The following is a 275,159-nucleotide window of genomic DNA, read 5'->3' on the forward strand; positions in this document are numbered from 1 at the left end:
CAGGGAGAGCTGTGCTCCCTGTTTCCTGCATGGAGAAGATGTGCCAGGTGAGGCCAGAGCTGGAGCAGGGCAGAGCTGGCCCAGGTACGGGCTGACTGGTGAAGAGAATCCTTCCTGTGGTTTTTTGGGGGGTCATTCCTGAGGTCAGGTCCTCATGAAGGTGGGAGAAATCCTCAGAAGCCATGTAGGATCTCATGTAAGACCTGGTAAAGTGAAATATTAGAGGATTATTTTACTTCAGTAATTGACACAATTTCTCTTTCAGAGGCTTTCAACCATAAGAAAGTGAATTCTTAAAGGTCTGTAAGTTAAGATGTATTTAGGAAAAAAGTGAGAGATAAGATGAAACTAAGAAAGTTGTGGTATTTTCTTGCATTGTGACCAAGCAGCTCCTCCTTTGTCAAGATTTTGAAAAGCTTTAATGAGTAACAATGAAAGGAAGCAAAAAGCTGGGAGAGAGGATGTGAGTTTAGGCATCTGATAGATGACAATCTCAGTGATGAGATAATAAAAGCAAGAGTTACATTATTTTATCCATTCTTTAATCTTTGGCGTTAGGGTGAGATTAATACTTCCAGGGGGAAAAAAAAATTAGTTTTTTTCCTAGGCTTCATTTGCATAATTACAATATAGAACGTGAAAGCAAGCACAAGAATTAGCTAGAATTTAATATGCAGTAAATTCCAGCTAGTTTCTAGTAGTATTTCTTCTAATTAAGATACTGTTTAGCCTTAGCATAAAATCAGTCAATGAGCAATACAAAGTAGTAAATATGTTTTGGTATGCAAAGCAAGAATTTATCAGCTGTTAAGTTGTTCTTTACAGCTTGCTCTATTACAGCATTGGGCATTTTATTTGGCAGTGCTATGGCCTGTGATAAATACGGATTTGAAACATTGAAAAGTTTTGCTTATTTCCTTGGAGGTCTTGTCCAACATCAGTGATCCTGTGATAACTGTGAAATACAAGGATTTTGCCTTATCAGAAGTGAGACAAAATACTGAGAGAAAAGATCTCAGACAATGTCACTGCCCCAGGGCACAAAAAGCAAGTCAAAATCCTGTTCCTCACTTCTGCTGAAGAGATGGTGAGAACTGGATACCCACCAAGAAGGAAAGGACTGTATTTCCAGAAATTAGGTATCTGCAGTCTCAGAGAACCAGCAATAAGATGCCAAGGCAGGTAAATCCCTGGAGAACAGCTAGTGGGAAGATGTGCACTTAAATGTATTTTAAGAAACTGCTAAAGAATGTACTGTCTTGAACTAGAGAAAGGAAAAAAAAAAGGTTAATAAATCTGACAAGCCACAAATTTCCCTACTGGTCTGAAATCATGAACAGGAATGGCACAGGAGGTGACAAATTGGTTGGATTACATAAAATAATGTATTTTCTAAAAAATAAAAATAAAAGAAAGCACAGCCAAGCAACAAAGTAACCAGAACATAGAACAGTCCAAAAACATTCTCTAATATTAGTGATTGGAAGACAGCAGAAAAAAAACCACCAAAATCTGTATCTTTGCTGGAAAGATTAGCAGAAATTACATAATAAACACAGTATCAGGGTAAGAACTCAGAGCAGACAGAGAAGAGGTTACAGAGGTTACAGAGGTTACAGGTTACTTAATTTAGATTTTTTAATGTCACCTGTAGGCCGGAGTAAACTGAGGTAGGCTGGTAGATATCCTGGAGAGCTCAGGAACAATGGACAAGATTGGAGAAGACAGAGGAAATACAAGAGGACAAGAACCTGGGAGCTATTTTCAATAAGCCTGACTTCAATACAAGAACAGTACTTAGCAGTCACACAGCAGTTAAAAAGGAAAAGAATAATAGATAGTGTGGAATTCCAAAGCCAAATTATGTCACATCAAATTTTCTCTTACAATAGAGTGAGAGGCATTGTTAAAAGCAGAGGAGTTGAAGATGGCACACAGTCGGTGCTCTAAAAGGTTTTTATCTCACGTGATTGTTCTCATGAATAAGCTGAGGCAAGAATACTACAAAATTAGTGCAGAACGTGACAGAAAATCACAATACTTATTTGCAATTCAGTGCTAACCTGGGAAATTATGTGTTACCCCAGATGAGAGGATTCAACAGATTCATTAAGGATCTGAATGCTGGGTGCAGGGAAGGCTCTTTAAAACCTTGACCTCAAGGGGCAAAGGCTGTAAGCAGTGCAGGGGACAGGGCTAGTTAGAACTCAGAATATTCCTGTTAAATTGAAACCCAAGGCTCCTACTTAAGCTAGTGAAAATGATGTCTTTCAAATTAAAAATACTTGGACGGACATCAAATATGGACTTACTTGTTTAATTTGAAATACAGTCTTGAAGGGATTTTATATAAATGAACATTCTTACTTTCCCAGACTCAAGAATTTAAAATGATAAAAAGCCATAGCAATGTTTGCTAACCCACTGATGTATTATGACAGGCTCTTTTATTACTTATACACTATTTTTGCATGAAGGGTCACTGCTTTCTTTAGTGAACTTGAGAGATGAGTGAAAAGACTCCTCAAAATATTTTTTGCAGCTCTGTTACCTGGTGGTCTTACAAGCTATTATGCTACACAGTTCAAGTTCTGCTAGGCCAGGAAAACCATTCATTACTTTATTCATTTTTCTAGGACACTCATCACTTCAATATCTATAGATCAGATTCATTTAGATACCATGAATATTAATCCTTTCACCAACTTCCAGTATGTTGAGGTTAGTTAATCTAGGCTTCCCTTTCTTCCCTTCCAGGGGAAGAACAGACCTTGCTAGAATGTGATTTATAAGGATGCTCCATAAAGGTCTACTCACAACCAACAGCACCTAATGCAATGAGCTCATTAACAGCTGTATCATGGACTATGAAGTCCAAGGAAAAGAATCCTGTTATTGCAAAACACTGGCTGTTACTGTGGATGGGATACCGTGATCCTTCAAAGCACGCAACTGCAGAATGGGAAATGCTCAACCAGTGAGCAGCACCTGAGACTGCCATAAAACCAAGTCACACCAGTGAATCACAGAATATCCCGAGCTGGGAGGGACCTGCAAGGATCATGGAGTCCAACTCTTCCCAAACCAAACTTAATCCTGACAAATATGGGAAAACACCCTGAAAAACAGAAGTTAAAATAATCAGTTTAGAGCAGCACCAAGGAGTGGCTACTACTGAAAGCAGATGGGATTTAAACCTGTGCCCTCAGCTGCAGGGTATCACTGTCACAGTGCTGCACTGCGTCCCTGGTTTGTGCATGAACAGAGAGAAGGTCTGCAAGGAGCAGCCATGATCCCACAGGGCAGAAAAGGGCTGGCACAGCCAAGGAGGGCTTCTGGAACTGGGAAATACGGAGTCTCTCCACAATCCTTTATTAACAAATACAATGAGCCATCAAGACACAGCTGGAAAGCCAGCACCAGCCCAGGGGTCTTGTTGAAATGTATTTCAGTACACCTTAGCGGTTTCTTACCTCTAAGAGTCCCCAGCATCTGTTAATTACCCAGACATTTAATATTCCCTAAACACATTTAAAGCATCTCTCCTATGAGAAACCACTGAGAGAATTGGGATTGTTCAGCCCGGAGGAGAGAAGCTTCAGGGTGACCTCATTGTGGCCTTCAGTACCTGAAGGGAGCCCACAGGAAAAATGGGAGAGAGACTCTTGACAAGGGCCTGGAGTGACAGGACAAGGGGCAATGGCTTCACACTGACAGAGAGCAGGGTTAGATTGGATATTAGGAAGAAATTGCTCCCTGTGAGGGTGGGGAGGCCCTGGCACAGGTTGCCCAGAGAAGCTGTGGCTGCCCAATCTGTAAAAGTTCAGGGCCAGGCTGGATGGGGCTCTGAGCAACCTGGTCTGGTGGAAGGTGTCCCTGTTCATGGCAGGGGGATTGGAATGATGTATCTTTAAGGTCCCTTCCAACTCAAGCCATTCTCTAATTCTCTGATGATGTTCAGCCTCTTGGGTTAGCACTGCACCATCCCCCAGCACAGAAGAGAAAAGGTTTATGCTCCTCTTTGGGGTGGCTAGATCAGTCAGGATTTTCTGTAGCCCACAGCATTTCCAGCAATAGCCCCTGATTTATTACATCCCTTTCCAGGTCTGGGCAATGATCCTCTGTTATAGGGATCCAGCACCAGGAAAGGTTGTGTCAGCACTAGTTTAGTAGATCACTGCAGTAGCTCCTCTCCACTCACAGAATTCAGAGTTTGCATAATGTCTTCTCCAAGTTTATTTTGCAGAGGTTCCCAAGATACTTTGATAATGGATATACCATAGCTATCAGGTGAGGAGTTCCCATTCTGTTTCACACTCACAAAACCAGTCAGGTGGGAAAGGACCCCAGGAGGTTTCTGGTTCAAGCTCCTACTCAAGGCAGGGTCAATATGGAATTCAAACAAGGTTGTGCAGAGCTTTATCAAGCGACATCTTAAAAACTTCAAAGGATGGAGATTTCATTACCTCTCTGGGCATCGCACTCCTGTGCTTTTTTATCACACTGGGGAGATATTATTTTCATGGCATATGGTAGGAATGTCCCCTGTATTGACTGATGATCACTGTCCCTTGCTTCATCTTCTCAATGCACTGTCCGTAGCATAAGGCTGTGATTAGGGCTCTTCTATGCCTTCCTTAAAGGTATCCCTTCCCCCAGTTCAACAATTTCAGGTCTTACCACCTCTCAAGGAAACCTCCCTTTTACTCCAAATAGTAGTATTAATATACTTGTACTGGGGGCACAGAATCCCAGGATGGGTCAGGCTAAAGGGACCACAGTGGCTCATCTGCTCCTGCAGGCCCATCCCAGATCACAAGGCACAGGATTGTATCCAGAGGGGTCAGGAATATCTCCAGTGAGGGAGACTCCACACCCTCTCTGGTCTCTGTTCAGTGCTCGGTCACTGTCCAGGGAAGAAGTTCTGCCTCATGTCCAGGGGAAACTTCCTGGGCATCAGTTCCTGCCCATTCCCTGGTGCCATTGCTGGGCCCCATGGAGCAGAGCCTGGGCCCTCCATAGCTCCAGACTGTCCTGGTCAGATGGGTTGTGGTGACTGTGGTGCCAGTGCCACACCACAGGGGGAAGGGAACGGGAGACTGGAACTGGTCCTGGCAGCTTCCCTGGGGGCTTATCAGGAAGGGCGGTGTATAGAGGAGAAACCGGAGCATAAATCTGTGGATTTCTACCCAACTACGATTTTATTACTGTCATTGTAGTAGTTGGCTCAGCTCCACAGTACAAGAGGGATGAGGAGCTCGTGGAGCAGTTCTAGCAGAGACCAGTCAAGGGTCTGGAGCATCCCTGACAGGGAAAGGCTGAGGGAGCTGGGGCTGTCCAGCCTGGAGAGGAGCCCCAGCTGAGAGGGGCCCTCAGCCCTGGGTGTCCCTGTGTGCAGGGAGGGCTCCGAGCAGGGCCCAGGCTCTGCTCCGTGGGGCCCAGCCATGGCACCAGAGGAACGGGCAGGGACTGATGCCCAGGAAATTCCACCTGGACAGGAGGCAGAACTTCTTCCCATGGCAATCAGGGGAACAGATTGTCCAGAGAGGATGTGGAGTCCCCCTCACTGGAACTATTCCGGAACCATTCGGACTCAGTCCTGTGCCGTGTGCTCTGGGATGGCGCTGCTTGAGCACGGCGGGTAGGACGATGACCCATTCCGTGACTCACCAGGCCGAGCTGCACCCCGTGCCAGCTCAGCCCTGTCCGTGCCCAGCGGGGACACGGAGCCACGCGGACGCTCCGTGCGGGGGAATCCAGCGAGCGAGCGTGGTCGGAGGACGGGGATAGTACAGCGCGGGGCAGCGAAGGAAGAGCTCCCGCCGGATTTCCAGGGGGTGTCGACGCCGAAAGGCGAACCCGAGGAGCGCCCGGTTCTCCCGCCGCCCACGGGCTGAGGGGAGCGGCACTGAACCCCCTCCCCCACCCGGGCGGGTCTTGGCCCCCGGGCAGGAGCGCTGGGCTGTGCCGGGCAGGAGCGCTGGGCTGTGCCGGGAAGAGCCGGCGGCGCTGGGGAGCAGCAGGCCCGGGGCGAAGCCAAGGCCCGGCAGAGCAGGCACGTGAGCGAGGCCCGGAGCCCGCCCGGGGCTCGGAGAGGGCGGAGCGGCCCCGCGGGAGGGCACAGCGCCCGCGGGCCGGCATTAAAGCGTGCCAGAAAGCAGGAGGGAGGTGTTGAGGGTGAGAGGGGAGTGGGGCCCGCTGCCCGAGGGCCGGTCGGTGCTTCCCAGGGAGACTGAGCTTAGGAAAAGGCGCTTCTTATCACGCGGGGCTCTGGATGAAGCTCACGAGTCACCCAACTTCAGGTCTTTGTGGAGGGCTGTCCTTTCTGTCCCGGGCTTGCCCCTCTTAGGCCAGGCACAGCCAAAGTGTGCTGTACCAGCGTCTGTTCCTCCCCTTCTGCTCCCGTCTGCTGGAAAAGGCTTCACGCTCCGTGTCCTCTCCTCTTCTAGGTGGAGCCAGCAATGGAGTCCATATTTTCCATTTTCCAGAGCCCCGGGAGGAGTGATCCTGCAGGATATCCAGGTGAGATGTAAACTCTTGGTAGTTCAATCCCGCGGGGAAGCGTGGTGCCGGCATTCCATCCCCGGGATGCCAGGATGGGGCCGGATGCCATGCCAGGCCGAGGCAAGGTTGCGGTGGTGTTCTGGGTTTCTTTCTGCTGCGGTTTTCCACCTCCTCTTCTAAAATCAGCCAGTCCAGTTCATTGGGAGCGACGGGCAGCCAGCACACTTCCAGGATTTCTGACAGGTGAGGAGGGTCTGAGGGAGTTGCTGAGCTGCATCCAGAGTGTGTGAGTGCCCGGCTCTGGCTGTGGGTGGGAGTGGAGGGTTCCGCATGTCCCTGTCAGAGACCTGCAAGGCTCTCGGGGAACAATCAGCCTCGTGGCTGTAGCGTGAGGAGTGAGTGCTCCTGCCACAGAGAGCCTTCCTCGTCCCTCTGGGAGAAAGCTCCCTCTTGGGTTTAATTCCTTGATGTAAGAGAGAGGATGCCCTCTCTCAGCAACTTTGCTTATTTTATTGCTGCTAGTTAGGTGTTGGTTGCCACATCCATGTAAACAGAGAGCGTTTTGCATTTTGCCTCTTCAAGGACATGTTACTCAAGAATTTTATTCCTTGGTATCATAGAGGTAGGACTGAAATTGCCCTGCAGAGTTTCATCTTGAATGTAGAAAGCCTGGTTTGGTTTGGTTTTGTTAGTGGATTAAACAAACTTTTTTTGTTAAATGTGTGAGTACTATTTTAGTTCTAGATCAGAGATGCTAATTGCTAAATCTTCTGCTTGAATTAATAGTAAACATCTGAAGTTGCTTGCAAAAATCAGCCTTGTCTAAGTGTTCATTAGGTGATCCTCATGATTCTTTTAATGCTGAACTGCTGTAAATATAAGATCTAGCCATCAGAATAACATACCTAGAGCTTACTGTGGGGTGTGTGATGGTGCATATTCACTTGTGAAATAAACAGGTTGCATTCTTTAGGAAAGACAGGGATATGTTTGAATGTTTCTGGTGAGTTTCTTCAGAATGCAATTTATTTAGCTTGTCGTTGCAAGGAAAGTAAGTGTTGTGTTAGGTCTAGCTATGAAAAGAGATTCTAATAGTTAATTGGGAATTAGTTAATTTTTTTAATCAATACAGAGCCTTTTTACTTCTGATGCACAAATATACAGTGTCCTTATAGTACTTATATTTGTTGTTGTGATAGAGAAAAAAAGCCTGGTGTGCCAACCTGCAAAAGACATAATTTAACTTTTTTTCGGTTAATACAAACTAGCGCAAGTGAGAAACAACCTAAATCTCCCTGCTGGTTTTGTCTAAGGAAGGGTAAGTGGGCTCTTCTTCTGTGCTGAAAGATCCCCACCCAAATGCCCAGCTTTGAAACAGCGTGTTAATGCTAATTTACAGTCTGGAAAGCTTTTGAAATAAGTCTGCGGGAACAAATAGCTAAAAGTAGGTATTTGGGATGGGTGAGATGCTTCAGCATGTTCCTTTCCTTCCTTCATCTTGACAGTCTTCGTTTTGCCATTCTCTGAAGGGAAGAAATACAAGGAAATGGGGAGAGGAAGGAAGAGAAGAGGAACATTTTTTACCTGTCTCTTCTCTTTGCACTTTTCTCCCCCTTCTTGTCTCAATTTTCAGAATTTCCCTTCCTCTTTGGGAAAGGGGAATCTGGTTTAAGCTGAAGGTAGGCCTAAGAAATTGAGTTATTTTACAAGGAGCAGCTTATCTGCCTCAGGGAAAAGAGGAGTGTTAAGATGAGTCTCTTACTCCATCAGGGGACTGCGTTTTGGGGGACAATGAGGACGAGAAAGGCTTCCCTGAAGACCTTAAGCAAGAGGAACTGCCTCAGGTACGTGAAGCCCAGAGCCCAGAGAGGGGGGCAGCCTGTGATGATTCCCCTCACAAAAAAAGAGACTCCAGGAAACACATCCTCAGCACTGATGGCGAGAAACTGCGCTGGGAAGAGAAACCCTTCAAGTGTCCAGAATGCGGGAAGGCCTTCAAGGGCCACTGCAGGCTCCTGACCCACCTGCAAATCCATTCAAGAGAAAAGGTGTTTGTGTGTGCAGAATGTGGGAAGAGCTTCAGCAGGAAGGCCAACCTGGTGGTCCACCAGAGAGTCCATACAGGGGAGACGCCCTACAAGTGCAAGGAATGTGAGAAAACCTTCAGCCGTGCCTCGACCCTCCTTGCTCACCACAAAACCCATCTGAAAAAGAAAACCTTCTCCTGCACCACGTGCAGAAAGAGCTTCAGTAGGAACACAGCTCTGCTGCAGCATCAGAGAGTCCACGCAGATGAGAAACCCCATAGGCGTTCAGAGCATGGAAATAGCTTCAGTGTGAGCTCAAACACCATCAAACACCAACAGCTGAGAGACAGGCCCAGTGAACACACAGCAGGTAACTGATTTGTGTTTATTTCAAGTTATGCAGAATCTTGGGGGATATATGAAATATTCCTAAACACTTCTTCCTCCTTACTCTGGATATGAGTGTTGGGGGTTGGTTGGTTGGTTTGGTTTTGTTACTTTTTTTTCCCCCGTCTCTGATATAATAAATTTATCTCTGCCATTTGAGGAAGTTACTTGAAAAAACTGAAGTTGATATGTAGGTGTTACCATGGAGGTTGCTTGGCACCTTACACTCCTCAAAGCTCTCAGATCCCACTGATTCCTCACTAATAATAAAGATCTTACTAATTCCTGCTTCGTAGTGTTGCCTGATGTCTAGCCTTAGATCTTCAGAAGTGCTCAGCTATCAAAATGATAAGCTTAGGAAGATGCAAGGAATTTTGACTGTAAACACTGCCTTGGTAATCTCTAGCAGCTAATTTTTGTTATATGTGGATATTGAATCTTAGCTTGTTGTCTGCAGTGGGAAGTCTCTGGAATAGTCTTAGCACAGAACAGTCTGTCAGACGAAGGGATTGTTTCAAGTAGGCAGTTTTCTGGATTTTGCAATATTTCATGTTCTAGTAGTGACCAGAAACTCAGGGATAAAAACTGGCATTGTGGGGTTTTTTCCCTGTTTTTGTACCTTTACATGGACAGTCCCTTTATCCTTGGTCAAAAATGTTTTAAGTTTTCATCTTGAATCTTGCCTAGACACCCACAGAATTGTTCTGGGTGTTGGCATGAGAAGCAGGTGTTTTGTGTGTGAGGTTTTTCTTTGGTTTTTGTGGTTTGTTTGTTTGTAGTTGTTTTACTTTGTTTGTTTCTTCTGGGGAAAAAAAAAGAAGAGCCTTTCACCTTAACAGTGGGAATAATGATGCAGTTATTATCAAGTTGGTAATGGAATGGCAAAACTGAGTTCTTAATGTAGGGTTTGAGGCCTCTCAGTCCACAGATACAGAGAGGTGGCCTAGGAACTCTGCCAGTGAGCCCTAAGCATGGAACCTTACACTCCTAAACCTTGTTTTGTTCTTCATGGCTTTTGCAGGATACAAGAGTTTATAATTCCTGAAGAAAAGTCTCATTTTTTGCTCTGTTGGACACTTAAGTAGTATCAGATTAGTCTAACACTATATCTGCTTATAAAGAAAGTGTGCAAATACAAACCCATTTTTACTTAATCTCAACTGCCCTTTTCCTCAACAGATCCCTTGCCCCAGCTTTGCTTTCTCATTTTGCCCCCTCAAAAAAACCCCAAAACCCCTGTATCAGCCTAATCTTTGGTTTTGGTTTAGTTTGGACCACTGTGTGACTTGAACGAAGTTTGAATTTTAAGGCGTGGGTGAGAGGAAGGAAGGGTTGTTGCTGAGCTGCCATGTTTGGAATGCAGACCTTGCAACTCTTGACTTGCATTGTCTTCCTTTTAGATGCAAACCAACCTGAATTTACATCTCTTCGGCAGAAGGAAGAGCAAAGGTGTGGTGCAGAGGAAAGCCAGATGGATCACTGGAATCTTGTTTCTGAAGAGTGTAAGTATAAAAAGGCTTCTAAACTGCCTTGTGATTTTACATAGCAGGCATTAACATTCCCTTCTCTTTGTACAGTGAAGAAAATGAGGGCAAATATGGATATGCTTCTCCTGAATCAGCAAAGTCAACTGCAGGTGCTTCAGGAAATTCAGAAGCAATTAAATACACTGCTCCCAGGCAATGCTCTCCTGAATTCCAACGTTTATAGCTTAGGACTCCTGCTAGGACAGCAGATGGCTGCTGCAGCATCTATTTCTTGCCCCCTTCTTAATCCCAGCTGTCTCCTCTCCTATGAAGGTGCCAGTGCCTTATCCCTTTCATCTGCCTCTGGAGCTCTGCCTGCACCTCAGCTCCCAATCTCTCAAGATTCTGTGACTGCTGCAGCCTGCTCAGCCTTGTGCTGTAAACGCGTGTGACTGTTCTGGACCATTCTGCCACTCAGGGCAGGTGACCCCTGGGCTGTGGTGTTGCAGTTGTTGTAGCTGTGGAGGTGCTGACTGTACACTCAGATGCATCAGCAAGCAGCAGCTGATCAAATCGCTGCCCTGTAGCCTGCAGGGATTTTTGCCAGGAATGACCTTTGTCGAGGCAGCTCAAGAGATCATTATTGCTGGGGTGCAGTGACTTGAAACATTCATTCACAAGATAATGCATCAAACTTGAGTGTATTTTTTACCTGATACATCTTTCAGCATGGATTTGGGCAATTGTACCTCTCCTAACGACCTGAATCCAATGATAAAGTCCTCAGGGACGTTTCACACATCTCCTGTTAAGTCTGATTTATATAGAGGGAAGCAAGATGCTTATGTAAAGATGTTCGGTTTACAGCACCCCTATTCCCAGCATCCATTTCAAAAGCTTCTTTCCTTTAGGAAGTCTTTGAATCAGGTGTCCTTGACTTAGCTGATTCTTAGGCCAGCAGCACTGCTCAAACTAGAAAAAAATACTTTCTGCTTTTTGTTTAAAACAAACATACTCCCCCTCTTCCCCCAAAAAACCCAACTGAAAATACAAACCAAAAAACCCTCAACAAAATACCACCTTTCAATTCTACCTTGCTTACCAAGAGTTCATGAGGAAAAGCCAAACTGGTTTATAGGGCAGTTGTTCTTTTGCTCAAAGATGAGCTCAGCTGAGCCTGGGTTTAGATACTCTGTCATATCCTATTTGGATTATTACATGGTTTTGGCTGTTAGGTATTAATTAGGGGTAGGAGTGGGGTAAATAATTACTGCTTGAGGAGGAACACTGAGAGGCTCAGGTGCATCTTCTTGTGAAAACAGCAGAGGAAACAATTTTTTTTTCTTTTCTTTTTTTTTTTCTCAGTAGGACTCTGACATTGGGCCTGTCAGGGTTGGAGAGTGCAGAGTTTTAAGACACATTGGTCTGATCTACCTCATTGTTTCCATCAGTGTCAGGCTTGGGGCAGCATCAGAGCCTTTAAGCTTCAAAAGTGCAAAAAAGCTCATTTACCTTTCAACTGGGATAAAGAAACTTTGGGGCTTGTGCCAAAAAGTTTTTCTCTTGAACTGATGCTGTGTTTGTGCATGGTTGGTTTTTTGGTTTGTAGTTGTGATTTTAATGTTACCTTGTTAAAAGGATGCACTCTCAGTAATGAATAAAATAAAGTCTAGATTTTAAGAATGGGAAACACTGTTTCTCTTAACAAGCCTTCTTCTTGTTGACAGACTGTCACATTCTGTCCCAAAGCTAAAACTGTGGAACCAAGTGTGACGCATCTGCTGTGTGACTACAGACTGTGAAAATGAGACACTCGTTCCTACTGTGTGGGATTTTTGGATTAGTCTTAACTTGTTGGGATATTATTTAAGCCAAATTGAGAAGTCTTAAAGGATATCCCTTCAATGTGATCTTGTACTGGTATCTTTGAGGTGTAATTTCCATCAGTTGAGCATTTCAGAGTCCTTTGTCTCCAGGCTTCAGAGCTCCAGTAAGAGTTGCTACTATTCCGTGGAAACTCAGGGGTACTGTTCATAACTTTTTTTTTTGATGTTTGATGTCATTCTTCTTAAAGCAGAATCTCCTAATGAAATCAGTGGTTAAAGTTTGTATTTCAGTTGCTTTTATGATGTTCCTTATTAAAACGTTCCTTTTCTGTTAGAAATGAATCTTTGGGGAGCTTTTGTCCTTTGTAAAAGGGTTACATAGAGGTGGCCCTGGGAGCCAAGGCCACCCAGAGCTGTCGGTCCTGGCAGCTTTTGTCTGGGTTTTCCCTTTCTCTGCTGATCAGAAATCTGGAGGTCTCCTGGCTAGAAGGAGGATGGGCTGATCCACTTTCACTGCCCACAGCACACGAGGTGCTCTCTGCAGAAACCCACAGCCTGCGTGTGCTGTGGATGTTTGGGGAGATCTCACTGACTTTGGACCTGCTCATGCATAAATAGGCCAGGGGACTTGGCCATTAACTTTTCTTTTTATCCCTCAGCCAGCTCCATTTTCTTTTCTCTGTATAATAATAATAATAACAGCAGAATGGTACAAGTGTAAGAAATAATGATCTGAAAATGCAGGAAATTGAGGGCAATTTTTTGAGAAGCAGCTGGAATTGCAGATCTGTAAAATTGGCACTAATTTTCCCAATTTTGCTTTTAACCTGTCAGTCTTCAGAAGCATTTTATTTTCTTCAGAGGAAAATAAAATAACTCAGGAAGTTGTTACTAAGCTGACACCAGGAGAGAACTTGGAAAAAGTTTGCTGATTAAAGTGCATCTGAAGAAATTATGCATTCAGGCAGGTAATTGAGGTGTTTCTGTTGTGAATGGAAGTCGACAACTAGAATAATAAAAAAAGAACTAACAGATAGCCCCATATCACACCTTAATCACACAATTTATTATGGCAAGTTAACTCTGCAAAAAGAGAGACAGCCAATGTAGAATATTAATCCTGGGGACCTGGACGACATCTAGGAGGTCTTAATGTGGATCCATGAATTTAAAGATTGATGTGGATGTTGGCCCAGCAGTCTTTGAAGGTATTTAGCCTTATTAATCTGGATTGGATCCTGATTTCTTAATCATGTGAAGCAAGGATAATCATTTCAGCTAAGTTACATCGTGGGTTTTGTAATGCGGTTGCATAGAAGACATTATTCCTTCATTATATTCTAAAAGTTACAAAGGTCTTGGAAGCCTTGCCCAAGATTTTTCAGGGCTGAAAATGATCATTCATTAGTGGGGATGGGGAAGACACCTCCACTCTGCATCAGTTAACTTTTGAGGTTTTTTGGTACTCTGCAGAAAAAAAAAGGGCAAGTTTTGCCTCGATCCACAGCTGTGGAAAGGAATTAGGTTTTCAACACTCCCAAAAGTGAGATGAAAACACAAATGAGGTTAAATGTTGGGATCCAAAGTGATCATTCAACTTAATGTTTCAGAGAGCTTAACAAGAGAAGGGGATGATGAATTAGGACCAAGGCTACCTAAAGAAACAACAACATATCCACTCTCTGAATTAGAATCCCTGTGTAACCAGCTGGATAAAGTGCCAGTTCCACAACAACCTGTTGTTAAAACTGAATAGGGGAGTGAGAGTTTGGAAGATGAGACAACCTCAAATTGCCATAAAAATATCCAATACACAGCTACTGAATTGGCTAAACTGGAAAGGGAATCTAGCTGGGAATATGCTGAATTTATCTGGAACTGAGTGTTGCCTTACCATCCATAGTGCCTCATCCTCCACTGAGGAGGCACAAGCTAAGACGAAAGAAATAAATGATCAAGCTAGAGAATTATTTCAGTCTATGCAACCATGAGCCTGGTTTGATGGATTAGAACCTGGGTCATGGGTTACTACCCTCCTAAAGCCTTTAGGGCTTACAGGATGGAGGAAATGGTTAGCACAAGTTGGAATTGCAGTTGTCACTGGATTTGTATTTTTAATGGTTGACATTAGCCTTGTTAGGTGCCTGATAACATGCTTATTTATCCTTGGCATTTTCTACTTTTCTTTTTTCGCTCTTTATTTTCTCCTTCATGCAGAAAAATAGAGCCAAATCATAAAACTTGAAACAGCAGCAAGGGCGAGGCCTGTGCATTTGCCCTTCACTTACACAGAGCTTAGATAGAGAACAGAGACAAGGCTGTGTTGCAACTCATTATCTTCCCTGATGAAGGATTCCTACCTATGGCAGGATCCAGATGATATTTGAGGTCCCTTCCAACCCAGGCCAAACTGGTTGCTTTTCCATCTCAGCAGAGCTATTTGGAATATGCAGGTGCCCAAGAGCTCAGTGGCATGGTCACCAGAGGATAACAAATTTATCAGCTTGGGTATTATATGCAGTTCTTTTTTTCCTTAACAAGCAGGAATTATGGCCAAAATCAATTTTTCCTCTCAAAATCAGGGGTTGTCTAATTTTGGCAGCAATATATGAAAAACCCAGCAGATGGGGATCTACAACTGTGTTTTATTTTTGCAACAGTAGCTTCTTTCAACCTTGAACTGGGCAGAGACACAACTGTACTTGATATTGTACAAATACAAAATGAAATGGTGTTTCCTGCCACAAACTACTTTCAGTCTAGAGCAGCATTAATGCAATTCCCTCAAATGGGAAGCACTTTCATAGAGAATAAACTCCAGTGTGATTTATTGCATGGTTTTGCCTTTTTGTAATTGAATACGGCCCAAATTTCAGCTTTCCAAAATCTCCAGGACAAAAAAAGAGCCCACCACATTCCCAAGGAAACAAAGGAATTGCACAAAGCATAGCTACACACAGTATGGCTGTTGGAATGAATGCTTCCTGGAAACACTTGAAAAATTGTGATGAACAAACAATTGGAAAAGCATCAAAGGGGTCTAAAACTAGGATTAAAGCTTGATTTACCACGTTTATTTTTACTCCATGCATTTTGGTTTGAGTAGTATATTGTAGACGCATTCTGCACTTTGGCAGGCTCCCTGGTTTTGAGGATTTTCTTGTTTTTCAAGGAAGAATAATGAAGTGAATTTTTCAAAGGCAGAGGATTTAATTTTCTGTGATGGTAGACCACGCTTGCAGGAATGGACAATCTATCATGGGAAGCACAGACTTGGGAAAAGGCTTTAAAAGCCATAGTGAATATTAGCACAACATAAGCTCCAGTGGTGATGCTGGGATGCCCACAGGCGCAAAAACCAGGGAACACTGCACAAACCCAAAGAGACTCAAAATATTCACCCTGTATTTGTCATTCAGGAAAATTTGTATAGCAGTCACAGATTAGCTGGTGGGTTTGAAGAAAGAACTAAAACCATGAAGTTCCTTGGCATGTATGAAAACAAGAAACCAAACTACCACAGGCATCCTCTGTGCCCACCCTCCCTCTGGCACCCCCTTAAAGTCTATGGAAATATTAATAAATACTGTGGGGTTTTTGCATGGTAGAGCAGGCACAGGAATTAAACCCACACACAGATGCTTTAAATCAATAGCACTTAATTAGTTTAAATAAGCAGACAAAATCGTAAATAGCCTTTCCCCAACAAGTCTAGTCAATAAAGTTTGATTTAACAGAAATTGAATAAGAACAGCAGATAGCAGATAACTGGAGTTTAGGGACTAATTATACTTGAAAGCAGAGATTTTCCATTTTTAATGGAAGCCATTTAAATGGCTTCAGAGGTATGAAAAAGTAACAATTTCGTCTTTAACCCATGTAGGAACAGTTCAGTTCCATTGCAAAACAGATTGAAAGGACTGATTTAATATACTCTAAATCTGCCACCACTTAGGTACTCAAATGCAGGCAGACATTCCTCACAGTCTTGCTAGGACTGGCTGGCAGAATAAAACACACTGAAGCCATGGGATAAGTCCAAAATGTCCCACCTGAAAAGACAGAGGGTTCTTAAAACATTGGCAAATTCTGAAAAGCAGGTAAGATTTACCCTGTGCTGTACCTGAAGGGAGCCTACAAGAAAGATGGAGAGGAAACTATATTGAAAGACCACAATAAGGTCTCCCCAGAGCCTTCTCTTTTTTTCTGGAGGTGGAATGAAGAAATATGAGGGAGGAATCAGAGACAATTGTGATACAAAGAGATGGTGGGGAGTGTCAGGTGAAGAGAACAACAGAAAAATGTGGCAATGCAAGCTAGGGAATTTGTGAAGGCTGCAGGACAGCCCTGTTCTTGGCACTGGTGAGGCCAGACCTCAAATCCTGTGTCCGGTTCTGGGCCTGTCACTGCAAGATAGACATTGAGCATGTCCAGCAAAGGGAACAGAGCTGGGGAAGGGGCTGGAGCAGCAGGAGGGGCTGAGGGAGCTGGGAAAGGGGCTCAGCCTGGAGCAAAGGAGGCTCAGGGGGGACCTTCTGGCTCTGCACAACTCCCTGACAGGAGGGGGCAGCCAGGGGGAGGTGAGGCTCTGCTCCCAGGGAACAAGGGACAGGACAGGAGGAAACAGCCTCAAGCTGCACCAGGGGAAGTCCAAGCTGGACATCAGGAGGAATTTCTTCACAGAAGGAGTGATTAGACACTGGAACGGGCTGCCCAGGGAGGAGGGGGAGTCCCTGTCCCTGGAGGTGTTTAAGGAAAGCCTGGTCTCCAGTGGGATGGGCCGGGGGCAGCAGAGCTCTACAGGGACTTTCTCATGAGGGCAGCTTCTCCAAACTGTGACAGGGACATGTCCCTTCTCCCAGAGACCCGGTCCCAGAAGGCTTTGGAGGAGCAGGGATGCTGCTGTGCAGCAGCGAGCCTTTGTGGGGGAGCAGCCCTACGGCTGCATCGAGTGCGGGCAGAGCTGCAGCCACAGCTCCGACCTGATCGGCCACCAGCGCACCCACAGCCGTGCCCAGGGTGGGACCAGCTTCAGTGACAGCTCTGCCCTCACCCACTCAGGGGAGAAACCTTTCAAGTGCTGCCACTGTGGGCAGAGCTTCAGTCACAACTGCTCCTTATGTCACACCAGTGGGGCACTGGTGGTAGGCAGCGTCCCTCAATGTGGTCTGGGCATGATCCAAGGTGCAGCTCCTGGTCCAGGCCTGAGGTACAAGGAGGTGGACAAGGGTGTGACTACACCAGGTCCCCTGGATTACAGACAGCTGGATGTAGTGATGCCTTTGGCCCACATTGCCCTTTCCAGTCATCTCTTCCCAACACACACCAAGCGTGGATTGGAATTGTGCAGAGGACTCCAGTGGGTAGTTCTGCATCCCAAAGCCCCGTTATCCTCTTTCCCTGGTACTACAATCAGATGCCATTTGCCACATGGCCACGGTGCACGTGTTTTCTCACCCTTCCTCATGAGAGGTGTCTGCCCCTTCACAGCAACCCTCAGGGCAATCGTTTTCCTTTCCCCGTGCTTTGTGAAGTGCTGTGTATATTTAGAAATGCTCTATAAATGATAAAGGATTGACATGGATTTATTTCTTAGGTCTTTATTAATTTATTTTAAACTATGCCAAGTCGAAGTGGCCTTAGGGTTCCCAGCTGTTCCCTAGCAGCTAGGATGGGATTGCTCACCAGTGTAAGCACATAACTGAAGTTCCTTTCCACAGCCACTGTTTGTTTTGCCTGCTCAGTGTCACTTCCCCTGGCCTTTTTGCCCTTTGCTTTTTGTAGTCATGTAGCTGGAGAGGAGAATCTGGATACCAACCCTTCCTTTGCAGAAGTTGCAGGGTATGGTCCTCTTCTTCCAGGGATTTAACTACTTTGTGGGCAGCATGAACTCACAAGTCAAATTCAGATGGCATGGGGGATGTGCAAAAACAAAAGAACCAGGAGGTTCACTTTGACAGCAGCCTCCTCACTGCCTTCTCTACCAGCCAGCTCCTCCCTCAGGGTCATAGTGGGAGGCTACTGGAAAAAGCAAATTAGTTACTCTAATTCCAGCAGAGCATCCCTAGCACGCTCCATCCCAGACCTGTGGTCACCAGCTGGTGCCCAAATGCTCCTGCCAGCTGTGGGATGTAGAATACTGTAAATTTCTGTTGTGCTAACAGTGCTCAGATCCTGCAGCACTGCGGCACTTCAGAAATAGCTAAGAGAGACAAATGGATGAATGACATCTCTGAAATAAAATCTATCACCCTGGTGTTGTTATCCCGACTCGCTCCCTCTCTCTCTCCCTTCTCTTCTTTTTCTCTTTCCCTTCCCTCCCTTCCCTTTCTTTCTTCCTCCCCAGAGTGAGTTTCCCATCAGTTTCTCGGCCCAAGAATCTGGAGTTGAGGGAAATTATTAAAATTGGTCTTAATTTTCTCACATTTCTGCAAGAATCTGAAAAGCCAGAGGAGGGCACTTGGTGCTCACCATTCCTTTATAAGATAAAATGGTTTGTCTTTTTGACTCTGCAGTGACACACCATCCTACTGGTTCTGAGGAGATTGTTTTCCCAGTGCCACCTGGGTTATATTGGATCCAGTTTTCCATACTCCTGCTGGGAAAAAAATATATGTAATAGTGATGACTGAAATAGAGCTTTCTACACTCTTTGATTCATTGTGACTGGAAAAACAAATCTCTTTTGATCTTGTCCAAGAAGTGTGCTTAATAATTTTTTTAAGTATTTTGTGTGTAATCTCTAAAACATTTTTTGAGATGTATCAAGCAAACAAAAGTGTCCCTGCATGCACAGGAGACTTCTCTTTCAGGCTCTGTTTCTTCTTTACCTCAATAACACTGGTCTGAATAGCCAGAGACACAACAGCAGGAGCCTCCATCTCTGAAAATGAAAGGAAATAGAGGAAATTTCAGGAAATTGAGCAAAGGGAGGCCAGAAGAGGCAACAGAGCCAAAGTGAAGGTGTCTCACAGCATTTTGCCATTGCCGAGGTGAATGGCTGAACCAGGCCACCACATGAGGGGAAGGGAGAGTGGAACGGATTGGGATGGGATGAACAGCTAGGAAGGAAGACTCGGGGGGAAGGGGGGGTGGACGTTGGACTTCGTGAAGCTGCTGGGAAGGTGTGATTTGGGGGTGATAACAGCTGCATGGGAGAAGGGTCACCACTCTCCAGACCCCCCAAGTAACTGATCCCTCATACCCAGACTTGCTTTTTTTTTTTCTTTCCGGAGCTCTTGCAGTTGCCCTGATGCTCATGTGTTGCCTTGGGCCATTTTCTGCTGTCTCTTCCTCCAGCTGACCTTCCCCACAACCCTGCTGAACTCTGCCTGACTGTGGCTGAGGTGTTTGTGCTTTCCCATCTCCAAGCATGGAACCACAGAGGAGACTCCTCTGTGTCAGGCCCTGTTCTGTCAGCGTTTCCCCTCACAAAAGGGAAGCCTCGCCTTGCTTACCCCAGAGCATCTCCAAGCACACAGAATGTGCCCCTGCCTTTACAAATGGCAGAGCTTTTGACAGGCCCGTGTGTGTCCTTCCATTTCCCTTTTTCCAGCCTTAGCAGATCTTTTCAAGTACAGGGACTGGGAAGTTTCTTCCCACAGCTCTGCACGTGGCTGTTGTGCGTAAGGTGCCTCTTTGCTGGTCAATTGCTTTCTTTTCTTGCCTGATTTCTTTAACAGATGACCTTTGGATTTCTCCTGATGCCTTCAGGCAGAAATACCAAGCAAAACAGGAAAAACAGAGTTTACATATAGTATGCATTAGAGGGATTTCAGGCATCTTCCCCATTCTTTGGACCTATGATCAAGCCTTTACGTGAACGTACAGTGAAACAGGAACCACAAGATGCTTTATTGAAAAAAAAAAGAATTTTAACAATTATTGGGAGAAGGGAAGCAGCAATGGGAATGCAGGGATGTCGCGGGTTCGGTTTGTAACCGGGCGGAAACACCAATTTAGTGTAGTGGTTTGGTCCAAAATACTCATTACTGTTTATCTGCTGTGAGATAAGAATTAGGAGAAATGCAAAACAGGCACCAAACTTGAAAGAATATAAAGAAGTTTATTAACAGACCTAAAAGAAGAAAAAAAAAAATACCACCTTCAGAACTCTCCTCCTCCCCCCACCTTCCTCCCTTCTCCCACTGACGATGTGAAAAGACAACCCTTAAGATGTTCAGTCTGTTTACCACTTCCATAATAACCTTGTTCAGTCCATTTAGAAAGAAGTCTCTTCTTGCTCATGCTATGAAAACATTATCACAACGAGACAGCCGCCCACTTCCAAATATCGTTCAGTCCATTTAGGAAGAGGAGTCTCTCTGCCTGCGTGTGAGTCCTTTCCCCCGACTTGCAGCTTTTCCCGCAACTGCTTTCGAGGGTCCACTCTTGAAGTTTTTTGGGGTACAATTTTAAGGTTGAGCCGTTCAGAAACAAAAACAGAGGCCCTTCTCCTTCCCTGGGAGCAAAGGGTCTTCATCATCTTCATCTTTAGGACTATCTCTGGGAGCATCTCTACGGACTGAGGTTTTCTCCTTTCCCGTTCGGAGCAAAAGTCCTCATCTGGTTCATCTCTCCCTGTCCAAACTTCTCATGAAATTACAGCTGCGTCAGCATCTGCCTATCTCAGCGCAGGTGCTTTTGCTCACGAATTGAACACTCCACCCCCCATATCTTCATGAAATTACGACAGGATACTCTGATATATCATAGCTTCACAACAGAATTTCAGCTTTAAGCATCTCCTCTCTCTCTTCCCTCAGGTTTTCAGCTCTTCACAGCAATAAAAGGGTTAATCTCACCTCGGCCTTGCAGCTTTGCAGCTGGAATGTTGAATTTTTCTTATCGCAGTGGAGAGGGGGGAGAGCCGAGCCGCTCCGGCTGCCCACGGCAAGGCAGTGGGGGGGGTTCCATGGCTGGAACAGGTCCATGGCTTCAGGATGGCCGTGGCCCGGCCCGGCCTGGCCCAGGCAGGGCCTGGCCGGGCCCGCTGGCCCCCACACGGGGCCCGCAGCCACCTGTGCCAGCGCCGGAAACGAGAGAGAGCTTGGAGGGGGAGTTTGCCTATTCTTAAATGTGGATCACAGAGGTGATCACAACTTTAAGTGGCTTAGAGAATTGTCCATATTCAAACTGGCCAGCTGATAGGTTCTGTCAGTTCCCAGAGGAAACTGTAAGCACCCCTTAGCAAGGACGTCCCTTCCGGGACTATGCTTGCTAACCTATGACATGGGAGCAAGGGGATGAAAGAGAACATTTTTCCTGTGTCGAGAGAAGGAAGAATTAAGATCAACGAACACAACTCCTCATATTCTTAGAGAGGTGAAAGAAGATGACAAAACATGATGGTATTTGGTCTGGACCCTTGAATCCGTGTTCCATGGCACAGTCAGCACTCATGTTACTTGTCAGGGCTGTCCTGAGGACAGGGGTTGGTGTGAAAGCACTCAGGGTTTACCTCAGGGCAGCCACATCCTGCCCTAAGCTTCAGGCACTTAGACCTTTGGTTAATTTGGTATGTAGCTGCCAATGTTTTTACCTGCATCTTCTACCTCGCTGTGACCAGAGCCACTAATGCATGTGGCGAGAAAGTAAATTCCTTTCTCTAGAAATGTAACCTGAGAAGATCCTGAAACTCCTCAGGCTCTGAGTCTCTGGATTCACCACCTTTGCCATCAGTGCTCAAGTCAGTCACCTCCCAGCAGCAGCATCCCTGGGGAGAGAAGCAGTGAAGTGCCAAGTCAGAAGCAGGAGGGAGAAAAAAAGGAAATGACTGGTACTTAAAAATACTCAGCCCAGGAGGGATGAACCATGAACTGAAGAGAGATGCCAGAAGAAAACCAGACAGGGCTTGGAATACAAGAGAGGATGACTAATTACAGATGCTTCCTCCAAGGTGAAAGTGATGTCACTGCTGCTGTGATCATGTAGGTTAGTGCTGGTGCATCACAGTGGCATTGTCTCTCTAGAGCAAAGAAGAGGAATACATCCTCTTCTGGAATGCATCCACAAATTATTACTTCACTCTGTACCATGAAGCTATGTCTGTCAAGAAGGCTCTTTTATTCCCTTTCTTGGTGATGGCACAGCCCCATATCTGCAGTACCCTTCCAGCCTTTAAAAATCCTGGTAGCTTTCTCCCTAATCCACAGAATAAAGAACATCCATCAGTGGAACAGCACACACTGCCACTAACCTTTGTTCCAAAAGCATCATGTGAAGGACTGGTAAAGCAAAGCCTGTGTGAAGGTGTTTTGTGCTGCCACCTGAGCACAGTGAGGTTTGCTCTCACGTCCCTTATGAACATAGGCAAAGGATTCCTGCCTCCTCATTCCCAAGGCTCCTTCACTGGCTGAAAGGTTCATATTCCTTGTATTAAATAGGTATCTCCGAGGCTGGGCTTTCGTGACATCCTGCAATGGCAAACAGCTCTCGCCGATTTGTGACTGCAGCATATCCTGGATTGCTAAAGCTCTTGCCACCCCCCAGCCACCCCGCTGGGTTATTTTTAATTTGGATTGCTTCCCTGATCCAGTGCTCCACACAGCTCCACAAACAGCAGGCCTGGCACAAGTCAGGGAAAATTGCAGTCTGGGGCAAGTGGTAACAAACATCCTTAGAGCTCCACGGTTCCTTAAGTTGGTATTGCCACCATGCCATCCATGCCATCAAACAGGAACCTGGGGGGAGCAGCAGGGAGTTAAGAGAAAGCAGAACAAAGGCATTAAGCAGAAATGTGCCCCTTTTTTGCACACGAGGAATATCTGCAGAGGAGGTTCAGTTTGGGAATCTTTTCCAAGGGGACGTCACACAGCTGGAATCAGTGCTCATCTCTTGCTAAGTACCTCTGAGGAGTGGAGCTTCCAGGTTTGTACTACTCTGCTCATCCCATTGGAGCTCTGCTTCCACCTCCTTTTCTTCCAAAAGCCTCATCTCCTCTTCTGTGTGTCCTTGTGGTCACTTCTTCCTGAGCTCTGCTTGTGGTGCCAGTGCAGCTCTGTGTGCAGCTGCAGCATGATGCAGATTGAAATTTCAGTGGCTGAAAAGTAAGAGTTTCCCACTCTACCCTTGGTTATTTTTAGCTGGATCAGTTCCTGATCCAATCCACTGTACAGACATACAAACAGCTGTGTCAGTGTGACAGGAGGAAAATGTTTGAGGGAAGCAAAGGAGAGGCTTAGCTAAGTTTAATCATCACTGGTACCAAATGGGAAACCACAGTCATGAATGATTGCTCTAAATGCCTGGCAGCAGTTATTTAAACTTCTCCACAGCTCCCTGTCTTACTTCTTACGTAAGAAACAGAGCCTAGGGAACTTCCCAAGTCTGTGCCACAGAAAGGAACTGGCACTGTGTCTGGTTTAGCTGCATCTTTCTGCATGAATCAAGGCAAGCTGAATGCAGGGAGCCTGAACCAGTCTGCTGGCAGGGAAAGAAGCCAGGATTCCTCACAGCTTCCTGACCTGTTGTAGTTTGGCCAGCCTGTACATTTAAAGGTCAAGTCATGCAGAGACCAAAATTTGCCAGGACACCAGCCATGAGCAGCTACCCAGAAGTGTGCAAAAAGTGTTTATGGTGGTCAAAAACCATTCCTGAGACACATGCTAAATACTGGCCACTACCAAAAGACAGTGATTCTGACACGTAATTTAAAGATGGAAAGTATAATTAAAAATGTAGACATTTATTCAGAAGCAAAAAAAAATCTATTTAGTCAATTGAAATAACTTACTGAGGCATATGACATGCTCCTTCTCTGGGGTGCCTGACCAACTGCCACTGTGGGCAGGGAATAGTGGGGATATTTTCCATGAAAACTTTGCTCCATCCAAAGGCAGAAGTACAGAAGGGATTTATAGATTTATAGAATCATAGAATGGTTTGGGTTGGAAGGAACCTTTAATGGTCATCTGCTTCCAAGCTCCCTACTGTAGACAGGAACACCTTCCACTCGACCACGTTGTCCAGAGCCCCATCCAGCCTGGCCTGGAACACTTCCAGGGATGGGGCAGCCACAGCTGCTCTGGGCAACCTGTGCCAGGGCCTCAGCACCCTCACAGGGGAGAATTTGTTCCTAGTATCCCATCTAAACCTCCTCTCTGTCAGAGTGAAGCCACTGCCCCTTGTTCTGTCACTCCAGGCCCTTGTCAAGAGTCTCTCCATCTTTCCTGTGGGCTCCCTTCAGGGACTGGAAGGCTAGAATGAGGTCAAATAAAACTACTCAGAATCTTTTAGGTTGGAAAGGACCTTTAAGGTCATCAAGTCCAACCACAAACCATCTTACTTTGCATGGTTCATTTGTGTGTTTTCCTTTCTTTATGATAATTGTGACTGCAGCAGCACTCTGAAAACATGGACAAAGACACGGCTTATTTTGGGGTTGTCCCAGGAAATTACAAAGCTGTGCAAATACTGGCTTTTTTTTTTTTAATCGCAGAATTGTATCTAGGGATGACAAGCAGCAGTTTCATTTAAGAAATTTTTAAAAGCCTATCAATCTTTCAGGTTATTACACCTACAGGTTTTCTACATGAGCAAGAAGAAACACAAGGAAAGGGGTAAGCCCAAGGACATGTTTTCCCAGGATGACACACATCATCATGGCAACCTCCCTCCTGCACAGTCACTTGAAGTTTCACAGCTCTGGTTCAGATTAAATACCAATGACCTGATTCATTCTTCCACTGAATTTCACCTTAAATAATTGTAAAAAGCACATTTAGTGCCATGACTCAGTAGGCAAAGTATCTTCTGCTCCTCCTGGCTGAAGTTTGCTGTGCCCCACACCCAACTCCAGGAAAGGCTGTCCATAAATGGCCCCATGGCTCCATAACCAGGCTCCTGACACTCACTTTTCACAATGATTAATGTCTGAGCTTCCAGGGGAATTTGTCATCAGTACCTGCAACAAAGAAAGCCCCCACAATTATGTTAGGCTTTAAAATAGCATCCCATACCTCCCAAAACTGAAGTCAGCACAGACACAATGCAAATTCCCAATTTACAAGCCGCTGACTTTTTTGGGGAGGGCATTAAGACAAGTACTGAGTGATCTGTGAGAGGTCACAAAGGAAAGCAAAGGTTTATTAGTAGGCCTGCATGTACAGCAGTTGACTGGAAGTGTTCAGGGGGTCTGGAACTGAAAAAAAACCTCCTCACATTAAAGCCACTTTTGTAGCTCTGAGATCAAAATCACAGAAAATAAAACGAGAGACCACGTTGTTATCAAATCTTTAATTCCTGGGAGTCCCAAGTGGTCAGCATTACATAAAACTTCTATGAAAAATGAATGCCATTCCATGAATAACCTGCATGTATTATGTAAAATATTTATTGAAGACAAATGCCATTCCATGAATAGCTTGGATGCTGCTTACTTGCATAACAGCGTGTTCATCTACTGTAAATGAAGTTCTGTCTTCTGCCCAACTAAATTACTTTAATACCTCAGTCTATCACCTTTTTCATAAGTAAAGTTTATGAACACGTTTCTACTTTTAAATACAGCTTTCATAAGAGCCTACCCGTGGAAAAGGACACTGAATGCAGATCATTAGTTGCTCTCGACAAAGGCTCAGTGGGACGGAAAAGCAAACACAACTGAGAGAATAAAATGTGTGTGATGAAGAACTTCTAAACCTGGCCTAGGCGTGGGAGACAACCACAGGACCACGACTTAAAGCTCAGGTCTATGTCCCACTAAGTTAATCTGTACATTAGGGGAATTAGGGGACCACCCCTAACTGTTTCTTAGCTATACAAAGGGTTAGAGATGCAACTTTAAAAAGCTGGATCGCTGGACATAAGAAAAAATTATTTATTCCACCACTTTCCTACACATGCTCTTTTCTGTCAAGCTGCTCTGCACATAAATTTGGAGTCCACCACAGTACACACACACACATATAAAATCTATAACAGTATATCCTGGCATTATATAATAGCTAATATAATGATATTGGATAGTGTGTGCAATAAATTAATCTGCCTTTTTTATATACAGTTAGTAAAACTACAGCTATGCATACACAAATACTCTTTCCCTCTAACTGAGCAAACAAGCTTTTTAGAGAAACCACATCATCTGTGTTTCCTGTGTTGTTTCAGATTCTGACTTGCTCACCTTTTTCCCCTCTGGGCTTCTGTCTTCTTTGGTCTTACTACTTCACTGTTTCTATTCCACACATCCCTTCCAGAAGACAAACTGCAAAATCACAGGAGTGAAACTGCTGATTTTTTGAAACCACAGTTCTCAGAGATGTATTATCAGCCCATCCTCGTCCTGAGCAAAGATTAACTCTGTATTAAAATTTAAAATAATTTTAAAGCATTGTAAATAATAACAGACTGAGAACAGGTCATGAAACAAACTAAGAAAAGCCCCTTTTTCAAATATTGAAGCAGCATTTCTAGGGCATGATTCACCTATTCCTAAGGTAGACACCTAAAACTGGTCAGATGAATCACCACCTAACAGTGTCCATTTCTCCCCAGAAGTTTCAAAATCAAAGACAGTTCAGAAGCTCTCTTTGATTTTATTAATACATATTTTCAGATTTGGAGATTATTTTCATGGTGTACTTTTGATAGGCTTAGGGAGGTTTTTTCTTCTATTTTCTGAAGGAAATACAGCTTTTTTATCCCACTGTCAGCCCCCATTAGGAACCAACTGTCTCACTTCAATCAAATACAAGCATGTAGAGGAATCAGATGAGCAGGTTCCTATATCCAGGGATCAATGCTCCTACAGCCAGGGATCAGTGGCCACGTGCAGCAGAGAGCTCTTACTGGCATCCCCATGGCAGGATCAGCAGGGAGACTGCCTTGTCCATGCTCTTAGGCATTTTATGCAGTATCTTGTCCAGACAGTAGGATAAAAGACTTGGTTTGGGGTCACTGAGTCTGTTGGAAACATGGGAATGATATAAGGATTATTTGGGGGGGAGGGGTATTGGGAAGAAAGTGAAATAAATGGCAGCAGAATGTGCCAATTTTATAATAAAGTATTCATCAGAATATTGGGAATAATGAACTCTCTAGATAACTGTTTGGGCTCTTTAGACTGGAAGGATTTGGTTTGTAACACTGCACATGCCCATGATTTTCACTGAAGTAGCTGATACAAGGTTACATGACTCCAACTGATCCTGGAAGCTGGTGCTCCTAAAATGAAGGAGAGGACTTACACCTGTTCTTTGGCAGCCCTTCCTCCTTAGGAGTTCCTGAACTGCTCACACTCCTTAGAAGATGGGAACCTCTTCCCCCTAAGACAATCCCCAAAGCAGATTACCAGAAATCAATCAGAAATTAATTAACTTCTCCTATGAGGACAGGCCTAGAGAGTTGGGGTTGTTCAGCCTGCTCCGGGGAGACCTTATGTGGCCTTTCAAAATGCAGAGGGTCTTACAAGAAATATGGAAACAATTTACAAGGGCCTGGAGGGCCAGGATGAGGGGGAGTGGCTTCAAACTGTCAGAGGGTAGATTTAGATTAGGTATCAGGAAGAAATTCTTTATTGTGAGGGTGGTGAGGCCCTGGCACAGAAACTGTGGCTCCCCCATCCCTGGAAGTGTCCAAGGCCAGGTTGGATGGGGCTCTGAGCAACCTGGTCTGGTGGAAGGTGTCCCTGCCCAGGGCAGGGGGTAAGAATGAGATGAGCTTTAAGGTCCCTTCCAACCCAAACCATTCTTTGATTCTGTGATCTGGGAGCCCCCCGAGGAGAGAGCTGGTGAGTTTCCTGAACCTGGGAATTGAGGACAAAGCCCTGGAGTCCCACGGGGACTCTGGTTTCCTGGCAGGGCTGGGATGCAGGAGGAGTGAGCTGCACATGCCGGTTCCTGCGCTTGGCAGGGCCTGGGGGCCTGGCACCTGCTCCCAGCACCTGGCCCGGCAGGGCCCCCCACGCCCACGCAGGAATCCCGGCCAACCCCACCGCGGGAAGCCACCGGGAACAGGGAAGGGGGTGTAGCAGCACATGGCCGGGGAGAAGCAAGAAACCATCACTGGCACGGGACAGGGAACAGCAAACAGCCAGGCTGGTCCAGGCTGGGTGTGGGAGCACATCTGCAGCGATAAGAGGTTTGCAAAATAACCTCTGGGAAGAAACCAGGGAACTGGGTTTATTGAGTCTAGAGGAGAAGGCTGGAAATAGGGCAGGACACGATAGTGCAGTTGCAGTACATGAGAGGTTGCTATTAAGAGCGGCAGCGATTACACTGCTGGATAAGAGATAAGATCTAACCAACTTAATATCCAGGAAAGAAAAGAAGACAGGGGAAAAGAAAAAGACTAGATGTTGCAAAAACTTTCTCTGCGTAAGCCAGAGCTGGAGAAGATTATCTGGGAGGTTGTGAAACCCCCTGCACCAGAAGTTAACCAGACATCACTGTGCTCTCAGTAGAGGATGGACTGCCAAGCTATCCCTCAGCCTTTGGAAAGCAAAAATCCATCTACTCTTCTCAAATATAAACTAAAAACCATCCATGTATGTCACATGGATCATTAAACATATGGGTGATGAATAAAAAGTTTCACATTTGGATAACAAAGCTACTATAGATTTACAAAACCTGATTTCAATGCAGGCATTTAAATTCAAAATTTTATTTGGATAGAAAACTTTGATCCTTCATTTCAAAGAAACTGCCTTGCAGTTGTTGAGCAGGTAAATGCTGGCAAGGCCTTTAGTGCTATTTCTGTCACATGGCACCTCCTTCCTGCAACCAACCTTTCTCCTCCGTTATCTCCTGCTCCCATGTAGAGAAGCAGCTGCCACTTTATATTCTTTGGGGCACTTTTATTCCAGTTGAAATGCTTGTGGGCTGGGCCAGTCTCATAGCAAGATTGTAGAGTCATCTCTCCACCATCTGATGATAAGATACCTCAGGCACTGGAAAAAACCCCCGGGCCGTATGGTTCTTTTTGGATCCACTGCAGAGAATGCTCCCAAGACAGAGAAGCATTCCGACCTTTCCAGTCCACCAGGAGTAATTAAAGCCACCAGGACATCTTATTGTAATGGAGTACCTAAAGGACATAGAGTTAGGGGTTTTTTGAGTTGTTGAATGGGTATCTAAGCTGAAACAATCTAGGCATATTCCCATAGGGCATATATGTGGAAAGGGTTTTGGTGGGAGTTCTGACTAGACTCAGGATCAGCTGGTTGACACCAAAGAAAAGCCTGATCTGTTTGGTCCTTGTGAGAAGAGCTGGAGCCAGGATTCACCCCTTCCTTACTCAGTATCAGTGAAAGCACCTCAGCAGGAGATCAGCTCCTGAATGGAATGTGCTCACTGTGAGTCCTGCCAGGAAGGCATTCCAGCACCAGAGGTGGGATACAGGCAAAGATGTCCAAGCCACTGCTGGGAGTCCTGCAGGGAATATGAGGCACAACCCCCAAAATTACAGAGAACAATCTGACAATGCTCCAGGGCACAGGGGTAGCAGGGGGTTGGATGTGAGTACCCTGCTAAGGTGATGGGCCTTGGGAAGCCATGTGGGTTTTCTGAGAATCACTAACAAGGGAGGGGGAGGTCCCAGGAATGGAACATCAAACATCTACTTACAGTTCTGACACGGCAACTCCTAAACAGCCTTCTGGTCTTTGTTTCTTTATTCTCTGATTCCTTGGGGACTGCAACTCATGTGTCTCAGGAGGTGTAAAAATGTCAGAAGAGAGAGAAGAATCTGTGACTAATTCATGTTGACCACAGGACAAGGATGTGGCCCCTACCACAGCCACTTTACACCCTGAGCCTCTACAGTAATGCAGCAAGGTTTTTTCTGAGGCAGAAACCCCACTCTTTTTATAGGGTCATTCTGCTTTTATGTTTTATTTCCAGGATTATTTTTGTGCCGTTCTTAACTAAATGCAAAGAAAACTAAAAATATCACACATTGTGAATCACAAAAAGGCCCTTTTTGTGTGTTAAGGACAAAAGCTCAATTCATGAAAAATGTGCCTTTGCTCATAGGAAACAATCATGCTTCAGTCTGCCCTTCCAGCAACAGCATCAGAGTTCCAAAAAAACAATACTTCCCCACCCTGGGTGCATGACTGTATTTCTCTGCAAGCTCACATCCATCTTTACAGTCCATCCTATGGGAAAGGTTGCTTTTTCCAGAACTGAGGGGAGTGAGGGGCGCAGGGAATCCTCTCTCAGTATACAACAGGCCAATATTATGGAGGTGATTCAGGAATATGTGCTCATTTTTCTATTATGAGATTGGTTATCTATTACAGGACTCATGTCCTGTAAACAACGTAAGTTTAGGGCTTCCAGGAAAGCCACCATGGGTGGCTAAAATCACAGAGATTTTATTTTTTAAAAAGCTGAAACTACAATAAAATGGAGGATGTTTCTTGAACACTTACAGAAAGCCTGAACAGTAATCCAGTGCTAACGAAAACTACCTGAGGGAGGAAAAGGGAAGTTGCTCTTTCAACCTGCCGGTGTGACAACAACCAACACAGAGGAGCAGGTACAGCAAACAGAATGGTGTTTGGGCTCATGTTCTCTCACCTGGATGCAGCCAGGAATCAGAGTCAGGAACAGCTTCCCATGAGGGGGCACTACACTATCAGATATCCAGGCTTGTAGATCTCCACCTTCAGGACTCGTGCAAAGACACTGAACAGAGAGGGCAGCACATTTCAGCTGTTTATCCTCCTCTGCAAAAACTAAGATGATGAAAAATTAATGTGTTTATCTGGTTAAAAGCTACACTACTACGTGTAATTCCATCCACCAAGAGGACCAAAACAAAATCCCAAACACTGTATCTGGAATGCAGGGAGAATTTGTGACTTCTGAACTTTTAAGTGCTTGATTTCACAGCTATTCAAGAGGACCTAAATACAAACTAAGGACTTCTGTGTGCAATTTTTTAACGAACAGGGGATCCTCTTTATTGGTGAATGGGACAGATTAATTTGTGGGCTGGATTTTGTGTCTAGCCAGCAAGAGGAAGGAAAGTGAAGGGCTGGTCTGAGTCAGTACTACTGACCTACACCACAAGCAACAACACTTATATGGACATTATCATATGAGGATCTCAGCTAGGAAGAAGCAACTTCCTGGCACAGTGGTTTCCGAGTGTGGAGGGATGGGCAGGATGGGGTTGGGGCAGAGGCAGCTGTTCTGAGCATGGGGAAAAGCTGCTGAGTGTCATCCTCCCACCTGGCTGCACACACTCAGGTGCTGCAGCTACCTGCATGAGGAAAAACCTGCACACGTGCAGCTCTTGAACAGCCACATCCTCCCTTTCAGCTGGAACCAGAGGAATATTTGGTAAGCCCCTTGAAGGCAGCATGCTGCTTTCATTTCTGCTCTCCATGCTCAGTTTTGTAGCGGTCCCAACTATTTCTAGCTCTGAACTAGAATAAGAGTACCTGCAGTGGTGTGACTTTGTCCATATTCCACCTTTCCCTTACAGTAATTTATTTCTAGAGCTCACAGCTGGAGCAGAAAGCCTGAAGAAATGACCACAGGTTAAGTGGCCTACCTGAATCTGAAGGAAACAGGCAGAATGAAATGTTCTAGATGTTCTGGTAGTGAACTGATTGGTTTGTTCAGAATCATTTCTACAGAAGCCTTTAGTGTCACCCCCCCACCCCAACGTAAGGTATTGCCACCAACACCCATATATATGAGGAAAGTACAGAGGAAGACTCTGATGAAGCTCTTGCTTTAGTATTTCCAAATGGAGTGGAAGTATTTTAAGAGTCCCAGTAACTTTCTCCTGGACTTCTCAAAGGGGAAAAGGAGAAAATGCTCATTATCCTGGATCCTCTCCCTTTAGGCTTTTTCTCACACCTAAGGAAGGAGGGGAAACATCAGTGTGTGAGGTGCAGGTAAAGGGCAAGGCTGAGACTCCAATCCAGCAATTACCTGCACATGGATGTGAAAGGTGGCGTGGGCTGGGAAACAATTTCCTGCAGCATGAGGGCTCTGCTTCAGATTTGCAAAAGGATTTAGCTGCAAGAGAAGGATCACAGAAGGATTTGGGGAAAAATCCAGCTTTTTGCAGAGCTCAGAATTACACAACTCGGAAATGGAAAACGCCACAGGAAACCAAGAGCTGCCTCCCAGCTGCAACTGGGGATTTCAGTCTGGGAGAGGCACCTGCCAGGAACAAACAACTTGGGGTATCTTTTGCATGGAGCATCTCAGAATGGAAAAAGGATAAGCCCAAAGACTTCCTTAAAATTGTACCTGAGCTTGGAATTGCCTATATGAACTGCTGTAAAAGAACAGCTGTTTGGAAACGTTTGCATAACCAGTTCTCATTAATATTTTCCAAAATTTGTGTGTGGTATTTTTGGATATATCAATGTTGTGATCCTGGATTACCAAAAATTAAAATTTTGGATGATGGAGAAGAGGCAAAACCCACTAAAAACTTTCCTATCTTCCTCTTTTATCTGACTACTCATTCCCCCAGTAGACATTTTTCTCTCCATAATTTCTTTCTGTCCTTTTGGAGGCATCTTAATAGTATGAAACACTGAGGGTTTTCAACCTGCTTTTATTTCTGGATCCTTGTTCACAGATATTGCCTTGTATTTCCTGGGTATCTCTTGTGGATCTTCCTCAGGTAGCCCATGGACCTCCTGACGTGTGTGGACTCCAGGCCAGAAATTACTGCAATAATTTTATTCAGTAAAAGACACTGCTGACATTCAGTGTAAAGTACCAAAAAATACCCTCCTTAATGTTCTTGGTCATAAACCATCCATTTCCTGCACTATATATTTTGGAAAAAAACCCCTTTTAATTCAAGCTCGTGTTTTTTACCTGCATGGACACTTCCACATAAATCTCTATATATTAATCAGGTGGGAATAGGGCTTAAAAAAACATGTATTCAACAGGAAGAATGTGATGTTATACTGCATTAGGTATATCAAATGTAATTTTTGCAAGTCTGGCTGAGGGAAATCCTCCTAAAAATGTAAGAGCTTACTACTATTCCACTGAAAATTCCATCACTGAGTTGCCAAATGCTACTGGTGAGCAGGAAACAGGTTGCTTTAACCACAGTATGTATCCTTAAAGGTTAGTTAACTGCTTCAGAGAATATAACCCCTTTAGTATAGCTCCTTTTTTCCCCAATATTTATTCAAAGGAGCTTCTTGCTTATGCAAGAAATCTGTATTTTATTAATCCCAAATAGAAGGATTTTAATGGAATTGAACTAACTTTTAAGCTATTTCCTTCTGTCTTTTGAAAAACAGTATATAAGCAAATAGATGTGAAGCTTTGAGTCATGTTTTGCTGCAGATATTCATGTGAAATCTTGAGCAGGAGATACATTGTTGAGATTTTTTTCTTCTTCATTCTTTGGTTTGTAGCTAATGTCATGAACAGTAGTTTGTCTTGCCTTTTGCTCAGCTGACATTTTTTACACCCTCAGTGAAACTAAAGTAACATCCGAGGCAGTCTTGCCTGCTTTTGCTGTTTGAGACTGGCCATTCCTACCCTCAAATTCCATCAAAATCAGGGAAGGTCAAGGAAACCACCACTGACATGTGTGAAGCCCACACCTTTCTGAAGCTGTGGCATGAGCAGTCATTTTCCTTGACACCAGTCTGGATTGCAGCTGTAAACTGAGCTGGGAAAGCCCACCAGCTTCCCCCAGGCCCACATCCAAAAGTTCAGAACCACCTCATCCCTAGAACAGGCAGGAGCTTATAATCAAGTGAACTGTTAGGCAATGTCAGGCTACAGGATGTGGGTAAATAAAAATATTATTTTACCACCTTTCATGGCTGACAGGCAGGGACTCTCCAGACCTTCCCTTACCCTCGTGCCTCTAACAGCAGTCTTTGTCTCAAGACAGTCTGTAGCCTTGTCCATTTGTTTGAATTTTCCTGGCAGACCCTGTAAAAAAGGGGGAATTTAGCTGTGTAGGACAATGGCCTGACTTGCACATCAGGCCAGGCACTGCAGTTACTTTGGAAAAAATCTGTACAACACACTAAATGGGCAATTCACACTTAATCCATCCAATGTAGACCTTCACTGGAACTGGTACATAATTCATCATGACAAAAAACTATCCCTCCATGGCTCATATGCAGGTATCCATTTGTACAAAGAGTTCTTACTGCTTTTTTTATGAAAAAAAAAAAAGTGGATGAGGTTGAATAAGGATTATAAAGATACATCATTTAACTGGATTATTTTGCTCCTGGTTTTACTCCTTAAGAGCAAACACAGCATTGTGTCTAGGTCACTTGCTGGCTGCATGTTATTTGGGATTCTCAGGAGAAAGCACTTGAGAAGGAAATGGGGGAAGCCTGTTTTGGTCTGTGCTTCTCTTGCGATGTTCATGCTCTTTGACAATATGAGTTTTGTCCCAGAGCTACTGTTATTAACCCAGGTTATGTCAGCAGTGTGGATTTATAATGCAGAAAAGCATTTCTAGCCATACCACTTGAAGGAATTTTTCAGTTCTGTATTTTCCTAAACTTTCCTGCCACAGCCACCTGGACATCTCCTTGAAGAAATTTCAGGAAAGATCCCAGAAATCAGTATTTGTCTGTGTGAAGCCCATAGTTTCTTGAACACCTGGGATAAATGATGGCTCTGCCATACAACAGCAGCAGTTCACCCTTATAACTGCATCCACAACTGGCACTGAAGCACATTCTCAGACTAAGACAGACCCAAGCTCGCTTCCACAAACGAAGAACTTCCTGTAAACAAACGAAGAAACAAAAGCTAAAAATACTCCTCCTCCCTAGCTGCTGTCATGTGGGGAAATCAGAGCATGAGATGCACCTTAATCTGAAGCAGGGAAGCTCCAAGCCCTATCTCCGAGGGATGATTTGCACACTTAAAACAACGTAATATCCCACTGCATCCCTTCTGCCCTACTGGACCGAATCCAAAGGCGTGGCTGTAGGGGTATAGAACCTCTGTCAATCATACAGCTGCATTCAAGATTTTTAAAAAAATTTTTTTAAAAAAATATTGTGCAACTGTGACACTTTTTCCTCTCTTACCTCAGCACCTGCTGTATCTCAAGGTGCTGGCACCCACAAAAGCAACAAGAGCACTGCGGTACCAAAGGTGAACTGAGGCCAGGGGAGGGTCTGCACTTCTCTCAGCCTGCTGCAGTGAAAATGCAGTGCTGGAGGCTGGGACACTGCTCCCTGCTGAGGAAAAGCTGTAAACAAGGGGCAGGAAAGGAGACGAGTGGATTTCAGAAGGGCTGTTACCACTGGATGTTCACAGCGAGCCTTGGAGGAAATGAAGGAAACGGCCAGGACTGACTCACCGGGGATGGGTGTTTTACTTGCTGCTTGTGTAAACTTACTGTGCTGCAGCTTCCAAGCTCTCTCCTCTGCTCCCTTCCATTATTACCAAGGTTTTTCATGCCATATACACAGGTTTGCATCTGCTTGGATTAAGGTTCAGCTGCTGAACATGCCTAGGGAAGCAAACTGGCTTTCCAAGGAGAGTTCAAGCAGATGATTTTAATTTTAAGAAGATCCTTAAACAACTCTCCTCCTCTGCAGGATTTGTGATAAGTCAGCAGCTGAACCAAGTTACTGCCAGGTTCTGTCCTGCTGCCTGCCTGGATTTTGGCATGCCCAGCTGTGTGCTCTGCATATAGAACTAAACCCAGAATAGTGTCTGCTGCAGAGCAAGAGGATGTGACAGCACAGGACTTGAGCGGGACGGGATGTTTATGAGGAGGATGTCGGAGTGGGAGGAGTGGGAGGTTAATGTCCCAGCTGCCCCTCAGCATGACGATAGCACAAGGCACTGCAGGAAGCAGGAGCACTTCAGGGTACAGGGCCCTGCTCTTGGTACTGCTGGGCCTCTTTGCAGGGAGGGGACATAAATCCAGGGATATATATATATATCTACACCCCAAGGAGGTATGTCCTTGAAGGGAAAGGGGCATACCAGGCATTCAGCTGCTGCAGGCCAGACTTTGGTGGGCTAAGAGACAGTGCAGTCCAACCCACCTGGGATACTCACAGCATGGGACAGGACCTCTCCTGCTCCCCCTGTGCAGGGTTCCAGATGTGTTTAGGCACTCAAACTCTCTGTGCAGCGGGCAGAGAACGCAAGGTATCTCAAGACATGATTCAAAAAACCAGACAGAAAACTGCCTCTGCAGCTGCTGGTGGTGCCAGGGACAGGGGGAGAGGTTAATCCCACCTCAGACAATGAGTTGCCCTTTTCTGGATAGAAGAGCAGCAGTTTTCCAGTCAGGATGACCAACTCCAGCTTGCTGCCAGCTGCTAGGAACTTAGAAAATGCAGTGGGAAGAAGCATTGGCTATTTATGTCATGTCCCAGAGGTCTGACACCAACCTAAGAGAGACATGATCCAGAGTCCGCTTCCGGGAATTTGAGGCATCCCTTTCCTCGCTGCTGACTGTAAATGCAGTGATGTGGAATGGGAATCTCAGCTGCAGGAGCTGATCCACTCTGCTGAAAAAAGGCACCCACACAAACAAATTAAAGGAGTAACTGAATCAGAAGGCAGCAGCAGCAAGCATGAGGATGATTCTGTGGCTGGCTGGGGAGAGCTCTCCGTGTGCCACATCCGAGGGGAGTTTTCCTCCCCGGGGTCTCGCAGGGAAGGGAGGGTTCCGGATTGCCTGGGTGTGGGCTGCAGGGTTTCTCTGGTGGTTGAGCCAAGCTCCCTCTTTCTTATTTGCTGAAATCTTCAGAGCACATCCTGGAGGATACACACCTGCAAGCCTCAGGAAATGATTCGGGGAAAAAAAAAAAAAGACTTAGCAAAGAAACAACTCTGGATATCAATTTGAGGAGACAGAATATATAAAATAGGTAATGCCTTCCTTAGCCACCTGCCTAAAATAATTCTTTGCACACTTCGCAATTTTAGTGAGCAAAGATCTATATATACACCATGGCAAAGTGCACCCTCACACAAATCCTGGATTCCCTTTAAGCACCTGTGTACCTACGAGAGACGGAATGCCCAGGAACTGTAGCTGTGGAGTCAGCTTTTTAATGCAGCCCCCAGAGTTTTTCTACCCATGTCCTGATCAATTTCTTATGCATTCAGGTGTTTCATTGATTTACATTTAATTGATGATCTTGAATGTAATCTTGCCTGTAATCCTGTAAAGCCTGGGACAACCCAATACTTTTCCTTAAACCCCTGGCTGCCTGTTGGGAGGAAACACAGAGGTCAAGTTAAGGAGTGGGAAAACAAGAGACTAGGGTAATGAAGGAAGCTTAAAGAATAAAAAGCACCTCTGAGTCTTAAACTGGTTCAGACACCTGGGCTGGTGGGTCAGGTGCACTCCAGAAGCAAAGCAAACAAGTGCTATGTCCAAACCTGAGAGGAACACAGTTATTACAAAATCACTGGTGAAAGGGACCCACAAGGATCATCCAGTCCTGGCCCTTGCACAGCACACCGCAACAATCCCACCCTGTGCCCGAGAGCGGTGTCCAAACACTCCTGGAGCTCTGGCAGCCTTGGGGCTGTGACCACTGCCCAGGGGAGCCTGTTCAGTGCCCGACCACCCTTTGGGAGAAGAAAATTTCCTAAAATCCGACCTAACCCTCCCCTGACACAGCTCCAGCCGTTCCCTCGGGTCCTGTCCCTGGTCACACAGAGCAGAGAGCAGTGCCTGCCCCTCCTCCTTCCCTCCTAAGGAAGCTGCAGAACTGCTGTGAGCTCTGACCTCAGATTTCTCCAGGCTGAACAAACCCAGCGACTTCAGCCGCTCCTCTAGGACCTTCACCCGTATTCTTACTGTTGAATTAAAAAAAAAAAAAAAAAAAATTGAGGAAAATACCTTCCGCTCGGACGTGTCGGGGGGTTGTGGCCGGCCGGAGCCAGGAGCGAGGCCAGAGCCGCCGTGTCCGCCGCGGCCCCTCAGCCGCCCTGCCCTGCCCTGCCCCGCCGCGGTGCCGTCGGAGCGCGGCCGCCGGCCCCGCACGCCAATCAGGGCGGCCCGCCTGCCTTCCTGTAGGTGTGCCCGGCTCACCTGGAGCCGCGCTCGGCACTCATGACATACCTGCGGCCCCGCGCAGGGCGGCGGCGAGGCGGCGGCCGAGGGGCGCCGGGAGGGGCTGCGCTGGCCCCGGCCCCACGATGTGAGCCCGGCGCAGGTAAGGGCGGCCGCCGGGGGCGGCGTTGCCGTATTCCCGGGAGAGGCGTTGCTGTATTCCCGGGATCGCCGTTGCCGTATTCCCGGGAGAGGCGCGGGCCTGGCGCCGGATCCCCGCGGAGCCCGGGCCGGGACGGACGGAGGGGCGGCTGCCCCGCGGGGCCGGGGCGGGGGCGACGGGCGGGCTCCGGGAGCGCGGGGCGGGAGGGTGGGGGGGGGGGGACGGGACGGGGGGGAGAAGGAAGGGAGGGAGGGCGGCCGACCCACCATTTTAGGACCCGAGGGGGACGGGAGGAGGGATCTCCGGGGAACGAGAGCTCGCTCCTCCCGCGGCGGGCCCGGTGCGGGTGCGCGGTGCGGGCGCCATCGGGGCGCGGAGCCTCCCGGGGTCGCGGCCGCCGCGGGGGCGCTGCGGGAGTCCCGGTGTCCTCTGAGGGGGCGGCGGAGGGGGCTCCGGTCCGCCCGGCCCGGGGCAGCCCCTGGGGGCCGCATCCTTGGCGGGGGCTCCGCGCCCCGACGGCAGCGCCCGTCCCGCCCGCCGGCCCCCGCTCCCCTGCCCGCTGCCGTCAGCAGGGAGGGCCCGGAGCGCAGGCCCGGTCCCAGGCTTGGCTGCCAAGCGGCAGCAGGAGCCTCTTCCCGCAGAAATGGTGCCTCCCACGCAGGAGCGAGATCCCACGGTGTTCGCCGGGTTTTCAGCTCCCGCCGGGAGCTGCGGCCCGGGAGTCGCGGGGGTGCTGTGCTTGAACTCTGGACACCTCCTTGTTTTCTTCCTTGCCTCGTGACTTTTATGGCCTGTCACGGAGGGAAGGCAGAGGAACGAAAGGCGAGATCCCTGCCTGCTGCTCGCTTCCTGCCTCCTTCCTGCAGCCCCGGCCACCGCAGCAGCTCTGATGGCAACCCCAGCGCCACAACCAGCCTGCCAGGGGGGGAATCCGAGCTCCCACGGCTCTCACCTGACCCATCGTCCTCCCAGCACCCATGTTTGTCCTTGCTTGATGCTTCGTTTATTCCCAGATACTGGCTAAGACTGCATCAAACCTGGTAGGAATTATGGGGTCAGAGATCTGAGCTCAGCTCATCAGTGTTGACTTGTTGCAGATTTTACCAGGGTGCTGCTGGATGTGAATGCCAATGCTGGCTTCTGGAGCTGGGTGCCTGTTCCTCCTGGACCAAGCCACATGTGTAATGTGTTGTTGGAAGTTTTGTGACCTGATTCCTTGGTGTTTTGGAGTTTCTCATAACCTAAACGACTTGGAGATGGCTTGGATAAGGGCAGAGTCCTTTTAAAGGGTTGCACCTGAGGGAGGTGGCTTGGTTTGGAGGAATAATGTATGGGTGACCCAGATTTCAGAATTGCACCTGAATTGGACGAGGAGGAGGGATCCGTAAATCAGGCTTGAAGTTGTAACAAATCTGAGCTCTTCTTCGTTTTTGTTAATGTTAGGAGCAGCTCAGCTGGCTTCTGTGTAGAACCTCGTTTTGCCAGCTGGTGATTTGAGGGTGGCATTTGTCCCATCCTGCCTGTATAGCAGCCTCATGGTCTGGCTAAATCTCAGTGGGGTTGTACGGTCCAGTCACTCGTGACAGCAGGCGACTGGGCTTGAGATTGGTGCTCCTGTTCTCTGAAATAGTGGGACACAAATACTTCCTCTGGGAACCTCTTGTGCATCCTGATAGATTTTGATGGTAAGAGTCTGTTCCATGGGCCTTTTTTTTTTTTTTCCATTTCATCCTGCTAACTTTAGATGGATGTTATTGTGTTTGTTCTGTTGAGTCTTATCCTTTCTTATGGTTCACTTATTTCATGTGCTTTATAGCAGGAAAGAGCCAAATTATGCTGTAGTTTTTGATGGTTTTTTCCTTCTTTTTTTCTCTTTAATGTATTCTACTTTGGAGTCTTGTTTAAAGTGGGCTGTTTTATTTAATTAGTTTGTATTCATATAACATTTCACTCTCCATAGTCATTCCAGGCAAAATTTAAGAAACAGCCCGCAAGGGATTTCAAATTCTTAATTGGAATCACATTTTTTTCCAAGGATGTTTGATTCTAAAAGTTTACTGTGCTTTCCGTCATCTGGTATCTTTCCAGTTGATGTTGTTTGCTTAGTTACTGTTTGGCTAAATTATCCACAGCTAGTTTATTTCAGTAGTCATGCCTGGGAAGTTTTGCAATTCCTTTCCGCTTTGCAGCTCCTCACTGAACTCCCGTTGAATCTTTTAATGAAGTACTCAGAAGTGGCTTCAGTGCAAATGCAGTTGTGCTGTATTATTTTGGCACTTGGGCTCTACAGAGAGGTTATTTCCCTCTTTCCTGAGGTAATCACATAGTTGATGCTCAGAGTATCAGCCAATTGGAGACAGATACCTTCACCTGACCCCTGGCAGGTATTTACATTCCCAGCTGGTTATCACTGCATCAAATCCCAAATTCTACTAGAAAAGTACCCAGTCTTGATTTCAAGATATCAAGTGATAGGCTGCACTGGTTCCCCAGGTAAATTATTCCAATGGCTGATTACCCTCGCTAATTTCTTATCTCCATCTGTTCGGCCTGGCTCCTAACCATGAAGTCTTGATGCAAGTTTTCCTGCCAGATGACGGAGCCTGTTGCTGCCAGAATGACACGTTCCAGCTAAAAGATGGCCTGCTGTACTGCAAGTCCATGGCTGTTAGCTGTGCTGACCTCTTCCTTCTGGGAAGAGGCAGCTGTGGAGCTGGAGTCTACGTGATCAGTGTGGTTTAGAGCAGCGGTGGAGGGTGCTTGGCCTGATGTTTGTGGCCAGGCAGGGCTCCCCAGGAATTGTGATTGAATAACTTGTGTTGCTTGGAGTTGGGCTTCACTTGATGAGCAGCCCAGCAGAACAACAGGCTGTTGCTGAAGGAACGATCCAGTTCTCATCCAGTCGTGACTGCAAGCTCCTGCTGCTTCCCTAGGGTCGGCTCTAGTGACCCAGTGGCCTCAAATCAGTCCAGTCACTGCTCCAACTGAATATTAACCCCCTTCCCTAAACAAAAAAATATGGAAGTTGGATCAGCCAGAGAGATTGCTGAAGAAGTGTAGCATGACACTGGGCATGAGAAACATGGTGAGGGACCACTTCTTCCAACAGCAGGATTAGGTGCCAGAGGGAATCACACATTTAGTTCCTACATTTCTGGGCTTGGATAAACAGGCTGTGGTTGCACAAATCCTCTCAGCTGGCACTGCTGTTGAAAGAAGCCGTCGTGCCTGCCTGTTGTCATCCCTGCTGGTTCCCTGTTGCGGTTTGTTGTGAGACCACACATAAACCTATGCCACCAGAAGAGAAAGAGCAGAGGATGGAACTCCTTTTGGCAAGCTGAAGAGTTGGTGAAACTAAGAGTTGTCACAAGCACACCTTACCTTAAATCTTCATGGAAGGTGATGTATCTTTTCGCCTTCCCTCTGCAGCATATGTGTGAGAGCAGCTGCCCTGATTTACTCAGTAGTGCAGGTTAACTCTGTTGCATGGCTTGGGAGAACTGGGTTTAACCAGGACTGGGTTTAGATCAGCGGCTTTTATGTCTTTGGTCAAGAAATGTGTGTTGAAATTTGTTGTGTGGGAAAGCGCATTTAACGTAAGAAAAGGAGGTCTAAGCCTTGGCTGTGACACGCTGCCACCTATGAAAGGTTCAGTGGTGCAGAAAAGTTCCAAGTTAATGCATTCATGCATTCTACATGTGAGTTCTCAGTGGTGCTCAGTGCTGAGCAAGGTGGGGTGCCCTTTTGGGAAAGCTTCATTAATCTTGTCTCTTCCATTAACAAGGGACTCCAGCTTCCTTGCTCTTTCGGTAGAATTGATTTGCTGAGACAAAACCCATTCCCCATTTATTATTTGAAACACCATTCCTTCAAGTCCCATGCAGAACACTGAAGGATGAGGAACAGAGCCTGTGGTGGGGACTTGTTTTGACCTCATGTTAGGGGGGTTGGATTAAAAGTGAGATGAAGTCAAAGAAGAAATTCCCATGACTTTAGTGCAAGTTCAGTGCAAGGTCAGGGGGAGGGCTATTGGTTTTGATAGTGGAAAAAATTTAGAAGAGGGAAAGTTATTATCATGACGTATACAAATTTATGTAGATAAACAGACACATATGTAAATGTGTACAAAATAGAGGATGTTCTGATGCTGGGGGAGGTTGAGGAGGAGTGGCTGAAGAAACTGTAATTGGATAGCACACAAGGAAGGAACTGAGGTGGGAGGAAGCACAGGACCCTGCTGCCGGGAGAATACTGCATTAAAGCAGAGCTGGCCATAAATTCCCTTCCTGAAAACATATCCTATTTTCAGTGTCACGGAGAAGTGTGTGACATTTGGACACCAAGCCACCTTTTTGTGATCTCAAATTGAACACCCAGGTGCAGGCAGGGGCTCAGTGTGTGAGGTTCACTGCCCATGGCCTCGCTGGTGCTCAGAGTCATTAAGCACTGGGGTTCCTGGTGCTGATCATACACAGAAAGTCGCAAATCTTTACCTGGGCCAGGCTGGGGTGGTGCCCAGTGGGACCCACGAGCTGGGTGATCCCCTCCATGGGCAGAGCGGAGGTGTGCACTGGTAGCAGACCCAGCCTTGCACAGGGTGTGACTGGAGGAGGAGAGGGGAGGGACAGCTCCTGCTTCGTCAACAAATCCAGCAGTAGAGCTTATGAATCTGTTCAGGTTGTGGAAGCCCAGGGATAATCAGGGGGCACAAGTGTGAGTTACAAGCAGACCTGTAACTAGTTGGACATGGTCCCTGTTCCCATCTGCCACAAAGTGGCTGCCATGGCTACACTTGCATATTCACTTGGTAATAGAAATTGATGCACAAAGCAGCATTAAGCTAACACAAAGGCCACTAGTGGGATGAGTAGAAGAAGAAGATGCTTTGCCCATGACCTTGCTGGGCAGCTGCAAAAAATCAAGATGTGTAAGCTATGTGGTATGTGTGTTTACACTCACATTTACAGGTGTAATGATCAAAAATGCCTACACAAATTGTTTGAATACCTTAACTCTTACCTGGGCCCTTAAACCTTCACTACAGATTGCTGTCCTGTGATGAGAGGCTCGTGGAAACTTGGAAAGAGTACATGGGAAGAGTATAGCTTTCACAGCAAAAGAAAAGATGCCATACCAGTGCCTAGCAAAGCTCTGCTGCTGTAGCAGCAGATATCTTTAGTGGGTCTGGGCTCCAGACAAAATCCTTGTATTAAGCCTGAGTTTAGATGCAGAAGTTTTGCTGTAGGTATTCCATAGTGCAGGTGACCAAGGGTAACTCTAGACCTGTGAAATGTAATCCAGCTGCAACATTTGAGTCACTTTCCTTTCTGAGGTACTCCGAGATCGCTGTCTGGTTTTACAGGTGAGGGCTGCCAGGCTGCTTGTGAAGTTGAGAAGGTGCAGTGTGTATCTGTTTCTGTTCTGTTGGTGGATTTAGGGGAGCAGGGATGTTCTGAGTATGCTGCCAGCTCTGCAGGACAGGAACAGTGTCTCAGTGCACAGTATTTAGAACAGTGAGGATTCAGTCCTGATGGTTGGTATGGCTCAAGTAACCCTTCTCATTGTTAGTTCTCTTCTGTGACTTGCTTTGCACATGAAGATGTTTCAGGCTTGAGTCCAGATACAACAGAGCTGATAGAGTGCTTTGAGAATGATGCACTTTTCTCTCCTTTCTCCACCCCTGCCCACAAGACTGTAGAATATCCTGAGTTGGAAGGCACCCACAAGGATCAATGAAGTCCAACTCCTAGGCAAGGTGTTTTCTCCTGGAAAGGCATGTCCCAGGTATAGGCAAGCAGAATCCCAGGATGGGCAGTGGGAATAGCACTGGCAAGGCTGCAATACAACACACAACCCTGTCATGGCTCTATGTTGTGACAAGCCCTGGGGCAGAGAGAGAATGCTGTGGGGAGACAGGCAAAAGGAAGTGGGACTATCCCACTATTTTTACAGCAAATTATGGGTTGTGGCATGTTTTCTTAAGTGTGCAAGTGATTGAGGGAGATGGGTTTGCCCCTCAAGTCACCCAGTAATTTCTTAATAACTACTGGTGCTGTGTATGGGAAATACATGACTGCACTGTCACTCTCTTCTCATCCCTGGGCACAGCTGGGAAGAGGGAATGTTCTGTCAGGGCATCGTGGGGAAAGCTGAAAGGGAAGCTGTAAGGTGTTGCTGTAGGCACGGGGTGAACACTGCTTGTTTTGGTGCCATCTGGGAAGGCAGTTGTCCTCTGACACCACTCCTACAGTTCACCTTGTCTTCCTGCCCCTGCACAATGAGTAAACTGAGCTGTTTCATTTCGGAGAGGGGAGAGAGAGGAAGGTGAGCAATTTGGAGGTATGCTGGAGCAATGAAATGTGCCTTATCCTGGAAGAGCAAGGCCAGGCATGCAAATTATGTCATTGTAGTGTGTGCTCTGTCACAAGGGAGGGCCAGGGCCATGAAAAGCAGCTAAAAATTGTGTCTGTGTCTATAGAAGAATCACGACAGCTGAGTTGCCCAGTGTCTGAGTTGTACCAGACACACCACAGACATTTTTCCTTCATTCCATACCAGTGTCATTTTTACCTATCCAGCTGCTGAGGGTGTGATAGCGTTGATATCAGACATGAAAATACACATCCAAGTGTAAAAGGGAAAAGATGGATTGATTCTGGCTCTGGTAGTTCTAGCAAAATGGCTTTAGAAGAGACCAGAACAAGAAAAGGCGAGATGCATTGCCTTGCGTGTGCAGTGAAAACTGGCATGGTCAGAAATCTCATGTTCAGTGAGGCAGTATGGAAGCAAATCTACCCTGAAATGTATTATAATTGTGTTTTACTAGGATTTTGCCTTTGAAAGCTTAATTTAAAAGGTGGCATTGTAAAGGTTTTGTTGTGACTGCTAAAAGAGTGAAGAAAGTGCACTGAAAGGGGAAAAAAGGTATTAACTGATGTGGGAGACAAATACGGAAGTGTCAAGAAAAGCATGTACAAGAACACCAGCTTGGTTTTAAACTATGTTTTGGTAGAGAAATACAGTTTTGTGTTTAGTGGGAGCAAGAAATACCTGATGCTATATGTCCCAAGTTCATAAAATTGATAGAATTGGAGAAAGGGTCTACCCTGAATGTTGGCACAGTGAGAAATAGACAACTGTGAATATCTGACATGTGTGAGGTTATGGGAATGGGGCTTTCACTGACTGGGCAGTGAGATCCCTCCAGTACAAGTGTGATACCAGAATGAGCCAAAACAACTACATTGTGTGAAAGATCTCTATTACTTGTAGTAAACAACTTTACAGCACAAAAGGAAAACATCTTAGTAGTGTGTTTTGTTATCTGGAAGAACTTGGAGGCAAAAAGACACGGAAGGAAAGAACAGAGTGAGCAGTTGATATATTTTTGTTGGGGAAGGGATTGCTTAAATAAGACTTTGCTTATGGTTGCAATCAGATACGGGGTTTATAACAGGGCTTTGCATATTCAGTACACTGAGCAGCCACTCCCTGCCTAATCCTCAGAGTATGGCTGTGAGGTAGGAGGTACTATTACCCCAGCTGCACCGATGACCCTCAGACAGGCAGAAACTGCTGCAAACAGCTAGAATTAGGAACTGGAAATTCTGCTGGATGAGGGCACCATTCTTGGTTGCCTTAAAAATGCCCAAAAACTAGTTACAATCTAAGTCTTCTGTAGAGATTCCTTTTAATGAATGGCTGCAGCAGGGCACTGAAGGAAGGAGAGCTCCCAGTATCCTAATGTGTGTTCTTCCAGCCTGGATTATGTTACTGGTGATAACAGCTATCCTTTGTGGGCCCCGCTGGCTTGAAATTTCTGCACCTGTGTTTAACTGCTCATAGGCCATAGCTGTGAGGAGAGGCAAGACTTAAAACAGCAGGGTGCATCTTTGTCACCTTCTGTTAGGGCAAGTGCAGGAATAGGCAAAATGGGGTGTTGCCCATGTTTGCATCAAAAGCAGCCATGCTGTGTGTCCTTCTGTGGGTATAGCTGTAATTGCTGTACCTCCTAATTCACTGGCACACATGGAAAAGGTGAGGTGCTGGCTTCAGTAACAGGCAGCAAACATCTGTGCTGAAAGCTGTGTTCCTCAGGTGCATCAATCTGGCAGAGGTAAGACCAAATTTTCCGTACAGGAAGGTGTTTGGGAAGAGGACTCCAAGGAGGAGAGCTCTGGCTCTTCCCTCCTTTTTGGGCATGGTCCACTGGCAATCCCAACCCTTCCCCTTGAGGCGCTCTGTTGCTCTTAGCTTTCCCAAACTACAGTGGTCACACCACATTGTACTCTTTGCTGTTATGTCGTGATTTTTAAGCACAGCAAAGCATTTTGCCCCGTGCCAAGTCCAACGAACTCGTTTAGGTGAGGTTGGGCAGTGTCAGAAGGTACAGCTGAGAGCTGCCTGTGAGGCTGCACTGGCAGAACTCTGCTACATCTCACTGACCTTGGCAGAGATGGGACATTTTCGTGTTTATTTATGCCCCGCTGATCAAAGCGCGTTGCAGGTAATGGGAAGGCAAAGGAGCCAAGTCTCTGATTTCATTTGCCTGGTGCCTATGGCTTCCCATGGGAAGTCTCTCATGGATGGGAAAGTATGCACCAGTCCAATTATAATATACCATGCACGCCTGCGTAGGCCAGGGGACGCGAGGACTTTGCATTCCTCAGCCAGAGCTGTCGTTTTGTGACCGTGTCATAAAAGAGGTGAAGGAAATTGTATCAGCTCGATTTTCCAGTGTTACTCATGGCCACTGTTAAGTTGCCTCATCCTCTAATTTCTCACCAGCACACTGAAGTCAGGAGCTTGGGGTGAATTTGAGGCACACAGACCTTATTTTACGCCTCGTCATCGCCATCTGATAAGGTGGGACCTGGGAGGGGAAAGAGAGATGTGGTTTTACATGCCACAGGGCTGAGGAAAAGGAAGCCGTAGGCCAGTCGAGAAGAGTCAGAGTTGATGTCTTCAAAGACTACCAAAGGGCAATCTTAGGATCCTGATTGCTCAGCTAATATCTGAAGAGCCATGCAGCCATCAAGGACTGCTATTTTAGGAAATCTAGAAGGGTGGTGGTGGGAAGCAGACTCTGCCCCCTCATTCGTATACAGAAAAATTAAAATGGAGGAGGGAAGGATTAAAATATCTCTAATAGTTCCTTATGCATTGAAACTTGTTTAATTATTAAAGTGGGAAAAATATTTTAATTAATGCATCATAGAAATGCTTGTGATATTTCTGAGCTGGTATAAAGTTAATGCTTTAAAGTAATCTACACTTGGAGGTGTACTGCACATGAAAGTACGTGGACATAATTTTTGCCCATTGACAAAGAAGGGGAAATAATACTGAAATAGGGAATATCAGTATTGTTCATCTGTGTGTGCTGTTTCTTAATTTTTTTTTAAGATTCTACCTGCAGGGCTCTACTTTTTCTTTTTAAATTTTTATCATATGCTGTGTTAATGACAGTATTAGGAACTAATGCTAAATCTTAACTAAACATCTATGTAACTACTGTAATTACTACTATAAACTTTGAAATAAGGTTGTAGTAATTGGTAAAGCTGGTTATAAAAAGCATTTTCTGAGATTGATGTATATCAGTTACAGCATTTAAACCGCTGATTTATACAACTTTTCATAGCTTGAGCTGAAAGACAAGGTCACAAGAATGTCTTCCCTTCCCCTTCCCTTTGGAGTGTTTCCATGCTAGACTTTGCAGGTTTGAGGAGGTTTCCAGGGCTTTTCCTAGGATCTCCTTCATGTTACTTGTTTTCAGAGTTGCTCACAGGGGCTGTCTCCTAATTAATCTCAATTTCATGCAATATCCCCTCAGAGCCAGCCTTTTCCTACGGGGAGAAGGCTGGCTGTGGGTTCACCAGAACGGCAGTCAGCAGCAATAATGAGACAAGGAAACATTAAACCATAAAAACAATGGCTCATTTGGAAATGGTTGTAAATCCAATTAGAATATCCTGGTTCCCTGGTGCCCACTTCTCACCTGGGAGGGCAGCAGGCGTGTTCCTAGCAGAGGGCCAGGACTGAGGGTGTAAAACCCCCCTGCTCTGCTGCTGTTGGTGTGTGTGGGCTGCCGAGGGAGCACCTGGCTCTGTGTGTGGAGTGCTTGGCAGTCACACATGGAGAGACACCTACGCTGGAGCGTCAGGGACTGGCCTGTGGATCCTGGGTGTGGTTTCACCAGAACACAGGGCTAAGTCCAGGTTTCTGCTTTCCTGCTCCTGCTTTGCTGCCCAGCCCAGTGTTCTTGTCCTCTCATGCAGCTTGTACAGCTGCTCTGAGGTCCCAGCACAGGGAGGACATGGACCTGCTGGAGCCAGTCCAGAGGAGGTCACCAGGATGGTCTGAGGGGGGAAGCAGCTCTGCTGTGAGGAAAGGCTGAGGGAACTAGGATTGTTCAGCCTGGAGAAGAGAAGGATTTGGGGTGACCTCACTGTGGCCTTGCAGTGCCTGAAGGGAGCCCACAGGAAAGATGGAGAGAGACTCTTGACAAGGGCCTGGAGTGACAGGACAAGGGGGAATGGCTTCACACTGACAGAGAGGTTTACATTGGGAAGAAATTGTTCCCTGTGAGGGTGCTGAGGCCCTGGCACAGGTTGCCCAGAGAAGCTGTGGCTGCCCCATCCCTGGCAGTGTTCAAGGCCAGGCTGGATGTGGCTCTGAGCAACCTGGGATAGCGGAAGGTGTCCCTTCCTGTGGCAAGGGATTGGAATGAGATGGTCTTTAAAGATCCTTCCAACCCGAACCATTCTGTGATTCCATATACAACTGCTGCAGGGAGCTGTCAGGTTTATCTTTACTTACTTACCTTTTCTCCTGTGTCACACCTTTATGGCTGCTCACATCACTCTGCTCCTGGGTTGTTTTTTTTTGGCTTGACAACTCCCTGGGATGGCTCATACATGGTCATGTGTGCACTGGCACGAGAGAGATGTTGGCAGCAACCTGGATGCATAGTAAATTGGTCTGTTCTGGATTTTCAGGGTTCCACATCAAGTCTTAGTTGAAATTTATTAAGAACTGATTCCAGGTGGTGCGGGATAGTTTGTACAGTCAGCAGCAGAAGGCATTTTTCTTTTAAGGAATGGAATATAAATAAATGAACTTTGCAGAATATCTGCAAATATCTACATTGGGCCTGACAAATTTGATCATTCATCTTTGTTAACCCAATTGTATCACAGTGTATTTCACTGCCCTTTTTTTAGTTTCTGGTAGCTCATGTAGCTCACTGTATCAGACCTAAATATTCTGCACTGTCATCAGTCCCAACCTTTGAAAAAACAGGGATCAGGCAGAGAGGGGAGGGGGAGTTGCCCTTCCTTTCCTTAGTCACAAATTAAGGTTTAGGAGTAAGAAATTAAGATAAACCCAGACAGCGAGATCTAATTTTTGAGTCATACTTAGTTTTTCAGGCCTTTTCCACGCCCATTAAAGGCCATACATCCATTTTTTCTTAATTGTAAGCCAAAAGTCTCACATAACCACATGATTCTAGGAAGTGGGACTGTATGAGAAACAGAAAATGTTGTGATGTGCACAATAAACCTGTGCCGGTTGGCCACACAAGCCTTAGACCGTGAGTAACAACAAGTTTTCCGTGTGTTTGCATTAGTACCTTCCTATTCAGCACCCACACAATTCCTGTGGCTTTGGGTGTGTGAAGCTATTTTTCCACAAGGGAGAGGGAAGGGGTCCCCGCTGGTGTTTTCCCACATTTACATTTCTTATAACATTTTATTTATATCTGATACTTTTTGCTTCCAATAGCAAACTTGTCTCATTGTAGCTTCTTCGATCTAAGGATACCAGTTAAATTTCCAAGAAAAAAATGGTTTGTTCCCTGAGAAGCTGGGTTAGGGGAGGGTTGTACCAAAACCTGTTTTTCCCACACACATCCCTACATCCCTTTTGGATGGATTTTCTTTTTTCTTTCTTTAGATGCAGTTTTCAATACAAAGTTCCATCACTGTTACAGTATTGCCAAGTATTTTTCATTATGATACAAATCTCATCACTTTTTCAAACAAATCTCAGTGCTGGAGTCATAAGGTAATTAAAACTGGTATGGGGAGCTAAGGCTGAAAGCATGCATTCTGAGGGCACAACACAAGGATAAATGTGTGATTTTGTTGTTGTGGTTGCTATCTCATGGGATTCTGAATCCAACAATTTTTTATTGTTCTCTCAATTGGCGGTGCAATATTGAAGGCAGAGCATGACACAGTTTTCTGCTGTTGTTAAGGCTGATGACATTGTGCTGTCACTACCATGGAATGATATACAACTGCAAGTTTATGGGTATTTTAGCATTTCTTTTTAGTTGCATAGGATGTACTTTATCTATTGTACAAAAGCAGGATTTTGCCAGTATATTTCTGGCTGGGTATATATCGGTGTTTAGCTTGTCAATTATCCCACAGTGCTAAAATGCTCCAGCTTTATCTTCTGTGGGGCTCTGACATCTACCAGAAATCTGACAATTTTCAAGGTGGAACTTGATCTGGCTGTGAAAGAGGTTATATTACGTGTTTGCCTCAGACAGGATAACTTTGGAGGCCCTCTCTGCAGGGCAGGACAGTTTGTCGCAGTTCAGTTTGCTGAATATTGTTCATCCTTATCTGCTGTAGCTTAACTGTGCTCGGGATGGGTACAGGTAACGTGACAACAGCTGTGCTCACAAATGGTTCCACTGTGCAGGCTGGGCAAGGCCAAGCTTTCAAGTGTGTTTCCAGGTCCTTTGATGTTTCAAGGGCATTTGCATCTGTCAGAATGGTTTGGTGCAAACATGAGTGTTCTTTAATCTGAGACTCAGAAACAGCAGCGTGGGATTCTTGCTCATGCGTCTGTAGCGTAGTAGGAGACTCCGAGATTTCTGCTGCTAACTGGAGAATCTCTCCCATGAAGGTCCTGGATCATCCTGCTCAAAGAGCAACTGGGAACTCCTTGAGTTTGTGGCAAATATGCCATCTAGGAATGTGTACAGCAAGCTGCTAGCAGACACTTCTGCATAAAATGTCGTAGGGGAAGTAATTGGGGAAGTTCTTGCCGCCTTTTGTGCTCCAGATGTTTCTGTCAGTTGTGTCTCCATCCCCAGAGTTTGTAGAGAGACCGGCACAGAGCAACTTGCAGTGACTCAATACATTACTTTCACTGTGGGAGTTCTGCTGCTCTCCAAGTAGTGCCAATAATCTTTCTACTGAGCTCCAGCAGTGAGAATCATACACTATTTTTGTTTATTCTCATATTAGAAGACTGCTTATATATCAAGGCTTACCCATTACTTTTATGAATATAAACTTAACCTCTGCTTAGAGTGAACTGAGTTTTTTGCTGTACAGGTGACCCCATTTTATCTTAAGAGTGAATCACTTTTATTGCATCTCTGGGAGGTGCAATGTACAATCCAAGCTGTGTTCTTCACTTGCTGTTTGCCAAATGTTCAGTAGCAATTTCCAAGATGAAATTTTGTTCAACCCAAAATCATATTTCTCTGACACTTTTTTTGTTAGCATTAAGTATTATAATCTAGTTCAGTAGAAACCAATGTAAGAAAAGTATGGAAAAGTATCCTTTTATTTTTTTCCCCCTCAGGTGGTGAGTCATTAGATAATTAATAGGCTCAGTGTATCTTGAGTGTGCCTACCATGAGTGAAAGCTGGTGAGATGCGACTGGGTGTGTTAAAACTTGGGCAAACTCTCTGCACTGGTATGACTGGGAGGTCTCACTCGTGTTTCTCAAGCTTCAGTAGCAGCTCAGATGCATTTTCCAGGAGGTCGGGTACTATTGGCAGCTCCTGATTCCCAGAACATTACCAGCACTGCGTAGCACCGCAGTAGACTCTACATTATTTTGCTTTTTTAGACCACCTTTCTTACTAAGTCCTTTCCTTCAGCAAAGCTCCTTCTGCTCTCCATGCCCTCAAAGCTGACTCCACGAAACATTGTTTCCCTCCTTCCTTCTTATCTCTAGCACCCTGTGTTATCTCTTCCTGAGCTCAAGAGTTTTGACCCCCCTCCTTCACCTCCCTTGATGGGTTGTACAGCGATAGAGCAGCCTGGGATGGTGTGTGAAGATTGGTGACTGTTTCTTTGCGGGGGAATATGTACAGTGGGAATCTCTCACGTAGAGGGACACGCAGCTGAGGAAGCCAGCCTAAGCATGGCAGGACTAGCTGAGGAAATACAAAAATTGAGGTTTGTGGCAGGGCAGGCTTTGTGTTCAGTTTCGTGGGTGTCTCATCAAACTGAAATCCAGTGTGTGGCTTCCTGGGAGAGATGGTGCTGTCCTGCACACTGAGCTCTGGATTTTGTAGGGAGGAAGGCTGGCTCTGAGCTGATTCAAATCATAGAATGTTAAGGAATTGGAAGCGACCTTAAAGATCATCTAGTCCCAAACCCATCTGCTGTGGGCAGGGACACCTTCCACTTGACCAGGTTGCTCAGAATCCCATCCAACCTGGCCTTGAACCCCGCCAGGGATGGGGCAGCCACAGCTTCTCTGGGCAACCTGTGCCAGGGCCTCAGCACCCTCACAGGAAAGAATTCTTTCCTAATATCTAACCTAAATTTCCGCTCTTTCAGCTCCGTGTAAAGTGTACCTGAACTGTGTGACCAAGATGATTAAACCAAGCTGAGGTAGCAGGAAAAGGCTCAGGGCAGCCTTGTTGTTTTTTGGCTGGGTGTTAGAGCCAAACATGGAGCTCTCTCCTGCTTGAGCTACAGCCCTTAAAGCCATCTTTAGCATTTTTACGCCAGGTTGTGGCTGCACCAGCAGGAATAAGCCCAAACTAGGGACTACTTGGGAAAGCCTTTGTTTCAATAAGAAAATGGGTGTCCTTGCCCACGCCTCTCAGATGTTGTCGTGAACAGGTTTCTCCCCTTGCTGCCAGAAGCTCACGGCTGCAACTGGGCCGGAGCAGCTCCATGCCCGCATGGCAGGGCAGGACTTTCTCTGCTGGGAGCGTGTTTGCAGCAGCCTGGGCGTGTGGGCTGTCCCATGGCCCGCGGCAGGGGAGCAGGATGGGGAGCAGGGCTGAGGGCGGCCGGGCGGCAGCCGGCACCTCACAGGGAGGGCCAAGGTGGCAGGCGGAAAGCTCTGTCTCTTCCTACTTTTGGGGGAGGAGGATCTCAGGGCTCCACTTGTGTGTAGCCTTGCTTCCTGGCTAGCTGAAGGGCTTGTCTGTGCTTGACAGCACTTGTTATTGCTCCTTTCTTGTTTGTTGGAGGAAGGGGGGAGGGAAGCTGAGGTACTTTCTATTTAAAACCAGAAGTGTTTGTCATCTCCGTCCAGGTGAATTAACCCACAGTGGAAGGAAGTACGACATTGATGTTGCCTTTCGTAATCTGGGAAAGCTGTGGATGGATTGTGCCCTCATGCTTTCACTGCTGTCCTGTTCTGCTCACCAGGCCACCTTCTGCACCCTTCCCCTCTCAGATTTTGTGACTGCAGCAGGACCAAGCATCACCCCTCTGTTTTCATGCTAGCATGTGGCCAGCTGCTCCCTCTCACTGTTCCAGCTTGGAGGGGTTCTGTGCACTTGCAAGCACCTACAAGGTGGGTGCATGGTAGCTGAAGTCCTGGTTTTCCAGGCCCTCTTGGGAGAAAAGCATGACTGGCTTTATCTCAACAGGGAACATCAGTTTACCTTGTTTCATAGACAGAGCATATGAGGGAGTGATGGCCAGCCCAACATCTGATCCAGTGAGAGATGTGAAAGATCAGTAAGTCCCAAAAAGGGAAACCTTTGAGAGTTTGCATATCCTGCCTAGTGGCAGATGCTAGATAGGTCCTGTGTGCTGCTCTGTCATGTTATTGGCCCTGCTGAAAATGATAATTGAAAGTTTGCTTTGGGTAGCTGAGCTCCTGGGGGTCTCATGGGCCCTCTGCTGATGGAGCAGACCTGCATTGGGAGTTTAACATGGCAGTGCTCCACAGGCACTCTCTTCTGGTAATTACTGGGCTCTTGTAAGTAGCTGCTCTGCATGTAAAGGCTACAGGTGCTGTCAGTCTTGTTTCATTATTTCCTCTTCCATCTCCATGAAATCCTTATTGCAGACACCTGTCTTCTACTATGGTGCACCCAGCCTTTGACCGGGAGCTTAACAGTTTCTCTGGTGAGATGCATAAGCCCTCCCCTCCTGTCTCTGCAGAAAGTTTGCCTGCTCCTTCTCCTGCCTCACTTCCCAAAGCTCCTCTCTTGCTCTCCCTGAGGTGTGCAAAACACCTGGCAGTAATATGATGAGACAAATCTCACTTGGCAGCTTCCAGTGTTGATGTGCTGTGCACCTCCCTCTACCCTGCCTCCCAGTATCATCATGGAACTGCTCCAAATGCAGCTTTAAACTCGTCCTTTCACCTGTCCAAATCCTTGCAACAGAGCCATGGAAATGGAAACTGGGGTTTTGAGCTTAATAAGAGGAAATTCAGTGCTGTGTACGTCTGTGAAACAGCACAGTGAGCAAGAGTTCTTCCCCTGACAAAATGTGGGCTTGAGTTTGAGGACCTTACTATTCAGACCCTTATGAGCCATCCTATCTTTAGTAATAGTAAACCTTCCTTAGGCAGCAGCTTGTGTCTCCCTGAACAGTCTCTCTGCTCCTGGGGGGCCTGTTTTTGAAAACTGTCTGTATTAGGTATGAGAAGTAGTACTTTTCTAGGCCTCGAGCTGAGGAGATTCAGGTGGGGTAGCTAGGAAAGCCAACAGCAGTGTAACACAAGAGTGATGTGATGTGGAACCTTTGAAAAGACAGTTTAGCAGCATCCAGGTGGTTTAGTAGCAGCTGACAGCAGCAAGACCTGGTGAAAACGCCATGGGAACTCCATGAATGGACACACCTCTTTGAAACATACAGTTTGTTGAAATTGTAACTATTACAACTGCTCACTGCTTGGGAGGGAAAATCCAAATTGCTGAAAATCCCTGGTTTTGGCCTGGTTTTGTAAGAAAACTGTCTTTTCACTATAAACAAAAACTAAAAATTACATGAGAAAAAATACACAGGAAGAAGTTAACTGATAAGTTAACTCAATTGGCTAACTCAGTTATTTTCCTCATATTTTTTTAGAATTGAGGTTGTTCAGCCTGGAGAAGGGAAGGCTCCAGCGAGAGCTCATTTCAGCCTTCCAGTACTTAAAAGGGGCATATAGAAATAGGGAGAGCTACTTTTTACATGGGCAGGTAGTCATGGGACAAGGGGGATCTGTTTTAAACCACAAAAGGAGAGTTTTAGATTTGACATTCAAAAGAAGTTCTTTAATATGAGGGTGGCAAGGCACTAGCCCAGGTTGCCCAGAGCAGCTGTGGCTACCCCATCACTGGAAGTATTCTAGGCCAGGTTTTGCTCAGGGGCTCTGAGGAACCTGGGATAGTGGAAGGTGTCCCTTCCCATGGCAGGGGGTTGGAACTGGATGATCTTTAATTCCTCTTCCAACTCAAACCATTCTATGATTCTGTGATGACAATACCCATGATGAAGGTGTATAAAGTGCTTCAGTTCTAACCCCAGAGCATGCGCTCCTTGCCTTCAGAGCAGGTGTTTTGTTTCACTTGACGCAAGGGAAAATAGAAGCTAAACCAGCTTTCAGGCCAGGTGTGCCCTGGCCGTGGAGCTAACTAGGACAATTAGTTCAGATGTTAATTATGCCCTTACTTCTTTTACTTTGTGTGGGATCAGAAGTTGGTACTTGTGACTACAGAGCCACTCTAGCACAAGGAAATCACCACAGAAGAAAAGGGAGGGAGCCACAGTGGTTTGTCTCTTTCTCAGGTTTTTTCCAGGTAGAGATTGTGGGTCACAGTAGGAGCCAGAAAGATAAAAGTGGTGAATCAGATTCTTCCGTCCTTTCACAGACATATCCCAAATGTGCATTCCCTAGTGCTTTGTCATGTCTGAACTTCAAATGCAATAGTGGATGGGAAATTCCACTATATCCTTTGGGAAACTGTCCAACAATCCTGAGATGGCTTTTTTTGGTTTTTTTCTTTCCCCCTCCCTAAAAGAGGGATGACGTAGTTTCTCTTTATAGTCTGTAGACTAGTCCACACACACCAGAGCTACTCCTCTCAACCCATGTGGTTTACAGCCTTCAAATATCTTGTGTCATGTGTCACGTCCTCATTACCTGTTAATCAAATTCTTACGTTCCTGTGTCTTGTTAATTAATTTCTGTGATCATTTGCAATGAGGTCCAGACCTACACAGAGATCTGTAAAGAGAGCCATCAGCTCCAAAGAACAAGCAAAAAATCAGAGAGAACTTGAAGACTCAGCTAGAAGAGGCCAGGAGTATTTGTCCATCATGCCCCAGGAAAATTAATGGAGATTTTTGATAGTTTTCTTGTTCTCTGGATGCCTTCTGGTACCCCCTTTTGGGTCTGAGGTAACCAGCCATGGCCACCACTTTTCATAAGCTGCCCTGCAGCTATTGCAGAAAGCTCAGCACCTCTGCTCTTCGGCCAAAGTCACTTTGCATGTGAAACTAAAAAGACACCAGTGGGTTTGTTTTGGTGTTACTCTCATACTGCAAGCTTACATCTGGTGTTTGCCTATTCTTAGTCTTTGTGTTTGTTTCCCAGCTCTTATCACCTACTAGGTATATGGTGTTGGTTTTGGTTTTGGTTTTTACCAGCTGCAGTAGAAGCAGTGAATTAGATCCATTGTATCATTGTGAAGTAGTAACAGAAAAATGCATTTTTCTTCAGCAGGATGTGTCACTGATGGAGTCTGAAGAAACCAGTGAGGGAGGTACCACTCCCCCACGAGCCAGCAGTACCACTGGGGAAGCCTGGGATTCTTCAGCCGTGGAAGGAGAGCATCATGCCACTCACACAGCAGCCGAAATGAGCACCTGTCCATGTAACTCTGCAAAGGGAGCAGAGCTCAGCACGCCCAAGGACTGCCTTGCTGCTCCAGGGAAAGCAGCAGAGATGCTGGGCAGACCCTCTAACTCTATGCAAAAAGTGCCAGCAGGACTGGAACAAGGCCAAGGGGATACAGAGCCTCAAAAGGGACTCTCAGAATTGGAAGGAGAAATGCTTTTAGAGGAGGGTGGACTGGATTATTCTCTGAAACTTAGGCAATTGGAACTGGTTGACCTGGAAAGCAACCAGGACCCTTCCTCCCACAGCAGAGTCCAGGACAAGCCAGTCCCTGGCAGCCCCATCCTGCAGGCTATGAACCTCAACACTGTGTTTCCTCAGTGCCAGGCAGAACTGGCTTTTCATGGCTCAGACCCTCAGGCCCAGCAAACAAAATCCCCTTTGGCTGATGCCATTTCCTCTCAGAGAGAGACACCCAAGTGCTTTTTGGTCTGTAAAACTGTTTCAGAAGGGCATTATAAGGCTGAACCCTTTCTGGATAACATCTCTAAGGATTCTTTGCAGAAGGTTGATGCTGGTGCAGAGAAGGAGCAAAGCACCCAAAAGGTGGCACCAGCACCTGATGAGCAGCCTACCTCAGAGGGGGCTGTAGAAGACACAGCTAAACCTTACACTTCTGAAGATGTTCAGGAAAGCTTAAGAGCACCTCAGGGTTTGGAAGAGAATACAGACTCTTCCCATCAGTTGCCTTCCACCTTAAGACGTGACAGCCAAATGAGTTCACTACAAGCAGAAGGAAACACCCCAGCTGGTGAAACAGGGAATACCAGCACGGTCAAAGACCAGGGAATGGTTCCTAAAGAGAACTCATCTGCTTCCAAATGCCTTCCTCTAGAAGATGATCACAGAAAAACTGAGGGCAGACCTGCCCCTTCAGCAGAGAGTGCTTTCCAAGGAAAGAGTACTGATAAAAGGACGGAGGAAGTGAATGCTTCACAGCATAAGGAGCCAGCTCAGGAGGAGGCAGTGTCTGAACTTCAGCAGGAAGAGGAGGAGGAAGAGTGCAAAGAGCAGAATCTGCCAGAAGGCGGCAAACCTTTGGAGCTTAAAGGTCAGAAAAACAAGGAACAAAAGGAGCAGGAGCAACTGCAGAGGGAAGAGCTCAGACTGGAGGAAGAGCTCAAACTAGAGGCTCTATCATCAGCTTTTGGGCCAGAGATACCTTCTGTTCCCAGGCATACTGTGGATGTGTGTGGTTTGGAGTATGCTTCATTGTCTGAGCAAACAGGATCAGCATTTCCTCCTGGGGAACCTGTCTCTGTGGATCAGCATCCTGGTGAGGACGTGCTGCTGAAAGCCAGTGTCACAGAAGCAGGTTCTGGATGTCAGCCACCTGCTGTCGGCCCTCTGTCCTCAAATCACCTGAAGCCAGGGGGGGAAACTCCACACATGTGCCATGTCTCTGACCAGGCAGAAGACCTGGAGGACTCTGGCCGCTTTTCCATCGGTGGTCAGGATATTGGAGAAGCTCATTGGGATGATAAGACACGACTGGGCAGGGAGAATGAGCACAGTGATGGTCATGGAAAAGCTGTCCAGAGGTTTGATAAAAGAGAGGCACCACTCTGTGGAAGGGTGACAGCACCTTTCAGCTCAGAGAACCCAGAGGTTCCTCTTCCAGCACACCCTTCCTCTGGTACCAGTAACTTGGAGCCACCTGATCCCATAGATCTTCATCCCATTACAGGAAAAGCTGAGCTTTGGAACTTCATTCCAGCTTCCCCCTCAGAGCTCACCTCAGCAGCGTCAGCATCTGTCTCAGAGCAGGAGGGTGCCAGAACAGCCTCTGTGACCCCCGAGCACTGTCCTGGCACCCTCCTGAACGAGCTGCCAGACTCTGCAGGAAAGCCACCCAACCAAGCTGCTCCTGCACAAGGGTGGGACCCAACACCAGCAGAAACTGCTGTTGTAAGGGCAGATGGAGGGGAGGCCAAGACTTCCCATGAGCTCCTTACTTCTGAGGAAGGCTTTCATGAGGACCTTAGTGGCCCAGATTCTTTCTCTGTGATGTACACGAGCTCCCTTCCTCTACAAGGGAGCCTTCCTGGGGATAGGCGGTCTGTGGCTAGTATTGCAGGGCCTCTGGAACCATCCCAAACACCAGGAAGGACTTCCACTCCCCTGAGCCACCCAGAGACAATTCAGCAAAACTCCCCCGAAAAAAGTGCCATTATCCAAGGAAAAGAAACGGGAGCAAATGTGGATCATAAAGCACAACAAGTGTCTTTATTTGCTGAGCCTGACTGCAGTTTCTTCCAAAAAGAGCCTGGATCCAGAATTTCCAGTGTCCTGAGCACCCTAACTTGGCCCTCTGAAGACAATACGGTCCTTGCTGAGAACCAGCAAGGACAACCTCTGTCCCCTGTGTCCCACTCAAGCCTACCTCTGGTGTCTGAGCCTGATGCCAAACAGCTTCGTCATCCTCCTTCCCATGTCCAAAGGCCCAGTCAACCTCAGGCCCCTGCACTCCATGCAAATCACCTTGTTCCACCTCCAGCCCTCGAAGGTTACCAGCCACTGGCCCCTAGACTACACTCCAGGCCCCCCCTCAGCTCTGGAATGGATGATGATAAGCTGGGAGCCATTCACCCTGCTCTAAGCCATCCTCTCCGGACTGCCACCTCTGCATCCGATTCCAACTCTGTGGCCTCTGCTTCTGATGGAGAAAGTCTAGCAGAGAGAGATGACCTTGTTCCAGTAAGTGGAGAGTGGGATCTCAGTGACTCAGGTCCCCATGATACAGAGACTTCTGATGACTCAGGGGTCAGTTTGCTGACCAAAAGTTTTTCGGCTCTTGGAAGCGAAATGTTGGTTGGCTGCTCTGACACCAACCCTGAAACAGCGGATCACCACATGGATATAGAGAGTGGAAAATCCTCACCTGACCACCCTTCTTGGCCCTCATTGGAAGGCTTGATAACATCCCCAGACTCCAAGAGCAGAGACTCTGCACAGCTCCTTCCAATGCTTGCATTCACCAATCCAATCCATTTCTTCCAGCTCAGCCCTCCATCGCCGCCAACCACCAGAACAACCTGCCAGGACGAGGAGCTGCGATGGGAGCAGCCTGCAGGCAGCTTTGGTGCGGACAGAAAGAACATCCAGGCTCCACTGGCAGTCACAGAGAAAACAGAAGGTGAGAGGAGGGTCAGACAAAGGCTGGAAGGAGAACACCAGCCAAAGGAAGAAATGGCCAAACATGCACCCTTGGGAAAATCATCAAGTTGGCCAGACAAAAAAAATATTGGGGTAGCTGTGCAGGAGCCAGCAGCCAATCAAGAAAACCCAATTAAAAGCCGAGTAAAAACCAAGGACTGGCACCGTCAGGGCCTGAAGAGGATGTCAGTACCACCGGACATCTTGCAGCGTGAGTCCTCTCTTCCATTTCCCTTCTTCCTTCCCCCCTCCAATTTGGTGCAGTTATCAAAAAGTAGGATTAAATTAAATAGACAATGTGATGGAGAGGCATGAGAGCTGAGAGCTTAGCACGGCTCTTGTGCCTTTCTGGTGATATTACTTGCTCCAGCCCTCTTCTATCCTGCCCTAAGCTTCCCTTTCCAGCTGTCCCCTCCCTCCTCTCTGCTGCCCTGTGCATCCTTGAGTAGGGATGCATGCTGGGGCTCAGTCCCCCCCATTCCACATTAATACCTGCAACAATAAACTTATTTCATGGATCCCTGAGGCAGTAAGGAAGAACCATGCACACATGCTCAGTAGCCCATATCTCTTATCACTTGTTTATTTGCTGCCTCCCCTTATTTTGCAACTGGCACTTTTAGGTTCCCACTTGACCTTCTAAAAAAGATGATTTTCCTGTGAGCACAGGATTTGAGAGTACAGATAAGAATGCAAATTTGTCAAACCCAAGGTCCCAGCTTGCACAGAAGTCAAATCACTGATGTCACAAGTTGAAAACATGCATCTTCTGTAACACAGCTCATTCAGCAGTACTTGCTGTCAGGATGTATGTCTGTTCTTTACTATATCTTACATGTACTTTAAATAATTGCTTCTTTTCAGCTCTTACTTTACTTTGAAGCTCTGCAACGTGCTGGATTTTTGGCACAGAGGAAAAGGAGGGGTTGTGGAGGGGTGTAAAAGGTTTAGCAGAACTTGAATCAAGATTTGTTCATATATTTGACCTGTAAATTCTTGGTTCCAAATTTTAAAACATTAAAGGCAACAGAACTGTCTTTCCCCTTACCCATAACTGCAGCTCAGTCTTTGGGCTTTCGTCCTTTTTCTGCTTCCAGTTATTTCAGATTTAGAATTTCATCACACCTTATTTGATTAAATCCCTCACAAACCAAAAGGCAAAACTATGCTTTCTCAATTTTTACACTTTTGCTCCCCTGATCTCCTGATGCCTGGCCCAAGTAGCTGAAAGTGTAAGGACTGCACCAAAAAGGGCACATAGGCAGTACACACTGGAGAGGGAAGCTCTTAGAGTTACTGTCGTTCCCTAAAATGTCAGCCTTTTTCTTTGTGTGAAAAGTAAATGTGGCTAACAGATGTAAATTGTAAGTAATGTCAAGGATTATTAAAACTAGAATGTTTCTGACCCAGAAATAAATGTCATGAGGGCACCTGTACTCCAACTCAAGACTGCCCCTTAGGTGGCGTATAGGTAAGTGGTATCTGTGTATCATTTGGATTGTAGCTTGACTCTAAAAATGGACTGATGTGTTTACTTTCCAATTGTCTTCTATGCAGAGGTTTCTTCTGTTCCTTCAGAGGAAGAAGCTCCCAAGGCACACAGGGAACCACCAGTCAGTTCAGAAACAGTTATAATGCGGTGAGTCTTTCAAAGACCCTGAGAATTTGCCCTGACCTCTGTGCAGCATAGACACCTCCATTGTTTCTGAGTTACCAAAGATGATGATAAGGAGTGGCAAATTATAATTAAATGCCCTAGGCCTGTGTTTCAGTCTCTGCTCTCTTGAAGAGGACCCTACTGCAACAGAGGTATTTCTGTGCCTTCAGGACAGCCTCTCCATTAAGCCAAACTTTGCCCTTTGTCAAGTAAAGCTTGTGGAGCTTGAGCTTGTTGAAAAAGGAGAGGTCCCTGGTGTGACAGAGCAGTTCCTAAGGTTTCGATGAACCATTTCTGGTGCTGTGCACTTCGTTCACTCTGTGTTTTGAAATCCTTATTCCCTGGCAGAGAGAAGAAACCTGCAGACACAACGGAGAACTTCAAGCGCCGGCACTCCAAACTGATCAACTCCTGTAAGTGCCTCCTGCCTGGGGTATGTGGCAGCCCCCTCTCCCCGCTCCTCTCTGACCCTTGCAGTGAGCACAAAGGAGAGGGACTCCTGTCACATGGTGGTAGTGAGGATGGAGTGTTAGAGAGCAGGGAAAGCAGCTGGAGCCCTGCAGTACACTTGGGCAGCTGAGGAGCTTTGCCTGAATTTGGCAGTTCCAATCCGGGGCAGAGTTTTCTCCAGGTTGAAGCAGAGGGTGAGTTGCTACTACAGAAAAGATAAATGTATGTGTCTTTCTTCACAGCAAGACTGCTGTATCAGGAGTACAGTGATGTGGTTCTGAACAAGGCCATCCAAAGCCAGAAGAGAGTGGATTATCCAGAGGATATAGAGTCAAGTTTCCCAAGTTCCCCGAGGCTACGGAGGAAAGTGCTGTCTCCCCAGGACTCATATTTGCAACGTCTGTCAGTCTCATCTAATGCATCCCTCTGGCAGGACATCCCCATGATACGGGGCAGCAGAATGCTGCTCAACATGTCCCGTGAGGAGCAGAGGCTGCAAGAGGTAAGGGACAGATGTGACATAGTAAATGGGTGGTCTGTGGTCAAGAAAGTGTGTCTGGAAGTGGGGTTAAAGCAGAGAGCAAGAACTGATGTGGGAATGCAGGTGGTTGAAGCAGAGGTCACCTCTACCCCTGAAAGCAGCATGGGGTATGAAGTAGAGCAGTGCTGAAGCGCTGAATTTTAGAGAAAAGCAGCACTGAAGGACAGACTCTGCACCGTATCAGTAACTCCATGAAAACAGGCATAGGGAAAAGGAGGAACAAGATAAAGAGTTATGAGTATGCTCAATGAAAAAGGGAGTATAAAAGTAGAAGACTTGCAGCATTCTCCCACACATAAGCTTGTGAGAGATGCTAATAAAACCACAGTAAATTGTATTTTCTGTGGTAGAATGTGCTAAACTCATACAGATTGACCTGTGTGAGTTTAGCAAATTGACCTGTGTGAGCTGCAGGGCTGAGAGGAGACAGGGAGATGTATGGATTCAGCACAATGGCACAGAGAAACTGGGTAAGGAAAATGAGAGGATCTGAGAAGTGGACAGGAGGACCCAGAGAAAGGTGAAAACAGCAGCATGGGAAACATGATGAAGGAGAAAAAGGTGCATGGTGCAGATGCTGGACTTTATGGGAGCTTGTAAAATGGGGAGCCTTGTGAAAGGTGTTGAGAGGAAATAAAAAGTAAAATGAGAGCAAGTAGCTGTTTTTAAGTCATACCACAAGTCCGTTTTCTAAAGAAAGTCTGTAATAGCATGCTTGCCCTTCATTTCTAAACCTTCTCTTCTGTAATTACACCCTACTTGCATCATGTGCTGGGAGGTTTTCCTGCTTTGCCCTGTCTCCTCTCCGTAAGATTTCTCACAGACTCGTGCAGTGTGGTGATGCTGTGCTGCCTTGTTTTCTCTCTCAAGGCCAAGTTTGAGTTGATAATATCTGAGGCGTCCTACCTGCGCAGTTTGAACGTGGCAGTGGATCACTTCCAGCGCTCGGCAGAGCTCCAGGCGATGCTCACCAACCAGGAGCGCCAGTGGCTCTTCTCCCGCCTCTCCGATGTGCGCGATGTCAGTGCCAGGTGAGATGCGGCCCTTTGCTTCCAGGACTGACAGGCACGTGGTGCTTCCATCAGGAGCATTTCTCACTACTCTTCTGCGTGCTCACTGTTCAAGGCAGATGCAGCACTTAGTGATGGCACACCAACACTGCCTGGAAAGGAATATTTGCCTTTTTAGGTGACAGGGCAATGTAAATTTTGGTGTTAAATCCCAGATATTATGGCTCAGTTGTACACAGAGCTCATTGCAGGGGATCAAAATGTTCCAAATGGTAATGTAGCCTTGTGCCGCTGCTTTCAACTACAATTAAACTTGACTAACTGGATGCCAACCCAAACCAGCTCCTGCCAAATACAAGACAAAAGGGGCAACTGCATGAGCCCTGACAAAAAGGGGCGGGGGGGGGGGGGGGGAGCGAAAAAAAGTAAGTTACAACCATCACTTGACAGAAACCAATGTGAATCGTTAGAGCATAAGTCATGAAACGTGGACATGACCCCACATGCAAGGAATCCTATATGTGTTGTAGGATTCTGTTCTGCTTTTCCTCCTGCAAGGCTTGGCTACATAAATCACTAAGCTGGTAGGGTTTGCTGCTACCTTTTCCATTTATACCAGCGGGATTGTTCTGGTGAGGTCTTAGTTCCCAGCTGTTTCCTGACCATGCCTGTAGAAGCGTGACCTCTCAAGAATAGAGGTCTTTTGCCTCTGCTTTTTCCTTGCTGACACCAAGCCCTAAATTGTTATTGTCCAGACATTACACTCTCTCTAGAAATAAAGATCTGTCTTGTGCTTATCTGTGGGCTGTCACAGTTTTAGAAGACTAAATGACACTGATATTTCCCTCTTCTTTTATGGCACCACATCCATGTGCTGCAGTTTCCTCTTTGACTTGGAGGAGAAATTTGAAGAGGACATGTTCAACTTCCATGTGTGTGACGTGGCTCTGAAACACGCCCCTGATTTCCGCCGGGTGTATCTGCCATATGTGACAAACCAGACATACCAGGAGCAAACCTTCCAGAGGTTACTGTAAGTTTTTCTCATTTGTTACACCCTTTTCCCTCATACTTCCTTGAATATTGACCCTTTCAAACAATGGGGAATGCTGCAGGAATTGGCTGTTAAACAGTGCTCTCGCTACGCTGCCAGAATAACCTTCCTCAGTTCAGTGGCATTTGGGACATTGGGACAGAGTTCCTTCAGGCTTCTCTCCCTTAGTGTTGGAGAGGAAAAGAACACTTAATATCTGATCTTGTTGCAGACTGTTCTCTGTCTGCCCTCTACTGAAGAGAGCAAAAATGACTGTGCTGGAAGATGTTTTTTCAGGCCAGCAAGAACCAGAGTCCAAACCACCACAAAACCACCACCATGTCCCCATGAGAGGAGCATTACTGACAGAGGGGGTTGAAATGTAGATGTTACTTCTGGCTTTTACTCCAGAGGGCTGTGGAAAGAGGAGAGAGATCATAACAGCTGTACTGCCAGCCTGTAGCTGTTAGAAACCCATATTTGCTCTTCAGCAGCAGAGTGGTGCAGTTTCTTGACACCTCTTGCCCCAGGGACAAAACCTGACTGTTGGGAGTACTCCAACATTCCCTGAAATCTGATACTAGGAAGGTTATTTATTTACTCTGATGCCTGGATGTCTTTTTTTTTCCTTTGCCACTCCCACAGAAATGGAAATGCAGGGTTCCAGCAAGTCCTGGAGAAACTGGAAAGTGATCCACTATGCCAGCGCCTCTCACTTAAATCCTTCCTCATCCTCCCCTTCCAGCGCATCACTCGACTCAAGCTCCTCCTACAGGTAACTGTGGTGATTCTCTGCTTTCCCTCAAGTTTCCCTCAAGCTGTGTCTAGGAGCAGCTGAGGGAGCTGGGGGGGCTCAGCCTGGAGCAAAGGAGGCTCAGGGGGAACCTTCGTGCTCTGCACAACTCCCTGATAGGAGGGGGCAGGTGGGGGGGGTGTTGGGCTCTGCTCCCAGGGAACAAGGGACAGGACAGGAGGAAATGGCCTCAAGTTGTGCCAGGGGAGGTTCTGGTTGGACATCATGAAGAATTTCTTCCCACAAGGGGTTGGCAGGCATTGGAATGGGCTGCCCAGGGACATGATGGAGTACCCATCCCTGGAGGTGTGCAGGAAATGATGGATGTGGCACTGCGTGAGGCAATGCTGTTTGTGAATCATTTAGGGCTTTGTTGTGACACTACTTTAATTCTACTCCAATAAAGAACTTATGGAGTCTTCTCAGAGCATGCTGATTTACATTTTATTGAACTTTTTGACTTCCTGCTAGGAGAAGAAAGCAAGGATTCCTTGGCTGCCCTCTGTAAGGCAGCCTGTATCTACTCTATGCCTGCAATGTTGACTAATAAGAAACCTTCCAGACAGGGAACCAGCCAGTCCTTAATGAATTAATTTTGAGCTCTTTCTATGAAATTCTTCTTTTTGATTATTTGAGCCTCTTTTTAATAGGAGAAAAGGACAATTCTATTCTGTTCATAAACCCATTTATGTTTTAGCTAGTGGTTGCTTCCTATGCCATGTAACTTCTATGTGATAATTAATACAATTTTGATTTTCAAGAATGTCCTAATCAGTGTAACTTATCAGTGACGTTCTGCATCTCAAATTTTTGGCCTTGTTGTCTCCACATGTCATCATCTACTTCTGTTTTATTATTTCTCCTACTCTTCAGTGGTGGTGGTGTCCAGCTTTCCCTGTTTGCATCATGAAAATCATCTTTTCTCATGCAGAATATCCTGAAAAGAACTGGGCCTGGGTCTGAGGAGGAAGTGCAAGCAACGCAGGCCTATGATGCACTTGAAAAGGTAAAGCTGCCAATCCTTTCTGCAGTCTCACCTTTGTCTCTAATTAATCATCAATTCCCACCCTTGCCCCTGCAAGAAAATCTTGCTTTAAAAAACCCCACAGCATTACTCTATTGCTTCCCTTCCTCTTATCCTGTTTATTATAGAGGCAAGGTTTGAAGTTTTCTGGGACAAATTGCTACCTAAAATTTGTACAGCCTCATAAGGTGGATTGTTCTGTCTAGTGATGATTGGACCTTCCAAAGGAGGGCCACCAGGATGGTGAAGGGCCTGGAGGTGAAGACACAAAAGGAGTGGCTGATGTCACTTGGTCTGTTCAGATGGAGGAGACTGAGGCCCGAGCTCACAGCAGTTCTGCAGCTTCCTCACAAGGAGGGGCAGGCTCTGAGCTCTGCTCTCTGGGACCAGGGACAGGACCCAGGGAACGGCTGGAGCTGTGTCAGGGAGGGTTAGGTTGGGTATCAGGAAAAGGTTCTTCCCCCAGAGGGTGCTGGGGCACTGAACAGGCTCCCCAGGGAATGGGCACGGCCCCAAGGCTGCCAGAGCTCCAGGAGTGTTTGGACACCGCTCTCAGGGATGCACAGGGTGAGATTGCTGCGGTGTCTGCACAGGGCCAGGAGCTGGACTCAATGATCCTTTTGGGTCCCTTCCAACTCAGAATATTCTCTGATTGTAATACATACTTTTTTTGCAGGAGAATGCCTAAGGAATTGTAACTTATGCTGACTCCTGAGGGGCTCCTAGGAGTACTACTGATCCCACCAGGCAGTTCTGCTCCCACCTCACTGATCATCTGTTTTCCTCTGCAGCTCATCAAGGACTGCAATGAGAATGTCCAGCGCATGAAGAGCACTGAAGAGCTGATCTACCTCAGCCAGAAGATTGAATTTGAGTGTAAGGTGAGCTCATCCATTCCCTCTAGCCTAATGTATTTTCTGTCTTTCCCCACAAAGCCACTTTTTGTTCTCTCCAATATACACAGAGCTGCTGAATCGGAACATCATCCACAGGCCAGCTCTTCGTCAGTGCTTCCCTTGCCCAATCATTCATGCCACCCTTCACATGAAGGTGCCTACCATAGCTTACACCTCTCCAGCTGGAGAACTGAAAGCACAGATCCTCTAGAGAAAGGCAAAAATGCAAATCCCAAACTCAGAGGGACTCATTTTCTTGTGCATAAATACTTACTTTTGTCTTGCAGATATTCCCACTCATCTCACAGTCAAGGCGACTTGTGAAGTGTGGCGAGTTGACAGCACTGGACTTCAACAACCTGAGTCCAAAATGGAAAGTCACCACCCGGCCCATCTACCTGCACCTTTTCAATGACTGTCTGCTCCTGTCTCGGCCCAAGGAGTGAGTGCTTCAACTCAATTATTGCTGCCCCTTCTAAAATACCTGTCTCTTTCGGGGTCTGTGCTTTGGTGACAGAGTCCTTTCCCTCTGCCTGCCAGCAAGTGGCAGCCTTTGTCAAGTCACTCTTCTGTCCTGACCTGAAGTGAGTATCATGCAAGTATGTGGAAATTGATAGTCCAAACTCTTCATTACGTATCATAATATAGAAAGATATCTTGTGGTCCCTAGTACAACACTTCTATTCTGCCTTTGCATCTCTACAATGTGAAACATTGAACAATAACCATTTATTCTACTTTTACTTGGTAAATAATTTCTTCCTAAAGCACACTATGAGGACTAGTGAATGTGCAAATCACTGGTTTGTCAAGAAAGTTGTTGGTTGGTTTGTGTTGGGGTTTTAGGAGTGGTGGGTTTGTTTTTAAGATGTAAGCTACCAAATAAAATTCTGACAGGACAGAGATTAGTATTTCTAGCCTTTTCATTAAATCCCTTCTCTCTCTTCTCTGGCCTTCTGAGACTTCTAACAAGAGCACTGCTTAGGATGTCTGAAGCAGATGAAGTCTCATCAAGAGCTTTTTGCTTTCCTGACATCAGCAGACAACATGGACTCACTTTGTAACCATCATCACCTTAAAACTCACACCTTGTTTTGTTCCTCCTCTTCACCTGCAGGGGTGGACGTTTTGTTGTGTTCGACCACGCTGCTTTTTCGGATGTGCGTGGGGAGAAGTGCGAGATGAAACTCCATGGGGCAAACAAAAACCTCTTCCGTCTCTTCCTGCTTCAGAATTACCAGGGAAAGAGAGTGGAGTTCTTGTTTCGGACAGAGACACAGTAAGAGCTCAAGTTTACCCTTGGTATATCCTGTTACCACAACCAGACACCTCCTAGGAACCTGATGGTCGTCCCTCAGCTACTCAAATGCTGAAATGCCAAATGCAGCTGCTGAGCAGAAGTCTTGAAAAACATCCTCTTGCTGTAACTATTTCCTTGTGAACCACCTTCCTCCTCTCTCATCATAGCTGCTCATACAATACTACCACATTATGTCATACCATCAGCCTCCAAAAATGGGAATTTTTGCCTTTTCTCACCTCCTTTCTCTGCTTCCCTTTGTGTGAGCAAACACCCCCACACCCCATTCCACCTCATTTCAGTCACCAGACTGCTGTCCCTCGCACTGAATGCTGACACCTATCCTGTGCTGTTTTCCAGCAGTGAGAAGCTGAGGTGGATCTCTGCTTTGGCTCCTCCACGGGGAGAGCTGGATCTCCTGGAATGCCCTGGTGAGACTGCTCTGCTGCTGCAGCAGTGGGGGTGGGCTGGCTCACAGGAGTCACAGGCACTGTGAGCTGGGACACCCCAGAATGATTCCAAGGCAGAATACTCTGGGTTTTGTAGATAAAGAAGATACTCGTGGGCTTTCCCTCAGTGCCAGGTTCTGCCAGTTATTTTACCTATTTTAACTCCTCGTTTAGATGAAGACCTGTAGTGTCTCTTCCAGTTCTCTGCTTTTTATTTGGGCAGCTCCTTAGTCTCCAGCTCCTCTGCAGCTGATGCCCACAGGTTTACTGTTGCTTTCCAGTATATCAGTGTGATCTTTCCTCCCCTTCAGATGCACCACAGGTTCAGTGCATAAAGACTTACAAGGCTCGGGAAAACGATGAGCTGGCTTTGGAGAAGGCAGATATCATCATGGTTATGCAGTACAGCAATGATGGTGAGTAGAATGAACAATGCCTGTCTTAAACTGTTGGATTGAGAGGACAAAGGGATTCTTCATCTTCTTTAGGACACTTTATTTGGAAGCTGATAGGGGATCTTTTCCTTTGCTCTTAGGGTCTTTTTGGAGGGGGCTTTTTTTTGGGAAACAATGGAAAAACCACATGACTTTTGCTTCATCTTGTGCTTTTCCCCACACCACAGGGTGGATGGAAGGAGTAAGACTCTCAGACCGGGAGAGAGGCTGGTTCCCCTCAGAACATGTGGAAAACATCTCCAGCAAACATGTGCGGCAGAAGAACCTGAAGGAGGAGCAACGGGTGAAGAATGCCAAGCAGCAGGTCTTCTGCAGGAAATAAGATTCTGTTTGGACCTGTACAGTCTCCCTACCATGGGGAAACCACGGCTTTTCTATCGTGCCTCAGAAGAAATGCCTCTGCGAAGAGCATAATACACAGCACTTTGACAGGACCGGGTGCTTTTTGCCAAAGAAAGCGGGAATTCAATCAGGAAAACCTTCCTCTGTGTCAGCAGGACTACGGCAGCAAGAGGAGGAATAAAGGTTGCATGTATTGCTTGCTTTGTGGTAGTAGGGAGGGACTTAAATCAGACAGAGGTCTGGGGTCTGGACTTCTGCAAACATATTCCTGGTTTTGCCACTGACAAGTTGCGGGACCTTATGCAAGTCACTTCAGAGTTCTGCCTCAGTTTTGCCATCTGCAAAATGGGGGTAAACTTACCTACCTCACCGCATGTTGTGAGGCTAAATTCACTAGTATTAGCAGACTGAGAGCTTCGAGTTCCTGAGAAGGAAGGTGCTAAGTGCAAAGCACAACAGAGCTGAGGAGAATGTTCTGTTTGAATATCCTCTGGATACCTTCATGGCATTGATCTCCATAGTGTAATTTCCATTTAGAGCAATTTACATATTAGATCATGCAAGTCTACTGGGGTCTAAATAGGCAAATATTCCATTGTACCCAAAATCCACGGAATTATCCATTGTACAAAATCCACCGGAATTAAGGAAAGTTTTCAGAGGCCACTGTGATGATTTCCCCCACATAAGAGGTATCATGCTGAGGAATCTGCTTCACAAAGGTCACCTCTCTTCTGAACAAGCATCCTATTAAGCCATCTGAACTGATCCTTTTCTGCCTCCCCCTGGAAGTAGATCAGTGACTTTTGACAAAGATTTGTATTTTGTGTTGGTACATGCCCCGTACAAAATAACCAGGACTAGGCAAATGCAATGAAGTGGCACTTTCCTGATGCTCTTACTCTGATTGCTGATGTGGTATTGCATGCACCATTTTGCACACTTACGGAGAACACTGAGATATTTAGCCACTGTAGATAAAGTCAAAATATGCACCAGGGTCTTTGTTCTTTTTTAGAACTCTCTGGTTTTTAAGTTCAGTTTACATGCATTTGTGCAGAACCTGTCTTTTTGAGGATTGCCTTCAACTGTAAAATACTGTTTCTGTGTTAAAGTGTTCAGCTCAGTCAATGCAAGATCAAGTTTAAGAATCAATTACACCAAAGAAAGCCACGTGTAGCCTTCTTGCATTTAATATATTTGAAGAATTAGTTACTTTCGTATCTCCAGCTTTCTGGCTCTGTAACATTCTGCCTTTAAATCCCATTTACATTGTATCTAGATTAGCTTATTGCAGCCTATTTATATCAATAATTTTAGCTGGATTAAAAGAAAAAAAGAGTTGCTTTTAGTCCTAATAAACTCATGCACTTCTCCAGTTAAAATAAAAAACTCTGCTTTCCTTGTTACTTAGGTTTTCCTCTCAAATGTAAGTAATTTAATTTACTGAATATACATGCAGTATTTTTTTTTGCTTTCCTTTAACTTTCCTTTTTAACTTTCCTTTCTGAGTGACTGGTAAGTACAATGAGCTCCTTAGGGAGAGGCAGTGAGGAAAGTTTGGTTTATCTTCATACCTTAAGGTTCTTCAGTGTTATCCCCAGCCCTGGAGAGCTGATGCTGCAGGTTCCACAGTGGTGTTAGTCATCCATAACTCAAGGTAAACTGAAGGGATGAACTACAGAAAATGGGAGTGCAGCCCACTAGAGCAGAAAGACAGGACCCAGTTATTCAACTTTTAATCTATGGTCAGACTAGATCTGCTAACACCCTTTTTCCCCTGGAAGAACTGAAGCTGGTCCTGAGCTAAGAGCCACAGCAAAGCCCTACCTCAGACTCACACAAGAAGGGTTATAATCCTCCACAAGACCCAGAATGTTCAGATATCCCAAGTGCCTGCTTGTCCCAGGCTGTCATGAATTTATGCAGTTCCCAAGTCCCCAGGATTCTCAGTGTCTCAGCTGGGACACAGAATACTGCCATGGGATCAATTTAGCATGTCTGTGTAAGGTCATCTCACACAGGCAGTCGAGGCATCCCACATCCACTTCAGCTTCATCCAGGAGGAGCCAGCCATACATATTCCCATTCTAAGTCAGAAGTCATCTGAACATCATTCAACACCTGAAGTCAAGAGTTCTTTACTCTTTCAACTTCTGCTCTCAAAAGCAAGCAGGCAGATTGTTCATTAGAGCCTCCCAAGGTGGTTTCTGTGTTACATTCCGTATGTTGTTAAAATTCCAGTTGACATAGGAAACTTCAAGGGTACTGTTGTCATGATTGACAGCACTTCTATGCTCTTTAACTAGGTGGACCAAAGGTTAACTTGTCCCTGTCACAGGTACAGCCTGTATTTCCTGATGTCAGGCCTTTGTATGTTGAGGAGCATTTAAAGGTCAGCTTATGCCTCTAAGAACAAGTGCTTATACACCGAGTTACTTTGATTTCTTACACTTCAGATAGACCTCAACTTCTGACTATTTAGTTAAACTTTTAGCCCCAGCACCATCCTGCCACCAAAATCCATAAACAAATCTGCACTGAAGTGCTTTTTGACACCTCTTTGATTTGTACAAGCTTATTCAAACTAGTACAATATCCCTGAAAACTGCACATTCACAATGCAGGAATCAAGTTAATGGAGTGCTTCCTGTGTGTCCTGTGATAGTCTTAATTATAAATCAGGATTTCTCCCTACATTATCTAATGTAGATAAGCTGATTTCCCAGAAAATCAGTATTAAACAGAAGCACAGGGTTTGTCCTGCAAATCCCAACACTTACACTTTTCTACTATTCCCAAAGACTCTGTGAGAGATGCCACTGTATCTTCCCCACGAACCTGTGGAGACTGATACAAAGTGTATCTGGACAAAAGAAATTCAGGATTTCTACACTGAAAAAAGAAATCATGAACGACAACCCTCATAGGGCAGTTACACTGATTTCTTTTTGTGACAAGGACAGCAATGAAGTACAAGTATGAGCTGCATTTAAAAAGTTTTGTGGAGAAGCTGAGAAAGTAATGGTGTATGTCTGAAAATCAATTTTTACGATTGCTGTCATTTTTCATATTTTTCATATAAAGTAGTTTAATATACATAAGTATATATGTAAGTGTATATAGTGTATATACATGTGTGTGTATATATATATATATATATATATATGACTCTAAAGAACCCAAAAACTCCCAGTGCTGGAGACCTGTGTTGGTCCCTCCTCAAGGAAAAGACATGAAAGCATTCTCCAGACTTCTTATTACTTTCACAAAAAAGGGTGACATTAGGACCAGAGTTCAGTAAATATACACAACCTTGCTCAGAAACAACTTTTAAAGCAGATAGGGATTTTTATATTGGCACTTTTTCTAATATTGAACAGGTCCCATCCCCTCCAAGATCGCTGTGTTTTGTCAGCTGACTGCTGTTAACAAATGCCATTTTAGCCCCAACTTCTTGCAGCTGATAGCTGAACCAGGTGCACTGTTAGACCAATTCTACTGCTCTAAAATGTTGGCACAGATGTTTCAGCTTACACTCGTTTAACCTGATGAAACAACTCTCAGGTGAAAGCATGTGTTGAAACAAGGCCTTAGAAGCTAAAAGTGAACCTTGAAATAAAGACAGGAGGTATGAGGAAACCCTCAGGAGAACAGTGCTGTGCCAGCAACAAGATGGTGAGCCAATAAAGAGGAGCAGGATGAAGGATGTTCTATTTTGGTGCATGAGAACACAATTAAGTGAGTCTTATTCTTCATGCAAGCATTACCTGCTCTGTTAAGAGCCTTCTTTTTACTAAGAATTGTTAAGCATCGAAAGGACACAAATTACAGCACCCAAAAGTCAAGAAGTGCCATTTATTCCTTGCAACCCCCAGTTATTGGAGAACCAGAAGCTGCTGAACACGTGGCACATGTTAAAAAACAAACGTCTTCCTGCGAGGCCATAGGAAGATCACAGAATTACAGAATCCTTAGGGTTGGGCAGCACCTCTAGAAATGCTCTAGTCAGGGTCACCCAGAGCAGGTGACACAGGAACGTGTCCAGGTGGGTTTGGAATGTCCCCAGAGAGGGAGACTCCATTCCCTCCCTGGGCAGCTGTTCCAGGGCTCTGCCACCCTCTATGGAAAGAAATTCTTCCTCGTGTGGAGATTAAACTTCTTGTGTTTTAGTTTACGGCCATTGCTTCTTGCCCTATCGCTGGCCACCACAAAAAGAGTCTGGCACCATCCTCTTGACATCATCTCCTCTTTAAAGATATTTATATGGATTGGGAGATTTCCTCTCAGTCTTCCACAACGAAAACAGGCCCAGCCCGTGCACTCTCTCCTTGTAACATTCCAGACCCCTCATCATCTTGGTTTCCCTCTGCTGGGCCCTCTCCAGTAGCTCCTTGTCCTTCTCGTACTGAGAAGTCCAGAACTGGATATAGCACTCCAGACAACGAGGTTCCCCTCATCCACGGGTGACGAGTTTTGTGCCAACCACGATTCACACGGCGATATTTCAGACAGCTCCTCATAGGGAGCATTCTTCCCGATATCCCCACCGAGCCTGGAACACTCCCGTTCCCTCCGTGCGGGGAACAGGGGCGAGCGAGGCTCCCGGGGCCGTGGGCGGGGGTCGGGGCCTCCCCCGCTGTGCCCAGGTGCCCCTGATGAGGCGGCCGGGGCCGGGCCGGCCGGGCCGCTGGGCGGGGCATTAACCGGGCCGGGCCGGGCCGGAGCGGGCCCGCCACGGAGTCGGCATGGACGGGGCAGGCGAGGAGCAGCCGGAGGAGCGGGCGGCCGGAGAGCTGGGCACAGGCTGTGGTAAAGGTATGGATGAGGGCAAGGGGATGAGTGATGCCGGCTCGCTTTAATAACCGGGGGGAGGCACCCGGCAATGAGCCTAATGAGCAGCCCCGGGGGAGGATAATCGCTCCTCAGCGATGTTATCTGGGCGCTCATTAGCCTCCCTCAGCCCCGCCGTGTCCTGGCCTCGCGGCTGGGGTTGATGGATTCCCCGGGCCTCGAGTCCCCTGCTTGTAAAAGCACCCGGCCGAGGGCAGGGGGCAGGTGGGCTTTGTGTCACACCGAGCGGCTCCCGCTGCCTCTGGGCTTCTCGGCTGCGCCTTCCCCCGCTGTCCGGTTTTTCTCTTCCTTGCGTAGAGGGACCTCTGAAGCTGTTTCTTTCCCCCCCCTGCCGTGTGTGTGTGTGTGTGTGTGTGTGTGTGTTCAGGTGGCTTTGTACCAAATGCCCCAAAACGCCTTAGAAAACCTTGCAGTGCAAGTGGTTGTCTTGTTCCTAGGAATGTCTAAGGAGGTGGTTGTGAGATGGAAAAGGGGACTTGGTTTCCTGCTCGTGCACCAGATGTTCTGGGCTACCCATGCCTGATGTTCCCACTCGGTTAAAAATCCCTTCACTTAAGGTTCTGTTTGTCTAAAGGTGAGACAAAGTGACGTTCAGTCTGGTCTCTGAATGATGGGAGAAAGGAGTGGTTTTATAACTCCCTCTTTTTTACCATGAAGGCCCATCTTTCCCTCCAAACCTGGTTTTCATTTCAGCTCTTTTCCTTGACAGTCCCAAATTGTTGTGAGGCTTTTGGTATCTGTTCTAGAAATAAAACACAGCAGTTTACTTTCACACAGAGGAATATTTTTGTAGAGGATATAAAACTCCCAGGTGTCCATTTCGGCTACGTGTACAAGGTACCCACATAAGACTTGGACGCTTATTTTGTGATGGAAGCACATACTGGTGTTTGCATAGAAACAAGTAAAACCCCTGCTCAAATAATGGGAAAATACTTTTTTTTTTTTTTTTCTTCACATAATGAGTGAGGCAAGCTCAGATGCAACCAGGAGGATGGTGGGAAAGGAATTCTATAGACCAGAGCCAGCTTCTGCCTTGTTCAGTTCTTGACCCTCCCTATCAGGATATTTCATCTCATTTAACAGCAGTGGAAACTTATTGCTGCTTAACAAGATCAAATTATTATAGCTGCATAGTTTCCTGCTTCTGTTTCTTTCCCCCACAACTAATTTGGTTCTCTTAATCCTGTAAAAAGCAAATTAGATGCTCTTGGAGCAGCCTGCCATCCCCTTATACTTCTGTGAAGATTCTCCCATCTGCTTGGAGTTGTGGGGCTCCTCTTTGATTAACAGTTGTTTTAGAAAACGACACTGAGGCAGAAGCAAATCCTTTATTTTGGCATTGCACTAATATACATCTAAAGCAGAGCACAGTGAAATGAAATTATTTTATCTTTTTCCCCAAAAAATTAAACTATCAAGTTTCTCTGTTGTCACATACTATTGAAATGCTTCCAACAGTCTGCTCAAACTTTCTTCTCTCCAGACAGAGGCAAATACATGGGTTTGGGTTTATTATTTTACCTCCTATTTTTAAGAAATAATCACTTAAAAATTTTTTTAAGTAGCAGAAATCATACAGACTCATACATTCTGAGCCAGTTGGGAGGTTTTTGGAACTTTTTATTTGGAAATGTAAATGCCAGCTGGGGAAGTATAGGGCTTCTGTATTGTTCTGTTGCCTATTTTAATTATTTCTCTTGCTGTGTTCTTTCTGACCTGTCTTCTACTGTTCAGTCTCTCTTATTGTAACACAGTTTGTGCTTTTGTTAATCTTAGTCAGACTTCTGTACCTAATTTTGTCCTTATCCCCTATTCACTCCCTATCTTGCAAGTCTGTTACTCAGAGGTGTGGCTGAAGCTGCAGAGAAATAATTTAAGGCAGTTATTAGAAGTCTGACAATTAATTTTTTTTTCTTGGCCAGCTTGGGTATGATAGAACTCTATAAAAGTAAAAAGTGATGACATTTGTCAGGTAATCCCTGCTCACACAGCAGACCAGAATTTTGCTCCTTTCTTTTGCTCATCGTAATAAGGTGACAGGATCTTGCCAAGTCATTGATTTTTGTTCTGTTGCTTATTCCAGAGACCTTTGTTATCCCTGGGGCCATTTTCCCACTGCTGAATTTGTACTATACAAGTGTCCCTTTATTCTCTGTGTCTGGAATTACCTCCTATAGTTTACAGTTTGCTTTTAAAATGAGGCTTTTCTCATCACAGATGTTTGAATATCTCCATATTGACCATATCAGGTTCTTTGCTGCTGCTTTCCTGGCAGCACCTGTCTTTATTTTGAACTCTCTGGTTCTTGTCACTGTTGGGTTTCATTGTGTGGGCTTTTCCTTCCCCTGTAACTGAAACTCCCGATCCAAGCACATCCAGCTTAGGCAATGTGCATGTGGGGTGGGGTTTGGGTTTTTTTTTCCCATTTTTGCCTTGTAGAGTGCCAGGATGAGAAGGAGAACATGCTGCTGAATACAGAGCACTTTGTGGTGGATGCTGATGCTGTTGGTGACCACGGTACAGGGAGCAGTGTGCTACCTGCATTCCCAGGCACAGCCACACAAGAAAAAGTTGAGGATAATTTGGGAATAGAAGATAGGAACAGCTCTGTAAAGAAGGTGGAAGATGGGGCATACAGCACCCTGCAGGCAGCTGGGTCGTCTTCCCAAGGCTCGGTGGTCCTTGATGGCCAGCATGACTTTGCCTTGGTGTGTGGGCAACCATCGGATTTCTGTGGTGACAAGAAGGTTGGATTAGCACAGGAGCCCACGGGTCAGTCAGGGTCACAAGAGCACTCTGAGAGTTACTGCCCTGCTGGGACTGAAAAGGATGCAAAGAAGAGGAGAAGTACCAACAGCAGTGGAATGTGTGCTGAGAAAGCATCCAGTGGAGTGGCTGGAGCTCCCTGCAGGCAGGAGGAGATTGGCCTGGCCCCTCCGCAATCCAAAGGTGCTCCAGCCAGTGCTGCAGTTCAGAATTCCTACAAGGGGTCTTCAGTCCTGGAGTCCAGAGGCAGCTATGATGTGGCCAAGGGAAAAAAATCCTTACCTGTCAAGAAGAAGCCCCGCACCTTCTACAGTGCAGGTAGATCCCGGGGCACACACTGGCACACAGTGGTGCTGGCAGTGCCAGTGGCACTTGGTGTTTCCTTCCCTGTGCTGATCTGCTCTAACTGGTATTGCACTGCACTCCACACCATTAGATGTGTGAAGACTTCCACAAATAAAGGTTGCTGAGTGTCTTTCATTTGAAGCATCACTAGCAATGCTCTTTGCTTTTGAAACAGCAAATGAAGATTTTTGTTTGTTTTTGTGGTTTATTTTTAAAAAAAACTTTTGTTACTCATGTATTTCTAAGTATAGTAAAAATGCTCTTTTTTTTTTCTGTTTCCCTCTCTTGTTAATTTTTTTTCTTGTTTTCTTGTCGCATACTTCCCATCTCTCTCTCTTTGGGCATTGTATTATTTCTAGAGCAGCTAGAAGAGCTGGAGAAGATGTTCCAGGAAGACCACTATCCTGACAATGAGAAGAGGAGGGAGATTGCAGCTGTGGTTGGTGTGACACCACAGCGTATCCTGGTAACGCCTGCTGGGGGAAAGTGCTGCCTTTGGGTTCTGTGCAGAAAAGGGGACAGGGACTGGGACATTGCCAGGGTCCCCATGTGTAGATGGTTTCTTCCCTGAATGCATTCCTTTCTTTCTGTTTTTCAGGTCTGGTTTCAGAATCGCAGGGCAAAGTGGCGGAAATTGGAGAAGTTGAGTATGAAAGGCAACAGAAAATACCCAACATCATCAGCTCTGTCAGTCCCCTTTGGATCAGAGGATTATGGGTGAGGAACTTACTCTGTTTTCTTATTTCTCCACAACCGGTAACTAACAAATTAAATATTTTCTTTTGCCATTTCGCCTTTACCTTTAAACAGTGAACAACTGAGCACTGATTTGGACCTAGGTAGCGTGTCAGATTTCTGGGTAAATTGTGGTGGACCCTCTTAAAAGTCCTTTTGATTAACCTGTTGCACACATTAATCAAATTAATTTTGAAACGAAACTACTGAAATTGCTCTGGCTGAAGTCATGTAGAGAGCAAGGGATGAGATGGAAACGTTTATGGAATCATCTCTTCATTTTTAGTTTCTGTGAATGCATCGCCCAGGTGCTTCGGGTGAGTTTGGGGATTCTTTTAACCCAGTTCTCCCACCACTGCTTTCCATTTCCATGGATTTTCACTTGGTGATGGAACTGCTGCTTGCTTAGATCAGTCTTAGAAAGCCATGGACTTTGAAGAAATACAAGGTAGTACCTTTCATATGTGAGCAGAGGACATTAATGGGGGGGGGAAGGGACTGTTTGAGACGAGAGATGGTCTTTCAAGGGATGGTGAATGTGTGAGAGAAGAAATCAATCTCCATAGGGATGTATTTATGGCAATCTGGAGTGAGTGTCTTCTTAGGAAGAAAACTGAATGAAAAGAGGAAAAATTAAGTGGAAGAGGAGAAATGAAAGATTGGAGAGCACCTGACTTACTTCATTGCACTGTCCCTGCTGCCTGTCCTATACAAGTGACCTGGGGCTGCCTCCCCAAAGACTTGGTACAAGACTTGATTCCTTGCACTTGTAGTCAGCCAGTGCTTTCCCTTTCCACCTGCTTGTGATGTAGGATCTGCCCCTTGTCAGATAGAAGAGTGCATGATGGTCATAATGCCTTGTCTTGTCCTCTGTGTCTGCCTGCAGGGCACCTCCTCTGCCTGTGCCTCCATTGCCTGATGCTGCTGGAGACCAGCCTGCCGTGCTGGGAGGAGACCCTGGAGCTGGGAACTCCTCCAGCCTGCTCAGCACACACCCTGCATCCCTCACTTCTGCCTCAGGTGAGACCCTGACCAGCACGAGTGTTTTGCACAGCTACAGCATTAGCTGGTGGAGCTGGAAGATTCCCAAATGCTTTAGGAAAGGCCATGTCAGAGCCTTATGCCATCAATGCAAAAAGTGACACCAGCTCACTCTACAGGCTGAGAAAGTTGGGGCTGTTCTGCCTGGAGGAGAAAAGGTTTTGTGGAGACATTGTAGGACTCTTCCAGTATTAGAAGGGGCCTACAAGGAAGCTGCAGAGGAACTTTTCATCAGGAACTGTAGTGGTGCGACAAGAGGGAATGGCTTCAAACTGAAAGAAGGGAAATACAGGTTAGATATTAGGAAGAAATTCTTTCCTGTGAGGGTGGTGAGGCACTGGCACAGAGAAGCTGTGGCTGCCACATCCCTGGAAGTGTCCAAGGCCAGGTTGGATGGGGCTCCTGAGCAAGTTGGTCTAGTGGAAGGTGTCCCTGCCCATGGCAGGGGGTTGGAATGAGATGGTGTTTAAGGTCTCTTCAATGATTCTGTGATTGTAGATATAGCAGCTCACTGCTGATTGAGTCTCTACCAGTTATGTACCAGCACTGTGGTGCCTCTGTGACTATTCTGGAGATAAATTTGCAGTCCTTGTTCCTATCCTAGCACAAGCCAACAAGGAATTCTGAACAGGGCTTCATAAGGATAAGTGAGCAGGGCATTCTTCCATAGCAGCTGTTTGACACTGGCCCCGCGGCTGTAAATGAAGAGGGAAGTGTTGTTCTGGTTCTGATGTTCTCCATGGCAGATACACACTCCCCATATTCTGGTTTTGATGGAAACATTCTGGCTACAGCCTGAGCCAAGTGAGCTGTGTGAGGAAGGTGCACTCTGTGAACTGCTGGGTGTTGTAGAGGCTCCCTCAGGTACTCCATACCTTTACACATCCAACGGGGCTTCCTTGGCTTCTCCAGGCAGGGCAAGTTTCTGTTTCATGCAAGACCTTGAGGGAGTGCAAATAGCTGAGTTCTAAAGCTGAGGGCTGAATTTAATCCATGTTGCAGTGGAGTTTTAAGTCAGTGGGGTGTGCTGTTCAACCAGTTTTCTACCTGAGCTGAGTTAAAAGATTGATGGCAATGAAAGAGAGAGGATTTGTTTAATTGTTTATTGATGTATGCAATCCAAGAGCATTCCCTAGAGTCAGGGATGCTCCCTAAAGCATTTCCTAGATATGTTTGTGTTTCCAAGTTGGCACAATATTGAAAGATTTCCAAAGTGATGAGGACTCCACCACTTCCTTAGGGACGGATATCCCAATCAGTAGATGTGCTGACATGTGGTACTGCTGCGTGTGTTCTCCTGCTTCCCAGTGTAATTAGTTATTTGGAATTTATTGTCATCATGTCTGTCCCCTCGTTGTCTTCTAAATATATCAGTGTTTAGTTATCAGTGTTAAGGCCGTTTCCTGCAACTCATTTTCTAAGAATGACTCAAATTTTTTAACAGTGCTTTTACCTTAAAGGTATTTTGGTACTGTGGAAAGCAGCTGTAAGATTGCATCAACAAGCTTAGAATGCTAGAAGTATGTAATTGAAATATTTTCTTGATAATCTAATTTAGTACTTCTGTCATTTAAGTTTGCCTGTCATCCTCTCAAGGCAAGGGCTCCTTTAGTCAATCCAATGACCTTTTTAACCAATAGGACAGTAATTCAGTTAGTTCCAGTTTTTCCACTTCTTGCAACAGAGTAAATATGGTCAAAGTGTTTGAGTAATTCACTGCTTTCAGAGTGATGAAGTGGTGTAATCTGTTGAGCCCTGTATTGAATTGGATAGAAACCAAGGTTTTGCGAAACAGTTTGTTTAAAGGAAACAACCCAAATATCCTCTGATTTCTATGCTTTAGGAACCTCTCCTGGTTCCTAAAGTACCTCTGCAGACACTATTTAGTCAAGAGAGAATATCAGGGAATCACAGAATGGTTTGGGTTGGAAGGGACCTTAAAAATCATCTCATTCCAACACCCCTGCCAGGGGCAGGGACACCTTCCACTATCCCAGGTTGCTCCGAGCCCCATCCAACCTAGCTTTGGGCACTTCCAGGGATGGTGCAGGCACAGCTTCTCTGGGCAACCTGTGCCAGGGCCTCACAGAGAAGGACTTCCTTCTAATACCCAGACTAAACCTACTCTCTGTCAGTGTGAAGCCATTTGCTCCGTTAGATAGTATCTGTCAGAGAAATGAAAGGGCAAGTGTCCTCTCTGAGGGAAAAGACTGATACTACATGTAGAGAGTCCTTGCAGAAGAGAGATCTGCATGGCACAATCACCTGGAAAACTCCAGTTGCAGTTTTGCCTTCCTAGATGCAGGATAACACAGCTATGGGAAATGAAACTTGCTTTTTTTGTTGTTGTTTACCATTGCACAGGCAGACTTTTTCTCTTTAAGAATGAAAGCAAAAAAACAGGAAGAAAATGAAAGCCAATGTGACCTGAATCCATTCAGCATCCTTGTTCAGAAAAAAAAGCTTGCCTAGAAATAGGGCCATCTAGGGACCAACTGTTTTCTTTATTAGGATATCTCAGAAAATGAAGGAAACAAAACTTGGATAGGATAAAATCCAAATTAACAGGAGCAAAATAAAAGCAGGAACAGATGAATAACAAAGGTTATCAATTTACAACGCAAAACCAATTGATTAGTAGTGTTCCTTGTGGAAACAGGTCATGGGTGGTTTCAGCAAAACACTTTGTGCATCATGGTGCAGTGGGGCCCACAGAGTGTGACCTGCTGGAGTGGCTGTTAGGTGCTTTCCTTTTTAACCACTTTCAGCAGGACAAGAAAATTATTTAAGAGCATGAGAATAGTGTGGTGTGTTACCCACGACCTTTGGAGAGTGTTCAGTGCTGCAATTCCCATTGTTTTACCTTGCTCTACCCAGTGCTTCTGACTGTCTGTTGGTTTGTGGGTTTGGTTTGGGTTTTTTTTTTATGTCCCACCGTTTTTACCAGTTCTCCAAACAAGCTGATTAAAGATATCAGTGAGTTGTATTTGAGATGTGTGTTACCTTCCTGGCAGTTACGGCTTCTGATTTGGATAGTAGCCACACTACTTGCCATAAGAGCCTTTTGTGCCTCAAAACTTCAATTTTGAGCTTGCTTTGATCTTAGAATTGGTTTTTCTTCACTTTTGCTAGACAGCATGATTGAAATTAATGGCTTTTTTTGACACTGACAGTTATTTGAAGTTTTTCTTTGTTTTCTGAGATTCCTTACTGATACATATGTATCTGTGATTCACTGGCTTACGTTTTCTTTAGGAAGAAAAGTTCCTTTCTGTGCCTCTGCCCCACTGGTGCTTTTGCAGGAAATCCTTTGTTTCATGTGTCTGCCTTGCTGAGGACACCTGTCAGGTACCCAGCCTGTGCAGGTAACTCTTAAGCAAAAAGCAAGGTGATTGAATTCACTGGCAGAGATGGGATTGGAATGGAAATCTTGGGAGCAATTGGATGAAGTTGGATATGGTCTGTCAAAGAACAGTAAATAAATGACAAGCTCCAAGTAAGCTTCACTTACCGGATTCTGGCTTTCGAACAAATTTTGAACAAATGTGTTTTCTCATAATTTCAAGATGAGGACAAATCTATGAAAAGCTTTGTGGTGGCCCTTGATGTTCCAGTAAAGGCTGGAAACAGAATAACCATTCTGGAGTTAAGTGTAAGCCAGGACTGGTTCAGAGATCTGAAGCTGTAAATTATTAAATTGCTCTCCAAAAATTCCCAAGGTTGTCTCATGGACTGAGAACCCAGAAGTAATGGAAGCAAGAAATAAAAATCCTACTGTTACATTCCCATGTTCACTGGGAAGCCTTCTGAGGTTTTCTTTCTCTCTACATCAGTGTCAGGAAGAGCAACAGAATTGTACAATGTGAGTATTATGTCAAGCCAGGGGTCAGAATTCTGCATGGAACAACTCTGGAATCTTCTGTAGATACGTTAGATTTAGCAGATATTACTTCTCTGGGAATTGTTTGTTCTTACTGCATTTGTGACTATTTAGAAGACACAATTTCAGTGTCTCTTTGAAAGGACAGAGAAGCAGAGGTGACTTTACAAAAGGCTGAACCAGCTCTGGAGATTGAGGCTGCTGTCTCACAGTCTCATTTCCTGGGGATCCTATTGCCATGATCCACAAATATTATCTGCACTAAGTGTTGCAAATACTATTTAAAAAAAAAAATCTAATTCTTAGTAGGTATGAAAGTGAGTTTAGAAGTGATTCTTGGGCTGCTTGTGTTCATCCTGAGGAAGAGCAGGGCCATCTGCACAACAGCTCATCCTGCTGTCATTATTGAACTGAAGCTTTTCCTGGATATAGACTGGTTTTCAGGTAAGTTGTGTCCCCCATGGCTGCAGTTCCATAACATGTGTGTGAACATTCTGGGGCACAATGGTCAGGAGAACCAGTGCAAAAGAAGGGTTTTAAAAAAATCAGAAGAGATCTTCAGTTTCATTGCTGGCTAAGCCAAAACCCAGGAATGTGACAGGTGCATCAGAGATGCTGCCTGGCATGGATAAATAGTGTGTTCAAACAGAAAAAATAAACCACTGAGAACTGCTTGGGCATGTGAATGCTTTAGAGATGCCATCCTAGATCTTGCTTCAGTTTTCTGACTGAGCCCAGAATGAGGGCTATTGAAAACTTGAAAAGTTTTCATTGAAACATCGTGATTCCTTCTCTCTATGGCTGCAGAGAGCTGGAAAAAAACAGAATGTGGCAAGATGCAATAAGAGATACAGAACTGCCCAGCACACTGGGGAATCTGAGAAGCAGTGCTGCAAGATGTTGAAGTGAAAACTCCTCGTTGGCTCTCTGGACGTGCGTTCCAAAATTCTCTAAAGGCTACTAATGCTTGTTGTGGCATCTGTAGGTTTAGGTTTGTGTTTAAGGCCTTTGATTCACACCTGTTGGAGTGCATTTGATGTTACCTCTCTATGCCTGCAAGGGTGAAGTGCAGCTGCAGACTTTCCCTGAAAGCTTTGCCATGTGTGGGAGTGCTTCACCTGAGCAGCTGGTGATAATTCTCTTCTCTTCCTCATCCTTGTGCTAGACTGGAGAAACTCCTAGCTAGATTGGAGAAATCATTTCAGCTTCTTGCACACTTGATGGCTACACTTGTGAAAAGAGAAACCATTTGTTAATTGCCATAATAAGAGAGAAACTCATTTTCCTTCACCATGCCCAAGCTTTTTGAGCTTATGTATGGTTATTACTCTGGATCATCAGCATACCTGATTCTGATCTTTCATTTTCTCTATTCCACAGAGGCTGTTCTGTAGGAAACTGTTCCTCTCTCCTTTTCCAGAAGTGAGTGAGGAGACAGGTCACCAAACAAGATCCTAGCCAACCAAAAGGTGCTGGTTTCCTTTTCCATCTCCCAGCTTCTTTTTCCCAAGGACCTTCAGCTGCCATCTCTACTTTTTAAATTTTTGTTTTTGGCATGACTCATCAGAGGCCAAACCAGGAAAGAAAGTGGGTTTCAAAGTGGCCTAGACATGGATTCGTAAAGTCACAGCTTTGTTTCTTTCAAACCACAGTTCATTTTTTCAAAAGGGTGATCTGTGCAGCACACTATTCCCAGAGGACAGTAGAAATGGAAGATGACTGGGGGATTGTTCCTGGCTTTTTTCCAGGAAGTACTTTGCTTCATTTGGCTGCCTTCTTGAGAGCTGGATAAAGATAGTATGCAGAGACTGAAATCACAAAGGTAATTTTATTTAACCAATAAGCATCATCCTGTGTTCCAGAGAGCTTGCTGCTACTCCCTGTTGCTTCTCAACAGTGCTGGTACTCATTTACTTTAATTCCCATCAATTAATGTCCACTCTTTCACTGGCATCTTGCTTTTCTGTCCTGCTCCTCTTGTCATTCCCTCTGCTTGCTCCTGCTGATTCCCAGTGTGACAGCACAGTGACAGTCTCTCTGTTTTATCCACAGCCTCCTCGGTGGCAGGAATGGTGGCACCGTGTGAAGCACAAGCTCAGACCAAGGCGCTGCCGCAGCTGCCCTTCAATTCCAGCGGCGTGGAGTGCTTCCCTAGTCTTCCCAGCCCTCCTCCCATCCGCAGGGCCAGCCTGCCGCTCAGCCTGGCCTTTAACCCCCACAGCCACATTGTTCCCCTGATGCTGGACACGCCCAGCAGTGAATGCAGCTTGGCCAGTCAGGAAAACGGCTCCAGGGAAGCCTTTGCTTACTGCGTCCAGAATCAAGGGTAGGAACAGATGAAGTGTCTTTGAGGGAGATCAAAAAAGTGGCTCCTGGGAGAGAAGCCTTGGGAGGGTGAAGGTGGAACAGGGGACAAGGAATTAGCTGAGAGCAGAAATGAAAATTGAGATGCAGATGTGACAATATCCTTTAAATGGAGAATGAAAATGTGCATAATAGGACAGGGTGCCTGCTATGAGACAGGTGCTGCCTGTACTTAGAGTGCTCTCAGAATTGCATGCCTGTCAAGTTAAAGTGAGGGTGTTCCAAGCTTTGGGGTGTGCTTTGGAGAGTGGGAAGATAATCCCCACTAATACCCATTGTTCAAGAATCCTGCTGTGAAAGCACTTGGCTCAAGTGGCTTCTGTTGCCCTTGTCCTGTGCCTGGCATTTGGGAGGAAGGGTAGGCAATAAAACAGTTTTTAATTGTACAGGTTGCTGTAGCTGTTGACTCTCCCTTAATCTCTGGGTTGCCTCTCTCCTTGCCCCCTGCAGCTTCAGTTCGACGGTTTCCTGCCCTTACCTCGAGCAGCTGGAGCCTGGAGACGACCTGGAGGCCACCTACTGTCAGTACAGCAGCGGGGGGGACATCTACCAGCTCTCCCAGCTCTCCCAGTTCTGCCACCCAGGTCACCTGGCCAGCAGTGTGTTCTCCAGTGACCATCTCCCTCCTCCAACACCCCTGGAGTCCCATGCAGCTTTCCCTGCCTTATCTGCCAACAGTGGAGCCATAACCTATGGAGCCACAGAAGGCTATGTACAAAACCACACAGGGGGACCACTCATGCCACAGCAGCCAAGTGGAAATTCAGGTAAATATCTGAAATATTTTGGCATCCTGCTCCTCTGGCATAACTAAACAATACCCCGAAACATTCATTATGATCAGTGAGTTTACTGATGAATGTGACAGAAAGAAGGAATGTCCACATGCCTGCTGAAATCTACAGATGTGCCCATCTTTTTTCCACTTAATTTCCTTGTATGCTTGGTTTTTTTAAAGTGCTGAATGACCCGTTCATTTGAATCAAAAGTTACTACCCAGGGTGCACACGTCAGGAAGAGCATTAACCCTGAACGTGTCAGGTAGTGCAGAGGTTCTGTCTGTACTGGAGAAGTAACTTTTCTTTTCCAGGAGTGTCCTGTTGTGTAAATGAACATCCCTTTGTTGTGTGTGGTGGGAGTCAAGGGGGCAGAGAAAAAGGAAAAGGTGCCACAGCAAATGGGATAGTTGGAGACAGTGAGGAAAACCAGGCTTCTCACTGTTTGGCTTCTGCAGAAACCAGTCTGAAATCATGTTATAGATCTTAGGGTAGTGCAAAAGAAGAGAGAGACAGGAGCCAACAGAGTATGGGCAAAGATTCTTCCTCTGACTTAAATTTGCAACAGCACTAAGATGAAGGCATTCTAGCATAATTTTCTGAAAAAAACCTGGGTAAAAGTGGCATTGTTGATCTCCTTGTTTTGTGTCTGGGGTTAGTATTTTGACGTTATTCAAGCCCAAGTATAATCAAATGACAAACTGTTGTAGTTAATTCCTTTGGACTGACAGGTTTGTTAAATTAGGCTCACGCTCCAAAAGCTCCATCCCTTGTCTTACGACATGAGAGAACAAAGAGTTTTAGACCACAGATGCTGGTTTTGTACCATTTCTGTGGACCTTGGGGGAAGTCTGACTCAGAGTCTGACTCACATCAGGCTGCAAGCTGGCTCCTGTCCCCACTCTTCACAGCTGACATTGTCCAGGACAGGTTGGCAGCACCCATGCTATCTAATACACTTGGCCCTGCTCCCTGCTCTAGTGCCAAGGCGTAATTATTATTTTCTGTGGTTTTTCAGTCCAAAGTGACAGAAATAATGAGAGGGCTGTGGCCCAGACTGCATCAAATTAAATGTTTTTATGGCTTGATGCCCAAATGTGTGTTGCATTCCTTGGGGCATGTTGTGTGAGCATAAAGGGGTGTGTAAAGGTGCAAGCTGGTGAAGTTGGAAGGTTGTTGAAGGAACAGAGTTGATATTCTCTTATTCCATACTTCTGTCCAGAGCCCAGTCAGCAGTGAAAGGCTTTTCTGTTATGCCATGGGGATGACCAAGTTCACAGAATCCTGGAATAGTTTGGTTTGGAAGGGACTTTAAAGCTCATCCAGTCCCACCCCCTGCCATGGGCAGGGACACCTTCCACTATCCCAGGTTTCTCAGAGCCCCATTCAACCTGGCCTTGAACACTTCCAGGGATGGGGCAGCGACAACTCCTCTTAAGTTTCAGTGCCTCTCAACTTCCTAACAATGTTCCAGCATTCCCAAAGTGCAGGGCTGGAATCCAGTCTATCAGTGCACTCACACCTGTGAGTCTTACATTAGCACGTAAGCAAGTGAGCAGCGTAGTTGAATTATAGATATTAATTAACAAAACATTCCTGCTTCCTGGTTTACAGCTCTTATAAATGAAAGTGAAGATTAAGCATCCAGCTTATGCTTGGCAGAGCTAACCTGGAAAATGGGACTAGAAAAAAAAATTGAAGTGGTGTCTCTACTATCATTACATACACTCAGGATCAGTGCTGAGTGGCATCATGGGGTTTTTTTCTGATTATAAAAATGCTGTGAACTTCTTAAGCTTTTTCCCCTAAGAACCATGTTTTGGATAAATACACTGCAGTGTAAACAGCAAAGTGATCCTTGATGTGTGTGTGGTGTCTGCTGCACTGCAATCCTGTGTTTGCACTGAGCTAAGCACAACACACACATCTTGTATACAGACATGCTTCCATTCTTTTCATTATTCTGTCTTTTCTTGGTGGCTTTTCCCTCAGCAGACATCCCTGCCTATCCAGCTGTGCCCTGGAGTGATTTCTACATGCAGGGAGCTCCTTTCTCCAATCAGTTGCATTCCCAAATGCCTTTTTCAAGCATGGCAGGAGGACAGTACTTCACAGAGCCATATCTTCTTCAAGTGCCCAATGGAACAGCACTGGAATCCATGCCACAGACTGGAACACAGCAGGGAGTGACACCACCAGACCAGAGTTCCTACCAGAGCCACCAAACAGAGCCAGAGTTGGCAGCTCTCGCTGAAAAAGAGGACGTAAAGAGCAGCAGCAAGAAAGGAGAGAATATTGTTGGTAACCAACTGATTGTTTTCTTGGAGAAGGAAGGGGGGGAAAGGAAAGAGTTCCAAGATAGCAGTAGCTCCCCCGAATGCAGGATGAAAACTGTGGCATGATTTTTTATGTGAGCTACTGCCTGAGACAGCTCCCATGATCCTGTACCTATCCTATACTTAGTTCATAGATCCGTCTGTTTTTAGAAACGGGGACAGAAAAGTCAGTAAAATAGATTGCAAAGTTTTGTGTTTCCTCAGACATCATCTGTTGTGAGCTGCATGGCTACACAGAACTGATTATTTCTAAGATTTCCAGAGGCATAAACATGTCTCTTCAAGGCAGAACTTCAGCAAGAAGGGAGAAGGGGAAGGGAGAGCTTCCTGTTTGGATTCTCGGGCTTTTATCTTGGAAACAGAATTACGTTGCTCTAGAATTGTTGAAAGGTGTCATATGCAATATTCTTTGGAAGGGTGTCTGTGTGGGGGGGTATGTGTTTAATTTTGAGATATAAAAAATTTGAAAAGTCCAAGGTATTTTGTGTCATGTGAGATCACATGTTCTTATGAATCTGGGTTTCTTTGCAGAAACTAAAGGAGAAACTAATGACTGATGCTGCACTCTGAGAAAAAAAGCAAAGGAAGAGGAAAAATTGCTATTTTAAACTCTGCAAAATAAGAGTCAAAAAGAGAGACAAGAATAATGGTTGCAACAGATGCACTTTTTTATTACTTTTTTTGGTTGTATTTTTTTTTCTTGTTGCCATGATTATTTTCTTGCTGAAGAAAGAAACAGGGATGTTTCACTCAATAAAAGTTCCTGCTGTCTTTCTTTTTTTTTTTTTTTTTTGCAAATCTCCTGGCTTTATCCTTCTTAACGAATTCTAATCTTGACCAGCCTTCAAGACAGGAAAGAGCTGATACAGGAACCAGAGTCCCATGGGTGAAAATTCCAGATCATGCAAGAGTCAGAAGGTCTGGCTGCTATCCTGGAATACACAGGAAGAGAAACCAGGAGGAGTAAGATATATGCAAAATAGGAGGAAGAACTCCAGCAACTACACCTGATTTTAGTGACTCCAGACAGCAAAAGAAGTGTCATTGGAAGTCCACCAGTGATTTGGTGTTTGCTAGCCTTGAATTACTTCTAAAAAAATTACTTTCATTGTAAAACTTGAACAATAAACAGCAGCAAGACTGTAACTATAAATGCTGGCAGTGTAAGCAGATCCCTTTCTATTATTAATTGGTTTAGCATCCTATCTGAATTGATCTCTTTGATCTTGGCTTGATCGTCTTGGCTCCTGCTTTGCCTGGGAAACAGATCAAATGTGTCTTTGAAATCGGTGGTCAGCAGCAGGAGCAGAGGACTCCAGTGAAGAGCTCGTTCACTCTGAGAGCTACAGTCTCCAGGAATTGTGCTTCCCAGAGGAGCTGTAACCACCTGGATGTGTAGGATGTATAATACAAGTGGCTTAAATGGATGTCAGGTGCTGGGCCTGTCCTTGTGAGGAAAGACCATCATGTTGTAGGAAGAGGGACATGCATTTCCTTTGTTACTTCCTGTGTTTAACCCTGAGTCTTCCCACTGGTTTAGGACACAGACAATGCCCAAATCATTTTTATATTTCCTGTGATGTGGGTGCCCCTCTGTACCTTTTGAAATTAGGCATTACCAGGTCTTTTGTTTCTGTTCCTCTGCAGTCTGTCCATGGAGTGTCTGGCAGGAACTGGATGCTGCAGCTCCTCTCCTTTTTCTTCCTCCTGTAAAACACTGGTTTATGTCTGGCAGTGGCTGAACACTGCTGGAAGACTAAGAAGTATAGACAGGGACAGATTTTGAGTCTACAGCTTTGTGTGGCTATTCTGGAATTTCCATTTCCTACAGCAAAAGCTAATTCTTGCCTGTAATAAGCTGAGAATGGTTGGGCATGTGCATTAGTTCACACTTGTTTCACTCATCCTCAGCTGAACAGCCTAAACCAGTATTTCCAAGAGGTGTGAATAGGAGTTTTCATTGCAATTACAAGTCACTCTGAAAACTGTTCATGGTGATGATGGCAAAATTCATCATAGCGAGGGCTGGCTGGGAATCTTGCCTGGATCCAAAACCAGCCCTTCCAGGTTTGGAAGAGGATAAAACCAACAGAATGCCAACTTGCTCAGCCCTACCTGCCCCTTCTCATAGAATGAAGAAGTAAATAATTTAGTATGCTTTTTGAGAAATGCACATTTTCAGAAACAGGCCTTTGGGATGTGGTCTGGTGGCAGAGTCACCACCCCAGCTTGTATCATCTGCCTACAGCATTCCAAATCCAAATGTGACACTGAGCACTGAATTTTATGTGCTGCAATCTCAAAAGGTTTGAGGATTGAATGAGCACAGTGATGTTTTTGAAATGGCCAATCCTTTGTGTTTAAGCTTTTGGGTAAAACATAAACTTTTCTGGGAAGGGTCTGATTCATTTCCATGCTTGTACTTTAAACTTGCCAGGTTCAATTGGGCTTGGAATTTTGAACTGAGATTTCTTTCCTATCAGAAAGAGGAGGAAAGAGTGGGTAGCTGAGTGTGCAGGGATAGCCAGATTCATCCCCTTTGTGCTCCTGCTGACTTTGGAGCCAAACCACGGTTAACCACAGGCATGATTTTTTTCCCAGCGCTGCCTCTGGCAGAAGCAGTGACAGCCCTTGACCATGTGGCAGGTGTCCCACAAGGTGAAGAGCCTTCCATCCTCCTGTGACCTTCCCTCTTGTACCTGCAATCCATGCTGCACTGGTATCTTGGAATCGCAGCATTCCAGGCTCCTTGTTATGTTCTCCCTGCTGCTCCCTACTTGTAGTGGAATTAGGTATGTGGTGGACAAGACACCATGAGTGCTTTCATTAGCTTTTCATTCCCTTTTCATGTTGTCTTGGTTTGAAAAACAGGTGTTTGCCAAGGAAGGCAGGAGTCTCCCTTGAAATGAAAAAAAAAATGCAACCCCCTTCCCTCTGAGTTATTATAATTTTGAAATCAAGGGGCTTTTAGGCAAAGATGTGGGAAATAGGAATAACAGTTCTTTGCTATTATATATCTCTATGTGTACAACAAGTCAAACAAGCAGCAATAACTCTGGCAGTAACAGCGAACAATCACAAACCCAGTCCATCCCTTCTCGGCTGTCAGGCCCTTTCCCCTCGGGTGCAGTTCCGCTCGCAGCCGGCAGGGGCGCTGGCGGCTCCCGGTGAGCAGGGCAGGTGCGATGGTTCCCCCGCGGCTGCAGGGGGCGCTCCGGAGCGAGCTCGGGGAGCACGCGGCACCGGTGCCCTGGGATGCCGGGAAGGGATGGGACAAAGGAGCTTCACAAACCCCTGGGCAGCTGGCCCCGGTGTCCGGCCGGACCCTCGGGAACAGCAGGCTGGAACGGCAGGGATGAGCACAAATCCCGGGTGGCAGATGCGATGTATTCAAACAGGGAACCCCCCGGAGGTCTGGGCAGGCAGGGCGAGCACGGCTACAGCGCAGCGAAGGCTCGAAGCAACGGAGAGGCAGGACAGCCACAGCCCGGCTCCCAGCGGGGCAGGGAAGGTGGGCCGGGGGTCCCAGGCTCTCTCTGATAGAAGGAAGGCAGCTGAAGAAGCAGAAGTCTCCAGTGCTGACGAATTCCTTCCGTCCTCTCTCTCCATCCAAACACCGGGAACTAACAGCCCACAAGCCCAGGTGAAAGAGAGTAGCCAGATGGACCCCCTCCCCCTGCGGCCAGGTCTTTTGTTTTTCTTAAGCACCCAGTAATTTGTCCCCCTGGCAACATGTATGGGGAAAATTCTTTAAGAGAAAAAGAAAACAGAAGGGGAACTCCTAAAACCCCAGCACATATTAAGTCTTAAGAAGGCTCATTTCGTTAGGGTGGGCAGGATCAAAATTCCAAATTCCTTGGCTGCCTGACTGTGGCACCTCCTTTGAAGTGTGAATTGTTTTGCCTTTGTATTGTCATTTGAACTGGAAATGCCAGGCCAGTCAGGATTTTGAAGTGAGTCAGACTTGGTGCAAATAGAGAAAGCTGTGTGTGTTATCAAGTGTTGCTGGGGTTTTCTTGTTTTTTGAGGTATAAAGGCAGATTGTGGATGTATTTCTATTGGACTTGTGCAGTACTGTGGCTGTAAGACTGGAAATGGGAGTGAGGATATTGTCACAAATTTATATCCACTGTGAGGTTTTGTCCAGTTCCCCAAAGCGTGGCTGTTCAGCTGGCAGTGCACATATGTGCATGTCTATCCCCTATTTGCATATTTCAGCATAATTAATTTTTAAACTTCTGCTCTTTCTAAATGGCTGATGTGTAACCAGGTAAATTTGGTATATTAACCTTTTCCTGTGTGCCTTGGCTAGCAAAAAGACACTTTCCCACAAGCAAGTCCTGTTTTATGTGATGACAGTACATGGACTCTCATGAACTAACTCTTCAATTTCAGTATACAAGAGAAACCTTTTCTAACAGGCCTCTTAGTTTCTGTAAGGTGCGATACATTAATGCTAATTATTAGCATTAATTCAGTTCAACAGCAGGAAGTATTTTTTTGCATTTATTATAAAGGTTGCTACAAATCACATGAGACAATCATCCATTGCTGGGTGGCAAATGTTGATTTCCCTTCCTGCAGCTGTGCTAAGCAGAACACACTAAAAACCCCACAAAACAAAACAAACCCAAATCAAACACCTGCCGGTGCCCTCCATCTTCATAGATAAGTGCTGATGAGCAGGGAAACACCTGCAAGACCTCATTTAGCTTAATGATAATCACACCTTCAGCACTGATAATGCGTCTGCCAGGTGAGCCTGCTCGGCTCAGTCATCAAACCAACTTCAGGGACACATTCCTTGATCTTCTTGTGCGTCCCACATCCCGCCGCATCCGCCTGATCCGTCAGAAAAAGGGGTTGGTAAATTCTGAACATTAAGGCAACAGCTTTCACAGAGCCCAGGGCTGTGACAGCAGTCTCCCAAGGGCTGTTGCTGGAGAAAAGAACCGCTGAAAAGTGTTTGATATCACAGCAAAGCAGCTGTAAATAGCCAGGAGTTTAAAAGTTCCATTTATATAGGGGATAGAAGCCATCATCCTCTTGGGGTGCTTCCTGTACCCTCTGTGCTCATTGTAGATTTTTACAGCACTTTGAACAAGGTGGAGAAGTTCTTCCCTTGATTGTTTTCAGGAATTTGGAGCCAAGTGCCTCTTGGGTCCACCTCACCTTCTGGCGCTGGGGCAGAGAGGGAACCCAGCTCCTCCAGCCCTCCCTGCTGAGACAGATAAAAGCCTCTCAATAGTTTTTGGGGAGGAGAACGAGTCTCTCTTTCCTCCGGGCGAAGATGATTTTATCCTTGCCTTTCTCACTTTTAGAAGGGAAGTCACGTGGCCACTTCTTCTCAACCCAGCTGCTTTGGGAAGCTGGGTGTTGATTTTTTTTTTTTCTTTTCTTTTTTTGGGAGTAGGGGGAGGCAGCCCTGCGTGTTCCCCTGTCAATCCCACCTGCCTGCCTGGGGGCTTGGGCACAGCCTCTTCCTTGCAGCACACAAGGCTCCAGAAGGTGCCCCAAACCTTCCTGGTGCCTTGGGAGCCTTAGAATCACAGAAACATGGAAGAGTTTGGGTCAGAAGGGACCTTCAAGATCATCCAGTTCCACCTCCTGCCATGGGCAGGGGCACCTTCCACTAACCCAGGTTGCTCAGAGCCCCATCCAACCTGGCCTGGAACACTGCCAGGGATGGGGCAGCCACAGCTTCTCTGGGCAACCTGTGCCAGGGCCTCAGCACCCTCACAGGGAAGAATTTCTTCCTCATATCCCATCTAAACCTGCTCTGTGTCAGTGTGAAGCCATTACCCATTGTCCTGTCACTACACTTCCTAATGAAAAGTCCCTCTCCAGTTTCCCACTAGCCCCTTCAGCTACTGGAAGGTTCCATGAGGTGTCCACACATCAACCTTTCCTTTTCCAGGCTGAGCAGCCCGAACTTTACCGGCCTGTCTCCATAGGGAAGGTGCTGCAATGACTTCTGGACAGCTGCTTCATTCAGCCTCTGTTGGGAATGAAGGAACTGGAACTGAGGTTATTTGGAGACCCTCATGGAGGGATCCCCACCCTGAGTCTGGGCACTGTGCTCTGGTGTGGGGATGCTCGGCTGGTTGGAGCAGAGCCCCGGGGAGCACGGGGGTTTGTCCTCACCACAGCACAGGCACTGGGAACACTGGGAATGCTGTGGCAGCCTTGGAGCTGCAGGGCTGCGAGCCATCCCACACCCGTGTCAGCCTGCTGTGCCAGCTGGGCTGTTTACACTGGCTCTCTTTGCAACGACAAAGGCTGAAAATATTGCCCATAATTTGTGTTTGCTGTTCTCCGCAGAAGAGTCATGATTTATTTTTACAGTAACCTCACATTTTAAAAAGGCACCTTCCTGTTTGTGTCCTGTTTGTCCCTGCAGCAGCAGAGGGATACGTGCCCTCCGAGCCTGAGAGGAGGTGGGACTCAGGAGAAACACTCCGCTGGAAATCTCTGCTGATTCATTTAGCTAATGGCTCAGGAAGAAAAGCCCTTTGTGTACTGATGGCTGAATAGCAGCCAACAGATCATAAAGCAAAAGTCATTGCCTTTTTTTTTTTTTTTCAAATTAGGCTCCCCACCCTGCCAGAGCTGCTTTCCTGAGTCATTCCACTGATTATAAACACTATTTTAAACTCTGCACAAAGGGAGGAAATGGAAAGGGAATCCCCAATCTCCCTGCCTCCCTATAGGTGAGACTTGCCCTGCAGTGCTGGGCTGCTCCCACGGGAGAGCTTCTGCATGGGGAAAGAGTGAGTAATTGGAGGAATATGTGTCTGTCTCTCTACAATGGCTAAGAAGCAACTGGGTAAAGGTGGCAAAGTGAGGGTGAAGTGGGCAGCGCGTGGCTGCCCATAGAGGGTACAAATCAGGAGTGCAGGAATGGGTTTAGTTCCTCTCTGACAATTCCTTGTGCAATGAAATAGCTTTTGCCCCAAGGCTGAGCTACACTGAGCCTCCCTGGGTGGGTGGACAGGACATGCAGCCCGGGCTGCATTGGGAAGAGCAGGGCAGGGAGTGATCCTGCCCCTCTGCCCAGCCCTGGTGAGGCCTCACCTGCAGTGCTGTGTCCAGTCCTGGGCTCCTCAGGACAGGAGGGGCAGGGAGCTCCTGGAGCGGGGCCAGCAGAGGCTGAGGAGATGATTTAGGGCCTGGAGCATCCCTGACAGGGAAAGGCTGAGGGAGCTGGGGCTGTCCAGCCTGGAGAGGAGCCCCAGCTGAGAGGGGCCCTCAGCCCTGGGTGTCCCTGTGTGCAGGGAGGGCTCCGAGCAGGGCCCAGGCTCTGCTCCGGGGGGCCCAGCCATGGCACCAGAGGAACGGGCAGGGACTGATCCCAGGAAGTTCCACCTGGACAGGAGGCAGAACTTCTTCCCTGGGCAGTGACTTCCCTGAACAGAGACCAGAGAGGGTGTGGAGTCTCCTCACTGGGGATATTCCAGACCCCTCTGGACACAATCCTGTGCTGTGTGCTCTGGGATGGGCCTGCTGGAGCAGGGAGGTGGGACCAGATGAGCCACTGTGGTCCCTTCCAGCCTGACCCATCCTGGGATTCTGTGGAGGTATGGGTGCAGGGTCCAGGGCAAACACAGTGACATCGTTCCTCTGCTTGGCTGCTGTGAGCCAGAGGGTCTCCAGCAGCACCTCTGGCATGTGCAGAAGAAGGTGATTGCACGTGGGAAAACACAGAGCACAGAGCTGCTGCCCTCTGGGCTGGAGGAAGGTCGCCAAGTCCTACAGGGGTTTAAAAAAGCCTTTTGCTGTTTTTGGCAATGGCATTTTCAGCAGGCTTGGCTTTAGTGAAAGTTGTTTTTAGGAGTGTTTGCTCTGGCGCCTGAGCAGGTTCCAGGTTGGTGGCAGGACTCCTCCTGTGGGCAAAACCCTTGGTCAATAAAGTGCTGAGCAGAGCCCAGACCAACACCCTCCCTCTATCCTGCCCTGGTTCAGGGACTGTAAGCACCGAAAAAAAAATTAGAAGGATGAGGAAGAGGAAGAAAAGAGGGAATTCCCTGTTCTGCTCTGAAAAGTGACTGCATGAATGTGATGCTGCTGAATAAAATACTAAAATAAGAATTATTTGTTTAACTTCTTGGATCTGCAAAACCCAACCTAGCCAGGGGAAAATGAGTGAGGAGCTCTTGAGCCCATGCAGCATTGACTAAATTAAGCTCCTGGTTCAGGAGCACCTTTTAGCCTCAAAGGTATTTGCACAAAATTAGCTACAACATAGTTGCACGAACATAAAAAGGAGCTGTTATCTGGAGAGGTGCAGAGGCACGCATGGAATTCTCTGGGACTTTTTTACTGGCAGTTGTGTCCAAAATGGAAAATATCCTGCTTGGAACAGAGCTGGCAGGCAGCAAACAAATCCCAAGTTAGAGACTTTCCATGGGGCATAGCAAGCAGTGCAGGCAGTGACAGGAAGCAGTAACAGTCACTTTTTAGAGGGTAGAATAGCACTTTAAAAAGTGTAAGTGTTTCACTCCAATAAAATGCAGACAATTAGTCAATAATTCAAAAATTAGGAAAGGCTGCTATGAAGGTTATAAAGGTACAACTTTTTTTTTTCAGCCTCTTTTAGGCCTGTGCATATTTGATCTGCTAAGTCAAGATTATTTTTAGCTCAAGTACCTCTGACTTACATCAATTTGGGCCTGAAGCAGGACAATATCCATGTACCTTCATCACAAGACTGCTCTGTCTCTTCCTTGAATTCCTAAATATGTTCCTTAGAGCCTCCAAGATCCTGCCAGAGGGGAAGCACAGATCTTGCAGATCTTTATTGCAGTGCACGTGCTTGTTACTCTTCATGCCAGCATCACCTGAGACTGCAGTCTTAATTTCACTATTTTGCTTGTGCTCTGCATCAGGCTTGTTTGTTTTGTTTTTTTTTTTAATTTGTTGTTGTTATTGTTTTTTGGTTTTTTTTTTTGTTTGGTTTTTTTTGGGTTTTTTTTGTGGTTTTGTTTGGGTTTTGATTTTGGTTTTGTTTGGTTTTCTATTTTTTAATAACGGAAAAAGCTACAATACAGGATGTGGGGTTGTGCTGCCACATTTTGACCACCAGAAGGTTGGAGTCTTTGATTTCATCATCAAAACTAAAGAACCACTTGCTAGACCCTGTTGTGGTGCCAGCATTTCAAGCTGGGAGAGCCCTTTGTATATTTTACACTTTGTCTGACCTCCTGCATGCCCAGGCCATTACATTTTCTCCCAAATATTACCTGTTCCTGTCATTCCTCACAACTTGCTGTTTTCTCTCACCTTTATCCTCATATCTATGCTCTGCATTTGCCTTCCTTGCTCTGTTTCTAGCACTGACCCTTTCCCTATTTTCTCCCTTCTGTTACTTTCCAAGTCCTTGTCTTCAGCTTCTTTCCCCCGATCTAAATCCCACCTTGCTCCCAGCACACCTGAGGGAAGCTTTCCATGCTGCTCCTAGCAAACACAGGGAATGATGTACTGCTTTGTTTTAAAATGTTGCCAGAAAGAGGAGTGAGAGTGGAAGGAGAATGTGGTGCCCTCAGCCCCTACTCATCCTCTTTGGGCTACAGTGGCAGAGGCTCTCTCCCAGGATTTTTGGGATGGCTCTGTCACTGCCTGGTAGCTCTAGGGACTGGCACAAAGACAGAGGTCACTGGTTACTGTGGGATTTTGCATTTTTCTGTTGAAAAACAAGAGTTTTACCCCTCTGGGAAGCTGCCATGCAGTGTTTGGTGTCAAGCTGAGAGAACTGATACAAGCCAGTTAACCAGGAGGGCTGACTAGAGAGAAAACTTCCAGGCTGCCTTACCAGGGCACCCGAAACCAGATCAGTAAGTTTGGCACAGCAGATCCACCTCCTGAGATGGAGATCTGAGCACTTGCGATACCAAGAAGGATCCCAAAAACCTATATTCCTTGATGGCCTTAGCTCCAAAAGGCCCCAGAATGAGGCACCTGGGGCTGGGGCAATGCCTGGGCACCAGGTGACTCCCAGCCAGGAGAGGTAAAGGCAGGTTAGTGACTGACCAGGACTGTCTTTTATGTTTTCTTCCCTTGCAACCTCACATTGTCACACTCCCCTTAAGGACAAATCCCTGCTTTAAATCTTGCTGCATCCATTCTGTTAGTGTTTCACAAGCCTGGGGGTGGCAAAGGAAAAAATGGGTGAATCCAAATGAAACCAGCAAATCCACAGGGTGTTGTCCTGGGGCAGAGGGCTATTTCCAGGTGTGCCTGAGAGACTGGCAGCTCAGGATATGTGCCAGTAGCCTGGCTGCTTGTTGGGCTGTGCCAGGTCTGGTACTTTCAAGTTGTAGCTCATCACTTTGTCCCTCCAGAAGAGTTTGTGTTCCCCCACATGATGCTGATGGCAGAGGTGTGCAGGGCACCTGGGTGAACCAGAGCCTTGTGAAAAAGGAAAAAAAGTCTGTCTCCTCCACTGATTGCACATGGAGAAGGAATTTGGGTGCTCATCTAAAGAGATGGATGAGGGGGATGCATTCCCTGGGCAGCCAAGGGGCTCCTGGGGGAATCTGCTCTATAAAATGCTCTTCCTCCTGCCATGTCCTTGAGAAAATTTGCCTCTGGAACACCTACGCCACATCCCATCCTCCAGGCGCATCCTTAGATGTCCTTAAGCATCTAGGAAGTACCTTCCCACACAGGGAGATGTCCCAGGGAGGCAGGTGAGGTCACCTCCTCCTGGGGGCAAGCCTGAGGTAGGAGCCACCCGACTCAGCTCCCGTTCCCAGGCAAAGCCTGATGACTATCTGCACATTTCAGGGGCCTGAGGGCTGAGTGTAGGCGAAGCTCTTGAGCTTTGCCTTGTTAGTTCCAAGGACAAGCTTAGAAGCCCAGGTATTTTAGTGACTTCCCCTCCTGGTCTGTCAGGACTGAATGGATGAAGGTGTCTCCCAGAAGTTCACAATTCCATGACTTTTCCTTTCTAAAAAGCCACAGGCACCTCTCTAGCAAAAGGCAGAAACCATCCACAACTCTCAGGCACTGCTTCCAAAACAGAGGCTGAGCTTCAAGGTAAATGACTGATGCTTTTTTTTTTTTTTTTAAGCACAGGCAAAACAACACTTTTCTGCTAAGGTCATTTTTGGCAGTAACCAAAGATACTTCAGTACATACAAAAAAAATCCTCCACTCACCTCGAGGAAGGCAGCACAGAAGGTCTTAGCCCAGACAGCTGAACTCTGGAAATGACGAGGTGCTGATAACAGAGTCCAATCACAAAAAGCATGGAGGAGCTGCTAGGACCAGCTGCAGAGCTAATTTTACACATAAATGTGACTTACCTTGTAAAACAAGCCACTTATAGAAGGAAAACCTACATTGTTTAATAGAAATCTTCCCCAGGAGTGAGACGGGAGCTTTGCCAGCAGGCTTGAGGGAGGAGATGCCGTCAGCAGTGAGCAAGGGGCTCGCTGTTCTGGGAAGGGATGTGGTCACTGGTGTCCACAGGGCTGGAAAAACAGAGGTGGCAGCTCACGAGATGCACTGCCAGGCTCAGGAAGGGGAACTGCTGGCAGCAAAAATCAGCTTTTCCTAATTGCAGTGCCAAGCCAAGGGTGGAGCAAGGTCGGCCCTCACAAGGAGGAGCAGCTCACTCTGTGTAGGGGACCTTGGCAGTGGGATTAGCAGTCCTTGATGGTAACGACCTGCCAAGTGGTGTTTGCTGGTTGCTCAGCTTTCCTGCCCCACTTTTACCTCCAGTTTTTTTCTTTTTCCACAATAAAGTCCTGGAAGAGGACACATTATCCTTCACCAAGCCATAAAACACCAAAGGAACTGTGCATTGTTTTCCACTGATAAAGTTCTTCTGACCTTGGCTTCTAATGGGCCACCAGGCAGTGATGACAGCCTGGGCTGCCTTAACATGATCAGGCTGCAGGGCTTGTCCAGCCTGGAAAAGAGGGGGTTTGGTTGGGAGGGGGCTCATGGCAGCTGTGAGGAGATGACCAAAAAGAGCCAGGCTGCTCACCATGGTGAGACAACAGGCATAGGTTGAAACCAGAGAAGTTCAAATTGATAAGGAGAAGCTTTCTCATCAGGACACCAGCCCAGCAAGAGACCAGGAGATTGTGGAGTTTCCATCCTTGGAGGTTTTCAGTATTGGGTTAAGTGAAGCCCTGAGTAACCTGCTCTGACCTCATGGCTGACCCTACTATGAACAGGAGGTTGGACCTCCTGAGGTCCTTTCCAAACTGAGCTGTTCTGTGATCCTATCATCTTTAAACTCCACTGTCCACAGACCCTGGAGATTTTTACAGCCTCTGTTGTTAAAAATGCATGCAGTGTGATTCTTTTTGCCTCTCCAGGGAAAGGCCTCACTCATTCATCTCACACACTTGCCATTAAAACATGATTTGCACCATCAGGAGGGGGTGGACTTGACTTAGTCTTCCCTCTTCCATCTATTTACACCATATTTGCCACCCTGGTTTCTTTTCCAGAGCATTTTGATGTGCACACCACGCACAAACTTTCAGCTTGGTGCTGAGGACAAAGGCTGCAGCCACAGACTGTGCACGAAGGGAAAAAGTCCCTTTCTGTGCCTCACCTAATGGGTGAATGTTTATAGGTCTTCCAGAAGAATTTTAAAAAGAAGGAAAATAGGAGTAAAACCACAATGAAAATAATTTTCTTTACTTGGTGGTCCGGTGATGTTAATGATTGAGGGTGTACAAATCAGAACGGCCCCATGCTACAAAGCAGCCACCCTGTAAAGGCAAAATCCCCTTGTATTAAAAATCAGGATAAGCAGCTGCCCCTCGAACTCACACTGCAAATAAAGCCATTCCCCACCTGTGGAGCAGCCACCCCACCCCATGGCACAGCATAGCTGTGTGGCTTCTACCTGAAAACAGCCACAGACACCACTGGCACCTCTGATTTTTCTGTCTCCACCCCCATGCAGAATAAAGTCACAGAGAGCTGCAAAGGAGTGGCTAATCCCACAAAAGAAGAGGAACTGTTTTGAACGCCCACTGCAACCTTGCCCATCTGTTTGCACTCACACTTGTGCAAGTAGCCCAAGCCATGATTCATAACTTGCTGAACGCTGGCCCCACCTCTCCTCTGCCGTGCTGCTGATGGTGGGACATCACCTGAGCTACGGCGATGCCCAAGTCCCTGCTGAGAACTCGCTCTGCCCTGCATCTCCACTGCCAGGATATTTAAAGCTGCTCCTTTTAATTACAGACCGGCAGCTGAGGTGAGCCTGTGGGTCTGGAAAGGGCTGGTGAGGACTCCCCCAGCTCTCCACAAGCAGAGGCAATGCTGGCGTAAGCTGGAGGCACAGCCAGCCCGAAGCTGGAAAATCTGTCCTGTGATGCAGCTTCCCCAGCTCTCCCCCACCCTGCTCTTTCCTCACACACAGCCACGGAGCAGCAGCTGGAGATGCCAGTCCCTTTCTCCCAGCAGGACCTGCCCTGTTGGTGTTGGAAAGGGAGCAGTGGTCCTGGTGGGGCAGAGCAGAAGCGCAGCCGCCCAGTGCAGGGCAAGGCGAGGACTAAAGGCCAGCGTTAGAACAAGGCATAAAAGGTCAGTTCTCAGCCCCAGCCTGAATTTCTATTGATCCTGAAATCGGCAGCGAGAGAAGAGAAGCATTCAGCATGCCATGAATGGCTGCCTTGTGGATTCATTTCGTGGGAGCCACGCATGTGGAAGCCTGTGTCCAGCAGTGGAAAAATCTCACTAAACTATTTTTGTCACTGCCAGCAGAGTCTGACAAATATCTAGATGTTCTAGGTTCAGTTAAAAGTGACTTTCAGTAGGGTTCAAGGTCCTCACTGCTGGCAGTTCAAATTAGGTCGTTTCCTGAGAGCTGCCAAGAGGCAGAAACTGAAGAGGTGGCTATTTTATAATCATAATTATACAGTGGCCATAGGCATAAACCACCCCCTAAACATAGAAACCCAACAAAACCCAGCTTGGGCTGTGCTTGTGCTCCACAGCTGGAACAGCATCTCTCACTCAGGGACAGCAGGCACTGGGCCCCCTGGGGTATCCCTCATGGGGCTCTCAGGCTCTTCCAGGTCCTTCTCAGGGAGTTCAGGATGAAAAAGATGCTGGAGCAGTCAGAGGGAGCCTTGGCAGTGCATTTATCACTGGCTGGGCAGCTCCCTGCAGAGGCTTGCAAGTGCCTGCAAGGGAACAGGGCAGGGCTCAGCTTGAACTTCATGGCACATCCCCATGTGAAATGGAAACAGCATCTGACTCACATTTAGCACTGGGATTTTAGGTCCCACTGCTTCCCCTCACCCCAGGACAATTGCTCTGAGCCCAGTTTCTGCAAGGCTTGCTTGGGCTTGGAGATTCATCTGAAGAAAAATAGTGGAGAGGTACAGGCAGTTCCTAAAAACTGTCTGCAAGCACTTGCTATTCTTTTCTCTTGGTGGGTGGAGAGGGAGGAGTATAGTCCTGACTTAGAGGACCTGTCAAAAGAAATCCAGGCTTTTGTGTCCACTGGAGCAGCTCCTCTAGGAGTTCTTGTGGAAGTCACCCTGCAGGTAATGACATCCTCCCCTTCTGCAAACCCTCTATGAGTAAGACTATTAATTGCTGAAACATAGGGATTTAAGTTTTTGAAGTGTATGACAGGATAGGATTTATTCCAACCCTCCCAATGTGTCAGGCTCACCCCCCTCTCTCCACTGTAGCCAGCTGCTTCCCACACCCTTTCCCCACTTCATGGGCCCACTGTCATTTTTTCCCTGTACTCAATTATGGTGCTCATGTGCCAGGGCTGCTGTAAAATGACAACGTGCTGTACCACAGATGTCTTTCCCAGCTCCACTGCAAAGGAGGAAGACATTTCCCAGCAATAAACCCTGTCAGTCCCCTTGGAAAACCAGGCTCTCCCTGCCTTGGTACACCTTCCCACAGAGCAGACCATGCAGCTAGCTTGAGAGTCCCTCCATTCCTGAGGCAGGCTAGCTCCAGTTTTCCAAAGTAAGTCTACAAATCTTTCTTCTGGCAAAATTACCTGTAGATAACCAGATACAGCTTTCCTCAGGACTTCACTGCTAGGTCCTTCCCCTTAGTCAAACACTTACTCTCTTAGGCTTGTAAGAGGCTGCTTCCTGGTGCAAATTCTCATATTCTGCATGTGGTCTGTTACAGCACATAAAATAGCCACATCTTTTAGTGATTTGGCTTTATCTGCCCTTATTTTCCTCACAGCAGCCAAGAGGCACAGCTGAGAGCAGCCTAGGAGCAATTCCCATGCTTGGAAGTGTTCAAGGCCAGGTTGGATTGGGCTCTGAGCAACCTGGGATAGTGGAAGGTGTCCCTGCCCATGGCAGGGGGGTTGGAAGGAGATAATGTTTAAGGTCCCTTCCACTCCAAACCATTCTGTGATTTAACAGTTTTACAGGCAGTGCTTTATGTTAGTGCTTAACAGGACTTATGTTACCAGTTACCATCTCCTCTACCATCCAAATCCAAGAAAATACCTAGATAGACCAGGATTGCTCAGATGTCACAGCTCTTTGCTACCCATAAGCAACTCCCATAAAGAATAGAATATATAGTGTCACATCTGGCTATAAACCACAGCTATTTTAAGTGAATTTACAACAAAGAATTGGCAGCACCTGTGTGTGAAGAAGAAATCTGCTTATGTTTGGAAACAAAGCTGCTTAAGCCCTTTTCCTTTCTGGAGTGGTTTCTCACATTCCGGGCAGGCTTTAAGGTCTTAACATAGCTGCACCTTTGTTTACTGATGAGGAAGGCTGTCTTTTCTATGCCAAAGTGTTTTACTTTTGTATGTTTTCATTCATCCTATCTTCTCCTCCCAATAGACATCCCACTTCTAGGATAATTTTTCCCCAACATCAGTACTTGCTTCTCTGCTGACCCTGCGAATTTGAGCAGACTATTCTTCAGAGGGATCCTTCTGTCCCTCCCACAAGTATTTCACCAGTGTCAGTCATTCCTGCCACAGCTCTTGACATTGTCCTAAGCACTGTTTCCCCTCCAGTATTGTAATCCCCCATTCCTGTTTTCCAGAATGATCTATTTGTTATCCCTTTTGCCTCTCTGTATTACCTTTCAAGTCACATTCAATTCCTGACCTAACTCAAAGACAGGAACTTACTCCCTTGCTTGAAGTCAGTGCCACACACTCAAGATTTTTAGGGCTGCCATTCTTTAGAAGCCAGTTCTTCACAAAATTTAATTGCAACTGCTACCAGTAAAGTGGAAGTTAACATGTAATCATCAATATTCATTACTGAAGTAGTATTCATTCCAGACTAGCTGGTCTGAGGCTGAGTGCAACCAGATTTTACATCTGTAGTCCAAGTTCTCACTAAAAGGAAATTAATACTTGAGTAATAAAGATCAGCTCTTCCCTCTCTGGTGAAGTAAGACTTACCCATCTGTTGATTCCTCAGAAAACACCAACCCACATGCAGAGGATGTTCAAAAGAAGGGTAAAGATTGGGCTATAGGGCTTAAGAAAACCACATGTGGATGAGGGCAGGCATCAAAGAGGCAGAGTGTAGCATAAACACTGTGGGTAAGGCTGCAGCACTGCAAGCTAAAGAACTCCCAGGAAACTCGTCTCCAGCTTCTGTGGAACACAGGAACAGGGGCAGGTATTCATTTCTGGATCTTCAGCTGACCTGGATGCCAGGTCAAGAGCTGCCTCCGCAGCCACTGCCCAAACCTCACGATCTGAGGTGCTGAGACTACAGCAGCGTTCTCCTCCCCCCAGTTACAACCTGCTGGGTTTTCCTGGACTCTGCCAAAAGGTGCTGGAATACAGCCACAGCAGAGGCTGGCAACCTGAACACATGCACCAGCATCAAAGTGTGGCCAGCAGCACCAGGGCAGTGACTGTCCCTCTGTACTTGGCACCTCAATGCCCATGTCCAATTTGCCTCAGTTCAATAAAGATATTGGGGTGCTGGAACATGTCCTGGGAAGAGCAAGAGTTGGGGAAGGGTCTGGAGCACAAGTCTGATGAAGGGCAGCAGAGGGAGCTGGGGGGGCTCAGCCTGGAGCAAAGGAGGCTCAGGGAGGACCTTCTGGTTTTCCACAACTCCCTGACAGGAGGGGGGCAGCCAGGGGGGGTCAGGCTCTGCTCCCAGGGAACAGGAAGAGAGGAAATGGCCTCAAGCTGCACTAGGGGAGGTGCAGGTTGGACATCAGGAAGAATTTCTTCACTGAAAGGGTGATTAGTCAGTGGAAGGGGCTGTCCAGGGAGGAGGTGGTATTCCCATCCCTGAAGGTATCCAAGGAAAAACTGGATGTGGCACTCAGTGCTCTGGTGTGGTTGGCAAGGGGGTGATTGGTCAAAGGTTGGTCTCTATGATCTTGGAGGTCTTTTCCAGCCTAAATGATTCTGTGAACAAGCAGAAGAAGGTCAGCAGTGAACTTCCCTGATGGTTGTGACAGCTATTCACCCCAGCTCTTCCAGGTGCCAGGCTCATTCTCATGCCCAGAATTACACAGCTGACAAAAATGCTACTTCTCAGTTCTGCAAGAGCTCAGTGGGGACATGGGTGCCCTCAAACTCCCATGAGACTCCCATTTTTCCTGCCAGGCTGTCACATATAGCCACAGAAGAAAATTAGATCAACTAATTTCTGGAATCATTTCAGTCTCTGCAAGACACACAAAAGCATGATTACCATTTGACTTTTTTTAAATAATTTTTTTTTAAGAAAGCCCATGAACACAGAACAGTGCAACGCGTTACAGAGGAGAGCTGCATGGTTCCCTTAGATGAGTGACAGTGGGTAACACAAAGGTGACAATACATTCATGCATCAGCCAGAGCCCAACACCCACCAGTTCTGGTATTTCTCATAGTAAATACCAACCTCCCTGCAGGAGAAAAAGGGGAACAAGCAAGGACTACCCAGAGACATCTGTACTACCCAGAGGACAAAGACCAGAAGCTTCTGAGAACACAGATGAGATTGCACAGTAAGGGAGCACCAGGTACAGGAACAGCACATCAACTTGTTGGCAAGTCCATAGGCAGCCCCCACCAGAAAGTATTTTAGAGACAAAAAAACCACTTAAAAGCCATTTTGAGTAGAAATACAGAGCAACTTGGTAATTCTTTAGGCTAAGGGTTCCACACTGGTGTCTCTGCTCTCTCCCGTACCCAAATTTAAACTGAAACAGGACAGCCTCAACTCTGCAATTGCAGAGCTGTACACTTAACTACTCATGCAACTCATGTTTATTCCACTTGGAAACCTGAGATTTGGCACACATGTTGTAAGCCCTTGAGACTGCACCTCGCTGGCTTTGGAGAAACAAAGCCCCAAACCAGCCAGTGAAAAAATCCTGAGCATACACTAAGGAATGGGCCTTGCCAAGGGCCCAAGGCCATGCCAGGTGCCAGGGGACAGTTGTGGCAGCAGACAGGCTGTCAGAAAGCCGAGCTGGCCCCAGGACAGAGCCCAGCCTGGCTGCACTGAGCTATCACTGCCTGCACATCACCTGTGTGACAGCCAGCCTTTGCCACCCTCCAGGGAGGTGACAGTAAATGTGTTACAGCAGTGACATTTTAGGAATGTACTTAAGACTTGCTTTTGTTCACACACACCAAGGAAAGAGGAATGACCACACCTTCCCTGACATGCTCTGACAGCATCTCCTATTCCCTTCAAACATGGGGCATTGGCATAGGATTTATTTCCTGCTTTATCCCAAAAACACTTAAACATGTTATGCAACTTCAACTCCTTGCTATGCATCAAACAGTAGGATTAATCAACATAGCAACATCTCCTCTCTCCCACAAACAATACATCTTACTCTTTATTAAGTATCAAATTGTGTCCAACATAAATTACATCCAGATTATGTAAGTTTCAAGAAAGTCAGATATTTTATGTACAATGTTTGTCTTGAGTCAGATAAACCTTTATCATTTTAACCTGTAACATAAAAAGCAAACCTACATCAGTACCAAATAAAGCATTAAAAAGGTAACAAATATATAACATTTTAGAAATGCTCTCAGAACACTAAAGTTAATGATGGGGATTTTTATAGTGCAGGAATCTTGGGTTTGCAGCTCTTAGACCATCTCTCTTTCCCTGCGGATGGCACAGCACAGAATCATACTGAATATCATGCCAACAATCTGGAAAGGAAGCAGACAGGTTAGAGATCAGGAAAGTAAAGCACATGCTTTTATCAGCACGAGGACAAGCACCAAAGGCCACATTTATTCTGTTTTTACACTTTACTCTGGGATCCCTGCCCCACCATCCCCAAAGTTCAGTTCATTCCCATCAATCCCATTCACCTCAATACTTGAGTATGTCAAGTTGGAAGGGACCCACAAGGATCTTCAATCCAACTCCTGGCCCTGCACAGCATCATCAGCTATAAACCACTGCCAGATCTCCTAAGAAACCTTTGATCATCCCAGCATGTGCTTTTCTCCAGAGAAGTCAAACACAAAGTGTCAGCAGCCCTGTTATTTCAGCCCTCTAGCAGAGCCTGTAATTGTTATAAAGAAAAGAATCCCCAAGAGATCTTAGGATTAAGATGTGGGCCAGCAACAGCACCAATACATCTTCACGCCATATATACACACACCACTGATAAGATTTCACCACTGCTGAAAGTGCAAGGAGGCAGATCCTAATCCAAAGCAGAAGCAGGGAGGCCTGAGACATCCCAGCCTCTGCACTACCTCAGGGCCCTGCAGCACACACCCTCAACCTGCTGGGACTTGTCCTCCATGGAATGGCCGTGTGGGCTGCTGGGCCAGGCACTGTTCTACAAGACTTCTGCTCTGAGTATCCTCTGGGCACCCAGATACCCTCTGAATAATCTGGAAACTCACCATCATTACAGCAATGCCAAGGCCAACTGCTCCAATCACGTTGAATTTGGATTTGAAGACTTCATCAATGGCAGCAGGGCAGGACTGAAATGGGACAGACTGTTCATTAGTGTTTTACACACAAGGCTCATTAGAACTCATCTTTTGAAAGCTGCTTTGATCTGGCCTTTACTGCCACATCCTTAAAGAGAGCCAGGGATGGTTCACACAAGGGTTGGTGGAGAAGTTTAAACTCTTCAAGTATCTCAAACCTGTTAACAGCACCTTGACTACAGCAGGCTTCCCCTCTCAATCTGAACACTCAGTTTATCAGGCTTGGCCTGTTACTAATGGCTGTCAGCACTTCAGATGATGCATTGCTCATCCCTTATCAAAAGGGATTTAAAGCCACTCAATATTGACAATTGCTACTGTAATTTTGCAGACACCTCATGAGCCAACAGTGCATGGGAATGGCAGGATGTGCTGGACTAGGATCCATGCTAGGGGCAAATTCACAGAGGAGTCAGTTTAATGTTCCCAGGACAATGAATTACCCTTGCAACTAAAAAAAAAAAAAAAAAAAAAAAAAAAAAATATATATATATGTATGTATGTATAGTCCTTTCCCCAGAACAGACACATGGTGGCCAAACAAGGCACTTTTACAGAGGTATAAATCTTTTAAGAGCCTGGTAGCTGGTCAAAGTCTCATCCCAGCTTCTGTCCTGCTTGTTCAGCAGCAAACATCAGTGAGCTGCTGAAAGCTACCTTTCTCTGTTGTTGTTCCTTATCCATTCCAGAAAGGAAGACTGAATCTGGGATTAAAGGGATATACTGGCAAGAATGAGTCAGTTCAATCAGAATACCAACACAGCACTGCTTCTTAGAGGCACACTCCATTACATCCCTTTGATCTTGCAGTCTATCCACTGTTTTTTTACAACTGGGAATAGGCATCACAAGACAAAGTCAACAGATGAAGCTAAAACACACAGCAGAATAAAAGCAAACAATAAAACCTGCATGCAGTCTCAGCTACTCCCACACACTCCAACTCAGACTGCACAGACAGGACTAAAGATACAGACTGAAGGGTCTCATGTGGGCAGATACTTGAAGTTGTCAATTAAAGTGAAAAAACCCCAAGTCATTAATTTAAATCCTGCATGGTAAGAACCATAGGAGGACTCACACAAACTGTCCTGGAGCATAAAGCAAGAGCACCAGATGGTTGTAAGGAAAAGAGGAAGAGGGGTGGTTAAAATCTACACAAGCTGTTTTCTCCTGTTATTTGTGGCATACAAGCACCTCTGCAGCAATATTCCACGAGGGAAACTGAGTCAGAGAATTGCCTTCACAATCACAAACTCACCTGAACAGGCTACCAGTGCCTTGCCCTGCTCTCCCTGTCCTTGCTGAAGCTTCAGACTTGCTCCCACCCCAAGCTCTACTTCTCCCTAGCCAGGAGGGAGGTGACAGCAGTGAGGAGAACAGAGCTCTCAAGCACTGTGAGAGGGTGGCTTTTTTTAGGCAAAGTTTTGATCTTCCACTGCCCACCCCACCAGGGAGTCTGTGATACACAGACTGCACATTTCCTGAGCAAGGTCAGATTTCCTGCTTATTCTTTCCACGGTAACAGTGGGTTTGTTTTCCACAACCAGCCTGACTACAGACACAGACTGCCACACCAGTGTGACATGGGGATTTCCCATGGACTGGGAGGGTTTCCTAAACTGTGTTTCTCATTCTACCCACTGGGCAGAGCTGATGGTGAATTAAGCCAAGCTGTACCTTGACAGAGAACGACTCGGACAGCGTCTTTGCTGGACAGGTGTCCATGAACTGCTGCTCCAAAGCTCCAGTAGTGCCACAGCAGTTTAGCTTCAAGAGAAAACACAAAAAGAGACCCAGGTTAAATAATCCTTATTTTTGCTCAGTAATCTGGTTAAAAAAAAAAAAAAAAAGAAAAAGAAAATTTACATTAGTTTTTTTTACAGACCAAGTCCTGTCAACATGACTGCTATACACCTAATTTTAACAAGCCTTCATTAAATTAAAGGACAAGGTTCTGAAAGGAAGAGCTAGATCTCATTAAGTACACACAAAATCATTTTGGTGACAGCTTGTGCTCCTTACAGACACAAAGCTGAACCCCTCACAGACATGCAGGTGTGCATACCAGGGTGCCACTAGCTCAGTAGCAAAGATCCAGGGTTTCCCAACCTGCTGCTGAGCTTTAGAAAAACAAGAACTAGTTCTAGGCACTTCAGAAGGACAATAAAGGCATCCTGAATTCACTAATACTACACAAAAACATCTCTGAAATCTTTGGTTTTTTCTAACTAATAAGAGACTAGACTTGGACAGGGGACTGGGTGGCATGGAGAACAGTGTAAGGAGCAGCTGTGTTACTCTCCAGGTTAAGCAGAACCATATACTTACAGCAAACTGAAATGCCTTCAGGGTGTCTCTGGCACTTGATTGAGTTCTCTTTCTATAGGTGTCCATGTAGAACTCCTTTAACTCATCAATAATCTAAGGAAAAGCAAAGAGTTGTCTATTAGTATCATACCTTATATTAATTATGAAAAACTTGCTTTCAGCAAGTCAGTCATCAAAAATCCACCCATTCTTCTGCCATGTACAAATAGAAGGTGGACAGAAGGCTCACCTGTTTCAGACAAGAAGTAACTGTACACTCGCTTTAACAGCCACACCTAAACAAGTAAGACTGTTTCCCCTTCCAAATCTGAGCTTCTAAGAAGAGTGAGAGAACCAAATCTCTGCCCACTGGCTGCCCAAAAATATTCCCTACTCTACTGTACCCCAGAAGTTTCTGTACTTCCCCACTGTATAATACAACGTGAGCAGAAAAGCAACTCTGGTCACCAAGCATCTGATTTTAAAGGAAGACAGAATCTTGACTGCTTGGGTGGGACAGGCCATATCAGTCATGCTTCAGGTACAGAAACACCCAGCCCTCAACTGACCCAGCTCCTCTCTGGAAGTGGTAAAGCTTCCCAGCCAGCCTGCTTCACCTCACAGCTCAGCCAGGTACTGTCTGGAGGCCACCTCTAGCACACAACAGCTTCTTGGATTCTGGCTTCCCTGCTAGAGTCTAATTTTTAAATATTAGAGTTAGATTTCTTGTGTTGATTTGCTTGCATCAGCCTTCTTCCTCTCCCCCAAATTTCCAGGGTAATATGGATTTGACTGGCACCAGTAGAGATGACAGCAGACTGCTGACTGTGGGCACATTCATAGAATGTTTGGGGTCAGAAAGGCACTTTCAAGATCACCTAAGTCCCGCCCCCTGCCATGGGCAAGGACACCTTCCACTATCCCAGATTGCTCAGAGCCCCATCCAACCTGGCCTGCAACACTTCCAGGGATGGGGCAGCCACAGCTTCTCTGGGAAACCTGTGCCAGCATCCCACCACTCCCAACTTTTAAGAGCAACCTACCTTTTCTTTATTTGAAAATCCCCAGATCCCAGCAGCAATTTCAAGGGCAAAAATCACAAAAAGGAAGAAGAAGAACTAGAAAAGAAAGACCACGTTATTCATGAAGGCCACAGCACCACAAAGCAGCATCACACACATACACTGCAAGTTTGTCCAGTCTTGTGGGAGCTGTCACTCAACCAGGTTGCAGTTAGAGGCCTGAGACATTGGTAACACCAGGAAAAAGGACACTGGGTCAGCACTTCTTCCCGGGAGCGTCGGTAAGTCTGGCAATGCTCTCCAAGCAACAGTTCTGCTTTTTGATCAGTGTTAATTAAAGTCAATCATCTGTTAACTCCAACTTTGAAGTTGTCCAAGTCATTCAGACACATCAAAACAGCTGACACCAATTCTTCACTCTGGTTTGTCACTCCTGTTGCTTTAGGGGTCATTACTTAATTCCTAGCTTGCCACCAGCTCCCAGAGAGTTAATGGTCACTTTGTTGTGTGTCCCATAATACACAAATAAAAGTGTTCTGTCTCTCACTGACTACCTGATCCAGAACACCACTATCATTTAGAAGCACTTTAAAGAGATACTCAGAATTACAAAGGGCTTAGAGGCATCATTTTGCAAGTAATACTTGAATTTAGGTCCTTCTGTGACACAGAAGGGGAATTGTTCTTTCAGTGGCCATAGTAGTTGTTTTTTATTAACTAAGTCTTCTGGTTATTTGGATGAGTAGTTCTGCAAGTGTACAGATGTGCACGAACCCAGTAAGCTCTACTGGCCCCTCCAGTCTGAAAACAATGAGGTTGCTCTCCAGTAACTGGCTTGCAGAGCAGTTGTCAACTAGAAGAGCTCATCCTGTGATTATGAACAGTAGAGCCTTGTTTCAAGCATCAAATACCACAGTTCTGGTCTCAGAGATTAAAGACTGCACAACCTTCAGAGTTCAGGATAAACTGTCTAGCAATGATAGCATTGCTCTTATCAATATTTTAATTCTGTGTTCACAATACTCCCAGTCTTGACATTTCAGGGTATGTCAGACATACCCAGCCTCTTGATATCATCCTGTGTTCAAATACAGCATGAACATTTGGATTTCAAGCCAGAAATGAAATCTATATTTAACATTTTAGCATTATGTAGGTGACCATGAGTTTCAACACTGTGATTGTTCTGGGTCCACAATCTGTTGCCCTTGAATTACACAGTAGTATTTTCCTTCCTTTCTCATCATGCTGCTCAAACTTTAAGCATTAACCCTGAGCACTTACCAGGCCAAGCATACACTGAGATTCCTGTGATGCACCACAACATCCCAAGAAACCAACCAGCATCATAAGTGCACCAGCTCCAATAAGGATGTAAACACCTAGGGAAGAAGAAAACAAATGTGTGCAGGTCACTGAGACCTCAGCAGCAAAGTATGAAATTAATTGCTCCACAAATAGCACTTGTAGCTTTTGCCAAGGTTTCTTTACCGAGATGTTTCACGTAAAAAAAAAAAAAAAAAGGGGGGGGGGGGGGGCAAGTGTGTGTCATTTTCAAAGCAAGCACATCTGAAAAATTGATAAATAAAACCTTCAACTTGTCACAATTAATGTGTATCCCTAGTGCAGTTTCACAAGTTTTAGAAAATGGGCAAGATAAAGCCATCTAAGATAAGCTGGAAGACACTTTTTAAAACTGGCTCAGAGGCAGAGTTATCCACTTCTCCTCAGGTGAAGATAGAGACAACTGGATTTAGAGACAGCTGAACAGTGGTTTATCAACAACTGAGAAGTCTTGAAGCAGATTCTTCTTCAAACTATAAAAAGTGTCAGAGCTTGTAAACTATTCTGCCCAGAATTGAGGTAGTAAAAATATATTGAAACAGAAAGAGCAAACATTTCTGGGCTAAAAGGCTCCATTCATGCCCAATCCTCTGGCTCCTAGACTTGGGAATAACCAGCCTAAGCATCATAGCTGTGAGCTGGAAAAAGCAAGAGAAGTCCCAAAGGATGACAAGGAAGTATTACAGGGGTGGTGAAATATCAAAGAATCAGCACAAAGATCAATGGGGACAAAAATACAGTTCAGAGACCCAATCAATACTAATTAAAGGAAGCCAGATGTAAGCATTTGCAAATGATATATTCTAGATGCAAACCAATAAGATTAGCTGCCAAAATAAGCATCTACTTGATGAAGCATTTGTAAGGATTAAGCCTGACATTCCTTATCAGGAGGAAATTCCAACATGGACTTTTTAACCTCATCTTAAACTTTTTTCCATTTTGAAAAATTAGAATAAAAACAGTCCATCAGTACCTCTTATTCCAGTTTATTTTGAGCTGTACAGAAAGCCTTTGAGGTAACTTGCTTTGTAACTTACTGCAGTCAGTAACTACTCCCAGAAAATTATGTTAAATTCCTATTAAGCTTCCTTTTAAAACTCAGTTTAACCTACAGAGATTTCAATCAGGTTTCACTGGCTGCATCCAGCCAGTAGCTTAAGCATCACACCATAAAAATTTTATGTTTTAGGAGGTGAAAGGGTTGTTTTAGACTACCTAAAATAAGACTTGCTAAATATTCACCTCAATGGCCAAGTTTAGGTTTCTGTTCCTTTTCTGAGGTCCACTTATAAGCATCTGGGAATCTTCCTGGCAGCTCCATGAACTACACAGTTTGCTAGGATGCCATCATATCAAGGGCAAAATACAAATTTTCTCACAGATAAGATGTTTGCATGCCTGCAGCTTCTTCATGAAGCCCCATGAGCATCTCAATATTCCCAACTGTGGTCTCTACACCATTCCTAACAGTATTCCCTGTAGGCACAGGCTACCAGATACCATGAGGCTGCAACACAGGTTGCACCTCCTTGCAAGTGACCCTTCAGACCCCAGTCTGGGAGTTGTCACAGGTTGAGCAGCCCACAACAGGAGCCAGTTTTTGGCAAGAGAAAGATGAAGCTATCCTTTAATGATCACCTAATTCCAATCCCCTGCCATGAACAGGGACACCTTCCACTATCCCAGCTTGCTCAGAGCCCCATCCAACCTGGCCTAGGACACTTCCAGGGATGGGACAGCCACTGGCTGCTCTGGGCAGCCTGTGCCAGGGCCTCAGCACCCTCACAGGAAACAATTTTTTTGTAATATCCCATCTAAACCCGCTCTGTGTCAGTGTGAAGCCATTGCCCATTGCCCTGTCACTCCAGGCCCTTGTCAAGAGTCTCTCTCCATCTTTCCTGTGGGCTCCCTTCAGGCACTGCAAGGCCACACTGAGGTCACCCCAAAGCCTTCTCTTTTCCAGGATGAACAATCCCAGTTCCCTCAGCCTTTCCTCACAGCAGAGCTGCTCCAAGGGTTTGAGCACCTACAGGTGACAACCACCAAATTATGTGTGTTGCCCTGCCCAAGCCTAGAAGCAACTGTAGAGATCAAAATCAAAGTTAAGATAAAATCCCGTTCACTCAGGAATTCCTATGACATTAACAAACTGAAAACATGTATGTCCCCTAATTAATCTTCTTACAAACACCTTCCACATGGTCGAGCTAAAGCTACGTTGATCCACGTGGGCTGGAGAAATTCTCATATGGACCAAGATATTTGTGCATTCTTCCCATTCAGTTCAGTATGAATTAGGAGATGTGGGGCTTTTAAGAGTTAGCCAACAGTGCACATGCTCCTTCTGAGAGAAGAGGCAACAGAGTTGTGTTTTGGGTCGTTTAGGTTGGTCACTCTGGAGAAAAAATATTAATTACTCATTTAGTTTAGCGTGAAACTTTGCTGACGCATATTGTGATGAGCATCAGAAGAAACATCCTCTGAGTCTACCAGGAGCCCTTGGGATTACAAAATGTTTACTGACAGTAACAAAGAGGAACTGCTGTGGGAAAAAGGATGAAGAGCCAAGAAACCACTCACACAACAGCACTGCACAGGGGAAGCTGCTCTCAGGCTGTTTAGGGCTGCTTTGCCTTTCTACCCTTTAAGGAAAGCCAAGGTTTCTCAGCAGCCTGGAAACCAGGGTGCAAAAGTGTGACATATTCCCTGAGTGATCCTTCAGCTCACCTGTGTAAAACTTTGTGTCAGATTCCAGTTCAAAGACGCTTTTGGTCTGTGAATCAAAGTGAAGCCATAGTCCAATTGCAAGAACTGCTGTCCCTGCAAGCTGTAAGAACAAGGAAGGCTTGTTAAATGATACCAATTACTCCACCCACCCTAGCATTAGTAACAAAATCAGAAGCAACACAGAATACAGCTCTTATTTAAAGAGGTGGTGACAAAGGACCAGCATAAAAGGATGGGGATACCAACACACAAACAAAGTTCCACACATGAGGCACCTTGTTCACAGAGGCATTTACATAATATAAACTCCATGCCACAGGAGAACAATGCCATTCTTGTTCCTTCCTGAAAATATCCAAGGTTTTGCCAAGTGTCAGTATTTCTACTAATCCTTCCACACATTGTTTTATTCTGGGTGGCTGCAGTGACATTGCATGGCTGAGTGACCTTAAAGCTTCACACTGAAGAGCAAGTGTAATACAAGGAAAAGTGCCTTGTGAGGCCAGCTGAAAGTTTTAGTGTATTAAACAGACTCCTGAGAGTTCAGTGTACCATAGAAGGGAGTTCAGGAAGAGTGCTCTTCTTGCAAAACAAGATAAAACCAACCCATTACGTGACCACACTGACAGGAAGAAGAAAATACAAGCTGCAGAAGTAACAACATTGCTGATCTGGACCAGTACAATCGAATTTTAGGTCGTATTTAATTTTATTTCATTATCATCTCTGCCTGTGTGCCTCCAAGTTCCTCTTAACATTACTGCCTGTGTTTGCAGCAAGTCACTTTGTGTATAAATTAGCCCCTGGATGAAACATAAGGCAAAAGGCATAGGAAGTCTTGCAAGAAAGAGGGAATTGCACTCTGGTAAGGCAAATAGCAACAGTTTGCTTTCAACAGACTGAATCCTCCCTTAAAAAGAAAAAAAATGGGGTTTTCTTGCATGTGGAAAAAAAAAAGAAGAAACCAGGACAAAGTAGAAAGCTGGAGTGTGCTTCTCAGTTTTCCCTTTAAAGATCATTTACTATTAAAAAAAGCTCTGCAAAAGTGAGATGAGAACAGAAATCCCAAATGTTGCAGCAGACATTAAAAATTTAAACTTAAGAGTGAGCAATAAGTTTATAAAGTCTGGTGCTTGGGTCAGGAAAAGTATGCAAGCAAGCAAAAATAAAAGCCCAGTAAAGCTTGATCTCTGATAAGGTCCTTCTAGAAGGAAACAACATTCCTGATACGCCTCTAAGCAAACGGGAAGTGTTTAATAATGGCAACTTTCAGTGGGAATATGGATGGCCTTCCCTTGGCAAGCACCCAAGGATACACCCCTTCCACACCAAGCCCAGCTGAGAAACGGGAGCCTGAGAGCCCCTTCTCCCTGCTGTGGAAGAGTTCCTGCTCACAGGCAGCCCTAGCTTTCCTAAACCAGCTTTTCTTGTAGGGCAGGAACCCGAGTGCCAGGCCTGCCTCCAAGAGGAGCTGCAGGGCTGTAGCTGGGAAAACAGATCAAGTGACACACAACCCACAAGGCTAAACTCACCTGGAGGTTTCCAGACCTAAGCAAAAGGCCTTTGTTGGTTGTTCCTGGTGCTTACTCCCAAGCACACCTGCCCACACCTCCTGCTTGCCTTGCTAGGGCTACCCTGACAAGATGATTAAGTTATGCTGGAGCACCTTGGTACGACACAGAATGTCACAAGAGTGTCATTATTTCAATTTCTTGTGCCACAGCTGCACCCCAAGGGGAGGGAGAGGTGCAAAAGTGGACTGGCAGAGAGAAGGGATGCTGCTCTACCTGCTCTCCTAGCTGCAGCATCACTTCAAAAAGCCTTTGCCACCTCATCTCACCCCAGTGCCTCAGTTCAAACATCAGAAGGGCTTAGTGATGGAAAAAACTCTGCTTCTAGACTGCTGTTCAGCCATCCAGTATTTAATAACACTCTGCTTGAGATTCCCTTTCCTGGGTCATCCAACAGTCTTCAGCTTTTATTGGGATTCAGATCACCATCATTACAAAAAACCTGCAGCCTCTGCTGGTTTTGCCAGGAACTCACAAACTGCAAAGCCACAAGCCTGAGCACCCACATCTTCTTGCCCACCAAACGTATTTGCAGCTTGTCAAGCTCCAGTGTTTGAGTAGAGAGCTCTGCAAATGGAGCAGGGCACAGAAAAGACCTGCAAAACTAAAGAAACTCTTAAGCCATACTGTAACCATGCAGATAATCTTAAATTTCCAAGCAAAGGAGAAGGCTCAGTTAATGACCTCTAGAAACAACCTGGTCTGTTTACATTGGGCAGAGATGATGTACCTAATATAGCACCTTTCAATACACAAATTTAACCCTTCCCCCACCACCACCCAGAGGTACATGGCATGTTTTCTCCTTGGAAAAGCACTCACTCTGTGGGAAAGGTTAAGAAGATGCCAGCAAGACAAGAGACTTACAGGACCACAGAACAGTGATAACACTTCATGCCAGCAGACTGCTGCACAGCACTAAAAAAAGTGGCAGAATTTAACAGAGTGATAATTCTCTCCATGGTGGACTAGAAATAAAATGCAGCTCCTTCATGCAAGAATAAGAGACTTTTTGTCTCAGTTTCTTAAGGAAAGCAGACTTATGTTCTCAGTTTGTGCTCTTCCTACCCACAGTGACCACTGAACTAAAAAAAGGCAGTTTTAAAGCAGAAGGCAAGAAACTTGAAGCTTCAAGTTTCCATCAAAACAAGGGAGAAACGAGGACACAGCAACACCAGCCTCTGAGGAAGAGAAAAGCACAGCCCCATGGGCACTTGGCAGCACCTCTGGCCAGTGTGGCACACCTGGGGCTGAGGCACCGTCACCTCCCTGCTCACCCACGCTGTGCCAGCAGGATGGGCAGCCGTGCTGGGATGGTTTGGGAGCTGTGTTTTTCCTTGCTGGGAAAGGGATGCAAGGCCCCCCCACCTCGGCTGTGTGGAAGCAGATCCCCAGATAACCTAATTGTCGGGTTTTTGTTTGGAAATCCAAGGGGACTGCCCATCTAACAGACTTGTTTTGTCACAGGAATTGAGCAATACTGAGTGTTTCTAAGTAGCTCTATCGTGCGATGAAAGAGAAATTTAACAGAAAAAGAACGACACTGTATTTCTGAAAGTAATCCATTTTGTCTGGCTTCACACACACAAAGAAAAGAGTGGGTTTGTGTGCTTAACAGACAGGTAAGTAGTATGTTTCTATAGTGACAAGTACAGCAAAAAGAGCTCAGAATACAGGATTGGATTTTTTTTTCCAATCTGACCAAAACGTGAAGTTAAAGGGGTACTGCTCACTCACTGTTTTGGAAAAGTTTGCGGCAGTGATTTTCCAGTAACAGCATGTCCTGGCACAATCATGCTACTGACTTCCCTGCTCCAGCTAACCAGGCTTCCTTGTTTCCCCTAACCTCCACTCCCAGCTCATTCCTGCTCTACTTGGCTGTTCTATGGCTGCAACAGGATAAAGCTACCTGGTCACTCCTTTCCCAGCCCTGTGGAGGCTTCTCGGGTAGTTTTTTTTTTTTTTGCACCACGTCCAAACACACCCCCTTTGCCCCGAAAGCTCACTCCTGCATGCAGCTTTCTGCCTGTTGCAACAGCAAAACCAGCTTTTTCGGTCTATTTTCCTTTCTCACACAGCCCTGCACCTTCCCTAGCGAGCCTCCTGCGCAGGACTTTCCTCCTCTCATCCACCCCACCCCTTCTCCAAAGTCACCCCTTCCCACTGCTCTGGTGTGCCCCCCTCTCTTTGCCTCCGGGTACATCTAAGGGTGTGTCCCAGCCTTCCATGTGAGAAGAGGTAGCTAAGAAAGGACCTGAACCGGTCAAGGATACACCTGAGATGAGAAAAACTGTGTTATCCTGGAGGCAGGAGCCACACAGAACACTCTGCCTCCCTCCCCTCACCATCCCTGGCTAACTTGAGCCTGAGCTCGGGGTGTGCCTCAGCACTGAACGCTATCAAGCAATTCCCACCGCATTTCTGCCCCCCTCTGACACCTGAGGTTTCACCGATATAGTCTCCCAGCAGAAGGCTTGCACAGGAAACCGCTGGATTTAACAACAATGCCATAAACACGTGTTAAAATCTTGAGTTTTAAACAAAAAATATCCCAAATTTTGTTAAAACATCCCATAGCAGCACAATGCATTACACTATTTTGGAAAGCTGGAAAGTTTATTTTGGATTTAACCACTATTTTGCAAGGACCATTTTGTTCAGTCCCTTCTGACCTTGTCACCTTGACAGGAACAATCCCCAGACAAGCACCCTACTTGCCTCAGACACCTTAGAGCATCTTATCTTTCCACAGGCAGAATCACCTCTCAAGGTCCAAGCACTAATCAAGTCCTTAGGACAGTCCTTTGTCTATCCTGGCAGAGAAAGCTTTGGGAAGGGGACACCCTCCCCCAGCACCCACCAGCCCTTCCTCCACTTCCACAGGGTGGAGGCAGGGATAGGGAAGAAATCAGACACTTCAAAAACACCCGATAAGTGGCTCAAAGCCTGTAAAAAAAAGCTTTTACACAAGAAAACTGTGGGTTCTGTCATTTTGACATGTTCAAGCCAAGCTTACATACAACTTCTCTACCAAGCTCATGGCATTACTTCCAGCAGAAGGTAAGTCACTATGTCCAAATACAGAAGTCAGTCAAAAATAAATACTACTTTCAGTGTTGTCAGCTAAGCACTGCATCTAACAGAACACTTACTCATTTTTTTCTTGAAGTGAGAAGGTATGTCAGGCCCTACCCTACTGTTCTATACATAGGTTTACCCCTGGACGTGACAAGAAGACATAAAAAAAGCCATCTTCACTTCCTAAACACTTGAACTTCTAGCTAAAAATCTGACTGCATAAGACAATTTACTTCTCACTGTGTTAGACTGAACTAACAAAGCCAGGACCAGATCTATAACGTTGCAACGCATGTGCAAAGAAACTGAGAACATTATGAGTAGTAATGAACTACTAGTTTCTGTCCTGTTATTTGCTGGTATTCCATAAATAAAACCCCATAAACAGTAAGTACAGGTAAGGCTCAACTTCACTCTAAATCCTCAATTACAGAATTAGTGTTATCCACAACAGCACGGGTTTTCAGAGCTTTGAAAAAGCTCCCCTAACACTTGTGCTATGTAGGCTTGCAGTTATATGAGAAACCGCAGCTATTTTCAAACTCCTTTGGAAAAAAGTGGATTGGAAAGGAAGTATTTTCTTTCTGCTTAGCTAATTTCAAGAATGTTGCAGCCTATGTTAATGTTACAGCACTTTTTGCAATAAAATGGTGCTCCAGTACAGTAGGAACAGCATTACAAAATTCCTGAACCACTGCCAAGACTAGTGCCCATTTCATACAAGTTCCTATTCAGAAGCCAGTCTACTATATTTGCAATTAGAATTGCAAATAGGAGCTAGGACTGCTAGAACTCTAAGTAGCTTCACATGAGGCTTCTCAAGGCAACATATTCCATACTCCACTCCTGACTTCACAGCACTTACTGGAGTCAAAATACACTGAACTGAGCCCAAGCAGCATTAGAGTCACACACTGTAGCCAGCAAGTGCATCAGTTCATTACAGAAAGCAAAAGCCACTCGTTTCTGGATTTTTCATATGTGCCTGCATATATTCATACAAACAGACACGTGCATATTTCCCTGCCCATCCTGCAAGTCCTCCACTCCACTGGAGGAGGAAAGACCCTCTGAATTGCTGTTCTTGGTGCACAAAAGCAGCTGAGATTATGGCTCAGAACAAAGTCCTGGGTATCCTCAAGTTACAGAAGGAAAAGAGCTCTCCAGGCCTAATTCTGCTCATCTTACTTTAGCAGGCACTACCACAGACAAATGCATTTACTCATAAAACACACAGCGCTCTGGAGAGCGGCAAGTCAGGACAAGAGAGCTGCCCAATAGTGCAAAGGAGCAAGAAAATGAATGCCCAAAACTTCAACCTGAACTCTGCCTCTGCGCTACAGCACTTGTTTGCCTAAAACACATTAAACTATAAATAGCAGCAGCAGAAGTCTTTATATCCCACAAAATTCACAAGGGGAAAACCCAGCATTGAAGTCTACTGATGCAAGGCCTTGTTTTTGTTCAGCAGCGGGAAGCCAGTGGGAGAACACGCAGGCACTTGCCTGGCATGATCCAGGCTGCTCAGAAGCCCACAGTTTCCCTAGGAAAAGACCTTCATCACCAGGACCAACAAGCCTGAGCAAACCCAGGGAGTTAAGGGAGCACAGCTAAAGGCAGTCACTCATTACACAAGTCAGGGCAATCCAGCATTGTTCACACTAAGGCTGGTCCAAGCCAACTTTGCTAAGACCACTTCACTGTTCAGGTTTAAGGCACAAAATGAGTTGTTTCCATCAACTTCTTGGCAAGCTCAAGCCAGCCTGCTGGGGAAAAAAAAAAAAAAAAACAAAAAAACAAACTTTATTTCTGTATCAGGCTCGACACCTCCCTCCCACACCCCAAATCAACCCCCAAACTTCTGTTATTAGAGACCAGACTATCAGAGATGCCAGGGCCAGGACTGGCCATGCCAAGACAGCAGAGCCGTTTGCAAACCCAGGTGGGAGAACACCAGCCCCAGCAAGGGCAGTACAACAGCAGCAAGGAGCCTGGTGCCTGCTGCAACCCTCCATCCAAAGAGAAAATACAGCCATCCCTAATTCCTACACCTCAGACATGGTATTGAACCCCACAACTTACTGATTCATGCTTAACCTGACTTGTAGCAAACATCCAAAGATGTCCCCTTCCTTCCATTTAGGCCACAAGTACATTTTAAGCCAAGCTCTGAAGTCCCAAAAGTTTCAGAGAACACCACATATGTGCCCAGCCTTCCCAACTGGAGAGGGGCCATGAGATCAATCAAGCACAAGATCCTCAGGAAGGGTTAGGATAACAGGGCAGACAGTAGCATTTCCCAGGACCAACCTCCCGGTCTACATGTTGAGCACTTAAAGATTGTGCAAAGACACAGACAACACCTTGGGAGAAGAAAAACTAACAAAAGGCTGCTGAACTCCATGTTAGCCAGGTACCCCTTGACCAACCTATTCCTCAACACCTGCTAAGGGAGAAAGCACGACCACTGTCCCCACAGTCACACTTTTCTTCTGAAAATGTCCTCTTTCCTGGCCTAATACTCCACAGCTCTTGCTCACTGCCTCTTTCAATATAGTCAGGCCCTACCTACTGCCTGGACAATCACGATCCTGAAGATCTCTAGCACATTTCCATGCTGAAGAATCCCAACTTAAGAGTTACTGATGGCAGAAACCCTCCTCTTCCTTTCCCAAACATTATCAAGCCCCACTATGATCCTCTCAAGGCAGGCAGATGACCAGAGCAGCCTGCAACACTGCAGGACACCAGCATGCCATGGATTTAGGGAGCCATCTTCTCTCAGTCCTTCATTTCTGAAGCTGTTTTTGCTCTGTTGATGCTGAGCACCCAGCTGGTGCTTTTGTGAAGCCATCATAGAGCCTTTTCTCCCAAGGCTTCACTGCTCCATGGCAGCAGCTGTCCCTGAACCTTTAGTTCTTAACTCCAGGCGGCCTCCTGCTGGTGCCTCCCATAGGAATTACTTGAAGCCTGCCTTTGGCAAGAGTCTCACCCTGCCGTGTCACACACCCTGCTGTGTCAGCATGCAGGCATCACCTCCATCACTCTGGATACTGGGTGCCAGCCAGCACCCCAGCAGTACCTCCCGTGCTTCTCCAGATGAGGTGAGACTGTACTGATCACAAGTGTGCCAGCACCACTGCTTCTCTCCACAAGGGGAGAGCTGCACCTCACCACAGTCCTGCCTCCACTCCAACAGCCAGCTCATTCTCTCCAGATCTTATTCCAGGACAGGCTGGTTTTAACAAGAGGCCTGAGATTTCCAGAAGACATTGAACAAGTGAACCAACACCAACCAGCCCTTGCTCTCTCCAACATTAAGGCTTTTTAAAGGCTCCAAGGCAGCAGCTTCATGGACTCTGACTTCCCCTTGCAGTAGCCAGTGTCCTATCTCCACATGTACACCTGCTTTTAAAGACTCTTCTCCTCCACTTTTTCCAGATGCTCTGTATGTGCCACTCTCCCTGTATCCCAGACTACCATAAAGCGAAAACCCAGCCTCCAATTCGCTGCATTCCAGCGCTCCAGCACCCAGATGGATGGTGAGCAGGGGGAGTTACCTAATCGAAACTCACTTGGAGTTCTGAAGTGTTGTGTGACCTTGGAGAACTGTTATTCAAACATTTGCTGCTGTTTCACCTCCTCTGCATCAAGAGGTCAGTTCAAGCCTGTGCAGGATTCAAAGACAGGTTATAGCACAGAACTTTGCTAAAATCTGCCCCAATAAAATAAAGTCCTGACAAACATCGTTCCCGAAACTTTCATACCTGGAGCTATTACTGCCTGGAAGGATTCCCTGAGAAACTCCCTTTTCCTCATGTGTCTGAAGAGGGGTATGTTGGATTTGCTTTTGCAGATTACTCCTAAAGCTTTCCTTTGGCTAACCTTATTGGATATTTTATTTAGCTCACCAGAATTTACGAACCTTTATCGCCTTCCTTTGGATATAGCTTAAACTTTGGGAGTTCCCCTTTTAACTTCAATAACTTCTTTTACCAACTTATTTGAGCCTTTCTGCTTCCTTTCACCCTTGTTCAAGCCTCTGATGGAAGCAAATACATTCCACCTAACATGGCACCCACAGCCACCTGCAGGTTTGCTGCAGACCACTTAAATTCCTCACCTATCCTTTTGAGGCAACTTATTTCAAAAAAAAAAAAGGAGACGCAGAATTGCACTCAGGCACAACAGTTTCTGTCAGCTTAATTCCATTACTTCACAGACATTTCACATCTGCAAAGCCATAAGAAACATTAAACCCTTTTTTCTTATTAGGGTGATTCTTGCCTTCTAATGCTGCCAGCCCCAGGACACCATTCATTTTACACTGTTCAGTGCAGAATAACCCAACATACGGCTACTTTATTTCTCCACACAGGACACAAGGTTCACTAAAACCATACCCTCTAAACTCCCCTTCACCAGTTTTCAGGAGGCCACAATGACATGTAACGATCCCCAAGAGCCAAGGACCACTCCAGCTGGTCAAACCCACACTTATCTGTAGCTGACCCAAGCTGCTTGGATTTTACTGCCTCTTGGGGCCTCCAGACACTGGGATCTTCAAGATCCATTAATCTCCCTTTAATTTTTTTTTCTTTCTCTTCTCTTTCCCACATCCTAGCTGGATACTGCCAGCCGCAAAAAGGCCACCTGAAAAGCTGTCATCTCTCAGCTCCTCTGGGCAGCAGCACCAACTCTTCTTCCCTCCATGCTGTCACCAGTACAATTCTGTATCCACAAGCACTCAAAGGTACAAGTAAAGTCTCAGAGCTTTATTACCATGACACTCCCATGCAACAGGTACATCCCGAGCTAAACAAAACCCTGCTCCCTATCCTCAGCCCTGGGCCCCAGACAACAAGGTGGTGATGCTCAGGTTAAAAGCTTCTTTGAGGCAATGCCTTTGCCACAACAAGAAATTTCGTCCTATAAAACACTTCGCAGAAAGTCTGCAGCTTTGAAACAAGCAAACAAAACAAAACAAAGCAAACCACGAATACTTCAGTCTTTTTCAACAAGAGGTTTAGAAACTCAGTGACCAGAAGTTTCAGGCAGTGCTTTGTTAGGCTTTTCCTTCTGATGAGCTGTAACCCTCCAAATATGACAGCCCTGCTCACTGTCCTGGCAAGTCCTGGGTGGCAGCATATGCTTTCCTGGGTCAAATTCTGCACAACTTCCCTCAACTGCAGCCCAGCTGTTTCCTCAACTCTGCTGTAAGCCATTTTGACATCGAGACATCCCGAGCATTTTATCCTTTAACACTGCAACTTCCACTCATCCCACGGGCAGTGCTTCAACTGACTCCAGACACGGCTTCTTTCTGCAGTTCCAACTTCATTCCTCCACATCAGAGCCACACACGCACTTGTCCACCGTGGCCAACAGCCCAGAAAAACCCAACTTTCTGAACCACACACTTCGCACCTATCCATCAGGCACACAAGCAGCTGTGCTGCGCTCCTGTGGTACTTTTCCATGCAGGAGCCAGCGCTAAATCCAGGTACCCATGCCCCAAGTGCTTGAGAACAGCCACAGCCTCTCAGCACAGCCATGCTTTCTCACACTGCCTGGCCAACAAGGCATAGTGGGGCCAGGAACCACGCCGGAGACGCGATTTCAACTGGTGCTGCTCTGCTCCGAGAGATTAAACTCGAAGCGAAGCCACAGTTCCTATCAACACGAGAAGTTTACATATACGACAACCACAGGCTACAACTTGCGAGGAACTAGCTCAGCCCGGACACAGCCTCGGCACGGGGGAAGCCCCCGGGGAGCCCGACTTGCACACAGAGTTTTAGGGCGAGGATCGTATGTAGTGCGAGGGGACGGGGGGGCTACCCGCAAACCCAGCATCCCCTCCCCGCCCGGCAGCACACTCAGCCCGCCTTACGATAAAACCCGAAAGACGTGAAAAATAAAGCGGTGAGCACCCGGGCACCCGCCCCTCTCCTCCCGGGCGGCAGCAAGTGGGGAAAACGGCAGAAACCACGCACCAGAAAAGCGAATAAAACGCGGCTCCCGGCGCTTCCCCTCCCCTCCATCCCCGTCCCGCGGGCTCCCTCCCGGGCAGCGCGGGGGGGCACAGCCCGGGGCGCCTCACCCAGAAGATGAAGTTGAAGCCGAAGAGCAGGTACTTGATGCACTTGGTGCCTCCTTTGACGGGCATGGTGGCGGCTGCAGGCGCGGTGACGAGGCTCCCGCGCTCCGACGCCGCTCCTTAAATGCGGCCCTGCCCGGGCGTCTCGGGGACTCCCCCGCCCGCCCCCGGGGCCGCCCCCGGCCGCGCCCCGCACCTGGGGCCGCCCCGCTCCGCCACAAGGCCGGGCGGGCTCCCAGCGCTCCGGCGGCGTCACACGGGGCCGTGCCCGGCTGTCCTGGGGGTTCGGAGTGCCCGGGCACGGAGGGGAGGCACGGGGCGCGTCGGAGTCCCGCTCCCGGCCCTGCACGGCGCAGCCCCAGCAATCCCAACTATATCTGGAGCGTTGTCCAAACGCTCCTGGAGCTCTGGCAGCGTTGGAGTTGTGACCACTTCCCTGGGGAGCCTGTTCAGTACCCGACCACCCTCTGGGTGAAAAACTTTGTTCTAATACCTAACCAGCCCCACGAACCCAAGCCGACATGCTCTTGCATAGATGATGGAATCCTTAGGATTGGAAGAGACCTCTGGAGATCATCCATTCCAGCCCTCCTGCCCAGGCAGGGTCACCAAGAGCAGGTGACACAGGAATGTGTCCAGATGGTTTTGGAATGTTTCCAGAGAGGGAGAATCCATACACCCTCCCTGGGCAGCTGTTCAGTGCTCTGCCACCCTCAGCATAAAGAAATTCTGCCTCGTGTTGAGGCAAAACTTCTTGTTTTAGTTTATGACCATTACTCCTCATCCTGTCGCTGGGCACCACCTGAAGAGAGTCTGGCACCATCCTCTTGAAACCTGCTTTGAGATATTTATATGCATTAGTGAGATCCCCTTTCTGACTTCTCTAACTAAATCAGGCCCAGCTCCCATAGAGATGCTCCAGACCCCTCATCACCTTTGTGGCCTTTGCTGGACATTTGGTTCAACATAAATGCATCAGTCTAGCTTAAGTGGGTGTTTTCCCCTACAAGATCAACTTAACAGCATAGTTTAACTCCTTTAATCTTTCAAATAAGTCTGTATGAAGTTAAAAACATCCACTTTAGGAAAATAAGGCGGGATAAGTTTCAGCCCGCCAGCTGATCCATGGAAACTGGTTGCGCACGTGCCCTTAGGTCACCCCAGTTGTGAGAAAAAACATGTTAAATTTCAACTAAGAATTTCCCTTTCATTTTAGCAGGGAGGTCAGCACTCAGCTTCTGAGCCTGTTCGCTCAGGGATGAAAACTGAGTGCTTGTAATTTAATTTCATACCGTCGGATTAGAAATTCCTCAGGTACCAAGAGTCAAAAAAACCGCAAGCAGAACAGTAAAAACAGAAAAGCTATACTGAAATGCAAATAAAAACGTGTTGGATTTATTGTTGCCAAAATAAATGATAAGATACAGCACATTCCAGAGGCAATATAGAGGGGGAGATGCTGGCTTGGGCAGCTGCTTCCCAGAGCAGGTTACAAAACAGGAATCCATTTCCTATAAAATAAAGGGAAGCAGAGGGATGGAGGCTGGCCACAACAACATAGATCCAGCAAGCCTGAAATTAATAAATGCATGTGACTAAACTCTCATGGTAACTGGAAACTGAGCAAGGGGAGGTCCTCTGTCTCATCTTGAGCTCAGGCTGGTTTTCTGTGTGGCTTTTGGCTTGGTTTTCTTTTGTCACTTTGCTATTAAGAATTTATGCTGTTAGTTAGCATCAGTAATATGGCTTCCCTTAAATTTCTAAAATTAAGGACCAGAGAAGAACTTTGGATAACTCTCCTCCTACCTTGGCATTATTAAGCTTTTCATGCTTACGCTGTGTTAAAGCAACTCTCATTAAAATTCATGGCAGTAACCTGTTGATCAGAAGCAAAAAATGGACCTGTTGGATAAAAACCTCCTGTGAGTCTGTAAAAAATTAAACTCTCCCCATTCACCTGGCAAATTAATTTACGAGGAAGTGAAATGTGTTTGTGCATCTTTAGTATTCTCAAGAACATGGAATGAAAATAGTGATGTGGCTTTTTGTTTTCATTCCATATGAAGGATCTGGAGAGAACATTACACTCTTCCAGGGTGTGATGATCTGGTAAATGCAACTCTCTGACCACACCTGAACTTCTCTGACTACTGGAATGAGACTGTAATCAACTGAATTTCTGCATAACAGAAATCACTAATGGAAATTCATGACCCTTGTAAGAAGTACTTCAAACTGATTTATTATTTTGAAACTTTGTATTTGCATGGGATAATAGGCATTTTGCATGAAATATTTATTATCTGCACTTAAAATTGATCTGGGTGGTTAAAGTGTTATTTTGTCCTACTAGAACAGAGAAAAACAAATTCAGGATATTGCTGATAAGAAGAAATCAGAGTTTACCAGAAGCCTTTTAAAATTACCCTTCTAATAATCCAGACACAACACTAACTATCTATAGAGCTTTCCTCTAGAGATAGGCTGAAATTTTTTTATCCTGTTAAAATGTGAAATTGAATGTCTTGTTTGGGCCAATAGTGAAGAGAAGAATCATTTGCTTCTCACCAGGAAAGATTTTCTCCTCAGACTGCATGATCCAAAGGACCCTGATCCTCTAATTAATATAAGAAGGCAAAGGAGAGTAGGGGTTTCTCTCCTGACTGTATTAAAGGATGGTGGGATTCTCTGGTAAGTACTGCAGAGTTCCTTGCCTCCTTGACCTGTTTTCCCCATATCTCTACCTTAAAAATATGTGGAAGGACTGGTGTCAGCTAGCTTGAGGCCTTTAGCCTTCTTTACATAAGCAATTCCAGGTCTTTTAAAACGTTTCAGCTCCATTAAAAAGCCAGGCATAAATGGTTGGAACTGCAGAGAGATAAAGTACAAAGCTTTCCTCACCAAAGGACAGGGATTAACAGATTTCTTGAGTGTGGGTTAAAGGAGAAAAATAATAACAACATTTTGTTCTTTTTAGAGAAATAACATCTTTGACTGTACAAGCCAGGCACAAAAGAAAAATCCCTGAATGTTGTTTTGCTTGCTTTTTAGCTTCAGTGATTGTCTTTTGCAGTGACTGTGATGCTGGGCTGGATCTGTCCATCTGGTGAGGGATGGGGCTGTACAAACACATCACTTCTCTGCTGTCAGGGAGCTGGGGATGGATTTTGAAAGAGGAAATAGGAAGCCACAGACCCTACGCTGATGTCATCTGGGTCATCCTAAATTCTCGAGTTCGTCCATGAAATGTAACATGAAGTGCCTTACTTCTGGTCTCACCTTTCCAAACAAATTTTAAGGTACTTTGGTTTATTTCAATGCACCAGTAATTTGGAATGGTGGTGGGTGAGTGGTTCCTTCCACATCTGGGGCTGCGAGGGAGAGGCTGATCTTAGAGCTGGAGAGTCAAGACTGGCATTCCATGGCAAAATGGACTGAGTCATGCAAAAATGATTCACAGGGTTAGCCATGCTGATAACACTACGTCAAAGGCACTGGCCTTTGTTCCAGTGCTGGTAGAAAAGTGTTTGGTGTTTGGTATCCATAGCAGATAAATTCTGGAAGAACTCATGCTGGGAGTAAATCTGTGCATCCTGGAAGTGTGTCTGCTTTCTGCCACATGAGAAAGGCTTTGAAGAAACCACACAGCCCTGTGGGATTTCACTAGAAATTAGGCCTTCCGCTATAACTGGAGGTGTAGTTGGAAGTGAAAACCCAAAGTCAGACTCCTTAATTTTCTATGTTTTTAAAACACTTTCTTGTTTTTAACTGAGATTTGAAGAAGCTTAGAAAAGATTTGGGCACATCCTTGCAAATATTTGGCGTAAGACATGTGTATGATGCATGACTAGAGATAATGTCAGGAGAGCAACTGGAAAACCTCAATATGAACTTGGGAACCCTTAAAAATTGTTTCATAATCAGTTATCATTTTACTGGAAGATCTCAACATTAACTTAGAAACCCTCATGAAATTGCTTCATAATCAGTTAACATTTTCAAATTTTGAGATAAAGTGCATGGGATAAAAAGCAAAAATTCCAAAAAGCATCCATGCCAAATAATTCAGACTTCTTTACTATTACCAATGATGAAGGTAGACTCCTTCACAAAGGAAGGGTGATAAGAGGATGGAGCCTTCCTCTGCTCGGTGGTGCCGGCAATAGGACAAGAGGGAATGGGCAGGAACTGATGCCCAGGAAGTTCCACCTGGACAGGAGGCAGAACTTCTTCCCTGGGCAGTGACTGAGCCCTGAACAGAGACCAGAGAGGGTGTGGAGTCTCCTCACTGGAGATATTCCAGACCGCTCTGGACACAATCCTGTGCTGTGTGCTCTGGGATGGCCCTGCTGGAGCAGGGAGGTGGCACCAGCTACTCCACTGTGGTCCCTTCAGCCTGACCAACTCTGCAATTCTGTGATGTGGAAAATGTCATAATTTTACTTAGGGAGAAGAAAACACACTTGCTTTTTTAATTGTTGTGAAATACAAAAAATAGTCTGGATGCCCCTTAATTTTTCACAATGGCAGTTTGACATCACTGGAAGTGTAGCCCATGGCTTAACTCCTTTTCAAGTTAAACTACCATTTAAGCCCCTCATGCTGCAGATAGCAGTGCTTGTACCTGGTTTCAGTGTGAGAGCAGGCTTGTGACTGGAGGACAGGAGACCAAAGCTTTAACAAACAAATGCAGCAACTCTGAAAGATTGCAAAATACTTATTTGGAAATCATGGCTGTAACGTGTGCGCAGCTCCAAGGGCGATTCATCTAACTGCTATGTTGATGTCTGCATGTGTCAGACCTCTCGGTGTGGGTGAGGTTATTTTAGGAGCAGGGGACAGGAGTAGGGACACAGACTGTGGCTGCTGTCGAGGTGCAGGCAGGTTAGGCAGGTTCTTGAGCACAGGGCCCCATGCTGTGACACATCTCCCTTGTTACAATACAGCACTGTGGTGTGTGTGGGGACTTAGGGCAAACCTTTCTAGGTGTCAGATTAAAAATCAGGCAGCTGAGGCTCGGCTATGACTGTTGTGGAAAAATAATCCTGGTTTTTCTAGCGCACCTGAGAGAGAAATGCAGGCACCATCAGAAAAGAGTGGGATGGCTTCAGGTCTGATAGCCAAAAAAGCCACAGCTAGCACTTGTGTGTTTAACAGTCTTTCTAGATGCTTTTATTTCCTCCTTCAAAGGAATAGAATAGAATAGAATAGAATAGAATATTTCAGTTGAAAGGCACCTACAACAACCATCTGGTCTGAGCACTTCAAGGCTAACCAAAAATTGAAGCATGGTATTAAGGGCGCTGTCCAAATGCCTCTTAAACATGATCAGTAACAATGGTCCCAAATCTGAAAATATTTCTGATTTTTGTTCTGTTCCAGCCAGAGGTGGATTTCCAGGTGTTTTCCTCAAATTCCCCTGGCAAGTCCCAGTGTCATGGATCCACAGAGCACAGGTTAGGGAGGTTCTCAGGCTGTTCTCAGTGCTGTCAGGTGGATGACTAGGAAATGGTCAAGATATTATTTTTAATCAGATTCATGGCTCCATTAGGAATTTTACAATTTAAATTTCTGGTTCAAAGTAATCTGAACACTCTGGCAGAATCTCAATTAACTGTATTTATAAACACTTTTGTATGTATAAGTATAAATATTTTTCATACCTAGCTAGAAACATTAGTTATGGAACTGAACTTTGAAATGCTGAGGGGTTATCTTTCAGTCAATTTAAGAAAGCAGGAAAAGTAATGTTCAGCAATGGAGAAAGGGGGAATATTTTCCCCCAAATTTTCAGTTATGCAGAAGTGGTTCAGGACATTCTTCCCCCTCTCCTCTCAGAAAGAAAATAAGCTTTCTTTATGCAAATGCCAAGAACTAAAAAAATTATCCAAAACCCCGAAAAGTCATACATGAAAATTAAAAACAAACAAACCAAACCAAACAGTAGATGCTTTTCTTTTTTAGCAGTAGTGGTTTAATATTGGGATCTGTTTTGGTACACAAAAAGGCTCCCTAAGATCTGTCCTCACTGAAAATTAGCAGGACTTAATTATTTAGTGGCTATTTTAGATAAGCTGTTGCAGAGTGACCTCCTCCCTCAGCACCCTGCAAGGGAGAGGGTTTCATTTCTGGGTAACCACATAGCACTGGCAGGTGAAGTTAAGTAAGTTTTAATTCCGAACTAGCACTCATCTGAGGGAGCTGATCTAAACAGATATTCCAACACAGGTTTAATTAATGCTGGACTAGATAAGGCTCATTTTGTTTTCTGGATTTGTTTTCAACTTCATTTTCCAAACATGGATTTGGTTTTTTGCATTTCACTCTTTGGTAATTAAAGCAGCTATGCATAGCCTAAAGTGTGTGGATTAAAAAATAGCTGTTTGTAGGATTGAGCTTTGTGTTTTATTCTATTGATTTCTCTTTCTTATTCCATACCCTCCCCACTCCAGTTCTTAAATTCTTCTCATATTTTCTTGGTGGTTTTCCTTTCCTCCCTTCAGTTTCTTCTAACTATCTTGAGAACTGAGGAGGAAATATTGCTGAATAGAAGTTGCAGTATTGAATATTGCTCCTTTGAAGCTGTTAGCTCTTAAGATGTCATGTGAGGTCTCTGAGAAAAAAAGTGTTATGGAACTGTATTTCAAAAAGAACTGTCTATTTTTGCCATTCTAGTGAGGTCATTGACTTTAATAGCTTCTGTGAGATGGTCAAATGAGCAAGAATAGGGTTTCCAAATATTTCTGGTTACAGACTCTTTATGTCCTCGTGAGGTCTCTGGTCATTTCCTACTGATCACGTCACAGATTGCTCCATAGCTGGGGAAGCCTGTGAAAAATCACTTCCCCTTTCCACCAGCATCTCTTTTTTAACTTCACAAAATCTTTCCTGCAGACCTGGAACAATGTTCAGGGCTTGCAGGTGGGAACTGCTGCTTTAGACCACAGTGTATGCGTCATCCCAGCTGGTGTCACAGGAGGCCTGTTGTTATCCATAGGAAAACTCTTGACAGGGCTTTAATTGCCAGTGGTCTTGGCCTGCAGCTTATCTGTTAATGCAGGGAAGGCTTCTAACATCTCACCTGTTTTACATGCTGAAAATCAGCTGACAAAATGTGCTTTTTGTGGACCCATCTTTTAAAGAGCATTTGTCTCTAAAATTACCAGGAGGTACTTGAGGATCTTCTCAAAGCTTTGGTACATAATGCCAATGTCATGCAGTGTTGCCATTTTTACTTTTGTCTGTTTTTAATGCTGTCAGTGGAGGGCAAAGTGGAGTGGGCAGGCCTCCAGTGAGTATGTGCAACATGTTATGTAATTTATTTAGCCACGGCTGCTATGAAAAGCATGATAGGATGGATACCTTCGCTTCCCTCAGCACTTCAGAGCCTTTGAGCAATCACAGTTGCCATTGTCAAATGTAAATCAGCTGGGAAGCTCTTGCAGGAGACTTTGTAGAGGTGATGGATGTGTTCTTGGGAGCTGAAATCCATCTGCTTCGATTTTTGTGCTGCCTGTGCTTACTTGGACATTTATTTTTTAATTTCAGTGATGGAAACAGAGAAGCATAGATCATCAAGACCTGCTTGAGGCAAACCAATCTGTGTCTTCCAGAGCAGGAGTGAGAAATAAGGCTGCTACAATCAATCTGGGAGTTTCAAGCATTGTAAAATGGAAATAACTCCCGTCTTTCCTGGAAAAGGTCTTAAGAGTTCAGCAAATAGCATGGAAAAGGAATACATCCTGTACTGGGGCTGCTCTTTAGAATAGGTAAAAGGTGTAGAAGCCAGGATGGGGAAACTCTGGATGTTGTGATTCAGTTTAGACAAGGGAAGTCACACCAAGTTTGAGCTGATTGCGTCACCATTCTATCAGTGAGTGTATTTTCATTAAATCCAGCAGCAAAGCAAGATATTCAAGAAGGAACAGGTTGCTGAACATGCTTTCCCTTTTCCATATGATACCATCAGGGCCAAGGTAACATCCTCTCCTCAAAGACAAGATGGGGTGGGTAAAGTAAAGTAAATACATTTATAGTAAAGTAAACGTGTTTATAATAAAGTAAATATAAACATATTTACTATACTATGGCTTACAATTAGTCTCATGTGTTTCTTGTTATGAATCACACTGCCTTGAAATGATGGACACACTTCTCCAAGTGCTCTAAATTACCATTAATTAAATGATGATTAATTAAAGCCTCGTGAAGAGAGCTGGGCCAGCACATACTCTGCGGTATCCCCCAGGAAGGATTGTTTCCATGGGAAGGCTTTCAGGGAATAAGGGATGTTTTTAAAGCCTTGTGTTTCTTTCTCTGTCAACTTCAGCTTGTGTTGTGTTAAACTGAAAATCTTCCTTTAAAGGCTGAGCTATTACTCTACTTATGTCCTATATTGACATAACCTGTGAAACTTTCTTTCTGTGGAGCAAAACTATGGGACTTTTGATTGTTTGGTGAGCCCATAGGTGGATTTAAATTTGGCACTAACAACTGCAGTGCCACAACCTCCTTTGATTAAAGCTCTGAGGAAACTGGTGCATAAAAACAAGCATCAAGATAAGGCATAATTGAAGACCATCTCTTTCATACCTATCAAATGGAGTAAGGACAGAAAGCCTCCTTACAAATGGTTCTTGGTTATGTGCATTTTTGGATTTTTTTCACTTTTGCAAGGAGGCAGACTTAGCTTCTCTACATCTTAAGTTTTATTTTCTTATCTCAAGTCTTGTAATATTTTCTGAAATAAATCTCCAGCTGAGAAGTTAAAGAGATAGTAAATAAGCATTATTATATTATTTTGGTTCTTCTTGTATTGACATAATTAAAATCCTTTGGTTTTGATTTGAGATGTTATCTTGTTCAGCTCACTACTAAATTTGAAATTATGTTTATACTCTGCATAACCATAATACTGAGGGGGAAAGATGTTAATAATTAGTATAATTGAAGTAGGGGGGAATTATTTCCTCTTCAGAAATCTTTTGAGATAGCTGAAGGTGTGCTTTCTCAGAGATAGACTAGATATTCTTATTTTCTAAAGATATTTTAGCTGCTTTTATAAAGCCTGTGAAAACTCCTTCTGGAGGAAGGAGGGATAGTCTCTTCAGATCACAGGGAGGATACAGGTTTGAAATAAAATAGACCCAAACCCAGATAATCCAGACCTAGGGAAAAAAAATATAGGAGCAGTAGACCTTTTAGAGAGCCTTGGGAAAAGGAAGAGTAGAATTTTTAATTCTAACAACCAAGTCTTCAAATGCCAGTAGTCAGAGGCAGACTGTGAGGTGTGTCTTAAAACTGGCATGTGGTTCTAGTCTATTAATGGCTCCAAAACTTCAAGAAAAGCCAAGTAATAAATCACCTTTCTAATAGAATACTGCGATCCTGTTTGTCTGGGGGCTTTGTGTGGTTCCTTTGAGTACATTGATATTAGAGTTTGATTTATAGCAAGTCAACTTGTTCCTGAAAATGGAAAATAACCTATTGTATATCTGAACCTGGACACACCTGTACACAAAATGAACCTCAGTTCTGCCTGTCTAGGTATGGTCTCTAATATGGTATAAAACCTGACATGTCTAGTTAATATTAAGTGTGGGTACAGGTCTTGCATAAACACTGTGGATTTGTGATTTTTTTTTTTTTTTTTTAAAGTGATTTCATTTTTACCTTCCATTACTTGCATACAAACTTGTTGTCATGAAGGTAACCAGTGTCTGGTGTGACTCATCATGGAAACTTGAGGGAATGTTTGGCTGGAATTTCTAACCCGTCAGCTCTATATAAAGCAAGAAAGGGTTTATTTTGTTCAGTCTCAGTGTTTGGTAGTGACTTTAAGCTGTAGTGTTCAGATGCCCTCACATCACAGGGCTTTGTTCTCATGAAAAATAAGGGTCTCTTAACAATGCTCAGCGATGAATCAGCTGTGTGGATATCTAAATTTAAGTTTCTATACTTGGAATTAAGGGCTTAACAGAAATGGCTAAGCTTGAAGGTTCTGCCGAGTATCTTTATTCAGAAGCAAGTCACAGAAAATAATCTGAAAAGGGTGTTTGATTTTCTTTAAGATTACCTTTGTGACTTTAGCAATCATAAAAGATGCTGGAGAGACAGGAATGGAAATAGATCAGAAACCGATCGAGTGTGGCATGAGCTGTAACAACGGATTTACTCTGGCCCCACCTTGAAATGAAGGGACCAGCAGGATTTTCCCTGCAGAATGGCACCTTTTTACCTGGCATGGATATCCTGATGCCTGTCTCATGTCAGGAGTAGGTGTATTCCCTGTGCATATGGCTTGAGGTTGCAGTTTAGGGCATAGCAAGTGTCACTCCACCTGACAGTGTCATTTCCTGAGCATTTTACTCTCAATTCTTTATATGGAAAGGATGAGAGAGGCATAGCTTTTTTCTTTATGTATCCTCAGCACCCTTCCTGCTCTAATTTCTCATCAGGGCTGCTGGTTTATCGCTTTTTTCTCTATAAAATTCTGTTCTCCTTGCTTTGCACTCCTCTTAGCTAAAGCCCAAACTTTGTATTTCCACAGTGGGGCTTGAATTGCTTCTTTAACTTTCTGGGTGGAGGAGGGAAGCCTTCTGAAAAGAACACGGGAACACTTTGTGCAAAGGGCTGGGTTAATAATTCAGCATTATCCTGGAGCACACTAGGATAGTCAGCAAGTATGTGATATTGAAGATTTGCCAGATACCAGAGCTCTGGATGACTGGAATATATTCTTCAGAAGGCTGTGAGATCTGAGTACACAGCTAATCTTTTCTATCCACAGAACTAACAAGTGTGTCAAAGCTGGGTTTTCCACTGCTCAGCTGCCACTTGGAAGCAAAACTTTTAGGAAAGTCTCACATCCTATTTGAGTACCTGGATTAGAAATGCATATTTCAAAAAGCCTCCACATGTAATTCAAAGTCATTAATTTTGGCATCTAAATATGTGGTGTTCAAGTGCTTGATCCTACCAGACTCAAGGCTGGGATTAGATGATCTAAAAACAAAGCTAAAAACCCCACAGCAGTGGTGTGATATTTGTGATGGATATTATCACTAGTTTTTTTGCCATTTAATGTGTTCTGGTCCTTTTAAAGTAAGGGCCATGCACCTTCTTGGGGGCAGCTGTTTGCCTTGCCTTGGCTGCTGTGAACTGGGTCAGGAATTGGTGGGGAATGGAGAGGGGGAACTGTGCTTTCTGAGGAGCTTCAAGCCCAGGATGGGAGACTTTCTTTGGTGTCCAGTTTGAGGTCACTAGGAAAGGAAATTGAGAACATTTCAATCCTCAGATGTTTTATGTATATAGTTTCACAAAATACCTTCTATGTGGAACACCCCCCACGCCAGTTTCTCCAAGGAATCTACAGAAAATTTACAGCTGAACTGAGGTTTCTGGTTTTCTAGGTAATTGTCTCATGTGTTTAATAGATATAATAGGTATGTATGGTCTCCAAAGAATATACAGCTGTTCTGTTTGTTGTGTTTTGGGTTTTTCTTTTCTTTCTTTTCTCTTTCCTTTTATTCATGTCAGTAGACTTGATATCGGGTTTGGGATGAAGAGGAAGAAAGGAATGTCATTCTCTCTGCAGATGATTTATTTTCTATGTCTGGGACTAAAGCAAATATTTCTTTTCTCCTATTATATTTCATTCCTAGGGTTGAATCCAGAAGTGACAGCCTTCCCATTAGTATGATTTGTGGTTGGTTTGTTTTCATTTCAAGGGCTCCTCAGCACAGCTAGCAGCAGCCCAGTAGGTACTTTTCCACTGGATGCAAATCCAGGTGTGTTCTTGTCATTTTAAAACTTCACAGTTAAAAATGCAGAGGAAATTTCCCCCAAACCAGTTAGAACTGTATTTGCACAGTTAGAATAATGCAACTTGCCTTCTCTTATCACACTGATCCTAGTATTGGTGTTGAATCAGTACCAAAGAGAAATCCAGGGAAATACATTTAAAAGTTCAAAGACATTTTTATCTTAATACACCAGCATGTGATCTGGGATTATAGCAAATGTAGTCGTGCTTCAGAGCAACCTCACTCTGACACATCCTGGCCTGGCAAAGTTAGTACTGTCTAGTGAGCAAAGCCTCTGCTCAAAATCAGTGTTAATAAACCTCAGATTTAATCTGGCCCTTGCTGGACTTGGTCTCATGATGCTGCAGGGGCTCGTGCCTGCCGGAAAGGGTGTTTTCCTTGTATCTGAAGATGTGCCAAAATAGTTCCCACAGCAAGACTGGTTCTGTGGCAGCAGGAGTTGCAGAAGGGTAACAACACACGTGCTGAAGAGTAGGAAAGTGAGGAGCCAGAGAGAAAAGTCCTGGCACCTGACAGGGGAAAGCCCTCAGAACTTGTCCCTCTTCCCTCTGCCAGTGAACACAGCTGGGCTGGAAAGCTTAGGGTGCTTGGGGCTGGGCTCCTCCTGCTCTGTCTTCTGCTCTTACTCTGGCAGAAATGGTTTATTAAGACCAGAAATGACTACTGGGCAGCCTCTATTATAACAGCAGCAAGAGAAATTTAGATTTATTCCTCTTTCCCATCAAGCAGGATAGATTTAAAGTATCTATCTCCCCAAGAGGCAATCTTTACCTACACATTTCTTGCTTCTCAGCAGTTGGCATTTATAGCACCTTGTTAGTCCCTGGGTTTGGAGATCTCTTTAACACTGGGAGCAAGTTATTGCTGCACATCCTTACCTTTCAGTGAACAAGGATTTTTGAAAATTGCTGTTTTGTACACATGTCTGGGTTTTTGGAAGGGATTTTTTCAGGATGCTCCTTTAACCCTGGCTGACTATTTTGGAGTCTCTGGCTTCCTGGCAGGGACTATGTGGGACACACAGTGCTTTGGCTGTGTGCTCGTTTTTTTCCTGTTTCTTGATCTGCTACACTCCCTCTTCTGGCTTAGTGCAACACAGTTTCTGCTATTTCCCACACGGGGCATCCCAGGATGCGTTAATTGGTTGAAATGGTCAGAGAGAGCAAGAATCAAGGGCACTGGCTGTGGTGATGAGTCTGTAAAGGACTGCTAGAAAATAGGGTTGAGGACCATCATTTTTTCACTGCAATAGCTAACAAATGCAGTGTCCCAAAATGCTGGGACACAACTATGTGAAATGACCTTTGCTAATAACTGAGATGGCCTTGGTAGATCCCTATCTGAGGGGCTCTTGGTGTGTTGACAAGGAGGGGGGAAGCCAGCATGAACCTCTGGTGCTTAAAATCTTCTCTGAAATAGTCCCAACGTTTGTTATAGAAGTGTGTGAAGCTGTATACCATGCCATGGCACTGTATTTTTACCCCTTTCAGTGTACAAAGCTTTGTCTAGACTAGGATTTATGTCACTTGTGTGATTAGCTCCTTGGTGGCTGTAAACTCTAGCCTAGGTATGTCTGTGTCTTTCATCACTTGCAAAGGCTTTACCTTCCCTCTATTCCATGGGATTAAATTTGACAGGTTCAGTGCGTGTGGCAGAGCTCAGTTTTGACTTTTGTTTTGTTTTAGGGTTTTTTTTATTCCCCATATGGTATGGTGCTGATGCTATTTGTAAGGCAGAGCTGTGGACCCAGTCCCCACTTTAACCACTGCACAAACTGAAAACAGCATGAAGGTACCAACTCCAAATCATTTGCAGTGTATGTAAAACATGAAACAAAAATTCCTTGTAGACAGGAGGAGCACAGAAATTAGTGAACCAATACTGGCCACGTCCTTGGCAGTCCCTGCAGTCAAGCCACCATCCAGGTCCTGTTTTGCCCTTTTGCCCTGACAAGGTGGTGGTCTGAGCAGATCATCCTGCCATCACACATTTTAATCTTTGTCAGGATAAATGTTGTGAGTAGTATTTGCATTTTTTTGATGCCACTGGACTGCTCAGCTCCGGTACAGTTCAGCAGTGGCCAGATAAAACCAGACTGAGAACAGCTGTAAGCATTATTCTGTCCAGAACATCCATATCAGATTTATCTTCCTGCATGGTTGAGTAGCATTTCTGGGGAAGTTCACAAACCTCCCTTTGTCCCCACCACACATCCTTCAAACAGCCTCCTTGTTCTCCTGGTGCCTTACTTGTTAAGCAAATTAATTGATGAGAAGGGATGCTGTGGTTCCTGAGTTGCTCAGAGGCTTTCTAGCATTATCACTGGAAAATTCTAGATCTTCAGGAGATACAATGTGCCTGTGGCACCTTTGGTTCAGGTATCCATCTGTCTCCTTGCCCAGTTCCCTTATTTTTCAGCACACTGCTTGATTAGACTCTTAGGGATCTAAGGAGTTTTCATCCCAAACTGGGATGAAAACTTTCTGGAAATGCAACGTTTTCTAATTTTTTTTTTCCCCTCACTTAGCTCACTTATCACCAGATTGTGGAGTTTTACAGGTCTAATGGGAATTTCCAGACTTTGAGCTTCTGTGCTTCTTCCTCTTTGATCAGGAGGCAGGACAGGAACTTCGCAAATCCTATATCAGATTTACCAGATGGAGCATTAAAAAAATATGTCTGTTCATATATAAATAATTTTGGGACCAGTACCAGAGTTAAATATCCCTCCTTTCTTTACAAACTACAGTCAGGGGAAAAATCCCCATGGACTGGTTTGTAGTGAGGCAGTACTGGTAACTGCTGAGTGGGTGCTTCAGCTTTTCCTTTTCTGGGAAGATTCCCTCTTCCCCCAAGGTTGCTGAGAGAGCACATAAAATCCCATGATTTGGTCAAAAGTGGCTGAAGAATTAAATATATGTTAAAATATGTATATAAATAAAGTTTAAACCAGGCTGAAAAACAGGCTTTCAGTACATATCTTTAGGAAATTTTGAATTTTATTTTCCAGTGCTGTTAATTCCCAGCTGTCAGCCAGGAGCCAAGAGATTGGAAAGAGCCTGGTCCCACAGGGAGGAGCTCAGCATGAATTTGAGTTCAGTGCCCCAAAAGCACCTTCAAGGCAGAGGCTTTCCATACTTTAGTGGAACACAGAGCTTTGGACATAATAAAATGTCGTATGAGATGTTTTCTGATGCTTAACAAATATGGCAGCTGGATGTTTTTAAGTCTCTGGAGGGATTAAATCTGTGGTTTAGCCCATGTTTGTAATTTTGTAGTTCCCAATGCTAGTCTGATTCTTGCTGGTTCTAGTTACTGGAAATTCAGGCTCCAGTGCTTTCCAGCTTTTCCTTGAGGAATGCTTTCTTTGCTTTTCCTTCTCTGAACAACCCTTTCTGCTTTAACTCAAGTTACAAGGTTTTGACTGCGAAGCTACAAATAGCTGGAAGTAGTGTTAAAATATTTAAAGCTTAATTTACTCGTAAAACCAGTAGATTCCCAAGCCCTGCTGAGGTCTACTCAATGATCTGTGTAATTTTTTTAGCATAACTTCCTCTCTCAAGCCTTCCTTCTGTGGTCTTCCTACTGATGCTTTGGTTTGGACAGTTTTTTGTCCTGTGTTTGTGCAGCACTTAACATAGTGGGATGCTGGGCTGTGAGTCTTGTAGGTGCTCCTAGGGATCTAAAATGGAGGTATTTTTCTTTCCTCTTTGTAAATAGAACTCTTTAATAAAATAATAAATAAAACTCATTTTTTCCCTCTTTATAAATAAAATGTAGTGTGGAAGGTGTTTTCAGTTTGAGATTTATGCAATCAGCTCCATGCTTTTGAGTCTGGAGGAACATCAGTGTGTGTTTATGAGAACTAAGTTCCATGTTGTCTTTTAATAAACAAGATGTGACTGTGGTCCTGATTTAGAGAATTAAAAGGTATTGGTCTTTCTTTTTCTTTCTGTTTTCCCAAAGAAATGCCTATACTATAATGTTTTATAATGGATACAAAGTATTTTCAATGTTTTTTGTCTACAGAGAAGTTGTTCTACTTTTGCCACCATCCACGTATAGAGTAATTGATGGCTCTACATGTTAAAGAAATAGTTTATTCAGAGAATCACAGGATAGTTAGGGCTGGAAGGGACCTCTGGAGACCACCCAGTCCAACCCCCCTGGCAAGGCGGGGTCACCGGGTGACACAGGAATGCATCCAGGCGGGTTTGGAATGTTTCCAGAGAGTGAGGCTCCACACCCTCCATGGGCAGCTGAATTCTCCCTCATGTTGAGGTGAAACTTGTTTTTTATGGCTTACACTTGTAATTAAACTAGTGGACGCTCACCACTTGTAGTGAGCTGCTCCCTGGAAGCAGTTTTGGCCCTTCTGCCATCACTGTAGTGGCTATAAAATTGTCTTTATGCAGTGAGTGTGGCACCTGCTCTAGCAGTACCTACCATGCATCTCTGCCTCCTGTCACCTGAGTGTGATGACATCACCTGGGATGTGATCCCTAAATCAGGGGAGCAAGGAGAGGAAACAATGAGAGTAATACATGGAATGATGAATGCATGTATGTCACAGCATGTTAATTGAACAGCCTGTATTAAAGCAAAATGGCTGAAGGTGACTTAACTTTTGGAAAACTTTGGCATTCATTTTCTGAAGGAAGTTTGAGGGAAGATGATTTTCCTGCCCAGAGTGGGAAGGTGGAATGGGAAAGAGCAGGAAAGGCACTGCACCCACCATGGTAATCCACCAGAACACCAAGTCCCAAGGGTGGGTGCACTCTCCTCTCATCTCACCAGCTTCAAATTAAACCTGACTTTGGCCATTCTGTGTACTCTGTAAAATCTGCCTTAACCTTCCTGAGATCTCTCTATATCCATGTGTGAATCTGTCCTTCGACAAAGCCTGGCAGACTGCTGGGATCAATAGCTCAGGTGTGTAGATGCCTTGGGGCCTGAGGACTCCCAGAACTGTTTGGGTTTGAAACAGAAGGGTGTGAACAGAAGTAAAAAGCCACTAAAATATACAGATATATCCATGCTTGCAGATATCCTCAGGCACTGTTCCTTCTGAATACCGTGCATTTTTCTGCTAAGCAAGAGAAGGAAAAAGGAATATGGTCTGATTACTTTTGTTTCACAAAGAAAAGAAGCTTAATTTTTAACTGTTTTGTGTTTTCTGAACAATTTGTTGCCACGATTTTGTTAATCAAACACACAAACAAGATCCTGTCTTTTTATGGTGCTTCTAAAGGTAAAACCTTTGGCAATGGGCTTATAAAATAGTGAGCCCAAGGTATCTCTCAGCTTTGATGTGTTCAAAAATGAAATTTTTATTAGGATGCAGTTTTGTACAGTTCTTGTCCCATGTCAAATGGAAAAAGATTGGCCTATTTGGTGCATTTTTTTTTCTTTTTTTTTTTTTTGGACCAAGTAAAACTTAGAGGGTACTTTTAATGCAATTTCTATAAAGTTCCATAGTTTAGGACAGTCCAGTGAGAGAAACACACACACTCCATTACCTCCAGTCTGTCATGGGTGAGCACCTGGCTCATGGGTTGGGCACAAAGGGTTATAGGAATGAGGTGTCATCAGGCTGACTCCATGATCCTTGGTCTCTTCCAACTCAGGATATTCTGTGATTCCAATCCCTGTACATCTGCACTGGCAACTTGCTTGGTGATATTTCGGAATTGTAGAGTATTTGGGGAGTTTTATTCGGATGCTAAATGTGGGGATTGGGAGTTCTTGTGAATGTCTCAGCTTTGTTTTTCATTTTGAAGTCTCTACCCTTCATGTTTCTGGAGAAAATCTTATAAATGCAAATCTTTGGTGGTAGAAAAAATCAGAAGTCATATGAGAGAGCCAATTAATATTCTAGAATTTCAGAGTCCTTGTATTGTGGTTGATGTATTGTGATTTTAGGATATGTACTGTATCCCAATATGTGAGGAAGATTTCATCATCTGAGCTGTTGTTTTTTTTTTTTTTCCCCTCCACTCCTTGTGCTTATATTGGATCACTGCAGGAAAAAAAGGGTGGTGGTGGGGAATGTGCATAAAACACAGATTTGTTGATCACATAATGGTGCCAATTGTTCCCATCGGAGCAGTGAATGTTTCTGGGACTTAATTGTCCTCCACAATGAGTAACATGCTCTGTCTTGTACTGGGGTAAATCAGCCTTTCAGAGGGAAAACCACGTGATTTTCGTCTTAACGATCTGCTTTTTGTTGGAGTTGGTTCTTCCTTGGCATTATAAAAACGAGTGAAATAGCTTTGTATGGATGCAACTTCTTTCCTTTTCACAAGCGATTAAGATAATGTTATAAACATTTAAGGTAATGCAAGGAACTTCCCTAGGCCGAATTTCAATCTTAAGGGACCAAGATCAACCTTGAAGATGAAGACTTTCAGAAACACCCTATTATTCCATGGGAACTGACATCTCTCTCTAGTTCAGTGGAGTTCATAGCACTATTCCCAAGTTTTTTTTCAACTGTTCTGTTTGTTTGATAGATTGGTATTTACATTATGCTGCTGGAGGGTTTTTTTATGAATTTTGGTGGATTTATGAAAAACACACAGTGTATAACAAACCTTACAAATCTTTAGTGAGATCACAACTTTGGAAAATTGTATTAATGGAATGTGTCTAGGCACCTTTAAGATTTGCCATGACATCATTTAGGTGAGTAGAAAACTCACCAACAACTGAATGCTCATCACATTGATTATATGTTGCCAAATGATAATTTGCCCTTCTAAGGTGTTTTGTTTCTGATTATTGATAGGATCTATCTCTGCCTTACACTATTTAGACTGCTGAAGTGGTAGGAGATGCTGGTGAAGGGAGGGAGGGGTATGGATGGTGCTGCATTCTAGGAATAGCAGCAGTGTTAAATATTTAAACCTGGCCCTAGCTCTGGTATCTGGAGTTAGAGATGACCTGTGAAAACCATAACAAATGGGGAGAAATGCACTTTAGAGAGGCAACCTGGAGCTCAGTTCATTGAACTTAAAAAGGGGATGGTGGAGAATTGTCTTGAACTCATTGTCCAGGAAGGGATGTGGAGAAAACATTTCTTAAATTTCTATTAATGTGCTGTCTGAAGCTTGGACTAGCAGAAACTCGAGTTACAGCGAGTGTTTTTAACATGGTGTGGTTTTAATTGTCAGAACAGCTTGCTAACAGTTGTGTTGAAATGTTAAATGAACCCCTGGCGCTGTTCTTGTTCGAAAAATAATTAATTTGGGACAAACCTACAGGGGTCAGCCTTGAACACAGAAGTTCCAGCTGGCTCCTGAGTTGGGCACTTTAACAGTAGCGACCCTGGAAGGAAACCTGTGCTTTTTCAGGAGCATCTCAGGAAGTTTGTCATTAGTAAACTTCTTAATTAGTAAATCTCCCAGGGCCCTAGAGCAGCCCTGTGCGTGGAGCAGAGGATGTTAATTAATTTATCCTTGCTTACATGCTTGTGATGCAAATACACATAGTACTGTTGCTGTCTTACTGCACACGGAGGGGAGAGGGGTGAAATTGCTTCTCAAAGCAGCAGCACTGAGTCTGTGTTTGCTCCCTTCTGTAATGGCAAGGCCTCACTCTGCAAAAACAACCACTTAGGCTTTTTAATTCTCATCTGGGAAACTGTGGCTCTTGTTTCAGTGGCCATAACTGCTGAAATTCCCGTGTTTATATGGATGATCAGTTGTGATTTAGGACTAGAATCACAGATACTTATGAGCTAGGTGATTCAAAATCAGGACTTTTTCTTTTTTGTAAGAACACACACAGAAGAGAAAGAAGGCTTCCCTCCTGTTTTTATTTTCATCTGTCTCCCCACACTAAGAGGATACTTCCCATCTTTTGGCTGTTCATGTTCATTTTTCCTCCTTTCTCAGTATATTAGTATTTTCCTGTCAGGACCAATTTAATTAGTGGATATATGCAAGTGGGTGCATATATTGGTGTATATCTGCACATGCACGCATTCATTATGCTTGATTAAAACCCAGATTAAAAGTTAAAAGACTGACTGAGGACATTTTTCATATCTGAGATTGCTGCATATCTGAGGGTGATTCGCAAATTTAGTAATTAATTATTGCACTGTATCTACACAGTCACAAGGTGAATTGTTACTGCCACTGTTTTAAAGACCTGCAGCCCAGAAGTGTTGGTTACTCATTATTTACATGGTTTCAGCTAAAGACATTTCAGCAGCCATGCATCTGGACAAATTTAATCCCAGAGGGAAGGATGGACTGCTTTTAAAGCACAGAGTTGGAAAATTGACAGGATGTCATGCTGCATAATTCAGGCCGTCATTTTCTCTAATTGTATTAATGGAAAAAACTCCTTTGCATTTTATGTTTTGGTTTTTTTTTTTTTTTTCTTCAGCAGCCTGGTGGTGATTTTGTGGTGGTGCAGTGGCTGGTGTCTGATGTCAGTGCTGATGTTAAGTTATGACAAGGGCACTGAAATGTTTTGCTCTCTCCAGAACAAGGCTCCACGAATGGCAAACCTCCCACAGGGTAATTGTGAATAACGTGCATGTATTGGGTACCCTGCTTACAAAATCTTATGCCTATAATACACCGTGTAAACCAGTAAGACTATAGAGTTTTGACTAACTGGGAGGGGGGAAATAGGAAAAACACAATTCCGGGGGTGGGGGAGGAAATAGTTGAACTGGCCTTGGCTGGCTCTCTCTATGCAGGGAATTTCAACCCGGGGTGGAGATACAAGACATTAACAAGCAAAAGAGAGAGAGCAGGGAGCGCGGCCTCCCAAGTCTTCCAGGAGGAGGCTGGAAGTGGGCGATGCTCTCCCGGGCTGTGCTGTTCTGCCGCAGGAGCACACACCCTTCCCGGGAATGCTGAGTGGTTGGCGTGTAAAGTCGGGCGTGTCTCCGCGGGGTGATACCTTTCTTACATAAGGCTTAAACTGTCCGCAGACTAGGCGAAAAATCACCCCCCCTGCTCTTCTGTTTAATTTCTGGTGGCTCTTTGTAATGTAATGCAAATTTGTGAGGCTTTTGGCTCTTCAGCCAGCACCGAGTAGCGTAGTGCCACTGACTTCAGCAGAGCAGTAGTAGTTGGCACCAGCTGAAAATTATGTTGTGCAGCTCTAATACCCTTATTCCCTGGATATGGAGGAGGGATATTTTGCTTTGGTGCCGTGCTGCAGATCGTGGGGCTTGCAGGATGCACTTTGGCGCATCAGCTCCAGGTCAGGATGCTACCTGGCAGGTTTGGAGCCTGAAGAGTAGCACCCAAGAGCCTCGCTTCACCCGCTGCAGCCTGAGGTCCTTTTGTCTTGGATGACTCCAGTTACAACCCTTGGAAGGGCTGTGAAATTTGAAATCCCGTGAGCTTGCCACCAGGGAAGGAGTTAAATTCGTAGTAAAAAGGATTATCTTGGATAATGCCCTTCCCTGGTGGGCTGCCCAGTCAGGAGGGAAAGTGTTCAAGTGTTTGCTTTGCCTTGTGAACTTCCCAGCCTGTGGAAGGATGTCCGGAGGCTGAGGGCTTTCAAATGCAAAATGAGAGTCGTTGGTGCCTGCCATCCTCTCTGAGGGGTGTCTTTCTTTAAACCATGGATCGTTAACTGTGCCAGGAAAAGGAGCTGAGCACTGTTGACCCCAAAAGTGCACTAAAGCCCCTGCAATTCCTAGGGGACTAGAGCTTTTGCCCCTTTCCTGGTCTTTTTTGCCCCTTTCCTGGTCCTTTTTGCTTTGTTTCACTGTTGGATCAGTAATGGGAAAGTTAATTTGAATCTCAGTTGTGGAAAAACACTGAAACATACCTTATTGCAGACTGGGATAGGATAAAGAAAGCTCTCTATTTTAATTTATTTTATTTTATTTGGGTGTTTTTGTGGGTGTGTTTGGTTTTGTTTTGTTTTTTTTTTTTCTGATCAGAAAGTGGGATTCTGGTGGCTAGCAGCAGTTGCTTAGGAAAAGAGAAGTAAGAAATAAAGTGCAACATTAAAGGATGGGATTTCTGTTTCTAATACTTGGCGGGGTAGACTTTCTAAGCCAAAAGCTGTCTCTGATTCATCACTTGATCCCTGAGATTTGATCCCTGTGATGCAGGGACCCTTCATTAATTCGTCTGACTCCTTTTTGACACAGTGACCTGTGCTGAGACCTTCCAGTTGTGAGCTTTAAAGGCAACCCCCTGAGGATTTCATTGATTGCTCCCACCCTTTACCCTGGGAGAAGAGAGGAGCACTGATTTCTGACCTTCTCTGTACTGTTTGTGATAGGACCCACAAGGAGCTTCTATCATTTCTCTGATTTTCCAAGATTGGAAATTTCCTCCACTCGCAGAGAAGTTGCTTCCTGCCTCTGATCATAATTTGATCTTTTCCCTTTCTATCCTTTCCTACATTTCTGAGTGCACCCTCCTTCATTTGACTTTTCTGTGTGGCATCTGAGGATGTGGTGTTTGGGGTTTCTGTTTACTCAAGATGCCAGGAACACTTCCTTAGATGCCATAAAATCAATCAGTGCTGTTGCCTGCAGAAATTAAGTGATCCTCATGCAAACAAATTTTGTCTAGGATAGAGTACTTCAATTCAACTTGTACTTGTAGCAGGGCCAGGACTTGTTGCATGCAACCTCGTATTTGAACAAAGCAATGAAAAGCAGTATTATGGATAATTTTTCTCAGAAGTCCTTCCTGTGCTGTTTCCAAGAATGAACTATCCATGGTTTTTTGGCAACACTTCGTAGTTGTTTACGTATATTCTCCTGTGTCTCAGGTGTACTGTTTGGAAAATTACATGTCAGAAATGCCCAAACATCACGAAGCTTTGTGTTGGAACAATGTACAATATCAGTCAATAAATGCAGTCTTTAATTACCATTTCCTTAATTTTTTGGGGAGAAAAAAGACCCAGGATGAAAAAAGGAAGTTTGTTCTTTGTGTGTCTATCCCAATTAATTTTGTTTGTTATGTTCCCCAAGGTTGCTAACACACTTAAGTAGTGTCACAATGTCTGGCTTATCTGAACCAGCACTGTTTTTATTCTTAAGGAATTTTTCCAGGTATTCTCACTCTACATTCTGTATGTGCCAAACAAAAAAAGTGTGACTCAAAGCCCTGCTGGATTTAGATTTGCAAGAGGAAGTTGCCAAATGAAGTGACTTATTTGGTGCTCAGGAAGTCAAAGGATTAGAACTGAGAAGATGACAAGAGACCATGGTGATAGGAGATTTAATTCCCCCTATCCTGAGTAATACTGGCATTCCCATAAAGAAAGGTTTAGGGAATATCTCTCTGGGAGCACTCATGTTCAGGCTCTCAGGGCTAGGAAGGACCTGCTGAGATGTGGCAGCTGGACCCAAGGGGAGAGAACAACTCCCAGTCAATGCAATGTGTTGTCTCCTAAGGCCTTTGTTAATCCTTGTAGTTACTGAAAATATGAGGAATGGGACATGGAAAGTCAAGTAAGACTTGACAAACTCTGGTTTTTGCGTGTTTTTGCTCAGTGCTGTACACGTGGCCATAAATTTTGTGCCCGTTGTGCAAACAAGTCAGTGCAGGGTTAACTTGTTACCATGTGTTGTTCCAGAGGGTACCTCCATCAACATTTCAAGGATCAAATGTGTTGCTCTGATAGAAGGTGGCAAGATTCAAGTATGTTTGCACCTAGAGAACAAACCAGGGCATTACTAGCTCTGAATTTTTCTTTTTCCCTTAAGGCAGTTGTTTAGGAAAAAAAGTCTGCATGATTCTATGGCCTTTGAGGTATGGAGCATCCTACTGTTCCTCTTGAATAACGTTCTGTCCAATAAATATGCTGCCTGTTGGCTCAGCCAGTGAGATTTGCCACACATACACATGTGAAATGTGTTTCAAAGACTTATCTGTCAGTTTTTCAAACAATTTCCCCTCATTGTACCTTCCTGGCAATCAAGACTGCCTGATTTCCACGATAGCAATTTAATCTATTGTCTTGAGAATCAGGCGGATGTGACGTCTGGGTTTTTATCTTTCCTCTTAAATGGACAAGAGTTCCTGGCTTGTACAAAAACAAGGGACTTCAGACCAAAGCCATTCCAATCCTGACTTCTGAAGCAACAGGGGGAACAATGGTGGTGTAAGCTATAGGTGGAAACTGGCGGAGTTTCTTGCTCATGTGCAAGAGGAATCTCGCACAGAAGAAGGTACATTCATTTCTAATTAAGCCAGTGAGAAAACTGGAGAGGGTTTTATACTGGCAGATCTTACTGGATTGTATTCTGATTTGTTAGTGGCACCTGCTGCGTTAGAACTTGGGGAAACTCCATCTGCAGTTCAGAATAGAGCGGGAGGTGGAAGGGGACTGACGGGAAGGGGTTTACACCTTGCCTTTTTTCTCTACCTGCTCTGTAAAACAGAAGGGTTAACAAAGAACAGCCGTGTCTGATTCATCACAATAATGCTGTGCATGCACCAAAAAATACAGTAGCAAGTGTGTAATCTGAGAATAATGCCTACTGTTTTCTTCACCATTCTTTGTAGTTGCATTGCCATGCAGTTGCCGCTTCTGAGCTATCTTGCAGCCTTATGTCAGTGAGGGATTTGCAGCATTATATTAGACTGAATTCTAGAATAGATCTTTCTTTTCCTGTCTTGTGTAAATAAGTCAAACTCAGTGTTTATTTATGTGGCTGTGAATTGGACCTACATGACTAATAGCAATAAGAAGTGTGTGTCTATACCTGAAATCTCAATTTGTCTTTGCAAAATGCATTGTAGTCTTTAATTGGACGGTTCCTTTAGGAAGAGGTGTGTCTGGTCTTCTGGCATTAATGTATTGACTTTGGTATATTTAAGCCTCTCTAGTTGCTTATATGATCACTGAAATTAATTCCCTTAGATCGAGCTCCCTACAGTTTTCATCTTTAACTGTTGATGTTTGGCCACAGAACACATGTAGTTCACTATCTTCATGACCCTCCTATCCTATTATTATTATTAATTTTTAAAGGCCTGGTCATCCTGGAGGTAGTTTATATGGAAAACAAAGGCTGATGTTTTGGTTGTAGAAAGGAGGAAGCAATGCTAAAACTGATTTTGGTGAATGAAAGTTTTCACTCTGGGTCTCTAATCTCTGCACAGTTTCCTCCCATTCCTTCTTGCCCCTTATCTCAAGCACGTTATCACCCTGAAATCAGTGGATTGTGCTTACAGTGGTCTGCCAAGCAAACCTGCTGGCTGGTGCAAAACCTGTATAGTCTTTCTTTCCTTCCATGGATGTTTGGGCAGGGTGCAAATCTTGTGCAGCAGAGGTGACTTCTACTGGAGCCAGGTTGGCTGAGCCAGTCTGGGGTGCTTCTTCACATCAGGCTGGCTGAGGAATTAAGCTGTGTGTTGAAGGGCTTCGTGTGCAGGGTGTAAACTGAGGGGAGTCGGAATATGTGTCTGTGTTGGGTGCCATTTCCCATGGAGGTAGCTGACTTCCCTGCCATGAGAAATGAAAATGTGGGCAAAGAATAATTAATAACTCTCCTAGATTACCAAGTTAAAGCAGGATGGAAGGCAGCTGAATTACCATGGCTGTCTGCATGGCCATGGCTTATGGCTTTCTGAAATGTTGCAGAACCTCAATAATAATTTTCTTTATAAAGAAAGGATAGAAAATTATGAGGAGTTGTGAAACAGACTAAGAATATTCTAAACTGTCTTTTTTTGGTTTTTAACAGATGCTCCTCTTAGCAGTGCTGGAAACAAACCTACTACTGGCCACTGTAATCACAGGTAAGAAAACAGGTTTGGACTAGAATATATTGTCACTATTTTTTCAGTGAGATATGAGCCCCCCTTCCCCTTTTTGCCCATTTAATCCTGCAGTAGTGGCTCAGGGATTATTCTCACCATGCTGAAGGCATCAATAAAGTCATTCCTTTTGTCTGTTTACCTTGAAACAGGCACTGTGTTGAGTCCCAAACACTCCCTGAAGGTCAGGGATGTTTGAACAAGATATGGGGCTGTCCTAGTGCCTTATAGGCTTTGGTGGGATTGCAGGCAGGCACAAATGAACACATGATTCCTCGAAGGATCAGGACTGAAATTACCCTTGCAAGGTTTGGGCTGGTGGAGACAAAGCAAAAAAAGGCTTTTCACTACTATAGGAAAAGAATCTGTCATCCTATGGAGTGCCGTGCCAGGCTCATGGTCTGCCTAGAAGCTACCAGGACACGCAGTGATCAGTGGGGATAAATTCCAGCAGAGAAATTCCTGAACTGCAAAATGATTGCTTTAAGTTGCAAGTTAATGATGTGTTGTGATATCCAGGGCTATCAGGTGCTTCACTTCAGGAGTCATCAGTTGCCCGTTGCAGCCTTTTTGGGAATGACCACATCAAAACATTTGATGGTTCCTTGTACAGTTTTGCTGGGGACTGCAGCTACCTCCTTGCTGGGGACTGTCACAAGCATTCCTTCACGCTCTTAGGTGAGTCTGAGCTGGGTTCCATCACTGGAAAAAAAGGCAAATAGTTGCCCTTTGTCAGATAGGATGGACCACTCCATAAAAAGGGTCTTGGTTGGGTGTTTTTTCGTTTGTGGGTTATATTGGGTTTTTTTGGGCTTGTTTTGGAAAGTGGGATTACATATGAGGCTTCTGTTATCCCTTGGTAATGTAGCTCACACATAAATAAGCTGCTGAAAAACAGGGATTTTCTTACTATCCCTTCTAAAAAGGAGAAAACTTTTATTAATTTTGAATTTTTCAGGGCAATGTGGCTGAGTGAAAGTTGAGTCCAGGAATGAACTATACAACCCTGTAGAACTAATTTTATCTGTATGCTAAATCACACCAGTAAGAAAACTCCCACCTTCCAGGACAGAAGGCCTTGGAATTAGCATGGGCCTCTGCAGAGCTATTCTTGGGGATAGAAGTGATGATATATGTACCAAAATGATATATTACTTTCATACCAACTGCTTTGGTAGATTATTTTATATTCACTAATAACTGTTCTGTGTTGGTCATAATTTAAAATAAGTTTTTACTGACTACAGATTGTCCTCCTGAGTCCCAGAACTAAGAGTATTTGGTTGTGTCTCATCTCCTCAGGTGATTACCAGGATGGGGAGAAAATTGGTTTCTCTGTGTATCTCGGAGAATATTTCAATCTTCGCCTCTCTTTAGATGGAGTTGTGATGCAGGATGACAAAAGGTACCTGTAGGAACTATTATTCCAGCAGAAAACAACCTGATGGGTTTTGTGTGTCACATGCTGAGAGTTTCCTGTTTTTTCTCCACAGGGTTTCCATACCTTTTGCCTCCAATGGTATATTTATAGAGAAGGAGGCAGGTTATTATAAAATATCCAGCGATGAGCACGGCTTTGTGGTGAAGATTGATGCCACTGGAAACATTCAGATACTCCTTCAAGAAAAGCACTATAATAAGACCTGTGGGTTGTGTGGCAATTTTAATAAATTCCTTGAGGATGACTTCAGAGCTCGGGAAGGTAAGGTTACAACTAACTGATTGTATTTTAATGGATACTCTGCACATTTTTCCTGCTGGGTGATTCAATAAAGATGTTGCTGAGCCAGCAAAATGTTTCTACAGAACCTGTCAGGTACCTCAACTTGGTGTGCTGAAAAGCTGTCTGACTAAGTCCTTTCATCTTCCTTTCTCCTGAAAGGAAATTGCTGTCACATCTCATTCCTGAGGAAAGCCCAGGCTTCTGAATGTAGCATGTTTAGAAACCTTGAAACTTCCAAATGCAAAGCTAAAGCTACAGGTTAATTCATGCGGGGAGACTGGCTAGAAGAAGACCCAGCAAAAAAGCTGTGTGAAATACCCATTGATTCAACTACTAATTTTTCATGAATTAGCCAAGAGGTAGTAAGAATGGATAGTGTTGCAAGAGCAGAAGATTAAATTCCTGCAGCTTGCAGGTTTGGCATGGGATGCTGTTCTATAAAGGGGTTGCCTTTTATTGACATTTCCCTATCTGTAAGGGCTGTTAGATTGGGGGTGTGCACCTTCTATCACACCAATTCCTGGTGAGAATGAGAGGCAAGACTTCTTTTGCTGCTTCATACACCTTTGTGTGAAGTCTGTCAGTTCAGGTGAAAACTGTCACCACAGAGTTTTTGAAAAGCCCTGAATGAGACTTTGAAGGACTGGTCTTGATTTGTGTATTTCGGTGTGTCTTTTAATTCCAATCACTTACCTGAAGAGGAGAAATTTGAAGTTAGTTAATGCGTTAATATATTAGATTGATAAAGTGTGTCTTAAAAATAAATGATTAAGGAAATAGAAAGGGGAGGCAAAGCAGCTTGGAAAGGAGCCTGGCAGTGCTCCAGAGATGTCTCCTACTGGCACTTGGGATATGTAAGCATAGCTTCAGTGTACAGAAAAAAGAGAGATCTCATGTTATGTTAAAATGATTAATCCTCTGGCAATGTAAATAATAAGAAACAAACTCTGGTCACAGAACTGCTTGCCAGGATGTCTGAATGAGATGAGATATGAAGTTTATGGCTTTTTCTTGAGACAGTAAATAGTAGTAAGGTTCTTAGAAAAAGCAGGAGCAAAAAAGGAGACTGTAATGCTTTGGATTGTTCAAATGTAGAAAAAGCCCCTCTGCTGCTCATGTTTATGTGTGTTTCATGCTGTATTTGTTCTACATGCTGGAGACTGTATCCTCCCTCTTAAAAAACCCAGTCCATTCAGAGCCACAGATTTTGGAATGTAATGAAGTCCATGACAAGGTCACTGCCTGGGGGAGCTGTAAAATAATAGAGAAGGTGACAGAGAAAATGTGTTCTCTGTGTACCTTACAGAAGTCAGGGCTTTCCTTGTGTTTATCAGTTAATCCACCTGTGTGGATACACAGATCTGTGATTTTAGCCTGAAGAATAGAACTGTGTGTCAGCAATTCTGCCAGTTTTTCCAGTGGTACAAAAGACCTTTCATTTAAACTAATTTAGAAGGAATTAGACTGAATTATGCTTGAATTTGTTGTATCAGTGAGGGATGTCACTACACCCATGCACTGTTTGTCTCCTTGGAAGCTCTGCTGGTTCACTGGAGCATTTCTTAACTTGCTCCAAGTAAATCAGTTATGAAACAAATCAGGTAAAATTTTTTAAATATACTGTTGAATCTAGCTTCCAGGCTGGGGGGGGGGGGGGGGAACAAAAAGAGATGGGAGAGGTAATATTCTTTGAACAGAAAAAGTAGGCAGCCTCTTGGTAGCCTGTGAAGCAGTTTACCCTTTTCTTTTCACTGAAGATTTTAATTGTTCTCTTTTCAGCCTGATTAGATCTCCTAAAGGTCAGCTTATCCCAGGATGTGAGCTTGGTGGAAGGACTTGGGGATCTGAGGGCAGTGAAGGGTTACCTTAAGGTTGCCAGCAGACTGAACTTTCCTGTTGGTGTGTCCACTGCTTCCTGTTAAAAACCTGGAATTTATCAGATTCGGGCCTCAGTTGTAATAAATCAGATTTCTGGGATGGATTTATATTGATAAGAGATGTGTTAAGATCTTTGAGCTTCAGAATAACATGCAATGGAAACAAATGAAAATATGTTTTTTCCGTATTTTAGGGAAAGAAATGATTGTGATTAAATAACAGAGTTAGTCCTATTTTTCCCTTAAGAAAGTGGAGTATGATATAGAACTTCATTGTTTATATTTGGATTGTTTTTAGGGTGGTGGTGAAAGAAGAGGCAAAGCACCTGCTCTGTGAGTGGATATTACCACTTACAGTGAGTAAATAAAGGAGGCATGAACAGAAGGGTGTTTAAAACTTAATGAACACTGTAATTGCTTTTCTTTTCTCTTGATATATTTATACTCCAGTTCTATAGTCTATTCAAATGTCCTGTTGTCATGATGCTCTTAGGACTCCTCACTGTGCTTTTAGCGTGGAAATGGAGAAGTGATGAGAATCTGATGAGAGAATAAGTGTACACATTCTTTCTGTGTACATTTTGGGTGTTCAGCTATTGAGGTCCTGGAGCTCTGAGTGATGAGAATAAAGTTGATACCCTGGTAAATTAACACTGGTGGGACCCAGCTTTGAGAGCCTTAGGTGTTAGTTCTTGAATGCCCCAAAAACCCTCTCCAGTAGGTTTTGGAGTTCATAGAATATCCTGAGTTGAAAGGGACTCACTAGGATTAGCAAGTCCTGGCCCTGCACAGGACATCCCAACAATCCCACTGTTTTGTCCAAATGCTTCTTGAGCTCTGGCAGCCTTGGGGCTGTGATGATTTCCCTGGGGACCCTGTTCAGACCCCTACCACCCTCTGGGGGAGGAGCCTTTTCCCAAAGTTGCAGACACACTGCCCTTCAGACAGGCTGGGGTGCTGAGTCACTGCCATTGACGTGGTTCCCACAGCAGCTCATCCTGTGGAGAAGTGCTCCTGTCCTGTCCAGACTGACAAACAACATTGATTATATTCTATGGGCTTGCTTGTTTATTGGATATGGTAGCCAAACCAAGCCAAACCCTGAGAGTTTGTTCTCACACTTTAAGCATAACTAAACTATAAAAAGCAATGTCTTGGAAGCTTTCTAGGGTTTTTGTTTGGTCTTTTGTCTGTTTGTTTTTCTCCTAGACCCTAATGAAGGGTTTCTCCTCTGCTTTTTCTTGCCAGATAAGGTCTGGTTCTTTATGGCCTTTCTGTGAAGGCTTATAAGACCTGCCAGTTGAACAGGCTCTGCTTTCTGACCTCAGCATGCACTTCCAACTGCCAGCCTTTGCTCCTATCAGAAACATGAAGTTGAGTTCTTTCTAGATGCTCAGATACCTATTTGGCCACCTTCAGCCCATGGCTGTGACCATTCTGACCGTTGTCACAAGCATTTTACAACTGGGGATTGAAAGCACAGGCCAGAAGAGATGACTTACATAGCATGACAGAGGAAATCTGACACAGCACAGGCAATTTGATCCTGGAATCTCCTCGGGATGTGCACACAGGCGCAAGTTGCTGAATCCCCTTAGCCCTGCAGCATGTGAGTGGTCTCAGAGCGTGTTCTTGCCCTGCAGAAATGGTGAGGGAATTCCTTCCCCGTGAGGGAGGCTGCCTCACAAAGCTGCTGGAGCTTATCCGAGTGCCTGCAGCCTCAGTCTGGTCTAATAGTCTTACAACAGAGTCATTAAGGCTGGAAAAAACCTCCAAGATCAAGTCCAACCTTTGGCCAAACATCACCTTGTCAGCTAAACCAGGGCAGTAAGTGCCACATCCAGCCATTGCTGTGATGGGTGCTTGGATGTCTAGGTCATCCTTGAAGTCTCAATGTGCTAAACAGGTCATTCAAATCCAACACAAGGATATCACTCCATCCTTTTGTTATTTGTGCATGCCACACACACCTAGCATAATGGAAGGAACAAAAAAAAATCCCAGCCCAAATTAACCCAGCATCCCATTATGTTTTTCTTGGCACTGGCAGGAAGCAGGTTTCTGGGAATCTGGTATCCAAATTACAAAGATGTTTATGATGAAACAATACCCATGGAGAATTTTGGATAAAGCCTGCTCCAGCTGCCAGCAATATCCTCCAGCCTTAAGCTCCTGAAATACAGAATATATAATGAATATATATATTCACAGGAGAGTCAATAAAAGTTGAGCACATAGAAACAGGCAGTATCTGCAAGGAAAAAATCTGATATTTTAGGTTTCAGAAGTAGTGAATATGTGACTTTTCAGTGTGTGGTACCTGGCACCAGAAGCTTTTAAAGTACATTCCAAACTTACAGTGATAGTAGTGCAGATAATAAATGTTTTATTTTTTTGCCTAAGAAAGTAAACAAAAGTTTAGGTCATTCTGAAATGCAAATTTCTTGGCATTTTAAAGGGTAGCAGGAACTTGATATTAGGCAAGTTGAAAGCTTTTGTTTAGGCTGAGTCAGTAATCTCATTTTCAATTGGAAGTGAAGGGAATAGATTCCCATGGGGATTACAAATGGTACAGGAGAAGATGGCTTGTGTTGAGGCTGTCTTTGTTTTAGGGCATTCATCTGAGATGCCAGAAACCTGCATTCCTAACCCCCTGTGCTTCATTCAGGGTCTGGAACTGAAGTTAGACATTTCTGTTGTGAGGAGTGTGGCTGCACCACTAGGCTGAAGAGTTTTGGAGATGGCTCTTTCCCTCTCCTGTGTTCAATATTATTGATTTTATATTCATTGAACTGGAGAGGGCAGGAGACATTTTATAGCCTGTGACTTTGTTATTTCATATCATTAATTTAAGGCAAAATATGGATCAATTTTTGGGCAGCCTTACCAATAGTTTGGCTTGTCTGGAACCATGTAAAGCTGTGTAAAAAAAGCCCCCAAAACAACAAACAAAAAATCTACCCTAACAAACAAAACCCCCTCATTGCTTGATAAATAACGAACATGTGAAAGTTGGTTATTTACCAACTAAGACTCTATTTACCAATTAAGACTCACAGGACTGTAGTGTCTTGACCAAATTCTTGCATTTATTTTATAGATGAGTTAACCGACCCTGGGAGAGCTATCTGATGGGCCTGTGGCCATATGGAAAATCTGCAGGAGGTCCAGGGGGGGAGGTCATGGCTCTTGCTTCCCCCTCGGTGCCTGGAGCATGAGGTGGTTATTCCTGATTCTTTGCTTGCCTGACCATCAGTGTCAAAGTAAACAAGCTGGTGCCAGTTTCGCATTTCAGAAGTAACTGGTGATTTGGAGGCTCAGATAATCGTAGTGAACACAGATTTTTCTGTGAAGAGTGAACATCACTCTTGAGCAGCCAGTTTACATGCTGGGATCTGTCTGTACTGTGGTCCATATCAGGCACCAGTTCCTCAAGCGCTTGTGTCCAAATGCTTTGTTTTCATTATGTTTTGTGACTTCTATTTTCAACACCTTTTCTGCAAGTCTTAGGCAAAATAAATGCTTCAGCCAAAGTCCCACCCAGGCTGCATGGAAGGTTTCTGGGTGTAGGGCTCTGATGAGCCCTATGAGGGAGTTGTTTCTGCAGAATCTTGGGTGCTTCCAGGAGGAAGAAGAGGTGATCACAGAAGGGACAGAAGGCAAAAAAAACCTCTGCTGTGCAGCAGACAAGGGCAGTCCCACTGTGTGGTGGGATTGCAGTGCCAGATTATGTCAGCATCACCTGCCCACTTAAACCCCATATTATTTTTTAGGCTGTGGTGTTGTCTCTTCTACTGCCTTTCCTCTTCTCCCTTCTTGAGTTGTTCAGCAGAAGGAAATGGAGGTGTCAGGTGGGAAAGGCCAGGGGTGTTGGCAGCTGCTCTTCCCTCTACTCAGAGCAGTCAGACGTGCTGGGGATATTTCTTCCTCCCCACTTTTCTTCCTGAAGCCTCATCAAATAAGTGAAGTATTTAGGTTGGAAAAGACATCCAGGATCATTGAGTCCAACCTTTGAGAGATCACCACCTTGTCAACTAAACCAGAGCACTGAGTGCCACGTCCAGTCATTCCTTGAGCACTTACAGGGATGGTGACTCCACCACCCACCTCGGCAGCCTGTTCCATTGCTTGACAATCCTCTCCATGAAGAAATTCTTCCTGGTGTCCAACATGAACCTCCCCTGGCACAGTTTGAGGCTGTTTCCTCTTGTCCTGTCCCTGTTCCCTGGGAGCAGAGCCCGACCCTCACCTGGCTGCCCCCTCCTGTCAGGGAGTTGTGCAGAGCCAGAAGGTCCCTCCTGAGCCTCCTTTTCTCCAGGCTAAGCCCCCCCCAGCTCCCTCAGCTGCTCTTCACATGACTGACTCTCCAGACCCTTCACTTACTTGAAGTGTGAGTCATAGAATATAGCAAACAAAGAATTGAAATCACACAATGCAAATGTTGCATAAAAGAACTGCATAAGAGGTATGAATTTACAAGCAGCACAGAAGAAAAAACTTCATGGAAGGAGAGAAATGAAAAAACAGGTGACCAGTGTTTCAGGGCCAACAGTTGTCCTGACCTTCAAATCTTAGCCTGTGGGTGAATGAGCCCCTGGGGGTAGCTGCCAGCAGGAATCCTGGCATGGATGTGCATCCGGGGCTGGAGAAACACTGCTTCAGAGCAGAGCCCAGCTCCTGTTACACACCTGCTAGGGAAAGGCTGCCTTACTGCAAACAAAAGGGAATAGATTCAATTTGGCACCTTGCTTCTCCTCAGGCTGGCTTGCATTGCTGCTTTAATGTTTATAGTATTTGGTGAGCTAAAGGGTTGTGTTCTTCTTGTTGCTGCACTTCTTTTCTTGTGCTAAGTCCGGGCTGCACAGATGAAAATTTTGTGCCTTTTACCCCCTTTCCCTGGGAGTCTTCTTCCTTTGATATCTGCTATGGGCTTAATACCTGCTTTAAAAGCCCCTAATTTCTAGTTTACAAAAAAGTCTACAGGTCTTAATACTTCTGTCTCAGCATTCTCAGTGCAGTTTTCATGACTACCCCATAGTTTAGGAACAGTTTGAGTGGCCAGTATATTCCTTGTGTTTGTACTAAACAGGGAGCTCAATGGAATCTTTATTTTATATGTATGTGTGTTGTTAAATATTCTATAGGCATATTTGGGAAAAATTGGTTTCTTTTTGGTTTCTTTTGGTTTTCAGATACAGCCAGGCTAGTGTTTCAACATATCCTCTGCATAAGGTCTTGGGAATGCATTAACACTGGCAATTGATATTCTCACATGCAACACAGCAGGGTTCTAAAAAGCAACTGAGAGTCACAAAATTAAGTGTTTAGCAGCAGGTACCTACAGTAGGAAGCAGAGATAGTCCTGGAATCAGCTAGGCCATGGGTGGCAAAAGAGGGTGGAGGAAACATTCCCTCTCTGGGAGGATCCCCCTTCTCAGAAGGATGGAGCAAGAGCAGCAGAAAGGTGGTTTGCATGTCCCGGGAAGGTGCAGCCATACAGACTTATTCAGCTTTGCTTTTATGCAAAATGAATTAAAATCTTGCCAGGCCTTGGCCAGGAGCTGCTTTTCCTGGGACAGAGGAGCTGCTTCAGGACACCTTACCCAGGAAGAGGATGGGCCCAAACCGTGATGGTGCATGTTAAGCTTCTTTGCACACAAGATTTAGTTTTGGGCAGGAGAAAAATAAAGGCTAGCTGGGATCAGGAGTGCTAATGCTTTCTTTGACTAGAGAAAGCAGCTGGGTTTGTTTGCCTCTCTGATATGTATTGTGTTTTATTGACAACTTTGAAGTGGTAGGAAGATGTGCAGGTGTGCTTTGGCTTCTGTGGATTGTAGCTGACCAGCAGCAACTCCTACCATGTTCATGCAGGCGTGAGGGAGGCAGGAGCTGCCTTTGGCAGGCTTTAGTCTGTCCTTGAGCTCAGAGAGGTCCTTGGCAGAAATAAATCCAGGTCACTGGTAGTGGCTTTCCTACAGTCAATCTGGAGCAAAAATCTGTTTGATACAATAGTTTTTATTTTTAAAGACAGCTTTTGGCAGACTATCACCTTAATAGCAGCCAATAATGCCCAGTTGTTGCTGAAACCCCTCAAACTGCCATGTTGCTTCTCCTCTTCTTCATTCCCAGGGACCCTGGTGGGGAACAGTTACGATTTTGCCAACTCCTGGGCTTTGCACAGTGAAAACAAGCGCTGCAAGAGGGTGCAGACTCCGAGCAACACCTGCAACATTTCATCTGATATGGCAGAGAAGGTTGGTGCTGCAAGATGCCATTCTGGTTTCAGTCCTCCCCTACCTGAAAGGCAACTCGCTTGCCCTTTAGCAGAAGAACAGAAATCACAGAATATTCTGAGTTGGAAGGGATCCACAAAGATCACTGAGTCCAGCTTCTGGCCCTGCACAGCACACCCTGTGCCTGAGAGCGGTGTCCAAACACCCCTGGAGCTCTGGCAGCCTTGGGGCCGTGCCCATTCCCTGGGGAGCCTGTTCAGTGCCCCAGCACCCTCTGGGGGAAGAACCTTTTCCTGATACCCAGCCTCACCCTCCCTGACACAGCTCCAGCCGTTCCCTGGGTCCTGTCCCTGGTCACACACAGAGGTCAGTGCCTGCCCCTCCTCTTCCCCTCGTGAGGAAGCTGCAGACTGCAATGAGGGCAGTGCTTCCCTGAATCCACGTCTGTACCTAACATGGTACTCCCCCAGCAAGTGCTTAGGATGAGAGGTGCTGGAGACAGCCATGTTGGGTTTCTGTGGTTTGAGAGAGCTGTCCTGGGCACTGATCTTGCTGCTGCACTGGAACAAGCTGCTCGCCCAGCCTCTCAGGTGTTACCCACAGGGCTGATGGTGGCTGTCTGTGGCTCCTCCTGTGGTGCAGCAGGCTCAGGTGCAGGCAGAAGGTGGAAGTGGCACATCCACAGCATTGGCTCCTGCTGTCTGTGGGTGCTCCCCAGGTTGGGGCTGGATGCAGCTGTGTGCTTGTGGTTCCTGAGTTGATAACTGTGCCCTCCCTGCAGTTCTGGCTGCTGCTGGCAGGAGGATTTCTGCACTGGGCTTTCCAGCTGTTGCTCCGTGTGATTGTTCTTTTAAAACAATCCTTTCTGCTTTTTATTTTGTTAATCAGATTGTATGATCAAGTTGTGGAGAAATTACCTTGGAGGCTTCGTGTTATGACTGATGCTTTATTCACATGTGATGTTGAGAAAGGAACAGTTTACTCACTAATTAATGAATGCAATTTTTCTCTGACACTGAACCCTACCTGTTCTTTCTAAAACTATAACATATCTATATATATCTATACATAGCTATATCTATGTATCTATCTATCTATCTAACCACCTGCCCAACCCCCCCTCCCAAACATCAAACAGATAAACCAAGAAAACAACAGCTTGTTTCAGGCTGAAGTATGAGTTACTGCCAAAGAAAGGATGATGTTACTTGGGAAAGGTGTGTTTCAGTGATTCCTGTAGAATGAGGTAGTTATTTCCCTTTCTGATTGTGCCAGCAGGGAAGCATCAGTTCTGAAGCCTCTGTGGGCACCGCCTCCCCAAATGGTATTTGTGAATGTGTTGTAGTTTGTATACTTGGGAGTCAGCAGAGCAGGGAGATGCTCCAGCCAGGCTGTTTTTGACAGAAGAGATGTTTTCTGTTGGTGTTCCAAAAGCTCTGTGTCACCAGGCTATTTCCCTTCCCAGGAGGAAGTTCCTTCAGCTATGCATACAGATAGTAGAGCTGATTTATTGAATAAACACAGAACTGTTTGTCTTGGCCAACTCTGTGACCCTCTTTGCTGCATCAACCTTTTTCTTCTTGTCTTTTATAAGTACAAACAAGTTCCTTGTTTCCTTTAGACAGGGTGTGGATGCAGGCAGATGGTCACCAGCTCAGGGAAGAAAGTAGCTTTGAATATTTACTGCAGCATGTGGTGTTAACAGGTTATGACTGTCATGGTAAATTGAGCCTTCACCCCTCAAGGGGTGACTGCTGATTCCACATACTCTGTTCTAAATCAGAATGATTTCCTGGGTGCCAGGTTTAGATTTATACCAGAGTAACTGAGGCCAAAATATAGTTGTTAGTTTCTCACTATTCAAGTCCTGTAGACGGGTACTTGCTAAACTAGACTCGGATAATTTCTCAAGAGTAGTAGCACTTCCTGCAGTATATCTGCTCTCCAGCTACCCTAAGTGCTGGTTTCCTAGCAACCTGGAAAAGGCTAACTAAGAGTTGGACAAGTTGCAAAGTTCTGACTCTTTATACTTCCATTAAGCTTTTGGATGGGGATGCTTCAGCTGTGTTGTGAAACTCAGTGAAGCACACTCATGCCCCTCAGCACTTCAGCCTCACTACCTGCAAAAGTGGCTGAGGAGCTATAGCAGTGGTTTCAGGCTGGAAATCTCCAGCTGATGTTTCTTTCTTGGGCAGAGCTGGTGTGTGGGGGGTGTTTCTGCCGTGGCTGGGGCTGATTGAACACCTGACTTGAGTAAAGGTATCTGGTGCCAAACACCAAAGCATGAGGGGTTCCAACCTGGCTGAGGCCTTTTGAGGGACAGGACTGCTCAACAGGTCGTGGAGCTGCTGGAGCCAGTCCAGAGGAGGCCACCAAGGTGACCAGAGGGATGGAGCAGCTCTGCTGTGAGGAAAGGCTGAGAGAACTGGGATTGTTCAGCCTGGAGAAGAGAAGGCTTTGGGGTGACCTCAGTGTGGCCTTGCAGTGCCTGAAGGGAGCCCACAGGAAAGATGGAGAGAGACTCTTGGCAAGGGCCTGGAGTGACAGGGCCAGGGGCAATGGCTTCACACTGACAGAGAGGAGGGTTAGATTGGATATGAGGAAAAAATTGTTTCCTGTGAGGGTGGGGAGGCACAGGTTGCCCAGAGCAGCTGTGGCTGCCCCATCCCTGGAAGTCCCATGGCAGGGGGGTGGAGCTATCTGGTCTTTAAAGTCCCTTTCAACTCAAACTATTCTATGATTCTTTAAAACTGGTTACAGTTGTAGAGAAAGGGTAGTTCTTGTGATGGGTTGTGGTCTCTGGAATTTTATCTGTTCAGGCAAGTTTAGTGTTTAGAAAGTGTAAATATTGCAGCTGAGGCTGGGGAGTGGCATATAGGGTGAAATCCAGTCTGATGGGTCAACGATAACTAATGTGGGTTTTGTACAGATCATGTTAAATATTGATGCTTTGTGGATAAAGTTTTCTTTCCCACAAACTGAATGAAATTATATTCTCTCTCATGTGAGTTCATAAGCTCGCAGCATTTAACATTGCCTTAATTTATTCACTGTGCAAGAATAAACACAGCACTATTAATAGAAGTCCGGCCAAACAAGTGCCTGCTGAAGAATGTAGGGCTTTTTAATAGTGTGCTTTGTTTGCTTGCCTTAGCTTCAGGAATGTAAATCTCCTTGGTCTCCCAGCCTCCCTCCCTGCCAGGCAGTCAGCTGTTAGGTGAGGGAAACAACAGCTCTGCTTCAAGGCACTCCTCCCACCCCAGTGCCCCCACACTGGGTAGGTCGGTGGTTTTCTTTACCCTCTCTGTCTGCCCTGCTCCCCGGCCAACAGCATCCTTGGAGAGATGGCTTCTGGCTTCTTTTAGCAGGAATTGTAGTGACAGGATGAGGGGAAATGGCTTCACACTGACACAGAGCAGGTTTAGATTGGATATTAGGATGAAATTGTTCCCTGTGAGGGTGCTGAGGCCCTGGCACAGGTTGCCCAGAGAAGCTGTGGCCGCCCCATCCCTGGAAGTGCTCCAGGCCAGGCTGGATGGGGCTCTGAGCAACCTGGTTTAGTGGAAGGTGTCCCTGCCCATGGCAGGGGATTGGAACTGGCTGATCTTTAAGGTCTCTTCCAACCCAAACCATTGTATGATTCTATACAGTGGAATCAGAAAGCCCTGCTGCTCCTTATCTTCAAATCCTAAAAAACATTGAAAAAATATTTTTTGAGGTTTTTGTCTTGTTTAATGGCTTTGTGTGTCAGCTGAAAAGTCTTGAACCAGCTCACACTCTTACCCCACTGTTGCCAGGGCCTCTCCCTGCCCTCCACCTCTAAAACACACACACACCGAGTGTGATTACCTGCCTTGCCTTGGGATCCAGAGAGCATTCCAAACTGGGCAGTGCTGGAGGGAGGAAGAAAGCCTTCCTACCATGTCCTGCCCTCTGCAGCTGCTGTTTAGTTACTGAAAAGGAGCTTCACTGCATTGTCTGATCCATTTTTTTACTGGTTTGGGCTGTTCAACAAAGTACTGCAATTCAACAGGCTCTAAGATGACCAACAGCATGGGTAACATGGATCTGAAAGTACAAATGGGTGATCTGGAAAACTACAGCAACAAGGCAGCCTTGAAAACAAAAATATGTATGGTTTAAATCATTGCAATTGATTACTGTGTTCTTATATGTTACCTTTATTTTCTAGCTTTCACCTCTAATAGAAATGGTGTGTGGAGGCCAGACTTCACTGTATTGTTTCCTTTTTTTCTTCTCTTACTAGGAAATTATACCTATAGTATGTTAGATGTCAAAGTAATTGAAATTAAAATTTGGCTAATTTCTGCTTTTGCTGAAATTCAGCTCTTACTGCAGTTGGCAAGAAACAGTTTCCCCATTATCCCGTGGAATATTTCCATATGTAATAAGGAAATAGCATTCATTTGCAGATGGGAAAATCAAGTAGAAATTTTCAGCTTTGGACCATAATTTGTTATGGTTGGGGTCAGAGGCAGGTCCAGCAAAGGTCCAGAGGTCCAGCCCCATCCCTGGAAGTGCTCAAGACCAGGTTAGGTGGGGCTTAGAGCAACCTGGTCTGGTGGAAGGTGTTCCTGCCCATGGCAGGGGATTGGACTAGAGGCTCTTTAATGTCCCTTCCAACCCAAATCATTCTATACAATATGATAATACATTATAGGGGTGAAAACGAGGCCCACTACATCTAAAATCAAATTTTTCTTTATCAGATTAATCAGCATTCAAGGGAAGTGATTGCTTTCAGTTGTTACTTAGTCTGCTCAAACATGCAGCCAGTGTTTGGTGTACTAAACATACTGGGTTTGCATGCTTTTTATTTGGAAAGATAGGAGAGTAAATTTTTCTCCATGAAATATGTTCTCGGAAAAACTATACCCAGTTATGGCACCAAAATTTACTCTTCCTGAATGTTCTGGAGAAACCATATGGGTACCTACACACTACAGGGTTTAAATTCAAGGGAATAAGAGGGTGTCTATGATTTCTTCTGTTATTTTTTAGGTTCTGTCTCTTTAATGGTAATTGTTAGGCTGTAGACAAATGCAGTTCATGCAGCAGCAGAAGGAAATGCCACAGAAATGGGAAGAATGTACAAAATTCCACCTCCAGTTCTGTGTGGTGGGCCTGGGGCAGAAAGAAGGTCAGCAAGTTTTGCGGCCTCTGTGGGTTGCCAGTGCCAGGACCCCGCCAACCCATTTAAAGGAACATTTAAATTGGACTTGTGCAGAAGGGAAGGGAGAAATTTTACGACCTTCACCTGCATTTCAGATGCTGCAGCCAGTCCTGCTAATTTTAATCTTGCTGCCACCTTTAGTCTAAGCACTGTTTCAGCCTGAGGCTTCACTCTCCAGGCTGTTGGGTTTAAACATTTCTTTGTGCAGAGCAGCTTCCAGGGCTGGTGCTCTATGAGCAGGAATGTTACAGCAGTGGCTGAGGCTGCCAATATCTAATACTCACCACTGTCCTCCAAACTAAAGAATAAGGACTCTTCTTAGTCCAGCCTGACCACTGAGTTTTAAAGACAGGAAGGAGTGAAAATAGGAATAAATTGCAGAATGGTAAAGTTGGAAGGGGTCATTGAGTCTAATTCCCTGCTTCCAACAGGGCCATCCTAGGTCAGGCTGCTCAGGTCCTTGTCCACTCACATTTTGAGTATCTTCAAGGGTGGTGGTTCCCTACCCTCTCTTTGACCACCCTCATGGTGAATTGTTTTTTGTTTTGTATCTGTGTGAATTTACCCATATTTCAGCTTATTTGTAATGATAGTTGAGATATGTCTGAAAGATGGGAAAATTTCAGCTATACTTTTTTGTATAATGTCACTGGAAAATCTGAAGAAATTCGAATGGCAAGAAAACCTTTACATAGAGAAAATGAACTGTTTGTTGCTTTTCAACATATATCACTTGGTTTCTAGATAATCAGCTAGAGCTCAGCCTTTAGCTATGCTGTTACTGAACAAGTCCAGACCAAAGAACTAGAGGATAAGAAAAATGGGTTAATTTTTGTGTGTGTGCAATCTCCTTTATTTTTTAAGTCACTTTCCCATCTAAAATGTTCCTTTTAGTGGAATATACAGTCTGAGTTTATCTGTTTGAGTTGTATTAATAGGCCAATACCTTAAGAAACCTCATTAGTTCAACCCCCTAAATGGGATTGTTGCATATACTGGTTTTCTGCTGCAGTTGATACTATCTGGATCAAGGCTTTGATCCAGGAGTTGCTGTACTGCTCATCCTCTGAATGGCTCTGAGCTCACTTTTGGTTTTATCAGTTTCATCTCCAAGCACTGCTTTAATAGCTTTTTTGGCTCCTTCTGTTGTTGTTACTTCCACCCTTAGGGCACTTTTTCAGCTTTTTTGTACTTCTGTGTAGTCTTAGAGCAGCACCAACCACTCCTGATGAAGGTCCTGCTCCCCCTCTTCTAGTCTTTTTCTTTTTTCCCCATCTGATTCAGCATGGTGGGTGCTGTCTGGCCATCAAAATTATCCCAGGCTGGAGCTGAATTTCTGAAGGCCCACCATGTCTCAGCACTGTTTTAAGTTCCCTGAGACCTTTCTCAGAAAGCTCAAAACCTCTTTGCACATGTGGTTGTTCCCTGAGCCCTTTGCTAAACTTGGAATAGATTCCCAATGGACTAGACATTTCTGGTTGGTTTGTTTTCATAAGCAAGAAATTCTGTCTTGGCTCAGACATGTACTAGCTTGAGCTGATCACCTGAACAAAACACCCTTTAGCCAAAATAAAAAGGTATTTTCTACTCAGCAGTTTTCCTATACAGGCACCACAGCTGCCATTCAGAGAAGACATCTTGATTTTTTTCCTATGGGGTTTTTTTGCTCTCCATTTTTCATCTCCTAAAAAATGAGAAAACAAAGTGCTTTTTAATTTTTTTTTTTTTACACAGCAGCTTGTATGTGCTGTCACCTGAGGTATGTGTAAAGCTTTTCAGAAGTAATGAATTGTTACTGTGACTACCCTGAAGAATATGTGCCCCCCGCCCCCCCCACCTCTAACCTCTGCGTATAACACCTGCAAAATACACCATGGGTACATTTGCTTACATAAAACACTGACAGTAAGAAGAAAGTTGTGTTTCAACTCTTTGTTGTTCTGAAAATCGTTTTTGCACTCACCTAAACTCAGTGCCATCCTTTCAGAAAGTTGCACTGAGGACCTCAGACTCATTGAACTGTGGCATAATGTGCACAAAAGAGTCTATTTGGGAGCCTCCCCTGGAGAACTTAATCATACACTAAGTTTTCTTTAGGTTTTGTTTCACATGCAGTTAAGTTTCCTCTTAGGTTTCTGCTGTCTGAAAAGAGAGGTCTTGATACCTTCCTCCCATTTCCCTGTGCTGTCCTCCCCTCACAGTGGCTGTCACCACGCTGATTTAACTCAGGAGAAGAGCAGAACAAATTGCTTTTCTTCCCTGGGCTATTGTTCTCCTATTTATCTGAGCTAAATTGACCTGTTGTGCATTGGACAAGCCAGCAGGAGCGTGTGGCCAGAAGTGGAAAACAAATTTCATTCCTAGGATTTCAGTCAGACTCAATCTTTCCCTCTGACGCTCACTCTGGTCGCTCGTTATCCAAAAGATTATCTGGTTGTTTTTCTTCCTACGTACCTCAGTTCCCCTCTGTTGCTGTGTGCATTTTCCTGGGAATGCAGACACCATCCAGTTCTTTTCTGGGAAGCCGAAGGAGGTAGAATGCCTCCATCCTTTTGCTGACTGATTGACTGTTGTGTTTCTGTGTGAAACATCCCTTAAGTGACGCTCCATTCTATAGTAATCAGGATATTAATGTACCTCTGTGTCTGTCCATGGATGTGGTGAATAAATGGGTAGAGCTCACGATTAGCTCTTGACTATTATGAACTGCATGCTGGTGTTAAATAAGAGCCGCGATGTTGCTCAACAACAGTGGTGACGGTGTGTTTGGAAAAGTTGAGTTTTCCCTCTTCTTCCTCAGACTATAGGAAGTAATTTTGTCCCTTTTGCTCTCTCCCCGTCCCTTTGCCCCTCACTTCTCGTGCAGGGTGTCCTGGAAACCTGCCAGCTGCTGAGCACATCGCTCACCTTCTCCCGGTGCCACCATCGAGTGGATCCCGAGCCGTACATCAGCCTCTGTGAAAGGGACATCTGTGCCTGTCCTCAGGGCGTGGACTGCCACTGCCCCGCCTTCCTGGAGTACGCGAGGAGCTGCGCTCACGAAGGAGTGATTTTGGAGGGCTGGCCTGAAGAGAGCTCGTGCAGTAAGCTGGCAGATTTATTCCTAGGCTGCTCATCCCCAGTAAGATAGTGCCTGTCTTGCAGATTTATGTCCTGTAGCTAAAAGCAGCTGGTGCTTTTTTTGGAGGTTGGTTCATTTATAGGAAGTGCCTTTTCTCACTCCCTCTCTCAGCTCCCCACCACCCACATCTTTCTAGAAGTTTTTGTCCCTAAGGCAGTATTGTTTGAACCATATATGAAGAAGATCCTGAGCTGTTACATGTCCCACCACAGTGTACACAGGCAGTGAAGGCTTACTTGATACACAAAGATATGGATTAGGATATTTAGGTGGTATTTCACATATGGTTCAAATCTATGACATTTTCCAGCCTGTATTTTTAAGTCAGCATCTTTGTGAAATGCTCTCTAACATTTTTGCATGAAGACAATTGTTTCACCCTTTATTTGCTTGAAGCAATTGCCTTGAAATTGAGGTGTTGCCTTTTCTAAGCCAGTTTTTGTCTAGGTTAGAGATCCTGATTGCATCTTGAATTTTTATTTATTAGTCAGCTGCCTTTATTAGCCCAATTTTGTTGAGTTCAGAGGTCCTGATTGCATCTGTCCTGAGGTTTTGCAACAAGGAAGTGCACAGACTGAGAGGGATTGTGTTTATAGAGGAAAAGTCATGTTTGCACTGATGCCATGATGATTTTTTTGCCTTTTTTTTTTTATACCCCTTTTATGCCTTTTTACAACTTCTGTATTCTTAGTGCTTTTTGCCTAAATTCTTGGACTTGTTTGTTCAGCTAAGAGACTAAACATTTTAGAGGCATCATAGCTACGGATCAGTGTGCCCCAGACCCCAAGGTCCTCTCCAGAACACATTCTGTAAACCAAGATAGAACCATCCAGGGGAAGGTTCCTTGGGGAGGGGGGCTCACTTGAGCCTCTCATTGGGGAATCTTTGATAGATATGCTAATTAGTAAGACCTCTAATGTTATACCAGATCTTTTGGGGGTGTGCATTGTGGTGTGCATTTTGGTGCATTTGACCTGGATGTAGTGCACCTAAGGATCCTTAAAATAAATACCAAGGTAAAATCCCTTTTTCCCTTCTAACTATGTATGACTTGATTTTAAGACTGGGACAAGGCATCAGCACCTACTGCTGACACCTCCACTGAAGAACCCTGGTTTAATACAGAGCATTACAAAAATAAATTTTAAAAATCCACTAATATAATGTTCTCAGTGATTTTTCTCATGTTTTTTGTTAGGAGAAAGGACAATTTCCTTGGGATGTTTGTGTAAATTAATTTCATGGGGTAAACTGTCTGATCTGTACTGACAACACTTGGTTCTCTGGTAAAGATATTCTGCTGTTGGCCACGGAAGAAAACTGTGCCTTCAGACTGTGGTTAGGGCAGCAAGATGCTGCCAGCCACTTGTTCTAGGGATTTTACAGTCTGAGTTCTAACAGTAATTTATTACCTTTCCATTGGGATGTTAAAGGAATCTATTAAAGCTCATCTCCTTGCTCAGCGTGTGAGCCAGAGAACCCATTTTTGCTGGGGCTCTTTGTGAGTCTGATTAAAAGCCACAAGTGAAATGAGCCTTTCTGTGATCCCAGGAGCTTTAGAGCTCATTTCTAACCCTTGAATTCACGAGCCACAGTTTGTTCTTTTCTCCTGAGTCAGGAAAGAGGGAAGTGTCCCGCTGCCACAGCAGGAGCTTAATTTTCTATCACCCTTCAACTGTGCTTTTTCAGGAGATGACGATGATGATGGAGGTATGGAATGCTCTGCTGTGTGGGAAGGGCTCTAGTGCTAGGCACACTGTCCAAGTGAGAACTGGTGCCCAAACCCAAGGCAAGATCACTCCTTCATTATCCTCCCACCTCTTGAGCAGAGGATTTACTTGGAAAGGGCAGGCTCTAACCTTTTCGTCCCGCTCCATGCCCCCGCAGTCTTGCAGGGCATGGTGTGTGTATGCATTGAAGAGAAGGAATGGCTGTAATAGAGTGTGTTTGCATAATGGCCTGGCCTAGATAATGGCAGCAGTGGAGATACCACAGGCATGGGTGTTGTCCTGAGCTGGTGGTTCTCTGGAAGAAGGAGGATGGGATTTCAGAGTTTTAACTGTTTCCTGGTTCTCCCTGGAAACACCAAACAGTATAATTTCACAAATGAGTGCAGTAAGTGCATGGCTTAAAGGCGCAAAACAACCATGTCTGTACAAATTACTTAGATATTGTTGCAAAGCTTGTCCCGGGGTTTGATTATTCTTAATGCACTTGGGTTTAGCTATTAAGACTCAATTTATTAGAAAACAAATCGACTTTAACCTCTGAGTATTTACTATGCTACCTGACAGATGATGATACTGCAGCAAAATGAAAATCAACTATTTATCAAATGATCTGCTTCTAAAAAAGAAATAATCGTTTGGAAGCTGACATGACCTTTTGTCTCTGTGGTTCAGCCTTTGATAACGAAGGGATTTGTTGGTTTAAGAGTTATTGAGGAATTTGCATTTCTAATTTCTTTTAATTGTTTCAGGGCCAAGATGTCCAGTTGGCATGGAATATAAGGAGTGCGTATCCCCATGTGCCAAAACCTGCCAGAGCCTGAATATCAATGAAGTGTGTCATGGACAATGTGTTGATGGCTGCAGCTGCCCTGGTAATTTATTTACTGGGTTATTTACAGAGAAACATTTGGCAGTTAGGCTACCTATTTTATTAGAAGAAGGAAAGCTGTGTCTTCCCTTAAATTTTCTTGAAATCAGAAACACTTCTCTTTTCTGGGACCATGCCCTAGAATAATCCAGTTTCTGTAGTGCCTGTATGCTCACTCCATGAAAGGGCCATTTTTCAGAGGCAACTAAAAAGTAAATGTTTCTGTGAAAATCAGTACCAACTAATACTCCAGGATTGCCTTTATTTCTTGGTGAGGGACTGCTGGCCCTTGATGTACTCCTGAATTGCTTGGGTTAGAGGCAAATACAGTTAAAGGAAGAAACAGCAGAGAGTACACAGAAGGAATTTCTTGCAGGAAAACAGTACATGTAGAGCTTGCACTGCAATTTCAAAGGTCTTCATGATTTAGGTGAATAATTTCACTTATTATTGAATCTTTGATACAGGAGATTTGATTGGATAAAAGGGGACAGCCCAGCCATACCAATCTTCCTCTTCATCTGTTGTACTTAAAACAACTGCAGGAGAAGAGTTTGATTCCTGGCCCCAAAGCCTCCATATGCTTCCATTTCTAGCTGGTTTTTTGTTTGTTTTTGTTCATTGGGTACTTTGTTTGTTTGGAATAGGACTATCTCTGCATTTCACCCTGTCTGGGCTTTGTGAATGCACAGAGGTGTTCACTGTCCCCGTGTACAAGATGCCAAGTGTGATGGAGGTTTGCAGAGATTCTGGTTTCCAAAACAAGGCAATAATGACAATGTCAGCCTCGTTTGAGGAGTCACTGCATTCAGAGTTCGGTAGTTTCCCATTTAGCTGCCAGTCTCTTCCTTGCTGGAAGTTCAGAGGTGTGGCAGGACCTGGGAAGGTGCACATGGAGGGTGACAGGTGATGTAACCAGACTCAGGAGCTTATTTTGTTGTGAAGGATCCAGGTACTGTATTTGTGCAGTCCTGGAAGTGTTGGGAAGAGCTGGAGATGAATCCACTGGCTACACAAGGGCTCTTGCTGTATTTTTCCTCTGGTAGATGCGTTGGTGTGTTCAGCATAGGAAAGGTCTAAGGGGAGAGGAGCTAAGGAGCAGAGAAGCAGGAGCTCTACAGAAAGGGTAAATGGCATGAGGAACAAGTAGATGGGTAGAAAGAAGTGCATGGAAAGAAACAACGATCAGCAGTTCAAAACTTTTACTGCTATTTGTGGCACAGCCAGAAGGGAAGAACCTGGATTTGAGTTTCATAGAAAACCAGGAGGCTCTGACAGATGACTACAGGGATTTTTGATGAGGATTCTACCTTCATTTAGCTCCCCTCCAGTGCTCCAAGAGTAAATAGGATCTTCTTTCTTTTTTTTCTTTTTCCCTCTGTTAAATGCCCCACACAGTTACATTAATTGCAGTAAATGGAATTACTCTTGCCAGGAAAAAAGGCAGGCTGGTTCTGTTTTCTTGTACTCTCTGGAGAGCCACAGCACTCTTAAATGCTCAGATCTTGTTGCGAATCTCTCTCACTGGAAGGATTTTCTCAACAGCCAAGATCTTCCCAGGCAGCTCTATGGGAAGAATGGAGAAAGGAGACTTACCTGGGTCTTGCTGTCAGTGATGACTGCTGCTGCCAGGGAAAAGAGCCAAAAGCTCTGCAGGTGATTGGAACAAGTCCCTCAAAGAAAAGGGAGAGGGGTGTTTAGGAAAACAAATATTTTGCCACAGCAGCTCTTTTGAAAATAGGGGAATATCAATTATCTCTCAATAAAGGGATTGAATAGAAAGCACTAAAAACTAGCAATAGAAGCAAGGACAAGTTTCTACCTTAGACAAGACTTGTAACTCTTTTGTGCTTCTTTCTGTATAGAACAGGTAATTATAGTTGTGTAATATGGAAACCTCAGCAGCTGGACCCAAGTTGGGAAGTTGGCCCTTTTGCTTTTCTTTTCGCCTCTGCAGAAGCTGAGAAGTTGCTTCTTTCTCTCAGACCCCCTCTGCTAGACTTACGTGGTGTCCAAATTTGTTTCTTCATTCCCTGGTTTGCTTCATCTTTGGTTCTCTTATGGCAAATGCAAGACACCCTTTACTGTGTGGACACCCTTTACTGCAGCCAGTGAAGTTCATGGTTTTTCCAACAGTCAGGTCCCACTTTGATCGTGCTCCCTGTGTTTGATTTGTCTATGTCCCAATATGTGCTCTGGACCTGAGGATGTGCTAAGCTTTTCTGTAAGCACCAGGAAAGCTTTGTTCAGTATGTCTGAGGGAGAGGCAGCACTAGAAGGAAAGCAGACACCTGCCCCTGTGAGGGTTTTTGGCAAGCCTCATTCCTTTTTATTGCTGTTTGTGACTAAGTATGGATAATGATGCATATGAAGTCTTGCCAAAGCATATGAAGAACAAGAAAATCTAATTGTATTTATGTTTCTTTCCCTGTGTGTGTGATATGGGTGTCTGTGCTACCTGACCTGTCCAGAGGGGCTGCTCCTTGATGGTGAACACTGCATTGAAAGTTCTGACTGTTCCTGCATCCACTCTGGAAAGCATTATCCTTCTGGCTTCACCATCTCCCAGGACTGCAACTCATGGTAAACCCTGTGCTGCTCTGGTGTGGTTGCTGTAGATAACTACTGCATGCTGGTCAGTGACTGTTTTGCATTATCTTTCTAGAAATCTCTCTACCTTTAAAAAATTTCCTTTCACTGGCAAAGGACTTGCTCTCTTACTGGAATTGCCAGCCCCTTCCAAGAAGTGAGCTGTTCACAAAGGCAAAATCAGCCCTATTTTTAAAGGGATATTTGATCTGATAGAACAACATGAAGGTCACACTCCTTCAAAGAGCAGAGAACTACCTGTTTCCTGTGGATAAGACAGACCAGCAGGTTCCCATGTCTGGGTAGTCAGAGGTGGTGTCTTTGTTTTGACTTCCTACATGTATTTAACCTCTAAACCCCATTTTTTTCCAAGAGGATTTAGCCTAAGGCACGTCCTTGGAACTGGTCATGGGGCTAAGGAGTCTTCCTAGCATGGCTCACAATTTTTCTTTCACTTTTGGGCACCAGACTGGAGGGCAAGGCCAGCATTTTAAAGAAAGGAAGGAGAATTAGTCACATATTCCTGATCTGGTTTTGTGTTAAGTGTGGACCTATTTGTGCAAGGAGTTCAGACAACTCTTTGCTCAGATGTTTCCAGTTAGAGGACAGAAGGAGGACTCAGTGAAGACCATGATATGCAGAAGAAAGGTGGTCTGTGCATCACCCCTGGTAATCAGAAGCTTTTAATTATCTGCACCACGTGTCTCAGAACACCATAACCATGACATTAGCATTTTGTCTTTTTCCCTGGACAGGAAGCCCTCTGCAGCTTTGAGCTTGGCCACATTGTTCAACCTTAGTGCTCTTGGGAGATGAGTGTAGCCTGATAGGCTGGGGTTTTTTTATTGCTTGTGTTTTGTGATTGCTTCTTGTCATTCCAATTTGATGCTGCTGTGGAGAATGTCATTCCATTGACTCTGCATTTAACATCCTCAATAATCTGCTTCCCCACAAATGGTTTTCAAGGGCTGGGATAATTAAAGGAATGAGAAGAATATAGTAGCTCTTGAAACAAGGAGTGTGGAGAGGCTTGTGGAGGACACTGGAGGTGATCACAACAGGGGAGTTTGACGTAAGAAGAAGCAAAGGGGAATAGATTTTTTTAAGGGCTAATGAGGGAACACTGCCTACAGATGGGCTGTGAAGAGGATGGGGCCAAAATCTCCTCAAACAGCAAAAGGTTATGAAGCAATGGACACAAGCTGCAAAGGAAATTCTGTTTTGACACAAAGAAAAATTCTTCTACCTTCCCCAGTGCTGTACTGGGACAGCTGCTCAGAGACGCTGTGGGACCTCATCTTGGATATTTCTAAACTCAAGTGGATGAGGTCCTCACCCACCTGATCCAGCTTTAGCATTACTTTCTCTGAGTTGGGGATTGTAGTAAAAGATTTTTCTAGAAGCCCCTTAGAACTTTTTTTCCCTGTGATTCTGATGTATTGATAGATATACCTTGAGAACTGCATTAAAAACTCATTCCACAACAGTGGAATATAGCTGAAAACTTCATTAAACACAGAACTTTGGCAGGGAAAAACAGAAGTCCTTGAGTTTTGCAACAATACCCATTCATATTACCAGCAGTTGCTGTCAAATGATGGGAAGAAGGGATGAACACATTAAGGAATGAGGTTATAGGAGATGGAAAGGATGCTGGAGACTGGTCTAACTTCCCTGGGACAGGGGACCAGTTTCAATTTTTTGGGAAAAGTGTGCAACAGAAGATTTGTATTCATGTCCTCTTGCCTAACTTGCCACTATCTCTTTCCTAGCATTTGTCGACGTGGCACCTGGATCTGCAGCAATGGGGAATGCCCCGGTATGTTGGCTTTATTCTTTTCAGGTTTTGACAAGTAAGCCTTGCCTACATCCCTCCCACTCATGCCCCACTTGTCTTTTGTTTTCACCCAAAAAAACGAATCTTTGTTCTTCCTTGCTTGCTCCAGTACAATCTATATGGGATCCTATTTTTAAGTTCTTCTCCTGATACAAGTCAGACATTGCCCTGTGTGGTTTATGTGTAGCAATGAAAAATCCTGTGTGGTGGGAAGGACAGTTCCTGCTTTGATTACTTAATTTACCAATTATAAGGGTTTGTTGAGAGGATTGGTTTCCAGGTGGAGGAACACTCCTGGCTTTCTTTGACTAGGAACAATTCCTTATTGTACCTTATGACTGGGAATTCCCTCATGGTCATGGTGTGGGTGAAGGAGCTACAGCCCCAGGGAGAAGGTGGCTGCCCTGCCTTCCATGGGTGCTGGCAGACTGGAGAGGCAGCTCTGCAGGTGCTCCTGCTCCCCTTCCTCCTAACTCCACCTCCCAAACTCACCTGTACTGATGGCTTCTGTCCCACATTTTTGTCTGCATGGGGAATGTGAGTTTTCATGCCACGCATTGGCCAGCAAAGTGCTGCATTCCTTATTTCCTCCTGCCAGTTTCATGGCCCATCCCCTGCCTCAGTTCCTGCTCCATGTTCAGCTGCAGAAAGCCCTGGTTGACCTGAAACAGCGTTTGACTCTGCTGGCATCATGTATGGAAGTCTGCAGGGAGACAGCACAGTTCTTTATCTTGGTTTTTTTCCTTGCTTTTGGGGACTGAGAGTGGAAGGGAGGAGAAGAATTCTGGGATTATGGCTGGATGGGAAAAGAGCAGATTTGGGGGCTTTGGTGGATTTTTGTTGAGATGAGACTGTGCATTAGGACAATTGCAACAATCTTAACGTGTTCTTTCATAAAGTTTGTCTTTTTCTAGTAACATGAAACTTGCCTGACCCATCAATCCTCCATTTCCTCCTGCTTTAGACAAAAAGAGCACTTCCCCCAAAGGATCAGCACTTAAAGAAGAGGATGGGGGATGGTGTATGCAAATATTCAAAACGGAGATGACATTTTTAGTGAGCTGTGCCCTGTGCTTGTTCATTAAGGATCTCTCAAAGTGCAGGGAATCTCACTGTCTAAAACACAAGGATACAGCCCAGACTGATTTGTTACATGTTTTATCTAATTGGCAGCAGCATGATTACAAACAAGAAATAGGTGTTTTTCTAGCTTCAGTTTTTACTTAGGTTATAGCTTTTAATGTCCTTGCTCTCTGGGCTATGATAAGTATTCCGTGGGCCAAATTTTTATCCTTAATTCTGGCTGTGTTTTCTTCACAGTGATCATAGAAGTGAAGATAAATCTGGTATTGAGGCTTGCAAACAGATGTTGATATCCAGCTCTGTGCAAGAGGCAATATAGCATTGCTGCTTTTTTCTGAATTGGGAAGCTGTCCCAAATAAGCAGAAGTGGAAAAGAAAGGCAGCTTATTTTTGTATCTTCTGCCAATATATCTAAATCAGTTTTCTGCGAGGCTTGTTTGAGACTGAAGGCTGTATACCTGCAGCTGTTGTACATGTGCATGCTAACACTCTATAAACTGTACTGACACAGTATGGGAGGGCAGCAAAGCCTCCCAGAATAGCCACATTTATATTGCTACCAGTGCTGTTTGTCTCTACTTGAAGCAATATTGCAGCTTATTTTTATTGTTGGATAGTTACCACAAATATTTCTGAAGTTGTGTGTCCAGAAAATTTATGTAGTTCCTCATATAAACTCTAGGTAGTTCTGTTTTAATTTTGACCAACTTTTTTGTCAGGAAAGATTTCTTTCATATTGTGGGAGTGAACTGCCCAGTTGTAGGTTTGGTGATAAGGTGGATCCACAGCTGGAGCTGGCTGGCACTACTAAGAGGCTTTCAAGCTGATATCATAATAGAAATAATTATGAAGGCAGAAGGTTTCAGGAAATTTCATGGGATGCATTACATCAAATGGAATAGACAGAGGAACCCATAAGAAAAGACTTGGCCACAGAAAAGAAATTTCCCTTTCAGGAGCAGTGCCAAGGGCTGGGACTTGTCTTGGATAGCAGTTCTCCGTGCTGCAAACCTGTCCTCTTGTTTCCTTGTTGCAGAGAATGCCCTGGAAATCAAATTCCAAGGGATGACAGGTATCCAGGAGGTGCTGGACTTCTCTTAGGGTGAATCAGAGCTGTGCAAGGCTGGGAATCCTCAGGATCTGTGAAGTTGTGCTTTAGCACAAGCTGGTTTAAGATAGTAAACACTGAATAATATGTTGAAGAGGGAGATTTCCACGTGGTGCTTATCAAACAGATCATCTGTGGGACTCAAAGGCAGTGAAGAGAGAATAACTCATGAAGCTCACCTGCCAGCTTGTAACATTTAACCTTTCTCCATCCTCTGGCTGGTGATGGCCAGTGTAGGCCCAGCACCTGAATTTTTTTCTGGATGAGGAAGTGGCTTCCCACCTTGTTTGCCATGGGATCATCTCTAAGTGTGATGGTCTTCTCATATGAAAGACTTTCTGTGCAAACTCTGTGGAGTTGGAGCCTCTCTGTGTGTTTGCATGACAGGGTACTAAATCCCAGCTGTGGTATCTGGATAGTGCCTTCCTGGAAATGCAAAGCCACAACTTACCAAAACACCTTCAAATGCTGATAGGTTTAAATAGCTCCTTTTTGTAGTAGAAAGGTGGTCAAGCCAGGCTTTCACTTTATTCTGTGAGGACTTTAGTGTAGCTATTGTAACTATAGAATTATTTTTAATTTTCTGTTAGTTGAGATAATGGTTCAGGGTAAAGTCCAACATAAATTCTACCCTTGGAAGGATGCCCACAGACATTATCTTCCAGCTCTTTATTCTCATAAGGTATTTTATGTTAAAATAACTTACTGTTATTCAAGGCAACCCAACAAAAGAATACAGGCTTTTCCATAGGCACAAATTTCAGCTCTTGAGTGTGATTTACTCCATGTTCCCCACCTGCTGTTGGTTCCTGTGTTACTACTGGTAATGCCTTATGGAAATAAACAGTGAGATAAGGATCTTGCTGGTGCTTTCTGGTCTGTGGGGAGCTTGGGCCTTGTACAACCTGTTCCACCAGGGCTGCTCTTCCCCCTCAGAGGCTTGTGAGGGCCAAGCAGGATTTTGCTTGCAACTGGCGCTGGGATGATTAATGGCTTTTTTTGCTTTTTCCAGGGGAATGCTCTGTCACTGGCCAGTCCCATTTCAAAAGCTTTGACAACAAGTATTTCACCTTCAGTGGGATTTGCCAGTACTTATTTGCCAAGGATTGTGTGGAAAATTCCTTCTCTGTGATCATCGAGACGGTGCAGGTAACAGGAGCCTTGGCTGGTGCCTCTGCGCATGCTCTTGAGAGAGGGAGGACAGGGCTGTGGGACTATGTTGTGAATTGCAGATGCACAGGCCAACAGAAGCAATTTCCCTATGAGATAATTAGTTTAAATAACAGATGCAGTCTTTCTCCTTAGTTAATAAGTGTTTTGCTTCTCCTCACCACCATTCCCAGGAGCCTACGTGGGGATGGAGACTCATGATGAGGCTTGGAAAATGGGTCCTCGCTGACTCTTTGCCAGCTGAACAAACAGAGGCGAGGGTGCACCCCTTGTAAAGCTCCCTGGGTGCTGGTGCCTCCCTAATGCCTGTGGGGAAAGGACATTTCCCTGGACGCCAAGGAGGGTGCACTGGCAGAGCAGTGCCTTGCGTTGCTTCCCATGTAGTCAGATTGGCTGGTGATTTTTTTTGTAGTCAGACAGCAGCTCCTGACTTTCTTTGCTGTCTCCCCCGATGGAAATGTGAGAGCCAGATGGAGAGAGGCAGGAAAGGGAACCAGGCCAGTGCAGGGAGGGATGGAGACCCTGAAGGGGGATGTCACATGGAGGTGAACCTGGTCATGAAATGAATTGACCAGTTGTGCTTGGGAAAAGATTAACAAATCTGGAGACTGAAAAGGGCCCTGAAGGAGGCAGAGGGGAAGAAAGGTGATAGGGACAGAGGAACTGAAGGCAGGGAGAGGTGCAATGGAGACAGGAGACTGACAGGAGGGAAAGGGCGTATCAGCCTGTCCTGCAGCACCAGGGAAGTTTGGAGAAATGGGCTGTGTCAGTTCTACACACCATTTGCGTCTGTCTCCTGCATTAGAGAGCTCTGATAGTGCAGCTCTGAGGTCATCGGTGCTTGGCAACCTGCAGGACAGGTTTCCACTGAAACTTCCCTTTCGCAACCAGGGAGGAGGCGTGGGTCCCCCACAATCGCTGTTCCTCATCTGGGTATCCCACAGCCGGGAAAATAAACATCCCAGGAATCTCAGGTAGTGTGAACTGCGTTACTGTTTCCCAGGCTGTATGGGTAAGGTGGCCTTCCTGCCCCTGCCGCAGCTGTGGGGCTGGTCACTGCCATGGGTCACTCCCAGAGGTCAGGTGGAACACCCACAGATCCCTTTCCAGGTTCTGAGACAGGGAGCTCAGCCCTGCTGTGTGGTTAGCGGAGTAAGGGAGGGAAGGCTGCCAGCCTGGTGTCTGTGGGATGCAGAAACCAGATCTGTAAAACCAGTGTGACACTCAACAGCTCCTAAATTAGATGCCAAAATGCCGTCTGGGACTAAGTCACCAAGAAAGTGAAAACTTGAGGTTTGAGGCAGGTTTTCCCTTCTCTGCAGTGTGCAGATGATCCTGATGCCGTGTGCACTCGCTCAGCTTCTGTCCGGATCCGGGATATGGACAACAGCATCATTAAAATGAAACATGGAGGAGGAGTTTCACTGAATGGACAGGACATACAGATCCCTTTGCTGCAAGGTGTGTTCACATGGGCTGACTCTGGCCAGCCACTGAAAGGCTCCTACTTAGTAATGGTTTTAGACATGCCTTAGCCCAGCTCAATCAAAGAGTGTTTTCAATGCCAAACTCTCACTTTCAGTCTCTTCTAGAAGCTCTGTCATTTCAGCTTCTCTCCATGCAGCTGAGTGAAAACGACTGTTGGTCTGTTCTTTTTAAAATTAGTGTTTTTCAACCAGAAGCTTGAAATCATGGAATCACAGAATGATTTGGTTTGGACCTTAAAGATCATCCAGTTCCAACCCCCTGCCATGGACAGGGACACCTTCCACTATCCCAGGTTGCTCAGAGCCCCATCCACACTGGCCTTGAAGACTTCCAGGGATGGGGCAGCCACAGCTGCTCTGGGCACCCTGTGCCAGGGCCCCCCACTCTCACAGGGAAGAATTTCTTCCTCATATCCAATCTAAACCTGCTCTCTGTCAGTGTGAAGCCATTCCCCCCTTGTCCTGTCACTACATCTTGTAAAAGGTCACTGACACCCTGTGGTTGCCTTCAGGTGCCTTCCGTGTCCAGCGTGTGATGAGGAGTTCAGTTCGCCTCACCTATGGGGAAGATTTGCAGATTGACTGGGATGGTCATGGAGAACTCCTAGTGAAGGTACTTTTTCTGCCTGTTTTATTTCTGCCTGTTTGCCCCCTCTCTTGTTTCACCCAAATATGTACAAAGATTTTCTTGTCTGAAGTCAGAAATTGCTTTGTGTCGCATGTTAGGAATTCCTTTCTCTTTTGCTACCCCCAGAGTGATATACAGGTCCTTTTGTATTTCAGAAACAAACACTTCATCGTGCAGCAGCTTGGTAGCTTTTTTCTCCTCCCTTTTTTTTTTCTTTTTTTTTTCTTTTTTTGATGTGTGCAATGATGGCCATTATTAATCATGAAGAGTTTTGTGTTTCATTCAGCAGATACCCTCCAAACTGGAGTTTTGTTTTTATTTGCTTTGATTGCCCTGTCTAAAACAACGGATGTGAACGACTTAAAATAAGGGAAGAAAAGACCTTCAGGGACACAGTAACTCATAATTTCCGGGAGAAAGAAATTAGCTCATAGAAGATGTGTTGCGTGCTCCTTCTACTGTGAGGAATGTCTGAAGTCAGCCTTGATTAACAATTAGGTTTTGTCGGTGCTGCAGACACAGCAGAGTGTAGAAGTACTGAGCCAGGTGCAACAGAAATGATCTGTAAGGAAGCTGTAACCATAGCCCTGCTGCCTTTGAACCCCCCCTTGTAGCAGGGGTCTGCTCACTGAGAGGAGTTTTGCCAAGAAAACCAGTTTTCCTGGGATTTTCTGCCGAGTCGTAAACGCTGCTCTCCTTGAACCGTGGCGTTGCTTTTGCATTCTCCTTGCCTGCCCCAAAATCTGGCTTAAATGTCACGTCTGGCACAGCACAAAGGGTTATGAAAGCCAGTTCAGAACTGAGTTCAAGAGTTGAAAAGAAAACAGATAAGAAAGGTCTAGAATAATTTTAGAAAGCATCTGTGGGTTTGTGGTTGTTGTTTTGATTTAACCTGTATCTCTGTGCTCCGGGGGTCCTAAAAGTTCTTTTGGGGCTTAGAATAATTCACTTCAGTCCCTTGGCACATCTCAGGAATTTTGGCTTTCCTCAGTATTTAGAGTATTTTTCTGCCTGGTCAGAGACCCATATAACCTGCGAAATTTTTTGTCCCACTGAAAACAAACCTGATTTTCTGCTCCAGATCCTCTATCCATAAAAGCAGTGGAAGTTTCTCCAATTGTCTGCTCCTTCCCTTGCTGGGCATCTAAAGCATCTCTTTAATTGCTTTTGGAAAGTTATTTTATGCTGGATTTGTAGACTGACCTGTTGCCAGGTGTTGCTGACAATTGGAGGAAGTGAAACACTTCCATTACCTTGCTCTGGCAAAAATTCTTCCTGTGTTCCTTAAGAAGGCTCCCTTTTCTGTGACTGCCTTGTATTTGTGATTTGAGCTTCCACTCCTGAATACACCAGAATTTGGACTCGTGTGAGTCATTGTTCCATCTGCAGAGTACGTGAAAGAGTAGTAACACTCCTAGTAGTAAAAATATTTATCCTCTAATTGTTCTTTTTGATGCTCCATATTAATCCTCTGGCCCCTATTTTTGAACAGTGGGTAGTATTAGGTTATATTTTGGAGAATGTTTTTTATTTTTATTTATACAGAAAACCAGTTTTCTTTAAAAATGTGGATTTTTCTAACCTTATTTTGTTTGTTTCACTGGTTACTCATGCAAGCCTGCCCAAACTAGCATTCAGCTACATGGATACAGAGGACATCAAGGCTCCTGAGTAGTTGATAGTGTTTGTAGTGTACCAGAGCTTTACTCCTAACAGAAACTGACAATTCCTACTAAAATAAAAGTATTGGTGTCTTTGTGTTGCAGATGTTGCTTAGGAGATTTCTCTCTGTTTACCGCTAGGTTTAGGGTCACCTTTCAGTTGCCCCTTGATTTGCAGCAGGAATAAAACAGGGTGAAAAGTGCACCTGCTCTGTGGGTTGTTGGCAATTCTGCTTTTAGTGTGCCTGAAGCTCCTCTAGGCAGGAGGAAGCTCTAATGTGAGGTAGCTTTAGGGGTATTAGTTTATTCCTTATTTTATCCAGGGTCCTCAGTGTTGAAGGGAGCATCTCCAACATTGACTCAATTTTGTGATAAAACAGCCTGTTTAAATTTCCTTCATCATCCAATTTTCCTTTAAATTGTGAAATGCTCCCAGGTGCAGTCTTTTCCCCCAAACTGCCATTGTAATTACATAAAAAAGATGCAACCACCACTGTTGCCCTGCTCATTTATAAGAATGGAGGGGGGAAAATAGGGAAAGACTAAACTGGACCTCTGATCAAGGCATAAAAATAAGCTATTTTTCTCTTAGTCACCCTCTGGAATTCACTGTACTGTGCAACAATTGTCCTGCTGCTACTAATAGTAGCATTTTTGTTAGAAGTTTAAAAATACAGCACAATGGCATTGTGTCTGTAGTATTTTGATGTGTGTTTGAGAATTTTCTTGACTGCTAAATTGTGTATGTTTCATTCCTTAAAAAAAAAAATCTTGCTCTGCAGTGGTAACCTGTTCTGGAAGATGAGCGGGCTAATGTTGTGTTCCTTAGGTGTCTCCAGTCTACTCTGAAAGGATGTGTGGGCTGTGTGGAAATTATGATGGGAACCAAGGGGATGATTTTCTTACACCTTCTGGCATGGTGGAATCCCTTCTGGAAGACTTTGGGAACTCCTGGAAGCTCAATGCAGACTGCCAGGACTTGTTAAAACAAGACAGTGACCCCTGCAATCTCAATCCTCATTTAGGTACTGAACTCTACCCAAAATTAACGTGTGCAGCAAATGGTGATCTTCCATTTATATTAAAAAAAAGGAAAATAAAGAAAAGAAGCTAATATTGTTTACATTACCACCAGGGTGACTGTAATATATGTTTAAAAAAACCCAATAAACAACAGCAACAACAAAAAAAAAAAACCCACAGAGAGACTTGTATTGATGCAGGCTTCCTAAGGAAAACGTAATATTTTGTGAAAATTGAAAACAAAAATTAGTTTAATTTTGCAAATATAAAAAGGCAGCAGAAAGCAGAGGCCCTGTAAAAGGAATTAGAGCACCAGAAATAGTGCTAGGAAAATATAAAAGCATTGCTTTTCCTTGATTTGTTTTACTAGTGGAATATTATTCTTTCAGTAGAGCTCATGACATATGAGCTGTGGTGCTATCTGTGCCTGCCTGATGCTGTTTTATTCTTGTGTGGTTTGTTTTTTGGTTTTTTTTTTTCCTTTTATAAAATGAAAAGAAAATGCATACTGTGGCTCCTCTAGCTTTCCTTGAAAGTCACTGATTGATTCAGTGTGAGCATGTCATTTTTCTCTTTTTAGCCAAATATGCTGAGGATTCCTGCTCAGTTCTGCTGTCTCCTGCCTTTGAACCTTGCCACCATGAAGTCAGTCCCACTCCCTACGTGAAGAACTGCCGCTTTGATGTTTGCTCCTGCTCCAGTGGCAAGGATTGCCTGTGCTCTGCCATTGCTAATTATGCAGCAGCCTGTGCCAGGAAGAGCATCCTGGTGCCGTGGAGACAGCCCGACTTCTGCCGTAAGTGCAGTGCTGCTCAAACCCGCTTATTTTCCTTATCCTGAAGGAATTTTTCTGGCAACAGAATTGGATGAAAGATCTAGAATAAGATGCCAGATTTTCCTTATGGCAAATGATGAGAGCAAATCTTTAGTCCCCACTGGTAAGGATGCAAAAGCTGTTTCCAGGGACTGCTCAGCACTGGGGGAGAGAAGCAGTGATCTGACACACCTCCACAGAACTTTTGCCTGGATTTCCATTTTCAGCTACTCACCTGGAAACTTTCTGAATGTCCCAGGGTAGAAATCTCCCAAGTGATTTGTAGTAATCCACGAATTGCCTTTTTTTGAGGCCCAAGCTTCCCAGGTCCTGACCTCATCAGTGACTCCTGACTTTAGCTGAATGTGGGGTTATGGAGGAAGCACAGAAGGGCAAGACAAACTTGTATCAGAAGAGAATTTTGGCAATCTTGTGGCACCAGCCCTCCTCACAGCAGGGCTAAATTACTGTAGATTGCCTGATGTCTTGTCCAGACAAATTTTGAATATCTGCAAAAACAGAGGTCCCACAGCCTCTCTGACATCTCTCCCTTATCCAGGGCAAGATTAATAGCCAATCTGCTAAGAGGCAGGAGCAGAAGAATCCAACACCTTATATTTCTTTTATTTCTCTGTTAGGTCAATGTGGTAGGAAATTGCCATGTAATTTTGACTGAGCACAGACATACTTTTCCCATAAATATTTGTGAAGTGAATGTTTTTCCATTTTCCTGAGCAACTTTGTTATTAAGGAAAGAAGACAATTGAAAAATTTGGGGGGAAACATGTGTGCTTGGCAGCTCTCCAGATTTGTTCTGCTACTTCTTCCCAAACAGACGGTGGGAAAAACATTTATAAACTGAGTGTGTAGAAAGTGGAAAAGAGAGAGGTCGCTGGCCTTTGACCTGGTAGGGTCTGCAAGGTCAGTAACCACAACTTCTGCAGGCTGGAAAGTGTTTGCTGTGAATGAGAACAAACCCAGTTTATATTAAACTGCTGCATGGTTTTATAAGATTTTACCTAGTTTATGTAAATGTTCAGATAGTGGAACAGTAATGTAATAAAAATCCTTTCAGAGCTCTGCAGGTCTGGAGGCTGAAAGAAAGAACAGCGATAATGCCCCATTGCTCTTTCTGTAATTGAACAAGTCAATTTTCACAATTAATCTTTAATAGTGCAGAGCTGCTTCTTCCTTTCTGTGCATTACAGAGAGCTTTGTGCTCTCACAAAGTGACGATTTCCCTGATTGCAGATCCATCAGCCCCCATTAAATAATCCTGGTGCCCTAGACATCTCCTGTCACATGAAGGAGAGCAATCCCTCTTCTTTAATGGGCTTGAGATGTGAATGTGCAGGTTGTGTAATTTGTGCTGATGGCCCAGTGCACTGAATGTGTGCTCCACCCCTGCCTTCATCGCCAGAGATTTGGTTTCTTGGGAAATGACTTGACAGAGCCAGTTTACTTGATTTGGAGTGGATAAGTGCCAGGGAGCAAAGTCATTAGTGTAGCACAGCATTTCTGCTGTGTGTCAAGCTATCAAGTGCATTCAGTGTCCTTATCGTTGAAATCATTTCAGTTGCAGTTCGATTATTTAAGACCTGACTCATACTCCTGCAGCCCACCGTGAATAAGCACCAGAGCCAATCCCTTCATGCTGCAAGGGAGGAGCAGACAGGCCATGCTGTGAAGGGTCTTTCGTGCACCTGCATGTAAAAAATTGGGTAAACCCCAGGCTGAATGGCTGAGTCCAGAGAGTGGTGGTGAATGGAGTTAAACCCAGCTGGTGGCTGGTCACTGGAGGTGTTCCCCATGGCTCAGTGTTTGGGCCAGTTTTATTTAATACTTTAACCAAGGATCTGGGCAAGGGGATCGAGTGCATCCTCACTCAGTTCTCAGATAGCACTCAGGTGGCTGTGAGTGTGGATCTGCTGGAGGGCAGGAAGGCTCTGCAGAGGGATCTGGACAGGCTGGATCCATGGGCCCAGGTCAGAGATCTGAGGGTCCACAAGGCCAAGAGCCCAGTCCTGCCTTGGGTCACACCAACCCCCTGCAGCTCCAGGCTGGGGCAGAGGGGCTGGAAAGCTGGGAAAGGCCCTGGGGGTGCTGGGGACAGCGGCTGGACATGAGCCCAGGTGTGCCCAGGGGGCCAAGAGGCCAATGGCACCTGGGCTGTGCCAGCCATGGGGTGGCAGCAGGGCCGGGGCAGTGACTGTCCCCTGTGCTGGGCACTGCTGGGGCCACACCTCAGATCCTGGGGCAGCTCTGGGCCCCTCCGGACAAGAAAGGCATTGAGGGGCTGGAGCGTGTCCAGAGAAGGGAACTGAGCTGGGGAAGGGGCTGGAGCACAAATCTGGTAAGGAGTGGCTGAGCCAGGGGCTTAAGCCTGAAGAAAAGGAGGCTCAGGGGGACCTTCTTACTCTCAGCAACTCCCCAACAGGAGGGTGCAGCCAGGTCGGGGTCGAGGTCTGCTCCCAGGACACAAGTGACAAGAGGAGAGGAAACGGCCTCGGGTTTTACCAGGGAGGTTCAGATTAGGTTTTATGAAAACATTCTTCATGGAAATGGTTATCAAGCACTGGCACAGACTTCCCAGAGAAGTGGTTGATTCACCATCCCTTGAGGTATTTAAAAGCCACGTGAATGTGGTGCTTAGGGACATGGTTTAGAGGTGGACTTTAGTGGTGGGGTTAGCAGCTGGATTCAATTATCTTAGGGTCTTTTCCAACCAAAGTATTTCTATGTTTACCTGTCTCAAGTGTGTATTGTTCTGTGGCACAGGGAAATCAGTCAACAGCTCCCTAGATCTTTCTTCAGATTTCAGGACCTGTTGGTAAGCCCACTATTTTCCTTAATGTGGTAGTCCTGGGGCACCTTGTGACTTTGCATGGCTTCTGTTAGAGGATTTGTATAGGAAAAATCCAAGAGTGATGGAGCAGGAAATTAAGGACAGGCTCTGAGCAGCAGTTGAGGATGGGTACAGTGCATGCTGGGCCTCAGCATGGTGGAGAAGCTGTGTTAAATCTAGTCCTGACAGGGTGCACCTTCACCCAGAGGTGGCAACATTTTCACCTTGTGTTACTTGAGGAACTGGTCATTGTTTGTCCCTTTCACTCTGGTTTGAAAACCCACCCACAAAAGCTTCGTGAGCTGTTTGATGCAGACACATTTTTTCCAATGCTTTCCCACTGTTTCTTATCTTATTCCTGGGATAGGCTGTGCTTCAGAGCACAGCACTGAGCTATTTTGGTTTTACAGGAGGCATCCACAGAGACTAGATGCACCTTGCCTTTTCCTCTCATTTTCCTGGCAACAGTGGGATGGGTTTTTCTTAGTGACAGTGTATTACACAGTGTACAGACAACAGGCCTCTCCCAGGTCAGTTGTCTTGCCTTTTTGTGGTTAAAAACAGATGTTGCTGGGAAGGGATAGAGCAGTGTATTGGGATGTGGAGTGTAAGCATGGCTTTGGGAAGCAAAACTGGAAAAATAGGGGATGTTTTGAAAATTTTAGGAGGTGCATGGGCAAGGAAAATCATAAAATGGTTTGGTTTGAACGGGACCTTAAAAATCGTCTTGTTCCAAGGGACACCTTCCACTAGACCAGGTTTTTCCAAGTCCCATTCAGCCTGTTCTTGAACACTTTCAGGGATGGGGTGGCCACAGCTTCTCTGGGAACCCTGTGCCAGGGCCTCAGCACCCTCATAGGGAAGAATTTTTTCCTAATATCCAATCTAAACCTACTGTCTTTCAGTTTGAAACTGTTCCCACACATGAATTACAATGCTTTGCCTAAGAAAGGGATCCACTGCAAAGTTGTCCCTGTGGACAGGGAGTGTTACCGCTGACTAGAAAGTAGGGCAGAATGTTGGGCTTGGTTATCCCATCTTATTTTGAATCTTGAAACTCTAATAAACTGATGCACCCATCTGCAATCTGCCAGACCAGTTCCATGTTTCCAGAGGTTCATGGGTAGCAAATAATACTTTTGGCTGAGGCCTCATGGTTGTCTTGCTATAACGTGCCTTTAGTGATGAAAGTTATTTTTAAAATGGTCCTCAGCCCTGGGCTGTGCCTGTTCAGTGTTTGATTTACTGCAAAAATCAGGTTTATGTAAATTAGAAGCATGTTTCTGTGGATGGCTGCCAAAGACTCCTGTAAGAGTGAGTGAATCTATCTGCTGCTTAGTCCAGAGTTAGGAAGCATTTGCTGTATTGATGAGCACACATTTCTTGGGCTGTGTTGTGAAAGGCACATTAAATAGTTTGGGCACAAGTCCCAGGCTTGGGTGACCTTTGCTGTGAAGAAGGGTTCAAGTCACCTTAGATGCTTCTGGGCTGGATCCTCAGTTTAGGGTGTTACACTCCCATGTATGGGGCTGCAGGAGCCTCAAGAGAAGCTGGGGAGGTGTTAATGCAATCATGTCTCTCTTCAGTAGGCAGGAATAATTCTTCATTTCAGAAGAGTTCTGTGGAGGTGACCATGAGCACCTGGTCAGTATGTGGGCCTTGCTTTGCTAGTCCAGTGAACACCTGGCTGAGGCTGCAGGCCCATCCTGTTGTTCAATGCCTGCCAGAGTCCCCAGGGACGTGTGCACACAGAAGAGAGTAGGGATTATCACATCGTTCTGCAGGGATGACAAGAGGAAGGGCTTTCTCTTGTAACCCTTTGATCTTGGTTTTAGCAAGGTACAAATGCGCCAACTTTGATTTGCAGCTGCTTCCCTGAACAGCCTTCCTCATCACCGTACAACTGTTTGCTGTGGAAGGTTGCTACAAACGACAGTGTAAATCCTGGTTATCAGGAAGCCTGTTAAATTCAAACTCTTGATAAAACTAACTCGTTTTCTTGTCTTCTGCAATGTGTTGTCATAGCTGCCACCTAGTGCTGATGCTGATGTGTGCACAGGTGAATGCCTCAAAATCGGCCCTGTAGAAAGAGGAAGTAATAAACAAAGAAGCCAAAATGGCTCAAAAGGCCATAGTTAGTCTCCATATAAAATAATTCATCATCAAAAATCGTTAGTATCAAGGTTTGGCTTCATGATTGCTAAATTACTTCCTTATTTGCTCCTGTTTCCATAGAAATCGTGGAGTACTTCTGGGATGTGAGGCTGTAACGTGTTGCAGCACACCTGCTTATCAAAGCTGAAAAGTACTTTTCTACTACTTCTCTACTACTTCTACTATTTTTCTACTTTGACCAGATTGTTGCAAGGGAAGAGAGGTGTAAGTGTGTACATCACACTTGTAATGCTACTAAATGCATGGAATCATGGAATGGTTTGGGTTGGAAGGGACCTTAAAGACCATCTCATTCCAACACCTCCCTTTGATGGGCTGACTCCTTCCACTACCCCAGGTTGCTCAGAGCCCCATCCAACCTGGCCTGGAACACTTCCAGGGATGGGGCAGCCACAGCTTCTCTGGGCAACCTGTGCCAGGGCCTCAGCAGCCTCACAGGGAAGAATTTCTTCCCAATGTCCATTCTAAACCTGCTCTCTGTCAGTGTGAAGCCATTCCTCCTTGTCCCATCACTCCAGGCCCTTGTCGACAGCCTCTCTCCTTCTTTTGTAGGTTCCCTTTAGGTATTTTAGGAGAGCTTCAATTAGGTTATCCTGACCGTGATCCAAATAATAATAGAGGTTGGACAGCACTTGTTTCATGTTCTGGGTGAAATTTTGTGGCTGGATTTCCATCACAAAGGTTGTACTCAAGTCCTGGCATTATTGGGAACTTCCTTTTGTAACGTTTTGTTTGTGTGTATATATAACCAGTGCCTGAGGCTGCACTGGTGCTGCATTTAAGGGAGGATGGTGTAATACTCCATTGATGAGTAAATTGAGCAAATACCTTTTAATCCCAGGCTTCCCAGTCTGGTTTAGGCAGCTTTTCCTTTAGCTGGATTTAGATCAAATGCTGTTTTCCCTCATGTATTTCACCAGCAATGGCCTGTCCTGAAGGCCAGGTGTACCAGCAGTGTGGGACACCATGCAACCAGACATGCCGGTCCCTGTCCTACCCAGAAGAGGACTGTGAGCAGCTCTGCCTGGAGGGCTGCTACTGTCCCCCTGGGCACTACCTGGATGAGCACGAGCAGTGCGTGCCCAAGTCCCAGTGCTCCTGCTACTATGATGGGGAGATCTTCCAGCCAGAGGATGTCTTCTCGGATCATTACTCCATGTGGTAAGTGCAATGTTCGTAACCCTTCCCTACACCCCTCACTCCAATTTTTTGGATGGCTTGAGTTGTTAACTGGGTCAGTTCCTGTGCATCCACTGAAACTAGTTTAAGAAAAGGCAAGATTTTGCCTCCAACAAACCAAATGGGGAGTTTTGCTGTTGCATCTCTCTCCACTTAATTTCAAATGCCACCTTACTCAGAATTACTCTGTATTAGGCCCTGTTCCATGAACAGTTCCTGCCAGTTAGAAATGGAGCTTAATTACTGACAATATGTACTTTGTGGGCTTTTAAAATGTCACTTTAATGTACTGTGATACACTTCTTAACTGTTAAAACCTAATTACCTCTTGTCAAAGATACAAGTATTAAAAAGCATTTCTAATTGTTAAATTGAGTAGCAGTACACTTGGAGTGGGAATGCAATTGGTGGGCAAGCCCAGTTTTGGGAACAGCGTTTTCTCCTTTTCCTCTCTACCACAAAAATCCCAAGTTTCAGGAACTAGGTGGTCCCTTACCTCTTTCCACGGCAAAGCTGGCTATTGTCTTGCCCGGCTTTATCCCTGTGCAGCTGCACTGGATCTAGCAGGACAGGGCCAGTAGGCAGCTGGATTGCCATGCCACTGTATCCCATCAACTCCCTTAAGGAAAGTTTGCCTTTAACGTTGACAGACACAGTGGACGGAGAGCAACGGCTCAGCCCCAGTGAGGTGTAGTTTTGTATTCTGACAAGTTCCCTGTTGACTGAAAATCAGTGTGGGTGAAAGCTAAATGCCATTTCATTAAATATAAGCTCTGTTTGTTTTTCTTAGCTATTGTGAGAATGGATTCATGCACTGCAGTACAAACAGAGCTCCTGGTGCCTTCCTGGCTGATGTTTTTGCTGATGAGAGGCCATCTCCCAGAAGTTAGTATGCCTTAAAAAAATTAATATTTTACTTTGACATTTTTTTTCTCTTCAGTCTCTTGGTAGTGTAGATTGGAGAAGAAGTTCCAGAGTTTGCAACAGTTGTGATACTGTGAGACTTTTTATATTTTTTTCTATGGGATAGAAACAAAAGGGTTGTGTGGGAGGGTGCAGGGCTCATTGAATCTCACCTCTCAAAATTATAATTAGCCACTGCAGTCTCTCTTGAGCTGAAGAGGTTAAAGGATGCCTTGGCAGTGATCTGAGATCCCCAGTTGCTATTTGAGGATCACAAGACATCAGTAACTCATCAGCTTTATGCCTGCTGCTTCTCACTAATGGGATGCAGACTCTCTTTTCTGGTGCAAATGAGGCTTTTTGTGGCCTGAAGGTTACACTGCTGCCAGGTTCCCAGTGTGCTTTCCAGCCAGCAGGAATCTCCATGAAACCTCCTGGAGACTGACAGCTGCCACGTTTCCCATCAGTAGACAGGTTTATCAAATATTTGACTGTGAGGCGTGCACGGGAACACTTCCAGCATCTAATTGGGGCTTGCAGCATTGGAGAAAGGCCGGAAGTGCTCTGGGATCTTTTGGGGTTTCCCACTGATGGAGCTTATGGGATTGCCATGGGATAGGGGGGTTTGAGACTGGATGCATCTCAGAGGGGACAGGGCTAGTGTAGCTTTGGGAAGGCCTGGGAATATCCAGGAGTTGGACTTGGTGATCCTTGCGGGTGCCTTCCAACTCAGGATAAGCTATGATCCCTATGGGAACACCAGTAGAGCCAAACACGGTGTCTTCCATGGCACACTGACAAATGCACCTGTACATGGGGTCTGGAGGAAATTTGTGGTTGATATTAGCCTGTGCCTTGGAGACAAAGGGTTATTGTTTGTCTTTGCACCTTCTAAGGATAAACCACCTGCTAGTGGAAAACACTGTAAATCCCTCTGTAGGTACAGGGCAGTGACCTGCTTAATGTTGCTTGCTAGGACACCAGTGACAGTGTCACTGGTTGGGTCACCTGTTCTTCAGGTGAAGCCTTCCAGGTGAATATCTCACCAAACTCTTCCCTTAATGCTCCTAAGATGTACTTTTCCTGATATTAGTATGTCAAAGCTGACAAAACCTCAGAGAGGCATATTGCTAGTACCACTTGAAATAATATCCTAGAGCTTCTTGGGACACTCTGATCTCTCAGATCCTGAAGTCTCAGAGTTTGTATTTAAGCTCAGGGTATTGTTATGGGAAATGGGTCTAACTAGAATAATATACGATGCTGTTGCTTCTCAGAATATGAATTTTCTGACTATGTACAGTGCCTACAGGTGTTTGCATAGCCCCAGAGCAGTCTGGAATTGCACTTGTATGTTTAGTGCAGCTTTTTTGTGTCAGAATTAAATACCTGCTTTCACGGCAGCCTGAGGTCACTCTGGGAGGTAGGGGCTGCTTTCTTTGCCATATCATGTGTAGTGGTGTTGCTCCAGGCTATATTCTAAATTTTCTAATCAAAATCTTGATCCACTTTTTGGAAAAATACTATGCCAACAATACTTGAGTTCTAATTGCAATTTCTGTAAACTAATGTCTTTAAAGTAAAAAGGAGCTTGACATGCAGAGTCCCCATGGAAAAAATTATCTGTCCTGCCAACAACCCACGAGCAGAAGGAGTGGAATGTACCAAGACCTGCCAGAACTATGACTTGGAGTGCATCAGCCATGGCTGCGTATCTGGATGCCTCTGTCCAAAAGGGATGGTAAGCAGGTTTCAATACAGCAGGGAGAAGCAGGTCCTCTTTGCTTTCTTGCCTTCATTCTGTCCTACCAACAGTCTTCTTGCAGCTTGGGAATAAGTGGTTGTGAAGTATTGACTGTCAAGCTGTGGCTGGCTTAAAGAATGTGTATTAGTATACCTTCATTGAAGTTGAACTTTAGCTCGTAAAAATAATTCATAATCAAAATTCCAAAGCCTGATTTGAAGATGAGTTTATGTTTTCCTTCAGCTCTGCTCTTAAACCCCTCCTCAGTCTTGCTGAACTTTCTCAGAGACAGAAGTACACAGATGCCCATATTCAGGTTGATCAGAGGAATGGAGCACTTCTCCTCCAAAAAAAGGCTGAGAGAATTGGGATTGTTCAGCCTGGAGAAGGGAAGGCTTTGGGGTGACCTCAGTGTGGCCTGAAGGGGGCCCACAGGAAAGATGGAGAGAGACTCTTGACAAGGGCCTGGAGTGACAGGGCAAGGGGCAGTGGCTTCACACTGACACAGAGCAGGTTTAGATTGGGTATGAAGTAAGAAGTCTTTACTTGTGAGGCTGGGGAGGCCCTGGAACAGGTTGCCCAGAGAAACTGTGGCTGCCCCATCCCGGGAGTGTCCAAGGCCAGGTTGGATGGGGCTCTGAGCAACCTGGGATAGTGGAAGGTGTCCCTGCCCATGGCAGGAGGGTTGGAATGAGATGATCTTTAAGGTCCCTTCCAACCCAAACCATTCTGGGATTCTCTGATCCAGCCACCCTTCCTGCTGATACTGGTTCCTCCTTGTCAAGTCTCCATCTCTCCAGTTGCCTTCCTGTAGGTTGTATCAAATTGAAGGCTCTCTGTGAGAAGGAACGTGAGACATGAAACTTGCTAAGATGATGCCAGAGTGTGTCTTGGAATTGCAGGTGGTGTACTAAGCACACTTTTCTTCCCCCCCCCCGAAAAGAGGCTTTCTGGAGTCCAGGGTTATTTCCCACTGTAACCCTCAAATTTCATCATTATTTTAAGTGTTTTCTACCCCCAAATTCCATCAATTATCTTACTAGAAAAACAGCTCCCTCGAGTTCTCATTAGACAGTAATTTCTAGTATTAATATAAACATATTTTGAACATTGCTACTGTATTTTTCTGATAAACACACATTTATATAAATAGATTCTACTCCAGAATAAAATGCCAGCTCTAGACAAAAGCCCAGGCTTGTGAAATGTCTTGGAGGTGAAAAAGACAGAACAGAATCTGAAGTCACCCATAAATTTCCCCTGCTATTTTAAAAATCAAGTGTTGCTTCTTTTCATATTTCAGTCTATAAATGTCTGTCCTTTAACTGAAAAATATTCCTAAATAATAGTGAGATAAGAAAACTTAGAAAAGCTTGTGTACTTGTAAAATTCCAAGAGCCCAAGGGTGAACAGGTTTTTCTTTGCATCTAACATTCAGACCTTTGATTTGGTGAAGGAGCTTGAGATTTTTGGTTTCAGTTCTGGGATATGGTAATAGTACACTTTTGACATAATTGTGGAAAACCAACTATGATAACCACTCCACAGGAAAAAACCTCACAGTAATTAACCTTCATGTTTGCTACAGTATTTCATATTCTTTTTCAGTAAGTTGGAACAAACAATTGTTTCATAAAATTGTTGGCACCAGAGCAGTCTTTGGCCTTTTGGAATTGGAAACTCCAGCTGACTTTGCAGTGATGTGAAATACACCCCTGAATTCAACAAGGTGGTTTGTCAGGTTTTGGATTGTAGGATCAGGCTCAGTAATTTTTAAAAACTACTAGTAAAATAAGTTCTCTCTCCACTAGATGACAGTATGGTTTAATCTTCACTAAACTCAGCCTGGAATTACTTGTTCTGCTTCGCTTCTGGCAGAGAGTAAAAATCACAAGATGCACCAAAGCCACGACAGGAGAAGCCCATGTAGAGATGATCTTGTAGCCACTGCCATGCAAAGACAAGATCAAGCCCAGTCTCCCTTCAGGTGTGTCCCCTTTGCCCAGTGTTTGATTCCTGGCTCCACAGGAACCTGCCAGCTCATTGTCAAAGAGCAGTTTCCTCCTCACCCAATGGGATGAGGTTTGGGAGTGCCTTTTTTTCTTATTTCTGCACTCTGCAATGAGGCTTTGTGCTTCCCCACTAGAGAAGGATTTGGGATGGTGACCAGGATCTCCTTTCCATCCTGTCCTTTTCTAACACAGACTCTGGGAACACAGGCAAAGCTCTGCAAAGTCAAATCAAAGTCTGTGTTTTCCAGGCTTATACCAACAGAGGTGAGCAATAAAGGGACTGGAAAAAGGAATAACCATTTTACTGGTCAGTCTCCCTTATTGGTGTTCTGTAATCCTGCCTAATTTACAAGAACTCACAGAGGTGAGCTGCTGTTTGCAGGAAGGTCTGTGGGGAGTAACAGATTACTCAACATGTGTTCCCATAAATATTAGCACATATCATCATTCTGGGAGAAATTGTACCTTCTTACTGAAGATTTTTTTTTTCTTTTGTGGTACAGTAGCACATGAAAGTTATCAATGTTCATGGATAACTTATTAGCTTGAAGACAAAACCTAATTTCTTTCAACTGAAAAATAAGTTGTCCAGTTCATCTTGACTTAGTATTTTACATTGTTTTGAGTTCTAGCAAATAAAAATGTTCAATATGTCATAAAAATAATTTTTCTTCTTCTGTCTTTGATTATCTGGAAGGTGGGAAATTCTCAATGCTTGTCACCCTTTTGCAGAGCAGAAAAGAGAAATCATAACATATGTGCAGAAGTGTGGGGAAAAATATGCTTTCTCAGATTAGTTTACTGCACTTCAGGTTTTTCCCATTGGAAAATATTAATAAATATACAAATGGAGTGTTGAGCACCTTTCTGGGGAAAGAGAGGAGAAGAACAATCAGAGAGCACAAAATCCAGACACTCCAAAAGTAGAAAATTAGTTTCTTTCCATTCCCAGTGACTGACACAAAATTAAGGTTTAAAATTTAAATGAAATATTTTATTGCATTCTGACTGCTGAAATAAAACTATTTCTAAAACTTTGATACGTTAGTAGAAAAAGGAAAAAAAATACAAACCCTAAACATCTTAACCAGGAAAGTTTGGAAGATTGTTTTGTCTGCTTGCTAACTGTTTTCAACGGAAATTTGCCTATTTTGATTTCTCTGTTGTATGTTTTTCAGTGTGGGCTTATCCGATATTACAATATCTTCATGAGGAGGTGGGCATGTCAAATAAATATCAGAGCCATACAGCTAGCATAAGAAAGAGAAGTCAGGTGTAGACCAGCACATTTTGATGTCCTAACATGTTTTTGACTTGTCTTTGTTTGCACTGTAAGGGTGAGAGGCTGTTTTAGTTAAAGGAAACATTTATGAAAGAAATTGTTCCCTGTGAGGGTGCTGAGGCCCTGGCACAGGTTGCCCAGAGAAGCTGTGGATGCCCCACCCCTGGGAGTGTCCAAGGCCAGGTTGGATGGGGCTCTGAGCAACCTGGGATAGTGGAAGGTGTCCCTCTTCATGGAGCTGGATGATCTTTAAGGTCCCTTCTACTCCAAACCAGTCTCTTATTCTAAAGCCTGTTAGCTATTGGGTTCTAATCTGACCCACTTCCTTTACTTAATGCCACGTTCCTTTATACCTTTGGCTGACTTTCCACTGAAATCCACAGGTGTGCCAGGTGGAACAGAGCCATGTCTGAGCTTCCCTTGACAGAGGGATACTCATCAAATTGTGTTGACCAAGAGAGTTCAAAGTTTAGGCTCATTGAGTTGGATTTCAGGACCACAGAATCTCCTGACTTGGAGGGGACCCACAAGGATCATCCAGCCCAGCTCCTGGCCCTGCACAGACACCCCAACAATCCCACCCTGTGCATCCCTGAGAGCATCCAAACACTCCTGGAGCTCTGGCAGCCTTGGGGCTGTGCCCATTCCCTGGGGAGCCTGTTCAGTGCCCCACCACCCTCTGGGGGAACAAAACTTCCGAAAATCCCACTTAACTCCTCCCCTGACACAGCTCCAGCCGTTCCCTGGGTCCTGTCCCTGGTCACACAGAGCAGAGATCAGTGCCTCCCCCTCCTCTTCCCCTTGTGAGGAAGCTGCAGAACTGCTGTGAGCTCTGTGACCTCATTCTCCTCCAGCCTAACAGACCAAGGGCCTTCAGCCACTCCTCATGTGGCTTCCCCTCCAGGCCCTTCACCATCTTTGTAACCTCCTTTGGACACTCTCTAACAGCTTTAGATTGTTATATTGTGCTTCCCAAAACTGCCTCCAGGACTCAAGGTGAGGTTGCACCAGCGCAGAGCAGAATGGACAATCACCTCTTATGAGTGTGGATAAGGAGAGTCTTAAAGGTTCTGAAACCTGTAAATTGTCCTTCCTTTTGCAAGATTTTTTAAGGTTTAGCAATTAATAAGACAGAGCAAGGAAATGATGGACATTTCTGTTTGATCCCCAAGTAATGGGAGAATCCTTAGCTGTTAGCCAACCACTTGTAATCCTAAGGGCATTTAATGGTGCAAACAGCAGCTGTTTTCATTACAAACCTATGTCTTTTCATGGTTGCCTCCCCAGTGCTGCTGCCTCCTGTCATCTCAAGCACTCAGGGCTGCTAAATCTCCTGTATTAACTGCAGTCTATTGATGGATCGAGAGACTTCCACAGAAAATCCAGCTGCTTGTGAATAGTGCTCCTGGCCTTGTAGTGTACCACATGGTCCTTGTAGTGCAGCATGGCATCAGGCTGCCACATGTGCCCCAGCTTTTGGATGGGGTGTTAATAGGCCCAGTGGATTGTGTGTTACTGATAACAATATCATAATTCATTGGGTTTTGCAGAGAAAATGATTGTTCTTCCGGTCCAATTCTGCTTTGGGTTTTTATGTCCTGCTTGCTGAATCTCACCCACCCACTCTGGTGTTCAGACAAGGTGCTCTTCCCTCTTTAGTGGTAGATTAGCAGCTGTTGCTCTAATTGTGATAGAAATACAGATACCAATTTATACCAGTTTTTAGGGAGCAAGGAGAAGAGGTTCTAATTCTCCTTTTACTGACCAGATGTCTAATCCCAAGTTTTGTATCCAGAGGCAAGCCCTCAAGTGTATTGTGAACTGTTTTGCTGAACACTCTGCAAAAATTCAGAAACGTAGCCACGAGTGTGAGGTCATGTTCCTGCTTTTTTCCTAAATGCCACCAGAAAGGAAGGAAAGAAGGTATTAAACTCTTCTTTCTGGTCTTCTCTGGATTGTTTTCTCACCATCCTTTGTAAAGGTGAAGGCAGAGCTGCAGCTCCATTATCTAGAAAAGCATTTCTTTGTTTCCATCTTGCTTCTATGGAAGCGATTTTATTTGGCATAATGCAGCTCTCCATAAGCCACAGTACACATGGAGCTGTGTATGAAGGAAGGGTCTCTGGGCTGTGAAATCTTTTTTTATGAGTTGCTCCATGTGGCAGTTCTAGGTCCCCATAGGAAAAGGCAAAGCTGTTCTTCTTTATTAACCTGGCATTCAGACTACATTGATCTCATTGGCCCATATTTAATGGTAAAAAAGAAACTATTTTAATGATTTTGCAGAGAGAGTTTAAAGTGGGAAGGTGATATTTTGTGACTTTTGAATGAGAAGAAGGGGAAGGGCTCTCCATTTGGGTATTCCATGAAACAAGAGCCAAACCTATCCTGGCTTTGCCAGAACTGCTATTGAGTGAAAAGTCAGCACAGCCAGCTTTGGTTGTGTTTGATTCTCTAAAACTGGGGGTCTTCAAAATGGAAAGTAATCACAGAAAAAGAAAACAGAAAAGGAATGGAAAAACGGAATAGTCTAAAGGCATTACTTGTTTTACTTTGGTTGTAGCTTTTTGGTTTGTTTTTGTTTCTTTTTTTTGTTTAAGTGGGACAAATGATTTGTTGTCATACAAACTCAGATCAGAAGGGTGAAACTGAAAATATGGGTAGAACATAATGTCCTATTTCCCAGCAACAGGGCCTGCTGCAGAGAGAGCAGAATAATACCTCAAGTGGACTGATATTTATCCTGTCTTCCAGGAAATAAATAGGGATTTGAAAGAAAATGAGTGATTACTGCAATTTTCAGAGGCGAGTTGATAGAGGATTGGCTTCGTTAAGGGGCTGTTGTCTGTAGCAACAGCACCTGCATTTGCACGTGGGTGGGTCAGGTGCTGTGTCTTCTGGTCTCCTCCTCAGTGTTCCTATTCCCATTTTTAGTCCATCTAGGCCCTTTGCCTGCTTTTCTAGTAGGCCCTTTCCCAGTTTGTTGTGTGTGAGAAGCTATTTACCTATAATATGCTCTCCATATTCAGGTTAGCCTGGTTTTATCCTCACTGCATCCTGAACCTTCTCATGGTGATGTTCTGCTATAATGTCATCTATTCTCCCAGCAGCTCGAGATGGTGGGAGCAAGCTGTGATATGTGTACCCATAAGACTGTGATTTATGTACCTACAGCTCTATTTTTGTTAATGGGTAAAAGTATTAGTAGTACTGTACCTTTCTTACCTTGGATAGCCTTCATCCTTTCTTTTATTCTTTTCAACCTTTTATTTTTCACCCACACATTCTGTGCTTGCTCCTGGCTGCTTGCTCACCCTGCATATGGCCATGTACCAACAGCCCCGTGTGGTGACAAATTATATTTTCTGCTTAGGTGCGACATGAAAACAAATGTGTTGCTCCTGAGAGGTGCCCGTGCTTCCACAATGGAAGAGAATATTCCAAGGGAGAGACAGTGACTAAGGACTGCAACACCTGGTGAGCCACTGGAAGGGTGTTTTTCTCTTTAGGGGGCCTGCTGGGTTTCTGGTAACACCAAATATTGCCTGCTTAACAGATCTGTTTTATAGAAAGCCAGTTTTTGCAGTGTAGTATGCACAGACAGCACATTCCCTTTGCATGTTGCACAAAGATCCAACAAAATTCCTTGCAATGTCTGGCAACCTCTACCTGGTGCCCTACAAATAGTTGTGTGTCTGTGCAACTCCTCTGTAGGCACTAGATAGGGGATTTTGCAACACAAGATAACAATTTAGGATCTATATGCTTTGGGGTGGGAGCAATGGAGCCTGGGCTTTGTCACTAGGCTTTGCTGTCATGTCTCCCTTTTTTTTGGGCTGTCTGAGGCCCTTCAAATCAGCCCTTTTCAGCCAGAAGGGGTGTGATGCACCAGCTGTAATATGATAGGAGGTTTTTAGGCAAATGATAAAGAACTAGGAAGAGACAGGGTCGACCTCTTATATCTCAAAAGAGTGCTGTGTCCATTGATATGTTAAAAAAAGATGAAAACAGATGGAAAACTTGTACTTTCTCAGAAGAATAATGTAAGTGCTCTGTGTCTTTCACCCCTATCCTGCTGTCTTTCGCCCTTACCCTGTTTGGTTGCTGAAAAAGGATTTATAGGTTCAAAAGGGAGTTCTAGGCTGCTCAGTTTGCATGGAGGGAAGCCCTCAGCACAGCCTTTGGTAAACTACAGTGGGCCACTCTTGGCTTCTCCTGCACAGCAGGTTGGCTGCACTGGAGGGGCTTTGCTTTCCATGTGTTTGTGGGGGGAATGGTGGCCCTTTCCTTCAGAGATCCACGAGTCCAGGATGTAGGACCTTCAGCCACCAACAGTGTGAAAATTCTGGGGGTTTTTTGAACTCAGACTTGAGAATATGTCGTGCATTCTACCCAAAATATCCCTGCCCAGCTCTGTGGCAAGCCCACGAGCAGTGTTTGTCATCCTCTGTATGACTGGGCAGAGCTGGGTCAGAGGAATCAGCACCACTGGAGAGTCCAGGGGTTGACTTTGGTTGGTACATTGATCTTTGAATAACAGTGATTTTCAAGTTTTGCATTTTTTAACTAGTGGGAGCGCTCCTAACTAGTGTAAGTTAGTCTTGGATTAAGGTTTTATATGGAAATACTGACCTCCCAGTGTTTCATTTCATTTCCTTCCTTTGCAGCTACATATAACATTGTGAATCCATGTACTGTAATTAAACCTGGGGAAAAATAGGCTTGAAAAGATGGAGAAGTTGATGTTTTTGTCTAGATACATATTCTATAACCTGCTTACATTGCCTGTAGGTAAAAGTGACTCAGCTGAAAAACAGGCACCATGAAAATTTTATTGAAACAAGAAGAGTACAGTGTAAAACCCTTCAGTGTTGAGAAATTTGCAAGATTCCTCACAATAACCACGATCAGACTTTTTATTTTCAATCATTCTTATAATATTTGATCTTAAAATAATCATAACCATGTTGCTTCATTCTTGTAGCTGCCCACGTAATTCTGGCAGTGCCACTGTAAATGATATTTCCTCAAATATATAGAATTACCATCAATATCAGGGTTGAGGAAATGTTAGAAATCAGGCTTTTTCTCACTGATAAAAAGTTCTTCCTCACATTTTAGGTGTTTTTTATGAATTTGAAAGTAAAATTGGAAATAAGGTCCCTTCAAAAAATGTCACCAGGGCTTTTTTGAACTATGTGACTTTGAAAAGTTTCCTGATAGTTCTCAGCAAATATCAAGTCAAATGTCATTTAGAAAGTGATATAGGAAATTACTATTGCTTTGAGAATTAATAAGGATTGAGAGTCTGCGTTTTGGAGGTTGAGATCTTCCTTTTCTTTTGTTTCTGCTTTTTGTACTGCTGTTGCAGGAGTTCTCATTCTCACTTGTTCTTAGCCAGATGTGAACACCTGCAAAGGCAATATATGAACCAGAGGTGTCAGATTTGGCGTTTGCATCCGACTTGACATATGGGAGACCCTAATTCATGAACAACGGAATGTCTCCAAGCCTAAGCCAGTGGCAAACCTTCTGTTATGCAATGTATTGGGAATTCAATGTGGAGTGTAATGAAAATTTTGGAGTCACACTTGTGGAGCAGTGCACAGCAGAAATTTGCTAATCTGAATTTAACTACCCCACGTACCTTATGATCTGTCCATGCACGTATTTACAAAATCTTGCTCTTGTCTAACTGCTAGCAGAGAATTCATAGAGGAGAGGGGGCAATAGGTTTCATGCTACTGAAATTTCATTCTTTGAAGAAAATGTCCTGCATGATATTTATTAGAATGTGAAATGTTGTTGTTAGAGAACTCAGTTCAGTGCCCAGTTTTTCCTTTGGGTAGCAATTTCATCTTGGGAAAATACTTCAAGTTTTTTATCCTTGAGTTTTTATGTCTGTAAAGCATGGGTAGAATTCCTCTTTCCCTGCCCTCAAAGAGCTTGATTAGAAAATTCCTGGGGCAGTGATGATGTCTCTCTGCATTCATGGAGCATTTAGTGGATGAATGTTTTGCCATCCTCCAGGCATAGACTGCTTATTAATTATTAAATTATTATTATTAGATATTGTGTCAAATGGTATTCTAAGTCTCCACTGATTTTGGTTTTTATTGTATTTGCTCAGTCTTTTGCTAGTTAGCAAATCAATTTATTTCACTGATCAAAAGCCTGTGGATGTCAAGGGAAAGCTCCCCTTTCATACCTGCAGCTTCTGTATCGAGGTTGTGGTTCTCCAGGATACCTCTGGAAAAGGGCAGTAGTGGTGGATGCTCTGTTTTGCTGAAAGGGTACTTGGAGCAGAGCAGCATATCCTAAATAAAATTCTAGTATAAAAGAATACTCCAGCAGGCTCTGTCCTGACCTATTTTGTAACAGGGAAATTCAAACCACGAAGAGTCCTACATGCAGCTTGTAAGAAACAGAGAAACCCATCCCTTATTCATTTAATCTTCATGCACTGTCTGGATTTATACACCCACTGCTAACATATGCTAATTTATGCTAATGAGAGAGTATCTTATCTGGTGGTAGAAAGCTCCTAGAGGCAGAGACTGTAGCACTTTCACGTTGCCTAAAGTACTTTGCCTTCTCTTGCTCGTTATTTACATTGAGATAAGGACAACTGTCACTGCCTCCTTTTCTCTGTTACAGCGTGTGCCAGGGCAGGAAGTGGGAGTGCACCAAAAATCTGTGTGATGGCACCTGCACTGCTATTGGTACAGCTCATTACTTGACATTTGATGGACTGAAATACAAGTTTCCAGGAAACTGCCAATATGTGTTAGCTCAGGTAAGAGCATGTCAAATGCTAAAGCTGCCTGATCATATGAAAAGAGTTTTGCACCAGGTGAGAAGCCCAGTGTTTGGATAAATCACAGTAAAGTATTTCTAATTACTTAGCCAGATGTATTGTAGAGGAGAATAGAGCTTATTAATGTCTTTGGAGATGAGACAAGTGTCTTGAGAACTTTGAAGAGTGTGTTGTGTTCTGTAGAAATCAGGCTGCCACATGTCCAGCTGGTTGTCGTGAACCTTATGAGAGCACCTCGGTACAGAGAGGAGCTGTCTGAATCTCATCTCTAAAATGGAATTGTGGATATCCATAAATCAACTTTTCCTCCTTTTGTTTTTTTATCCTGGAGTGGTAGCTTGCTGTCTGGCTGAGTGAGACAGGGAATGCTCAGTGAACCTTCCCTAAATGCCCCCAGAGCACAGGCTCAGCTCATTCCCTTCCGCATGGTCCATGTTCTGTTCCATGTTCTGTTCCATGCACCACCTGCTTGGAGTCCACTGACAATATCCATTTTCCTCACAGCAAGGAGGAAAGGGGGATAAAGGTAGAGCACACTAAACTCAACTTTTGATTTGTGGAAGCAGCCAAAATTTGGAGTTAACTAAGATAAAGGCTTGTCTACATGCAAAGTGTCGTGTATTTAGAGATGTCTGTGCAAACAAGGATTTATCTGAAAATTTGGTCTAGAACTAGATGGGTTCACTGCTGATGGATAACAACAATATTCTGCAGTTACAGTGTGATGTGTTTCTTGGGTGAGCTACTATTTTCCCCACAGAGTCCTCATGAGGCACAATCCTCCTTGCAGCTCTCCTTAGGCAGGAAGGTGTGATCAACCTGCGTCTGCCTTGATCTTTGAAATATGCTCCCACCTTGATGCCAGCTGGATTACTTTGAGGAGTGATTGCTCTGCCACTAGTGAGAGCTCTGTGTAAAGGTCTTAAAGGCAGCAGTACCATACACTACTACAAAACTACTAAAAATGGAATTTAGATCTGTTTTTCTTAAATGACAGACACAAAGAACTCCACACAGAGCCTTTTCCTTAAAAGGTGTGTACTGAAAAAATTGAACACAACCAAAAAAAAAAAGAATCTAAGAGATATGAGTTATAGAAATGTAGCATGAAGTCTTCAAGGACCTCAGAAATACTGGATTTAAAAGAAAATCAAGACATTAAGCTATCTGTGTGTTCAGATATACACTGTGCCCATCATACATCTTTAATATCACAGGTACTGTAGTATTGTGGCTTCTCCCTTCCAAAGAATACTCTCCAAATTATGCATATGTGTGTCACTGGCAGAGTGTGCCTCACTCTTTAAGGGATGGACCACATGAGTATCAGTGCTAAGCACAAACTAAATGAATATGGGAACACTTGGCATGCCAATATATATCCTATTGGCCACAGATTACACACTGTTGATTGAAGTTTCTTTTTTCTCTGTGTTTTTCCCTGTATGTGTTTTTCAAATACTCTACATTACTGACTCATTTATTTTTTTATCTGATAGGATTTCTGCAAGGGTGACTCTGGAACGTTCCAGATACTCATTTTAAATGAAGGCTGTGGCTTCACTGGAGAAAAGTGCACCAAGAGGGTTGTCATTATGTATGAAGGAGGGGAAATAGAGCTGTTTAATGGAAACGTATGTACTCTTTTTTCTTTCTTTCCTATTTTTTTGGGAAAAGAATTTCAGATTGTTCAGTAAAATGAGGCATGAATGACCTCACACTCAGGGGTTCTTGATCATAAAATGAACAGATTAGCAGGATTATATTTATCCATTTTGCTTCCAGAGGTAAAATGCTGTTTTGGTATTTCTGCTTGATGCCAACCAGTTTATCTCAGATAATCATAGAGTGGTTTGTGTTGGAAGGGACCTGAAAGATTACCTAGTTCTACTCCCCTGCCATGGGCAGGGATGCCTTCCACTATCCACTATCCCAGGTTGCTCAGAGCCCCATCCAGCCTGGCCTGGAACACTTCCAGGGATGGGACAGTCACAGCTTCTCTGGGCAACCTGTGCCAGGGCCTCACCACCCTCACAGGGAACGATTTCTTCCCAATATCCCATCTAAACATGCCCATTGTCAGTGTGAGGCCATTGCCCCTCATCCTGTCACTCCAGACCCTTGTCAGTAGTCTCTGTCCAGTTCTTTTGTAGTGCCTTTAGCTACTAGAAGGCTGCAATAAGGTCACCCTGGAGCCTTCTCTTCAGGCTGAACAATCCTCACTCTTTCAGTCTATTTTCATGGCAGAGCTACTCCAGCCCTCTGAGCATCTTGGTGGCCTCCTCTGGACTCATTCCAACAACTCCCATGTCCTTCATATATTGGGGGCCCCAGACTCTTTCTAAACATGGCTTGTCAAAGCCTGTTTCCAGCAACATGAAGTGCAAGGAAGGGCTAAGAAATGACTGACCCATGGCTAGTAAAACACCAGAGCTGATTTAGCAATCTGAAGGACTGAGCACACATGCACAGCAAAAAAAAGTCACAGCTCAAACAAGCTGATACTGAAATGTGAGCTGTCTTTTTCTCTGTTAAATTGCTAGATGGACTATCCACATGACTCTATTCTTCTTTTTCCTTCCTTTTCCTGCTAACAAACATGGAAGAATTGACCAAGAATCACTTCCACCTTCCATGCCCCTTCCCACCTGGAAATGAGCTTTCCAGAGGGCAGAGTTCAGCCCTTTGCCTTGAGCACTGCAACAATTCAGGCTGTCTGTGAGCTCAACCATTGCAGAGCTGCAGTGGATTATTGTTTCAATTGCTCCCTTTTCAGAAGTCTTGTGCTTTGAGCTGGCATGTGGACCAGAGATTTGCAAGAATGTTCCCAGTGAAAGTCAAACACTCTGCATTTGCCTTGTTTTGGGTTAAGAGATAAAGCTGTACCAGGTTTGGAATTGCCTGTGAATTGTCCCTGACCTTGGCAGGAGCACAAAAACATGACCTTTATTAAAGGTGTCTGTGCAGTGCACCTTGACAGCATAGGATCCATGCAGGCCTTTGGGTGCTGCAGGAATGAACACAAGACATATTGGTTGTCCAATTCTTTATTTTTATGCTACACAAGTCCCCTGCCTGGGTGAGGGTGAGTAGCAGTGCAGGGATCATTCCATTGAGCTGGACTTTGTCTGAAAGCTTCTTTAGGTGACAGATTTTCAGAAAAGCTGTGATTCCCTTTGGACATGTAGGAAAGGACCAGAAGAAAACAGCAGATGATTTAGGCATCCAGCAGCTCCAGCATCCGAGGGTGTTTAGTTCCTGAGAGAGCCTGTCCTTGCAAGAGCTAGATCTGTATTACACCAACTGACCCTGAGTGAATTTCTAGCTTTTTAGAGAGTTTAAGCCTCAATGTAATAATATCTAGAGCAGGTTTGCTTAGAAATAACAAGAGCCAAAAGAGAGATTAAGGAAAAACAACTGATATGAAGACTCCTAGGCAAAATCCCATTCAGTGGTGACTTTTTACACTCTTTTTCCATAAGAATCCTTAGAAGCAAGCAGAAGAATCGGGTATTTTTTTGGCCATTAAAATGTTTCCAATTAACATTGTTTTAAGATGATATGTTTTGAGAACAGCTTCTACTTTTAGGTAAACGGGGTAAATTTGAAGTATCTGCATGTTACAGTTCTGGCTGACGTTTAAAAAAAAATGAAATAATTTTTGCTTTTCTGAAACAAATCTGCAGGTTTGCAAGGTCAAAAGTTTATGACTTCATGGTTGGGCAAAAAGCCTCCATAAACATAAAAATTCTGTAATTTAGGTCAACCTCCAAGCTCAACTTTGTCCTCTTCTCTTTTTTGGAACCCTCTGAATTTGGAAAGACAAAGGCTGTTCTAGAATTTTAAGTGGTCAAGTGACTATACTGTGTAGTAATGCGGTGGGCATAGGAGGAGGTTAAAAAGCTTTCAGTCTCCAAAATATCTGTTAATATCTTCCCTAAAGACATTGAAGGCCTTCTTTAGGAGATCCGTGGAAGATATGAACTGTCTTCTCTGGGATAAATGTTTCTGATGATAACTCAGAGATGAAAAGAATTGAATTAACAGTGCTGAGCTCTTACTGAATTGAGCAAGAAAGAATAGTGGGATAAGGAAATATTTTGTCTTTAAAGTAGGGGAGTGAGTGAATGGTTTCTGGGCTCTCCTTTCTCCCCTACTTTAGTTGTTATTTGTACTGACTGAAAATTTTCATCTGCTTCTTCCACAACTAAGCAGTTAATGCATTAATGGTGCTGAAAGTAACAGCCATGCCATACTTTTCTTTCCAAATGTGGTTAATAATCCTATTAGAGTTCCCATTGAAAGGGGATTATGGTGTGAAAGAGAGCATTTTAAATTAATCTCTTAAATTCTTAGTAGCTGGAGGCGGTGAATTTGAAGCCAGATGGAAAAAGAAGGAGGCACACAGGGGAAGGGAAAGTGATGGGAAAAACTGAATAGACACTGAAAGGAATCTCTCTGGATTTTTCTTGGTGGTGTAGTTGGTTGGGAAGAAGGTCCTTCCCGACTCCAGAATCAGACTCTGGTCTTTCAGGGGCCACTGATACTGTGTGGTTCTCCCAGTTCCCATTACACTTGAACCAGAAGGATAGAATTGTTAAGTTTCCTAAAAAGCTGAAATAAAAAAAGCCCAAACCAATGTGTAATTATTCAGTGAACCAGTGACCAATACTAAACTTGTAATTAATTGAGTATACAATTTTCTGATTAAAAAAGATAATTGTCTTTATCAGCCCTGCTTCATCTGTTGGCATCTGTATGTTATACCCTGGGACCACATTCAAAAACTTTGGAAATGGGATGAAATTGAAATACTGTACTTGAATCCCAAATTTCTGGTTTTCTCTGGAGCATCTGGATAGCGTATGGAAACTCTCTGGAGAACAGCATGTTTGGAAGCACCTGTTAACGTGTCCCACTGGGAAAATCACCTACCTTAAATAATAATAATAGAGACTGCTGATAGCACAATGTGCTTCTCTCATTCAGGTAAACATCAGGGTACCTCCTAGGGGTGAAAATGAAAATTTAGATGTCATCAAGTCTGGCCGTTATTACATCATTTTACTGGGCAAAAGCATCAGTGTGACCTGGGACCTGGCCATGGGAGTCTCTGTTACCTTAAAAGGCAGTTTCAAAGTAAGTGTTTTTTGCTTTACTTCTTATTCTCACTAAAGAATGCACTTAACCTGTCGCTGGGGAACAGCTTTTTTTTTTTTTAATGTAGATTTCCATGGAATATTAGGCACTTGCTTGAAAATTGAGGGGTTGTTTGGTAATACTGCAGGACTGCCTTATTTTCCTGGTAGTTCAACTATAAGGGGCAAGTCCCGGGTCATTGGAGATGAGCTATGACAGAAGGGATGGGTGGTGTGGGGCCTCAGAATAACCATGCCTTGAGTGATTTCTTCTGCATTCAAGAAAAGCAGTGATTTACTGGTGATGGGGATAGAACAGCGATCTCCAAAAATGAAATGGGATTGTAGGGACACACTCCAAACAGAGCCACCAGGCAGTGCTGATTAGAGCAGTCCTGCTTTCTGGAGCCCTTGGAGACAGCATGGTCCTGCTTTCACCACAGCCAGAGTGGGAATGGGAGCGACACATTCTCTGGGAGAAGACTGTATGTGTCTTAGTGGGCTTGGCAAGGCTGTGGGTAATTCAGTTTTTAAACCTCGTGGCATTAAAGCACCAGGCTAAAAAGAATTCTTGACAAAACCCTAAGCCGGCCTACAGATGTAAGATTAATGCTTTCTATGTTTCTTTCCCTGCAAGGATCGAGTGTGTGGTCTGTGTGGAAATTTTGATGGAATCCAAAACAATGATTTGACCAGCAGCAGTGAACATCTTGAAGTAGATCCAATTGACTTTGGGAATTCTTGGAAAGTTAATTCCCTCTGTGCTGATGTTGCAAAGGTGATTGTGAATGAACTGTGAAAACTAATTAGTGTGGGTTACAGTATCACTGAAGAGTGGACAAAGAGCTTTGAAAGGATTAAAATAAGTAGAAATTAACTTCTTCCCCCATGTTTTTGCCAAATAATATTATTTCTTGAAATCTGGTAAAAGGTCAATTAACTTATGAAAAGCTTGTGTGCTGCCTGGCTTCAGAGGAATGTTAAAACAGCCAATATTTATGATAGAGGCTGTTCCTAGAGTTATCCAGCCCAGATGCTTGAAATCCAGGTATCACTGGAAATCTCATTTTAGAGTTGAATCTTAAAAAAATAAGTGTAATTTTCAGTCAGGGGGAGTTCAGATAAAAATTTCATTTTTCCCTATTCAGATTTCTAGATCCCAAATCTTAGTCTGTCCATTACAAACCATGGAATGCACAGGTTAATTTCTTTCTATATGATTCTCTCTCTCTTTTTTTTCTTTCTTTCTTTTTTTTTTTTTTTTTTTTTTAGTAAAGAGCATTCGGTTGTTATTTTCCAGTTGGAAAGGCTTGGACAGAAAAAGCAGGATACAGGAGGGGATGGGAAAACCTTATTGCCATCAATCATGGTGTCTGAATTTTGGGGAAGGTGCCTGCTTTCTGAAAGTGTTATCTATGTCCTAGTACATGGGATGCTAATTATATTACACATGAAAGTCTACTTCCAGTTTTCCAAACACAGAGTTTTGAAAGAAGGAAATTGAATAATAAATTTGTACGTAGCTGACAAATAAAGCCCAAAGAATTTCCAAGTGAAATGTGCAAGGAAACACATTGAAAACAACTTGTTTTGACATTTGTAAAACAAAGCATTTCATTCAGCTGATGCTTTTTTTTCTCCTTGAAAATTTATCTAAATGATCAGGGACAGGAGGGTGGAGAGAGCCTTTTTTAGGACTTTTCTTACAAGATTTAAATTACCAGAAAAATACATTGAAGCATTTATTCTTGATCACATGAAATCTTTTAGGTTAGTTTGCTAATTATGTGCAAGCGTGACATAGCCACAGTATTACCTTGCTGAATGTCACTTTTTTTCATTTGACTTGATTGCAGTGCAGGAAAAAATTGCAGTACTGAGGAGTGAGGCCACAGGGTAAGACTGAGAAGGAGCAGCTTCTCATTTCAGGCACGGGACAGGACCTGCAGGGTGCTGCTGTATTAAACTCCATGTCAGTACTAGTGGTCCTTTCTCTTAGATAAATTAAATGGGAGGAGGGGAGATTACTGAGCTGTTCTGACTCAGCAGCAGCAGCCTTGGGTATTGTCTGCTGAAGTCTGATCATACTTTTAAGTCCGGTGGACCTTCCAAGGAGTTGTGGATGATCATTTGTCAGGATGGGTGTTTGGTGCAGTGGGTCTTCCTGTCATCAGAATGCCTGAGTTAGAACTACAGGGTGCAAGTAAGAGCTGGAGAAAATCAAGGAGGTGATCTGCTCTGCTGCAACAGGATCTGTGTTTGTTGTACAACAGGTTGAAACTTTAGTCAAAGAAACAATTTCCTTTGTCATGAAAAATTGCTAGTGAGTCTCTAACTTCAATTTGAAGAGTCCCAAGGTCCTGAAGACAAGGCTAATGCAATCTCTACTTGTCTCTTACAATATTAAGCCCAGCCTGGAACAGACCATTATGTCTCCACTGTGTGGTGGAAACATAGTGAAGCAGATGATGGTAGAAACATCGTGCAGCATTTTGTCTGGAAGTGTCTTTGAAGAATGCACAAAATTTGTGAGTATTGGGTCATGTGTTTCACATTCTTCAATTCTGCATGATCTGTGCTGGCATTGATTACAGCTGAGGGAAAAAGTGTGGTTATGCTGAGAGCACATAGGACTTGGTGGAGGCTGGCTGGTGTTCTCGTCTCTCACCTTGTCCTTTAGCTGATGCTTTATGGGAAAAATGCACCTTTGTGGGATGCATTATGGGAAAATGCACCTATTAAGCTATGAAGTAACTCCTGCCCAAGAGAAATTTTATTGTACAGCCCAGAGACTGCACATGAAGTGAAGCCTAAGGGTTGAGATTTGAGGGAAGGGGGAGCTGAGCAAATGCAATACCATTCAGGCTGTGTTATACCCACGCTGCTGCATGAGAGGGAAGGGGCCAAGGCCTAAAATGTTAAGTGACCTCAAACTGCAGTATCTGTAGCAACTTTGGGAACATGGCCCAATTTGAGTCTTTGCTGACATCAGCAGAAAGATTTGCACTGATCTGTGGCCCCTCGGCCCTTGGCAAGAGGAGCAGCCAAACTATCTGAAGGTTAATGATGTGTACAGGAAGGAGATGAAGGGTCTCAGAGTGTCCTGTGCCCCGTGTTTCTCTCTTGTAGGTGAATCCTGAGCCCTACATTGACATCTGCCTGTATGACACTTGTGCATGTGAGTCTGTTGGGGACTGTGAGTGTTTCTGTGACACCATCGCAGCCTACGCACACGCCTGTGCACAGAAGGGGGTTGCTGTTCACTGGAGGTCACCGACTCTGTGCCGTAAGTACAGAAAACATGAGGCACAACTGGGTGAACAGGTTCAAAGTTTTGGCTCAGACTGGTCAGATTTAACTCTGCTCCTGCTGACATCCAGAGCATTTCACCTTGATGGGGCTGGGCTAACAGCTCGCTCTTGTTGCAGTGCTAGGTTTAGTTTAGCAAGCTGCAGCTTTCCCTGGGAGCTCCGCGGGGCTGCTTAGGGCAGGGCAGCCATTCTGTCCTCCCGGAGTCCTTTTCGGATGGCCCCGCACTTTTGCTCTGGCCAGCTATCAGCTCTACAACCCAGTGATGGTGAAGGAGGCAAGAAGGGTCCCTCCCTGAGGGTTTCAGAGGACCTTTAAAGGTTACATCCCATCCTGGTGATCCCCAAAGGCAGAGAGACCTCCTGATTCAGGCGCAGGGGGTTTGCTCAGGGGCTATGGGGCTGTACATGGGCGGAGTTGGGGTACAGGAACAGTAGGGAGAGCCCGAGGGAATGGCCAGGGCTAGGGGCAGGGGAAAGTGGGGGGAACAATATGGGACCAGAAGAGCAGTGGGTAAACAGATCACCACATGCTCTGACATTCCCGCTCCCTGTTCCATTTCTGTACCTGGCAAACCTGTCCATCAATTGTGGGTGTGATACGTGGTACGAAATCTAGAGGAAGAAATAGTTTCTGTAATACATATACATGTGCATTAATTAAAGTCTACAGTTCATGATTGTGTTGCATTTGCTATTATCAAATCCAAGAATTTCTGGTCTAGAGCAAGTATTTCATTATGTGAAGAAGATGTAAGTGTGAAGACATGGCCTGCCCTGATTGTAGTAAAACAATAATGTAGTAAAAAAATTTCTTTATTTATAGGTGGAAATCTTTCTTTTTCTATATATATGTGGTCCACTTTGTACAATGTGCCATAATTCTGAGAGGCATGGTGAAGTATACATTATGGTTTGACTCTTTTTTTTTTGCCTCTGATTCTTTCCCTGCCTAGCACAAAGCTGTGAGGACCTGAATAAACAGGAATTAGATTATCAGTGTGAATGGAGATACAATAGCTGTGGACCTGCTTGTCCTGTCACGTGCCAACACCCCCAGGCTTTGGAGTGTCCTCTGCAGTGTGTGGAAGGGTGCCATGTACACTGTCCTGCAGGTAAGTCCTTCTTTTGATTTACTTAGCTTTCCTTCTTAACAGGCTCGCTGATGTTTTCACCACAGTTCCTTACTGCCTGAGGAGGGAGGTGGTTAGGCATCTTGGTTTGAGTTTGTGAAATGAGCACAGTGTGTGGAGGGCATGAAGTGCTGCCCAGAAGAGGAGGATGAATCCCTGCCAGCAAGGATGAGAGAGGATGGGAACAGCTTGATGAGACTGGAGGATTAGGGGCTGTGTGGGAACAGAGATTGTTGATTCTGTGGTTAAAGTAGGGTATGAATTTGTGCTGGAAATTGATAAAATGCTCTGCTTCAGAGCAGCTACAGCAGTGGGGGAAACCCATTGCTTTGATCTGCTTATTACCTCCAAGATGCTCCTGAAAGTGCCCAGCTGGCATCCTCCTGTGAGCAGAGCTTCCAGCTTAACTATTCCAGCAACTCTTCTTGTAGTAAAGGGGAAGGAATAATTATGGGAAATATGGGACAGGGAGAAGAAAGAGAGGAAGGGAAAGACGGAAAGACAAGCAAGGGCCAAAAGTAGATTGAAAACTCTCATAAATCATTCCTGAAGACACAAAGACAAAGAAATAAGGTATTTTAAGACCCCAAGTATCTATTCTGGACCCTGATCAGAATGAGGCAGAGGATAGGAGGAGAAATAAATAATATACATGTAAAAAGGAAAGTGCCCTTTTCCCCTGACATTGTCCATGCTTTGTTCTAAAGATATGTTTACCTTCTGTGTGGTGCTGGCTGTTGCAGGTTATACACTGGGTTAGGTGCTTCCAGTATCTAAGTAAAAGCCACTATGAGGGAGGAGATACTGCTTTGTGTTGAGTTAGCAGTGGCCACAACACCCAGCAAGAGTATTCAGGAGGTTTGAGCCCACCTCAGAAACATTGTTTTGTTTTAACCCCATGATTAGTTTTACAGTTCATGACAACTGGCATCTTTACACTGTTCTGCTGTTTTGAAACAGGAAAAATACTTGATGAGCTGTCCCTGGATTGTGTCAGTCCAGAAGACTGTCCTGTGTGTGCAGTTGGAGGTGACAAGATCCCGCATGGAAAGAGAGTAGTTTTGAACAGAGATGATCCACAGCACTGTCAATCTTGGTATGATGGGCTTGTGCAGAGAACCAGCATCCCTCCTGTGTAGGATGAAGGGTCAGGGTTGAAATACATCCCCATGAATAAGTTTATGGATGTGACTTTAAATATACTGCTCAAAAAGAAGCTTGGAGAAATCATCATTTATGTCAATACCCCTTCACAGAGCACTCAGAGCTGAAGTTTTTCAGTGACAGTAAGTAGGGATTATAGGATGTCAGCTGAACTGAAGCAAGTGAAATGCATAAATTCCTTTCAAATTAGTCCTTTTCCCATGTGTAGGTGGCCTTACTGGCTTCAGATGTTCCACTTCTTTTTGTGCAATGTGTGATTCAACATCAATAAAGCTGTCAGACTCTTTCCTTCTGCCAGTGCTAAAAAATTCCTGTGAATAGTGCAAGGTCTGAATGTGCACTCAGTCTAGAACTTGCTGAGATTATTAGCAGTTGGAATTGTGTCCCATTACTGGAAAACCAATTTCCATTAGATTTTCAGGTGATACCTGTTGTCTGATCCTGCATACAGGCGTTTCCAAATAGGATGAAATGAATAGCAGGGAGTGTGATGCTGTGCACTGTGCAGGATGAGGGTCTTCAGCCAAAGAGACTGTTTGCATTTTGTTTAATGCCCCGTGGCATATTCTGGAAATTTGTCATTCTTTGAATGTCTGGACCATGGATGGATATTTTCACTAGTGACTTATAATGCCATGAATAAAAGAGAGTTTTCCAACTTGTAAATTGATCAGATTTAATGGGAACTGAGTTGTAAAACTGCAGCAGCTGTTAGCCCAGACCAACACCTTAGCTCCAAGTGCTCTGAACCTCACAGAAGCTCGGAATGGGTACAAACTTTCAATTCCTGGTCTCTAGCCAGGACTAGTGTGCAACTGAGCTATAAACCTAGGGCATGAGACTGTTAGGCCGATCAATTAAATATATATTTTTAAACAATATATGTGAAGAGCCCTGAATTCCATCAAAAGGTCAAGAAAGAGTCTTCTTAAATGAGTCTCTGTTCTCTAATTTTTGCAGTCCTTAATAATAATTTATCTTAAATGTTGATACACTGGCTGCTGCTCACAAAAAATTTTAGAACATTAGGAAAACTTACCTCACTAGGGAAACATCGTTTTGCAGAGCTGTCACCTAATTTAGATGCCTACACCATCTGTACAAACAATAGAAAATATTGCACAAAAATGAATTTCATAGCAAACATCCAAAGGAAATTGGAAACTAGAAGAATCTCGTTCATATTAGGATTAGAATAATAAATCTTCTGTTGCTGTATCTTAATGCCAAAAGTAGCAGTGCATTCTGCAATTAGGAAGACACTAAAATGAGCTTGAAAAGAACATAACAAACTACGAGAACTTAAATAAAGGTGCCACGCATAAAGTTAAGTATTTTCCTGGAAAATGGCACCTTCTTCCAGTATTGACTCATGTAGTTTGTACATCCTGGGTTTTCTCTGGCAGTGAAAACAAGCTTTTTTTGGTGGTTGCTCTTTTGTAACCTTTTCCTACTCTGTTCCTTGGACTGTCCAGTAAGACAAGGAGAATATATGAAGTGGTTCTGTTCCACCCTGTGCCTGAGTGCAGTCACATTCTTTTCTCTGACAAATGAAGTTGATCAGAGGGCTGGAACACCTGTCCTATGATGAAAGGCGGAGAGAGATAGGATTGTTCAGGATGGAGAAGGGAAGACTCTGGGGAGAACTTATCGTGACCTTTCAGTGCTTCAGCCTATGAGGAAGAATGATACAAAGTTTTTTGCAGGGCCAGTTGGGGCAGACCAAGGGGTGATGGTTTTAAGCTGAAGGATGTTCAATTTAGATTACATATAAGGAAGACGTTTTTTACAAAGAGATTGGTGAAACACTGGCATAGGTTGCTCAGAGAGGTGGTGGATGTCCCATCCCCGGAAATATTTGAGGTCAGGCTGGGCATGGCTCTGAGCAGCATGATCTAGCTGAAGATGTCTCTGCTCGTTGCGGGAGAGTCAGACTAGATACACTTTAAAGATTTCTTCCAGCCAAATGCCCTCTGTGATTCTAGGAAATATAGAGAAACAGGCAGCTGAGAATTAGAAAGGCAGAATTGTTAAAGCCTTGCAAAAGATGGATGAATTATAAAAGAGTTCATAAGAGGTGGAGGGTGGCAGAGGTGAAAAAACTCATGGGGGTGCAGAAGGATGAATTGTGGAAAAGGCAGAGATGGGGGGGAAAGGAAATTGGGAGCTGAGGTGGAAAGGGGAAGGGAAAAATGTACTAATGGAGGTGAGCAGAAATGGTGAGGGAAGACATAGGACTAAAGAGATAACAGCTATGGCTGAAATAAACCATTTAATATGAGAAACTGGACTGAAAAAGAAATCATGGTAAATAATAGGAAGGTAAGAGAGACATAAGAAACAGTGGATGATGAACATGTGCCAAAGCTATATCCAAACCAAAATGAAGTCAGGAAAAAAACCCCCTGTAGGAATGTAGAGCACTTTAGAGGTAGAAAAAAGACTGTTAATTTCAGTACAGTTAAAATCGGTGTAAACCTGGCCCCTGCACAGAGTTTGCTGACTCATATCAGAGATAAAACATCTCTCCTACTCTAGGATGTAGAGTATGAGATGTCTACTTTGTGTTAGCTGCCTATGGTTTGCCTCAAGTTTTGGCTCCTTGTGAAGCAAACCAGATCAGCCAGTTCGGTCCACCAGTGGCTTGTAGGTCGCTGTACTGCTGGTGCTCAGTGGGTTCACAGACAGTTTCCAGACACAGATTTACATCTTCTGCCAAAGACTGATCTAAGGAGTTTCCTCTGACAAACACGTTATAGTTGGTCATGTTTCCTGGATCTAAACAAACATCCATGAACATGGGGGATTTAGCTGTACAATACCATGTGGGGAGTTGTGGGGAATTGGGGTGGTGGAAAAAAATAAATTCACATCGTATTTTGGTTTCATTATGGTTTTGGGTTCCTTGGTTTTGTATTGGCATTCTTTTATTATGTGTGGATGACTTGTTATAAGCATTGCTTTTTACAGTTAAATTTGATGGTTTTTTCATTTGATGATTTTTGTAGTCTGTGTGAAGGGAAGAACCTAACCTGTGTGGATTGTGAGCCCATGGAGAACACCCTAACTCTGACAACACCTGTTCCAGAGGAGGACATTGAGCTACCAGCCAGTGCATACTCATGCAGCAAGATGATGGACTTGGCCTTCCTAATCGATGGCTCCAATAAACTGTCAGAGGAGGATTTTGAACAGCTGAAGACTTTCATAATTGGCGTGATGAAAAAACTCCACATCTCCCAGAAGAAAATCCGAGTGTCAATTCTGGTGTATAGGGCTGGTCCCACCATCTATCTTAACCTTAAAGATATCAAAACAAATTCCCAGATGAGAAGAATTGTCCAGAACATAAAATACACAGGCGATAAAGATGCATCTGCCTATGAAGTCTTTAAATACACTGCGTTGCATGTGTTTGGAAAAGCAGAAAGGACCAATGCTGCCAAAATTGCAGTGATATTTATAGCAAGCAAGTCTCAAAAAAAAATCCGTGACATCCTTGGGTTTTTGAAGAACAGAGATATCACAGTAATACCCGTGGGGATTGGGCCACATATCAATGTAGAGCAAGTCAAGTTCATTGCAAGGATGTTTCCAGGTAGCAGAGCCTTCCTAGTGAGCAACGTGTTGGAGCTAACGGACAACAGGGATTTCCTCATTGATCACCTGTGTGATCTTGGACCTGAAGAAGGTCCACTGTTACCAGCTACATCCGCTCCAACCATGTCCAGTGTCATTTTTCCCCCTTTGGGACTCACAGCCACACCACCTTTTTCAGAAAAGTTCCGTTCCAACAGGATGGATATTGCTTTTATTGTGGAAGGATCTGACAATGTTGGGGAGGAAAACTTCAGTAAAGTCAAGAAGTTCATTGAGAAGGTGATCACAGGAATGAACGTGGGACAGGAAAATATTCACATTACAGTTATGCAGTATTCAGAAACTGTCAGTCTGGAGTATTCCTTTAGGGAAATACAGTCAAAGGAAGAAATTATTGAGAAAGTGAGGAGTATACCCTACCAGGGAGGGAAGGCTACCAACACTGGCAATGCCCTCAATTATATTTCCAAACACACATTTACATCAGTGAATGGGGGCAGGCAAGATGTTCCTCACTTGGTATATATGGTGTCATCTAGTCCTTCCACTGATGTTATCACACGACCTCCCAGGAGCATAAATGTTATTCCCATAGGCATAACCCCCAGTGCCAATATCCAAGAGCTCAGAAAGATCAGTCAGCCTAATGACCCAATCGTCTTGAATAGTTACAACAGACTTATTGAAGAGGCACCTGAATTAGTGCTGCAGTCGTGCTGCTCTCGTGGGATGAGATTTAGGACTGAAATTATGGGTAAGATTGGATGAATTTTCTGTGTGATTTCTTCTTTCCTCTGTCGGGTCTCCTCCATTTACCCTGTGCATCACTGAAATTTGAAGGGTTCCCTTACGTGGTTTGGTATCTTGCAGTCCAAATGCCAAGGAAGGACTATGTATCTTCCTTAGAGATTGAGGATGCTGCCCCATCCTCAGTCCAGTAGAACTGAGCCCAGCTCTGCAGTCTATTTTCTGAACACTCAAAGTCCTTGTGTCCTTTATTCAGCAAAGTACAGCAGCTTTCAGACTGTTCTCCAAACTTCCAAGGTTGGAGAGTGCCAGAAGAAAAACAGTCTCCTGTCTTTATCCTTATTATTCTTCTCGGCTTAGTATAATGTAAAATTGTGCTTCCTCTTTTGTGAGGAGACTTTATTGGGTTTTTCACATACTTTTTTTTTTTTGTTTACTTGGGGGTGAGGAGGGTATTGTGGTTTTTGTTTGTTTCTTTTTGTTTTGTTGTTGGTTTGCATTGGGTTTTTTTGTTGTTGTCTGCTGCTGGTTTTTGTTTTAGTCCCCTAAGACTAAGACAGAATCAGTAGAAAAGCAGGAATTGAAATATCCATTAATATCCCACTGGGTGTGAATCTCAAGGCTTTCATTGAAGGGGCATCACTTGTTGTTTCAATTGGTCATTATCCTGCTTTGTTTTCCCAAAATGCGAGTGGACCTACCCTTTCTGCTCCTACCACATTAGCAGATGCTGCTTTTGGTTATTATATATAAAATAACTTTTTTCCCCTCCCCCTCTCACCCTCAGAGTTGTGCAACAAACCCATGGACATAATGTTTCTTCTGGATGGAAGTTCCAATATTGGAGCATCAGAGTTTGAGGAAATGAAAAGCTTTGTGCGGGCATTTATTAAAAGTGTTGTGATCGGTATGTATCTGCCTTCCAGCTCAAACACAGAAAGATGTTTTGTATTCTTTTCCTTGTAGGGGACAAAACAGCTTCTCAGTGGGGGTTTTTTAGTTCTTAATCATTAATCGTGCCAATCCCTCAGAAAAATGACTGCTCAGTGTTTATTTCCTGACCCATGTGGGATGGCTGACACTTTCTGGGAGTGCTAAGCTCACTGAACTTGCAGAGTGTGTACTGACAGGGGGATACACCTCTGATTAGGCAATTCCTTATCTTTTATTATCAGTGCAGCCCCCCATGGCAGAGTGCCTTGTATCCTGCACATACATGAAGCAGTTTAGGACATTGTGTGGGCTGTACCAAGTCCATCTGCATGGCAGGGGCTACACAGGATCCTGTGTTTTCCCAGTAGCATTTAACAAACATGGATTTTCTATATAGTTTTTTTAAAGTCAGAATTGTATTTTTTTGATCCAATATTAAACCATTTCCATGGAGCAACTGCTGTCATTGGTGGTGTTCATAAATGTTTTACAAAGCATTGATAAAGACTCATTAGGCTCTATAAATAAATACCTTCAGTAGGAGGCCATGAAGAGAAGTACAGCTAATCATTATAAACAACATCTGGTATTTTTAACTATTTATATAAATTCTCTGTTAATAGTTTTATTCATACTTCTTACATAATATACAATCAGCATGTTAGAGAGGAGCATAATTTGGGATTTCTCTTTATTCCCCTTTGCAGGTCAAGCTCCCTGGATTCCCTTTGTCACATGCATGTCACTCCAGTGCTGTATGAGAGAGGGAATTGGGCATGAAATGCTCCAGGGAGCTTCGCCCATCTGACAAATGGGGCATCAATCTACTGCTTGTGCAAAACAAGATGCACGTTAAAAAAAAACCTGAGGGGTTGTTTAGACAATTTTAAAATGGAAAAAGAATAATACTGAATGGAAATCAGTGAAATGAAATTCTCCGGTTCCTGTCATATTGGTCTGGGATAAAATACTGCATGCTGACTCCTGATAGAAAAGCAACTGTTTCCAGCAGTACTTGCATATTTTTTCATCAGGGAATAGTTCAGTTTTGATCTTTTGAGTGAAAATGCAGTTTTCACACTCTAATGGAAAACCACTGTCCGGTTGTGCCTAATGTAAATCATAACCACAACGTTGTCTGTAGGTTTATTTTACGACATTCACAAGCACTGCTTAAAGTGTTTATTTTCTGCTTCAGGCAATTCTTCAATTCATGTGTCAGTTCTCCAGTATGCCAGAGAAAATAATCTCGAAATTTCATGGAACATGCCTCAAGAGACTGACAGGCTTGTAGAGATGTTGCACTCCATCCAACAAAGGGAGCAAGGTCCTACCAGACTAGGTGAGTGATTTTGTGAATATTGGTGTTTAAACGAGAGGGGGAACGAAACCCCAAGGAATGCTAAATACAGGCTGGCCCCAAGCACCAATTTATGTCACTGTGGTGTCATTTCTTGTTAAGGTTCAACCTCTTGTTAAGGTTCAATTTTCTCTATTAAAATGTATTCATAGGTTGCACAAATTATGGTTTATCTTTAATGTATTTTGGAAAGAAGCCTTGAAGTAATGCTCAGGATTTGCATTCATTATCTTTCAAGCAAGGAGAGCATAATTAAGTAGTAAAGACTTTGATCATTAACCTTTCAGTGTTGGTTAGTTGATTAGATGCTTAGGAGCAGAACTGCTCCTGCTGACTTCAGGAGCTGCCCTTACCAGGTGTTTGTGCTGAGCCAGTGTAACTCATCCAGTTGAAAAATAGCAAAACAGGAGTTGTATTCTGTGCGGTTCACTTCCCTCATCCAAGTTGCCATGCTGGTTCCACAGGGACTTGGGCTGGCACAAGACTTTGGGATGGTGCCAGAGAGCTGGGAACAAGGATTGCCTAAGGCAACACCTCGGCTGAAGAGTTACTTCTGAAATGCCATTTTCTGTTGCTGACAGACAGGTCCACTTCAATTTTTGTGTGCTACAACATCAGAGTTTTCCCGCTGGGTCTGTGGAAGCTTGGTGCACACACAAATATCAGTGGCAGGGTTCAGCATAAATGGTTCTCCTACAACATCTTTCACCAGATGCCCTGAGAATTTTGTTCTTCTGGATTGGAACCACATTTACTCTGGCAGCCACCTAGCATCAGGGTCCTGTAAGAGTTGAGGAATACACAGATTTTTGGGGTCTTTGGACTGTAAAGAGTTATTTGTACAGAAAAGTGCAAAATAAAACCTGACTTCCATAGTTCGCAGGAGGATTAGCTCTGATTGCTTTCTCAGCCTGGAGAAATAAAAATACCAGATGGCTGATGAGACTTCTATAGGCTCATTGTGGGATGAATTGTTACATACAAATAGATAAGTTTTGTGAAGCCTTCCATGTAATGTGTAGAGAAAGCCACACGGAACTGCAGGATAAACAGAGCAAACATGGCCTTTGGGAAATGAAATGGGAGAGGCAGCCACATGACATCCTCGTTAGTGATTTGTTTATGTCTCATTGGAAAATGCTCAGAGACTGTGATTGGGGATGTGGTATAATGAACCAAAGTGGAATAGAGTAGAAGTAGTTCCTCCCAAATGAAGTAATGAAAATAAGTCACTGCGGTGCTGTCCTGCACCTTGTGATGTGAGTGAATGTGGCTGGCTGTGCAGGAGACAGCATTCCCAGGAAGTACACGGTCACTCAGGCCTTTCTCTCTGTGCTCAGGCCTCTGGAAATGCAGAGGCTGTTTGACAAGAGTAGATGGCTCAGTCTGGATGCTGATGTTTCTTAGGAAATCTTTTCTAGCCTTTACTTGGTCTGAATTGACCCATCAAAAATATCACTGCTATCAGACCAGAGCTGTTTCTTCTTATTTGCACTTGCTGCCCTATGGTAGAAGCACAGTTCAGTGACATTTTTATTCCATCTTTGTTGATCCAAGTTGTGCTATTTGGGTCCAAAAAGCTCCATGTGCAGGGGGCAGTTGTTGCTGCCACTGCAAAAGTCTTCCTGTAGAAAACATTCCCTTTCCTGCATAATTTAGCCATAAGGAAACTCCAAGAGAGAGATTTTAGTACTAAGAAATAATGAAAAACTACCGAGTATTTGAGGGCATAGAAAGAAAAGAAAGAGCAGCCTATACCACAAAGCTTTCCCATGCTTGTGCAATGGGGCCATTCAATAACATCAGGCAAATTTTGGCTCAAATAACCTATCAAGAAGCAGCTCTGGGGCTATTCAGACATCATGAAATCGTGTACAACTTCACATAAGAAACAACTGAAAAAAAAAAAAAGAAACTAAACACTAAAGTGATGTGTGCAATAGAACTGAGAATCACATAAATGTGTCTCTGTTCAGCATTTGTGGGTGTTTAGGAGAGCCACAGGGAGCAGATTGAGCAATCCCTACTGTAAATACTGCTTAACACTTTATAAAAACATTATTTTGCTTCCTTATACCTCTAGTAAAGTTGCTCTTTTAGGCTGATATTTTCCTGCCTCAGCCTCAAAATTTGGAGGAAGTATCGTCTATGTGGCTCAGCTGTATAAAAGCTTCATTAGGGAAAGAAATGTTCCCCCTGCCCCCTCCAAGAAAAAAAATCTTAAATATTTTTCCTTCAACTTTCCATCGTTATTAACATATTTGATTAGCAACATTCAGCTTTTCTGAATAAATGTCTTTCTTCTAAACTTTCCCTGTGGTTTTGGAAGCAAAGGCCGCCCATAGCACTTTTCTTCATTCAGATCTCTCCCCAACTGATGTGCTCCATACCGAATTTCCAAAATCTTTCCCCCCATCAGCCAAGGCCAGCAGCTGTTCTGATCAGAGGCTCCCACCCACTGACAGAGACTTTCACTTGTTCCCCACACATATTTCTGAACTGGTGGTGTCATCTCCTTTTTGAAGCCAGTTTTGGGTGCCACTAATATCTTCCCTGAGCTATTTTAATTCACTGTCCCTCAGGGGTTTTTTTGCTTGCCTTTTTTTTCTAGTTCATTTCTTACAAGGTTTGTGAGTTGAATGAGCTCCTGGTGGAGCCTGGGATCATCAGAAGCCCTTGGTGGTGAGAGAAAAGCAGGATTTGTGATCTGCAGAGACAGGAAAGCAGAGGAGAGGTTATTAGGGCCTGTTCCATTCAGTGGTGTTGGACTGACAGGTTTGTGCTGCTAATGAAAAGTTCAGCCATTCTGTTAATCAGTGTGTGTTAATGTCGAAATATCAGTGTGCCAAGAGCTGACTGCTTAAAGCACTGTGGGATCAGTTTTCAATAGCTGATTTGTTATAAAATTAAAAGAATCTTCTATTTTCAGTTAAAAATCCCAGTTCAATGTCAAGTGAAGATTCTAAGATACAAAGACCAGCTTCAGGATTATGGACCTGGTCTAGTGGGAGGTGTCCCTGCCCATGGCAGGGCAGTTGGAACAAGATGATCTTTAAGGTCCCTTCCAATCCAAACCATTCTGTGATTTTGTGATTCTATGATTATCATTGTGGAGAGTTGTTCCTGGTTAGACAAGTCCTTGGTTAAATAGTTGCAATCTGTAATACCCACCCTCCAGATAGTGTTGGCTCCTTCTGCATCACTTCAGCTTCTGAGGAACCATTCCTTTTTTGTTTCTTTCCCAGGCATCTTTCAGGACTTGTGGGTGATTAAGATTTCTTGTAGTCCATTTTTTGGTCAAGATGTTGCAGAAATGTTAGAGAAACCACTGAGGCCACATAAGGCACAGATTCACAAGTTCCCAGCAGGAACCTCCCATCTAATTATGATCCTCTGTCTGTCACAACTCCACAGACCCTCACGGGGGCTTTACATTTCATTCCTTGTTTCAGACAAAATTAAACAAAATAATTGCAAAGGTTGCTCTTAGGAAGTTTTTGCTTTCCCTGAGGCATGCACCAAAACATTAAATGTCTGTGTGTTCCAGATTGGCTAATTCATGGGATGAATCTTCATTTTCATTTCTTGGATATATTTCAAATATTTCTAGGGCACCTTGTGCTCATTCAGTCAATTCCGTGATGTCCATGATTGCTCCCAATTTAATATTTGTGGTTCAGATTAACATGCCTTTTTACACATTTTAACTCTTCCATCCAAATCATTAATGAAACTATTCAGTAAGGCAGAATCTAGTGTAATTCCCTGTAGACCCACAGGAAGCACCTCCAACCCTACTCAACAGATTTTTTTGTCCTTAAAGCTTGTTTATGTCCATTTAATCAACTTGCAGTCCTTGTAGGAACCTCTGTGTGAACCATTCTAAGTTGTTACTTCAGAATACAAGTCTAACTTTAATATCCATCAGGTGTCAAGTCAACCAGGAAAAAGTTCTTAAAAAGCCTTTTCTGACTGTCAGAATTTAAGCATGAAATGTTCATAGCCAGTATTTAGTGATTATTCCAAACATGAACACTTAAGGATGGGGAGAAGGTGCTGTTCTGTGCTGGCAGCCTTTGGAATGAGTGACCTGCCCTTTATAAAGTAGCCTGTATGGTTCAATTGGGTTTTTGTTTTCCCTTTTTATTTATTTGCATTTTTTTTTCCCTGGACATGCCCAATGAATGGCAGTCATACCCTACTGACTGAGCTGGCCGGCTGCTGGGGGCTCACCACCTTTGGTGGGCTGAGGGAAAGGCTAAAATGGCTGAAAACAGCCTGGGCTAGTGGAAGGGTGTCCCTGTCCATGGCAGGGAGTTGGAACTAGGTGATCTTTAAGGTCCCTTCCAACACAAACCTTTCTGGAATTCTCTTTACATTTCCATGCTGTGAACACTCTTTCCAGTCTTAATAAAGCCTTGTGCTTGGTGTTGTTTAATTCAGTGTAAACAATTACATTTCCTTTATTGGTATGAAAATGTCAGGTTTCCATTGTGTTGCAGTCTCACAGTACGAAAATGTTCAAGTTGGTTGATTTTTAGCAGTCAATAGTTTTTATTGTGGCCTCTCAGGGATTTAGTATTTCCCTCTGTGATGAGATGGAGAGACGAAGAGCTGAGTGAGAAGTGACAGCTTCCAGCTTGGGATGGGGACTTTCTGAATCCCTCTAGCAGGACAAAAGTGTTCATTTGATCATGTCATCAGACACCTGGCTATTTTCTCTAGAGCTGGCTTCAAAATAAAGGGAGAAATCCAAAGAGTTTTAACTAGGCTAAACCAAATTTTCCGTACATTAAATTGAGTAACTGCTTTTGGGGCCTTTGAAATAGTCGCTGGTTCTATTACAATGGTACTTGATTTCTTTATGAGAAATTATAAAAATAATGGATTTTTTTCAGTTTGCAAATATGTATGGAGTTTCTGAACATTTTCAGAATTAATGTGAGGAGGAAAAATGGAGCTGGTGTGGCCGCTGACCACACCAACCACACAAAAGTCAAAGGGTCATTAAAGAAAACAGACAAGCACAGAAATTTCAAGTACTTTTCACAAATGAATGAAAAATCATTTGTGATTTTTACTGTCCAAGAGTTTAACCTAAAATATATTTGAAAGTTAAAAGCCAAAATACTTTTTTTCGTAATTATTTGTAGGACCAAAGGGAAATGAGTCAATCTTCTGGCACAGTGACCATCCTAGAGCAACCTCAGGGATTTTGAATATAGTCATATTAATTTGCTGTATTTTGTTTTATCCTTAGTTATTTCTAGCTAATGTGCCATTCTGTAGCTAATATTTACCTAGATAGACACAAAACCATTTGTAGAAAGGATTGTGGGACAGCTGTGTAGGACATGAGTTAATACCTGAGGTTAGTTATTTTTTGTGCTCAGGAATAGTAGTTTGTGAAAGGGAATCACCATCACCCAACAAATAATGCTGTTTTAAAATGTGTTTTATTGCGAGTAGAAAAACATCCAAAATTTCGAGGTTTTCACTGAAAATCCACCTGCTTTTGCGATGTTATAGAATCAGTGAATGGTTTGGTTTAGAAGAGACATTAAAGATCATCTCATTCTGACTCCCTGCCATGGGCAGGCACCCATTCCACTATCCCAGGTTGCTCAGAGCCCCATCCAGCCTGGCCTTGAGCACTTCCAGGGATGGGGCAGCCATGGCTTCCTAGGGCAGCCTGTTCCGCCTGATGCCTCAGCACCCTCTCAGTAAAAAAATTTTCTTCATCACATCAAATCTAAATCTCTCCTCTTTTAGTTTAAAACTGTTCCCCTTGTCCTGTCCCTACCTGCCACTATAAAAAGTTGCTCTCACTCTTTTTTATAAGCTCCCTTTTTTATAAGCTCCTATAAATACTGTAAGGCTGCAGTGTGGTCTCCCTTGGAGCCTTCTGTAAGCTGAACAATCACAGCTCTGCAAGCCTTATCAATAACTAATGTGCTGAGTGAGATTCCCTTTGTCCGTGCTTGCAGCAGCTTGGGCAAAGGGTTTTTGCTTCTATCATTGAAAAGGTGTGGGTGACATGGTGCAAGAAGTCATCATGTACAAAGTGTTGAGGTGTGCTAGGGTGTACTGGGGCTGTGCTGGTGAATTATCTACAGGCTGACTTCCAGTGTTTTACAAATGCATTTGTTATTATAAATTGTACAGTGAATTCCTCGGTCAAGCCTATTTTTGCTCTACAGTTACTGCAGATTACTCAGAGGAAATACTCTTTCAAGTGTTTATTATTCAGCAGTCACTGTTTGCCCCGAATGTCACATCAGTCACCTGGTTTCATTTCTACTTCCTGACCTGATAACTTCTAAGCCCAAAGGAGCTTTTAAGAAAGCTGCGTATCATGATTCCCAGTGTAAATATTTGTGCAAATACATGTCTAAATACAAGTACTAACAAAGTGCTCTCTTGCTGAGGTCATAATTATCAACAAAAATTTGCCTGAGTGTTCACAGCTGTTAAATGAAGGGGCAGCAGTTTCCCTTTTCAGCCAGTTTGTGGTTTGGTAGCTCAGGTAGAATTTCTTTGCAAGTTTTTTGGGGTTTGCTGTGTTTTTTTTCGTTTTGTTTTTATTTTAATATGGATCACCCAGTTGTATTATGGATTACACAGAGTTTGAATTTCGGAGACGTTGCTGGTAGTATGGAGGAAAGATAGGTTTTTCACACCCATAGGGAAAATTGATGAAATTAGAGAAGCACTAGATCTTCTAGCGAGAGCCACTTGTGTGAACAGCTCAGGATGTTGCCAAGCTGTGGAGCAGCTCGCCACTGGATGTCAGTGTTGCTCGGCAAGTTGGAAGCAGGAATATGTCTTCTATCCTTTAGTGATGGCAATACTTCTGGAAAAGGTAAATACTAAAGTAAGAAGCATAACTTTGTTATCGTGGCTAAGGAGAGGTAGTAAAGTTCCCATCACTTCAGAGATTGGGATGGAGGTAAGGATGGTCCTCCTGTGTTGGGATGTCTTAATAATACTGGAAGGTTTTTAATGGCTGAGATCTTTCATGTAGCTGCAGTAAATCAGACATTAACAGTCCTTTAAGACTAAATATTTTTTACTACCTACTAACATAACACACTAAAGCAAGATAAGATTTAGTTTTGTAGTCTCCTGTGACTTTCCTATTCTATCTCTCATTTCTCTCCTCATTTCTTACTAGGAAATGCCATTGATTTTGTGGTCCAGAATGCAATGTCAGAATCCCACGGGGGCAGACCCAGCGCATCGAAGGTCGCAATTGTCATCGTGTCAGGGAGCTCACAGGATGCTGTGGAGGCTGCTGCACACTCTGCAAGACTGAACAGTAAACCTCATTTCACTGACACTATTTTAAAGTAGAGCTGTTGCTTTTTAAGTAGTAAGCTAGAACAAAAGATGGAAAATAAAGACACTGGTGTGTTCATGGAAGTTCTGGAGTTACCGTGCGTAATGTGGTAAAGAACAGACCTGAACAAAACGTGCCTTGTGAAGATGCCATTGAGTTACTGGGAAATTCAGGACCAATTAAGGCTGAACAGCTTCCACAGTGCTCACAAATCAGCAGCATTTCATTTTCCAAGATCCTGTGGGTAGGCAGGGATAACAGAAATGTGGTCTAATATAATAAATTCAATACTATTGCAGTACAGTGAAACTTGAAAGGTTCACAATAATAATAACAATAATCATAATCATAAAGATAATAATGATGATAATAATAGTAATAATTAGAGGTTTTGATCAAGTTCTGGACTGACCTCTACAGGAATCTGCTTTTAATATCAATGTGCTGCCTGATGATTTGCAAGTTTTCTGGCTGTTGTTTCTGTATCTCAGCTTCCTCAGGTGTTCAGCTGAGGAACTTTGACTTCCTTTGAAGATTGCTCTGGGAGCTATTGAATAAGGCATGGGCTGTATAACAACTATCAACTGTTATTTTTAATTAAGTGGTTTGAAAATAATCCAATTACCGTGTAACTGAAGAAAGAAAACAACATATTGAGATTCTTTTTTTTTTTTTTTTTCATTTAAAAAGAGTGAAGATGTTGTCATTAAGTCTGCAGCTGTGTTTTGTTGCCCATGAATGATCTTATTATGCTTGGGAGCTCATCTTAGGTAACAATGTGATTAGAGCAGCATCATTTCAGCCCTTCATTGCCTTAAGCCAATGTTGGGGAATGATGCAAGTAACACATGAAAATTAACTGTTGGAGAAAAACTTTTCCTGGCTCTTTTTTTTTTTTCTTTTCTTTTTAGGAAGCAAATGAAAAAAAAAAAAATTATATTATCTTTAGGTTGGAAAAGACCTTTAAGATCATCATGTCCAATCATTAACCCAGCACTGCCAAGCCCACCACTAAACCATGCTGCCAAGAGCCACATCCTTTAGACACTCCACATCCATGAGCAATGACCTTCTCCTGTGCCTTGCCTGTTTCAAACCTTTCCTTCTCTTTTCCTAGGGGTATCCCTGTTCCCAATTGGCATTGGGAATGGATATGATGAAGGGCAGCTAAGGACTTTGGCAGGGCCATCTGCTGCTAACAGAATCATGAAGCTCCAGAATTTCGAAGATTTATCCACGATGATCACATTGAACAGTGAATTTATCAAAAAAGTGTGCATGGGTAAGTCCAAAAATTGTGGCCTTGTGTCTGGAGTGTAACACAAAAATCAAAATGCAAAGCCAGGATGATTTTTCTTGATTTTAGAAGGCAATCAGGTGCTCCTTTGTTAGTGTTTCCCTGACAACCATCACAAATGCTGACCTAGACCACCACCACCACTTATGTGTGAAACAAAATCAGTGCCCTTTCAACATGTATCCAGTTGCTCTTCCAATTAGCCCAATTCCAGCAAGGTTTTTAGAGCTGGCTAGGCCTGAATTTTCAAGCTACCATCTTGATAAAAATCAGTCTTGATAAAAATCTTGGTAATCAGTACTCAGGACTGGTCAGTGACTGAAGGACACCAGGAAAGTTGGAGTTGTCCTGAATGAATGGGGCACGTTTCAGAAATGCTGTGAGTAAAGATTCCAAGTTTTCAGGCATTGTTGTGTGTATGTCTACAGGAAATTCAGCCAAAACAGAAGGCAAAAATAAAAATAATAAAGAATTAGCTTTCCCAGGGAAACAAAGACGGGGAAAAAAAGTGTAAAATGTTTTAAACAAGCATTCATTTCTTTGTAGATGACAACACTCCTCCTCTAAGGAACCTTGCTTCAACACTGACCAGGATTTTACTTCTTTTGCCTACTTGGCCTGTGTGGATATAGATATTTATCCCTCGTCTTGTTGTTGTTCCTGTTACAGTAACATCCACACGTTCGCACCACAAGCCGCTGCCTCATGGTGTTAGTCATTGCACAGGTTTTTGCCAGCATTACTAGGGCTTAGTTACATCTCCACTGCAATAAATGGACTTTTTTGCAGAGCCAAGGACCTCTGAGAATGAGGAAGTTGCAGAGTGTTCACAGCCCAGCTTGGAGATATCCGATCAGCCTCCGCTGGGATCACTTCTGGCGTTTTAAAATCTCTCCAGAGCATCAAACAGCTGCCATTTTCTAGATTTAAACAGCTGCCATTTTCTTTCCTCTCTTTTAAAATAAGCTTTTAAAGATGCATTTCCTCTCTTCACACTGTAAAATGTGTGGTTTTTCTTGCTGTAAATTACATTGATCCAAGATACAGAATGGGGAGCAGGAATTTGAAACCAGTAACTATTTTCTTATTGCAATCTGTGCTACAACCTATCAGTACCAGAGGTGACAACTTTGTATATTTAATGAAAGCATTTCCAACAGCTCAAAAACCTTGACCTATAGACATCTTCAACACCTAAAACCTGAGAAATTTAGCTCTCCCTTTTGCTGATGGTAAAGACTTTGGTAGGGGGTAAAAAACTATATATTTTTTTTTTTGGTGAGGATTTATTTTTGTTTGGATTTTTTTTTTCTGTTTTGTTTTATATAAATTTCATACAATCTGTAAAGTATAATTTCCCCCTCTAGACTCATACAGTTGGATTTCTTGTGCAGAGGGAGTCTTGCCTTTTGTATGGAAGCGTACCAAAAATAATACCATTAAAAAAAGGTTTAAAAGAGTTCCTAAATGATTTCAAAATACATTACTTATCCTGGAAAAGACAGAGCAGAGAGTGTATATAGAATAGCATAGTCTAGTATTCTACAAAGAGTTTGCTAGTCAGGGTTTTAATATCCTAGAGACTTTGTTATGCCATAGTACAAATATGAAATTGCTTCCAAAATATCTTTAGGTGTGTAGTGAGAGCACACAAACATAGAAACTACAATTCAGTGGGTACCCTGTGGCCATTTAACTGATGATATGAAAAAAATTGCTCATCACAGTCATTCCTGAGTGTAAGGAAACTGAATTTGAGTGTTCTTATTGCAGCTATTTGCATAGATATGCTGTACTGATCTTCCTGTATTTAATAAATGTGGGTGTGGGTGTGGAAATTCTCATTACCTGCCAATTTCCCAGAATATTCTCAATGGATCACAAGATTCTGAGGTCAGGCTGGACTCTGCCTCAGAGCCAAAGCCACGTTCATCCTTTAAGTACTATCTGGGCAGAGCTGTCTGTTCAAGGAGTGCTGTAGAATTGCAGCCCAGTTATTGCTCACGGAGTATTTTGGGACCACTGTCATTGTTTATGCCTTTTGTGACTTGTTCTGGTACACTTTGGACAAATGCCTGCAGTGTTCAGGTAGGGATTCACATACTCTAGCACAAACCCCCACACACTTCCCACAGCTTAAATCAAGTGCTTAAGTAAGCGATCTGTATTTTGGTGACCACCACTTAAAAGGCTGGATAAGGGAGTGGGATGACTAAAAAATATCTGCTTCTCTTTCAGACCCTGTCAGAGAATGCATAGATGAGGATGGAAACAAAAAGAAAGTAAGTGCATTGCCTGGGTTGGCCATCTGGCTTTTAAGTTGCAAAGTTCATGCAAGAACATGAATATCTTCACAGATAACCTGAAACAAAAAGTGTGGGACAATATTAAGAATTCTTTTGGAGGAGGAAAATGTTGGCTTTTGTACTGGTGGGATAACTTTGCACACAGAGGAGGCTTCCTCTAACACCACCTCATCTTGCAGAGTGTTGAATGTTACTGAAGTCAGTGCAGAACCAAAAGCTGTGACAGTGTTTGTCTTCCCTGACAACAAAAAATGCATTTCCATCTCCTGGTGAGAAAACTTCTGGGAAAGCTACACATGGTCAAAATAAAGGTGCATGTGCAGGGGCAACATCATTGTCCAGCCCCTGTCCTTCTGCTAAAATTACAAATCCCTTCTCCCTCTGACAATTTTACAGGAAGATAATTATTGTGTGATAGTTATGTCTCCAGGGAAAATCATCTCTTTAGCAATGGAGTCAAGTTTCTTGGAGTTCGTTTGTGCAAAAGTTCTTATTAATCCTGAGAAAATGCTCAGAAATATTAGTAAACTTTTCTGATCTCTCAAAAGTGATCCCACTCTAAGAAAGTGATGTTCCAGATGTTATAAATGGTTCAGGTTCTTCATCTCAGGTAAAATGCCAAGGTTTTTGAGAGTATATGTTACTTCATGCATTTGAAAATATTAGCATAAGCTTATGCCATGTTTTCTTGTAGAGATCAGTTATGAGTTCTGCTCTAGGATTTATCTTGAATTTCCTGTACATTAAAAATATTCCTTTGATTTTTCCCTTGTGAAGACATGACTGTGAGGAAGGATGTGGCTAATGAATGAGTATGAATTATCTAAACAGAGGAAATATGTCAAAGCTGCCTTACATGGTTGGCGTCAATCAGCTGGTCAGAACACAGAAAGGCTTTAGTTAAATCACACACTAAGCATAATCTGATGGCTTTGAGGCTGACAGCTTAATTAAGAAAAAAACCCCCAACAAACAAAAACTAAACTTGAAAAACTTTCTTTATTAAAACAAAAAAAGAATCAGATTCTTGTGTGCAGTTTGAACTGCACGTGTCCAGGCCTCTGGGCTCCTCAAAGCAGACACAGGTATGTGTAGATAAGCGCTGGGAAGGCTACACTTGAATTTCAGACATGTCAGGTTTCATTTTTGGGGGTGATAAACTTAAAGCACAATTTCTGTTCTGGCTAAAATGCTTTTAGAAGGAAACAGGCCAGGCTCCAGTCCATATAAAAATGAGCCACACTTTCAAATGGCAGCCTTTAGGGGGATTTTGAGTTGCCTCTTCTGTCAGCCAGGAAAAATAGGTGTTAGAAGGCACTGTGAGGCCACAGCCTTCTGGAGCATCCTGTGGAAGCTACAGGACACTGTGGAAGTTCCTGCCTCTGTGGTGCAGCATTCCCTGCTGCCTCACTGCCTCTAAGGTGCCACTGTTCTGTTCCCCTCTTCCAGCACAGCCCACAAATCCACAGGGAGGAAGAATCAAGGCTCTTCCTTCCCTGATTCAGAAAACACAGGCTTTTATATCAGATTCATAATCTTTCAGGCGTTGCTCAGAGAATTCTTGCAGGAGGCTCAGCTCCCCAAGCGGGATGTCTGTCATGCACCTGGCGATTGTGGGAACTGATCTCTTGCAGTTTGCAAGGAAATCTGAGTTCTCAGGATCAAAAATCTCAGCCTAAATCCTATCAGCATCGGGAATAATATGATTTGTTACATTTTCTTGGTTTGTTTTGTTATTACTCCTACCCTGGAAGAGACTGTAGAAGGAATATTCGTGATTAGGTCATTGTTAGTAGCAGAAGGATAGCAGATCCAATGTGCTGGGTCAGGCCAAAAATCCATCCAACGCCCTGTATTGTGTGGCCAAAAATAGGAACCAGGGAAGGAATGTTAATAAATATGTATAAAACTGTCCTAGCCATGAAAAATTTGTTACTCAGGGACACCCTGAGCTGCAAGTGACACCTTTTTGTATCTGATAGTGCTTGATAGTTTTGTTCTTTGAATCCTTGGAAGTTTCTAGTACTCATCAGATCCAGTGGCAAGGAGTTGCAGGAGTGCCAAACAGAGGCTGTCTAAAGAACCACTGGTGTCATGTTTTAATTTGCCAGTTGACAGAATATCAGAACAATTATGATAAATTAAGGGTTTTTTTAAATGTAGTTGGTTTTCATTGTTAGTCTTGTTTTGAAGTTTATAAGCAGGCGTAAAGGTGATAATAGAAGTGTAGATTTTTGTCTTATAATAGTAATATTTCCTCATGAAGTGAATTGTAGAGCAATCTGCATTTCTAGGCTGTTTAAGGTGGCAAAACCCACATTCCTAAGCTATTACCATGGCTTTTCTAGGATTGTTCAGCTCTTGGTTTAAAGAACAGACAAACAAACAAATAACCTGATCTAAACTAAGAGGTAACAGCCAAGGGAGCTGTTGAGGTGCGTAGGTCTCTCTCCTGCAGATGCACAGCAAGACACAGAGTGTGCACATCCAGGTTCAGAGCTCCCTCAGAGAGGAAGTCTGAGGCTTCCTGCAGTGTCCTGGCAGACTTATCCTTCACAGCCTTGAAACCCTGATTTTGCTTTCCTTTCTGTCCTGCTTTTGCTTCTACAGTTTCATATCAATTGGGATTTAGGCTTTGTCTTCAGAGTCCCTGTATTTTCCTCTGTACCAGGATTCTTGGGGTTTTTTTATCCCTCAACTTTTTTTTTTTTATTTGTTTTAATGTGTTTTGCTTTGCTTTTCTTGTCCAGCTCTTAGATGTTTTCTAATAAATGTCCTGTTAAAGAGTGAAATAAAACCAATTAAATATGTATGGAAGCCAGACTTGCACAGCTGTATATGTACCGTTCCAGGTGCTCCACTTTCAGTGAGTTGTAGGAAAGACAACTGTAATTAAAAAACATTCTATCTCTTCCTATATAAATACTTTTGCCGTCCTTAAAGCTCCTCTTGTTACTTTTTCACAGCTTCCTCTAGGCTCACAAGCCTGAAAAAAGTATTAAGCAACTTCCAGTTGCCTTCTTGAAGTCCTGAAACATATAAAACAAGTCCAGAAAATTAGCTTTGTATGTAATAATAATAATAATAATAAAAAAATTATGTAATTTAAAATAATAATAATAAAAATATGTAATTTAAAAAAAAATAATAAATATGTAATTTTTTGTGGCTGCAAATCTGCCAGCTCTTGTTTACACTTGATGGTATCCCGTAGCTCAGAGATACAGAGAAATACTTTCATAATGACAAGAATCATCTGTAAATTAGTTGCTACCTAGGTATTTTATCCCTTTTTTCTGCTCTTTTATGGGAATGATGTTTAAACTGAGAAGGGCAGGATGGGAGATGTCCATGCCCGGTATCAATTCTCTTTTCTTCCCCACATTTCTGCTTGTGACTATCAGGAAATGTTACCCAGCTCACAGAAGTGCAGTCTCACTTGTACTGGTGGTTCTGGACTCATCTCTGCAGAGAGCTCTGGGAAGAGCTGTTTCCCACATTTGGGGGTATTTCTCGGAATGTACATCTCAGGGATGAACACTGTTTTAAAACTCATTCAGCCTACTTATGGACTTTAGAGCTCTGCAGGACTGGGGCCAAAGAGCTCAGCTTTTTGCAGACAGGAATCTTGAGACACTCCAGACTGTGGCCACACCTATTTCTCTGTCATTTATTAGTACATAATTCTGGTGCCTTAAAATTCAGGCTGTCCTTTAGAAAACAGGAATATATTTCACACTTAATTCTTTAGCTCTAGAAATCCACTATGTGCATCTAATAACACCGATCTGGTAAAGGAACAATTTCCCTTTGGGAAGAGAGGAGCTGTTTTAAAGTTTCAGAGTTGTTGATAAAATAACTACAATATTCCACGCTTTCCTAGTTTGGAACAAATATTAATTCCTGCTGTGCCCTGACCATCTGTGGTTTATGAAAAATAAAGGATTTGAAATTTAAAGTAAAGCTGAGGGCAATTCTTTGTTGACTATGCTCTGCATGCATCTTGTAGGATGGCTATGCTAACTATAGATGGTTGGAACAAAATATCTCCTATTGTAGACTGTTATCTTAGCTTGGAATTTCCACCCGCTTCTTAGTGTTTCTAACTTAAACTTTCTTATCCTCATGAAGCCCTTAATATACTGGATTGCATTATTTATTTTTCCAAGGCTAATGTGAGCAGCACTGCTGTCAGGGTCACTTCACTTGCTGGCTGTAATTCCGTGACACCAGCCAAACTTTGCAATTTTGGTTTCAATTGCTGCACATTTGTGTTTCCCTCCCAAGCCTGGTGATAAATGGACATTACCAGACCAGTGCCACACTGTGACGTGCTTCCCAGGGGATTACACAGTTCTTGAGAGCCACCACATCAACTGTGAGAAGATGCCAAAGCCTGTGTGTCACAGCAACCTTCCTGCTGTTAAGGTGGAGGAAACTTGCGGCTGCCGGTGGATGTGCCCATGTGAGTATCTGTCCACGTGTGCCTCTCCCTCCCCATCACCTGAGATGTTTGACCACCAAAGCAATGCTGAATGGAGCTTCTCAGCCATTGAACACTTCAGAGGTGACCTGGGTGGGAGGAATTGCTGTTTAATTGTTGTACAGTGATTTAAACAAATAATTAGGAGCGTGAGAGCCTCACTGATGCCGGAATGCCTGATGCTGCTTGCAAGTTCAGGGCCACTCTGAGCTTATCTTTTGCATTCACAGAGCAACAGTGTTTTATCAGGGAGTGTCACACTCGATTTCCAAAGCTGTGTGAGCTGGGAAGGAGGATGTATGGAAGAAACCAGGAATTTATCTCGGCAAGCTGTAAGCAAGCAATGTATTCTTGCTCCATCTCGGGGCTTGAGGATTTGGCCTGCCCTCAATCAAGCAGGTGTGGCACAGAAACATCAACAAAAAAGTCTCCCAGCCTCCAGATAACCTCACACTGAGTGTCTGAGCAAAAAGCTGAACACTGTGATTGGTGCCTCGGCTGGGTTAACAGGAACAGGAATTAAGTGCATCCGCTCACATTTACAGGGTTAGAGGGATGCAGCCCTGAGGCTGGTGAACCTTTTATTAAAAAATAAGTGAGTTTAAATCTAAATTGATATGCTTACTTCTTAAAAGTAGATCAGAACCATATATATATATCTGTACACACACCTCTTCTTCACAACACATAATCTCAGTTTAAAATGTCCTCTGCTGAGCTGGCTGATTTAAGAACAATTTCTTCCAGCCACTGCTTGAAATACCAAAGCACATAGCTGGCTTTTGATCCCTGAATTCTTAGACATACAAAATTTTTTACACCCCGAGTTCTGGCATATCCTAAAAGTATATTTGATGAGCTAGACCCTTTGCATTTTGAAAAAGTAGAAATATTTTAGTTGGATAGTCATAAGTATTTTATGTTTAAAAGATAGGCTTAGTGATACCTACCCATAAGAAGTGCATCTTTATTAAATTTCTTGATCCTAAACACACAGCAACATTAGGGCATTACTTTTGGCATGCAAGACAAACCTTCACATAAAACCTTCTGAAAGGATGAAATGAAAATAACCTTTCCTACCATTAGCTGATTGTCATGAAAAGCCCTATAGTTCATTGGAGTTGTTTAAGATGAGCTAGGAACTGTTTATCTCTTTATGAATTTAATAAGCCATGATACCAAATATTTTTGTTCCAAAGGTGGTACAGCTTGTGAGGGAAAAGTAAAAAGTTTTCATGCTACAGAAGGAGGGAAAAAAAATCCCCAACCCCCTCCAGCTGATTAAAAAACCCCATGGGTCAAGTCCTTTTAATGATTGCTCAGTGCAACCAGGGTGATTCTGTGCCAACTGAAACAAAATCTTTAGCAGCTGGAAAGGTTGATTCTGGTGCTGTGTGACACAAAACTCACAGCAATAGAAAAACAGAGATGGGCATAACAGAGGAGGTGCTGAGTAGGAGCTCAGTGTGAGGCAGCATCTCTCTTGTTATGGAAGGAGGCTGGTTAGGCCACCCATAAAAATGCTGCTAAATTGACTCATTATTCACTAATTTAGAGACCTAAAACACAATTTCCAGCCATGGCTTGACAGTGTGGGTGATGTGACAAATGCTTCTGCAAAGAGGAAGTCCTTGAAAAAGTGTTCTTAGGTCATCTGAGTTCAGAGGATGGTTCAGGAGTTACACTGCAAAGGTGCTTGCTTGCCGAGCTAGTTACAGATTTTACAGCAGCAGGATTTGCAATGTGATTCATGGCTGTTGTGTGCTCTTGGACTACTTTGAAATGGATCACATTAGTGCATTTTGTGCTACAGAAACCTATGAGAAGTTTAAAAGGATTCCCGTCATCCTTATTTTTTTTTTCCTAGATGTCCATGAATAAGTAAAGATTGCAAACCATGGTTTAATTGCTAACTCGTTTAATTGTTATTTATACATGAACTTCATGAGCAGACACAGTAAAATATCTGAAGATGCTCCAGTGCTCCAAAGGGAGCCCTCCCTTCCTCCCTCTCTCTGGTTGCTGTTTTTCCTAGGAAATTAAATTTGAAGGTCATTGAATAGGAAACAGGTTATTCTCAGCTACAAGCAAAGTACTGAATTATTAACGATGGTAATTTTCCTCCTTACATGTTTTGCTGGCATTGCTTTTATTGTCCTTATTATCCTTTAAGCAAGAGATTTGAAAACATATGAGCCAGAGCCATCAGGTTTTGTTTTGGTTCTTCTGGGATCGTAATCTTCCTTGCTTTCCAGTTTTTGAAGACAAGGAAGTGTTTATAACCCAATGACCAGAACACTGAGCTATCAGCTGGCCATTGGTTCATCCTGTGCTTATTATTTCTCTGCAGTTTTCCTGTTTCCAGTCTGAAAAACAAAGTCCCTGGGTATCAACTTGTGATGTGCTTGATAAGAGTGAAATAGTGTTATTTGGAATCAAATGTAACACAGAAGATAATGCATTGCAAAGGTTGAACAGTGTGTTACAGTCTTTCTACAAACAGCAAAGGGATATTCCTTGTTTTACTTTTACATAAACTCTATTACTAAATCATATTCAATTGAATAAGTTTCAGGCAAAGGGATTTTCTACAAGCTTATCCAAATCTTTTGTAATATTAATAAAAATTATTCCCAGACAAAGATATTTCAAAAAACCTCCACATGTGATGAAGTATTTTACCAAAGTTTCTTGTCAATGATTTGCTGCAGCATTTGCAATTCATACCTTCCTCTCTTTCCCAATTAATTGGTTCCCCATGCCCACAACAGTTGTGAAGAAACAGTAAAATTTAAAAACAAATGCCTGCATGGGTTTTTTTTGTTGTTGTTTATTTTCAGGTGTCTGTATAGGAAGTTCATCTCAACATATTGTCACTTTTGATGGGCTGAACTTTAAGCTGACTGGCAACTGCTCCTACACCTTGTTTCAAGACTTGCACCACGATATTGAAGTCCTGCTCCATGAAGGGCCATGCAGAGCAGCACCCAGGATGAACTGCATGGACTCCATTGAAGTGAAGCATCGTGGTGTGGCAGTGCAGCTCTTCAGTGACATGGCAGTAAGGAAACACCATGAATTCATCTGTGCTTTGTCTGCTTGTGCTGCAGAATTCAGGTTATGGGGACAAATTTCTTCCCTTGATCTAGTTTCAGCCTATTTTGAACATCTCTTCTACATTTCGTGATACAATCAGTGTTCACATAATGAGCCAGACATATTTCTCCTCTTGTTCTCCCCATTGTGCTGGTATGCCAGTGTCAAGATCAAGGGATTTGGCAGTGTCTCCCTGACACTTCTGCCAGAAAGGCAGGATTACAGACAGGACATACTCCACTCTGATTCTCCTCTTTTAGCAGAGGTCCTTTACACTATGGGTTTTTTTGGTCCATGGGAGAGCGCTCTGTTCCTCACAGAGCTGTGCCTGACTGGCCAGCTGAAGGTCTAGGGAGTTGCTTCTCACCTTGTGTGCAGCTGGACCTCAGCATTCGAAGAAAGGGCAGCTTAGTGTGCAGTACCTCTGTGTTATAGACACAGAATACTCAAACTCAACCCATTTTTCAGCCTCCATATGCTCAGACAGACATACAGGAGTTGGCTAACTTGCCAAAATGATCCCTTCTGACTTGTGTATCAAAATAGGATGGACCAAAATACCTGCACCAAGTTCTGCATGGTGCTGGACAGCCTTGACTTCCACTGAGGCAGCATTTGAACCTCACAGCATGAGGCTGTTAGCCTGTAAAAATGTGATGCTCAAACGGTGCACTTACATAGGAAAATGTTGAAAGAGTTTTTAATGTAATTCACAGGATGAAAGTCAAGTATTTCTGTATGTTTTTAGCCTCAATAGAAAGCTTCAGCTGAAAAAATTGATTCTTAGGTCCAGATTCAGTGGGATCTTCAGGTATTTGTCACGTCAAAATGTGCTTCAGCTGTAAAATTAGGTTGATTTGTAACTGCTTGCTAGAACTGATGTGACGACCTCACCTTTTTTTGAAACAGGTGTCTGTTAATGGTGAAGGGGTTCTTATCCCCTATTCCAACAGCTTGTTTGAAATCGCTGCCTACGGAGAAATTATGCATGAAATCAAGTTCTCCCTTCTTGGACATAATCTCACATTTACTCCAAGAAACAATGAATTTATTCTTAAACTTAATTCAAACAGCTTTTCTTCAGGAACAAAAGGGCTTTGTGGTAAGTATGAAAGTTAATAGTTTTAACAGCTTCCTACTTGGGCTTGAACTTCTATTTATTTTATTGCTATTTGAGAATCTTCACATCTGTAAATTCTCTGGGTGAACTGGTCCCACATTTTTGGGGGAATATTGCAAATCTGTGTGGGTTTTCCTGCTCCTATCACCAATGTAACAGCTCACTTATGCCTAGTAATACCTTAGAAAGAACAGGAGAGTCAGCTCTCTCGTTTTTCTTGCTTCAAGTTATCTTTTCAAGGATTTGTGCTTTTTTTTTTTTTTTTTTTGATGTGGGTTTAGTTTTAGATTCTTACAAATACATTTATGTGAGAAATATGCTTGCAGTAAAGGTGAAAATTTTGAGAGGGGAACTTCTACCTGGGCGAGTTAATTCTACGGTATCCTCAGTGGTGTAATCTATACAGAGATTGTACCTCTGTGGCATAACCTGTACCTCCTTTAGTGAGGAAAGAGGAGACAAGACCCAGGGTATTTATGCCTCTATTGACAACAGCTATAAGGAATATCATGAATTCCTCGAGCCGCCGCAACCACTGTCATCTGTCCCATCCCTGTTTTTCTCTAGGTTTATTTTACTGCTGATTCTTCAGAGGTTTTTCTTTTCCTTTTACTCACCCTGCCAGGGCTGTGTGACCAGAACCACGTCAATGACTTCACACTGCGCAATGGCTCTGTCACTGCTGACAGCAGTGTGTTCATCCAGGACTGGACAGTGACAGAGCCAGGGAAGGTCTGTGAGAGCCGGAGGGAGGACAGGTGCTCCGAGAGCGCGCCCAGCCGCTGCCACCTCCTGCTCTCACAGCTCTTTGAGGAGTGCCACAGGATCATCTCCCCCAACATGTTCTACGAGGGCTGCATGGAGAGCAGCTGCTACGAGGAGGAAGCCTGTGAGATGATCACTTCCTACGCTCACATCTGCAGGGAGTACGGCGTCTGCGTAGACTGGAGAGCACCCGAGCTTTGCCGTAAGAGTTTTACTCTGTGCTAAAACTGATACAGAAATTGTCCCGCTTTGGGACATCTCGTCAGTGTAATATTAATTTTCTGAATGCTGCAGAAGTTCCAGATTAAGTTTATTGTACAAGTGGTGTTGCAGATCTCATAACTGGTTGGTCATCCACTAAGTTGAATATTATGAATGAAGTCTTTCTTGGTAAACTGCTAACTGGTAAAATTCCAGGCTAGAGGGAAATAAAGGTTCTCTGAACAGGTACCCACAGCTGTGTGACAGTACCTGACTCTGCAACCACTGAGCCTTTGTGGCACCAGGTTTGGGCTGAGAGTCTGCCAGGCTGTTTTAGTATCAGATATCATTGCTTTGATACAGACTTTGGAGGATCTCAGGTGGACAGAGAAACTCATACTTTGGACTAGTGGAACTGCTTCCCAGCCCATCACTGTCATACCTGGCACAAAATTAGACTTTTCTTTGTAACAGTTTCACAAATTCCTCCCATTTCCATCAAAGCTGAAACTTTGAGAATGTGGTAGAAGAGCCAGTGTGATTTTAAGTTTCTACTACAGGGAAAAACGGGGAAATGGCCTCTCTCTGTGGTGTCATTTCTTGCCAGGACATACTGGCTAGGCTGACTGAACCAGCTGTAATTTGCTTTGCAAATCTGGTTCTCCTTCTGCCTGGGTTTTGCTTGTGTTTTCGAGGTGAAAAGTTTGTGCTGTGGGGAAGCAGTGTAGCAGGATGTGAGTCTGGCACATTACCAGAACCCAACCAAGGCAAGCAAGACACCCATGCTAGTTCCAAACTCAGGCTGCTGTTACTTTGTATACCTTCTTTCCTAAATTCTCATAGACAAGTAGTTTTACTTTGTCTTCCTGTTTTTTTTCTTCCTTTATTTTTGTTCCTGTTTCTCCTGAAAGCCCTATTAGGAGGCATACCTAAAGATCTGCCAAAAATGCAAGGTATCATTAAGTACAAATAAGTAACTCTTGAGGTGGCTTATTCTACACCTTCTCCTGTTAGCCTTTCTGCAGTGATGGTTGCAGCCATTCAGATATTCCCTTAGTGTTCTGGTTTAGTCAAGTGCCTTAGATGTGGGTGTGTGTAGGCATTTTCTTTACCAGCTACCTCCTCACAGAGTGTCTTGATGTCCCAGTTGGTTTTCTCACATCCTGCCTCTGTAGTTGAGTTGTTTCTTGTTGCTTTGCTTTCTTTCTCTGGATACTTTTCATTTCAGAACTGGAGAACCAGCATCCTAAAGGCATGATACCAAAAAAAATGTGTAAAACAAAGGCTTTTTTTCGTGTTTTAAACTCAGACTGAAGGAATGATGGGTAGGAAGTTAAGAATGTCAATGTGAATTTGGCCTGACCCTCCAGTTGATGTTTGGAAAATCTTTCCAGGATCATAGGTTATTGAACACAGTCTGTTTGGAGTATAGTCCTGAAAAGCAGAGGGAGAACATTGCCAGCCATTTTCCAAAGTCAGTGCCTCAGTCAGACTTTGCAAATTGTAATGTCCAAAGCTGGATGTCAGCATATTACCTTAATAACTCTATGCAGTTTTCAGATTCCTATCTGATTACACAGCCTGTGCAAGAATAGGCAAAGAGTTGCTCATTTTAACACTAATTGCATAAAAGTCTTAAGTGTCCTAACAATAACATCATCATCTTTCTTCCAGCAGGTGCCTGTGTGCAATTGCCAAAAATTTAAATTGTCAACATTTGATTTATCCAAGTTACATTAATGACTAAATAGACAGCATGGCTTAAATCACTCTACCCTCACATGTTTAATAGCAGTGGCACAGTTCTGGGTTACCTGCTTCCCTCCTCCCAATCCACTGAATCCCTGTCATTTCTGTAGAATTTTATTTGGGGTTTTGTCATGCCCTATTGGGACATTCCAAGCAGTCAAATCCTTCCTGATTGCTCTTCCTGGGGGGGTGAATATACTTCCTGTAATTCAGATATATTCAGCCTGGAAAAGAGAAGGCTTTGGGGTGACCTCATTGTGGCCTTTCAGTGCCTGAAGAGGCTACTGGAAAGATGGAGAGAGGCTCTTGACAAGGGCCTGGAGTGACAGGACAATGGGCAATGGCTTCACACTGACAACAGAGCAGGTTTAGATTGGATATGAGGAAGAAACTGTTTCCTGTGAGGGTGCTGAGGCCCTGGCACAGGTTGCCCAGAGAAGCTGTGGCTGCACCATCCCTGGAAGTGTTCAGGGCCAGGTTGGATGGGGCTCTGGACAACCTGGGATAGTGGAAGGTGTCCCTGCCCATGGCAGGGAGGTAGAACGAGATGCTCTTTAAGGTCCCTTCCAGGCCAAGCCATTTTATGGTTCTATGAAATAATTGGCTTTAACATGGAAAGGGTTAATATTAAAGACATTTCCTTTCTGTCTCTGTTGGCTGCTAGAAGGGTGTGTGCAGACAGTTCAGCTGATGAATGTTTTCTTGTTTGTTTGGGAGCTCAGGTTTTCTTTCAATGTTTTTTGTCAGGGGACTGAAAGAAAGTTTTATAAACCTCACAGCAGTCACAGACTGGGAAATAAGAAACACTTTTTCTGATTGAAGAGAAAAATAGAGTTAAGGGAACGCACAGTATGGAAGCTGTGTCCCTAGTTTTTTTGAATAGCTGTAGCCCTAATTTTGTGTTTGCTTTTAGAGAAAATATCCTAGGGTTTGTGAACACATCAGTAAAAAATTTCTGTTGGCTTACAGGGCTATGCAATTTGCCTTGATTCAGTTAATTCTGTTAATAAGGCAATTCAGTTAAAAAGATGCAGAAATCCAGAAGGTTCAGTTTTGAAGCACCAAAATGTTCTGTTTGTTAGCTTTCTTTAGTTGTATGGGAACACTGCAACCTACCAAGTTTAAAAAAAAAAAAAAAATCTTTCTTTAATGCTTTAGTCTGGGCTATCTCTTAACCATGCACTGTTACCATAGACATAAGGTTCTAAATTCTTGTGTCTGTAGCCCAGTGTTGGAAACAAGATTTGTGCTGCAAGGGACCAGATCCATCCATTGGATGATGGCTTTCTAAAATTGAAAGAATTCTAAAGAAAGCTTGAGTGGAAAGATTGATCTGCATTTCTTTAGATCTCTTTAGAAAAAGGTGATGTTTTCTTCTCTGTCTTGCTCAGCAATGAAATGTGCCCCATATCTGGCATACGACCACTGCCGCACAGCCTGCGTGAAGAGCTGCGAGAATAATACCAAAGTCAGTGTCTGCAAGGATTATCCCACAGAAGGCTGCTTCTGCCCAGAGGGAAAGGTGGTTTTTGGTGACAGCTGTGTTAGTGAAGAAGTCTGCACTCAGTGTGTCAGTGAGGATGGCACGCACCATCAGGTAACTACATGCACAGGAACCTCTGGCACTGGTTGGAGTTCACACCTTTGCAAGTAAATCTGTTTTCCCTTTGGATACTTTATTTTCTAGCTCAGTTCCTCCTACTCTGCTGGCTGCTAGCCCCATTTAGCTCCCCTAGTGTGAAATTGGCTGGGACTGGATATAAAGATCACAGCTGGGACTGTACAGACCTGGCAAGGCATGACAATTCCATGTGGAGGGAGGTCTAGAGGAAAGAGAGGAGGAATGATGGCATAAGTGAATATTTACCAAGATAAACATCTCCATTCAGCAGACTTTTATGAGCAATGACAATTTAATCATAAATCTGCATCCTTTACTTGTGTTGTATTGTCTTTGCAAAGCTCACTGAAATCCTCATGAGGGGCCGTGGAGGGACAGGCATCAAACTCTTCTCCCTGTGACCAGGGAAAGGACCGAAGGGAAGAGCTGGAGCTGTGTCAGGGTGGGTTATGTTGGATATCAGGAAAAGGTTCTTCCCCCAGAGGGTGCTGGGGCACTGAACAGGCTCCCCGGGGAATGGGCACGGCCCCAAGGCTGCCAGAGCTCCAGGAGCATTTGGACAATGCTCTCAGGGATGCACAGGGTGGGATTGTTGGGGTGTCTGTGCAGGGCCAGGAACTGGACTGGATGATCCTTCTGGGTCCTTTCCAACTCATGTATAAAATATTTCCAGTGGTTGGTGGGGAACAATGAGACCAAGTCAACCTTATGTCAAGTGGTATTTGTCTATATATATATGTATATATATATATATAATTTATTTTTGAGGACAATTATTCCTTCGATGAAATTCATCCTTTTAGTTTTACTGGAAATCCACTTTGCTCAGTTAAGGCAGCCCTCTCTGTGGCAGTATGGGACTGGGAAAAGCTATGGGTGCTGGGTACCAGACTGCAGTGAAAGGCACTGTTGATTCCAGCATCATGCAGTGAGTGTGTCCCCTCTTCCAAACTCTTCCCTGTGTCCCCTGTTCCAAGTAACAGAGGTGGTTCCTCTTCACCGCCAGCTACTCAACTCTTGGAGTTTGCACCTTCATCAGCCAATCCTCTTCAATCCCCATTTTTGTTACAGGATTTGAAGGAGAAAGGACTTTAATTGGGGTATTTTGTGGGCTTTGGATTCTTAATGAGATTTTTGGGGAGGTGGAGGACAGGGGAGGATCAGCTCACACAGCCATTTTACTTCTCCATCACTCCAGACTTAGCTTTGTGAGCAATACACCAGGCACTTGGGTCAGGATTTCCTTAACTTCCTTCTTTTCCCCTGGTGTTTGTTCCTCTGTTCTTTTCTACCCTAGATTGTGTTTGGGCTTATGGGATTCTCAGTCCTGACACTCACACAGACTGGCTTAAAACGTGTAACCATCCCTGTGTTTAGGTGCAGTATGCTTAGATTTGTCTTTTTTTTTTCTTCTTATCTCTAAAGGGCTCAGCAGACTGTTAGTTTTAAACCATGCTCCAGAGTTTTCCAGATGACAGCATCCTGACCTACTCTACACATTCTCCCCCAGAACTGGATTCATTGTGCAAATTAAAATGTCTGACAATGCATCTTTCTACTCTTACCTCCCTATTCACATGGGTGTTAAAGGTGCATAGCTTTGTGTGGGCAACTGCAGCTTTAATATCAATGATTTCCTCTCTCGTGGGAAGGAGCAGTTATTGAAAAATTATTCTCTTTACTGGTGGTTTCTGAATGTGCTCATTACCCCCAGGTAGTCACCACAGTGATGGTTTCAGTTTTAGAGTTGCTAGAGTGCTTTCCCAGTCTTCAGTCCACTGGAGAGTCAAGTGATGACACTCCAAATATTCTTAATGTAAAAATATGCACTATGTATTTCTGTGTGTTGAAGTCCTACTAATTTGGGAAAGCAGACACTTCTCTGTATTTCCCAAAATAATGCTGTTTCCCTTATTACTACTGAACACGCAATCATGGTATGTAGTTGCACCAGTCCACTGTTACTCACAATAGCCTGCAATTGCATTTATATCTGAGCATTTTTCACACTTAAAACAATAGTAATTCCTCATCCCATTCACACATTTTTTACATCTTTTGCTAAATTGGCACACTACAGTCATTTCAGAATTATGTCTCCTTAGTTTCTTACTGGTAGCAGAGTAACCAACCCTTCATAGATGAATCTTCATAAATCTTCTGATTTTCCAGCTTAATGTTACTCACCCTCACCCCCTCCCATCCTTCCATCCCAACATACCAGTGACCAGAACATTGGATTTCTTTCTCACACTCTGTTGGGGTTTTTTCCATGCAGCACATGGAAACATGGATTCCTGACAGTGAGCCCTGCAAGATCTGCACGTGTCTCGATAACAAGAAGATAAACTGCACGGTCCGACCCTGCCCAACTGTCCAACGTAAATTCATTTAGCTCTGTGATTGCACTTGAATTGATGTTTTGGTTCCTGGTTTCCTAGTTCTTATCCAAACTTGTTTTATGGATGTTTTCTCTAGCTGTCCAGTGTGGTCCATGTGAAGTCGCTCGTCTGCGCAGGGGCCCTGGCCAGTGCTGCCCTGAGTATGAGTGTGGTAGGTTCTCATAAACTCTTGGAATCTTCTTGGTCTGTAATTTTACCAGATATTTCTAAGGTATACAGTCCCTTTTAAAAAAAAAATATTTAATTCAGTGCTGCATTTTTGATATCACTGAGTGATTGTACAATCATCTGTGTGGAAAACAAACAGCTCTTAAGGATATGAGTCTTCATTCACTTACAACTTCATCCCTCTTTCTGTAATAGATAAGGAAGGGAATGGACCAATTTGTTTTTGTCTAGATGACATTAGAATGGTTTTTTTTCCTCAAGCATTTATTTTTGCATGGTCTATATTTGCCCATTAAATATAACATTAGAACCTTAATCCCCATAACCCGAGCTTGAACTTTTCTCTAAGCTATTTTGAAAACAAACTCTGACCTGTTGAACTCTAATGTACTTCATATTTTAAAACAGCAATTGAGTGTGAGTTTAATGGGGATGTGCATGTGTGTGTGTGTCTTTTCTTGAGGACTAACTAGGCGTGGTTTTACCCACTCTCTGATTTTCTGTTCTCAGTGTGTGACCTGGTTTCCTGTGATTTGCCTCCTGCCCCTGTCTGCGAGTTTGGTCTGCAGCTTGCCCTGACCAACCCCGGAGAATGCAGACCAAATTACACATGTGGTAAGATCATTTTTCCTAGCAGGGAGTGACACTGGAACGCTGCATTTGAGCAGCACTGACAACTTCCTTTAGGCATTATTTTTCCCCTTCTGAAAGGTTTAATTTTGGCACCAATGGACATGTAATGATTTCCCAGACTTGGCATAAGTGTATTGTTGGCACTTTGAGTACACTTTCAAATTAAGGACAAGAGAAACACTTTACTCTTGGACATGTGTTCTCTGACCCTGGTGCTTATTTTATAAATCTTCTTGTTTGTGTATGAGACAAGAATTTTTTTGGCAAGGCAGGAACTTTGCTGAGTTCCTGAACCCGAGCCTTTTATATCTGCATTACTCTTCAGGCTTTAAGGAGATTTATAACAGTTTGAGGTAGTGATTAATGCCTTGCTGCCAGAGAACTGTCCTGTTCACTGGCAGCTCTCTGAAAATCCATGAGCCTGACACGGTGCCCACCTTCTCCTGCCAGCCTGCAACAGGGAAATGTGCAGCTCTGTCCCAAGGCTCTCCTGCCCGTCGCATCGGATGCTGACCGTTGTCAAGACCGAGTGCTGTGATAAATATGAGTGTACCTGCAGCTGTAGGAACTCCACAGTGAGCTGCCCTCTGGGGTATCTCTCCCAGTCTCTCACCAATGACTGTGGCTGTGTGTCCACCACCTGCATTCCAGACCGGGTAAGGGAAGTGAAATGTCTTTTCCATGGATGAGAGTGTCTTTTTCCACATGGAGTGGCAGCACCAGAGAAAGCAGGCAACCTGCTTGTTTAGAGAGAAACAGAGAAAAGCAGAAAAATAAGTGTTCTAGCAATGAATTATCTTGGGAACAGAATCTAAGAGCATTCGTCTGAGCATTATTGACTTTATTTTAGGGTTATTGTTTTAGGATCACATCCTGCTGCCAGAAAATCAGTGACAAATTTATTTTACATTTTGATAAAAGAATAATAAACCCCCAATGAGACTGCTGGAAAATGATGCCAGGGCGTTTTTGATTTGCAAGTACCTGAAAGAAACACTCTATTACTTCATGCTGTTGCTTTTTTTATTGCAGTAGTGTATTCTGACATAACCAGTCCATTTTTTGTAACTTTGAGATGATATAAACAAAAAACATTTCAAACTTAAAGGTGTCTCAAACCTCAGGAATTTCAGAGGTAATTTTTAATTTGTTTTCAGATAACAGAGACACATACTTTGGAGCCACTACAGTTACTGTATATTCTTCCAATCCCATACTAAATTTATTGACATTTGGTACACCTTAGACCTAAAATACTTTGTGCTCATTGATTACCTTTGTCTCTGCCTGAGAAGGTGTTGTATCTTTTAAGACCTATATTGCCACTTTTAAGTTTTTGCCAAATTAATACCTGACTCTGCTCAAGCTTCACGAGGGCATATTTTTCTTATTTTGCCAACCTTTTATTAAGTTGTTATATTTTGTTAACCTTTAAGATAAAGTTGCTTAGAGGAGAGGTTGCAAGGCAATTTAACTTTTTCATTAAACCTTTATATAGGGTTATGTTGTCTTGCAGCTCAGGAGATCTACCTTTTATTGTCCATTTCTAAGGAGTTCACAACCTTGCATAATTCATTTTATGTCTCTGGGACTTGCTTGCTCTATCTATAAAATTAAATTATGTTCTCTCATTAATACCAAGCTGTAAAATTTACTAATAGGAAGTTCAATATAAGGGATGGCTCTGCTTTTGGGGTAGCTGTGATGGCTTGAGGATACAAGAGGATGAAAGCTCCAAGCAGGATCTCTTCAGATCAGATGGTTTAGCTGGAAAAAGTTTTGCATGCAAGGCTCCCTCTGCAGGACTCACTGCTTATTATCCCTAAATATTGTGTCACATTGTTCTTACAGGCAAACTGAGTCAGTCCCTGGGCAACTCCACTGACTGCAGATAAAACTCTCCCATTTATTCTGTATAAAACAATAGCTTTTCTCACACTTATTTTTCCTTTCCTCAACAGAATGACCAAAATTTTAAGACCAGTAGCATTTCTAAGGGGTTCAAAATATTCCAGAAAGTTTATGGTTGGTTTCACACCCTAAAATGCAGCCTTTTGGAGCTGGCAGTTTGCCCTGACAGCAGCAGTGTGCTCTTTAATGTATTAATTATTGCATTTAATAGGTGTGTGTGCACAACAACATAGTCTATCCTGTTGGGACAACCTGGGAAGATGGGTGCAGGGAATGCTCTTGCACCGGTGTGAGGGATGATGTTACAGGACTTCAGATGACGGAGTGTCGTGACAAAGAATGCGACACGTTCTGCTCTCGGGTGAGTAACACTGAAACCAGTGCAATAACCAGCAGAGCCCTGGTGGGGACCTGCAATGATCCCTTTTAAGCCTCCTTGTTTGGAGAGAAACCAGAGAAAAATAGAAAAATAAGTCTTGTAACAATGGATTATCTTGGGAGCAGAATCTAAGAGAATTAGCCTGAGCATTATTGACTTTATTTTAGGATTATTGGTTAGGGTTGCATCCTGCTGCCAAGAAAATCAGTGACAAATTCATGTCACATTTTGATGAAAGAAAAACTGCGTCCTGAAGTGTCTGTCATTTACACCACTTGCTCAATAAATGTTCATGATGTCTGAAGTTCAATTGCCAATGTCTGTTCTAGCTCAAGTTCACTTTCTGAAGTTCCCATTTCAGCTCTGTCTGTTCCTCATCTCTGCCCATTGTAGCAGTAATAACACCTCATGCTGGGGCCTTTATTGTGCTCAGACATCTGCTACATCCTATAAAACCCCGTGGTTTACTTTTGGAAGTCTGCAAAGGAAGCGTGAGCCACTTTGTTATATTGATTCAGATGGTCAAACAGGAATAGACAGAAAATTGGTACAAAGAGTTGGTAGAGGAATGTGACTTACGTCAGATATCAGGAAAAGGCTCTTCCCCCAGAGGGTAATCAGGCACTGAACAGGCTCCCCAGGGAATGGGCACAGCCCCAAGGCTGCCAGAGCTCCAGGAGCATTTGGACAACGCTCTCAGGGATGCACAGGCTGGGATTGTTGGGGTGTCTGTGCAGGGCTAGGAGTTGCACTCAATGATCCTCTTGGATCTTAAATATGCATCATTCTCTAGAACCAACGAAAAAACCCCAATCCATTAGGAAAAAACCAACAAAGCAAGTGCAGAGTTTGCTGAGAAAGTTTGAGTATGCCAAATGCAGTAAAAAGCATGTGAGTAGATGTGGGAGTTTTTAACTTTTGCAAGAGAATCCTCAGTTTCCCTGTGTAGAAAAGACTTGTCCCTATTATGGCAATTTTTATGAAACATTAGATCTAAAGTATCTGGCTGTGTTTCAGCTCACAGCAATAATTTATCAATAATTTGTTATTCCAATAAAATCTCATTAATGCAGAGCTACAGTTCCTTGACATTGCATCATCAAAAAAATCTGGTTAAAAACACATGACAAGACTTGGTGGAAATGATGCCAGTTCTTTTTGTGACTTTGTCCTTTCTTTTCCTCCTTTAACGGTTATCAAGGTTGGACAACCAAAACTCTAACTGTTGGACTACTTGGATAGCTCAGATTTTTTTCCTTTGCTTATTCCTGATTCAGTGGATATACATATCAAGGACATCAGCAGTGCTGTCATCCAGTTTGAATTGACCTTAAACTTATTTTTCAGTTCAGATTAGATGGCATTGAAAGTTGTATTGATGTCAAATACATACTTTAATCGTGCATCATTACTAGGATGATATTTAGACTCTCTGCTGCTCCTGGTTATTAATTTCATTGCCAGGTGTTAAAGTTGTGCAGTATCTTTCTTGACAGTGTCATATGACTTCTGTGAAAACAGCTTGGAGGTTTTTTTTTAATCTGGCTACACAAGAAGAGGAAAAAAAGCCCTAAAAAGCCCACAACATGTATCAGCTTCTTCATGCTGATGAATGGAATGTGCTACTGTTGTCCTTAGCATGGCAAAACTCAACTCAAATCGTATCTGTAGCTTTAGAGTGTTAAGAAATGCTATGGATAAAAGTGGATGTTTCATTTAAATGAACCAACCCCTCAGTTCTGTGAGGAGCTGAGCAGCAAATATTGACTTCTCACTTGCAAACCACATGTGGATTTGCCTTGTCGCGTGTCAGAGTCCTGTGGATACTTCTGTCCTCTTTTGTCTTTACAAAGTTCTGAGAAAACAAGCAGATGATCCCTGCAGGAATTGCACCTGCTGCTCTGAGCACCCTGCTCTGGTGGAAGGTGTCCCTGCCTGTGGCAGGGGGTGGGAATGGGATGATCTCTCAGGTCCCTTCCAACCCAGGCCGTGGTGTGATTCTGTGGTCTTTGTCAGTATGTTAGGGGTGCAAATCACCCCTGGAGTCTGTTCTGTAAGACCTCTTTGCACTTTAGATGTCTGTGTTCACACTAACTTAGTGATATTTGGGTCCTCCAGCTCGGTTTTGCTTTTTCCTGGGCACAAACAGCTCATGGATTTTTACTTCTCTTGAGTTTGCCACACAAAAAGTTGTATCTGACATGTCAGATGCTTCAGACATGTATTTAGCAGATAAAAGTAATGTAAAACCAAATACTCAACAGCACAACTTTTCTCACAGAGCTGGGTCAAGGTCTGGCATCATATTTTATGACATTATATGAACTAAACTTCCATATCCAAGTCCACTGATTATCAAGGTTTGCTAATGTGCATTGTATTGCAAAGCAGGGACAGTTCTTGAAGGGATGGAGCAGTTGGGAATCCCTCAGTAATTCAGTTTGACCAAAATAAAATTATGCTTATTTTTACTGGCATTTTTCACGTGAACAATATTATCTGTGACAGAACATCTTTCCTTCAGCTCTGTACTGAGATCAGGGTTATGTTTTGCCCCTTGGAGACTGCCTAGCTATTACATATAGAATATTTTATTTCTAATTAGATTAAAGCTTTTTGCTTTCTTGCACTTATATATTTCACTGTTTCAGTATTTGGCTGCTTGCTTCAGGAGATTAATATGTATTAAAAGTGAGAATTGGGATTCCTGTTGTTTCTGTGGCTTGGGATTTTGGGGGTTTTTTTTGACCTGTTTTGCTGGATTTATAAGATTTTTCTTTAGTAACAGAGGGCGTACTGTTCCATTTTCATGCCGCTTATTTCGTTTTCCATAATTGAGTGTTAAACTTTGATAAGATACATAATCTCTAGTGTTGCATAGTAGTTTAATTTTGTTATCTTAATTTGTAGAAGTTTTTTTAAGTGCCTGTTGCTGGTAAACTGTTGGCTTAAACTGTGTTGGACTTGGCAGTGCTGGGTTAATGGTTCAACTTGATGGTCTTAATGTTTTTTTTTTACCTAAATGATTCTATGAAAAGATGAAATGATCAGTTAAAACCCAGTCGCTGGATTACATGTCCGAGCAACCTGCATCCTCCCTCTGCTTAAACACAGGGCAGTCAGGTGTCTGAATGTGCTCAGACTGAATCCTACCCTTGAATTCTCTGGAACTGGAAGGGCAGTTGTGAGTGCTGATTAACCCTCTAAGATGCCACGAGAGCAATTTTTACCTTTAATTTGCCTTTGTAAAATACTAGTATAGATATAAAAATATTTTTTTTAATTATTAAAAAAACCCTCATAATTATATCTGTCCTTTTTCAAACTCTCCTTTGCATAAAACTTTGCTAATGTTAAACATTTATCCTAAAAGAAAACCCTGAGATGGATGTTCTCGTATGCCTCCCCTTCCTGGATCAGTCAGTCCTTTTCTTTTCTTTTCTTTCTTCCTCCAGGGCTACAAGTATATTGTGCCAGAAGGGGAGTGCTGTGGGAGGTGCCAGAAAACTGCCTGTGAGGAGCAGAACTTTTGGCCTCGGGGTGATGAAGATCCTCCTTTGCATGAGGTGAGGCTCCAGTGGGATGGACACTTCCCCTCCTAGCAAAAGCCCCCTGGAATTCTTTGTGTTCCATGGAAGGAAGTGAAGATGATATCAGCTATTTCTTTTACATATCAAGCAGCACTGAGAAACAATGTTTTGGGTGTCCCATGACCTACCCAGTCAATTCTCACACATGAATCCTCCCCACCCTTTTCTGGGCCAGATATTTTGTGTACAATTACTAATTTCAGCCATGGTAGCTTGAAAGAATGTTCATTGGGTATAGTGCCTCCCTGACCATCAGCTATTTGTTTAAATTATCCCAGTTAATTTGTATTGCAATCTGCTGCTGTCTTAAAAAAAGCCTTGTTAAAATGTCATTTTGCAACCTGCCTTTTTCCTGATTTTAACAAGGACATTTCTTAATGTGGATCAATATTCTTCTCTGCTTCATCAAACAAGCCTTCAGAAGGCCTATTTTAATGTCCCACTGTCTCTTGCTGATTTTTTTTTGGTCCTAACAGAATAATAGTTACACTTTGCAGTCTTTTTTTTTCTACTACTCTTGCAACTCTTCTGTCATAAGTGAAGAACTGTTTAATCCACTAGAAGAAAGTGGCTTTTTACTAACTTTCTGAGCAAAGATGTTTGAATTGACTGCAGCTAGGGATCTGATCTTCAGTTTCACTGTTCTTGAAGTGTATTCAGAGTGGTAATAGTGAAGGAATAAGGCTGCAAAGCAGTGACCAGCTCCTCCCACCACTGAACTGTGGCAGCATCTTCCTCCTGGCCTGTGGTGATGTCTGTTCCCATAAAGAGCAGTGGGAGTTCCCGCTTTGTCTGGTCTGTGGGTGATGATAATAAGAGAACTGTCAACAGGATCTCATCTTTTCTACATTTGCAAGTGTTTCAGGTCTAGAGTCTATTGCCAGAGCCTCCTTTGGGCTTAGCAGAGCTGATTTGCAGCAGGCTGCAGCAGAAAGAGGAGCTGCTCAGTTACAGTGCAGTGCAGCCAGTCACCATGGGATCAATGCAGATTTAACTCCAGTTAGGAGTGCTTTTCCTTCTTCACATGCTGTCTGACATGTCCCTTTTGAAGGATACTCTGGTAATTCTTATTCTCTACAAACTCAGTGTGCTCTATAAACGGCTTGTCACCATAAGGGTTTGTGGAGAGCTGTTGAGTGACACTGTTCCTGACGCAGTAAATGTGCTTTTGGCAAGCCACCATCTGGCTGGGGTGGTCTTCCCTCTGTCCAAGGGCACAAATACTGCTGTCTGTGTTTAATCCTCTCACAACTGCCCCTCAGGTCGGCACGGAGTGGCGATCCCCCTGGAACCACTGCATTGTCAACGAGTGTGTCCGGGTGAACAATGAGGTTTTTGTGCAGCAAAAGAATGTTTCTTGCATCCAAATGGATGTGCCTGACTGTCCAGAGGGAACTGAGCTGCGCTGTGACCAAGTGATAGACTGCTGTCCTTCCTGCAGATGTGGTAAGGTTTGGGGGATGACAAACAGCATCGCTCCAGCATGAATTGTTTCATGGGGTGATCTTCTGTTTCTCAACAATAACTTTAAAAGTGTGTGTTATGGAAGCATAGCCCCACTTTGAAGGTCTCCTGTGTAATTTAGACATTGAGTACAGAAGCACTTGCTGCTGCATCCAAAGCCCCATGGGCAAAAGCAGAGGGGGGAGATTCTGCCTCCCATTGCCTTAAGGGAGCCCACAGGAAAGATGAAGAGAGACTATTCACAAGGGCCTGGAGTGACAGGACAAGGGGCAATGGCTTCACACTGACAGAGAGTAGGTTTAGGTGTGATATTTGGAAGAAATTCTTCCCTGTGAGGGTGCTGAGGCCCTGGCACAGGTTGCCCAGAGAAGCTGTGGCTGCCCCATCCCTGGAAGTGTTCAAGGCCAGGCTGGATGGGGCTCTGAGCAAGCTGGGATAGTGGAAGGTGTCCCTGCTTGTGGCAGTGGGATTGGAACTGGATGATCTTTAAGGTCCCCTTCCAACCCAAGCCTATGATTCTATGACTCCTTACATAGTCTTGGCTCAGAAGTCTAAATCAGAAGATTTGGGTAGTTGGCCTCAGTCTGGGAAGACTCACAGTGATGTTTAGTTGACAAGTATGTGTGCAACCACAGGGTGAGGAGGGAGCAGTGGGAGGAGGAGAGGATATATGCTCTCTAACTTGCAGAAAATCTGAGTGCATCTTCTGAGATGCAGAAGATGCATACTCTGAGAGTATGAGGTTTGAACTGGAGGGGAAAGTTTATCTTCTGCCATGTATTTGTTCAAAAAAAGCTTAGCTAGAGATATTTTTATGCAGCATCAAGTATAGCTCTGACAAATTGTTTCCTTTCAAGGTATAATGTAAGGAGGCTCAGTTATGCCTCTTTACAGTGAAACTGGATACAAATTTCTTCAAGCTGGAACTGTGCTAAGTCAAAAAATCGTCACTGTGGTTGATTAAATCTTGGAACTGTCATTGTGATGGTAATGCTAAATGGAATACTTCGTTCTTTTTCAGTACCCCTGAATGGTTGTCCTTTGAATGGCACTGTTATTGGGGTAAGACACAAATTCCTTTTATTTGCTGAGATGGTAAGATACCTAAATGTATGAATGAGCTTTTGAAGGACACACACTTGTCAGAATACACACACACAGAATACAGGGCAGCTTTTTTTCCAGACAGAATCTCTGCAAGAGAGACCTTGGAGTAAAAGCAGTGCCAGGGGGCTCAGCACGTCTATGTCCAGCTCCTGACTCTGCCAGGATCTTCCTATATGACAATGAGCATCTCTGCAAAATGGGGACAGCAATATTTCCCTATCTTGAAGGATGCTTGAAAAGCATGCTTAGAAACTGTGGTAATCTGCATTTCGTAATGGTTTGCAGACTACCAAACACACAGGAAACTCTCTGCGAGGGTTAATCTCCCAAGCGATCCTTGCCCACTTTGGGGAAGCAAAACCTTCCCATATTCTGCTCAGAGGATAAGGCAGATTAAAACAAGGATGGGGACTTGCTCCACCTGTGTGGAAGGAGAGGTATCCCTCCTTGGCTATTAGCAGGAACAGGAAAGCTGAGCTTCCTCCCTGTTTGACCTTTTTTCCCTTTCAAGATCCCTGCTGATATGCCCTGTGAGGAAATTTTTTCTCAACTGTGTATTTAATGGATAGATTAAGACATGTTTAACCCAGCCCATGACAGTGGGAATGATGAGAGTCAAGCATCTGATCTCATTTATGCCGAATTTATCTTTGGAGAGCTCTGTCAATTGTCCATTGTTTCCCTAAATCCATATTCTGGCAGCACCTCTGGTGTCAAAGAGCTCTAAATATTCTCACCATCCCCCAGGGAAACAGGTTCTCTTTAGTCATTTAACCTAACTTTAACCTACTCATTCCTGCTTTGTCAACGTGTGTCTTCCTTTTTCATTTATCTAAAGGTAACTTTACTCAAATCCCTTTATATTTTAGTGGTGAGGCAGAGTGAACCTTTCTCCATCTATTTCTTGTGGTTTGGATACTTTTTTCAGAGTCCAAAGGCGTAAGTTTATCACTTTGTTAGAGCTAAAGCCATGTCATCAAGCATCCATCATTCTATGTAGGGATGACTTCCCTGTAGAATTAAATCCAAGGAAAAACTCTGCCTTTCTTGTCAGGACACTGGTTTAAAAGTGATAAATTCTGGAATAATCTACTTTCTCTTTGATCCCTCTACTTGTTTCCTCTAGAGTATGTTGTCAAAACTAGTTGTGGCATCCTATGAAGACAATATTTCTAGGGAATGTCAAGCAGGACAGTAATTAGCAGCTTCTGCCACCTTCTCTTACAGAGGATTATATATCCCATATGTATTTTTTTTTTCTGTATTGCAAACCAAAGCTCTTTTCAGTTGTGTGCTGTTCTTCCATGACCAACTAATTTTTTTTCTCCTCCAACAAAATGTTCACCTGATCTGTCAAGTAAAGTATTTTTTCTCTCTTCAACCATTTCAAAATATTTACAAATAATTTAAAATGAAACATAAGCAAATTTTGAAACAAAATGTCAAGTCAAAGGCAAAATGAAAAGTGTCTGTTTTGAAGACTTCAAAATAAAATGTCTCAGCTCCTGCAATATTGAAAAAAAATCCTAAAATTTCTTAAACTAGCTTCATTTAATGACTTACTGTAAGTTAAATATTTGTAGGTCTGAAAGATTTTGAGCACCTGGCATCACTACAGCTTTGTCTTGTACTATTCTCTGCTTCAGTGACTTGTTCCAGGGTCCTGGTTAGGAAGGAAGATGTGGTGTCCACAGAAGTTTATGCTTCCTGAATTTCAAACCCTTTACACTGGGTCCTTTAAGAATAGGCTTCAAGTTTCATCTTATATCAAGGGAAGACTTTGCTGCATTAACTCCTTCACTGAATAGTTCCAAGTTTTGAGTCTTTTACTGCATTTCTGGTAATTGACTGTGTCCTTAATCCCTTTACATTTTTGTCTTGTATCTGGTTACCCATATTATGTTCCAGTAATTTGGTGTATTGCATCCATTCTGCTGTTCTTAACAATGCTGCGGGCTTTAACTGCAAGCTTCCAAGCAGGTGGCTGTATTTACCAAAAAGATTATCATCATCACTCATGTGTTTTCCCAGGCTTTTCCTGAGTGGCATTTTTGAAGGTGATCCGAGCAGATTTGGGCTTTATGCAGGTTATTTTGGTGGCACTGGGTTAGTGGGTGTTGACATTTCATTCCAAGCTAGCCAAGAAAGCACACGATAGGTGTGTTATGTAAAGGGGAAAAGCTGTATCAATCCATTATTTTGTTCAGTTCTGTCATACTAAGCAAATTTTGGATGGGGCAAGACCTTCCCCCGAAAGTTCAAGGCACTTGTGTGCGAAGATTTTGTTTCAACGCATCTCTAGTAATCCCTATGTTCCTGCCTGTCACAGTGATCGTCATATGAATTCAACTTTATCTATTTTGTACTTAATTGGAACGTTAGAGCTATTAGAAGATACCATGAGGATATCAGTGATAACAGTCGTGGCTTTGTAGATCCTTTCTTTATGATGTTAAAGCCTAGGGCTACTGAGGCATTCTTTGATAAACCATGCCACTGGTCTGCACTAGAACTGTCGCTCTGGTGTCTGACTGCTTTCCAGTGTTGAGATCAAACAAGAAATCTGGAGTTTCATAGGATATTTTCTCTCTACCTGTTGTGGTGTAACCCCAGCTGGCAGCCACTTGCTCGCTCCTCACCAGCAGGATGGAGGAGAGAATGGGAAGGGTAAAAGCGAGAAAACTCCTGGGTTGGGATGAAGATGGTTTAATAGTGAAAGCAAAAGCCACGCAAGCAAAGCAAAACAAGGAATTCATTCACTGCTTGCCATGGTTGGGCAGGTGTTCAGCCTTCCCAGAGGAGCAGAACGGTGACTTGGGAAGACAAACACCATCACTCCAAATATCCCCCCTTCCTCCTTCTTCTCCCCACTTTATATTCTGATCATGATGCCATAAGGTCTGGAATGTCCCTTTGTTCAGTTGGGATCCCAGCTGTGTCTCTTCCCAGCCTCCCACACACACCCAGTCTCCTCAGCAGCCTGGCAGTAGGAAAAGCAGAAAAGGCCTTGGCTCTGTGCAATTCCTCCTTTGCAATAACAACATCTCTTGTATTATCATCCTTGTGTGCAGCACAAGTCCAAACCACAGCCCCATTCCAGCCACTGGGAAGGAAATTAACTCTACCCCAGCCAAAACCAGCACTCCCTCCCTCTCCCAAAGCAAAATTTTGGGTGTATCCCCATGCCTGCATCCACTGAGGTTTTTTAACCCTCCATATAATGATATTCTCTACAAAAGGTTAAACCTGGGAAGCTGAAGAATCCCATGTTCAGGTCTCAAGCTGAGTTGTTCAAAGACAGGGATCTCCCCCTCGGTGTTTCCTCTTTCGTCATGTTTTATGTGGTGGATCCTTTTTCTAGACCTCAGGAGAGAGTCATTACTGTTACTGGTTATAGAGGCCTGAGGATCTCTGTTGTCCTGGGGCACAGAATGAGAATGTAGCTAAAATTCTGGTCTCAGAACATTTGTCCTTCAGAGTATTGGCTCTAAACTACCCATAAATGCATTACTTTTGCACTGTTACTGTGGCCAGCTTCTTGTTTTTGCTCAGTTTGTTTCATGAGCATTTAATAATTCAAAAAGGAATCTGAGGATATGCACAGTATGTACCATGGGAAATTGCCATTCCAAATGAAATCAACGGTGGCATTCCATTAATATCTAAAGCGCAACTCAAACCTTTCATAATCTTGTAAAATTGTCTATTTACCTTATTTATTTACCTTATTTATTAGCTTTTAGAAGGTCTTTGTGAAAATCTTGACTAGGCTGATCCCACTTTATTCCTTCAACCTTTGTGGTTTGTTATTTTGGGGTTGAAATTGAAGGGCTTTGCACTTGGGAGGAAGAAAGACTTTGTCTTTCAGATTCCTTTCCGTGTAGGGTAACCAATTACTGACTCCACATCTTTTTATTTCCCACTTAATGGTTTGGCATTTTTGCTCTGCATTTTAAATGCCATTTTTGCTTGCTTTGAAAAGGTGATGGGATCCAGAAAACAGGGTGCTGGGGAAGAGCTCAGGGAATTTTAAATGTGCTCAACCTGATTTGCTTATAACTATGGACAACTAGAGTTCTTCAGTCAGTAATTCTGGGATTTTTTTGTTTGTCTTTTCTCAATTTTAAGCTTTTAGGCCTTTAGAGATTCCAAGCAGTGTTGTTACAAAAACAAACAATTTCTGCCCATAATATGTGGGTTGTGATGGCTCTAGAATAAAAACTGGTTGCCAAATCCATTCATTACACTCCAAAAATGAACTCTTGGCAACCACATAGAATAAAAAAAAATCTTCCTCATGACTTTCAAGGATCCCTTTCTTGCTTGCTAGATTTGTGAGCAACAAAGAGATGCCAATGCCATTTCTCAGACTAAGGACTTCTAAAGGCCTTTCTTGAAAAATAGCCTCATGCCATGCTGCTTGTTCTGGAATCACAGATGCAAAAAATTGGGGTCTCTGGAAACTTGGGAAACATGGGTTTCTTGTTCCCCTAGCAAAGAATTACAGTGCAAGATTTAATGAAAGCGATTTAACCTGAAGTCTCTTGTTGGTTTGAGTTTTGCTGGCGAGATGGTCGCTGACTGACAAACCGGTTCCAATGTTGCAGCACGGGAGACGCCTGATGGTGGATCAGTGCACGACGTGTGACTGCTTCCAGTCAGCACCTCGGAAATACACTCTGAGATGCACCAAACTGAACTGCCAGGCCTGTCCAGCGGTGAGTGTGAGCAGCCTGACGGTTCTGCTTAGGAGTGTGTCTGATGAGAGTTGTATTCTTCACTGTACACACCAGTTTATGTTTGGTACAATTCTGGGGCCTTTGGCGTTTCTTCAGGTTCTTCTGAGAAGTCTTGGCTCTGTGCTCTTTCCATGAATTAGATGATATGCACCAAATCTGATCTAAAGATAGATAACTTTACATGCTACTCAGCTCCACTGGCACATTTTATTGTTTATTTTAGATTACTTAGGGCAATATAAGGTTTGGCAAATCATTTGCAACAGGAACTGCTGTGTCCTCATTCCTATAGTGTTATCTGTCCCTCCAGGGACTGGCAGCTCAGACAAATATCCATGCTTCAGGCCTTTCCTATGACCCTTCCAAGTTGTCTAAAAACTGGGCTCAGTAGCTTTTGTTTAGTTCTCAGCCTATGCCTTTGATGATTTGAGGTGATTGTCCCCACCAGTTCCACTGGTTTTTTGAAGTCTTTGCTGCTGCTTTGCTGCTATCACCTGCAAGGAATGACTTTGAGTGAGAAAGCCAGAGGGATATAGCTCCCATTTTCACTCCACTGACTAACAGTGTGACAGGAGTGCCTGATTAGCTCTGCTCAATCGTGTAGTTTTCACTCTTAGCACCAACACCTCGAGTAGAAGGAGACCTAAGTGAGTTGCAGAGGCTGTTTTAATCTCCCCGTGTCCAAAGAGCACAGACCAGCAGCTAAGTTTCACAGAAAAAAGCTTAAATGCCTCTTCCTCTTCTTCATCCTTTCCCTGGATGATGGATGGAGCCCAATGAGCCCAACCAAACCCAGGGCCTGTGTAAGCGGCGGCTGTGGCACCCAAAATCCACATCTCTAACATGATCTTGTGGGATTCCTGGCTCATGTCCAGGAGAGGCATACACTGATAGGGTCCCTGGAAAAGAGAGGGGCAGAGTTTTGGATGAGTCCAATCTCCCATCCTGAAGTAGAACTGGAAAAGACTGGAAATGTAGTTAAGTTTCTGTAGGGAGTAATCTCTACCAATAAAAAACTAGAGCAAGACTTCAGGCTCAAATGATTTCCTGCAACCCTTTTTCTTGAAGAATTGTCAACAGTGTCCCAGCTGGCCTGTTGAGAGTAGAAAAATGACATTGTGACTTCCAAATGATGTCCAGGAACAGGTCAGTGTTTAGGACAACCTGAGGCCAGCCAGTTTCATGTGGAGAATGCAGCTCAGATAATTCATACGTGTTCCATTTGTCCACTGGGGCATCAAACTGTCCTTGATGCCTTTTATTTGGTGGTGTGGATGCAGCCTGTGACCAAAACGACAGCCTGGAATACATTTTGTAATTTTAGACCCTAATATCACCCCTCCAGTAAGGTTTGATTGTAGACATAGGCTTCCGATGGGAAAATAAATGGCCAAGCTCAGTGCTGAGCATCCTTCTCAAAATATAACTTCCACAAAATATAACCTGGTAGATCTATGGAAAAAACCCAAAGAGATACACCAGACTGGATTTGTGGCCAGAGACATGTGTGCATATGTGTGTTCCCACACAAAGATACACAAACATCCATTCTTGCTGCTCAATGCAAGAAGCCAGCTGTAGAAATTAAAGGTAGAGGAATCAATATAATACATGGTAAAAAAAAAAAAAAGGGGAAACATTCCTGTCCTGCTTCTTTCACCACCCACACATTTCCCAAACAGCTCCTTTTCCCCACGTGACCAAAAGTACAGACTAGACAGAAAACCCTGAAGAAAGGGCCATTTCCAGTTGGGCTTATTAAGGACTGTGAACTTGTGTTTGGGAGATGTGCAGCTACCCAAGGGAAGTTGCAGGTCTAGGGATATATGTCCCTTCCTAGCCATTGTAATGAATTTGTGGAGCTTAAGGGGGAAAAAAAAAATCAAATAAGATACAGAATGTCTTTATCCCCCTAAGGCCAGTGGGATTCACACACTTCACAGGATCTTTCCTGTCTCAAAGCCTTCGACTTCATGGTATACCCAGATTGAAAGCAATTCCTTACTAATGGATAAAATTTAAGAGTACAAATGGGTTAAGAGTACCAATTCTCTCAGGAGCACCTGCTTTCTCCAGGATGCTGCAGTTGGGAAAGTAAAAAGCAGTGGTAATTGAAGTGCAGCCAACTCCAGCATATTCTGCTCAGGATGGTCATTTTATGATCTGCCTTAGGTGCTTATATTTTTGCAAGTAGGGTAAGTTCCCCTAAATAACAGTGAACTATGTTTTCTCCCAATGATTTAATAGCAACCCCCCCTCCCCAAATTCTCTTTCTATAAAAAACATATGGATAACATGCATGCCTTCAGTTGAACCAGAAAGTGTTTGTTTTCTTAAAAATGTTCATCTCATCATAAGCAGCTGTTGGTTATCTGGAGCAGCTGGGGACATTACTGTGGGACACTTCATGTGTTAGCTCAGTTCCTTTCTGCTTGGTTTGGTTTTTTCCTTTCCATTATCCACTCTATACCTTTCTTCCTCCCCCCCTAGTGCTGCTCATTCTCCCATGCTTTTTTTCCTGCCACTGTTTTTCCCTTCAGTGCTGTTTGTGGGGCTCCATTATTCCCCTTTTCTTTTTTCTCTCCTTTTCCCTTTTATTATATTGTACCTTCTCTGATGCTCTTTTACTCTCTTGTATTATCAGCTATTTTATTTTTCTTTCCACACTCCAAATTTTCCAGCTTAGCCTTGTTCTCCCTTTTCCCTGCCACTAGATATCTTGTCCTTTTCTCTCCAGTTTCAGCACTTCCAACTACTTTTCCATGTTGCATTGTATAGAATTCATTGGCTTTACTGAGAAACATTTTGCTGGCCATCGTTTTGTCCACTGAATCTAATTTTTTTTTTTTTAAAAACCTTCTTAAAATAAATACAGGATGCATGCTTAAAACAAAATAAACCCAGAAAAATGTCCTTTACCTTCTAGAATTACAGAAGGCAGGAAATCCCTGGCTCTTGCTGTGGAAAATGTGTGCCAACTTCATGTAGCATCAGGCTGAGAGATGGAAGGGCTCAATATCTTCAGGTAAGTTTTAGGCACTCTTTCTTTTATTTATAAGTAAATGTAAATGTATCATCAGTTTCTGTTAGACCCTAGGGGAGTACATTTTGCTTCATTTTTGATTAGGTAGCATGGTATTACTAGTGCTTTCTTCATCTCAGAATGGTTGATCAAGAAAGTTAATATGTTTGTAAAGGAGACTTCATACCACAGTGCAAAATTCTAGAGGGGCATTCTATATTCATGAATGTTATCAAGGAACTTTAACTGGAATATGACCTCAACAGGTGTTTAGAAGAAATTAAACCCCTCATTTTAATCGTGAAATAGGTAAGTTGAAAATGTGAATTTTGAAAAACTTCTCCAGCATAGAATCATGGAATTGATTGGGTTGGAAGGGACGTTAAAGATTATCTTGTTCCAACACCTTCCACTAGACCAGGTTGCTCAGAGCCCCATCCAGCCTGGCCTTAATGCACGATATGTTCTTAAACAGGATGAGAGAAAACAGCCTCAATTGGCACCAGGGGAGGTTTAGATTGGATAGCAAATTTTTTCTTCACTGGAAGGATGTTCCAGCTTTGGCACAGGCTGCCCAGGGCAGTGGTTGAATCACCAGCCCTGGAAGGATTTTAAAAATGTGTAGATGTGGCCCTTAGGGACATGGTTTAGTGGTGGACTTGATTGGCAGTGTGAGGTTAGTGGCTGGACTTGTTCTTAAGGGTTTATTTGAACTTAAATGATTCTGTGTGGGGGTGGTTTTACATAAGTATTTTTAAAGAAGCTCCCAACTCTTCCAGAAGGTAAGTAATTGTATATATGTCTCTTTAAAAGACAATTCACAGGCCAGACCCCCAAATCTCTCACTTAGAGAAGTTTTTTTTCCTAAGTTAATGGAAATTTCTTCCCTGTTAAGACCTGAAAAAGGTCAGGTTTTGGCAATCTGGGCAGAGCTGTGATCAATATGGCTGTGGAATTAAACAGAAGATGACAACTTTTTGATAAACAATGCTGTTTACTAAAGATTTTCATGTTTTATAAATGTCACCACCATGGTACTTTAATTGAGACTTCAGCCAAGGAATATCCTGAAAACTTCCTGTCCCCTGTTGTTTCTGTGTAAAGCTAACAGCCCTTCAATCTTTCCAGGCAAATGCGTCCCTTCAGGATGGCTGCGACAGTCACTCCTGCAGAGTAAATGAGAGAGGGGAATTTATCTGGGAAAGGAGAATCACTGGCTGCCCTCCATTTGATGCCAGAAGATGCCTGGCTGAAGGAGTAAGTAGAGAAATGGGACCTATTCCCAGGTTTCCTAATGGACTCTGTCACGTTTATGGTACCTTCTGTGTGCTGGGGTGGGAAACCCCAACCCTCTCCCAATGCCTTGGCTAAACTGAATTTGAACTTTCTCTGAAATTCAGAAAGATGTAGGTTTTCTCTGTTTCAAAGTGTATGCTGGCTTTTTGTGGGTCTGTACTGACTGCTTACAGTAATTCTGTTATGAATATGAAGCTGAATATTTGAAATACCAAACGTTTGTAAGTAGTGCTTCTAACAATGTTCTCAGTTCAGGATCCAGAGCAAAACTGTGTGGACAATGACACAAACAGAGAAATATGCATATGAAATGCCAAGATATTTTTTCTCTGCCATTATGTGAGGTTTGAGAAAGGAATTTTCACCCTGCTGTAGGAAGATCAAACTTCCAGGACTGCAGTTGTTTAGCAGGATAGTGTTTAGCCCTGCACAAAGTATCCACCCATCTTTCTTGTGATTTGATGTTAATTAGACACTGAGGAGCAGAGTTAGGTGGGAACGTAGCACATGGGGCCCTGCTTTTGCTCTTCTGTCAGGTTTTATACATCTTACAGGTGTTTATATCCACCTGTTCCCATTTTCTTGGGCATGGCAGGAAGCAGGGAGCCTGTAATAAAGCTTGTAGTCAAACCACTCAGCTCATACACAGAAAACAAATGGAGGATTTGTTATGCATAATGCAGGAAAAATAAAGCTTCTGCAGGGCATTTCTCACTTTGTGAAATTACGGTACACAGTTTTGTTATATAAACAAAGATTAAGAAAGAAGTGCTGCATTATATTACAGGCTTGGGGTTATTATCATATTCAAATGATCTTAATGGAAAATCAGTGAAAAACTGTTTACTATTTAACGAGAATTTCTCAAACTGCATTTATCCTTCTCCTATCCCTCCCAAACAGAACTATTTGGGCTATAAAATTAGTGGTTATCATCTAGTTGGGAGATCAAAATTTCAGGGTTTTTAATTAAAAAAAGCCTCCAGACTTTGGAGCATGTGAGCTCAGGGGTTTAGCCCAACAATGGCATCACCCTGCAGTGTAAATATTTCTCTGTTTTTCCTTTCACTGTGGATTTTCAATAATTTGCATCATACATATATTTCTGAGAATTATTTTTTGGATGATAGCAATGAAACAAGAAACATAAAGTCTTCTGGCTTTTAAAACTTACTTGGCAGGTGTGATATTTTTTAAACAGATATGAGACTTGAATGCTACTGGTTTTATCCTTCTGGTTTCCAGGAATTTATTCATATTTAATGTCTTTATTTTAGAAAGCTCCTAATAGAAGGTGAGAACAATATTTTCAGGTGTTGAACTTGCTAAAAGCCAATTATTTCCAATTAGCTACCAGCAAATACCATCACAAGTTCAAAACCTTAAAATTGATAAAGAGAAGATTATTAATGTAGATTTATAATTTTGTATAATACAGATATTCACGTGTTTGGTTTTTTCTTTTGCCTAGTACCCTGCTTTACACATCTTATTTCAGCAGAAGTGACAAAATTTTGGTTCTTTTTTTTTTTTTTTTTGTCATTTTAGGGCAGAATTTCAAAAATTGGCAACACTTGCTGTGACACATGTAAGTAAATAATCCAGAAATCTTGTGTGGGAATGGCAGTGTGTGTAAGTACCTACATTCTCCATAATATCCAGAGTAATGAAGCAGAGCTTAGCAATGTGGTTATAATAAAGCATCAAAGAAGCCCACCCGCTGACTGGGATGCCACTGTCATGTTTTGTCATCTAGAACATGTGTTTTGACAGTATTCACAAGTGCTTAGAAAGAAATAGATACTCTCCACATTTTATGCAGATGGTAATTATGAATGTTTTATTTTATTGTTCATCTGGTGGTAACAGGAACAGTCCTGCACAGCCAGCCTGACAAGTCACATAACCTGATACCACTGAATATGTGAGGAAAACACTTCATGAATAATTGATCAACTTAAAATTAATTAATCAAAAAAGCCAAACCCTGGTGGCAGTAATATTTTTGATAGTATAATAACCAAAAAATGGTAGGGGAAATGCATTCCTATGGAACAGCCTGACTGCTTCCTAAATTTGTCAGTTTAGGGGTCAATCCTGCAACTCTTAATTTCATGCATCATTGTGTGGATAATCCAAATGTCTGGCTGTGAGAGTAGGAAGGGTTTGCTTACATAAGGAAGGATTGCAGAGTTGGGTTCTCATTTCTAAAATGAATCTCTGATGCTTTTGTGAGCAGATAACCTCTCAGTTTTCTCCTCTGTAAGTAAAAAATAATACTGTAGCTTATTTAATATTAAAAAAAGAAAGATAACAAAGGATTGAAATTCTCTTTTAAGGTCAGAATATCAACATCTCATCTGTGTCATGTCTTTTAATTTTCCTAGTTTTGCTGTGCATGTGCTAATAAATAAAAGATGGCCAGCATAGCAGCCCATCACCACACTGGCACAGGAACTGCTGCAATAATACCCCTGATGAAGGATGGTAACTCCTAGAGAGTTTGCAGCCTTTGCCTGTCTGGATAATCACTGAGCTCTGTCTTGAGAGATAGAAGTCAGAAAGCTATTGAGAGACTGTCATCAAATGGATCAAACAGCTAATTTGGTTAAGGGAGCTTTGATCTACCCGGCTAAAAGTAAGGAATACTCAAAATTATTTATGAACAAAATTTTGAGATCTAAAAGACAAGGTGGTGGGCAGGCCCTACTAATTGTGAGTGCCAATCACTGTAATCGAGGACAAACTAGTTCCAAATGAGAACAGATCAATGCATAGATCTATTTGACAGTTGCAGTCATTTCAAAGTGCTACCTCCTTGCAGCAACAAAAGCAAATTCATCTAGGTGAAGTACTGCGTGCCTAAAAACTCCCATATTTAATGGACCTTCAAATCCTTATTCCCATTTTGCCTAGGTGTAGCTCACTTTCTCATGGACATAGATCACATTATCCTCCAAGGTCTTGAGAGAGTCTGTCTTTCAAATGTCTCAGTGCCATAAAGAATTGGGCAAAGAACTTGTTCCCTCAAGTCCAGGCTGATGCCTTTGGCTCAGCAGAGTCCTACATGTCCTTGGGAAAAGGTTGGCTCAGGGACCAGTTTCACTTTCTATGTTAGGCCTTCACAACTGGAGTTTTTTAGTGTGTCTGAGGGCACTGTTCCAGGTTTTAAGTTTGTAGGAGCACATAAGTGAGCAGGTCTTATTTTCTCATGAGATTTTTGTGGTGCTAGCACAGGGCTTGATAATTGGCAAAAGATATTCCTTATTTTCCTGCTGAACAAAGAATTTGCATCTCTGCTTCTCACCTCTTTTCTCTGTTGATCTCAATCCCACGTGTCTTGTTAAGTTACAAGCACTTGCCTTTGCAGAGGGGTCACAGTCAACAAGAAGAGTAAATAACAGAGGTAAAGTAATTAGAGAGCAAGTTGATAAGTCAGGAGCAAAAAGGGGATGAAGCTGTGTTGAGGCTGATGACAATTATTTTGGTTGTGCCTTTCAATTGTGTGGACACGACTGGCCTTTCAGGTGGACAATTTTTATCATATGTGGGGATAAAATCATTAAAAGAGAAAGGGCATTTCCAGGCCTGGAACCAGAAATGAGCTGCATTTTTTTTTTTTTTAGTGAAATGTAAGGTTTTAGCAAGGCACAGAGTCAATTTGGTGCCAACATTCCAATAGAAAGCTGTCTTTGCTGGTAGGAAGATGAACACCTTTCTCTCCCCTTTGTGTATGTACTTAGTTGTGCAGTTGCCCTGCTGAATTCCTTCAACTTTCTGACTGGTGAATAGTACCTAAAACTCAGTCCAGTGTTCTGTTAAACACAGAAATTCCACTGGTTAGCTAGAAATGGGTACGAGGGGGAACCTGTTCTTTCACCGAGACATAAAACTACAGTAACAATACATGGAGCTGCTCTTATCTCTGCACAAAATACCCACAAAATACCCCAAAGCATTGGCTCCTTCACAAGTCTTTAGATGCAGACCAAAACATGCAAAAGTTCAGAAGAAAATATTCTGGATTAGTCTATATTTGAGTGTAGTAATGATGAAGTTCCCTTTGAAACTGGGGGGACAAAGTCTCTGTTGGTTACCAGAGTTAACAGCTCATAGCAATCCATCCTCACTTCACAGAGGGATAAGCCAATTCCCTGAGCTTGCGCCTTCCAGACAGAACAAATCCATACCTACTGCCTCTTATATGGGTTTCCCATAAGGTGGAAAAAACCCCAACGAAACAGGGAGAATTTCCCTAACACTGAGCAAGAAGTATTGGAAAACAGGTATGAGTCCCCACAGTCCAGAAGGCAGCGACTCACCTCTGCATGTGAGGTGATCTGGAGAGCTGCTCCCACTGACTCGCCTTGAAAGGCATCATCCCAAAATCATGGGATCTCTCTCCTGTATCAGCCTGGGGAATAGTCAGGACAGGGTGCTCTTTTTGTCTGATCAGGATTTTGGGGTTCCCACATGTGTCATCTTTTTCCTGCTTTTTCTGCTTTACCATTGAACTGTCCTTAAAAGGAGAGTTGTCTAAGACCAGGTAAGAGGCTGGTGTTAGATGGCCAAAGTGACTTTAAAACAAAGCAGTCAATTGAAAAGAAACATGAGAGAAACCCTCCTCTCTAGTGGAACTTTAGGGCTGCAGTGTGAAATAGTCACACAACTCTACATGAATTACTCTAAGGAGAAACACCCAGCTAGGGATCTTACCAGGAATACCACCTCACTAACAGCAATTTCAGGAGTAAAGGGAAGTGAGTAACAAACAGCAATTACACTTTTCTCTTTTTTTACTTGGTAGGTGTGGAGGTGGAATGTCATCCAGTAAGTACCAGACTGCAGTATGGGAATATCAATGGATGTGTGGCTGAAAAGGAGGTGCCCATTTCTCATTGTGAGGTAAATAACAAAAATCAACCCCCATCTGCCCCAAGACCTCCCCTTTCTCAAAAGGAAGCCTTTTCCTCCACCATGGTTTCTCTTCAGTAACTGGAGCATCAGTTTCTGTCATCATTGATTGACTTGGGGTTAATCTCATTGGCACTTATTTCCTGAAGTAATTTGGTGATGCCGAATTTTCCCTAGTCAAGCCAGCATGAAAAAAGGCGCCTATGTTAGACTCAAAGGCTTTGTTCATCCCACTCTCCTTTGCTTCCATCAGAAAATAATGACTCTGAAGTCTGTTAGGACTTTCTACATTAAAAAAAGGAATATTTATCTTTACATGTATGAAGCTTATTTTCAGCTCTGAGTCTGTAGTTAAGCACTGAGCCTCTGGGTCGATTAGGGGAATTTAAATAGGTATTTAGATAAATGACACTTTAAAAGATCTTTAAACCTGAGTCCCAAGATTTGACTTGTGTGCCCTGGAAGCTCTGTGATTCCTCCGTTAGCCTTGGCACCAAGCTGTTGTGTTCTACGTATCTTGTGTCTTCCATAATCAGCTTAAAAGTTTAATTTCCAGCCCATCACTGCTTACACCTTATAGGGCAACTTCCTTTTAAAACAGAAGCATAACTTCCCTTCTGGGTGTTCCCATCTCTGCTCATTCCAAGATAAACCCCGTACGAGGATTTTAATTAACCCTTGTGTGCAATCCGAGTTATGGCATAACTAATAATTCTTGACCTCTTGTCCTATCTACAAAGTAAATGGACCATAGCCATAAAGTCATGAGTATCAATGTTTCTCCTGCAGAAGTCCAGATTTTATATTGGGAATAAATAATAAGTAAATTTTTTCTAAAGTCTTCCCTGATAATGATAGGATATTTTAATTTAATTAGACTGGGAAATAAGAGCACAGAGCCACCAAAGGAAATGAACTCTGACAGAGTGTGATGTGTGTTTTTACATCATGAGGGCTTATAGCTACAGGCACTGACAGCTTGGTCTAAATTAGTTAAGTGGCCAGACAAGCAGAACAAGGAAAAATAGCACCAGCAGGACAACAGTGGATGTGTGGCTTGCAGCATTTGGGCTAAAGCACTTTCTGAATGTATGATAACCGCATTTGCTCAGAAGCCAACACCACATGTCTGGACATTCCCTATGAGATTTTGAATTCCGGGCTTTTGTGTGTGTGTGAGCAGTTTCTTCACCTCTCTTTTGCTCTGCTTATGCTCATAAGAAGTCACTCTTTGAGCAGCACCCCACACTCTGGAGTCAGGTACCTGTTTCTGAGTTCATGTTTTACAGCAGAGCACAGAAGCTGGACAAAGTCACCCATGGATATTTTGAAGGAAAGAACCAGGATTCTGAGTGCAATGAAGCTCTGTTCAAACTTCAGCTCTCTTTTTTTCCGTTTAGGGCAAGTGCAGAAGCACCACCGAGTACTCTGCTCAGACAGGGCAGTGGGAAGACCTGTGCAGCTGCTGTACAGCCACTCAGACCACCACGGTGACGATCCCGCTGCGCTGTCCCAACGGGACCATGGTGCAGCACTACATCCACTCCGCCTCGCTGTGCGAATGCCGTGCTCGGAAGTGCACACCATGAATATTGCCCAGAAGCCCAGTTGCTTAATCTGAAGCTTTATGATGGAGGAAGTTCACAATGCAAGCCTCATTTTCTCTGTACACTGCCTTATCCATTAGAATGCTGAATAATTGTATCAACACAGCAAACAATAAAGCTTACCAGCACAACAGAACGCAGTCTGATTCATCTTGGGGTGGATTGTGGGAGAGAGATTGCAGGTTGTATTGATCCCCTCCATTTCACCGTGGAAATTAATCCACTGAACAGCCACAAATAGATCAGGCTTGGAAACAGTTGCTTATACTTAAAGAACATATCCCAAATCACTTAGTATTGTCTGCAAAGACATTACACTTTCATTCCCCGATTCAGTCCTTAGTGACACACTGTGGACTTT

General features: G+C 44.0%; 6 protein-coding genes and 1 long non-coding RNA gene across 51 annotated transcripts; 4 read left to right on the forward strand and 3 right to left on the reverse strand.

The window, feature by feature from the left end:
• Nucleotides 1–5,984: 5,984 nt before the first annotated feature.
• On the forward strand, nucleotides 5,985–13,537 carry LOC121675310 (zinc finger protein 572-like). 3 transcript variants are annotated; one of them, XM_042050648.1, is made up of 5 exons: nucleotides 5,985–6,302; nucleotides 6,450–6,522; nucleotides 8,275–8,901; nucleotides 10,319–10,420; nucleotides 10,496–13,536. In XM_042050648.1, exons 2-5 carry the CDS (start codon nucleotides 6,462–6,464, stop codon nucleotides 10,834–10,836), a joined length of 1,131 nt encoding a protein of 376 aa, XP_041906582.1. In that variant the 5' UTR covers nucleotides 5,985–6,302; nucleotides 6,450–6,461; the 3' UTR covers nucleotides 10,837–13,536. The 3 variants fall into 3 exon arrangements, with proteins under 3 accessions (XP_041906582.1, XP_041906581.1, XP_041906580.1); XM_042050647.1 differs by having other exon boundaries at nucleotides 5,985–6,522; XM_042050646.1 differs by lacking the exons at nucleotides 5,985–6,302; nucleotides 6,450–6,522 and adding an exon at nucleotides 6,534–6,747 and having other exon boundaries at nucleotides 10,496–13,537.
• A 10,789-nt stretch (nucleotides 13,538–24,326) lies between these two features.
• Nucleotides 24,327–37,705, reverse strand: LOC121675673. 38 transcript variants are annotated; one of them, XR_006020181.1, is made up of 8 exons: nucleotides 36,390–37,705; nucleotides 36,207–36,274; nucleotides 29,778–34,094; nucleotides 29,449–29,582; nucleotides 28,940–29,238; nucleotides 26,891–27,114; nucleotides 26,336–26,511; nucleotides 24,327–25,114 (listed from the first exon to the last, which is right to left on the reverse strand). XR_006020181.1 is itself a non-coding variant. In XM_042051305.1 (7 exons), exons 1-7 carry the CDS (start codon nucleotides 34,068–34,070, stop codon nucleotides 25,108–25,110), a joined length of 627 nt encoding a protein of 208 aa, XP_041907239.1. In that variant the 5' UTR covers nucleotides 34,071–37,705; the 3' UTR covers nucleotides 24,327–25,107. The 38 variants fall into 38 exon arrangements, 1 of the variants encoding a protein (XP_041907239.1); XR_006020160.1 differs by having other exon boundaries at nucleotides 29,778–37,372; nucleotides 37,460–37,705; XR_006020185.1 differs by lacking the exon at nucleotides 36,207–36,274 and having other exon boundaries at nucleotides 29,778–30,892; nucleotides 36,545–37,705.
• Nucleotides 37,706–38,193: 488 nt separating this feature from the next.
• Nucleotides 38,194–71,739, forward strand: ARHGEF5 (Rho guanine nucleotide exchange factor 5). 5 transcript variants are annotated; one of them, XM_042051304.1, is made up of 16 exons: nucleotides 39,381–40,011; nucleotides 57,048–59,921; nucleotides 60,225–60,591; nucleotides 61,938–62,019; nucleotides 62,386–62,450; nucleotides 62,730–62,989; nucleotides 63,899–64,059; nucleotides 64,919–65,071; nucleotides 65,717–65,846; nucleotides 66,796–66,870; nucleotides 67,680–67,769; nucleotides 68,072–68,226; nucleotides 68,902–69,063; nucleotides 69,445–69,515; nucleotides 69,845–69,949; nucleotides 70,156–71,739. In XM_042051304.1, the coding sequence occupies exons 1-16, from the start codon at nucleotides 40,009–40,011 to the stop codon at nucleotides 70,308–70,310; spliced, it is 4,908 nt and encodes a 1,635-aa protein (XP_041907238.1). In that variant the 5' UTR covers nucleotides 39,381–40,008; the 3' UTR covers nucleotides 70,311–71,739. The 5 variants fall into 5 exon arrangements, with proteins under 5 accessions (XP_041907235.1, XP_041907237.1, XP_041907236.1 ...); XM_042051301.1 differs by lacking the exon at nucleotides 39,381–40,011 and adding an exon at nucleotides 38,194–38,326 and having other exon boundaries at nucleotides 57,048–60,591; XM_042051303.1 differs by lacking the exon at nucleotides 39,381–40,011 and adding an exon at nucleotides 38,246–38,326 and having other exon boundaries at nucleotides 57,051–60,591.
• Nucleotides 71,740–75,056: 3,317 nt separating this feature from the next.
• Nucleotides 75,057–91,795, forward strand: NOBOX (NOBOX oogenesis homeobox). Of its 2 annotated transcripts, none has more exons than XM_042051066.1 (8): nucleotides 75,057–75,148; nucleotides 78,658–78,764; nucleotides 78,897–79,015; nucleotides 79,920–80,053; nucleotides 86,007–86,280; nucleotides 86,769–87,085; nucleotides 89,087–89,395; nucleotides 89,962–91,795. In XM_042051066.1, the coding sequence occupies exons 1-8, from the start codon at nucleotides 75,079–75,081 to the stop codon at nucleotides 89,985–89,987; spliced, it is 1,356 nt and encodes a 451-aa protein (XP_041907000.1). In that variant the 5' UTR covers nucleotides 75,057–75,078; the 3' UTR covers nucleotides 89,988–91,795. The 2 variants fall into 2 exon arrangements, with proteins under 2 accessions (XP_041907000.1, XP_041907002.1); XM_042051068.1 differs by having other exon boundaries at nucleotides 89,090–89,395; nucleotides 89,962–91,055.
• LOC121675528 lies at nucleotides 90,282–106,457 on the reverse strand. The gene is made up of 3 exons (XR_006020101.1): nucleotides 100,587–106,457; nucleotides 91,050–91,137; nucleotides 90,282–90,362 (listed from the first exon to the last, which is right to left on the reverse strand). It is a non-coding gene; the product is annotated as an uncharacterized LOC121675528 (long non-coding RNA).
• A 1,738-nt stretch (nucleotides 106,458–108,195) lies between these two features.
• Nucleotides 108,196–127,689, reverse strand: CD9 (CD9 molecule). Its single transcript, XM_042050868.1, has 8 exons — nucleotides 127,513–127,689; nucleotides 116,761–116,860; nucleotides 113,971–114,068; nucleotides 112,708–112,782; nucleotides 111,686–111,778; nucleotides 111,035–111,124; nucleotides 109,262–109,345; nucleotides 108,196–108,550 (listed from the first exon to the last, which is right to left on the reverse strand). The coding sequence occupies exons 1-8, from the start codon at nucleotides 127,576–127,578 to the stop codon at nucleotides 108,485–108,487; spliced, it is 672 nt and encodes a 223-aa protein (XP_041906802.1). The 5' UTR covers nucleotides 127,579–127,689; the 3' UTR covers nucleotides 108,196–108,484.
• A 23,676-nt stretch (nucleotides 127,690–151,365) lies between these two features.
• VWF (von Willebrand factor) lies at nucleotides 151,366–274,934 on the forward strand. The gene is made up of 52 exons (XM_042050443.1): nucleotides 151,366–151,506; nucleotides 153,028–153,082; nucleotides 153,620–153,778; nucleotides 154,403–154,505; nucleotides 154,594–154,802; nucleotides 162,830–162,954; nucleotides 170,994–171,210; nucleotides 173,728–173,850; nucleotides 176,318–176,429; nucleotides 178,208–178,254; nucleotides 181,476–181,612; nucleotides 182,956–183,094; nucleotides 183,633–183,733; nucleotides 186,239–186,434; nucleotides 187,013–187,228; nucleotides 193,187–193,427; nucleotides 194,236–194,330; nucleotides 195,929–196,089; nucleotides 202,760–202,863; nucleotides 206,044–206,182; nucleotides 207,703–207,837; nucleotides 211,193–211,342; nucleotides 211,979–212,119; nucleotides 213,750–213,869; nucleotides 214,471–214,627; nucleotides 215,606–215,764; nucleotides 216,743–216,878; nucleotides 219,955–221,300; nucleotides 222,081–222,200; nucleotides 223,425–223,568; nucleotides 230,761–230,904; nucleotides 232,043–232,207; nucleotides 234,461–234,504; nucleotides 238,816–238,993; nucleotides 241,855–242,075; nucleotides 243,020–243,212; nucleotides 243,856–244,197; nucleotides 247,337–247,542; nucleotides 249,845–249,947; nucleotides 250,045–250,119; nucleotides 250,647–250,751; nucleotides 251,220–251,425; nucleotides 252,892–253,041; nucleotides 256,515–256,625; nucleotides 257,912–258,095; nucleotides 259,135–259,175; nucleotides 263,828–263,938; nucleotides 266,886–266,984; nucleotides 268,110–268,238; nucleotides 269,826–269,865; nucleotides 273,085–273,182; nucleotides 274,592–274,934. Exons 1-52 carry the CDS (start codon nucleotides 151,477–151,479, stop codon nucleotides 274,778–274,780), a joined length of 8,451 nt encoding a protein of 2,816 aa, XP_041906377.1. The 5' UTR covers nucleotides 151,366–151,476; the 3' UTR covers nucleotides 274,781–274,934.
• Nucleotides 274,935–275,159: the final 225 nt, after the last annotated feature.

The sequence above is a fragment of the Corvus kubaryi genome, unplaced genomic scaffold (assembly GCF_017639235.1).
Source record: "Corvus kubaryi isolate FWS band 111438036 unplaced genomic scaffold, C.kubaryi_AGA036_p1.0 74, whole genome shotgun sequence".
NCBI classification, from domain to species: Eukaryota; Metazoa; Chordata; class Aves; order Passeriformes; family Corvidae; genus Corvus; species Corvus kubaryi.

Bases quoted from the DNA above. Each gene is read 5' to 3' on its own strand.
- LOC121675310 (XM_042050646.1), top strand. From the start codon at position 6,597: ATGGGGCCGGATGCCATGCCAGGCCGAGGCAAGGTTGCGGTGGTGTTC. The intron at 8,902-10,318 runs GTAACTGATTTG...TCTTCCTTTTAG, and splicing joins GCCCAGTGAACACACAGCAG to ATGCAAACCAACCTGAATTT. The intron at 10,421-10,495 runs GTAAGTATAAAA...CTCTTTGTACAG, and splicing joins GAATCTTGTTTCTGAAGAGT to TGAAGAAAATGAGGGCAAAT.
- LOC121675673 (XM_042051305.1), bottom strand. From the start codon at position 34,070: ATGGACAAGGCTACAGACTGTCTTGAGACAAAGACTGCTGTTAGAGGC. The intron at 32,190-33,973 runs GTGGTAAAATAA...CTTCTCTTGCAG, and splicing joins CTGCCTGTCAGCCATGAAAG to CTAAATCCTTTTGCAAATCT. The intron at 27,115-29,777 runs GTAAGTAGATGT...TGTTTCCAACAG, and splicing joins GGAGTTGCCGTGTCAGAACT to ACTCAGTGACCCCAAACCAA.
- ARHGEF5 (XM_042051300.1), top strand. The intron at 66,871-67,679 runs GTAAAGCTGCCA...TTTCCTCTGCAG, and splicing joins CCTATGATGCACTTGAAAAG to CTCATCAAGGACTGCAATGA. The intron at 69,950-70,155 runs GTGAGTAGAATG...CCCACACCACAG, and splicing joins TATGCAGTACAGCAATGATG to GGTGGATGGAAGGAGTAAGA.
- NOBOX (XM_042051066.1), top strand. From the start codon at position 75,079: ATGGACGGGGCAGGCGAGGAGCAGCCGGAGGAGCGGGCGGCCGGAGAG. The intron at 75,149-78,657 runs GTATGGATGAGG...TATTATTTCTAG, and splicing joins GGGCACAGGCTGTGGTAAAG to AGCAGCTAGAAGAGCTGGAG. The intron at 87,086-89,086 runs GTAAATATCTGA...CTTTTCCCTCAG, and splicing joins GCAGCCAAGTGGAAATTCAG to CAGACATCCCTGCCTATCCA.
- CD9 (XM_042050868.1), bottom strand. From the start codon at position 127,578: ATGCCCGTCAAAGGAGGCACCAAGTGCATCAAGTACCTGCTCTTCGGC. The intron at 116,861-127,512 runs GTGAGGCGCCCC...TTGTTCTTACAG, and splicing joins GCTTCAACTTCATCTTCTGG to CTTGCAGGGACAGCAGTTCT. The intron at 111,125-111,685 runs GTAAGTATATGG...TTTCTCTTGAAG, and splicing joins TGAAGGCATTTCAGTTTGCT to CTAAACTGCTGTGGCACTAC.
- VWF (XM_042050443.1), top strand. From the start codon at position 151,477: ATGTGCAAGAGGAATCTCGCACAGAAGAAG. The intron at 186,435-187,012 runs GTACTGAACTCT...TTCTCTTTTTAG, and splicing joins CAATCTCAATCCTCATTTAG to CCAAATATGCTGAGGATTCC. The intron at 234,505-238,815 runs GTAAGTGCATTG...TTCCCTCCCAAG, and splicing joins AGGATGGAAACAAAAAGAAA to CCTGGTGATAAATGGACATT.